Source organism: Solenopsis invicta, chromosome 5, assembly GCF_016802725.1.
Source record: "Solenopsis invicta isolate M01_SB chromosome 5, UNIL_Sinv_3.0, whole genome shotgun sequence".
Classification (NCBI taxonomy): Eukaryota; Metazoa; Arthropoda; class Insecta; order Hymenoptera; family Formicidae; genus Solenopsis; species Solenopsis invicta.
This window is the reverse complement of record NC_052668.1, coordinates 26,434,142-26,722,499: the sequence shown is the minus strand read 5'-3', so window position 1 is coordinate 26,722,499 and position 288,358 is coordinate 26,434,142. Positions and strand designations below refer to the sequence as shown.

The 288,358-nt window shown below is 33.8% G+C and overlaps 13 protein-coding genes and 1 long non-coding RNA gene across 17 annotated transcripts in view; 5 read left to right on the top strand and 9 right to left on the bottom strand.

Annotated features, from left to right (window-relative positions):
- LOC105203277 (3-hydroxy-3-methylglutaryl-coenzyme A reductase) overlaps nt 1–5,363 on the top strand; it is an 8,185-nt gene extending 2,822 nt beyond the window's left edge. The window contains exons 2-6 of the mRNA XM_039449267.1: nt 698–814; nt 2,565–2,652; nt 2,741–3,035; nt 3,466–3,681; nt 3,781–5,363. Coding sequence (XP_039305201.1) covers nt 698–814; nt 2,565–2,652; nt 2,741–3,035; nt 3,466–3,681; nt 3,781–5,040 — 1,976 coding nt within the window. The 3' untranslated portion in view covers nt 5,041–5,363. The remainder of the gene's footprint in view (nt 1–697; nt 815–2,564; nt 2,653–2,740; nt 3,036–3,465; nt 3,682–3,780) is intronic.
- Nucleotides 5,364–24,558: 19,195 nt separating this feature from the next.
- Nucleotides 24,559–29,527, top strand: LOC105203272 (pyruvate dehydrogenase E1 component subunit beta, mitochondrial). Of its 2 annotated transcripts, XM_011172049.3 has the most exons (5): nt 24,559–24,908; nt 25,147–25,209; nt 25,496–25,702; nt 26,630–27,260; nt 28,345–29,527. In XM_011172049.3, exons 1-5 carry the CDS (start codon nt 24,900–24,902, stop codon nt 28,494–28,496), a joined length of 1,062 nt encoding a protein of 353 aa, XP_011170351.2. In that variant the 5' UTR covers nt 24,559–24,899; the 3' UTR covers nt 28,497–29,527. The 2 variants fall into 2 exon arrangements, with proteins under 2 accessions (XP_011170351.2, XP_011170350.2); XM_011172048.3 differs by lacking the exon at nt 24,559–24,908 and having other exon boundaries at nt 24,937–25,209.
- Nucleotides 29,528–29,768: 241 nt separating this feature from the next.
- On the bottom strand, nt 29,769–32,519 carry LOC105203273 (acidic fibroblast growth factor intracellular-binding protein). 2 transcript variants are annotated; one of them, XR_005574913.1, is made up of 6 exons: nt 32,184–32,519; nt 30,988–31,189; nt 30,679–30,906; nt 30,326–30,553; nt 29,979–30,256; nt 29,769–29,885 (listed from the first exon to the last, which is right to left on the bottom strand). XR_005574913.1 is itself a non-coding variant. In XM_026139246.2 (6 exons), exons 1-6 carry the CDS (start codon nt 32,266–32,268, stop codon nt 29,807–29,809), a joined length of 1,077 nt encoding a protein of 358 aa, XP_025995031.1. In that variant the 3' UTR covers nt 29,769–29,806. The 2 variants fall into 2 exon arrangements, 1 of the variants encoding a protein (XP_025995031.1); XM_026139246.2 differs by having other exon boundaries at nt 29,979–30,233; nt 32,184–32,268.
- A 759-nt stretch (nt 32,520–33,278) lies between these two features.
- LOC120357907 lies at nt 33,279–79,957 on the top strand. The gene is made up of 3 exons (XR_005574912.1): nt 33,279–33,739; nt 34,143–34,244; nt 79,836–79,957. It is a non-coding gene; the product is annotated as an uncharacterized LOC120357907 (long non-coding RNA).
- LOC105203274 (growth/differentiation factor 8) lies at nt 40,394–57,917 on the bottom strand. The gene is made up of 4 exons (XM_011172051.3): nt 56,838–57,917; nt 48,149–48,406; nt 46,606–46,988; nt 40,394–42,798 (listed from the first exon to the last, which is right to left on the bottom strand). The coding sequence occupies exons 1-4, from the start codon at nt 57,226–57,228 to the stop codon at nt 42,640–42,642; spliced, it is 1,191 nt and encodes a 396-aa protein (XP_011170353.1). The 5' UTR covers nt 57,229–57,917; the 3' UTR covers nt 40,394–42,639.
- LOC105203276 (procathepsin L) lies at nt 70,481–83,019 on the bottom strand. 2 transcript variants are annotated; one of them, XM_011172053.3, is made up of 6 exons: nt 81,875–83,019; nt 79,846–80,278; nt 78,822–78,998; nt 76,671–77,030; nt 74,318–74,478; nt 70,481–70,932 (listed from the first exon to the last, which is right to left on the bottom strand). In XM_011172053.3, exons 2-6 carry the CDS (start codon nt 79,978–79,980, stop codon nt 70,737–70,739), a joined length of 1,029 nt encoding a protein of 342 aa, XP_011170355.1. In that variant the 5' UTR covers nt 79,981–80,278; nt 81,875–83,019; the 3' UTR covers nt 70,481–70,736. The 2 variants fall into 2 exon arrangements, with proteins under 2 accessions (XP_011170355.1, XP_039305740.1); XM_039449806.1 differs by lacking the exon at nt 81,875–83,019 and having other exon boundaries at nt 79,846–80,647.
- A 12,312-nt stretch (nt 83,020–95,331) lies between these two features.
- LOC105203278 (transcription factor EC) lies at nt 95,332–231,924 on the top strand. Its single transcript, XM_026139239.2, is given in 9 exon segments — nt 95,332–95,386; nt 95,389–95,571; nt 95,574–95,754; nt 112,514–112,721; nt 115,544–115,933; nt 156,368–156,557; nt 200,030–200,105; nt 212,114–212,390; nt 219,117–231,924. Coding segments are annotated over 9 exon segments (1,788 nt in total). The 5' UTR covers nt 95,332–95,346; the 3' UTR covers nt 219,360–231,924.
- Nucleotides 160,088–161,770, bottom strand: LOC113004818. The gene is made up of 2 exons (XM_039449805.1): nt 160,875–161,770; nt 160,088–160,737 (listed from the first exon to the last, which is right to left on the bottom strand). Exons 1-2 carry the CDS (start codon nt 161,575–161,577, stop codon nt 160,190–160,192), a joined length of 1,251 nt encoding a protein of 416 aa, XP_039305739.1. The 5' UTR covers nt 161,578–161,770; the 3' UTR covers nt 160,088–160,189.
- On the bottom strand, nt 164,409–166,162 carry LOC113004819. Its single transcript, XM_026139243.2, has 3 exons — nt 165,316–166,162; nt 164,691–165,199; nt 164,409–164,575 (listed from the first exon to the last, which is right to left on the bottom strand). The coding sequence occupies exons 1-3, from the start codon at nt 166,013–166,015 to the stop codon at nt 164,534–164,536; spliced, it is 1,251 nt and encodes a 416-aa protein (XP_025995028.2). The 5' UTR covers nt 166,016–166,162; the 3' UTR covers nt 164,409–164,533.
- On the bottom strand, nt 169,679–172,178 carry LOC113004820. The gene is made up of 3 exons (XM_026139244.2): nt 171,250–172,178; nt 170,604–171,124; nt 169,679–170,487 (listed from the first exon to the last, which is right to left on the bottom strand). The coding sequence occupies exons 1-3, from the start codon at nt 171,479–171,481 to the stop codon at nt 170,428–170,430; spliced, it is 813 nt and encodes a 270-aa protein (XP_025995029.2). The 5' UTR covers nt 171,482–172,178; the 3' UTR covers nt 169,679–170,427.
- On the bottom strand, nt 178,560–180,508 carry LOC120357906. Its single transcript, XM_039449804.1, has 3 exons — nt 179,551–180,508; nt 178,887–179,413; nt 178,560–178,772 (listed from the first exon to the last, which is right to left on the bottom strand). Exons 1-3 carry the CDS (start codon nt 180,263–180,265, stop codon nt 178,719–178,721), a joined length of 1,296 nt encoding a protein of 431 aa, XP_039305738.1. The 5' UTR covers nt 180,266–180,508; the 3' UTR covers nt 178,560–178,718.
- Nucleotides 180,762–183,007, bottom strand: LOC113004821. Its single transcript, XM_026139245.2, has 3 exons — nt 182,068–183,007; nt 181,415–181,938; nt 180,762–181,298 (listed from the first exon to the last, which is right to left on the bottom strand). Exons 1-3 carry the CDS (start codon nt 182,813–182,815, stop codon nt 181,242–181,244), a joined length of 1,329 nt encoding a protein of 442 aa, XP_025995030.2. The 5' UTR covers nt 182,816–183,007; the 3' UTR covers nt 180,762–181,241.
- Nucleotides 231,925–258,607: 26,683 nt separating the features above from the next.
- LOC113004817 lies at nt 258,608–260,222 on the bottom strand. Its single transcript, XM_026139238.2, has 4 exons — nt 260,081–260,222; nt 259,529–259,933; nt 258,869–259,395; nt 258,608–258,619 (listed from the first exon to the last, which is right to left on the bottom strand). The coding sequence occupies exons 1-4, from the start codon at nt 260,220–260,222 to the stop codon at nt 258,608–258,610; spliced, it is 1,086 nt and encodes a 361-aa protein (XP_025995023.2).
- An 18,344-nt stretch (nt 260,223–278,566) lies between these two features.
- Nucleotides 278,567–281,583, top strand: LOC113005906 (zinc finger BED domain-containing protein 4). Its single transcript, XM_039449874.1, has 4 exons — nt 278,567–279,498; nt 279,731–280,171; nt 280,294–280,824; nt 280,907–281,583. Exons 1-4 carry the CDS (start codon nt 279,144–279,146, stop codon nt 281,530–281,532), a joined length of 1,953 nt encoding a protein of 650 aa, XP_039305808.1. The 5' UTR covers nt 278,567–279,143; the 3' UTR covers nt 281,533–281,583.
- Nucleotides 281,584–288,358: the final 6,775 nt, after the last annotated feature.

Below are 288,358 nucleotides of genomic sequence, written 5' to 3'. Positions count from 1 at the left end.
GATCCGAACGAGGAGCGCACGCTGCGGCTTTACGTCCTCTCGGCTCGGAGTCGGACGTGTCGGCGAGTGCGCTTACAATTTCGCGTCTTTGTTTTGTGTGCGTGTGTCCGTCCGTTAATTTTAGCGACGTTTTGCGGATCGGCGGCTAGCTGATATTCAATTTTTGTATCGACGAAATCTCACCCGGCGAGCAGACTAGAAGAAGGAGGACCTCCCGCCACTTGAGACCTTCCGGACCGTGCGCAGGATCGCAGTAGCGCGCACGACAGGTGATCTCTCTTCATTTTGATTACGTTATTTCTTACCGTCGCGCCTGTATGCAACGGTAAAGCCGCTGAAATTGCAGGACACAAAAAGGGAAGATCCGGCGTAGGGGATGTCGACACTCCACGCCGATCATCGCGTAGGAGACCCCGAACGAGGAGCTGCGAGAGAAAGTTCCTGACGTGGTCCCGAGCGCGGGGGCACCGGACGTCGAAGAGTCCGTAGGGATAGCCGTTCGGCCTTGGGAAAACCACGGGAAGAGTCGCGAGCTGCCCGAAGAGACCGACCTACCTCGAATTGCGCGCCGCGGCGCGACAGCCTGATTAGAAAGTCGCGAGGACCGCGTTATAAGGCGGAACCAATAGCGCGGCGCGACGAACCCCCATGCGTGGGGCGAGAGATCCTGTGTGCCGCCTGCCGAATTTCCTCGCGCTATCGATCACTTCGCTGTGGATCGTCGCGAGTGCGCTGCCACGAGCCGAGACGACGGGAGTCGAGGACGTGCCACATCCCCGTGCGAGGACGATTTGCGAGCCAGGCCAGCGTCGTGGTAAGACGAACGAGATTTGTGTAAAGCCACCGATTTCGCCGGTCGGATGAGTCGCGCGCGCGGTAGCTGCCGTTAGAGTTATCGTTCGCCGTAAAATCCTCCGCCGGGAACACGCCAGTGATCGCGTGCTGTCCGCGTGCTCGGCCGCCGTGTGCCTCATCCGATTAAGTCGCGTCGGGATTCGTTCGGTTCCGTTTATTGAGAGCGTCGCCGACACACAGCCAAGTCGCGTTAATTGTGATACATTCTTGTACGAGTATGTCGTCTGTAGTAGCGTATGTATGCGTTTCTGTTGGGCGATGTCCGTTTTGTTCAGCGTACTTCCGAACGCTTGCTTCGTGCCGAATCGCCATAATTTTGCGTGAACTGAGAGTGCGTGTGTAGAGTGGCGAGAGTGCACGGTGTTTGTCTGCCGCTGCTCAGAATGGAATTGTGACTCTCTCCGTTCGGTGAGCTCGTACCGACGACCGCGCGATATTGTCCGCTCGCGTCCGAGTCGCGAGGCCCCGTCGCAGAATCTTGTGAGTAGCGTCATATCTCGGAAATATATTGTTCATTTTTCTATCGGACTGAAGCGTTTTCTCTAAGTTCCCTCGCTCTCCTCTGTCACCCCGTCCGTCGCGAACCACCCCCTCTGCCAATTCCGTGGCTGAGCTACCGGTTAAGGGAGCCCGTTATTGCTCGTGACGACGTAGAGTGTTTTCGCGTTTCTTTTCGGGCGTGAATCGAGAGATCGGTCACATCCCGATTTCAGAGCGGCACGCTCGCTCGTGCCTGGCGCCCAATCGTATCATCTAATTTCGCGCACTTGATGTGAGCGACTTCGCGAACCCCCTGGCTACCTAACTAGCGCCACGAGCAATTAACGCAGTTGCACCACGCTCGTGAGTGCGGTCGCAACTGCTACATAAATAATTTATTATAAATTAATTTATTATATTGAAATAGCATATAAAAATGATAAGCCGTGTTTTAGATGATTTATTTGACAGCTACGCTGAACTGTGTTGCTTTCCATAGTGATTTTACTATCCATTTTAATGATTTAATAATACCCAAGTTTTGATGCAAAAAATTATGATTCACACATATTTGAGTAACTATAAAAAATTGTTTTGCGCACAATGATTAATTGGTGGATTAAAACAACTGATTTATTATACAAGCACACAAGTAAGATAAACATCAGCATTTCGTGCAATAACACAGTTTGTTTCATTTTTGCACGATTTCGTGTGACAATAGAATCTTTTTTTTTTATGATTATTAAAAATGCTAAATATTTTGTACGGTACGCCGACGATGGAATTACGCGAAAAGAGATGCCTACTAATTATGTAAAACGGGATCATTCATAAAACCAGTTCCTCCCGAGCGACACGTTAAAGCCCACGTTACGATAGCGAAGAGTAAAAATCTCATATTTTGGTTTCTAAATTTGTATGCCATTTTTAACGTCACATAACGTTATGCTCGCCGGTACACACTGACAATTTAATTCATAGCGATACCGCGCTAGCTCGGAACTCTGTCATCTGCCGACTTTACATTAATATAGTAATATAGTATTAATCGGCGAAAGATAAAAAAAATACTGTATACTACGTTGTGTTACATTCCGTTCACTCGCGAACAAATGAATCATGACAATCTGTATTTTCTTCACACATAGATGTTTCACACCGAAATTATGTCCCGATTCTCGATTTAGTACGTTTAGCGATTCAACTTCGATCTTCACATGTTCCAGGTATCGTTAGCCTGTTTACTGTATTTTCTAGCTTGTTGTTTACCCTCAGCGTGATAACTTTTTGCCACATCGATATGGCGAACTTGAAGTAAGCATGCACCGTTACAATCGCTTCACAGATAGAAGAATAAAGCACCTCTCCTCGTAACTGTAACGCAACGTTATTACTTTTTCAGGGACGTCCTATTTTTCTTTTTTCTTCTTATCAATCTGTCAAAGGCCACAACATTAGCCCAATATGCTCTGAGTTCGCAAAATCAAGAAGAAGTAAAGACAAACATCGAACGTGGTATATCTCTGCTGGAACCGGCCATCACTGTAGACACCTTCATGAAGACTCTCCTAACCAGCATTGGATCCTCATCGGGCATCAAAAGGCTGGAGACTTTCTTCACCTTTGCCTGCCTCGGAGTAATCATCAACTACGTCTTCATGACGCTTTATCTGGTCTGCTTGTCGCTTATACTCAAGGTACAGCTTAATTTGACGCTTTCATTGGAACGCACTACGCACTTCCCGCATTTTTTACAACTCTCTACTAGATTGTCTCGACGCACTTATTCCATTTTAAACGCAGAAAACGTAACGCGGCGAAATTAAAAGGCATAGATTTGAAGTACGTCTATTATCGTGTTAGAAACATTCGATAAAATATATTAACCGGTATCATACAAATATTGCAAATGCCACATATATAAAATTAAACATACATTTTTTTTGAAAATATTTTGTCAATAGCTCTGAAATATTATTGACCGACTTAAAAATTCCAAAATCAGAAAATTTTCAAAAAATTCAAGAATTTAATTGTCCAATGTTATGTATGTAATGATAGTTATATTACCTTACGTCACATGTATTGCATTTACCGGTGTAATGGACACTATATATTATATTGTAGCTTTTTCGCGGAAACAACAATATGGTCCAATTGAACGTGGACAGATCCATAATGCAGCCGCTAAACGAGGAGGATCAAACACCGAATTTAATTATGGAGCATGATGATAATTATGGAACTGATATTACCTATAGTGAACAAAATGATTCTGATATATCGCTGAAATCTGAAACTCCTAGGAGCTTGGAAGACTGTCTTGCGAAATATCATTCAAAGGTAAAGATGTAAAAAGATAAAAAAGCAGTATAATGTTATATATATATATATATATCGTATACAGCACAATTATATTTTTTATTTTATTTTACGTATAAGCTTGGAGCTAAAGCCTTGACGAACGAGGAAGTAATACAGTTGGTAAATCACAAACACATAGCTGCACATCAATTGGAAAAAGTGGTCGATAATCCCGAACGTGCTGTCGATATTAGACGTCACATTGTGGGTGCTGCTAGCAAGTTCATGAAGGAGATGACCGATTTATCGTATAGGAACTATGATTACAACAAGGTACTTGGTGCCTGCTGTAAGAATGTGATCGGGTACATACCGGTACCCGTTGGCATCGTTGGACCGTTGCTAATCGATGGCCAGCTCTATTACGTGCCGATGGCAACGACGGAGGGATGTCTAATAGCGTCAACCAATCGCGGCAGCCGTGCGCTTCTAAAATACGGCGTAACCACTTGCGTAACGGCTGACGGGATGACCCGAGCACCCGTAGTGCAATTCCCGGACATTGTGCGCGCATGTGAGGCGGTATCATGGATAGAACAACCGCGGAACTTTCAAGAGTTGAAGAACAGCTTCGATCAGACTAGTCGCTTTGCTCGTTTGAAAAAAATTCATTCAAGAATAGCCGGTCGAGATCTGCATCTACGTTTTGTTGCCACGACTGGCGACGCCATGGGTATGAACATGCTATCACAGGGAACGGAAAGGTCTCTGCAGACGTTGCAGACATATTTTCCGGATATGAAGATAATCTCCCTTAGTGGAAACCTCTGCACCGACGAAAAACCTTTGGCCGTCAACTGGATCGAGGGACGAGGAGGTAAAAACGTGGTGTGCGAAGCGATCATACCCGCGGATGTTGTGGCGTGCGTATTAAAGACTTCGGTGCTTAAACTTGTTAAGCTTAACAATAAAAAGAATTTAATCTGCTCAGCCTTGGCAGGCAGTGTAGGCGGCTTCAATGCTCACGCCGCCGATATTGTAACCGCAATTTTTATCGCCACTGGACAGGATCCAGCACAAAACATCGTTAGCAGCAATTGTCTAACATTGATGGAATTGTGGGGTGTAGATGGTAAAGATCTGCGTATGACCTGCACGATGCCCAGCATCGAAGTCGGCACGATTGGCGGTGGCACTGTTCTACCGGCACAAGAAGCGTGCCTAGGGATGCTGGGAATCAAAGGTGGACATCCTACGGAACCTGGTCAAAATGCCAAAAGATTTGCCCAAATTGTTTGCGCCACTGTACTCGCTGCAGAGCTATCGTTGATGGCTGCGTTGACCTCCGGGGATTTGGTCAAGAGCCATTTGAGACATAGTAGGCATTGTGAAATTTAAATGTGAAACCCAACCGATGAAAATGTTTCACAAAACGATTATTTTTTTCTTTTATGTTAAATGTGCAAGTAATAAATTATTGTCCACCGAAATTGCAACGTAAAATGTACGACTAAGAAGATAATTTTTAAAACCTAATTATATTTTAAACGCAATGTGAAATAATTTACAAATCTACACGTTGCAATTACAGTAAATAGTAATTCTATAGTATATGCTTCTAAAACATTTTCAGCGTTTGGGTTTCACTTTTGAATTATTCCAAAATTTTGTTTATACTAATCGCTGTAATTTAAAAATATACCTAATTGCATTCTTAATTTCAAACATGAGTAATGCTTCAGAAGAATGTTGCGTTAAACTAAAATATTCCGTAAAGAAAAATCAATTTTTTTGACGCGAAAAATCGAAATCCCCTCTTAATATGAATAATGTTTTTCAAAATCAATTTCTAATTTAACTCAAATTAATTTACTCTTAACGTAACTTTTAACTAGTTGGTTCTTTGTTCATGTAACTTTTAACATAACTAAATTAATTTTATAAACCATTACCTTTAACTTAATTTAGTTAAAAGAATAAAATTAACTTATTTAACTCTGGATTTTTCATAATTGCGTATGTAAATATTAGACTTCATATGATGAAAAATGATTTTATTTGACTAGCAACACAATCATTGGTTGCTAATTTCTTTCAAATAAAATTAAATTGTAGAGTAACCACTCAGAAAATAGGTATATAGTCAAGAATTTATTGGAATTCATTATGGTTGATAAAAGGTCAACATGAAAAATTGATTACAAAAGCCAAAAGCTAATTTCATCAAATTTCATGATAATCATACATGATTTCGAATGAGTACACAGAAATTCAAAATAATATCTGCTGATTTACATATGATTTGTGGTGAATTTATTATAAGGATATTCAGCTTCTTCCACTTTGGTTCTGCATTAATAGAAATCAATTACGGTCGAATATCTGCTTTCAGAGCGGCAGTTGAGGGAGAATTCAATAAAATTAAAAATAATTTATTGAAAACTTTAAACACCAATTAAGAATCGACGAATACATTGCAATACATTTAAATTACGTTAATGGGAAAATAAAAATCGTTGATGTAACTTAATGTAATGTGATGGAATCTGTTGCATTTGAAGTAAGTAAGTAAAAATATTCTTACAGCCGTTTTAAGTTGGTATTTTTACTTCAAATAACATTTTTCAAACGTTAAATCCTCAAAATAAAACCGTAAAAATTAATGACAAAATTATAATAAATCGAAATTTAACCAATTTACTATGCCAAGCTTGTAGTAATGACGATGTACCAACTGATACACACTTATGTGCTATATGAAAAAATTCAGTACTAACAAATCTAATGGATGGATGTTCGTTAGTATTGGGTGATGAAGAAAGATATGGTGGACGAAAAATTTGCAATAAATGTTCTGCAGATAAAAGCACTCAGATGTATTAGCTTGTAATAAAGTTGAAAAGTGACGAGAATTGGCGAAACAGAAAAAAAAGAAACGTACCGCAAATTATAATATTTAGGACAAAATACATAATTTATTCAGAATTCTTTGTCATGCCCAAAATATGATAATGTTATACCTATTTTAAAAAATGGAAGCAATACGTCCTTACGTCCTATTACATTGAACAATCAAATTATATCTGTTGTTAGTACATGTGTTCTTGATAGCAATTTTCATATAATGTTGGCTGCATCTATCAATTATCCTTTATTACGAGATAAAGTATGTAATCAAATCTGTATTAACATCTCATTCATGATAATTTTTATATTCAGAAAATTATTAGCAACTTATAAACCAATTAACTCGTTATAATTGTCAAAAATTTTGAAATATTTTAATTTTTATTCTACTATAATTAAATAACAAAAATTTTTTTTAATGAAATACTCAAGCTTGATTATTTATATATACCTTATATCTATATAATTTATATATACCTTTCTTCTTTATGACCACTAATTTACTTTACTATATTTATGCTTTGCAATTATAGATGAATAACCTACGAGATACTGTACCAATGTTTGATTAGATACTATTATAGTATCAAATGCTATAAACAAAGATATGAGGATGTATGTCAGAAAGTGTCAGAAAAAAACTAATTGTAATCCAGATAGGAAGCGATGTTTTATCGAATGCTAAATTATCTAAAGATGTAATAAAATTACATGTACAATGCTATGTGAGGGAATTAAATGTTGCAAAATAAATTGTAATGGTACAGAAAAATCAAAACTATCTTTACCAGGTGCATACTTTGCTCACAATCTTTATTGAAATCTATTACTAAATTACATGGACTATAATACGTTACATTTTATTGGAAGTTCTTTATAATATTTGTGGAACTAAATGTGAATAGAAATAAATATCTATAATTGATGATGTTAAAACTTATATTAACTTATATTAACTCATACTTACACTTATGTATAATTTTGATATTTTTTCAAGAATTATTACATTATGTGATATTTATGATACTTTAATAAAATTAAAAGACATACCCAATAAATTTATAAGCCCTGATAATGAAAAATATAAATTACTAGGACTAGTTCATTATACATCTCAATGTTTATCTTTTTGTACTCGAATATTCTTCTCAATATTTATCTTGTTTGTATGCATCGGGAAGGAAGTTGAGGAAAATCAAGTTAAAACGAATCATGTTCCAAGATTGATATTCATAAACATTGGTTTAAATTAAATTTATGATCTATTAAAATTGTAATATCGCTCGTTTTCTGGCCTACTATTTTACATCATTTTGTTGTTGACATAAACGAGCTTGTCTGTTTGTAAACAGAAAATTTATTTTCATCATTATAGCAAAGTGATACAAGTCATATTAGACATGCATGGATGAAAAGGATAAACGTATGATGTTAATAAAATACAATAATTCTCTAAAATTGATATCTTTATCTTTGATTTATATGTCACCTTAATATTTTTATAAATTTACTAAAATTTGTTTCCAATTATTTATGAATTCCATTATAAAAAATAATAACATACCGAGGGGTAACCAATATCCAAATGTTGTCCCACAGATTGTATGATTTTATTTGTTTTCATATAATTTTATCTGATTGCAAATAATTTCATCTGATTACACAAAAAGTTGTTGTGGTTGCATATGTAATTATCAGATTAAAAATGATTTTATTTGATTAAAAACACTATTACTTGCTCATTTATTTCAAGTAATATTAAATTGAGGGCTAACCACTCAGAAAATAGGTAAGTATATTTAAGACTTTATTTGAATTCATTATGATTGATAAAAGATTTTTCTAATAAAAGAATCGTGAAAATTTTTGATAACCTTTTTTTTAATAACAGTATGAAAAGGTGATTACAAAAGCCAAAAGCCTGTACTAATTTCATCAAATTTTACGACGGTCATACATGATTTCATTATAAATTTCATGATGATTACACATGATTTCGAATGATTACACAGAAATCCAAAATAATTTCTTCTGATTTACATATGATTTCTGATGATTTTATTATAATTTCTCATAATTTCATCAGATTCTCATCACTCAGATGATTACATCTAATTGCAAAATGATTATATGAGGATTTCGTAAAGAGTTCATAATGATATCAGAGACAGTGGCCCACGATTAAATTGTTTACCCTCTTGATACACATACTATAACTAACTCTTTACTCTTGTACGCGTCGACGTCTGGGGCGGTTTTTTAATCAGAGAGAATGAGCACAAAGATTTCATGGTGTATATTTTGAAAGCATATAATTAGCACTAAATTATAGCGTCAGCACTTTATTCTTCATTTCTTTTTTCTTTACTAGGCATTTTAATTTTCTTGAAGGTTAGCAGAAAAATTATTTTTATCTAAACGGCTGGAACAATAAAATCGCAATTAGAGCAATAAATTAGCACACTAAATCCTGTGTATGTTTCATGTGATAGACGTTTCTAACAATCTAACATAATTCTTGAGAAAAAAGACACATTGAGCTTTTTGACAAAAAAGCAAAATTGCAAAAAGTCTAAGTGTCTTAAATTTCTTGCCGAAAGTTGAAGTGTCAGCTTTTTTCGAGACTGAAATTAAATGCGTCCGATATTGAGACCAATCGAGTTACGCCAATTGTCGGAATTTCATGCAAAAATGTCTTGACACTCGACGCGCGACCACGTAAAAGAGGTGAAATTTCAAGGAGAAACTTTCCGCGTATAAATTGGACTATTTTAGATGTGAATGCATTCGATTTCACATTCTTTCATTTCTTTGTTTCGTTTTATTCGTTTTTTTTTTTTAATTCCAAAATCGAGATATAAGCAATTAAATAATATTTAACTAACATTTTCTCAAATAGCACATAAAGTTATAAAACGTCTGCGATACAGTGTTGTCGCAGTTAAATCGCAGCATTTTTGTCTGGTACAACTACTGCCGCAACACCAATGAGACGCGCGTCACGACAAAGTTGTAACAACAAAAGAGAGACAACACTTGTTTTTAAAACAAGGCTTTTAAAATAATAATTTAGCTGCACATCTATTTCGCTGTAAAGAGGTTGCCATAATCACATCGCAACCATTTTGCTGCACATCTATTTTACTGTAAAGAGGTTGTTATGGTCAAGTTACAGCAGAGGCAGTAATTGCCATAATAACACCCAAATTAATAAAGGGGAATGGTTTTCACATGTAAATTAATATTCATTATAAATTAAATTTTAATTTTTAAATTACATAGAAACGTTGAAAAAAGACTTAAAAAAAATTTTTTTTGCTTTAACTGGACTTGAACTTCTGACATCCTGGAACCTTTGCTTCACTAAACTCATAGATCAAATTTAAAGATTAATGAATTATTGCAAATGATTACAATTTAAAACGTAGTACATCAAACGCAGATTACAAAACTACACGATCTTTAAATAATAATTTCAAAGTCGCATATATAAACGCATGAGTCCGTTTGACCATCGCCGACGTACGATGAATGTGTAAATAAAATTGATAGTCACGTTACTCTTTTCTTTGGTTAGGACATACAAATTATACCCCAGCTAACAAGCTCACGATATTTGACGTCGAAATAACGTCTTTGACAACATCTTGATATCAAAATGACGACAAATAATGTCAGCTTACTACCTAGGATAGTTAGGGGGATGTCCACGATATAGGGGGGTTTCTGCCCTGGAGATGTAATCCCTAAAATCGATAAATTTATGTAGAGTATGACGAAACATAACGCTCAATACCAAATTCCACTTTTTTATGAGCAGGAAAAGTTGTAAAAATCATATTTGAAGTTTTCCATGTTTGACCAATTTCGACTATTACTACTTACGATTTGTTAACGGTCAATTTGTTGAAAATTAAGGTATTTAGAAATAAAAATTGCTTTATACTTTTCAACAAATTAATGTTTATTAGCCTCTCATGAGTCTTCTTTACATATACTCTTACTGTTTAATTCCTTTACTTATTGTGTTTACTTACTTTTCGTTCCGTAAAGCACCGCCGACTCCTCAATTAAGTCTCGCGTTATAATTCTTCTTATTCTTGTGCGTCATTTTTAGTCACGTCTCGTGTTGTTTTTGTCTAGCAATCGCGATGTTCTTCCCGATCGCATGTTCTCTGTCGAGTCCGTGAGTACCTTTCGCGTTTGCTGTCTGAGGCGATTACACATATTAATTTAGAAATTTCGATCGTAAGAGTGGCACGCTCACGCCAGTGCCTGGCGCCCAACTTTCGTATTTAATTTCGTATGTTTAAATGAACTGATCTCGTATAAGGATTTCCACAGTACGTAACGAAGTTGCACCACATTCGTGAATGCGGTCGCAACGTATAGTCGTGAGCTAAAAGGTTGCAACACATTTTTTTTTATGGTAGATGATTTGATGCTTAATTGGTCGGATCCACAGGTAAGAACCAATGACGTTCGCCGTTTGATGAGCAAGTCTACATTTTAAAAACAATCAAAGAAAATGTGTTGCAACCTTTTAGCTCACGACTATACATACACCGTTAGGCACTTTCGCAGAAAGTCGAAGGCGCGTCGGCCGTGACGCGCATTCTCGCGCTACTTACTCGCATCGAAAGGTCTAGGAAAATATTTACAACGAAAATGTTTAGGCGCTGCTCTTTCTACCAAAGCGGTGGCAGGAAATTTCCTTAACTTTGCTAAATATTTTGCCTACCTCGTGGGAGTTGTCATTAATCAACAATTTCGAACAGAGTATGTGTGTTATGTATGAAGACTTATCGCGGGTTAAATCCGATTGTCAAATGAAAGAACTTTGTGGAATAATTAGATTCAATTCTGCCCTACATTTCTTCAATTTTAATTCGAGGAAGCGATCAAAACTTAATTTCTAGAATACATTCTCTAAAGAACGGATAATATAAAAAAACAAAGAAAATTAATAATAAAATAGTATTTTATCAGCATTGATTATTCTAATTATTAAAAATTTGTAGCAATAACTGCCATTAAGTTAACGCGATTCACACCTCTCAAGCAAAGACGTAATCAATCCATATTTTTTAAAACATTTTATATATTTAGGGTACTACAGTAATTAAGTTACAAACATATTTTATTCTACGCATTTACACAATTGTGGAAATTTTTTGAAAACTTCATATTGCAGTTGAAATACTAATCATAGTCATCCATCATTATATCTGAAATATGGTACACCGTTTGGTATCAGAATTTTTGGAACTAAGCTTGTAAAAAATTACAGAAGACCTGAAACCTTTAATTTTGCACGATTATAACTCAAATTTCAGAATTAAATTAAATTTTAATAATTATTCATCTACACTCGACAGCAAAATTAACGGATCACCTATTCTGACTCCAAAAAATAGGCGTAATTCAAAAGAGTGTAACTTTGTCAAAAGTAATCGTATAAAAAAGTTAAAAAAAGTATTTTAAACCTTGAAATCTTTAGTCTTGAGATTGATAAGTCATTAAACGATTCACAGATTATTTACGAAGTTACGCGAATTTAAATGGAGGTGCGTCAAATCTCAAAACTTTATACAAACTTTCCAAAGCTCCACGACGCAAAATAAAAATTGCACGCAAATGCAGTTTCGAAAGCAGCATTCGAAAGCGTGGAGCTTTACTTTTAATTTGCGTATTTGTTGAGCGTTGTACGTTTTCTTTACTGAGTTAAGTAGCACTAAAGCAAAAATGACCTTTTTGCTTTAATGTTGAATAATCGCTCATCAAGTAAGCAAATTAAAGATAAAGGTTTACGATTTCGCACGCTGCAAATTGCATTTGTGTGCGATTTTTAATTTATATCAAATAAACTCGCAAAATTCGTTATAAACTTTGTTGCATCTTTATTTTTGTCTCTATAGCTCCGTAAAAAGTCAGTATATGTTTTCAAAATCAATATTAAAAATATGTAGAAACATTAAGTTGTAAAATGCGTTTTGAATTGTTTAATTTATCATTTTTTTGATCTATCATGTTACACTCTCTTTTGAGAAACTGTAGGTGATCGTTTAATTGTACTGTTGAATGCCCACTTAATCTTTGCTGAAGTCGATATTTGAACTTTGTAAAAAACAAAAATTGTAGCACAATTTTCCATGGCTCATTTTAAAGGGAGACATTTTTCGATTATTTAAGTTGATTTTCGTGGAAGATTCTTTTACACTAACAATAAGTAATGAAGAAACAAATTCAAGAAAAATTCTTGAAAATCAAAAATTTGCAAAATAAAACATTTTTAAATATCAAAAATTTTTCATAATGCAATAAAACATTTTAAATATTGTGGATTATTCTTTAATTAATAATTATTTTTAAAAAGTTTTTCTAATTTTCTACTTCATGTTAATTTGAATGGCAAAAAATATGCAAATTCTTAAATTTGTTTAAATTTGGAAAATTTGAGATTTTTTAAAATCATTCTTAAATTTTTTACTTTACTTCTTAGTGTAAAACAAACTTTGAGAAAAATCATTTTAAATAATCGAAACGTTTTGCCCTTTAAAATGTGCCTTGAAAAAACGTTTTACAATTCTTTCCTTTTTTTTACGAAGTTCAAATATCGACTTCAGCAAATATTAAATAAGCGTTAAACAGCAAAATTAAAGGATCGCCTACAGTTACTCTCGAAAAAAGAGTATAACATGGTAAATATAGAAAATGATAAACCAAATGTTTCATAACGCATTTTACAGCTTAATGTTTCTACATATTTTTAATATCGACTTTGAAAACCTATATTGATCTTTTGCGGAACGGATAAAAATACGGATAAAAATAAAGATGCGGCAAAATTTGTTACGAATTTTGCGAGTTTATTTGACGTGAATTAAAAATCGCACATAAATGCAGTTTACAGCGTTCGAAAGCATGAATCGTCATCTTTAATTTGCGTACTTGTTGAGCATTGTACGATTTTTATTCACCGATTTATTCAACATTGAAGAAAGAAACCATTTTTGCTTTAGAGCTGAATAACTTAATGAAAAAAAGAATCGTACAATGGTCAACAAGTACGCAAATTAAAGATAAAAAGTCACGCTTTTAAATACTGTAAACTGCATTTATGTGCGATTTTTATTTCACGCTGTACAATTTGAAAAAATTTCTATAAGATTTTGACATTTGTCAGATTTTTTTTACGAACTTTGCAAAACTCCACGGAGTTACACCGCAAGAAAAGTTTGGTTTACATTTTGGCATACCTTATGGATTACCCAAGAAAAATTTACAGCAGGAACATTCTTACAGGATTATTTTAGTCTCACAAGGAAGCCTCGCAAAGTGCGAAATTCAGATTTTCAGAAAATTTGGCATAAATGTAAAAGAAGTAAATACATAAATTTAGAAATTTTCAGTTGCGGCTAGAAAATAATTCAAAAGTATGGAATCACCGTAGAAAATAAAAAATGTTTGCTTTTTTAAATATATCTCGTAAACTAAACAAAACATTAAAAAATGTTTTTTACCATGTTTACAGCAAAAATATTTCTATTTAACTACGCTATTAATTTTTCAAAACAAAATTTGTTTTTAAAAATTCACCTTTTATATACACTTTTTACAGATTATTTATTGCATTAAAATTGCAATTTTAATGAAACTTGGCATAAATGTAAAAAGAGTAAATAGATGAGTTCAATCATTTTTAGTTACGGCTGAAAAACGAGTCGAAGGAGTGAAATTACTCTTCAAAGATAAAGACTTCTGCTTTAACGTCTTTGTAAACTACAAGAAATGTTACAAAATGTTTTATATCGAAGTTTTACAGTATAAATATCTCTAACTACTCTATTTATTTCTATAAATAAATTTTTTTTTAATTAAACTTTTACATATAATAATATAATACAAAGATGTAACACAATAAAGTTAAGGTTAGTTTTATTTTACGTGTATCTTCATTTTACGTGTATTTTCATAATTGGTTTACGCTTTCAAAATGTTTTTTAGTCACAATTAAAAATTTCTAAATTTATGTAATTACCCCTTAATTCTACTTTTATGCCAAGTTTCAAATTGGAATTTTAATGCAATAAGTAATTTGTAACTTAAAAGTATAGTAAGCGCACTTTTAAAAACAAATCTTTTTTCGGAAAATAAATAAAGTAGTTTAATAAATATTTTTGATGTAAAACTTGGTATAAAACATTTTTAATATTTTGTTTGATTTACGAAATATGTATTGAAAAAAAGGCAAAAGTTTCTTTATTTTTGAAAGATGGTTTCACCCCTTCAATGCAGAGCAAAGAGACATACCTTTAAGTTTGCTGTGTTTCTTTCGAGTTTATTTGATTTACTTTTATTTTTGAAATAAATTTTTAAAATACGTCTCATACATATTACTCCAAAATTTATCTTCTACGGATGCTTGTGTTGGTAATGGATATGTGGGCGCAAATTTGAAGACTGTAATCACATAATTTTTGTTCTTTTTTTTTAATACGTAATACATTAAAGTATTTAATTAATGTGACTACTGTGCGATTTTATTATTAGATAACATACGTCTAAGAACAAAAATTGCAACAAATGAACTGTAAACGAGCTAAGGAACGTAACGACGTTGGACCACGAGAATCTGGTACTGTAACAACCGGCAATTAACTAACTGGCTTCTATGAAACAGAAGGCGATCCTGGAGAACAGTGGACATATCCGTGTACGACTAAAATTTATGTTAAAACTTCATTTTATTCTACACACAATATAATATTAAACGTATTGGACTTCTCCAAAACGACTACCTACGGCACATCGATACCTTCGAAGAATACAGCCTAATGATTTATCTTCTGATTTCTAATTACTCTAATACACCAATAAATGTCGTTAGAAGGAGTTTATGTTGAATGAGAAGCATTTCAAAACGAAAGTACGTTAGTACAGCGTACATTTACAAAAGAACATTTTCCGTGTTGCGGTCACATCTTTTCTTTGTTTGAAAATTTGATTTTTGTGTGCAATGCTAATTTAAAACTATTTATTTGTATCAACCAATGAAAATCCTCAACACGAGAAGTGCTCAGTGTCTTGGTGTGATTGGAAAAAGGCACAAGCACACCGAGCGGTCTTAAACAGATGCGGCAAAGGAGACACACACCGGCATAAAATCGACACAGAAACAAAATAAAGAGCAATATTTAAGTGAAAAAAAATGCTTTACGGGACAGCAGACTAATTGTAAAAAATTTTAAACAGTCACATTTTTCATTTTTTCACATCCAAAACACGTCTCTAAACTTTAAACGCGTTTTTCTCAAAACGTGATTTTTTAAAACGGCACGCAGCATAACTCCAACAATTTTCAGTCTTTCTACTCAAAATTTTAACCCATTCTTTAAAATAACATTTCGAAGAGAAACACATACAGAATTTTCAATAGGTTGATTAAAACATTATTTATTGACAAATAATTGCTCGTTTCTTTCGTCAAAAATTGATTTTTTTTTTAATTCTTCCTAATTAATTAAAAGTAAATATTTTTCAAATTCCGTACGTGTTTCTCTGGCTATACTCATGTAGATTAAAAAAAAAAAATTCTTTTTTGTTCTAAGTAAATATCTACGATAGTTCTACTGCGTGCCACAGATCACCTTACATTAACATACACGTCTCACGAAAATGACTCTAGCGTCGCCATTTTGTAATAATTTTTAATAAAAAAAATTTTTGTAACACTTAAAAATATATTTAATAACATCCTTGAATATTATTATTTTCTTGTTTTTCCTTCCATGTAAACAAAATTGCAAAAAAAACGCTTTATTTGAGCCGTCTACAGTTACCCCTTAATATGTTGTAGTACAGATAAAAATAAGGGACACGTATATTTTTATACGTGCCCAATCTTAATTTTAGGGGATAAAACATCCTTTGAAGAAAATCGTTATTTTTTTTCAAAGCATATATCATTAAAATTATAAAAAATAGAGACAAATGTTTTGAATAAAAGTTGAATGGCTGCAAGAGTACTTTATAACAGTGATAAAAAAAATTTTTTTTTTCCCACCATCTACCTACTTTTTTCAAAAATTTTATTTTTTGTAAAGCAAAATAAAGCTTATTTTATTACAAATTCAATGGTATATGGAAAAGTTATAATGTAACCTTTCCATTTTCCAAAAATAATTAAAAACCACCCTATAACGCACGGTACACTCACCCGTCCGTATACTACGGAAACGTCTCTCTTCGATTTTGATCCCATTTAAATCTGAGGTGGACACTTTGGTGCCTTTCCTTGTAAGTATCAATCATTACAAATATAATTATGTAAAACCATTTACAACGTTAAAAATATCATTTTGTTGCAAAAGATTTTCCAATAATTTTGCATGTATTGCATAATTGGTTCATTGATCCATGAATAAACCAATTTTGCATTCTATCGTGTTTTTTGAAACAGATAAAAGATATGTAGATCGATAGATAGATAGAGAGAGAAAAAGAGAGAGAGCATAAAATTGTCAAATACCTTTAATCGTCACGGGCTTTTGCAAGCAACATTCTAATTGACTTATTTTCTTTCTTACGTTCTTCTGTAGAACATTAATCAAAAATTATATTTTTTAACGAGCTAATAAATCATACATATAACAGTAGTCAGAAACTCCAGTAGGTCCAATTGGACCCGATTATTATACAAGAAACTCTTATCCAATATGATAAAGAACGGAAGAAAAGCATTAATTTGAATACATTTACAACGTTAGTCAATAATGCATATTTTACATGTGCTTAATGTATTCTCAAAGATTTAAAGCTAAAAATATTTAGAAGTCGTTAACCTTGATATTGCGAAAAAGATGACGGGAGATATACTTTAAACCATCTAAGGTGAATTTCCCAATTAATGGCCAATTAAGTAAAAGTAACAGATGAAATTGAAATAAATAAAATTTGGTTTTTAACTGAAGCCCTTATACAGTATACAATATACAATAATTATATAATGTATAGCATTACACAATAATTTGTTATGTAATTGGTAATGAAAAAGCTTACATTTTTGTCCTATTATTCTGTACACAGCCTCAATCACCCAACGCAATTTGATAATTATACGAGATTTGTTCTTCAAAATTCTGTATTAACAATATGCAATTTAATTATAGTATAATATATTTGGTGTAACACTTACCCTTCAAATTTTTTTATAATCTTAAGTTTACAATTTTTAATTTGACTTTTGTATTTAGTTTCAAATTAGTTTTATGTATCTTTAGTATTTCTAACACATTTATAAAATACAAAAAATCAACTTTTTTGACTAAAAAATATTTAAACCTCATAGTTTAAATTACGTAAACTCTATAATTTTCTACTACTGTTTACAGATGTATAATCGGAGATAAATGTATTTAAAAACAATTTAATATATATCAATCGGATGCACTTAAGACCAAAAAATAATGTAAAAATATCGGTTTTTACTTTTTTCAACACATTCCACCAAATTAAAAAATCTGAAAAAATATTGAATATAATATGTCACTTATCCACTAAATTTTTTTCAAAAATGGCCAATATTTTAGATCAAGAGACGATGCAATTTTAAAAATTCTAGATTTTTTGTAAAAACAGAATCTTTAACAAAGAACAACAAAAGAAATTACAGTTTATGTATATGGACACCCTTTATAATCATGAATTTTTTTGTAAAAGTTAATTTAAATTTAGCGAAGAAAAAAGAATATTAATGAAAAATCACATTTCTTGCAATATCTCGAAATTGTGGGAGTCTTTTGAAATAAAACTTGGCATGAAATTTTTTTTTATTTGGGTGGATATTTTGTTCTATATAACAATCAAACCTGTCGGAACTTTATTTTCATGCAGGACAACGCTCGACCTCATACGGCAAATATAACGCGACGGTTTTTTGAACGACACGCAACTAAACTAGTTAAATCATCTTGCCAATAGCCCGGACTTAAATCCAATCAAGCACATTTGGGATAAAATGGAACGTCGATTAAGGCGTCGCGAAGAACAGCCACAAAATTTTGAAGAATTGGGAGAAATTTTAACGAAAATGTGGCACAACATTCCGCAAGATCGTATTGCAAGATGTATAAATATGCGAGAACGCTTGCAAGCAGTAATTGATCAGAAAGGAGGAAATACACACTATTGAACACTCATGCGCGCGCGCGCATACACACACACAGCAGAGAGGGTTTGGAGTCATTAAATACCACAGAAGTGACGAACTGTGGGGTCCTTATCTCTGCTATGACACACACACACACACACACACACACATACACACGATGTGCAAAAATCCGACCCGCAACCTCCACGTGGTGCACATTGGGTAATACTAATGTCGGCGGTAGACGTCATTTTTCAGAAAAATGTACTGTAAAAAATGTGTTTTTTCGAAGTCTTGTAACTCGGTCAAAAAAAATCGTAAAAAAATTTTAAAAAAAGCATTTTGTAGAAAAAAATGTCATACTTTATGGCATTGGATTTGTCGAAAAAAAATTTTTTATTGAGCTACAAGCTGTTAAAAATACGTAATTTCAAGGAAAAAGCAGTGTATCTTTTTTGGGGCATAGTACTAAGAAATTGAAAAAATTTTTGAAAACTATTAATGACATGTTAAAGTTAAAACTTCGAGCTTTAAAATGGTTTTTTGATTTTTTGTCTACGATGATTTTTCACGGAGTACGGATGTCATTTGTAAAAACTGCAGGTTTATCTTCAAAGTTGCGTAACTCGGTCAAAAAAAATCGTAGAAAAATTTTAAAAAAAGCATTTTGTTGGCAAAATGTTGTAGTTTATGAAGCTTCTAACAAAACATAAATATTGTAGCAAAAATAAAATCGGTCACATTTCATTTATAACAAAAACAAATTAATAACATTTCACTTGTAACAAAAAAAAAATATATATGAAACAAAATCAACGTAATCTATGCGATAAATAAAAATTCAGATGACTAGGATGATTGCATCACATCTCTAGAAAAATAAAGTTTGATAAATATCATATAATAAATATATTAATGCAATATTATTTACTGAACGAACCTTATAGAACGCACATTTTAATAATAAACAATATAAAAATATAATTAATAAAATAATTGCTAAGGGGCCGTCCATATATTACGTAAGCAAATTTTTAGCCATTTTTGAGTCCCCCCCTCCCCAATGTAAGCAAATGTCAGATTTTCTAAGACCCCCCCCTCAAAATTACGTAAGATTTTCCTATATGCTCGATGTAAATTCTGAAAATATCTAATTTGCTGATATTACTAATAACAATTCATTTTGGCGTATTTTTTTTGTTTTCAACGCAACTATATGATTCTTTAAATAACTGAGAGTAGAGAGAATATAGTATCAGTGTGCAAAATACATACTCCTAAAATATTGTAAGAATTATAAGAATACAATATGTTATCGGCAAAATTAATAAAATCTTTTATTTCACTTAATTGTAATTATCAACACTCAATCGTCATTTTCAAATAGTCCTCTCAACCAATTACTCATATTATTTATCACAATATCCTCCTGATTAATGAAGTGCGAGTCGCTGTTACTATCTGCCTCTACTTCTGTTTCTTCCATCCACTCTGTATCTTCACACCCCAATGCGAGAAAGAGGCACCTCGAGACGCCTTCTCATGTTCAACATCCAGAGATACACGCCAGGGACAGACATAAAAAAATCTTACGTAAGAATGTGTATGACCCCCTCTCCCCCCATGTCAATATTTGTCAGAATTTGCCTGACCCCCCCCCTCCCCCAATTATGCTTACGTAATATATGGACGGCCCCTAAATATAATAAATATAATAAATAATGATCGTTAGTGTCATTCTGCGTTTTATATAAATTTGCACTATTATGTAATTCTAAATGCCGCGAATCAATTTCAAAATCTACACAATTAATATTATCTGCTTGAAAAGATGATCTTGTGACACAAATAGCCAAAACTGTGTTGTTTCCTAATTTATTTCTTTTTTTATTTTTTACATCAGCTACAATAGAAAATATCCGTTCGGCTTCAGCATTTGAATGTGGGAGAGAAAGAACTACTTGTACTAATTTTATTAAATTTGGAAAAAATTTATTGCCGTTATCGTCTTCGCACTCTAATATTTTAGCCCACATTTCATCAATATCTAAAAATGTTTAATTTTTTTTCATCTGTAAATCTACGTGGCAAAACTCGCCATTCAAAAGCTAATTGTGTTATATTAATATTAACTAGCTGTTCAGCTATGATCTTTGAAAGTGGCTCTAGCCTTGCAAGAAAAAGCAACTTTTGGATCTAAAAAGCTTAACTGTTCGAAAAATGTGTCCTTGTAAGGTAAACGTTTAATCATCTCGCAAACTGCCGTTTTGTAAAATTCTAAACAATTTCGTCAAATTTCTTGAGTGCGTTCCTGAGGTTCATTTAATAAAAATGCTTCACATTCCGGCCCTAAATAAATTTCATGCAAATCTTTTAATTGTTCGTCAGAATCTGGGTTTAAAAGGGAAATTTGTTCTATAGCTCCGAAAATCATAAAACTGTCTGCTATTTCCGTAATTAATTTTTGACTCTTGCTAAATAATTTATGAATTAAAATTGCACGTGACTGAAAAGGTGCATTAAAAAAATTAAAAAAATTTAATACATATTTTAGAAACAAAAGATATGCTTTATTATCATTATTATGTAAGTGACTTAAAATTATTTCGGTTGATTCTAATTTATCCTCTGAGACTGCTAATATAAAATAATGTTTTAAAGGTTCCCAATTATCCAAAAGTCTGACAACACATTGATGTAAAACAAGCCATCTAGTTTTTACCAATCTCAACATTTTGGTTCGTTCTACTTCGAAAAAATCTTGAAACTCGCGTAAAATTGTACTTTGTTTTGCACTGCTGGACACGTATGTTGTGATACTTCTAATTAAGCTTTCGCAAGATCGCGGTAATTTTTCACTAGCTTTACTAGCTATAAGCGCAGCGGAATGGCAAATACAATTTAATAATATTACATGCGGAACATCTACTTTTAAATGAGTTTAAAAAGAATTATTATATCTAATCATGACGGATGCGTTGTCACTTGCCATTCCAACAAGATTTTGTAAGGAAATTTGAAAATCTGAAAAATATTTCTTAAAAGTTTTATATAAATTTTCTGCGGAACAATTTGTAGCGTCAAAAGGTAGCAAAGCGAATAATTTAGTTACAACTTTTTTATTTAATGATGAAATATATTTTACGAGAATACACAAAAGTTTTGTGTCACTTATATCGGTACTCTCGTCTAGTAAAATTGAAAATTTAGATATTTTTAATTCTTCAACAATTTTCTCTATTTTTCGTCGCGCAATAACATTTTTTACAATTTGTGGATATTTAGTCCGTGCCAGTGCAATATCTTGTACAACTTCGGGATCTACACATACATCTTTCAACAACGGAATTAAATGATCTACTGTAGAGAAAGCAACATTATGCTCCGCGAAAAAAGCAGCTAATTTAATTTCAGCTTGTTTTACCTTGTCGGAATGTGAAACATTCTCTTCAATTAAACTATCAATTTCTACATTAGCACTATTTACATTATCTATATGAGAAACTGACTCGGCAAGTCTTAATAAATTATATCGACAACATTTAAGAGTAATATTGCACATTTTACATAAAGCTTTATTGTCATGCTCTGATGGAGCCAACCAACCTTTAAATGCATTTTCGTCTAACCAAGCTCTTCTAAATTTTCGCTTACAAACCTTTTTCCTTTTATCCGATTCCATTATACTTAATCATATTTTTACCTTACCTTCTTCTTGGGATTCCTATTACCTACTTATATTTTCTTCTTAGGATTTCCCATACCTCCTGCTCAGCATCAACCCGTCCCGATGAATCTAACCAACGGTTTTGGCGCGCAAACCTCATGTCCCCCACACCGTTATTTATAGATACAGTACTGCTCTCAGCTGTAAACTAACGCGCATGCGCGAGTGCGGGGCATCTCTGGCATCACGAATAGACATGGGCTGTGTTCGCGTAGCATGCTATTAGCGCTATCGTATCGTTTTATCCTTATTCTACGTCTACTGATCGATAAAGATAGAATGACGGAATAGCGCCGATAGCACGCTTCCCGAACGCAGCCATGGTGTGCCAGCGTTTCGAGCGTCTCTCTCCAATTCTCTCCCCTCTCACTTATTTTCTGTTCGTTCGGCAAAACAGGTTAACCAAACCTAACCTTGTTTAACTCCGTAAAGTTGTTATAACTGAACTGTACAATTAATCAGTTTGCCGCTTTTCCGTAAAAGTTAAAAGTTGATTAGCTACACACTTTTCGATCTGAGAACTCGGATTGATATGTAGCATCGCGGACACAGACCTTTAAATAAACTTTTTTTATCGTAATTAGAGTATCGTAATATTATTACAATTTATAAGAGCTAGTTTCACAATCTCCTGATTTAGTACCAACCATGATTGTTTGTTTCTGGTCAATTTTATTTAACAAATGCAATATTTAAGATAATAAAATAAAATGTATAAAGGATGGATAATAACAAAAGAAAAACAATATAATAAAGAATAATAATAAACAACTTTTATTAATATAAAAAAAACTTTTATATACAGTACAAGAATAGACTTCTGAAAATGTCAAAATCTGTATGTTATATACATTTTAATATAACAGTTTTATATTCAAACAAACGTTTGAGTATTCAAAATTGCATATTATTTCTATCATATTTAGATGAATGTGTGGTGTTAAAGAGAAAGTGTCACACACACTGAGAGCAAATTTGGAAGATTTTTTCTTATTCTAAGTAAATTTCAATATATGAAAATTATCAAGACCTAATAATTAATGTTAGAAAATGAAGAAATCAATTTTATAGAAATGAAAAATCACAACTGAAAATCATTATTTAACAATTTTTGTTAAATTTTATAAAAACGTGAAATAAATTATTGTTAATTTAAAAGACATACAATCACAATCGTTATTCTCTAAAAATAAAGCAATATTTTATATAAATATTGATATTATGATGAGATCAATCCAACAAAAAATGAAATAGAATTTCTTTGTACAAAATCTCAAAACGTGCAACATTTATTTTTAACATTTTTTCATATCTGCGCCTATTTTCAAGAAATACAGCAAAACCTTTTTTGGACATAATTTTCCTTTTTTTAAAAAGACTTAAGCAATAAATAAAAGAATTGATTTTTTTGTACAATAGTCTAGAATTATTAAAAGAACATATTTATTGTTATATTATATATTGCCAAAAAATGTCTTTTAGAATTATTAAAATAAATATTTTTTATTGAAAAAAGTATCTATCCCGTTAATATTACCATTTTTATAAATATTTTTTTATTGCGAAAAATGTTTTACAAAATGTTAAAAAAATATTGTTTTGCTCACTGAGTACGTAAAATAACCTTTATTCAGAAAACAATTATGTTCTGATTCATTCAATCAAATTTTATAATATTATTTTTAAATATAATTTTGTAATAACTAATTATAAAAAATTAAAAGTATTATTCCAGCTCTTTTTTCAGTATATTAAGTTCTCATCAGAATTCTCTTTTTTTTTGCAAACAACTCAAAATTGATAATACTGCATTAATTTTTCTTCACATTGTACAGCAAATGAACGAAATGTATGAAGTACACATTCAATCCTATTCGATATCTTAAAAAGGTTTAAATAATATACTTTAAAAAAGTACTATTTATTCTTTTCTTACGGATGTTTCTTCCGTATTTCGCGTTTGAAACTCGCGCCTATTCATAAATACTCGCTCTTTCGAGTAAAAAAATTACAAGAAATAATGAGATTCACGTACCGCGCAGGTACACGTTCGAAATTAAAGGAACTCGCAATCATTTTCAATTACAAGATACATTTGCGGGACGCAATTCGACGCAGGAGCACGCTTTACGTATCTGTCACGCGATCGCCTGATGATCCGATAATTCGCTTCATCAGGTCAATTCGTGCAGATTACCGCTTCGACTTCGAACGCCAGTCGACGCGCCGCCGACGCCGCTGCGCCGTTTCGGGCTGACGACGACTCCGACGTACGTTTCATAACAGTCTCGAACGGTGCGTGTCCTTGGCTCTGTTAACGCAGCCCGCGTTATAGTACAGGACGAGGATTTTTCTCGGACGTTTTCTAAGTTGTTCTCCGAGACCTAGAGGAGAGATCGCTTTCAGGAAAAGTCTCGTCGCGCGAGAAACCTTTCGAGAGGTTCGATTCGCTTTTTCCATCAACGACCTAACATGCTCACGGTAAAAGACTCAGCAAATACGAAAAACACGAGCTGTCGCAATCGAGTGACCCGTTCTACGTTTACGGCAGCCTCCTCCATCTCACCCGCTCCAACCCCGTTATAAATAAACATCGACGAGCGCGGAGAATCGGGATGGCTGCTGCAAGCGGAGTGCACATTGTTGCGACTCGCTCGGCGGGAAGAGTGCCAGGGTTTCAGCATCCGGACGGATCACGACGATGCTCCTTTGCTTTCAGACCGCCGTGAGGACCGTCGCCCGCCGCTCGTTCTCCACGTCGAGATGGGTAGCAGCGCAGCAGGTGATTTTCTCCACCTAATCTAAGTCTAACCTAAAAAAAAAGAGAGAGAGAAAGAGAGAGAGAGAGAGGTACGGTCACCCGTGGACACGTTGCAGGATACGACGTCAGCGCTCGTTTCCACGTTGATCGACCACGTTCTCTCTTGCCCTCTCTTCGCCCTTCTCGATTCGACACTTCTCACACTTGCTTATAATTGTTCGGAGAAATGAAGACTTGAAGGGCATGAAAGGTCACTCGTTTCTATCTCGGTGCTCTCTCATGTGTGAAATTTGTACGAACGCGCTAGATGACCGTGCGAGATGCCCTGAACTCAGCCCTGGATGAGGAGATGGAAAGGGATGAGAAGGTGTTCCTGCTCGGCGAAGAAGTGGCCCTCTACGACGGCGCGTACAAGGTTTCTCGAGGTCTCTGGAAGAAGTTTGGGGACAAGCGTGTCATCGACACGCCGATTACAGAGGCTGGTTTCACCGGCATCGCGGTCGGAGCGGCTATGGTATGTGTGGAACAACCTTCAAGCTCCCTAATAGCATTTCCTGCAGGACAGAATCTGTGTGCAGTTAATTGCAGCAAAATTGAATCAGATGGAAGACATAAAATTTATCAGAAGTAATGTCAGAAATCATAAAAAAAAGAATGCTACAATTTTTTGCAGCAGATACATACAAGTTTATTGTAAGAATCTACCTTCAGAGTCTTTCCGAAGATTTGAACAGAATGAGGAATGAGATCATAATCCTGCTGGCAGAATCTAAAGATTTACTGCAAGATTTATAGCATTCTTGCAAGATTATTATTAAAATCCTTGATAGCAAACTGCATGCAGTCTACGTGCAGATTGGCAGTAAATTTGATTATGTAGTGACAGCAGATTCATAGCCATCTGTGTCTGTATTAAGCTCAGGATCTGCATGCACAAGCAATCTGAGAGACTAAGAGTAGAAATAATACATGAACTGTAAATCCTGTTTGATTTTTGTGGCAAATCTGCTAACGTAGCATGGTCAGCAGGCTTCATCTTATTTTTGATGGCAGTTTGTCGGCAGCAAGATCGTAAAGACACTCGAGGCTGAGCAAAAAGTATTACAAATATAAAATACAAAATATTAGCAGTCATAGTATCTGAATTATAAAATACAAAATACTGGCAACCTTTCGATTTGAAATACAAAATACAATTTATATTTTATATTTCAAATCAAAATTGCCAATATTTTGTATTTTGAAATACTTTTTACCCAACCCTGCAAATATTGTGTAATTTGTTATCATTATGTCATCAAAAGTTGATAGCATGCTTTAAGTGAAATCTGTTTCTGTAGGCTTAGCTATCTGGGACTTATTATTCTGAGACTTATTTATTGGTACATTCTGAGACTTATTTATTGGTACATCTCTCTGCAAGGAATAATATTTTTTTTAGGCTGGCCTGCGACCAGTTTGCGAATTCATGACGTTCAATTTCTCGATGCAAGCGATTGATCACATCATCAACTCTGCTGCCAAAACGTATTACATGTCTGCAGGCAGAGTCAACATACCAATTGTGTTTCGCGGTCCCAACGGCGCTGCCGCGGGCGTAGGTGCGCAGCACTCACAGTGTTTTGGTGCCTGGTACAGTCACTGTCCTGGTCTGAAGGTAGTATCACCCTACAACAGCGAAGATGCCAAAGGTCTGCTGAAAGCAGCCATTCGAGACCCTGATCCAGTGGTGGTGCTTGAGAACGAAATATTGTACGGAGTGCAATATCCTATGTCTGATGAGGCCTTGTCCAAGAACTTTGTTGTGCCTATCGGCAAAGCTAAGATAGAGCGGGTGGGCAATCACGTGACATTGGTAGCACATTCCAAGGCTGTCGAGGAGGCTCTCGAAGCGGCCAACGAGCTTGCTGGAAAAGGAATCGAGGCTGAGGTGATTAATCTACGTTCTCTTAGGCCGTTGGACATAGATACTGTCATACAGTCTGTGGTGAAGACGAAACACTTGGCGACAGTCGAACAAGGTTGGCCACAATGTGGTATTGGTGCGGAAGTCAGTGCGAGAATCGCCGAGAGTAAGTTTTATTCAATATATATCTCTTGTATTTTATTTGTACTTATGTTAAATTGGAATCAGACAATTTAAATTAGAACTGATTAGAATTTAAGTTTCAAAGATATATATGTCACATCTTAAAGTATTGCCAAAAATTTTTCAATTTTATAGATTGTTCTATTCTCATGTTTAAGTATCTATGTCAAATTTGAGCATAAATCTCTGCAAATGTTCTAGGTTGTTCCGAATTATGCCACTAATATGTATCAAATGACTCCACGTTATCTGTGTGTTAGCCACTCCTGTTATATTGTACACAAAAACTATATATTTATATAATATATTTTACTATTTTATCATTTTAAACATATTTAATCGTGTAAAACTAAAACACTTATTATAATCAAAAATTATTTGATTTTATCATTTTACACAGATACATTATCATAGTAACAATTTAAGAATAAACTTAGTTGTGAACAGTTAAAAGTATTTTCGAAATAGAATTTTTGGAAACCACTTTTCATGAAAAATCACATTGTGTATATGCATTTACTGTTTTTGACAAGGCTATTTGATATACTTTAACGACTGCTTTTTGGTAATATTTAAACACTTTTAATCAGCTGTGTTTTATTACAGATATAAAACAAATTATGATGGCGTCATTTGGGTCAGTGGCATAATTCTATACATTTACCTTATATAAATCATTATCAAGCCATTTTTCGTTGTTTTCTTCTTTGCAACTAGTTTCAGGCTAAAATTCGAATGTTTGCGACTAAAATTTTTGATCGTTGATCAAGAAAAAAAAGAATAAACTTAAGAAACAAAGATCCTAAGAAATCTAAGATGCATTTAAGCATGTTTTGTCTCTACAAGATCAGCTAAAAGATATTCCTACAATATTCTACAATAACTTATAATTATAATAGCTGATATTGTAGAACCAAAACGTCCTTAAATGCATTGAATAAAAGGTTAAATTGCGAACAATCCCGAAATTATTTCAATTTTAGAAACGGGTTTTTTTCGATTTATGTTCATTAATTTTTTCTCGACAGTGTTCCTCTTATTTGCTTAACAACATTATTTGTTTTCAGGTGAAGCCTTTTATCATCTTGACGCACCTGTGATCCGCATTACGGGCGTTGACACGCCTATGCCATATGCGAAATCGCTGGAGGTCGCGGCCTTGCCACAAATCAAAGACATAGTGAACGCCGTTAACAAATTGCTAGGAGTCACGCAGTAGTGAACCGTACGCACATGCTTAGGCGAAATTATAATATTTCTACGGTTTTCCTAACGCACCTGTTTTCCTACCCCATGCACCACATCTCTACTCGGTACAGCGTACTCCTCGTCCAAATATCGATGAATAACAGTAGAATATAGAAGAATAAACGAGTGACAGTAAGTACAAAAAATTTCTGTTCAATAAAGATAATACGCTGTCGCCACCAAATAGAATATTTTGGAAACATTGCCTTATAAGTTTCATTTGTTCTTACAAGACAACGGAAAGACGTTTCTATAAATTTGATTTAATGTATAAATGATGTTTTAAATAAATGTGCTTCTTAAGGCTCGTTTTCTAATATAATGGTTAACTAAAATATTAGATTTTATATGTATAAGTTAAAAATTAATACATACTCCCATAAACTTATAGTTAAATAAATTAAATTACATGTTTAAATATACATAACCTTTAGTTTATTTAACTATAAAACTTATGATAGAGCTTGTATTAGTTCATTTTCAACTTATAGTTTTGGTATTATATATTATGAAAACGAGCTATAAACTAGCGCGAAAAATGTGCGATGTGTATTCTGTATATTTATATGTATAATATACATAATACTAATAATGTTATTAGATAACACGTTAATAAATGTAAATATATATTTTAGTAATTAACAATATTTTATTTAAAAGATATCCAATTGTTATAATTGCCAACAAATGCAAAGTGAAAAATTCTCTAAGTCATTTCATTAATATTCATATTGGATTTAAATGAAATGAAATCAACTTCCAGTTAAATGGTTACGTAATGAGCACATCGAGTTACTGCCGTATCTATACGAACTGCCTTTCGCATTGTAGAATTTCACATCGCGCACTCAAATGAAAATATCAATAACTTATAAGAAAATGTTGATAATGCAATATGCATTATTGCATATATGTATATCTAACTGAGCAATTACAGCAGCATACGAGGTGCTACTATTTATTACAGAAAATTAATAAATACCGTAGTATAAATTATCAAAATCCTATCGTTTACTTTTACCTTCTTTAACTATATGTATATATTATTACATATACATTTGGTATTTATTAAAGAATACCGTGCCGATGACCTTGATCTTGACATGTTATAGAAGTGAAGAACTTTTCCTTTCAAATTAATCGGCGGTCTCGTATAGTTTTTGAGATATACATATAACTCATTTTTGAGATTCATTAATTTTCATTAATATGTCAAGGTCAAGATCATGAACGCAGTGTCTGCTAATGTAAATAATTAACATTTATTTTTTACATTGATAATTATGTATGATACATACGTAATAGACAACATGTCACTACTGTCATGTAACGTTCAAATGCATCTCTCAATTCTCCTTCTCTGTGATAAAAATGGAATAATTAATATTTTTTAAAGCTCTTCATATTTAAACGAAATATTATTCATTTGCGTATCAATTAATGCAATTCCTACCTAAGTACGTCCATGTCAAGTGCACATTGTGTATATACAGCCAAGAAATTCCGTAAATCGGAGTGCGTCCAATTGACCTGTCGCCAAGGTTCGATACATCTCTCTACCAGTTCCAAAAAGAAAAATCTCAATTCCCGTGATCTGTGCAAGTTGCATCCAATTCCGAGTATCGCTCTCGAATACGAGCGAAAATTTATGTCTAATTCTTGATAGGATCGGTCAAGAAGCATCGGTTTGAGCTTAAAGCATACCAAACTGAAACATATTGATTTTTTCCTCTATTATTTTTGTGATTTTTATGACGAATAAACATCGTTATTCGTTATTTTATATAGAATGCAACATACTGTTTGTGATGTTTATCGTTTTCCAGAAGAACTCTACATTCCGATAATTCCTGTAAAAATTCCCTATCCAAGTCAGTATCAAAGTATTCAGATCCAACGCAACGGTACGTCCATGACGACATCATACTGTTAGCGCAGTGATACAGATCGGGAAAAGTTAGAAACTGTAATTTTCTCTTATTCATTTCGAATCGCAGGCATGCTATGAACACCACAGCAGCGTATCGCCTAATAATTAAAAACGACTAATTACCACATTATAAATGACATGCATAACTCTTATTATTATGCACTCGTGCACGAAGGCAAGTTTTATTACAATTTCTATAAGGAAAGATACGTTATGTACATACTTAGCGAGATCTTCAGAAAGTAAGAAGTGTTGTTTGATATTTGTTGCGAGAGAACCCGGTAGATCCTCAACAGTTTTGAACACCCTTTTCACATTATCGTATTGTCTCCTACAGCTCTTCAACGTGATCCCTGTTTTTTCTGCTACCTCGTCCATATCCTTCCTACTTTTGGATGTAATCTTTTTTCCCAGTAACTCACGTATAACAACATCGTCAAATTCGTAATACCTGAGACCAGTAATTGTATCGGACTCACAGGAAAATAATAAAATTTTAATTATGATTAAAAAGAATCATACATGTGCTTACATTTCTATAAGCATTTGACTAGTTTGCGGCTCTATCTGAAAGGCCAACTGCTCACTGGCAAGTTTCGTAGGAGTGTGAAGCAGTTTTTCAAGTAAAGCATAGGTGCGATAGTGGTCGAGGACATCGGACGCAACCAGCTCGAGCGGCGCGTTAGTCTGCTGACAGATTCCCCGCTGATTTAGAATGTTGACCGCGTCACTGGCTAGAAAGAGACATCCATTTCATTTAGGTTCATAGAATTGAAAAATTTCATACATGCATGTAAATCAAAGGAGTCAATTAAAGATGTGCGAATCAAGCATTTGTAAGATAGAATTGAATTAAATCATTAATCACATGTTCTGAATCGAATTGAATAAAATCTGATCAAGAGGCGCGGTCGCGTCTCGTACCAAGTGAAAGCGTTAGCAAAGAGATATTTTTTTCTTGGATTTGAATACAAATTGAATTTGAATCAATTTTTCCCCAATTTACATTACGTGCTAATTTAAACGTAATAAAATATGTTCAATTATGTTTCAAATCTTTTTTTTTCAAATAGAGAAAATTAATTACTGTAAGAATTTTAGAAAATAATAAAAAAATTCATTCTATATAGATCCATTTTACAATTTACTGGCACTTTCAAGCTGCACGTCTACACATGTAGGTGTATTTTATAAGTATTAAATACATATCATACATATTGCAATGTTACTATCAAAGATATTTTAGTGCACTTTGCTACAGATATATAATGGGGCAATTATCAGTTTTGTTCTAAATTCCATTAACTCGTGAGAAATCTGTGAAATGTGAAACACATTTTATACAATTCTATTAGTATATGTAGTCTGTAATATTTATTAACGAAAATATAATAAAGGATCGCATAAGACAGAGAGAGAGAGAGAGAGAGAAAAATAAATCATATTAAATAGAGAACATTGACCGAAATGTGAAAACACAATGTAAACAAAGTGCCTTCTAGATCTTAGTGCTGTATTATTTTTAAGTTCACAAAACTGCGCACCGAATAACTTTTTCGGTCTTAAAACACTGATAAAAACAAAGGAATCAAGATAAGAGACAGATTTAAAATCAAATCATCAATGATTTGAAATTCTCGAACTATTTGAATTCGAAAACAAACTCGAATCGAACTATTTGATTCAATTCAAATTCGAACTATTCGCACATCTCTAGTTATCACTCACAAGTATGTCCATCGACCCAAAGTTGATAGATTTCAGGATCGACCAGTGTATAATTGCTAATAAACACGTCAACTTCGGACAGCATATTGAGGTTACGTTCGTGTTGTCATATTACGCAATCGGTCCCAGACGCAAAATTGTCGCGAAAATCACACTGACATCGTTTCTCGCGCGTCACAAAAGCTAATACAGGATCATTCTTATATTTCCATCTTGAAAATAACAGTATTTCATCAAAATCCAACAAAAGATCCGTCAACTGAACATCTGTCACTTTTAGGTTAACTGAAGTTAGCGCAAGTCAGCACCAATCAGCGCATGCGCTTTTGCTGCCATGAAGGCAAAGTAGACTATTTGATTCACGTAGTACCGAACCTCATTTAAACCTGCGCCACTATAGCGTGATTCCAGATTTAAAATTTGCAATTAGATACACGTGTAAATTTCGTGGACAATATAAATGGACATATTCATCGAATTGGTATTTGTTATTTACAAATTTGAGAACGGAACGGTTTTTTTTTAATGGAATTAAAGGACCAGAGACATGTAGAAAGGGTTGACAACCGCGTATAAAAATAATTTTGTCGTTTCAGAAGTGTGAATATTAAATTATTTAGATAAATATTATAAATATACAGGAGTGCGCGACGTTTCGCGATTTTGTTAAAAAGCATGATTTAACTACGCAGTATTATAGTGATCAAAAATATTGCCGAAACGTTTATTATTTTTTATACTTGTTAAGATTGAAAAATTAAACTTTTGCGCTTCTATAACTGCGCCGAACTGTTATTTGTCCACATTTTTTTGTAATTTTTTTATTATTAAGTGTTCTTATATATTGTTTGTTTCTTAAATATATAACTATTTACTTAAATATACAAATCTTCAAATATACAAAACTTTGATTATAAAATATTTTAATTACAAGTTTGATATTTTCTGTAATCTTTGGTTCATTGGACTATCGTCACTTGAATTTTAACGAGTCTTTAGGAAACGTATTCTTTTATTATTTCAGGAACGGTCGTAATATGATCGCAGTAAAAGTATTTCTGCTGCTACTACTATCACCATTAATTATAATATATATAATAATGATAATAAATACAATAATAATTACAACAATAATAATAGTAATATTATCACATTGTTCTACATAAAAATAAGGTTTTTATTGAAATTTTTTCTTTGAAAAATTTAATTTTAGTTATAAATACAAATAAAAATAAATAATGCGATTTTATTGCATTCATAATACATTTAAATGTAATTTAATGAATCTCGACTTTGGCCGTCTGTATGCACGCATTGCACGCTAGGTAGGCACGCCCCTGCATGTGGCGTGAATCGCTACGAATCGCGCATAGTACGGCGCTAGCTTCACGTAGTACTTGCATTGAATTAGCGGCGCTCTACAACAGTTACTGTTCGCGGCGGAGAGAATAGACGCGATTACGTCTCCATATTAGATTCGCGCGTATGTATCGTCGCGAATCGGCGTCAAAAACTGGCGATGGAGCAAAAGTAATGCGGATCTCTTACGCCGGAAGGTAATCAGGTTGACGTTCATGATCAAGAGCGAATCGCAATGCGCAAATTGAAGGATCGAAATGTCGATTCTCCGCCGAATGCCTCATGAGCCAAAGCGCAGACTTTGTAGCGGCAATAGCTACAAATTTCGTGTTTTGCTAGTATTATTTTTACATTATACATCTTAAATTACGAACGTTATTAATAGATGTACTTCATGTTATTTATATGAGAAAGAGGCAAAAGATACGCCGTGAGTGAAATACATAATAAACTCATAAAAAAGTTAAGAAAGGGGCTAGAATATATCTTATTTTTTAATGTAGATTCCTGAAAATATTATATATTGTGTGCTACGAATATTTTATACTTACGATGCAATATTGTAAATAGATAATCATATAACATCTTTGTGATACGCAGGACATGGATTGAGATATCGAGGCGCGTAATCAGAAAGGTGGAAGGAGGAAGGAGAAGACAAGATGGCGTTTGGGTGTTCGCTGTTAACGACACGGGATTTTGGTGAGCGTGATAAAATAATATTTTTAATTTATCGTAATAATTATTAAATTTAGAGAACTCCTCATGCTAGAAGGACTATAATTAAACTACTTTTCTTCTGAAAGTTGAGCGTGATAATTAAATTTTTATTTAATTCTGATAATTAAAATTTACGTTAATTTGGGCTGTAGATTAAAATCTGCATCAATTTCTAAAGTTTCGAATTAATTCTGAACAAATACATTTCTGGGAATATTTGAGCGAGGAGTCAATTAAACTGAACAATTATCTTTATCGCCACAATAATTTTTAGCTTCGTAATTAATATTGTAATTAATTGGAAGTTTTCATAAATTTTTAATTTCACGATTTATTAAACGATTAAATGAGCTTCTAATCAGTATTATGCTTAAGCAGATTAATTACAAATTAAGCGAGAAATCAGTTTACTTTATAAAAAAGATATTAAAAAATTTAATTTAATAACAAAACTCTAATTTTCATATTTCTAGTTTTTTACATGTACATAAGATACTATTAAGAATGTATGTGTGTCATATCTCATTATCAAAAATTTAAAAATTTTATGCATTGTTTTATTATAACATTTAAATGACTGTGTTTAAAGCATACTTCTCTTATTGGTTTAAAAATTTAATTTTCTGTTTCCTTTGATTTTTATATAAAATCGCATTTTACAACATTTTGCAAATTTGATGAGGAAGTAGCGTTATGACTTGAATGCAATTTTTTATATAATATTTAAACTAAAAGAAAAATTAGTAAATTTTAATAAATATTTAGTCGAATAATATTGATGACATATTTACTAAATGTATTTATTTTAGTTCAAGAACAATTACATTAATTTAAGGGTCATTTTTTTCTTATGGAATAAATATTTATGTGAGAAAAGATTTCATTAGTATTGTTCGAATAAATATGTATTAAAATTTAGAAATTTTTTCTTTCAGTGTAATAAATATTTTTGCAAAAATTTGTTTAAATCCACTTATATACTCGTTTGAAGTTACTTATCTAAAATTACAACAAAATAGGATGCTTAGTCTTATAAATTGAAAAGTTAAAACTCATAATTTTATAAAAAAATATGGTATTCTTTTAAGTAAATAATATTTTTATTTTGAGTATGCCTCTATGGATTTCTCATAAAAAGCTTTTTAATACGTTTTTACATTATAGTATTATATAATGATCAATACTTTTCAAAAACACACTTGCAACATTACAAATATTTTCGCTGCAAAAACCATTATAAACCAAATTTTTTATTGTTCTTTTTTTCTGCATCTGGTTTCAAAGTCAAAATTCAGGCATTAGCGTTAAAATTTTTTTTTGTTTTTGATTGGAAAAAAATTAAAGCTTTTAATTTTTTAATTTTGATTACCTTTAGCGCTCATGTTGTATAGCATCTATAATACGAATGATCTTTAATACAAAACATCTTTAATACAAATGCTTTCCAAAGATGTGTTCAAAGTGTGCAAAGTATGTCTTTATAATTATATGTATATTTAAAAAAAAAAAAGAATGCTTTTCTTTTAAATTTTTATAAAAATTTGCAACATCTTGACACAAACACGATATCAAAATATCGTGAACCATATCGGCCAAATAGCATGTTAGGTTTTGACATCAAAATATCGTCAAAGATGTCATTTTGACACCAAAATGACGACAGACAATAAGGTCAGCTTACTACCTGGATTATCTTTCTTTAATTTGGGATATTACTTTTGCAACTTAACTCTCATTTCTCAAATGTCTTCCTCCGGCATTATTATTCACGAGCAAACCTGAATTAAAGTCGGCATCCGACTTTGAGATACAGCTGCCAAGCGAAAAGGTCACACGATGTTACGTGGCGATACAGCCCAGTCACATGTCAGTGTTTTATCGGCGGTGCATTATTTTCATTTTTCCGCCGTAATCTCATGCCTAATTAAAGTAATCGTCGGACTTTGGAGCGAAATAATACGAACGGCGTAGGCATGCGCGTGTGCACTCACGCACGCACGCACGCCATGCACGCACGCACACACATACGTGAATACATCCACCGGCCGCAATTCCGCGCGATTGATTGACGGGCGAAGTGTAGTAGCAGCAACAGCAGCAACAGCAGCAACAGCGGCGGCAGCGGCGATCGAAATTGCCACTGCACTCGCACTCGCATTCGCGCGGACGCAATTAATTCGCGGCGAGGCGATGTCACGTAACGTTAAACTCGTTACCGTGCGGGAAACGCGCGTTAACCGGCTACGACTGCCAACGCGAACGGATAAATATTGTAGTACCGTAACAAAACCTGGCAGATTCGTCTTGACCAAGCATCGACCGGTCCATACGAAATAGAATGATGAAACAATGATTCTTGCCCGTTACGTGTTAACGAGATGCGAAAAATGGATAACGATAGGAACACTACAATTTGAAGAGTACAATAAATGTTCCAGATACAAGTATATACACGTGCACGAAAAGAATAATTTTGATGAAACAGAGATCTGGAAATAATTATGTTGGAACCATTTAGAAAATTGAATAGGATATTTAATTTGGTTGCTAGAATGTCAAAACTGTTTGCAGCAACGTTATCATGCTTGGACGTCCTGCGTAATTATTTTGATAGCCCAACATAAAAATTTTGTTCTGATCTGTGGCTAGTTAAATTTTTAGATGTTGCAGTAAAACTGTTCTTTCCGCAGTGAAAAAAAAAGAGAATAAAATATTTTCGACTTTAAGACGTCAAGCGTCTCATTATTCTCGAGACTCGCATCTGTATACTAATTCCGAAGTTTTCGTCACTCTGTAATAAAGTTTTTATAACTCGTATATTTTCAAAGTAATAATTTATTGATGGAAACATTTTAAATAGTAGTTTATATCTGCGAGGGATATTATATTATTAAACAAAAATAAGATGTAAAATTTTGCAAAATAAGATGAGTTTTACTTGGAAAGAACGGTTTTGCAGAAGTATCTAAAAAAAAATTTACCTAATTATTACAAATTTGAAACAAATTTTTGTTGGACCATCAAAATAATTATGGGGAATGATCGAGCAATGCTGCGAAAAGTTTTGAGATTCGAACAATCAACTTGATCCGCACAATTATTTTCAGATCTGTATTCGGCTAAATTTTTAGATGCTTTCCGTGTACCTATCAATTCGACAGCAAGACTTTTCCTTTTGCACGACGTTCCTTTTCTCTTTACATGTACACGCCCGTTATTTTGTATTAAAATAAGAAAAATTTACTTACAATTGTGTCGTTGTGTATGTACGTATCAAGAGTGTAGTCTCACTCGATATGAGTTAAAACACGTACTAAATAAATACTCGACACTTCTTATCTGCACACGAAGTCTGTGAAACTGCAGACTTCGCACTTTCCTTGTTTCCTTAAATAAACACATATATAGAAGAGTGAAAACAAAGTATAACGAAAAAGAAGTTTCATTTGTACATTTATTATTTTACCAAATATTGCATTCTTATAGCCTAAAATTAAATTATCGATTGTATTAATTCTACCTAAAACCTTACCGCGCACTTATAAAAAGAAATGGCTGGGTCTAAGTTTATTAAAAAAAAAAAGAACACTGTAGAGATTCGATGTGTTATTAAAGACACACACGCCGCATTTCGTATTAAAAATATCGGCTCATCTCTCGCATCGTGCTGCGCGATATTGCAAACGCCATTTCCGCGTTTTTTATTTCTCGTAATTCCAGTAGATTATTCTTGCCTGTACAGTAATTACAAATGTATTACAAATTAATGAGACATTACATCCAATGTTTTCATTTAACAACGGTATTCATTTCGATTAACATTAATGCTGTATCCTAAAATATTTCTTTTAACTTTTCTATAATAGAATTACTTTGCGTTTTCTTCGATTGTAACGAGAGAAAATATATTATTTTATTGATTGATTATGCGACGTTTATCTTGTTGGAACTGTAAAGACTTTTTTTTTTAATAGAGAGAATGAGAATTCGACATGATGCAGGCCGGATAGAGATTCGTACAGATAAATTACGCTATTTCGTCGCTGTCGCTAAAGACATACACTTACTTCGCGTGGAGCCGCGGTAACTATTATTTCCCTGTTGCATTTAATGTCGCTAACGGACATACTCGGTTTCGATCCCGCGGTACGGTGCCACCTATTGTCTCTCGCTCTTGCCTGGTGCTTGTTTTCTTTTCCACTTCCTCTTTCCCGCCTCTTCACTCTCGCATAGTCCTCCTCCACTTCACTATCCTCCATTCGTCCCTCTTTTACCCTTTTCCTCTCTCTCTCTCTACGTTTCCTCCTTCTCCTCCTCTTCTTCCTCCAACGCAGCCATCGCTTGCCGTTTCTGTGTCTGTCTCCCGGACGGAGGAAGGAAGCGCTCCAGGAAATTCATTTGCAGAGACGTGGCACCGTACAGCAAAACACGAATGATATATTTACATGGCGCCGAGGGAGAAACCGACGAGATGGATTTACTCGAGAAAGGTTTATCGAGCGTTACGCAAGGGGGAGAAGGGAGAGAAACGTGAAATGTATTTTTTGAAAGAAACGCGCTAATCCACTCTCGAAGCCGTGCGGAAGTTCGTCCATAGTTTTTGCCCTCGTTCGTCCCATGAATTCTCCAGGTTTTCGGGCGTGGCTGAGAAATGTACGACGTGAATTTGAGCGCGACTTATTTCGACGCAGCGGCGGATTTTAATGCGTCTCCGGGCGCGATTTGATTCGAATATAATAACTCTAGACCTTTGCAGCGCCTAATGGAAAACTCACCACGATATTCAACGTTCAATAGACTTCAGTTGAGATATTGCGTATATATATTTATATGTTGTTTGTATATTATTTTTCTGAATGTATGTGGAAAATTTAAATTTAGAAAAATAATATACGAACAATATAAGATAGACTGTGTGAACCTAGTTGACCAACTTTTCAATTTTTAATTTTTACTCAGGTTTTTAGCCAAAATTGAGAAATTTATCAATAGAGCAAATTCTGTATCAATTACTAGACACATTAGATTATCTGTTAACATGTTAATAGGTGAAAACTGATCACTTATATAAGAAATTAATGCTGTTCAAATGCATTTCTCAAGTAGACCCAGTTTCAGGACTCATAAGTTAACTTATAGCGTAGTTAAGAAATAATATTTATTAAGATGTATAGTTAAATATATTTTTATTTATTTTATTTTAACTTATCGAAAATTTAAATTCATCAGTATTTAACCAATTTTTAATTGTAACATAAATTTTAGAAAATAATTTTACAGCTTCTTCTCGATAACTGTTAAAACTATATTTATAAATTAGTGATTTATATCTAAAACAAAAACAAGAATATTTTTAAATTTGTCACCCTATCAGAGTTAATTAGCGTGTGCATCTGTATCCCCAGGATAAGATTGGCCTACTTGTCTCACTAAACCATTTTTGCAAAAAATTTGTGGTATGTGCAATTAATAAAACTGATAAACAAAAATGAATTGTGGGAATCTTTTTATAGGAAATAAGATCCACACTTATTATTTAAACAGAGACAGACTTCAAATATTCAGGCAACTGCATAGTAATTTTAAAAACTTGATTATCGCAGATTCAAGAATGACTTAATTATTTGAATGAACATACTTAGTGAAAAATGTAGCTTAAAGAAATGATAAAATTTTGTAATATCTTTAACATAGCTACACTACTTTGAATTAAGGATATGTCATATTTGAAAACATTAAAAATATGAAAATTTCATAGATTTTTCTATTATTGTGTTTGAACATCTGTAAAATTTGAGTACAATACATTTATTTGTTTAAAAATTATTTTATTATTTATTTACTATTGATTCTTATGTAAAATTGCGTTTTACTTCTTAAATAAAAATTTTTACATATATTAATAAAATTGTGATAAATATTTGTGTAAAAATTTATTTAGATCTTGTTGCTCATTTAAAAGTTATTTATTTAAAACTGCAATAAAATATGGTCATTTTCGCTGCAAAAATCATTATAAATTTTTCTTCATTGTTTTCTTCTTTATAGATGATTTCAGGGGGCAAAATTCGGGCATTCGTGATAAAAATGTTTTGTCGCTGATCAGGAAGAAAAAAGAATAAACTTGAAGCTTTCAGTTTTGAAATTTTGATAACTTTTAGTTTGTATTGTATAGCTAAAATATCCTTAAAATTGACAAAGGCGGCTCGGAAGTTCATGACAATTGAAATATGAAAAGAATCCATCTCGTCGGTCTCGAATATTTTTAACGGCATTTGAATGCCGCTCTCTGAATCGGAATCAATGAATGACAGTGAATAGTCCGATTTCAATGCTACACTTATATCAATCTATATCAATCAGTGATGTATGCTCTGATTCTGATTAATGAGAATATCTTCCTCTTAATCAAAATCAGTGAAAGATAGTCACTGATGATTACAGTTACAAGTATAGCACTGCGAACCAATAAGATTTCACTGATTCGAGATTTAGAGAGCGCGAAAATCGATTGATCATCTCTCGCTCAGTGCGAGTCTCCCGTAAGATTTCCGCAAAAAAAAAAAGAAAATATTGGATCGCGTTTTATTGCTCCGGAAGTTTTCGACAAAGTCAAGCCACTCGCCGTTTATCTTGACCTGTCAACTGCAGTCGGTGCTTAGCGTGCCGTTTAATAATATACTATAAGTCATAATCGCTCGTGTTTACTTCTAGAATAATCGTTATTGCGTTATATTGCTTGCTTTAGTCATGCCTGCGAGCTAACCGTCAACGAGAAGGTGACAACATTTAATCCTATTTTAGCAATAAATAAAATTTACGAACATACTTATCGTGCTTCTTAAAATTAAATGCATGCCTGGATTTGATGTAACATTTTCGGATTGTGTATTAGATAGTGAGAAAATACTGTACGGCTTCTGTTGCGAGTTGTTTGTCATATACATATATTATAGTCGGCTCTATCTAAATTGTCGTCATATCTTCGAGAAATATTTATCACGTAATTTTATTACACCGTCCATTTTTCAGACACGCAGAAATTACGATGTGCAAAGTTCAATGGCAAATTTGCCTATAGACGTATCTCTTATGGATATTTGATGTCAAATGACTGAACGGATTAAAAGCAATTGACATGTTTGAATTAATCCATTCATGAAACGTTATCTTAGCGCGATATTACGTGCGGATTTCTCTTAGAAATGTGACAATAATTTGAAACTAGAAGTAGTAAAGTGTGCATGTGCGTTATGTGGCACTCGGGTGAGAGACCGAGAGTTTGAGAATATTTTTCCAAAATATACTCTCCAAAATCGCTTCTTTTTTCCATTTGAATACGTAGAAAAGACAAGAAATTAAGCGATACATTACAACTTTCATTATACATTTCTTGTTATAAAAATCATATCGCCTCGTTAAAAGATAATTAATCAGAATCTGTAAACTGAGGGTCAGAGTGTTTTCGGCGATGTGTCTCGCAGTAAAAACGCAAGGCCTTTTGTAAGTAGTCAGATGCAACGGGGGCGCACGCGTGGTAAAGTTCATTGTCGAAATTGCCAGAAAGGTCTCTCGCTGTCGGCTTCGTAGACGTACGATGGGCACACGGGGGTGTCGGTATTTACGCTAAAATACGTAACGAGCTCTCTCCACGCTTCGGCTCGCCTTAATTTACGCCTTAATTTCCCCTGGCGCCGCAAGCGTTAGCTCGAGTCGATTTCGTGGCTTGGGCAATCAACCTAAGGATGAAATTCCAGGTTTCGAAAACACACCATTGTTGCATCACGAAAGCTCGTATTTCGTCATGTTACATTATCGAACGAGCATATCAATTGCATTCGTTTTTGCCCGATGTAAAAAAAAAAAGTGCAAGTCGTTTTTACGATTTGAGTCATTCAAGATAAATGAAGCATTTTATCAAAATGGATGACATCACATGATATCACGCTTTTTTCAGCGCACGTGAAAATCACGCGTTACATCGCATGTAGTTAATGGAAAAATTATGAGTCACATAATATCAATGAAATACAGACTATGTACACAGCCAGCAAATATAAACGATATTATTATAATACAACAAGAGAGTGAGAGAGAGAGAGAGAGCTCGCGTGACGTGACAATAGCATGCCCTTATCTTTAATCACCTGCTATCTCGACGTCGTGATCGTCGTACATTTCCGCTCGACCATACGTCTTCGTGTTCGAATCAAAAGACGAACGGATTTTGCAAGAGTCCAACCGAGTTCGGTTTCACGACGATTAAGCGCGAGCGAAAGTCTCGGACGGGGTGGGTGGCGTGAGATGCTGGTCATCGTCTTCTCGTCGTCACCGACGGTAATGGTTCTACTCACCCTCTGCCTTCGGGGCAGCGGTGTCACATGCAACCGCAAGCTTCCACCACCATGTTCGGCAATGTTTTCTGTGTGATCGTGTTGTTCGAGTTGACGTAGAGCAGTTGGAGCGGGGCGAGCTGCGTCGGCGAGCAGCATGGCACTATCTTGTTCTTTTGATGTCCCTCTTTGGTCATCAACTTCTGTAAAGGAAAGTGGTTTTGTGCTTATTAATTCGCGAAGATCCCGATTTGGTGGGATGAGATTACGATTTTTGGTACTCGGTTTTATTTTTCAATTGCTCACTTGAACCGTAACAATCTTAAAGACAAACATTTGTAAAACTTAAAATTAACACACAATTTTAGAAGACACATGTGTAAATGTATTGAAAACTTTTAAGCTTTCATACTTTGAAACATTCTTGTATATATTGTACAATACAAGATATTCGGAAAGGTCAAACTCATACAATTTATTAATGAAGTCGAGTAGGTGAAAAAAGTTTATAACAAACTTACACACCGAAAATATTTTATTAAAAAGTTATATATGTTTAAAGATTTTTAATAATTGTAATAATTATAAATGTTCGATAAATATTTGAAGGCAGCTTTCAATGAGCAAAATAACATCCTTTCAATATTTTAAAAAATATTTATAAAAACGTTAAAATCAATGGAATACATCCCCTTTTTTACATTAAAAAAAATATTTATTTATGTTAAAAGTGTTTTTTTTACATTAAATAAAATAAAAATAAATGTGCTAGCTTTTAACATTGAAAAAATATTCATTTTAATATTGTGAAAACTATTTTCTTAACATTAAATAAAATAAAAATAAAATTGTTTTTGGAATAAAAAAAAGAATTTAGAAATTTTTTTTCTTACTTCCGTGAAGCTAGGCACTATGCTAGAATTATACCATATTCAAATTTTTTTTTAATTGTGGAAGTGCTAGCTTCACAAAAGTTTTCTTTTCAAGAATTTTTTTCTGGAAATTTCCAAGCGATCACCCATCCAAGTTAGAATCACCGTTACCAACATTGATTGACTTCTGTATACAGAAACTAATACATTAAGTAATGATTTGTGTAAATACATAAATATCACTGATAGATTAGCTCGATATATGTTGTCGAAAAGATAAAATATACATAATTAAAATTTAGTTGCTTTATTTTAAATTGTTATTCCAAATAATTAATGTAAAATAAATGTTAAATTAATATTATTTAAATAACTATTGGATAAATATTTCTTAAATCATTATTGTAAATGCGTAATTAATCTAAAGGGAATATTAAATAAACGATTTTTTTTAAATTGTTATTTTAAAAATATTATTAATATAAAGTGAATAATACATTAATGTAAAATAAGTATGTAATTAGTATGAAACAATTATTAATTTTACAATTAAGTTGTACATACAATGTATAACTAATGAAAAATAAACATTTAAAAAACATTTCCAAAAAATTGTCCGCTGATCGAGAAAATTTGACAAATATAAGTCCTGCATTTTTGCGGAAGGAAAAATTTTTCAAATTCATTAAAATTATTATAATAATTAATTTTTTCGTCTACTCGATTTAATACGTTGTTAAGTTTGACCCTCATTTTTCAGGATACTCTGTATAACATTTACAGGTTAAAATAATTATGATAAAATTAGAAAGTGCAAAGATAATTTAAACATGTTTTTAATAATAAATGAAATATTTAAAAAAAAAATATAATAAATATTTTCTTATTTTAAAACAGAAATTTGTATTTGAGTTTGACTATCAGAGTTGAAATAAATTGTGAAATAAATTTTAGTCATCTGTTCGTAAGTTGTGACGTTTGATGATTCTTTAATATGGAAAGGTTTCACGAGAAGTGGCGGAGAAATGGATAAGGAAAATATCCTTCTTTCTAGCTGTCCCCAAACTACTGAACCTAAGAAAATCATCTCCATTTCGCGTATGCAAACGATATTTCTCGCGTCACGCTTCGTATATGGCAGAAAGCATAGACCTAAGTTAATGGGGTTTTACGTTGCGTGATAATGGAGTCTTAACGCCCCATTATCGTTACGAGTTGCAAACTATATTACTCACATTATGTGGCGCGGTATAACAAGAGTGCCTCCTTTCCCGACTTTTATTAACAATTAATGCAGGTAATAAAGGACGCGATTATGCTGCACGATTATATTTTTTTACGTTAAGTAAAGCGTAAATTGCGTATGTATACGTGTGTAGCCGTAGGAGATGGAAAGGGATTACTTCGCCTGACGTGAACCAGTTTTTACCAAACTGTAACTAAAAGCTGCATTCACTTGCGAAATTGTCCAATTTACGAATCGAAAATTTTCGTATAAAGGAAACAGTAATTGAAAAATATTTGAAATAATTTTTTGTTTGCTGAAAAGTTATATATCGCAAAATAAGTTTATAAATAAAATTTTAATCATTACAAATAGAAATTATTAATAATTTTTTTTATTTAAATAGAGCGATGTGTTCTTAATAAGATAATTTCTGGTTCAGAGTCTAGATTAACAATCAAATAAAATAATTCTTAATGCAACAAGATGTTTTTAAATTGTTGACTTTTGAAATTGTAGCCGACAAATTAATAAGGAATATCAGCGATATTTACTATTGGCAATACTTTTTACGCGATATCACCTCCGGTAAATCCACGAAGAAACGCACGGAGTGACATGCGATTTTCGAAATAGCGAGAGAAAGACGCGGCGTCAGCGTTCTCCTCGTGTGTACTCGCGAAGAAAGAACGAATATAAATCACACTGGCGACACATTTCTTCAGCACGATAATCGGTTGTTACGCATCTGCGCTTCGTACGACCTGACACAAGCGAGATAAGATTACCGCGCTCTATTTTAGATATAGATAGAACTTTTTCCATAATTTTGCGTCCCTTTCGGAGACAGCAAGTATAATATATGAATTGTGTTGTAACAAAAAACACAAGTAGACAAAAATGAAATAGGCAATAACATAATGATAAGAATAAGCTAACTTCGATAATCCTAATATAACTATAAAGAGTGAAGGTTAATGATATGAGAGACGAGAATAAAATAACAATGTTTAAGTAGCGATAACGAAAGAAAATAAATGACATTGAAAAGTGTGCCAGATAAAAAAAAACCGCAATATGGAATAAATAGAAGAAAATATTTTATTCATGACAAGCAGATAATCATTCATTCGTCTGAAGAATTTGAAGATAAGCAAGTTTTAAAAATTGGCTAAAAATTCAAGCGCTTGTACTACAAATTATAATATTCTTAAATGTTAACAGCAGCTACTTTTAATCTGTTAATAATCACGTTATGTCGATATCAATGCGGTTAATATTGCTCGGAAGGAAAGAATCCTTTCTATTTTTAATTATCTCAAATTAAATTAATTGAGTCATCCGACTTAACTCTTGTAATGCGTTAATTGTCAATTTATAATACTTTACGTCTAGACATGATTTTTCATTTGTTACGACACACTGAGAATGATTCACGATCAATAATAGAATCAAAAACGTTCATGTTCCATTGTTTGATTATTTATAAATAAGATTATAGATATAGCACGTATGTACATTCAGCGGAGCTTTTCTGTTATTTCAATTTAATTGTTTTTATTTTTGAGAAATCTTTAACTTTGGCTATTTAAATCAAACTAGTTATTATTGATCGAGACACCGAACATACGGAAAGAATAATTTTGCTTACGTATTTAAAAGTTTAGCTAGATCTAAAAATAATTTTGTTGGACTATCGAAATAATTATAAAGGAAGTTTACGCATGATGAACATTGCTGTGAAAAATTTTGAAAAATTCTAACAATCAGCTTGTGCGTCTTACATAATTATTTTGATGGTGTAGCAAAATTATTTTCCGACCTGTATCCAGCTACAATAAATTTTCAGATTTCTCAGCAAAACCGTTCTTTCCGTGCACCAGTGAAGAATGTGATAGCCATACTATGCTCACCATAATAACGTTGTTGTATTCCGAGCCGCTGATGGTTAAGGCAGCAGCCGTGGAACAGGAACCTCGGCAGAAATACGCGTGGTATCCGCTGGGATGTAAGATCCAGTCGCTCCAACCGATATCCGTGAAGTTAATGTAAAGCTCATCCCGACAGCACTCCGTCATCTCGGGCAGACAATTCGAATGCCTCTTGGGCCTATTCCGCTGTGGCAATGGTTCCGTGTGGATTACCAGAAACGGTTTTAGGGTTTGCTCGGTGGACACCGGCGCTCTGTCGCGGTCAGTCGAGCAAGTCGTGCAAGCTAACTGGATGGCGTGATTTAATCGGTGTCGGCCTATCCATTTCTTTACTACAAATTTTATGTCTGTTTTCACCCAGCCCTCTGAAAGAGAAGATTAACGATTTTTTGATACGCAGTATCGCATGACGCTCCAAAAAAATGGCACACTGAGAGAAAAAAAGATGACTACAATTACCATAGTTTAACTACATTTTATGGTCATTTTTGCCAACTGTATATTTATAGTCGTTTTTACCATGCAAATTGAAGTTATTAGTTGTAATAACTACACGTAAATAATAAGCGAATGTTACAAAAATAGTTACATTCAGTATAATTGTGATTTTATTTTATACATAGAAATGATTATTTTATTTCTACATATATATTTATTTTGATATTTTGCTATATCAATACCTAAAATTATTATAATTTATAGTCCAATTTTAACATAGTTGGCAGAAACACAAGATTATTATTACTAACATTGTAGCAATGATAACTACAAAAATGCTTTTAACCATAGTTATTTTATCATGCAATTATCATCACAAATACCAGATTTTTTCTCAGTGTTAAAATTTTATGAAATTATATGCAGACAATCTGATTTATTCCAGACAATACATGAAGAATTAAAGAATTTTTCGTGTCTATGAAAATATAAATATAAACATCGCAGTTGTAAGGAATAACTATATCGTTCAGCTTGAGCATTGTTTTAACTCTTTAATTTTTATGTTTCCTACATTTTCTATTCTGAGGTGAAATCATGTAATTTTGTGAAAAAAAGCTAAAAAATTTCAAATTGTATTATTATAATTTATTTAAATATTAATCTAGTTTAATTTTACATGTCTCACGATTTTTAAAATGCGATATTTTTTTAATATTTAAAATTTTTGATAAACTCTTATTAAATTTTAGTTTAAACGTTCAGCAATCGATTTCCAGTCGCATCTTGTACCTCGTACAAATGGGTATTAGATGACGTTAGAAATCGTTCGGGATATTGCGATATGGGAAAATTATTCCTCATCATTCGTATCGAATTTTCGGTAAAGGACGAAATTGCGATGTGCAACGAGGGACAGATTCGCAAAGTGCATGCAATGCAACGGAGTAACGAAATTTGGCGATGGAAGATTTCTATGCGGCGCGGAATCGTATGTGACGAACGTATGGATGAGGATTGAAGGAGAGACGGGAGAGAGAAAGAGAGGAAAGAGGGGAGAGACCGCTTCCATCCTCCATTTACCCACCTCCGACGTCGGTCTCGAAGATTGCCATGACGGTGTTCTTTTCGAATCTGCCGCCTTGGTCCCAGTGATCGAGCTCAGATAGCACGAATGTCTGCTTGAGCCCATCGTCGTTCTCGACCTGTTCCTTGTAGAACCAAAGCTCTGCCGAGGTCACGTCTACGTACAGCATCTCGTTCGGCAGGTCAAACGTGAAACAGGCAGCCGGATTGAACCCCGTTATATGATTCGAACTTTGATGATATTTCGAATCGGCCACACCTGGAAATCGTCGTGACTCGATCATTTTCTTGAGACAGCACGACACGGTCGTTGAACGTATATCGTTTTATTTAAGAGTCGAAATAGAGATTCGATAATTGTAAATGACGAATTGACTTTTCTTGCTAAATTTTTTGATCCTTGAACTTCGAACTGAAAGATACTTCTTATATTTCAACACGGAATATGACTAAATATTAATATTATATTATATGTAGTTTATAATTAATATTAATTAAATTAAATACTACACAGTGAAACCGTCCTATTAAAGCAGGTCAAAATTTTATTTAGACTATGAAATCATTGGATATGATTAAATATGTTTTAGAACAAGATCTACTTACGTTTATTTTATTATGATTACTTTATAATTTATATATATATATATATATATATTTATTTATTTATTTATTTATATACGTTTGAATATAGAAATAAATGAGTCAATAAATTATTTAAAAACAAGTGGAAGTTATAGAATGACTCAGCCCCTCGATTTAAAATGTATATTCTAATCTTTTAGTTCACAGATATTCTTTTCTTTACGAAAATAAGAGCGCGTGTTAAAATTATTCTCTAAAACAGGGACAAAAGTATACTTATTACATTATATCTTATTCTTCATTTCGTCAATAATTTTAATATTCCCCATTTGACTTGAGTGCATGGCACAGCTATTCGGTTGCCTTGCTTCTATGACGAACGCGTATCTCTATGGGCTATCCCATTACAAACTAATTTAGCGTGCCAATGAACGACACCGAAGACTCAGTTATTCGAGACTTTTGAGAGCCCGCCTTTGGCCACGCGCGATCGGCCTGCAATTTACGGCGGTGCTCGAAGTAAGCCTCAAATGGAACCACAATTATCTGGAAAAGTGCGCTTTAAAAGGTTCTCGTAACCGCGTCAAAGTGCAGCAAAGGTTATTTCTGAGCGGCACGTACGATACGCGAGCATAAGGTTAAACAGAAACATTGATGATATTGAATCATCCTCACCCGATAAAAAGAAATGTGTTATTACAAGGAATTACTGTGAAAAGATATAATTCATGATTTTCTACATATTTGCTACTATATTTTCTCATTTATAATTATTACATCATTTAATTTTTTGCATTAAATAAAACATTTTTCAATATATTTGCTGAAAAAATATTTGGATTATACCAGCAAGATAACTGTATAGTAGAATGCGTTTTAATGTGATATTTTACGGTTAGAAGTTTAATAAACTTAATTATATATGTTTGGAGTTAGCCCGTCTCGATTGTCGATCTAATACTTTTAGTTACATAGTCGTTGGATGTTTTTCATTAAAAAGTTATGCTAATATAACTAGATTTAGTATCATTCTCTAGATACTTAGTACATTTAATGCGAAAGAAACGATACACCTCTGACAATTTTTACAAGAATTTTGATTCGTCCACTACTTAAATCTGCCAGATTTCCAATTTACGCAACCAAAATTTTTTCCCGTGTTGAAGTTTCCAATGAAGTTTTCCAATAAAAAAGTTTTTCTAGAAGTTACAAAATTAGCTTTTGAAATCTCCAAATTGTTTTGCAGAATTACCGATACCATTTTATAGAGCGTTCGCCGACAAATTTTAATCGAAGTCATTCGCATTCAATATATCGGTCCATAATAAACCGAAAAACCGTGTTCTGCCAATGCAATGCTTTGTCAATGTATATGCGCGTCGACGGTCGGAGAGCGATCCGCGATATAATCGCGCACTATCAATAAGCGCGTGGAAATTATTTCCGGGCGGATTCTTGGGCGATCAGCGTGTCCGATTGATCGCCACTTCCGCATGATTTATAGCCGGGATTATACAACACCAGGCGTCAGAGTGAATTCATATCGTTGCACAACGCGTGCCAAACGTCAGCGGCAGCGTATCCGTACGCGCGCTGTATTTTTCTCGGTCTACCACGCGTTTTTCTCATTTGTTCGTACGCGAGTATGTTGCATTTCCATTAAAAAAATAAAACCTTTTTCGAGAATAACATTCACTCCGTTTTGTAAATACGTGTGAACAAATACTGAAAAATAGCTTTGTTGCATTAATTAGAAATCTTGTGAATACAACCAATAAATACGTCTGTCCAAAAACAAACGAATCAGAAATTTTGTTCGAATTACCGGATTACAATAAAGCCTAACAAACGTTATAAAATCTCGAGAAATTCTGCTTAGCTTTACCAAAACGCACTCAATCGTATGTTTCATTGATAAAATAAAATCATTTTCTCAGTAAAGAAATTATCTTTGCAAGCAATTAATTTTAGCAAATTAATATATAGAGCAGAAGGTGGTAATACCGCCCCATTTATATTTTCTATAATAACTTTGTTAATAATCGATATTTGAAATTCGAGAAACATAACGGTTACATGCATTAATGTATTATTCAATAGATTCTAGACTCAAAGTTATATTTAATAATAGTTATTACATATGATGTTATTTCATAAAAATATAACATTATTGCATAATGGGTCGAAGAGAAACAAAAGTGATAATGTGCCCTCTTTCCCTCCACAAATATAGATCAAAGAATTGATTTGTTTAAAAACAAATACAATGTTTTATTATAAAATTATATATTTATTTAAACTAAAAGGAAATTGCCGAATATGTGCAAATATATGTACGTACATACATATGTAATACTAAAAATCTATAATACATGTAAACAATTTGCAATAGAACGATTTACAATGAATTTGTCAATCAACTACTTTTATTAGGCTCATGGGATTACGCAAAATTCCATGCTATTGTTTAACATTGCTGCATTGACTCCGTCACACAACTAGTCCCATTTAACCATTTTTATACATGTTAATTGTCGCTTAAGCAAAAAATATACTTCAAGACGTCAATATAACTGTGAGTAATTATTTATAAAATAAACATTCTGAAGAAATAATTGGAATTATGATACAATGAGCAGATTTCTAAATATTTAATGTATCACTGATTTATTTTATTTTTGACTAAAAAAAAACTGAAAATATTTTCCATTTCTAAAAATACATTATTCAGCCTGAAATAACTTATTGCAGCATGACCGTAATGTTTTTGCGGAAATACTATATTTTTTTATGCAATATTATCGTTTGTCATTTGGCAGCAATACTTATGAAAGTGTACCGACATTCTCCATACACCAATCAGCTCCGACCTCCCTTAATTACTAGATTTCGTCACCTAATGACGGAGGCATGAGTTATAAATGACTGTCGTACAAAAACTATAGTACCATCTTCTCCTCTACAAATAATCTTGTATATCGGAACATCACATTCGTTTTATGTAAAGCACAAGTTACATTAGTCGGAATGTAAACAGCTTTCTTATTCCGTTGAAACGCAACATCAACATTATGCAATATAAATTATTGATAACATAAATTACTGCGATAACATAATGATCCTTCATAAATATTCAATTAAGTGCAAAGTAGCAAGATTCTTTTTGTCATTAATTAGTATTGTCCACGATTGTATATACGTATTTCATGTAACTCTAATGGTAAATAACCAAAGTTCAACAGTTATTATGTGTAGTACCATATGACTCGCTGACTTCATGTTCTCTCTATTCATCCTTCCTCGCGTATTCTCAGAGTTCATAAGATTTTCATTTAGAAATCCGATTTCCGAGTTATATTAGCCCGAACAGTCGTTCCAAGATTTTCAGATATTTTCGGAACGAATTCCACGTATACCTTCAGGACATTCTCGAGCGTACAGTACTTCCCGATGTCGCGGCGCAGATTCGACAGCGAGATGAACATTTCCGGTTCACTGGCCTCAATCGCACCGCCGTAATCTACAGTTCTCGCCCCGAAATCGCGCTGCGAGTTAACTAGGCCGAATAAATGTCCCAATATTACGAAACCCCTTCGGCTTACAGCTTACACACGTGTATGCGTGCGCGTGTGATTTCGTGCCGGAATTAGATAAAAAGTGAATATTTTGGGTTACGTCGAATCAGCTTGTAACCTTCGCGCCCGAAAGAGATACGAAATATATGCAGCATCGTGTTGGACGTTAATTCGCACTACAAGTTACGATAACAGCATATCTATCGCAAAGTGTGGAGAAACGTGATCTCTTTTAAGTCCGGTTGTTGCAAACGCGAATTCACGGGACCAAAGTTCACAAAACGTGAGTTCCTGTACAGAAAATTCGCGAATTGAAAAATCGTAAAATCGCGTTTGATGCTTTTGCAAAGATTTCTTTGGGAAAATTTGACGAACGGAGAGAATTACAATTGACAACGCGATAAAGCGATGCCGCAGATATCGAATTGCTTTTTAAAATGAGTGCAGTAGAAACATTTAAAAGGGAGAAAAAAGCACTCAGCAGATTCGATAAAAATAACGCCAACTGCCGTTCTTCTAAATATTTCGTACAATTAATAATTTAAAGTTAAACGTTAATGCCCTAACGTTAGAGAATTTTTGATACAAAATTTATGGCACGTTATTTAATAATTATGCAAAGATTAAAAGTAAAGAGTAATTAATAGAAAAACAAGATTATACTCGTGAAAAAGGGAAAAAGGCATACTGAGAGAGAATTAGAGATTAGAAAAATCTAAAAGGCGTATCGCAATCGCGCGATCGATGCTTTCGTTAAATGCGGAGTCACAATCGCGTGCGCGAAAAACGTACGGCAAAAAGAAGCGTGGAAAAAAAATATTCGGGGCAATAATATTCAGCATACTCGTGCAGCCGATAAATGATACGATATTATCGTATTCCTACATTCCGTCAGAGTGGCAAGAAATTACGTGTTCGTAAATTATGCATAGCTCCGTTGCGAATAAAGTTGCATGACGCGGTAGAATGCCAAAATGGTAACAGCTGGCTTTAAGTGTAAAAAAAACTTTTATACGTAACGTATACTATCTTACGGTTTCTTCGTACATTTCTGTCTTATACGTAGGCGAACATTTTGGAAATAGTAACGGGAAATTTCTGATTTCCTGTGAACTCGGGCATACGGATGCTCTTATCAATATTCCTGATAAGGACTGATTAGTAAACAAGTTCCGGTATAGATAATTACTGAATCACTTATAAGAAACAGTAATATTCATTGTAAATAATTATTTAGTATATTACAAGTGGAGAATAATAAAAATAATACACGGAAAGGAAGTTTGGCTTAAGGGGGTATTCTAGTTTGATGAACCATTTTAAAGGTTATTTCTACGAATTTTTACTCTAGGGTATTGACATAAATACATGTTTATTACTTTTTTAACTCTGTAAAAATTTAATTTTTAGTCCTAATTATTAATATGAAAAAGAGATACTACTTATAAATACAGCATAATTTAAAAAAATCTGTTTATATCAGACGTGACGTTCTTCATGCTAATCTTAAATCAATGATTCGAGGTTTATTTCTACACAATTGTGATTATCATTGGAACTAGAATAAATTATTTATCGCAATGTTCAATAAAATGGCGATCAACTAAAAATGAAAAACAAAATTTTGCAAAAATTTTGAAAAATTTTGCAAGCTGTAAAAACACTTTTTGAAGATTAAAAAGATCCTGGTTTCAACTACAAAGAAAAAATATTTCAAAGTTTCACAAAAACTTTACACATAAAAAGAATAAATTATCTTATTCTGTTCTATCATAAAATAGATTTTCCTCTTTTTTTTTGATATATGTGTTTGGGGACAAAGGAAAATATCGGTTTTGATTACAAACAAATAAATAAAGCGTTATGCTGCATGAAATCGCACGATTTAGCCCATACGTTCTTCAAAACGTAAAAACAACGACAAACTGTTTGAATTTCATTCGTTTATAGGCTTATTCTCAATAGATTGAAGATTGAAAAACTGATTAAAAGAAAAATAAATTTTTTGATCCGTCAAACTATTGTAGAATATCCCATCTAAAAACTTAGTTATATGCAGTTTTAAAAACATTTTTATTAGATCATAAAAATGATTGTGTAGAACATTCAAATTAGTTGTTAGAATGACAAAACATTTTGCAGCCTTGCTCTTATTATGCTCTCACATAATTATTTTGGTGAGCCAACTATTTTCAATGTATGGAGAATATATAACAGAGAGATTCAATCAGATTTATTGTAATGTTTTTTATAAAATGTTAAAAAAAAATTCAATTTTGTTAAGCAAAGTGGAACTAACATATTAATCCAATATTTATATTTTTGTGCGAGGGAACAACGGTTCCTCTCATGTATTTATGATTGGATGATGTAAGGATTTAGTTTTTGTCGTTTCAGTAGTCGGATATATTAAAGCGGACAATTCCACGAATTGCTCTGAACACGCGTATCCGCTACGTATATCCCGACAAATTAAAAGCTTTAACAAAAATAAGTTCTTTATCTTGACGTACATATACCATTTCATAGTTATTTTAAATACCACGTAGGGTAAAGATTTGAATAAATGGTTTTTCCAATTATCTCTTTGATTTTCATTCCCGTTGCTTTTTCTTACACTTTTGTCGAAAGCCCTTGCAATGATGCAAGGTTCGAAATAATTTTATAAATAGAATGAATTTCCAAGAGAGAAAGGCGTCCTCGTGATTTTAAGAAATTCGCCAGGCACGTCGAAAATGATTCACACGGGCGATTAAAATGTCGGAACTGTGATTCTGCGTTGTAATTCGTGGTAAATTTCCGCCGCGCCGTCGGGATTCATACGTGCGCCGTTCGCGCGGCTTCCGTATTTGCATCGCCGCGGAAAATTTGAAATTCATAGTCCCAGCCGGTCGTCGGTGGTACCAGAAGTACTACGCGAGCGAGAGAGAGAGAGAGAGAGAAAGAGAGAGAGAGAAACGGCGTCATTGTTACCGGTTCTCGTTTATTTCGAGGGAGCTGTGCAATTACGCAATATTCATATCCTCGCTGGTGTTTTTCGTCTAGCGAAGAAGGGGAGTTGTCGGCAGGAACGGTCAGCCGACGGTAAAGAGAAAGAAACGAGCTTCTCGGAGCGGTGTTTTCGATGCGAGACGCTCAGTTTTGAGTATGAATATGCCTGGATGCGCGAGAACGTAAAATTAAATACCAAATGATGTTACGAAGTACGTACAAAACGTGCGCTAAAACTGAAAAGATACATGCGTGAGAGAAAGCTGAAATTGAATTCTCCGCAAGTTATTGCAATTTTCCATTTGACAATAGCGATTGTTTACGAGAAGCTGTTGCACCTGTGTACCTTTCTGGTTTTACCAAATTACACATTAAATCAACGGCTTGGACTCGCTGGATTACACGTTCCTGCAATTTATTATAAATTTTCATGCAAGTACTCGGATACGTTTCCAGCACAATAGTTCATTTGCGGATTTCCCTCCGTCTGCGCTTCATCGAAAAAAAAGCGTGCATGCTCGATATTCAGAGATTTTGTTTCGCATTCGAACATTCGGCGACTAGGAGAGTGCACTATGCGAGAAAGACGAGCGCACAATATTCGCGAATGACGCGTATTTTTTTTCTCAGCGTTACTCGCCCTTCGCCTTTCCTCCATCTATGCGTCTACGTTGTGGATTTGAATAACCGTTCATTAGCAGTCTACGCGTGCTCGAATATTTTCACAATGGTTTGCGTGTAATTATATAGACGAAAGATATTACTAAAATTTTTTTCCCCCACGAGTTCACAATTCATATTTCACGTGATTTTTAAAAATCCATCGATATATTGTATTACCAGGTCGGCGTTGCTGTAATTTTTATTTCTGGAAGTATTGTATTTTTTAACAAACGTCAGAAGGTTTTAATGCTTTTCTTCAAAAAATTATAAAAATGCCAAGTCCGTTAAGATAGCTCAAATCAAGGAGAAACAACGAGTTTATTATCGTAACAAGATCTCGATTTTGAAAATAATATTTCTTGCGCGATTTTCAAATAACATTTACTAATTCTCTAAACTGTGCGCCGTTACTTACTTTCGGTTTCAAACGCAGCTCTCAAATTAAATCAGAAACGTAATATCACACAATTAAATGGATAGTCAATTTAATAAAATATAGATGCTAGATAGCTTTTATAAGATCATTCCCCTCTCTCTGCAGAAAATATGATAAATATTGCCTCAGCCAGGGTGACCTGAAACCGAAAGTAACTGTGCAGAGTTCAAAGAATTGGAAAATGTATTTAAAAATCATACAGGAAACATTGTTTTCAGCACTAAGATCCTGTTATCGAGTCATTTCTCGATTTGAATCGTGTACAAATCGCGGCCTTATTCCAATTACTATTTCGTTAGGGTAGCTTTCACGCCGAGTCAAGTTACAATCGCTTTACCTGATTTTACTGCAAATTAATTTTTTTTGAATATTAAAAAAAAGTTTTCTTTACAACGTAATCGTCAATTTTATATCATTTGTTTTGATTCGTCGAATCTTACCTTCGGTTGGAAACACGACGACCTGATTGGTTTTCCCGTAAAAGTTCTCCGCCGGCCTTTCCAAGTCAGGTCGAAGCACATTGCCGTTGATCAGAGGTTTAGGCAAGGTCGACAGTGGCATCGAGACTTCAGGCGGCTTTGACAGCCGTAGCTTCTTCAGGATCTGATTCTTCACGTACTCCACCCTCAGCTCGGTCAACAGCGGATCGGGATCGATCACGTTGACTTTATTCTGCGCGCAGCCGGCGCAGTCGTCCTCTTTGTTGGTCGGAGATTCGGACGACGAATGTGGCAGGAATGTGTACCATACTCTCATCAGTGGGTTAATCGGCCAGTCGGCCGCGATACTCCCGACGAGGAAAACGATAAAGATCCCCATGTGTAGACGCATCTTTCCACCGTAATCCAGATGGCAAATGATCCGAATTGAGTCTTCTTCGATTCCCCTCTAGTCTTTGTTTTGCACACGTGGATTAATTCGCTGATGACGACTTACTCGATTACTCTTTATTAAGTATCGAAAACGGTTGAAACGTCATCACCGACATTACTTCGTCGATACTGAGAGCCTCGCCGTGTTTGGCACTGAATTTAACCGACAGTTCGTATTCTATGACTTTCATACGTCTTTGCCAATTACTTTGGACGCCCGTCCTGTTTTCACTCCGAAGACCTTGAGGCATGGATATCTACAGTACGAAGTCAGTTATCATTTATACCGACAATTTAGAAATGGATTTCTTTCTAGGAATCCGAACAAGATTGGCGCGCAATTTGCACAATATCAATTTTATTGACAAAGTTGCAACAGGTCAGGCCGGGTCGCTACAATCGCCGAGTCCGATATCTCGTGAGATTGCGAACCGCTTCGCCGATCGTGGCTCTTCGCTTCTTTCCCTTTTTTCTTTCCTCTCTTCTTTAGGCACTGTATTCCTTATACTTCTTCATTCTAAATATCAATCTGCGGAGTCGGCAATAATTTTTTTACGAATGCAGAAGAAGACCGACATCCGTTCGATTTCCCGCGGGCAGTTCTCCTCCTCGCAATGACCGACGTTCTCGGCGGCGCGTCCACGGAGACTGGAGGTGAATCGTTACGATGGTCCAGTGATGTAGTTGGCTCTGTATAGGCTGAACTTTGTTCCGCAGTCGCCGGAGCCAATACCGATTGGACGGGGACGAAGTGTGATATATGTTGATAACGCAAGCACGCGCCGCGAACATGCTGCCAATGGGATTCCGTGTGGTCCATTGGCGGTTCCTGAAGTTTCGAATCTGGTCTTAATAGGCTGGCGTTTATCTCGAACGTCTGGTGGAGAAGGTGTCTCGCTCGTTGATTGGCATCTCGGTGAACCGTGAAAGATTATTTCTCTCAATGGGATCAATGTATCTCTCTGGCATGCTGGTACAGCGCTATTACGAAGAGAGATAAGGCGCGTATTAATGATGAAACGTCTTAAACCTCTTTCGTAAAATATTTATTGCCCACAGATGCGACGAGGCACATGTTTTTTCAAAATTGACAAACGGCTTCTCTGTTTAAATTTCGATTCTTTTTTACCTGACTAATTTAGCTTCGGCGCGTGACTTTTGAATGAGCGTCTTTCTTCACTTTTAATCTCTATTCTCTTATTACGCGCCGTAATGTACAATACATGATGTAACATCGCGCTCAATTTCTAGCTTGTGACCATGTAGATTCCTTTTTGTGACATCTAACTGTAATAACGAAACGAAGAATATTTATATCTCTTGAATGCACTCATTTGAGAGAGAGAGAGAGAGAGAGAGAGAGAGCTTGCAATGCGAATGTTTACTGCAAAAAGTCTGACGTACGCTCGGTCGCAGATTAGTGTCAGCATTTCTTTGACCTGAAGGCTTGCAATTCACGGTTCATCGACGCGCTCACTTCGTGGAAGATGACCCATCTCTCTGACCCGGAAACGCAGAATATATATATATATATTTTTTTTTTTCAACATACTTGACGTATTTGAAGCAAATGCAACGAATGCTCTTTGAAGCGCCGAGATTATTTCATTTATCGAGCGCGACGTGTCACGGATCTTTTTCGAGGGCGCCAATCTTTGTAGGAAAACATCGTATAGTAAAATACGCCTGCACTTCGACACGTCGCGCCTTTGGTTTAATAAATCACGCGATAACGCGGTCCTCGTAAAAAAAACGAGAGAGAGTGTGAAAAAGCAATCGTAAAGAAATACTGCGTTAAGCGCCTTATCGTTTCCTACTGTTCCTCGATGTCATTAATAATTGTGGCGAAAGCCATCATCGCTGCGCACCGTGTTTCGGCATTTGAGTGCAGTTCTTTTTTTTTTTCATTTTTTTTTTGCCTCGCTCTCGTTCCGCTTCTCCATTGGACTTCATGGCTCGCAAATTATTACACGGTCCAGCGTATTGAATTATCCTGTAATTTGCGCCGGACACGGCGTGCGCGTAATCAGCAGTACGCGCACGCCGCGCGCTCATTTGTAGAATCGCCGCGCTTGTTTGCGTTATCTTATTATCGGCCGTTATCGAAATATGTAATTTTTCGAACTGACGCACGTGACGTCATTATTCAAATAACGTATAATAATATTTCATGCGCGTCGTCTTATTGGGGAAAAAGTTTTATCTATTCACCCGGTAATATATGGCAACGTGACAAATTGTGCCGATAAAATATTGACTGCGTTTTAAATGTAAATCCGCAGCTCTCTCTCCATATTTTCAGAATTACGCCCGTACATTTACGCGCTGGAGGGAGATTGCCAGGAAAATATGGACCAAATATACGTTAATATAAACAAACAGTTTTAATTTAAAGATTAATGCACATATAATTAAATATTTCTCCTTTATTAAAAAAAAAAAAGAATACATGTTTGCACGCATTTATTACGCCGTAGAGAAAATATTCGAATTTCCATGAATGCGATGAATATCTTTATACCTCTGCATTATTGCTTTCAAACGTATATTAACGTAGTTTCCCTATTATCTCGCGGAGAACGCATTTATACAAATACAACAAGTTCTTTCTTCGAGTTACCACGAATTTTATTACAGCGTACTCGCGAATTTAACAATGGGCGAGGTTGCGGGAGAGTCGGGCGAACTTTTTTCTGTTCTTTTTTTTTTGCTGGAAAACTTTTTCGGAGGATTTAATTTCCGGCGCGTATAACGAGGATGATTCGCGATGTTTAACGCGATGTTGTCAAAAAGTGAATTCGATGCGAGCAACCGTCAATTGCACAACGGAAAACTTTATTATTACGCGGACAACAGTAATTTAAAATCGCTACGTTAGTTATGGACTCGCACCTTCGCGTAATAAATAACGATGAAGCAATAATCAGCGGTGAGATAATTGGAGAGCTACTACTCGAAGCGCAAATGGACGAAAGTTGATTATTCCGCTTGCGGCAAAGTATCTGGAGCACGCGGGGGAAAAAAGAAGGATTTGAAAGCACATCTGTTTTATTTTATGAAGAGGCAAAGGGCAACCATACGCAAAAGTAATGAGAGTAATGTTGTACATATATTTTTTTTATTTATCAATTTCGAATGTTGTACGTTGTACCGTTAAGCTCGAAAATGGCAAACGTAAACAACACACGGTGATAAGATGAGTTTTTTTTTCGATAAGTTTCGATAAAAGTGTGATGAATATTCTTTCTTCGTAAATCAATTTTGTTTCCCTTTTTTCTAATCTGGTATTGATAAATGAGATTGATGTTGTTGCTCGGAAGGAGAATAATTGGGTTTACAGACAGTAAACAATCGAGAACGATTACAATTTCGAAGAGGAAACGAATTTTACGCAATATAAGAGAAGATCGGAGAGGTGATTGTAACATCCGTCATTTCGTATGTTATGGAGCGTACGTGATATCCTCGGTATTCACAGAAGCGATTCAATGGGTTGAGGTTGAATCGCTCCTCTCGTCCAAAGATCACTCCATTGTCACGTTTCCTTTGCGTGGAAATACTTTGACAAGGAGTCGCTTAACGACGATTGGCAGGGTCGCTTTGTGAGTTCCTAAGTTTAAATCTGACAGGTCAAGGAGGCTAATGACTCTTAACAGAAATAATATCTACACGTTCACGCGCGCGACATCCGTGAGTTTATCATCATAATGTGTCAAACTGAACGTATTCCGACGTGATAGAGAATACTGTGCATATTTACACTATGCATATTTACGCATATTTATTATATTTGATCTGCTTTCAAACAATTATTTTATATTCCGTTTCATCAATTCGTTTATTTGCCAATTTTTCCCTGTAAATATACATTGTCGTTTTAACATACTGAATTAAATTTTATTCAATATATTTCTGCGTATATTTGCGCGATAAAAATATGAAAATTAATATTACTCTTGCATCATGGAAATTAATAATATTTGTCAGATCCTTATATGTAACGTGTGACCATTATGCAAAATTATTTTTAGCCTAAGATCATGAACTTTAATTTGCAATAGACAATTTTGATTGTTTAATTCAGAAACGTATAAATCTGGAAACTTTTTAATTAGAATTGTTTACTTGAATTAAATTAATTAATCGTACAAGCAAGTAAAGAAGCGTCACCAACTACGGTCGAGGCTGGATCTTGGTGCTTAATATTATAATATTTTATATGTACATAAATCTTAAATACATTTTCAATATTTTTTTTACAAATTGCGCCGAAATCATTAGTAAATTAATTAAATTAACTCCATGATGTACATTGAAATGTTGTAGAGAATATCTTTTATATTATTTACACACAATCGGTTAGATTTATTCTCTCAAGCTGAAAAACAACAATATGAATCATTCGAAAATTTTACTTGCTTTCTCTCGAAACAGATTTTTCCCTTTTTTTATTGTAATAATTATTTTATTTAATTAAAACTTCAGGAAATAGTATTTATATTATAGAAAGGATATTTTGTAATAATTCTTTTATATTCTTTTTTTTGCTATAAATATCTGTATAAACGGGACGCAGTACTAACTTACCTCTTGAGCCCAGTCTCCCCTACAAATAAACACCTGAAAAGAGAAGAGGCCTGCTGATTAGAATCAGCGGAGATAGGGAAGAGCCCTACAGATTGACTCATTTTTACCGGATAAAGTCTTGATTTAAATCTAAATTGAAAGTATAATTTTACAAGAAAATTCGAGGCGATGTTCGTTAAAGATTTTTTAATAACAACAATATTCAATAATACCCAAAAATGGAATAGTCTACGTTGAAAAAAAAAATTGTTAACGCAATTAAATTTGTCAACTTGATTAAATTTCTTTAATTCTAACATTTATTTAAGTTACGTGAATATATAAATTTTTGAACCGAAGAAATTAAATTTAACTTAAAAATACATACGTACTTTAATAAAGTCAATAATCAATTTCGTCAAGTTAACAATTTTTTCTCAGTGTATGTTCAAAAATAGGATTCCTTCTACTAATGTATAGCGTCAAGAAAAAGTCAAACATTATAAAAATGAGTGGAAACGAGCGTTAAAGAATAAAAAGATTCAAGAAAGTTCGAGAACATCTTGCCATGCAAAATATCAAGAGGAAAGAGAAAAAAATTGGAAGATGACGACAAACCATCATGCTCGATAATAAACTGCAAACCGGATGAATCTAGCTCGATGTATTATGCAATACGTATAATGAGATATTGAAAGCCAAAATCAATTGGGCATTGAAAATCAGTATTTTGATACGATCGTTAGCTAAATAATGATAATACATACATGGTATTTCCTCTGAGCTCATAAAATTATTTATTTATTATTTATCATATTTACATTCTTTTTTTTTTTTTTTTTTTTTTTTTTTTTTTTGACAGCAACCAAGCGAATGATGTATTACAAATATATTGCATTTGCGACATCAAATTGGGGCATAATTTAATTCGCGGTTTAATTAATCGTGAGATCGTGTCTCATTCCCGCGTCATGTTTAAAAAAAAAAGCGAAGGTGCGCGATGCACGGTAAACGAAAACGAAACGTTATCGGTATTTTTACGAGCCGCAATTTATTCCATCTGAGCGATCTGCTCGAATTTGAGCGGTGATTGCGTTACGCGCCCGTCGCATTTTGCACATTTCGCGGCCGGAGTTCGATAAATATTCACCCCGCTCGTGCGATGAGCGTTCGCCGCCTCTCGCCGAGCGTTGACGGCTGCCGACGCGATTTATCGACGAGTGCTTGGATACTCGTTTCGAGGAGAGATGACGGACGGCTAAGAGATGCCACTGTAACGCCGTATTCTCGAGACGAGAATGCTCCTCGGAGGAGCAGGAAGAGGAGGAAGAGGAGGAGCGACACGATGCGTCGCATCGGTGTCTCCTTTAGTCGTGTTACGCGACAGGAAAATCCACCGGGCTTTTCGTTCTCTGGAAAACGCTTATCGCGCCGGATGTATGCACGAGAGAAACAGAATCTCTCTCTCCCTCTCTTATTCTCTCTCTCTCTCTCTCTCTCTCTCTCTCTCTCTCTGCTGCGTCTCTAGTACGGTTCCTGTCAGCCGACGACGTTCCGGACGATCGATCTTTGAATCTCGCTTACATGCTTGTCGGCTTAATCGATCTTCCATCGATAAGGGACTACGTTTGCGCTGTCTCGCATGCTCGTCGCCGTTTATCCACTTCGACATTAGGACGTACTATACACTCGCGAAGCGCCGCCACGATTGTTTACGGTGTCGACATCCGCTCGTACTTTACCGACATCCGACGTGAACCGATTCCACTATACACTATACGGAGCGTGATTTAGAGTCACCGTAAATTGGCGCATCTTCGCGATAGCCTTTATTATTATAACGCGGCAATTTCGGAGACTTGGGCTAATCGATAAATATAACGCCGCCGCTCGCGGGCGCATTTTGACGCTAACCATCTTTACCGCCCGGTAATGGCAATAACGCTTAACGGCAATACGACCGAAGTTTGTAGATGTTACATTGTTGTTTACGGATATCGTGATATATTACGGTGCGGCAATTCGTTATTCAGCCCGCTGCATTATTCCCGGTATGTATGTACGTGCGAGCGCGCGTGTACGCGCGGTGCACGTATTTCGGACGCTCTTAAGGGACTCGGTCCTGGAGGACGATAAATTCTGTTGCTCTCACATTTTCCGTGACTCCTCGTACGTGCGAGGATAAGGATAAAGCGGACGATGAAAGCTCGCGGCATACTGAGAATCCTCGCTCTTATTTATTTTTCTTTTCTCCCCGCTCGCCATTCGTCATGCTGCCGCGCCGTGCACCGGAACGAAATGAAAAACGCACCGGAAACGCCGAAAATAACCGCGAGTCACGTGGAAATTACGAAAGGACGAGCGACGGATCTTTGTTCTTCGTTCATACTCGCCACCGCGGATGCGCGAGATGTCGATCGAAGAGAGTACAACTTCTCGTAATTGGTCAATAAAATTGTCACAAAAGGGGGAGGAATAGAGAATTAGCTGGTAGGCTAATTTTTTAACTATTTTTGTCGATTTTTTAAAATAATTGTCCAGAAATGTAGATTATTTTCACATAAATAAAATCTGAATTCTCCTGTTTACATTTCCTATGCTGTATTCATAAATGCAGCGTAGGGAAGAGAAAAGAGTGGTGAAAACATTATTTTTTTTTTTTTTTTTTAATAAATATGTATCAATAAATATTAACACGACATAATTCTTATGAACACTAGTTTGTTTGCCATTGAGTTCTATCAATCGCCCTATAGGTAAAAATTCATCGAGTATGTAGAACAAACATAATTTACAATTTACTGAAGAGGAAGAAAGAATGTATATGAGATAAAAGAGGTTGACATATTTCCAATTAATATTATAAAAACATTTTTATTTATAAATAAATTACATTAATGATCCTAGGAAAATCTTACACGCTAATAAATGTTGCCGAGCAGAGAGGTTCTATGAATATCTTATAAAATATATTTTTTGCTAAAAGATGATTTTCTTAAATCTAATTTCTTTAGCAAAAAAAATTATTTTTGAAATAATTTCTTTGCACTAAGTGAGTATCATAACACTTTATATATCGGATTTGTGCGTATACATTACATCATATAATAAATTCAATTACATTATTTGAAAGCTGCATTCAAGATCTTTAAGTTAGACAAAAGTTAAAAAATTAATGCCGGACACACTTCTCAAAATTACGTATGGAATATACACCAGTGAAAATCTCTATCTGTAAAACTAAAATTTAGCTTTTATAAAAATGGAGTGAACACTAATGATCAGTAGTCATCCTACAATGTAATGCTAAACGAACTGTAACGAAGTAATTTTACCGATTACCCCTAGAATTCAATGTAGGCTGCGATATCATGGTACCTCTCCATCCCACATCAATCTTACGCGCGACCACTCTCTTTCCTCTATAACTCACTTCGTATTAATGACCGACAAAATTCCTTGTAAAAGTTTTCTAATTTATAGTTTTGAGGCCATTTTTATATTGCACTACTACTGTGCAATGTTTCCGATATACACTGTCAATTCACGTTACGTCAATTTACGTATGCTATAGATTTTCAGTGCTAGTAGTGAGTTTCAAAACGCAATCCTCTTATTATCACTTTAAAAAATTCTTCAGTTAGAATAAATAGTAACTTGGAAGTCAAAATTACCTGTAAGAGCTTCTTTTACCAATTCCGATTAATTTAATTGCCCAATCAAAAGATTGATTAGTCTAATACTGAATCTGCCAATGCGATTGGTTAGTTCTCGTTTAATAATGGCTGATTATTCCATTAAATTAACCGGATTTAGTTAAAGAGTTCTCTTAAAACAATACTTTATTCTCATTATTGTTTACCTTATCTTGGATAATTTAAAAAAGATTTCTTTATTTACATGATTACTTAAAATTAAAATTATACAAATAATGATACAAATAACGATAAACATTGCCTTTATATATTTCTTATTTAAAATTGACATGTTATGTATCTAAGTTGAAGCCTTTAAGTGAAGAAGCTGATGTTTAATTTAATAATCAATTCAATAATTATTATAAATATAATAATTGTACAAGTGGTTAATTAATATAATTATTTTATTAAATAATTGTAAAATTGTTTAATTAATATAAATATTTATTCAATTTGTAAAAGAATCGCTGTGAGAAAAAAAGAGAAAGCGCGCGCGTAGTGCACGCTGTCGTATCCTAATATATTTATATCACACATGACGTTAAATTTATTGCCGTCGTAACATAAATCGTTTAGAACGTCTGAACGCCAAAGTTGGAGGGGTATCACGAGAGTCGATGCGAAAACGAGCCTAAGCAAATCGATCGGACAACTCGCGGTGACAGTTTAAGAACGGGGATCGAGCGATTTTCCCATGGCGACCATCAACCTGTTCGCCTCCTGCGAGTTATTCCCGACCCGGTCTCTCCCAGAGGGACAATGGTAAGGCCGTGAGAATGAGAGATAAGGGCGATTAAAGCGGGAGACCCGAGCGAAGGAGAGGCGAAGTCCGTAAATCAGGATGTTACTCCCCTTGATCCGATTACGAGCGATTATATTCCGCGCGGAGTCTCCGCGAAACTCGTCGTCGCAGGATTCTTTTACGGTAACACGACCGGCTTCGCCAATTGCTTCGCAACTTTTTCTCTTTCCTCGTATTTATCTCCGTTGCCTCCTCTATCTGTTTCCCGTCCTTTCCTGCGACAGTATAGGGCGTTATTATTTCTCTTTTCGAGCAGAATATCCTCAATCCTTTAATGCACTCGGCGAAAATATGTGACGAGAATTTTCTTAGTGAACTTTTTCCCTTTCTTTTTTTTTTTAATTATTTTAATATCGTTTAGAGCGTTAAAACTATGAAATAAAAATCATCAATTACTCGATGATTTTGCTGTAGTATCTCTGTTAAAGCCCGATTCGACTCCGTTTAATCCTTTGCACATGAAGCTCTCATAAAGCTCTTCTTTTTATATGAGAGACCTCTTTATATCCTTATCGTCTTAAAACGTTAACGACTTAAAAGCTTGCGATACTCTTAGCAACTTTGGAAAAATATCGACTTTGAGCCATTTCGTTGTTTCGCAGCAGCTGCATTGTCCATTAAGCAGCGTTAAGTCCGCCGGTTAGTTCCGTACAGCTCTCGTAAAATTCCAGTCTTCACATACTTTTTTTTCTTACTATCCGTCTATAAAAACTGGTCATGTAACTCCATTCGTAGCACTAATCAATCATTTTCTAATTATTTTTCTCTGAAAATTAACGCTTCACTTTAATCTTTTCACTGTACGCTTCATTATTTTTAGATCAGCTTAAAAATATTTACTTATATATTTTATTTTTATACGTTTAGTATGTTTATTTAGAAACCCAAAAATTAAAAAAAAATAGGAAAAAATTAAATAAATATAGATAAAAGTAGATTAAAACTAGGAGCCGAGTACACTTTATTGAATTCATACATCCGGCATCCTTCCGTACCGTTATAACTAAAATGCATCTATCATTTTCTTTTGGATCATTATATTTCGTTTTAAATGCATTCTATTGTGAGCACATTAGGTATGGAAACAGTGAAGAAATTATCAGATTTTAAGATTAATGACATTTGGAGTAAGAAGCGAGCCTGCAATGCCAGTTTGCGCCGTGCTGCCGATAACAGCAGGTCAGGACGGTAAGATGGAACACGGCGGGATACGTGCGATGTCGCTCACCAGATGGGAAACAGAGATGTTGCCGAGTAACAATCGGAGGATGCGCTGTCGCTTGGACGGATTGCGCGCGTTGTCATCCGCGACGAACAATGAGTCGTGGCCAACCTCCGAATGGAGAGATGGAATTTGCGTGGTCTCGGAGCCGTATTTGATATCGGAAAATCAGAGGAGAGGGTCGCAAAGCCGCGACAATGCATTCCGGACGTATTGCTCCTCGGAATTCTTTCTGTCGTTGCAACGCCGTGTTTAGTGACATGCAATCGTACGAGTAAAGCTTTTATTCGCCGGGGCGCGCTATTATTTTGCATGTTTAATCGTAGAGACTTAGGAAACGGATGATGACAGGCCGTCAGATTTTTTGTACGTCTGGTTTTCATAGGTGCAAAGGTTGTCTCGTGAAATTAACATTTAAATTTTAATAAAACCCTCCATTATTATTGCTATACAGAGAGAACCATTTTGCTAAAGTAAAAAGAAATACTGCTGAAGTAAAAAAAAATATAAAGTAATAATTTGAATAAAGATTTGGAAATAACTTTGGTGGACCATCGAAATAATTATAAAAGACATTCTAGCAATTAATTTAAGCACTCTATATAATTATTTTGATACTTTAACATAATTATCTATATTTTCTTCCGTATTTTGTTCTGTAGTTAAATTTTTACACTTTAGCAAAACCGTGCGTTCTGTGTGGATATATGATACGTATAGTATATCATCGAAAAAGGACACAGAGAGATGCTAGAATACTTAAATATATAACATATATGAATATAAGGAAAAAACTGTTTTGCTGAAGTATCTGAAAATTTAGATACAAATTTGAAAATAATTTGTGGGCCTTCAAAATACAATAATTATGTAAGACGTTCAAGCATAATGAGCAAGTCAAACATTTTTTAACATTCTAACAACCAGTGATTGCATTGTTATCTACACAAATTATTCAGATAATCGTATAAAATTATCGATAATTTTAATTCCATTTAAATTACCGATAATTGCCGATATTAAAGATGTTCACATAAAATTATCTAGATAAAGAAATTATCTTATCTTTCTTTAGATTATTAGAACGTATAATATACATCTTTTTTAATCTTAGATAAAAGACGTGTTATCTCTTTTAAATTAGCTAAGTCAAATGTGAACCACGAATATGGAGGAGAGAACTTTAGTGACACAACTTTCAAATTATGATTTATCTGCATAACAGAATTTTTTGATGCGGTAACAATAAATTGCACAGATCAGAAGTAGCGCAATATAAAATAATTGGTCCGAAACTATAATTGGTTCGAAAACTTTTACAAGGAACTTCATTAGTTATCGTAATGAGAGTTGTATACATGTATTCCCACGATATTTTTTACTTTTTCATTGTTATTTGCGTACTGATCCAAATCAAAAGAGAAACATTTTTATCAGATGATGGAATTATTTAAAGAACTCTTCTTTTAAAGGTTCAAATATATTGTTCTTAATTTTAATTATTTCAGTTATGGGATCCTGAAGTCAGTCTTGTTTTATCGATAAAACGCAATAATTTTGCAACAACTTTTCGTAGCTATTACTCACCTGTAGATTTTGAAATTCTATTCCGAAATTAAAGTATATTCACACATGTCTGCAGTATGGACTTTATGTAGAGAGCGAAAAAGTTTTTTAATTTAGATTTTTTTGTCATTTGTTAGACTATGACGTCCAGAGCTGTTAAATCGTGTGCCAACATTTGCCTGATATAAAAGTTCTGTGGTCCGTAGTTATGAAATTGGAATCTCCAAACATAGATTATACGAAGAAACAACATCGAGCTTTTAGAAATAGACTTAGACACTTAATTCAATAAATACGAAAACGTTCTACGAAAATCGATCCGTATCGTTCGTATGTATGAATGCGATATTGATGTAGTAGCTTGTAATGACGTACTAATATTTCGTAAACCGTATCTAAATTTATCCTTTATCTAGATAAATTATAAATTAAATCATTTTTATCTCAGATACGTTTACCTAAAATTTATCTCACTTTTATCTAGGTAATTTAGAATTGACTAACAAAGAGCAACGTTGCTAGTAACCAATGTAAATGTTCCACACATTTATTTTGAATTTAACAAAATTATTTTTAGATTTAGACGTCCAATTAAATTTTCAGACACTTTAACAAGACTTTTCGTAAATGTATATTTCGACTGTAGAAACGAAGGTTTCTCTTTAAGACACAAATCCGTTCATTAGCCTTATTTATAATCAAGATTCCTAAGATTTATTGTTTCCTTCTTGTTATGCAAATATTAAATCTGACATTAATCCTTAAAAGAGGCGCGGCCGCTATCTCAACCTTGGATCCAAGCCCATTTTTATTTCTGGTGTCAGAATCATGCGTACACAAATCATTTGCAGGATGCGTCCCTGGATTTATGTCACTGTGCGGTTACGTAATGGTTTCGTCTGACATTGCGTCACACGGTTAGCGCCAATCGAGTTCTACCTATCTACGGATACACGAATTGGTTCGTCCTTCTGCTTATCTCGCTTTCTCTCTCTCTCTCTCTCTCTCTCTCTCTCTTTCTCTTCCTCCCTTTTCCTCCATCTCTTACGGAAATGCTATGGTGATATGTTCCGGTTAGCCGTATACTTCGTCTCCGGACAGAATTTTCGATCGAGCAAAGTCTCCGCGTTCCTATCATGCCGCGGTTGTTACGGTTCGATTAAATTTCCCGGGGATCCTGTGTGGTTACGGAAGTCTGGTATCTGGCATTCGAGCGTCCGTCCTGCGGTCAGTGGCTGTTATGTAATAAATGTTCGGCAATCCTTAGTAATTGCCCCAAGTTTAATCGTTTGAATACATACGATCTTTGATCACTATAATGGTGGAAGGATTGGTACAGCTGTAGGAAATAGACTCATTGAACTCGGTAGTTATCAACTTTTATCATTTCTTTTTATCGTCACTATAAGTACACAGTAAAATAAAAATAAATATCCTGATAAAGTAACAAATATGGGAAAACAATATTTATTTATTTCGCCATCGATAATCGCCGTAAATACTTATCGATTTATCGCACGGTTTGCTTCGTGTGTTTTTGGATATAAAAATTAACGGGCACATTTTTCTAGATAGTACAAGTTTTTCGATCAAATTTCGGAAGGAGGTAAATCTCAAACTCTCACATAAGCCGCGTAGTTCGCTACGCCACAACGATTCTTGTTTCTCGCCAATCGCATGTAGCCGTTTTCACCCCAATTACTGCCCCACCAGTTCTTCAGGATCCACTCGGTCGGCGTGTATCCGACGACGAGCATCGCGTGATTCACCATGTCCGAGCTGCAATGATGATCGTCGTAGACGCCTTTGCTACGGAGTGGAAAAATACGAGTGGATTGATATCTAATGCTTCCTTGTACAATTTGAAAAAAAAAATATGCTTATTAGAATCGTACGATCTGTTTTGCGAGCGAAGAAAAACATTTTGGCGTGCGTCAAGTTTGAGTGCGTCAAGACTGTAGAGAAAAAGAGAAATGAATCGCGCGAGAGAGACGTTTTCGATTAAAAGATGTGAATCACCGACATTGAACTTGCGAACTGTTATGCGAATTATTATATATACGAGAGCAGGCAATTATTAATGCAGATTTATGTTTGCATATTGATATCGCATGTTTTTACGAGCGGCATCCTGCATTTATTACAAATTTACGAAATAACAACTCGGGCGCATCGATCACTTCCCATTCGCGTGGCAAACGGTTTCCATGACTTTTTTTTTACGCGTTATTTATTTCCGTTCGCCGGAAATGAACAATGGGAGGAAATAGTCGCACCTTGGCATTGTGAACCCTTTAGAATGACAAGCGTTTGATTACGCTTCAGCGCTTCGAATGAATGAGAATCATCATATCGGTGGTATGCCAGGGGTTATCAAGCGATTGGACCAATTTCTTTACAGCTGTATCTTCGACGGGGGTCCGAGCAAAATTTCCAATCTTCTCGCTTTTCGTGTAAACATTGTATGTGCAAAGGTTCATCATTGCAGAGAACAATCACTTTGAACAATTTAATATGAATTTATACAAATACATATAGTACTTGTATCTCATTTCTTATTATTTAATTCAGGTATTAGTATTTAAATTTAGGATAATAACGGGTTAAAGAAATTAGAAGTTATATAATAATGTTAAAAGGTTTAAAAGGTTAAAACTTTAAATGAGTTAAAAAAAATTCTTAATTTCAACTATTTTTAAAACACGTAAATTTTAACTTTTTTCTTAAATTATAAAAGTACTAATGTAAAAAAATAATAAAAGAGAAAATACATTAAAAAAGCAATATTTCTTTGTTATTTCATATAAATTTAATTTCAAAGTGAAATATTAAAAATTTATTTAATGAATCATATTATAATTGTTTTGAATAATCTAACTTTAAAAATTACGATTTTATGATTTAATGTAAATAATGATTTTTGAAATTAATTTTTAATTTAATTTAATTTTAATGTAATTTTTAATTGAGTTTATTTAATCTTAACGTAACTTTTAATTGAGTTAATTTTTTTGTTCACATAACTCTTAATGCAATAAAATTAATTTTATAAGCCATTAACTTCAACTTAATTTATTTTAATTTATTTTAAGAAATTATTAACTTATCCAACCCAGTTTAAATTTTTATTCTTATATCATTATGAATATTCGAATATCTAAAAATTCGGATGCAAGTATTAATTAATTGTACAAAGAATCTGCAGGATGTTCTGAATAGTAATTTCTTTTTCTCAACGGTTAATAAATTGATTATCAGATTAGCAAATTTATTGAATAATAATTTAAGTATCAAACATAACATGGGAAAATTATTAATGAGTTGCGAGATGAGTTCTATCCAGATAAATGCGCTTTTGTGCGTTGATGACACAATTTAACAAAGAAAAAAAACACAACGAATTATTTTGTAGGAATAGGGCGCTGAGAATCTGCTTTTCAAATTGTTTCGACACGATTTTGAGAAATTTAAAGATAAAAAGTTGCAAAAAGAACCATTTTCACATTTTTATATTTTGTCATATTATAACTACGATACTTAGATAAAGTGTTAGAGAAGTTTTATTTGCAAAATTAAGCATTAATGTTAGGACTTTTAATTATTAAAAATAATCTTTTGTTTCGACTATGATTCATAAGATATTTATAATTAAATACGCCATTAATGGGCCAAATTAAATATGAGACTGTTAATTATCACAGCTCTTTCGCAAAAGATTATTGATGATTAGCAAATAGCTTTTAACTATAATTTCTTTAAATGTAATGGTTTTTTTGAGCCGCAGAGTATGAATTCGACGTCAACATTGACAAATTCAAAATAATTTTAATATAACGGATCATAATTTAAAAAATATCTGAATTTTTATACAAATTTATGTATGTTCTGGTAAAAATTTTTTTCAGATTTTTTTATTTAATTTTTTAGATTTTTTCAGAACTTTTGTATAATTTTATAACTTTCTCAGATTTTTTATACGAATTAGAATACTTTTCAGAAATATTTAAAAAATCTTCATTTTTTCACAGAATTGTTGATACATGTTAATTATGAAATATCCTAAGACTTCTTAGATTTTTTGTTCTATAATTTCTGAAGAAATGTTATAAAATCTAAAAGAATTAAAAGTATTTTTTTAGAAATTAGAAATGTGACGAGAAATTTCAGAATATTTCAGAATTTGTACGCATGAAAAATTCTAAGAATATAGATTTTCTGAGTATTTCTGAGTATTTGTGAAAAATATTTCAATTCGTATAAAAATTATGAGAATAATTTTCACTAAAGTATGTATAGAAGTCTTTCATGAGAACCGAATTATGAATCTAATACTAAAATTGATGAATTCAAAATAGTGAAATTGGTACAACAGATGAACGTTAAATCACGTTTGATTTTAATATTTTGACAAAAAGTCAAACATAATGATTTTATACATACATATCCATATTTTTATTTTTTTAAGGTTGAATGTGTTAACAACACACTTAATTTTGATTTCAATGAAATTTTTGCAGCTCGTCACATATCACAGTTATAATATAATAAAATATAAAAATAGTTCTCTTTCTTGCAATTTTAATTTCAATTTCTCAAAATTGTGACATAATGGAGCAATTTGGAAACAAGGTTCATATTCAGCGTCTACTGAACTAAAGATAATAGTCTCATAAAACTAATCTCATTCCAGTGTCAAAAAAAATTATTTTTTGTTGAACCGTGTAATCGGCTACATCAAAGATGCAATATAAATCGTAGTAGATAGATCCGGATTAAATAGACAACGACATTCACTCGCGTGGCTTCTCGAGAGGCACTTTTATCGCGGTAATAACTAAAATATTAACTAACATAAATTCATTACCGGATTACGAGCGATTAGTTATCTGTGTGGAAAAAAACTGTTTGTCACGGCGCCGTTTGTTGGTTATCGGTAGAATTTTTTTGAATTCACGCATCGCAATTCGCATTGTTGTTTATTTTTCTCCGAAAAGATTAGTCGATCTATAAACGCTGGAAATTATACTTCAATATCTCCCGCGGCTTTGTGCAATAAATAGCAGACGTATAAAATTATCGTGTGTTTTTTGAACGCGACGCGTTTTGTCGGCAACTCGCACGCACGTCACTTACTCGTTAGCGGTAATTTACACGGATGCGTTTTTTTTCTTTTAGTGTAAATAAAAATACTCACTGATAAAGCTGGAATGTTTTCGGGCCGGCATTTATGGAAGCTGCTATAGGACCGATTGTCGCCACTGCTATTTCTAAAGCTTTCTCATCTCGCGCCGGCAAAATTGCCCATGAAGTTATATTGACGACACTCTGGTCCCTCTGAAATTTGCACTCCCCTTGCTAGAATAATTTAAATTAGATGTACGAATTATTTAATTTATCAGTGGAATATATAAATATTCATACACTGAGGAAAAAATTATTTAATTCTAATAAATATTTATTCGAATAGTATTATTGAAATATTTATTAAATATAAATATACATTCATTTAGTACAAGAATCACTAATTTAATTTAAATATTATTTTTTTTTATAGAGTATATATTTATGTACTGCAAGTAAATATTTTATTAGTATTATTCGAATAAATATTTATTAAAATTTTGAAATTTTTCTCTCAATGTATACATATACACATATGATTTAACAATTTTTTTATGTGTGTGTATATATATATAATATAAAATATGTATATACAGCCATTGACAAAATTATTAGGCACCCTATTTATTTAACAATTTTTTCAATTTATAGAGAAATACATAACACAATCTTTATAAATGTTATCATTTATTTTTTAGATAACTACATAAACTAATGTTTGCTTGATCCACCATTGTTTTTTATAACTTATTTTTTAACTTACGCATTTTAGTTATAAAACATTTAAAAAAAGCAAAGGCGCCTAATAATTTTGTCAATGGCTGTAAACTGAAACACAATTGTTATCTTGACTAAATTGATCGTTGTTAATTTTTTAATTTGATTAAATTTCTTCAATTCAGGTATTTATGTATTTAAGTTAAATATTTAGATATTTGATTAAATAAGTATTTAAAGTTTAAAAAAATTTAATCAATTTGCAAAATTTAATCAAGTTAACAACTTTTTCTCTGTGTGTGCGTATACATATGTTTATATATAATATACACACATAAGTCAGTAATAAAAATATAATGTAATAGATTAAAGCAATAACAATTTTCAATAAAAATTGTTTTGTACATTACGCATTTATTTTCGCATTAAACAAATCGCTTTTAAAATATTTTAATCGTTTCGGAATTAAACTTTTGTTTTCAAACAGCATAGTTAAGATTAGTATTATCACGTAACAAAAGTTATTAGTGGATATTATCGAAGTTATTATTGGAATAGTTATTTACATTGATATTACTGATATAAACTGGTTATAAAAGTGTACGTAGCTGTATAAATAATTTCCAAACGAACGTTGCGTCACTGAGATTCTATTAAAAAAAAAAACATGACATGACAAAATAAGAAAAGAATAGATAACTTTGGAAGAAAAATAACGTAGTTTTTATCATTCAAACCATTAGCAACTGAATACATTTTGTTTTTACTCGAAGTCGAAATAGTAAACGTGCCCAAGCAACACGCATAAATTTATTTCAAGGAAATGTCAATAGAATAATATTACTTAATTAGAAGCAAATGAGTTTAACAGGAAACGATTGACAATCGAGATCCGAGAGAACTTCGTCTACTAATGTTTGTTGAATTGGAGCGTGTCAGTTATACGCGTCTGGTTGCATCATTTGAACTTTGTATTCGCGATAATAAATTGTGGTTTCAAATTAAGTCAGCCAGACAAAAGCATTCACTTTTTATTGCGAATGGAGGAATAGCTGTCGCGCACTTTCTTAAAATTCTATGAAACATTTGGCTCTCGCGCTCTGCTCGCCCGCATGACGTAAAGTATATTTACTATTAATAGAAGAGCTTGGCAGAGCCATCGTCACGGAGCCATTCATATTACGGAAGTTTATCGCGTTAACGTGACTGGCATAATTCGGATTCTCCTCGCCAAAATCTTCCACAAATTTTCTGACATTTCTGACTGGCGGGGAGACCCGCGAAATAATGGAAGAAACCTTGACGTTTACCTGTTTATTGCGATAATTAAATTCTCACTGTCAGCGCCTTCGCTCATGGTCGCTAATACTGCATCATTATGCATTATGGTCATAGTACGAATCCAGAAATTCACGTTTCTCAATTCGGTATTGTTTGAACTTATAGCACTGTATTCTCCAAACTTTTACGACTGATCAATCATCGTCGATAAAAAGAGATTTACATGATTGTCAAAAATAATTTTTTTTTTCTTTTTTATTGAATAAGAACGCAGGAATTCTCTTTCTACTTAAAAGTTTAAAGGACATCAAACAGCTTCCTTCATGATTCTCTGCGAAAACGATTCGAGAGTTGCGCTTTGTAAACGGTGCCTCGACGGAATATCGTTTATGTCGTACACTCGACAATTGGCAAAGTGCAATGCGTACCTCACCGTTGTAAGGATACATGGATGTAGCCATGAGACCCTTCGACTTTTCCAAATATTTTAGAGTGGTCCTGAGGGAGCCGCCGGTGCAGCCGAGGTTCCCGATCGCCGTGCTGCAATCCACGAGCTGTTGTGCGCTCACGGATAGCAGCATGCCAGTCTGCTTAAAAATCTGGCCCTCTATGCTTTCCGCGATTGAGTAAGCGTAACAACTCCCGCAGTTCTGTTGGTTCACCGGCGGAGTGACGAAACCGCATTCGCGCCAATCGAGGCTCGCTGGTATTTTGCGAGAATCTTTCAGAGCCGTCGATACTATCGGTTCGGTCGGCAGTCGGCGTCTCCGACTGGGCATCAGTCTCACCTGAGAGAAATTAGCAGACGAGACGTAGTCGAAACGATTTTAGTAAAGAAGAAGGCGATATTATGGCTCTTGTAGATATGGCTATTCGTAATGTCTACGTTATTATTCTCTAAATCTGAATCAGTAAGACTTTACTGATTTATTTGCAGCGCTGTACTTACGATTGCTGAACATCAATGATTATTCGCTGTCTTTTCAGTGATTCCGATTAAGAGGGGGGCAGGGAGAGAAAAACGGGCTCCTTCATTAATAGAAATCACTGATGGTAAATTATCATTGAGAAAGACAGTGAATGTATCATTGATTGATACAATACTGAAATCAGGCTATTCATTGCATTTCAGTAAACAATACTCTTTCTAGTGATTAGTTGTCCTAATGGAATGGAATTATTTGTATAGTGGTCCACCGTTGTGCAATGGCGTTAATATGCTAATACACAATAGCCAACATTTGTTATAAAGCATTTTTACTTCTGAGCATTTCGAAACTTTCCAAGGTATATTTTAGCATTTAATTACGCATAATTTCTCGTTCCGTTTAAACTTGAGCGTGTTATACGAATGTATGTACATTGTTCTTTGTTATTTAGCATTTTATTAGGCACACAGAAAGGCCAATTTTGCTGAAATACAGATCTAAAAATAATTATGTTAAACCATTAAAAAATTCATTGAACGTTTAAACTGGTGTTTCTGGAATGTCAAAATTATTTGCAACAATATCATCATGCTTGAACGCCTTATATAATTTTTTTTTATAGTCTAACATATGTAGGAGTATTTTCTGATTTGTTTCTAGTTAAATTTTTAAATAAATAAAATTGTTTTTTCCTCAGTTAAACAATAATGGGATTTTTCTAATTGTGCTGTTGCCTCAAAAGACCTAACGTGGTCTTTTTAAATTATTTGTATTGATGTAATTATTCGATAAATTTGTTGCTGTTTTATTGCTAATTTGTACTTTATTTTATTTGTATGATGGATTTTCAATACTGCAATCTATAATATCTATATGCGAAAAAGTTATGTCTATGTACATACATTTGCATATATTTTGCAATATTTGCCCTTTATTTTGAATAAATGTATATAATTTTGTAACTATGAAAATAATGTCTATTTTTAAACCAAATTTTTATTCTATTTAGAGGAAAGAGCCTCACTATTACTTTTGTCTTTCTTCGACCCATTGTGCAGATTTTGTAAACATTTTACATAATAAATATTTTATATCTTTGAGTCTAGAATCGATTAAACAACACATTGACGAATGTAAATCGTTAAATTTCCAATTTAAAATATTGATTATTAACAAGGTTATTGTACAAAATGTAAATAGGAACCATAATATCATACTCTCCTCTATCATTTGTTTTCTGTTGAATTATATTGTGCAACGCAAAATTTGCCTTGAGGTTTTATTTTTTATGTACTCTTGGCTGCTAAACACGAATCTGGACGTGAAATGTTTCTATGACATTAATTGGAATTTTGAAATATCTACTATTAAAATTGCTCAAAATCGAAGAATGTTAAAATTGAATTTTTTAGCATATTTAATAGCAAATTTCTCAAAATTCTAATTAATGCGATAAAGACATTCATGTTCAGCTTCATAGCAGTCAAAAGTACGTGAGAAGTTGTTAAATCTTAAGACAAAAAAGTTGATTGTTTATTACTTTAGTGTTATTACAATATTTGTGATAGAGAATTGCGATTTTAACGAAGTTATTTGAAGATTATAGGGAAGAAAAAAAAAGAGATACTATAAATGCCATTAATTACGAACCATTTCGCGCATATATTGGCGAGTGTTGAGATCGGCAATATGATTATCCCGCAGTGTATAACTGTGATGTCCTGCGGCGGCCAATAAATTATGCTTATAAATCTCCACGAGATTCTCTTCCCAAACCGCTCGCCTGGCGTTTTCCAAATTTTTTGTGTACGTCTTATTAAACTGCGTCTGTTTAAACATCGTGACGAAACATGATTTGCATGATATATTTTGCACTTGACCTCATTACAAACTTTATAACACCATTTATAAAACACATGTTCTTGTTATTATTGCGTATATGAAAATGATTTCAATTTTAAATTGGGGTCAATTGCTGAACTTTAGTATTGATTAATGTTAAGAATATTAATAAATCTATAAATTAATATAGTCATACTTATAGTCGCTGGTGACAAAAAGTAATAAATAATAAGTATTTAGTCAACAAATTGGCAAATTGTGTTTAATGATTAATTTTCTTCACAACGCTTCGACTTAGGTTTAGGTTCTTTTCAAATAAGTCGGTTAAAACATTAATATTAATGTAAAAAATTTATTAAGGGAACACAACCATCCGTGGTTTCTAAAGAATTCATCAATTCAGTAGTATTTCCATTGTCTGTAGTATGTATAAAGCAGTAAAACTTGATAAAAATATTTAAAATTTATAAGATAATTCAGCGCTAGTCAAAAATACATATATCTTGGTAGAACGAAATGCGACTAATTTATAAATAATTTTATTGCCATTATTAGCGTAATATTATTTAATATCAAAGAATACGTTTTATTTGATATAAGTACTATTAATTAAGATAATGAAAAGAAATTCTTATTACATCACGTAAACGTTCTTAAACATTTTTAGCTAAAGGTTAATTAATAATTATAAGTACTTATTACGAGCAGAAATAAAAAATTACGAGAGTAATTCTTGATCAAAGAATTCGCCGGGGTTAGTATGAAATAAAAAATATACATTTGAAAGTCAGTTTCTTGGAATATTTTTATTTCTGTTTTCAGAATACGTTACCTTGTAATTTTGCCAATAATCGTCGAGCTTTTCCGAGATGTTTGGCGGTAAAGTATCTCCATTGAATGGCTCAATCGCGCGTGTTCCAGGCAAGATTAATATCGAGAGCAGCGTCGCGCACAATCGCGAGCACATGGCGATCCACGGCGAATAATTTACAGTCCTTAATTAATTCGCGCGGCAGACCCGAGCGGTGACTATCTTGACATACCTTATGAGACTGCTTGAGGTCATAACGTGTAGTAACGATCAGTGTCAGCGCATTCTGTGAATTACATCAGCGGGCAATCGCTCACGTTATGCTGATATATGTTTATTTCGTCAAACATGCGTTCAATGTCACGCTTTCGGCTGGAGTAGCTTTCTTTTAAGTTCTCATGTTTGTATCATGCTTTGACACAGGTAGCTAAACAGTTCTTAGAATGGTTACTAACTGTAAAGGAAAACAGTTGCAATTATTACAATATGTGCTACATACGATGCAATTTGAACAGTTGAATGTTTCTTCGATTAATTCCAGAAAGAATTCTTTTTTATTTTATCTAAACAATGCTCTTCAAAACAAATAGCGGCTCGACTGATTAAGTGTGTTACACAACAATTGTCTTTTAATTGATTCGAAAAAGAAAATCGACGAATTTTCAATATCAACGGTACATACAAATATCTGTGACCTTCTGATCACAGAAAGTTCTTTTGAAAATTTAAGAAAATTTTCAAAAGAACTTTCTAACAACAGTTTGATTTGATTAGTTTCATGAGTCACTGTATGCGTTATTAAAATAAATTACATGAAGTGCCGTTAATACTAAAAATTACAAAATTTTGTTGAAATTTTAATATCGTTCTTCAAGTATTATAATTTAATCTGACAAAAATATTTCTCTTTCGAGACGCAAGTAAAAATCAAAATTAAAAAATAGAAGAAATATGTATATAACTCACATTATGTTTAAATTAAACAAACAATTTATTTATGATTAAAAATGCTAATAACGCCATTTCGTGAAATCAAGTGAATTTCTATTTACCGCAAACGTATTTTAGCTTCAATTAAATAAACCCAAATTAAAGAAACGATTTCATCATTTTAAATATAACTTTTCTCTAGATGTATTATACTATAGTATAATGTATAATGACTGACAAAATTCCTTATAAAAGTTTTTGAATTTATAGTTTCGATTATTTTTATTTTAAGAATCTATAGTGCTATCTATCTATAAAAGTATCTCAGATATATATCGGATACTTTAGAATTATATTTTATTGTAATAATGATAATACACTGTAAAAAATTAGTATCAAATTAATAATTTATTGTTTTGTATATAAGCAAGAATATAAAATCATCTTGGAAGAATTAATAATCTTAAACAGACACAATTTGCTTACATAAAAAGAAAATTTTTTTTATGTCTCTCACACAGTTATTTAATTTCGGTTATCATTGATTTATTATAATTATTGGAGACTCAGTGTAACATGAAACGAGTTTAGAATTGTGTTTTATGTTAATATTTAAATATTTCAAATTATTTTTTACAGATTTTTGTTCTTATATCAATTTTTATTAATTTTGTTAAATCTGCACTCAAAGAAAGGTTTCTTTGAGTATAAAAAAATATTTGTTTGACTCAAAGAAGTGCATTGCCTGAAGAAGTTTTTTTTATTTCAAGAAACTTTTTAGTTGTTCCTTTTATTAGAATTAGTGCAACGCAATTTTTTTTTTAATGAAGAAATGTATTTTTAATACCGGAGCAACTAAATTATTTTTTACGCTTTGTCTATATTTTTTTCAATTAAATAATTATTTGTTTAATCTAAACAAACAATTTATTTATGATTAAAAATGCTAATAACGCCATTTCGTGAAATCAAATGAATTTCTATTTACCGCAAACATATTTTCACTTTAATTAAATAAACCCAAATTAAAGAAACGATTTCATCATTTTAAACACAATTTTTCTCCGGCTGTATTATACTATAATTTCTCGAAATAAATATGTATTGATTTCGCATTCACCGTTTAATTCGCTCGTTTCACGGCCTTGGTTATTCACCTTCCTATCGTCGACTACTCACACGAGCCTGACTTCGTTACTTGATTTTCAAAATATTTTAACCCATCACCGTCGGAGTTTGCGTCGCCGAGTTTGCCAGTTCAAAGATTGCCCGCGCCGGTCGACGCGTTTCCGCGAGATGGCGACAGTCGTAAGTCAAACGCCGGCCGCCGCCGCGAAACCTCCGCGGCGGCGGTCCCGGCGGCCGGACGGTCCGCGTAGTACCGATACGCGCGCGCGTCACGCTCGTCTCGTCGCGCTGTCGCGGTGCGCTCGCGTTCGCTCTCGTTTTCCCGCGAAACCGTCGCGTCGCGTCGCGTCGCGTCGCGTCGCCGCCGCCGTCGTCGTTGTCGTTCGCGCGCCGAGGGTATAATCGCCGAGGAGGTAACGCCGCGCGAAGGGGCCATGGAACGCGCGTCGCAGCCGAGGAATCCGAACGTCACGGATCCGCGCACGCGTGCGCGCGCGGCCGCCGTCGCGAACGCCAACAACTCGCGCGAGAACTCTTGACAACTCGCGCAAAATGGGAGTCTCCTCGCGGTGCTCGTGATCCATCTCCCATACAACACTTTCCGCCTCCTCCCCGCGCATCTCCCCGTCGTCTCTCCTCTCCCGAAAAAGAGAGTAAGAGAGATACGTTTCTCCACGAGATTCGCTCGCTGTGTCACGTATCATTCGTCGCGACTCTTTCGCAACTCGCGCGTGGAGCGTCGAAGCGCTGTCCGTCTCTCTTCCGCCTCGCGTATCTCCGGCTGCTACGTCGCTACGTTATCTGCCGCGGCCGCGCGCCGACCAGCGCCGACCAACGCCGACGCGCGTCTCGCCCCGGCGCCGAAACTGCGGAACACGCGCGCCGATTCTCGCGCTCGACCCGGCGCGGCGCGACGGCGGCGTCGCCGCGGCGCGTTTCGCGCGGCGCGCCGGCGGCACATTCGAAGCGTCCCGCGACGATGGACGAGTCCGGGGTCGACATGGGTTTCGATCTAACGGCCGCGTTCGCCGTCTCCGATCCGATCGGCGCCCATCACGCCGCCGCCGCCGCCGGGGATTACGACGACGACGACTTCGAGCAGGCCCTCTCCCTCCTGTCCACCTCGACCAAGGAACTGATGTACTACGAGCTGAAGAGCCGCGCGCCCGACACCGGCAGGTACGTGAGCACCCACCCTCCCCCGTGGCCCTAGCCCGCCGCCGACGCTGTCTCGAAAACGCAGCGCTCCGTGCTTTCACCGGCTACGGGAGATAACGAGGCGTGTTCGCTTTGACATTGACATTGTTCCGATGACGATGCTGCGATGGTAACGGTGGGACTGTAACCCATGGATCTGTTAACGCTCTTGGTACCGTTAACGTCGATGCCTGCGCCGTGCGCGTGAATTCGGGAAATGACGCGACGGACGGAGGGCGCGTAAATTATTCCCGTTGCATCAGTGCGTAATTATATTGGGCGTAAATTTTATTCGCGACGCGCGACACAGTTATATACATGCGTGCCGTTGTACAAACAAAAGGAGGCGGATAACTCCGGTTCTACGGCTCTCGCGTGTATACGCTTTTATTTGGAATACGATATCGCGAGGCTGCGGTACGCGAACAATTATAAAGCAGCACGAGAGATACGGGTGACTTTATTATGAGTTGAAGAGAGGAGATTTTAACCTTTATCAGCGAGCTGCTTGATATATGTCTATATATGTGTTTCATTTGTCATAGGCAATGTTATGCGATGTAGGAAAGAAGAACCGTACAAGTTTGTGTAAAATTTGTAATTCGACTAATCTGAAACCTCTTAGTTTATAGAACCGTCGTGATAATTCGTAAATGATGAAAGGTTTTACGTCATTTTAAGGATGTGACACATCTCTTCTCTCCCCAAGTATTACCAAAAATTTTTAAATTTTTACAGATTTGGTTTAAATTCTGTAGAAAGTTTATTTAATTTTTTTTGCTCTTGATTTTTATATAAAATCGCGTTTCATAATTGAGTTGCCGTATGCGTACCGATCTGCTAAAGCATCAGCTTCACTATTTTACATTTTCACATTTTAATTTAAACAACATTTAGTTATACAAAAATAAAGAATGAATAAGAAATGAGTAATGTAGACAAAGATTTATCAAGTTTCTTCTTGTTTTCTACATACTTATCAGCATTTTAAAAATCAGATACATCTGAACATTTCATCAATTTGTATAGCTGATAATATCGTAATTACATAATTTTTATTTTTAATTATTATATTTTCATATTTTACAAAAGGTTTGTTGCAGAATATTTTGCATTCATTGTATACTGAAAGAAAAAAAATTCCCAACTTTTAATAAATATTTATTCAAATAGTTACTAATGAAATATTTATTCACGGTACATAAATATTTACTATGAAAAAATGATACATAAATTGGTCGTTCTTGAACTGAATAAATATATATTTACATTTAGTGAATATGCATTAGTACTATTCAAATAAATATTTATTAAGATTTAGTAATTTTCTTCTCAGTGTATACATATTTACAATTAATGTAAAATTCAAGTCAATATTTTAATAAACTCTATCAAGTTTCGTAACTCATACCATCACAAATTTTATCGCAATATAAATGACACTCGTGTAAGAGTAGTAAGTGACAATAGTAAAACTAATAAATGATATGAATATAAAAAAATATATTAATACAAGAATTAATTCAAGTGAGTTTTATTTCGGTGTCTTTACCGTTTCCTTATTGTTATTTGTTAATTATTGGATATTCGATCACTTTTTCGATAAATTATTAATAAAGTGAGTATTGATTAATGATTTCTTATATTTTTAATTACTTTTTCATAAATTCGATATTTTCGAAGATATGATTGAAAAGATCAAAAATACGCTTTAAGCGATCGGTTTTCTAAATCACATCTTTCGCAGTATGTTACAGAAAAACTTATAACAAAAAACTTATAATAAAAAGGCTTAACATGTAATAATAGATGCCTGAAATATCAAGTAACAATTTCGAACTTTGATTTGCATCCAAAACAAAACCAAATCTGATGCTTCAAAATAAAATCACTTTTGTTGCAAAAAAAATATTATAAATCAAATGTTTCGTTATTTTTTGCTTAGCTGATTTCAGGACCAATATTTGGGCATTTTCGACCAAATTTTTGTATCGTTGATTAAGACAAAAAAAAGAATTAATTTAAAAAACTTTTGCTTATTAAAATTCAAACTTTCAGCTCGTATTATATAGCCAACTTTAAATTTCACACATTTTTTAACGATCCGTTCTTCTGTGTTAACACAAGATAAATATATTAGAAAATAATATACAAATATTACGTGAAAATTAATGAAAAAATTGCATTTTAGAAAAATAAATGTTGAAATGCTTTATTATATTTTATGCACAACATACTGAACGCGCTGTAATTGAAATTATTATTAATAGAGTATCTACTATTATCTGATAAACGTGATATTTTGATCGTTGGTATTAAATGGCGATAAGCTGAAACTCGGAGCAAACACGTGCGCATGAAATCACGTGATTTTCTTAACAAGAAATTTAAGATTAAGATCACAAATGTTGACAATGCTAATTATATGCGACTCTTGTATTGCGCATTCTATGTGGAAAATATTTTGTTCAAAATTTAATTTACACCGAAAAAAATCGCAAATATTAGAAAAGGAGAGAGACAGAAATAAATAATTATATTACATTTATCATAAAAGGAAGAATTGTATTTGTCACGATAAAATTATACAGTGCTAAAATGAGACAATCGGTACTTAAAGTAATTAATTTGTGTACTTTTTCAGACATCAGAATGATAACTTTTTGAATCGATGAGTATGCATCATATTTATCGTTCGATGTAAACAACTTTTATAATAATCGCCACGGTTCGAGATAATTTTTGAAGGATAAAACTCGACGTTTTTGTTATGCTTAAAGCTAAATGCGATGTACTTAAAAATAATTAATCACGATTCTATGCATGCGTTTATTAATTAGAGCCGTGCACGTTATCTAATCGCATTACAAATAGAGAGTACATAAAAATGGTAGCGTAGCAGGAAACATTCCTTAAGAATCGATAGAATACTTTATATAACAACTCTTCCTATTAATTATCCTCCTTTTAATTATCTAAATTTTTAAACGATTGATTTTCTCGTTTGAACCATTTAATTCTGAAAAATGTCTACGACTTTTTTTCTCAAGTATTTCTTATCATTATTATTTGATGACAGGCGACACTCCTTTCTAGATGCTCACTATTGCTTGTCATCTTGAATTACGGTTCTTTGTGCGTGAAGACATTGAAATGGGATGTAAGAGGTCGAAAATAGAATCGTTGAGAGAATAAAAGCGGAGACGAGCGATGGACATTTGATGCGCGCGCGTGCGCATTAAATTTATCAATCCGTGTATATTCTGGATAGCGGGTAAAGTATCGGCGTGCAGTTTGCGTGTTTATATTGTAAAACTCAGCAATTCATTTGCCGTTTGCAGTCTCCTGATATTACTTTTAATTTACACAGAGCTTAATAGGAAGAAAATGGTTTATATAATTTTTGCAGGTGATGCACGTAAAACGCAAGAGTCGGGCGGATGCACTTTTCGAAAAAAAAAGAGAACTTTTTTTTGTTCCCCTTTCGGTATTCGATAGATGGTGATCCATCGCTTGAAGCGAGACCCACGTATGTGCCTACATACCGCGTGCATATGGAAAAAATAAAAGAGATTTCTGTTCCAATTTTGAGTGCAAAATCGAATCAAATCCAATCAAACCTTGCACGTGCCCGGTTTTCGACAAGAGTCGAAACGCGTCGGGGTAATAACTATCATACATAAAAATGCAACATCCGCGTTATTTATATCTTTCGGTGAAAAACAGAAATAAAGTTTAAAGGGAGAAAAGAAGAAAGAGAGATCGCGGGAAAACTATTTCCTCGAGTGATTTTCTGACTTTGCTGCGCCACACTTGGAACGACGTGGACTGCGTCTCTTGTGGCCGGGCTTTTAAATGGCATTTAAAGGGGCAAGCCGTTGGGTTAGTCACATCTATCAACGAGATGACACGTATAAAGGCATATAATTCGTCTCGGAGACAGAATCGCGAGCGATGGTGGTGGCAAGCGATCGCGATTGGCAATCGTAATCTCCAAGGAAAACACGCACTCGTCTGCGCTTTGATTAACAGCCTATGCGGCTTACATCGTGGCATTGAGCTTTCGGGCATCAGCGGCCCGCGAGTGCCGGACTTTACGGTGAATTCGCTATCGCAAATATTAACTTTCACAGTCTCCGAGAGTTTGCACGGGGTGCTCGAATTGCGTCTGAAAGTTCTCGCGCCTAATCATCTTCATCCTCCGGGCGTTGATTCCTATGGAGAAGGCAACGCGATCTCTCGTGCTAAAATTTCAATTGCACACAAGGTAGACGCTGTAGCGAGCGATCGTCTGAGAAATGTTGCCAGGGACCTTTTTTAACTTTTCTGTGGGATTAGAATATTATTTCTTAATATCATATGCTTATGATATTAAATAAAAATCGAATAAACCTTTGACCTTACGACGTTAACAATTGAAAGTTTGCTGTTTCCTGTTTCGTTCATGACGTTGATTTCTCGTGTCTACGATACAATTTACTTGACGCAGGCGGCGTGTATATTAATCATCTTTAGATAACGCATTATCAGGGTTTACTGCCGGAAAAAAATCGGCCAAACTTGAAGTTTTGAGGGAATTTACTTTTCATCCTTGAAAATTGTGGGTTTTCATGGGATTTTATCGGTATTCAGGGAAAAATTTTTGAAATGTTACTTTAAAATTTTTATTCCATCTCTCCCTTTCTGACAAAATTGTTTCTCTGATTCCTCTTTTTTTTTTTTAATAACGCAAGATCGATTAGCAACAAATACATACTCACGTACATTCTCGTGTGACTCAAATTTTTATAAGGAAATTAGCGACAATACATTGCTCTAAATTGACATTGTGTGAATAATCACCTTTTGAATTCTGTACTTCCGGTGAGCTAGACAAAGCTACTCGATAACGTCGACAGTGCCAGTGTCCTAACCACAGGATATTTCACCCGATCATTTGGCAATATTTGTTATATACTTTTTATATATCGCGATTTCTACCGCGTCGTTTGATTTGTGTACTACACATCGTTACACGCCATAGTTAGTTCATTTTGTTTCTTTCTATTTTCTTAAATTTAATATTCAAAATTTATGTAAAGAACATCAAAAAATATAATAAAATAAAATTTCAAAAATGCATTAAAAGATTCTCTAATCTTACCTGGAATAAAATTCCTGGGAAGTCCGGAAATTCTTAGGGAATCTTTTTATAAAATTTGAGTAAACACCATGGTTGTGAATCGGCTACGCGGACACACATTAATGCGAACGTAGGTATAATAAATGATTTTCAATTGACATATTGGGAGAGATTTCATTTTACATCAATCTTTTATCAATAATGAAGATAACAAAACGCGCATCTAATTGTCGCGATTTATCGTCATAACGATGAATCATCGTGGGAAAATATATCGTAAAGCATCGCAGGATCAATGGCAGAAGGAATGCTTTATCATTCGGAAAAGTACAATCGAAAAAAGGATCGAGTTGTAATATATATTGCGGATATTAGTTGAAGTAACGGAAACAGGAAAGAAGATACAGAAAGAAGGAGAGAAAGGAAATGGGGTGGTGATAAGTCATCGCAGATTATTATCTTTGAATTTTGCGCACGTCATCTCGCGAGATATCTAGATAGGCTTGACCTTCAGTTTTATTGCGTTCATGTCTGCATTGCGGAAGGTAGGGGTTCCGAGGGATCAACGATCTGCTTGATAGAGACAATCAGCGAAAGTAGAAGACGAAGTGCCATTTCGTAAGTACGTGTGAAGAGCGTTTGTTCACTCACGGAATTCCGATAGATAATATCTGTATTTTCGGTACATGGTATATTTTTTATTTGATGCAGTCAGTTGAAAAAAAAAAAAAATAAATAAATCAAAATTTTCAAACAACGTACGATTTTCCAAGTTTTAAGGGAACACTTTTAACGAGAAAAGGAGAACATATTTTATTATTTGTTGATTACTACTACTATTATTTATATAAGTGGGGACTGATCGATTTGCATATAGAAATTAATTCTAAATTATATTCTATCTATTTTATTTAAATAGAGCATTCAAAATCATGGTTTACAAGTTTAAATAATCTTTATATTAGGGTAATTCCGTTATAAATGCTGTTCCTATTTACAAATTAGTTGATCAAGTATTATTTACTACATAATTTGTTAAGGAACACAGACTATAATAAAATATAAAAAATACAAAATATTTACCTTCTTACATTTAAAAAAAATGCTTGATACATCCTTGCATTTTTGCCATAGGGTTAACATGTGTATATACATAACTAATTTGCAGATAATGATAGCGAATAAGATGTAAAATGAATGTGTTTACAAAATTTATTAAGGAATAGAAACGATAAAATATGAATACGAAACAATAGCAATGCAATATTAAAGAAGTTAATACGTACAGATAGCAGTAGAGTGCAAATATTATATGTACATACGTTGTGCTATGCGCAGGTAAAAATGCTGCCTCCTTATCAGAGAGCGTCTATATTACATGGCATTAATTCTATACGCTAAAAGTGCTGTATATCCCAAACAGATGAGGTTTACAAGACATCAAACTGAACAAATAATACAAGAGCTAAGCACTTCTATTTTGCTGTATTTCAGCCTTCACTTTATCCATCTACACTTATGTATCACTAAGTCCTTCACAGTTTTACAATAATCTTATCTTGTATAAATTACAATACCTTGCGCTTGATTGCGCTACTTACTACTTTTTTATTAACAAAAAAAAACGAAAATCACAACATAATGCCAATATGACATAAAAACATACAATAGAATAGTTACGTGTAAATTACCCTTACTCCTTTTATTTATTTTTTTTACTTCTGCAGCGTAAATCCTTGCGCGGCGTAAATATCGAAGTTATCCTAATTGTATGATAATATTGAAATCCTAGTGCGATTAATCATTAAGTCTCAATAGTATAGACCTTGAAAAGTGCTTCATAACTTAGCGCGGTTCGGAATATAAACTTTGTGAATCATAGCCATTCATTATTGATATATAAATGACGTGTGTCATTTATATATAATATCAATAATAAATGGCTATGATTCACAAAAGAACAGATTTTTATATCTCTTTTTTTGTATCAGCAATTTAATTGGGAACTTTAGTTCCTTTTATAATTTTTTAAATTTTATTATTACACATTTTCGAAAAGTCACAAATTAGAATTTTGCTTCAATGATTGTAATTGAATTCTAAGAGACGATTACACATGTTTGATTTATAATTAATATTCAATGTATTCCATGTATTATACAGACAAATCTCAAAACGTATACGTGTACATACATACGCACATAATCAATATTTGAGTGTTAAATGTGTGATATGAATATACGCCTAGAAATATAATCACACACAACACAGACTCCTGTCTGGGTCTACTTAAATTCCTGTTTACTTTCTTCACTTCTCGCGATCTCCATTTAGCGGACATCAAATTTTTTTGGCAAGCTGCAACTTTTAGCGGAATAGCTATATTTTTGTTATTTTTTACAATTGCCAGTATACTAATAATAATTTAAATATTAAATATAAAAAGTGACTAATTTTGCACGTTAAAAGTTTTACTTATTCTTATTTCAATTTTATTACTGTTCATTTTAATTATTTTATTTGGAACGTTATAAGTTTTTTTTTATTATATACATTAAAAGTATACCCTGAAAAAGTTACTTTGCTTTTACTACAACGACATTTCTCGTAGAGTTCCTTGAGTCGGAAGTACAAAACATTTTGCAAAAAAATTCAACTGTTTAAGTAGAATGCGGTTTTTGTTGGTAGAGAAATTGCGACGTCCGGAATCTTTTCTAGCGACAGTTTTAAAACTGAAAACTGGAATCCAACTCGCGATTTATTTTTTATACATAGCGATTCTAGTTTCAGCACATATTTTTCGAGACAAATTAACCGTCGTATCGGAACTAAATCAAAACTGTGACTTCCGGCATTTTTGAACGTAATCGACTGCGTATAATAAAGATTTGAGTTTTTCAATTGTAATATTGTCAGAATGTTACATCTAATTCTTCTTTTCTTTGAATTTATGATTATTGATTAGTTTGTAATTAATTTTTTATCTTCTTATTTTCCTTTCATGTCAATAAAGATTTAAACATTGTAATCTGAAATAATAAGAGATAATATTAGTAAAACTACATATATTACAGTAATAATTATAAATGGTAATAACATAATAACTTACTATTACAATTCTTAACAGTTACGAAATAATATTTTTTCTAATATATTTAATAATATTGTATTTAATAATATATAATTTTCTTGATTGGAATACTATCACTTTTGATTAGGAATTAATGCAGTGAAATTCTAAAGTTTTACAATGATGCAAATGACTAAAAATTGATTTCGAATTTTTTCATTTACCAAGAACACGTCCATTCGTAATCTCATTGCAAGCCTCTTGTTTTATAAGACGAAACAATTTACACGTATATTGTTTATTTTAAATTTGTTCATTTATTTTCGATGTTTGTTGCATGACAATATCCTTTCAACAATATCCTTTGTTAATCAAATTTAGAATTCTTTTCCTTTGAATTATTCGTGATACTGATACGTATCATTGACGCAGCTTTGTCAACCTCGCACGATTTGATTGTGTTAACTATGTTTGCGGACCAACTCCACGTCACAGGCGATTGAATGCGATGAGTATCACGCCTGTGAATGTCGTGCGTCATCAGTGGCGCTCGCTGATAATGATTTCGGTACGCTGGGTGTTTTGTTTTAGAGACGCATTCCATCTTTGTTGTATAATGTTCACTTTTTATTCCATTATGAGCCTTCTTGCGGTTGAATACAAATATTAATCTGTTGCATTGCATGTTCATTCCATCAACGATAGTAATGATGATGATAATGATCAATTAAAATGACGCAAATAATAATGCCTTGTAATAACAATAATAATAATAGTAGTAATAATAAAATAATAATAATAATAATTTCGGTAATAATAGCAAATAGTAAATTTGAATAAATATTTTATCAATCTTTTTAGCTTTCTTTCGTCGAACTATACTTTTCTCAACTCGATTTTGTCGATTGCAATGTTACCAGTTGATTGAGCACTATAAGCGTTACAATATTATTTAATATTAAATAATGTTCCTGAAATGTTATTTAATATTAATAAAAAGTGGTTATATGTCCACTGCTAATAATGTTATATGAATATTATGTGTATACTATATGAGATGTAAATAATATTATTTACTTAAATATTTTAAATTATTGGGAATGATGTAACTTTTAAATATAGTACTTATAATATTAATGAATATTTTGTGCATAATAATTTACATTAATTTTTGAACACAAATAATATTCAGAGAACATTTCCATAATATTCCACGGATATTGAAATAATATATCACGAATATTATATAAAGCGGATTATATAACATTAATACAATATCCTTATAATATTAAAATTATTATATTCTCGCAATATTATTTTAATATTATTTTAATTTTAATTTTTTAAATAATATTCATATAACATTCTAGGAATACAGTAACGCTTAGAGAGGGAATCAAATCGTAGTGCGACGGAGCTTCATTTTTTTTCGTCCGGGTTTTTGGTGCAAGTGCATAGTATATCCGGTAGGCGACGCGACGTTGCAGTACATCTCTTTCCGCGCAAGAGACATGACTGCGGAGCCGGGCCGACAAGAAGGAGCCCCGCGACACAATGTTGGCGATGGAGTTCCTCTTTCTCTCTATCTCTTTCTCTCGCGGCATATGGATGTAGAGGAGGCTGCCACGAATCCGGCGCGAACCGGCTCGATACTCGCATTAGCCAGTGCAATGACTGGAAATTCCGATAAGTGCGCCCGCCGCGTCGCTGCCTCTGTCGCGGCACTCGCGTAAACGCTACGCTGTACCGGATTCCTCAGTCACGACGACGACGACGACGACGACGACGACGACGAATCGCGCTTTTTTATCCGATGATGACGATGCCTCGTTTCTTCTTTTTTCTTTTTCGCTTTTCAAGTTGTTTGCTCGCGCGTCCGAACGCCCGCCGACAGCTGTTCTTCGTCGTACGTTACATAACGCTTCTTCGACAGATGAGCCGTGTCGCTGTATGTGATGCAAGACGTATCGCGCACCTGTGTATGCACACGGCATCGTCGAGAGTTTTGCAGAGTTAGTTCAGACGTGACTTGGTTGGATAGACATTTAAACATAATAAAATATGCATGACATAGAATACATTTAAAGGAAATGTAGTGAATGTAAATTTAAAAGAATCTTTTTAAATAAAGTAAATAGAAATCGAATAAAAATAGAACGGAGTGGGGGGGGGGTAGAATTACGTTATGGCGGTTTTCATCACTGAATTGTGATCCTGAATACATCCTTTATTTTCTTTCAATCAGTATTGTGAGTGAAATTTTCTTTCCTATTAGGATCAGTCAATTTTTCTTTATGTACAATAACACCACCTTATATACAATACTTTATTTTTTTTAATACGCAAAATTATATTTTATATAAATTTTTATAAATAATATATGAACGAATAGTAAAAAAAAAAATAAGTATTATTGCTATTCGGAGTTTACATTCTTTTTCCCGGGATGTATTTGTACAAGCGCACAATTTATAATCTAAATAGAGCATCATCGAAGTTATTCAAGTACGCGCGTAATAATAAACTTGAACTCGACGCGTGCGAGCGTGTAAACGGTTATTTGTTACCGCACCGAAGGAGGAAGATGACGCATTTTTCATCCGTTGTCCGTGGGAGAGAGGATAAGCAGCGGACGCTTCGGTGATTCCCCTGATTCACATTCGCGAATGTGCAAATATGAACATAGAAATTCTGTCGCTTTATTACGATTTTTCCGCTCGCGCGCGCGAGAGAATGCATATTCTAAATTCAATATGTTGTAACACACGGTACGCGATAATACGTGCTTCGCGATGCATTCAGCTGTTGCCTAACTGCATTGTACTACACCACGATTATTATCTTTCTCTCTATAATTTTTATATGGTACTTTAAATTGAAATGGAAAAAATCGAAACGGCAATAGAGTAAACAAATTTATATTCACTATTTTATTATTCTTATTTTTAAAATGCAGAATTCCATATTATGTTAAAGCTCGAATTTATATTTATTAAGATAACGATACCGTTTAATCTCACGAGCATATATATTTGTCAGAGTATTTGCGTGTGGTGTTATCTTTAGTTTTGATAGTTTTGATACAGTGACTTCTTCATGTGTAAAATTAATCTTCTTGCTTTTTCAATTTTTAAATTGTGGAGCTTGGAAATGTGTAACAAATAGCTGAAATAGTTTTGTTAAAAACCGCAGATTGTACAAAAAATTAGTGTTCCGCTAAATGGCGATCGTGAGGTGAAAAAAAAAAAATAAACGAGATAGGCTAACAAACGAGATAGGCTAACAATAAGTAGATTCAGGCGAAGTAGTGAGAACACTCCAAACATCTTGGCGCGTATTCGTACTACGCATTTAGCACTCAAAGCAGTATAGACGTGTATACGTTCGGAAAATTATCTGTTACATATTGACTAAATATTGATTATCAATTAGCTGTTTAATTTCACATAATTATTGATTAATTGAGAAATTTAATTAAAGTAAATCAATTAATGCATACATCTGCGTGTACCTAGAACCTGCAATTAATTGTACATAAACACGAGGTGTTTATTTATTTATATTGTATTTGGAATTTTAATTAACGAAGCTAATATTTGAACAATTAGATGTCTAATTTAATAATCCTCTATCTTCTACACGTGTAAATCCGTTTGGCATCTTTCTTTGAACACCAGGCAGGATCAACGATCGTTTAGGAAAATGCCACGTGTCTCACGAGCGTTGAATTTTCACGAGGCCATATATCGAGTGAAAATAAATAAGCGGGTGCGAGAGAGAGAGAGAAAGAGAGAGAGAGAGAAAACCGACAGACGTCAGCTGGCCGCGTTCCTCGCGGAGGAGGAGAGCGAGAGATGACAGGATCCGCGTTTAGAGCGTCTGCTGGTTACCTGGCGCTTCGTCATCGTCGCTGCCGTCGTCGCGGTCGTCGTCGTCGGCGTGGCCGTCGTCGTCGTCATCGTCGTCGTCGTCGTCGTCGTCGTCGTTATTAACGACGATGCTCCGGTTTTAGTAGTAGCGTCGCGACGCCCCAGGTCGGCCGATTCGCTCGCGCGTTCGCGCGCGTAAACGTGCGATGCAAGGCGGCGGCGCGTCCGAGACCGTGCAGCAGATCGTCGGTTCGAGGAGCTGGTGTCGCGATTGGATCGCATCAACGACGTCGTGGTTCGACGACCGTCGACAACGACGACGACGACGACGACGGCGACGGCGACGACGATGACGACGACGTCGCCGCGAGCGTCGTTGCACCTCGCCGGCGCGACGACGTCGTCTCTACCTTACGATTGTCCCGTCGCGGATGAACGCGCTCGCCCGTCGACGACGAGGAGCAACGGGTGCGCGTGCACATCGGCATCGACGAGGATCTGCGGATGATCCTCGAGATGGACCCGTCGATCGTCGACGGGACACCCGGGCCTGGCTTGCCCGCCAGCTATCCCACCGTGGCACGGCCGTTGCGCGCCACGCGACCGCAAGGCTGGTACTGCACCGATCGAGACTAACTCCTTAGTGTCTGATGTTCGTGCGCATTATACAGTTACTTTATTTGCTGTTACTCTTTAATTCATTGTGCGTTCGCGTTTGCGTTGCCTGGTGTTAAAAAAATTCGGACGCCTACTTCAGGATGTATTAATATCTTTTCGTCATGTCGGAGAAATTTTACGCGTCACGTACCACGCTATGGTTATACGATACCTATAGCCATTTGTTCCCGTTTGTGCTCTTGGTCTTTATTACATGTGTTTATTTCTCTTAACGTAGATTAATTTTTAATCTCGATTTAACTTGCTCTTTATTTTTTTAAGAATTAGAAGGAAACAAAGAGTCATGTTGATCTAAGCGATTCTTCTCGCTTTACTGATTCTGCTCAAGTTCAGGCTTCTACAAAAAAAAGGCAAGAACGTTTTGGGTTACGTAATTGTACAATCGTATTACTGAATATTATAATAAAAGGGGTATACCCGAATTTTTGGGGGATTTTTAGAATCCAAAGTCTTTGAAAAAGAAAAGAAACACAACCTTTTACTAGTGGCTCAGGTAGTTTGATAAAAACAGGATGTACGAAGAATTAAGAATAATCTACGTCGGTAGAGTGATGTAATCTGGAATGTTGATTGCAGATACGCCTGTACGGTGACTATTTCACTAATATTCTGTGAAAACTAAAGATAGCACAGCTATTGTTCGATAGCACAGTTGCATGAGCGTGAAGTGGACAATATTTTCGTGCATCGACCACGTAATCGAAAAATGTCGCGTATTTCTAACTATTCTGTGTTTTTATTCATGTTTTTGCAGTACGTTTTTTCTCGTTGTTAACCGTTATCTTGAAAAAATATATAATGAAGAAGTAAGGATTCCTCCGAGTTTGCAATTATTTCTCGCATTTTAATATCGCTCAGGGCTTCGAAGAGATTATTGATCGTCTTGTTAAAACGTAGACTCTGGATTCTGAAATTCCAGCTAAGCAATACGAGTTAAAAGTTAACGAAATTTAAAAACTGAAGGCTTCTTTAAGTTATTCTTTTTTTTTTCTAATCAACGACAAAAAATTTTGAACGCAAATACCCGAATTTTGGCCCTGAAAACAAGCCGCAAAGAAGAAAATAAAAAGTTTCATTTTGATGTTTTTCGCAGCAAAAATTATATTTGCTGTAGTTTTAAATAAATAACTTTCAAACGAGTAGATGGATCTAAATGAATTTTTGCACGAATATTCAATAGAGTTTTGTTAATATGTTTGTAAAAATTTTGATTTAATTGATAATGTAACATACTTTCTCATCAAATATACAAGTATGTACTGCAAAACGCGAATTTATTTAATTTATATAAGAATCAAGAGTAAACGAAAAATTACGTAACTTTTAAACAAATAAGTGAATTGTGCTCGAATTTTACATAGATAGACAAATGTAATATTCTATAAAATTTTTCTATTTTTAGTAACGTTGAGAGATATGTGAGACCCATACGTCTGTAAAAATACGCGTGTGATTTATAGACTTTGATTTATTTATCTTTGTCTTTATTTCAAGCAACGCTAGGAGTACATTGCGAATGAATCTCCGTTGCAAATTACTCGTGCAATCCGTTCTGTCTCGGTTTTATCGGTTACATTTACGTTGTCGTTATTGCTTGGTTTACAATCCGCATCGGTAGTCAACGTCGCGTATCGACTTCCACCGTCTCGAGACGAGGAACGCGTACATACACCGGCTCTTCCTGCTTTAAGCGCTCTGCACTTGATCGTCGTGCACGTCGTCTACGTCGGTCGTAAACACTACGTCCAAATTTAAACGTCCTTGCTGCAACTCGTCAGTGAATCGCGCGAATCGCGCTCGTCTCCGCTTGCCCGCGATTCGACTCCCGTCGACCGTCCCGTTGCGAGCAGCGAGCGTGGCGGCTGCGACCGACGGACGAAAACGGTGCGTTTCTGAAAGTTGCGAATTGCAACCGGGCCCGACTGCATTGCGCAATCTCGCAATGTTGACGTCTTCTGAAAACTCCCTTTATAATCTGTGCCCGTGAAAAACAGCGCTAGGATCGTCAAATCCAAAACCTTGAAAACATCAGCTGCGATAGACGGTTTGCGATATTTCAGCGCTGACATTTTTATTACTTGCTCTTAGAACGCGCCTTGCGATAAAATATAGCTATTCGTGTTTATCTTGGATCATTACGAATACTTAAGTAGTTTTATATAGATTAATGAATGTTTTCTTTACATGTTAAATTGACGAATATCTTTTTTGATCTTCAATATAAAATTGTATGCGAATAATTAAAGAACCAAGCGGGTATTTTTAAATTGAGATTTAAAAAAAAATCCAGATTTAAAAACTGTATTTTTGTCAAAATACTGAAAGAAGACAAAATTTATTTTTCTTGATATTAATTGTTAAAACGTTTGATGTACGTTTGATGTGTTATTTCGATATTTAACGTTTCTAGGTTCCTTTAATGATTAAAATGATTAAATAAACACAAAAGAGATGTGTTTGTTCAAATAACATAAGCTTTGAATTCATTTCCTGCTTCCTACTGACAATGATCTAGGTAACCACGACCACCGTCATTTAGTCATTGTACTAATTTTGATTATTTACATTTATCTTTGTACAGAAATCTTCCGGATGAATACTATAAAGCTAAATTCCAGGAGAATAATATTAAATGTCGAAAAATATATGGGGGAAAGTTGCTGAATGCATACCGATCTCTTAAAGCGTACCTATTCAATATTTTTACATTTTTACTTTATATAAGCAACATTTTGCGACAAAAATAAAAAGTAAGTAAAAAATAAGTAATACAGACAAAACTTCAGGAAGTTTTATTTTGTTTTGTGCATGCTATCAGCATTTTGGAAAATTAAATGTATCCGATGTAAATTTTTCATCAGCTTACGTAGCTGATAATAAAGTAATTATGCAATTTTATTTTAAATTGTTATATTTTCTTAAAAGAAAGCTCTGTGTAGAATATTTTACATTCACCGTTTATACGTATTTAAAATTATTATAAAACTTGAATCAATATTTTTACACACTGCATCAAGTTTCCTAATTCGTAAGATCATAAATTTTATTATAAAGAGATGATAAACGTAAAATTGATAAGTGATAATAGTAAAACGAGTATTTGAATAAGAATAAGTCAGTTATAAAAATAAATTCAAGTTAATTTTATATTGGTGTTCTTTTTTCATTATTGTTATTAATTATTGAATATCTGATCGTTTTTTTGATAAATTATTAATAAATGTTAGTCAACGTGGTTCCTTATATTTTTAATTACTTTAATTCATAAATTCGATACTTTCGAAGACAAATACAATTTAAGAGATCATGGATTACGTTTATGCGACTGGTTTTCTAAATCACACTTTTCGCAGCATGTTACAGAAGAGCTTATAACAAATTAATTTGTTATTACTGAAAGGTTTAACATATATTAATAGCATTTGGCAACTCTTCCTTATATCCGCGTATAAAACTTGTTTAGTAAACTTTTACACAAAGTTTTTAGTTTTTTCAGTCATTTTCGTCTTTACAACTAATATACTTTGAGAATTCACGATCAATTTCCGCATTATTTTGCTCTCGCGTTAACGGCAGAACATCGTCGATTAAGGCCTGGTAATAATCCCGAAGTAATTAATTATAGCATTACTAACAGTAATATTACTGCGGTACTCGAACAACGCGCCTCTCTGATAATAATCGATCCAAAAATTCTATTGAGGCTGAATGGTCCGATGTTAAATTTAGCACGTTACATTTAACCAAGCTTGTCATAACATAACATAAACATTGTCCGCTGAAATTATCTGAATTTAACCGTCCTCTCTTTCTCTCTCTCTCTCTGTACACACGCTGATGTAAACGCCCACCATTTCTCCATCGATTACCGGTATGCGTAAAATACATTGTGTAACGTAGTTTCATACAATCGCGCACACGCGTCATAAATATTCAAACAATTTCGTGCTACCGGTGGTGGCGGCGTGGCCGTGGAGGAAAAGTGCACGGGAGGTAAAATTACGAGCTCCGTGGCGGGTAGAAGTTGTAAATGAATATGGAAGCTACGAAAAACCCCAATAATAGCCACGCGTATAAATTAAATAATATTTTTTCTTTCGGATAAAGCCAGGAAGTGCCTACGGCCGATTCATCACGCGCGTGTAACTTGGCGCGCCAAAAAGTTATCAAATCTTTTTCGCTTTCGGTCGGAATCAAACTGCACGAATGTAGATATTATATACGCGAGAAAATGCAAATGTGTACCGAAATCCACATATCGGTTGGCGTTTGGTTTTCTTATACGCGCTGACACTTGGACAGGATCCAGATCGTAACGCGCCTCCGACGCTCCGGGAACAAGTCGTGATTCTGCTTTAGTCAGAACTCGCGTTTTTAAGTCGCTCATATATACATAACCGTTTATATATAACCGGCTACGACAATCGTAGCCAATGACTTCGCGAATTTCAAGTAGACCTATATAATTCTAATTCGGTTATTTTTAGCGCAGTTGTAGACTACAGAATAGTTATAGCGATTATCGCGTGCTATTTTTAGTATCTCTCTTTCGAAATGAATTGTATTGAAAGTGTGATAATAATACAAGAAGGAATTATTGACGGAAATAGTTTGATGAGGCACTGAGATCAATAAGACGTCAATATACATTTCGTAAAGAAAATAAACATTACACTGGCGAAAAAATATTTGATATTTGCTATTCTAATGAATGTTCAAACAAATATGGTTAGAAATTCCATTTTTATTGTTATTATTGCTGTCATGTTAGTAAATAATGTAATATATTATACCGATAAAAAATAGTTGCAATTATCATAATTTAAATATATTGACATCTAAAATGAAATTAAAAATTATGATTATTTTTATTTTAACATTCAATTGTTTTTATAAATATTAAATACTACTTTCTCAATGCTCACTGAAAGAAAAAAATAATTGCAATTAGCATAACTTAATTATAATTTATAATTACTTTCGGTGCCAATTATATATTTATAATTGTTTTAATGATTCAAATTACAGTTTTTCTATTTTATGAGAGAAAAAATATCATAAAACAAAAAACTTTTTCTTAACACAAAAAAATTATTTTACTCAGTACGTAAATAATAGCAATTTAATTTGCAGTCAAATTAAAAAATTTTTAATTGATATATTCATGTAAATAAAATGAAAGAATAATTTTTAAATGAGTAATTTTTTTCTTGCAGTTTACAAAAATATTTACTGTTGAACTGTTTTTATATTTAAAATAACCAGATTTTTTAATCTAAGAAAATTTAATTAAGTATAATAATAATATAAGCTTCTTTGTGAAATTATTATTTAAATGTAAAAAAGTGTAAAAATACAATTTTATACTTTTACTTAAGGTAATATGTTTATTTATTTAAATATATTATCTTAAGTATACAAAATTTTAAAAGTTTTTACTGATTAACAAATGCATTAAAATAAATGGTTTTAAGAAAATCTTTTTTTTTTATTAAAAATTTTTCTCAGTGTGATATACTCCAAAAAATTATTATAGGTATTTTTATTTCAAAAATAATAAAAAAAATGTTAAAAAAATAATTATATTTGCTATAATTAATTGAATTTACTTCATAGAAATATTAACTATAAAATAACTTGGATAATTGATTGCGGCTTAAAATTATTAATGAATTAAGCGAGAATTTTGCTTATAAATTGGCTAATCTTTTCTTTATATTTTGCTTTACAAAAAAAAATGATTGTTTATAGTATTGTTATTATATTAAAATATATGAAATTATTATAATTTATAGTACCATTTTTTCATAGTTGATAGAACTATAAACACAAGATTATAACATTATAGCAATAACAATAAAAATAAAGTTCCTAATTATAATTACTTTACCATGCGATTACAGTCACAAATACTAAATACTTTTCTCTCGGTGCAGCGTTTAAATTATAAATTCCCAAATGCAGGATCTAATGCCATTATTTCTCAATTTATATTTGGCTATTCGCGGCCATTTTTGCTCTACAAATGTTACTGATCTAATCACATTCCGACAGTATATAATCATTCTGGGGTCTTGGAGCTCGTGCTTTTAAGTCGTACATTTATCACGCGCGACGGTCGTCATTGCTGTGACTCTGCAAATTTCAGTTACAACCATCGCTGTGATTAATCTACTCTTGCCATAATAGTAGTTCATCGTATATTTTCAGCACCAATAGCACAGAAACGCAAACAAATAATTTTTGCAGGAAACCATTTTCATTAGGCGAAAAATCATTTTCCATACGATACATTTGCGCGGGGAGGGGAAGGAGAATCAACCGATCTTCGTACGGTGTGCGTAATTCACGATTAAATTACACAATTACACGAGTCTTGCCCAACGGCCATCTTTGCGCCGTAAATGTTACGTTGACCGTATCGCGAATAATTTCTCGGTAAATCGCCTTGTCGCACGGGCTAATTACATCGCGCGCGCGTGCCGGTCGCCATTCGCACGACCTTGTTCCTGATTTTCGTCCTCCTGATTTTCGTCCGGGGGCTTTCGATTACCTTCCCCGGTTCCGCTACGGTAAGCGAGAATGGTAACGGTAACGGTAACGTCGCGTCGCCTCCGCGTTGTGTAACGTATCGGCTGATCTTCATCTCTCTTTCTCCCTTTCTCTCCCTCTCGCCCCCCTTCTCTCTCTCTCTCTCTTTCTCTCTCTCTCTCTCTCTATCTCTTCTCGCTGGTTCCTGCATTTGCATAACCCGAATCCGTATCGCCCGATCGTCCGGCACGATTCACAGCCACTGCACGTGTATGTGCACGTACGCGCCGAAGATTACGGTCGAGATTCCGCACGGTCAACTTGCGTAATTTTCCGGCCAGCAAACTCCGCGTTTACTCTCCGTACGGTGGAGCTTGCGAAGACGTAATCTCGCACGAGAATTTCGAGCTTACGGGCCAAGTCTCCCGCTGTAAGCGATCGTTTGCGATCGATTTCGGTTACGCGGATCTCTGTGCGGTTCCGGAATATCGTAACGTAGCTCGGGGTGAAAGCACGATGCGTGCCTCCTACGCAAAATTGCGAAACTAATACGGAGTACGTTGCGATATTTGTCGATCCCGAAACGCTAATTGCGCTACCTTTGATTAATATCTCGACGTCATATCACACACACACGCACGCGCGCGCGCGCACACACGCACACGCACGCACGCACACGCACACACACACACACACACACACACACACACACACACACACGTGATATTAAAAGTTACACTGCGGTAGAAATAAAATTACAACTTGTAATATACTTTTTTTTTTTTCAATTTGTCTATCATTAAAATTTTGCACATAATCGCGGCTTTTCATTTGTTCGCCGTAAAATGGACATCGGGCGGAGACAATTCTTTTTTTTTTTTTCATCTGCCGTAATGAAAAATATTGCGTCACAATACTCCTTTGTTCGTTCTGGCAATTAAAATCCCCTTGCTCGAATTAATGTGACACGCAAGCGACGCAGTGTTCCACGCGATCGTTTTGTCTGCCGGGTTGAGATTAACGGTGGGAAATTTGTAATACTATAACTGAGGGAGGGGGGAGGAGGAGGAGGAAGAGTGGAGAAAGAGGGAGTAGTGGTCATTTAGCAAGGCGCAGCGACCTAAGTGCACTTTGTTAGAAAGCTTCGTTACTGCGGATTAATCGACTGCATTGTATAATTCCGGTCGGCACGAAAGGCTCCCTCGCTTCTCAACATTGTTAATTGTAGGATATACTTTTACCTTCTACCTTCAGCCCGTGTGATATTCTTTATACGTCTTCCTTCAACTTCTATATCATTTTACACTCTCTTACACGAGACATTTCCCGAACGGCTAGGAAGTATTTTCACCGCGTAAAATTAAGAATGAAAAACATTTCCAATGTAAAGCACGATATTGAGCTTTTACTTTTTTGAAAATCTGTAAACAATGTTTACCGTTGCCTATATAAAATTATCTAAATAATTGTTTTACACTGGATGAAAAATTGATTTTGTCTTATCTTGAATGTATATTACCTTCATTTTCATCTTAGATAAAAAAATGTATTACTCTTTTCAAGTTGTCTAAACTACTCATAATGTTAACAATAATAAGCATGAAGTTCTTCTTCATTCTTTAATTATTTTTCTTTTTGTAGTGATAACAACAGTAAGGGAACAGCGCGATATAAAAATTGTCCCAAAACTGTAAATGGTTTACTAAAAACGTTTACAAAGAAATCTTATTATAGTCAATATAATGTGAATTATATATTTCTATATTTTTCATTTTTTTATTTTCATTTGCGTATTGATCCGAATCGAAAGAGAAACACTTTTTATCAGCTTGAATTATTCAAAGAATTCTGGCTTTTAAGAAATATTTAAAAAAAAACAAAAACAAAAATATATTGTTTTTATATCTTAAATTCTGTGTTTTGCTCAACAGCCACATTATCTTAAAATTATCTAGATAAAATCATCTAGATGAATTTAAAATTAAATTGTCGTTATCTTATCCAAGATACGTTGGCACACGCGTGTAATTTATCTCATCTTTATCTAAATAATTTTAAGTTATTTGAACGCACTGCCTGCGAATTCGTTTTGATAGACCTGAAAGGCCACATTCTGCCATCGCGCACGGACGGTTTTTTTTTATTTCTCGTAGCGTTTAACGTTGTTCCTCCCTTCTTTCCCTATCGTATTTCAAAGTGTCTACGTTGTTATTTGCAGCACAAACGATATAATAGCTCATACGATAGAGAAAAAGGGGAGCGCACGTAACGTGAAAGATAAGATTGCGATGAAAGGCGGCTTACATAAATGACATATCGATACAAATTGCAAATTGGGACTTTGTCTGCTGACGGGATATTGGTCGTAATATTTCAAAGAGATACTCATATTTTAACATCGTATTTCCGTCTCGTTATCCTTTTTCTTTGTCTCATTCACTCTCTCTCTCTCTCTCACTATCTCTGTCTTTTATCTTTCTCTCTATCTACCTATCTATCTACCTATTTATCTATCTGCCTCTTTCTCTCCGTTCTTTCGCGTCGTTTCCGTAAACTGGATGAAGTTTTCCCGACAAGTTTCCACCGTCTCCCCGGCCGAGGTAAATCGTTTTCCGCTGCTTGCTTATTACGATTATCATTGTTATTATCAGTCGACACTCTCGAGCTTTTCATAAACCCCGCAAACTTTCGCAACGGGTATTAGCAACGTTGGGGAACGCGGGGGCGGGAGGAAGGAATTTATTTCTAGCCGGTTTGTTTCGCGGACGGACTCGCCGAATGTCTGTTATTAAATTCTACGTCGAGAGAGAACTTGAGGAGTCATGAATGCAAGGGTGGCATGGCATTTAATACGATGCTGAATGTATCGAGAAAGAATTTTTATCTTATCTTCGTGTTATACGTTTTACTTCTGTAAAGAGCGGCGTAAGCTGAAAATCGTAGCTTCAAATTTTTTTAAATTCATTCGCTTCTTTATAGACAATCAAGATTATAAATTTAATAAACTGATATCTTAATATGGAAAATTAGTTATACAAACATTAAAAAATTAATTCAATGTCGTAAAATAGTGTGTGAAGTTTTCAAAAAAAAAATGATTTGTTATTGCAAAAAATTCTATTCATAGAACTTCATGTATACGTTACACTGCGAAAAAGAAGTCGAAACACGAGTAAATGTTACTTGCGACATCTTCTTCGATATTTATTAATTATAAAAAAAAAATTTGATTTTGATATTAATATAATTTCCGTGAAATATATCTCTATTTTATTATTATTATTAATTGATCTATTTGCCAGGAATAAAATTTTATTTTTCCGTATTTAAATAAAGATTTATTTTAATAAAATAAATTTTGAAATATCCCTTTTCTCAGTGTACATTGACTTGTTGTGATTTGATCTTGTTGATTAAATTCACTTGCGCGCATTCCGTGCAGGGTTAATTTGCTCTCTCGCTAGAGAATATCTAATATCGGAGTAAATGACTGTTCGAATTTCACGATCGAGAGCCCACCCACACGACGATAATCTCCGCTTCGACGATGAAATTCCGCGCACGTACGGCCCCGTTCGACCGAAGCCGACGTCTTAGTCGAGAGTATACATTAATCCGACAAAGAAGCTGCTTTCCATATTATCGCGATTTATATCGGCCGCCTGCCGGTATGGAGCAAGTGGCTATATTTTCTCACTTAATTCATTCCGCGCGGGAATGAAGATAAAACTTTGGCGACGGCGAGCCACCGATTTTCTTCGAGACTAATGACATTAATACCGCTGGTCCTTTACCTTCCAAGGTCTGTAATATCTGCTCGGTGATTCTTCGGGAATCCCCAGTGCCGGGTTTCTTACGTGGCGTGCAAAACATAGCGCGCTTAACGCTTAAAAATCTGCAAAGTGTTAAAGTTATAAAAATATTATCGCGTAAAGAATTATGAACTACATCATTGCGATAAAAGAATTTATATTTTATTTTAGCTTATTATATTGACTATTTTTTGTTCTCTACAGAAGTTATACGTATATTTTCTAATATCTCTGCAATATTCTTGCTATAAGTCAAGAAATTTTTTATAACTTGTAATAAAATTGTAAGTAATTTGATATTAAAATTGACGTATCCTTAATTTGAGTAAACATTTAGAAATAATTGAAAAATAATTTTCTTAATCTTGTACCGAGATAAAAACTTTTTTTAAAAAAATAAATTTTCTAGACCTATATATTTGCAAGCATTTGTTTGTTTAGTTTAAGTGAAAATTTTAGCAAATAGACATATTATCTTAAGTATATAATTTTTTTACACTCTTTACATTTGAAATGATTTTACAAATGAGCTTATAATATTATTAAATTTAATTAAATTTTCTTTTTAAATTAAAAAATCCGATTAAGACTTTATATTGAATATAAAAATAATCTAACAGTAAATATTTTCTAAAATTGAAGTCAAGGAAAAATTACTTGAATAAAAATTACTTATTAACATAAATATTTCAATTAAGAAACTTTTAACTTGCCTGCAAGTAAATGAGTTATTGGGATCACCGAGTAAATAATTTTTCTCGTAACATATTTTTTTCTCTCAGCGTATATATAGAGAGCGGGCATTAAGTTTACTAAACCCACCACTGAGGATTCTGTCCCCAAGATTCCCCTGCAAGAATCCTTCTTTGCGTACCGCCCATAGAGAGACAGTGAGTAAGAAGGAGGATCGAAGAGAGTACGCGCGCATTTGCATGAAGCTGCCATAAGCGATCCTCCGCGTCGCTCTTTATATAAGCACTAAATTCAGTATTACGGCCGTTCCCCTCTTCGCTCCTCTAAGCGGGACATGTATAAAGGCCCGCCGGCAAAAAGTGCGATACGGGAAGAGAAACTCGCGCGGGTATTGCTCGTGCAGAGTCGTACGTGACCTTGGAGAATTAATGGTATCCGACGTACGGTCGAAAATTATTTTCGGCCGTCCAATATCCAATATCGCGAGGAGAAATATACGAGTGCGCCGTGGCCACCTCCGATCCGCCGACTGTTTATGAAAAGTCAAGCTGCTTGTCGCGAGACCTTTCGCGAACGCATTTAGCGAATCGATGCGATTGCACTGTCTCTGTGCGGTATGATTATTGTTATGCAATACGCCCGCTGCGTGAGCGCATTCTCGAGACGGTAGCCCTAACAATAAATGTCTCTGTGCGATAACGAGAATTATGCAATGAAATATCAAACGCTCGAATTCACAGTAAGCTCACAACTGCGGCAAATGGATTGCCCTATTACCGCTATTACATATTATTGGTTTCGAGGTAATTAATTAATGATTATTGTAGTGAGATTATACATGATTATTGACTTATGGAACGTAGTGAGAATTCTTATTAATTAAAAAAGAAAAAGTTCTATTTAATTGACGATAGCGGTTGGTGAAAATGTGATTTATTTTTACTCTGTTGAATTTTATCGTTCGTATAGTAATAAAATTTCAATGAACAAATTACAGTCTATCTCTCTGCAATTACGAACGTTCTCCGCGACATTTGAAAATAATTAAATTCCTACTAAGGATGCTTTTAATTAGGTCTCGACGAGAGCAATTTAGCTATATTGATTTTCAATGGCAAGTTTCGTTTAGGTGGGATATTAAATTTTCTAATTAATGGCGTAACGAGCAAGTGAAATTTGATGTGGTTGCGTTGAAACAATACGAACAGCCATAATGACAAGCACACACGATCGAGATTACGAGAGAGAGAGAGAGAGAGAGAGAGAATAGAAAAGAGAAAGGGAGATAGAGAGTACTCGACTTATCCACCAAATATCAATACAACGATTATCCGAAAGGAACGAAAGTATCCAATTCCATTTCAACTTCGACTTTACCCGCAGAAAATTTTTCATCAGAAACTTTTCCAATCTTCCATCAGAGTATTTTCGTTCCGTTTCTTAATCGGTCGCGAGTTTTCCGGCGAACTCAGCCAACATTGGTAATACCCGATTCTTACCTTCCACTGTGACCTTCTTCATCTTCTCTCGCGATTATTTCCTCAAGTTCATTAATCATATTGGCCCATTATCGAATATTCACACCGGAATGTAATAAGGAACGTAATTAGTGATATAAAAATAACACAATGGCGTAATCGAATTTTCTTTGACATTTTATTATGAGTCTAATGAAAATAAAAATGAGGCAGAGGTATTATACATCCTTTCCGTAACACATTTGCATCGCGTAATATAATGGTACTGCGAGATAAAAATCTTTAAAATTATAATTTTAATTAATTATAACAAAATTCCATAAACATGTTAATGAAAAGGGTCGGGGCTTTTAAAAACAAGAATGTTACGGGAGGAAAACGGAGCGCGGCTCTTAGGCGATAGAAAAATTCGCAAGACATTTTAATGGTCTCTGGGAAAGTCGGTGTTCTGATTAAATCGCCTTTCACAAGTCAGCCGGTACTACTATTATAAAAGTTGTAACAGCTTTATTACGGCAGCTCCCTGTAGCGCGCGACTGAAAACGGAAGAATTTTTAATTTCGTAATCGCACAAAGACAACGGCTTTTGAGTTTAAGACCTGGCCGAGTATTCAGTGTCTTCTTCCCCTTTGTAGACCGGCCTCCTGTTCCTCCATTGGCTATGAGATCGAATCCAAAGTTTGATCATTTAGCTATCTTAAGCATTTATTCCGAAAGTTCCGTTATCGATGCAGTATTTATTCTAATCCTTATCCAACGTAAGAGATCCGTTGGACTGCTGAAATATATTTCACATCTTTAAAATCTTTTTGTATGATGAATTTTAGCCAAGAAACGGTATTCAATTTTTTTAATTAGATTACAGCTCAGCGAAATATCTGCCGATATTTATTGAATTTACTACCCTTTTTCTAATATTATCATCTCTGGTAATAATTAAGAAAGGGAGTAGTTCTCTGTACTTACTGAGGGAAAAATTATTAAATTTTAATAAATATTTATTCGCAAAGTGCTAATGAAATAGTTACTAAATGTAAATATATATTTATTTAGTACAAGAACCATTAATTTAATTTGAGTATAATTGTTTTATACAGTAAAAATTTATGTATTGTATGTAAATATTTTATTAGTACTTATACTATTCGAATAAATATTAAAATTTAGGAATTTTTTTTCTCAGTGTATTTTTCGTTAGTTTCAAACGAAGACTCGCATTAGTATTAGCGTCGATTTAGCGTGAATAAGAAACATTGAGATATCTAAATAATAAGGATTATATCAGATTGTAAGATATAAATATTTAACTTCATCATGAGAAATCTGTTGGACAGCTAATATACATATATTTAACGAAAAATCTTTCCGCATAATAAATTTCTAGTTTTAACCAAGAAGCGATGTTGAACTTTTTAATTGGATTGCAATTTCGCAGAATATCGGCCAATATTTATTGAACATTTACTATTCTTTCTCTGGCAATATTTTAATAATGAAGAAAGGGAAAGTTCTTATTTTGCATCCTCTTTATCGGAAGTGCTACACGAAGTGTTGGCGTAGCGCGAATAAGAAACATTGAGATCTCCGAACGATTACGATTTTATATCAGATTGTTATTTATAAAATTAATAATCGATTTGAAAATTATTTATCTTTGTCGATCAATTTTATTTTTCTTATCATACTGGGTATATTTACCATATCTGCGATGTGACAAACGCGATGCATCGAGAAAGAAAGATGGGAACTAGTGTTCGATCCGGATTGCGCAATCTCTCTCTATTTTGGCTTTCCTATGACCCAATCTTGGCTTTGTTCCCGAATTGGGAATGTCCTTTAGCCGAGGCAGTAAAACGGACGCCTGGCATGCGTCTCTACGACATATTTGTTCTTATATGCTTAATAACGAGCGAGCGAGAGGTTTGATTCGCGCCGATATCAATCGAAATAAAAGCGACACGTGCGACTGCCATATTCCCGTGTGGTTCGTTCTACGTGCTCGCGAAACTCGGCCCGCGACTTCCGAGGCATTTGCGCGAGTTCGAAGAAAATTTTACTCCTGTTTTACTGGCTTCGCAATAAATGGTGCACTTTATATTATGTATATATAGCCGTTTTGCTATTCGCGAGTTTGAGAGATTCCGCACGTTTTTGCGCGAATATCATCGAATCGTAGCAACGCTGTGTGCCAAGATTCGGTAATACCATCACTCGGTTTACGTTCGAATCATGGCGCCATTAATTCTCGAACACCATTTGGTAGGGCGGTTGGAACATTAATAAAGGACGTTCCCGTCTAGTTGTCTGAACGAATCAAGAGATATCTTTCTGCTGATACGTGACAGACAGCAAGCCGTTCATATTAGAGGCATTTATTGAAATGGATACTATTAGATCTATTTTTTTTTGTCTCAATTCTTTTAAAAGAATTATTAAATTATACATAAGCACTGTTGCTGTTTATTATTAATGTAAGTTCTTCATTAATATTATTTTCTAATATTAATGTAAAAATTATAATTGTATAATTATTATGTTAATACTACAATTTGTTAATGGAGAACTTACGTCAATCAATAACGATGATTATTCTATTTCGTTTGCTTTATTTAGAACATGCGTGTTTTAAGCTCGTTACCTAATTAAAATCTGTTATAAATTCAGCGTAAAATACGCTGGAGATTTTTTTAGCCTCTTTTTCAGTTTTTCCATCAATTCGGCAGATTGACGTTTCGAACAATACGACGATATCACGAGCGACGTCCATTATTCGCCTGTCGCGTCTGTTCGTTAATGACTTATCTAGTTGGCCGCGCCGCGAATTGTGCCGATTGGCTTTACGGGGTTTTCTTCTTGTCGTCACGAAGATAGTTCGATTCAATACTGTTTGTGCGCTGCGAGATTAATTGGTCTCGCCTCGGACTTGGGACTCGATGCGCCCGTTCAGCTGACAACGCTGAATATTCCCGCGTTTATCGACACAAACGCGCAGCGTCGTAAGTGATTGAGCCTCATTCCGAACGACGCGAACAAAGCTTGCTCCGCTAGAAGATTTGAAACGATAATGGGATAATGCTCGTTTCATCAATAGTTTGTTTGCGTTTAGACATTACTAAAAGTTAAACAAAGAATTGTATCACTTTGTCAAATAGAAAAAAAATTTACAGCTATCTCCAGGAATAAGAATGTTTCTTGTGTATATTATTTGTAACGCAGCATCTTTTATTTTCGTAGAGATACATCTGAAAATGTTAATTATTTAATCTTACAATCAATTGAATTACGTTAATAATTTACTTTCTACAAAACAAAAACGTTCGTGTTTTGAAATTATCTTTATTTTAAAACTGTTAAATATTAAAATAAGATTATAGCATTAAATAGACATAATTTACGGTGAAAAAATTTTGTATAATTTTATATAATTTTATCAAGAAAAATAATATTTATCAATTATTTTTGTAAATTGAGTGAAAAAAATATCGAGAAAATGACAATATTTGTCAATAATAATATCTTTAAGAACTAGAATTTTTTAATATTAATATTAAAATAATCATACTGTGTTCTTTAGATAACTTATACTATTAAAATAAAAATATATTTTGTTGAAATTTAAGATTATTGAATTTTTTAAAAAAAGGATTAAATTATGTAAGCAAAATTTTCATTAAAATAATCATATTACGTTCTTCAAATAATTATGATAATATTAAAATAAAAATACATTTTATTGAAATTTAAGATTATCGAATTTTTTAAAAAAGATTAAATTCTGCAAGCAAAATTATCATTAAAATAATCGTATCATGTTCTTTAGGCAACTATTATAATATTAAAATAAAAATATATTTTGTTGAAATTTAAGATTATCAAATTTTTTAAAAAAGAATACAGGCGCGAGCCTCAAAATTATATAAGCAAAATTATCATTATTTCATATATATAATAATTTTTTGCTCATAAATGGAATAATGATTATTAAATGGACTATATCAGTTTTAATTTGATACTAATGTTTGATATCGTTTGTCCTGTGTATCGGCTTGTGAAAAAAGAAATTTCGAGCTTAACGGATGCTTTCGTGCGCGAGTTAGCGCGTATATAAACGGCGAAAGTACGCCAGAGAGCGAGAAGTCTTGGACAAAGTCTTACGTGAAGGAAATATTGGCTTTTTTCAGTCCGCCGACGTTCAAAACAGCGACGCCGACGTCGCGCACGCAATTGAAGCTGCAACTGATGCGGGAGCAGCTGCAGGAGCAAGAGAGGCGACAGGCGGAATTCCGACAGAGCTTGCAGCAACAGAGGCCAGCTGCCGCACCGCCCAGACCAGTGCCGCCTACGCCGTTGCCCACCATCGGCGTGGATGTTCCACCGCAAGTATTACAAGTACGCCGCCGCCTTCGTACATACATCGTTCGATCGATGCTAAATTGCTCGCGCGAATTGCTCGCACTCGATTCGCGCAATATGATAGAATTATCTTGCTTTGTGCAATATCACGTTATTATATTATATTATATCATATTCCTAGTTTTATTATATTATGGCATAGCATAGCATTATATGAATCACGTGATTCTCTCGTTTCGCACAAGCAATTTGTTATGTGATTTAAAGCGATGCGTTTTGTGTTCTGCATATGCATATTGAATACATATTTCGTGCATACACTTGAGAGAAAAAATATCTTAAAACAAAAAATTCTACTTAACACAAAAATTGTTCATTCGGTGCATCCTGATAGCTTATACTTACTTGCATGTCAGGTAAAAAGTTTCTTAATTGAAATATCTATAATTGCATTTTGCTTACGATCCCTGAAATGGTCACGTAGCTCGCGTGAGGCTCGCGCCTGTAACATCGCGTCCAAATTCATTATCGCCTACAATGTCATAAATTAAATAATCTACATTTCGATAAGCACAACCGCGAGCGTACTTCGATGTTTTGCCAACATTCTTAGCCTCTTCCTTTGATTTTCCTTGTATTTGATGTTTTGTATCCAAACTGGGGCGACCGTTAAAGCTAGAACTTGGCGCAAGTACCGAAGTATCCTAAGTCCAACGCGGGGTTTTCCTAGATAGAGTCTTGTTATCCAAGTAGCACAGCGGTAGGGTCAAGCATTCGGTTACCGTTGTTTGCGTTTCCGTCGCTTAAAGCTCCATATAGATATACATAGGGGCGGGCGGGCGCGGCTAAGATAACGATACCGTATAGTTCCGAGGTTCCAGTAGTTCGCCGTATCGCAGTAAGGCGAGCCGAATTCTGTAGCGTCGTTAATAGATCTATTCGGTGCACCGTGTCTATACTGTTAGACCGCCCAAAGTAATGGTTAGATGGCGAGCGGATACGAGAGGCGAGGGGCACGAGAGTCGTCGATGGTTTACCTTCGCAATTTGCTCCACGCAATATGGTTGCTGCGTTCGCGAACGGTCCAAATGCAGCTGCGATAATGTTCTCGTCATACAGTTCTCACATGAGATAAACGATCCCCAAGATCGCTGAATTAAGATAACAGATGTGCTTGTGTAGAGTAATTGGGAACAACTTCTAAATTGCGTCTTTTTCTCGCTAGAGATATAAAATGCTTAATTATTAAATTAAGGATTAATTTTATAATTAATTATTTTCAAAATTTTTTTAATGTATTTAGGAAAAGAAGATGCTTATTAGCATCATTATTATTAAATTGATTATCAATTTAATAGAGTGATATTGTTATTCGTATTCTACTTATGATTGCAGTGTTTCAAGAGCGGAAAATTTTGGTACACAATTTGATGAATTTGAAAATGTGAGATTATATGAGAAGTATTAGCACGAAGAGCTAGCTATGAAATAGGCCTTACTTTCGTTTTTAATTGATTGTGTTTTTATGTATTGATCTATATCTTTTTTTTATCTCTTAATTATTATCTCTTGATTTTTTGCATTTTCTACTGTGAACACATGTCAGCAGCATTTCAGTTTTAAAATTGACCTTGAGAGATCGTTTTTCGATACTAGAATATTCTGTATATTAGATCAATATGACTAAAACAGGGCATCGCGAATTAAATGTTAATGTAATCCCGGTTTGATTGTCCTCAGATTTTCGTGGCGCGCTACAAACACTTATAAAAATCGATATTATCTGGAAAAACAAAAGAAAATAACGTTGCTTCTGTTTTTTCTATTTATCTATCTAAAAGTTTCTTCATTACATTATCCATGATACAATATAATAATACATTTGCTGAATTAAAAAACTTTGTAGTTCTTAATAAATTAAGTTACAATAAGTATACGGGAAAGAAAAATTTTACTACAGTCTAAAAGAATCTACAAATTTAATTAGATAAATTAATTTCATGTTGGCCTATCAAAATAATTATATAAGACGCTCAAACATCGCAACGAAAAGTTTTCACATTCAAGCAACCAGGTTAAACGTTCAATATAGTATTTTTTTTTCTTGAGATTTAATGTAATTATTTTTAATTTATATCTGTATTTCAGTAAAAGCGTTCTTTTAATGTAATGGTGATGCTTACTTCGAAACAGTTAACTAATTTTTTGATTGTCGTTATCTCGCGACTCGCTTAGAAGTAGGAAAGTCGATAAAATAACTGATACGGTTTATTTAAAATAAAAAGAAAATATAAAATAGATTTCAAAAACTTATTTAAAATGTAAAATAAGAAATATACATTTTAAATAAAAATTTTAAATACAAAATATTTTTTGTTATGATTTTGTTTATTCGAATTGTTTATTCGAATTAAGTATTTTCACATATTTAATTGTAATTATACATGTATCACATACATGAAGCTCTTCAACAGAATCTTCAGTAAAATCTTAATAGAATCAGACAAGTGACGAGTAGGATCACCGTAACATTACCACCGCCCCCATTACCACTGTCCCCATTACCACTTTACAACACTGGTTTCTATTTTTTTAATTTCTACAAAGAAAACAAAACTCAATCGAAATTATTTAGGAGTAAAAATTTAAATTAAACTACTCATTTAGAATCAAATACTTCTTTTTTTCATTTAAAGTTGAAAATAAGAAATAGATCTTAAGAGATCATTTAAAATAATAAATACTAAACAACTGCATTATTTTATTTGAAATACGTATTTTAAATAATGTTAATTTAAACACAACCGACTCCTGCTTTGGAGTAAAGTGCTAACGCGACGTGCCGAATTTTTTTTCAGGTACGTACGTTGCTGGAGAATCCGACTCGCTATCACGTCGTCCAAAAGCAGAAGAACCAGGTGCGCCAATACCTGCACGAGTCGTTTCGCGGTGGCGAGGGCGGCGGTGGCAATGCGGTCGTCACAGGCAGCGCCGGTAGCGAGGGCGGCGGCAGGACGCCGGTCGACGCCGGGCCGCCAGCCGTCCCTATGGTAGTGCAAAGTGCACCACCCGGTCCGCAGCTGCATCACCCGAAGCCGCAGCATCCTCATCTCGCCTCGTATCCGCACGCCCCCGCGCTGCTGCCGCATCACCCGGGTAACCCCACGGTGGTCTCGGCGAGCCCGGACCCTACCACCACCGGTACCATGTCCCCGGGTCTGTCCAGCGTCGCCACCAGCAACTCTGAGGTACGTGCGGTGTGTAATGTGCGAGTTGATCGCGTAGATTGTACAGCGCAGTGCTTCTCAAGCCAGAGAATGCGAGAAGTCAAATAGAACTAACCGTGAGATACGATATTTCGTCCTTCCCCCGTCTCCACCTTTAAGCGAAAATATTCTGTTCCTTTCTCTTAGAAAAGTTATTAGTTATAGAAATGCATGATAAGAATTATTTAAACATAATTTAAATGGAAACTTTTTTGATAATTAATTTTTGAATTATTTAGGATTCTCAACAAGAAAAGAGCAGAGTTGGAAAAGTTATTTTTTTTAAGTAACTATAATTATCGCGTTTTTGTTATTTAAAAAGTAAATTTGCTTTTACCATTATTTTTTTAATGCCAAACAAAATTAAATTAAACGAAAAATTTATTGATAATATTTTTTTATTAAACCATTAATATTACATAATAAAACAATATTATTTCATATCTTAAATTTGCAAGGAAAAAATTTGAAGGAAAAGATTTTAAAATACTCAAAATTGCAAATCAAATTCTTTTATTTTTATTAAATTTATGAGTACAGAAAAATGTTTACTCTTTTGCATCTTTAATTTTGTATTTAAAAATATTAGTACTTATTGTTAGTTTATTTATAATTATATTTATAGTTAGCTTACAATTTGTAAAATTATAAGCTAATTATAAATAAAATTATAATTAAACCAAGTACTAATATTTTAAATTTTAATATGATAATATTTTATACATCGAAAAATTCTTAAACTGTATTGACAATACGATTGGCTTATAACATTTTAAAGCTTATGTTTTACGATGATATCAAAACAAACTATGAATATAAAAATGTCCTGGAGATTGAAGACTAAACACACCTGATACGGAAAAAACTATTTTGATGCAACATCTAAAAATTTATCTAGATCAGAAAATAATTTTATGTTAGACCATTGAAATAATTATTTAGGACGCCCAAGCACGATAATGTTGCTTCAAACAGTTTTAACATTTTAGCAACCGAGTTAAGCATCTCATACAATTTTTTAAATGGTTCAACATAATTACTTTCAGATCTGTATTTCAGCAAAATTGTTCTTTTTGTGCGTAAATATGTTTAAAATGTATACGGAAAGGACAATTTTGCAGAAATACGGATTTGAAAATAATTATGTTGGACCATTAAGAAATTTATATTGGACGTTTAAACTGATTGCTAGACTGTCAAAACTTTTTGCACCAGTATCGTCGTGCTTGAACCTGTCACATAATTATTTTGATAGACCATCGTAAAATCAATTTCTGATCTGTACCTAGCTAAACTTTTAGATACTACAGTAAAATTGTTCTTTCCGTGTAAGAAATAACGGTGGAAGCAACTATTGTACTCATTATTGAGAAAAAATGTAACTACGTCGTCGTTACGGCTTGCGAAAAAAAAAATAACGTCGTTACCAATTTGTTACTAAAAAAAGAACTGTAACGATGTTACAAGTAACGTGTTACCTTCCCAACTCTGGGAAATGAAAATAAGGTAGTATGAAGAAAATAAGGAAAACAGATTTTTTACATCGGACAGAATAAAAAAAGAATCTTGCTTCATTATTTAGAAATCTGATGGAATCAAGCAGTACGTCTGCTCAAAAACAGACAAATCAGAAATTTCATAGGAATTACAGTAAAGATGCATGACAGAGTGACGTCTAGATTATAGTAAAGTCTATCAAACGTTCCTATTATAAAATCTCGAATCCTATCATAATAACCTATCATAAATTCTGCTCAGTGTCATCAAAACGATCAATCACGTCCTGCTGATGTAATAAAATCATTTTTCTCAATGAAGTAATAATTCAAGTAGCATTTTCCGATTGCGGAATTCACGTTTCGATCGATGAAATCAGAATGACGCGGCCGTATGCGTCGGTCGATCGCATCGAAACGCCTCGCGACGTCGTCGCGAGGAAAGTTATTTTTCTAAGTCGTTCCTGTTGATTCCATCCAATCTACATACGACGACTTCGATTAATGCTAACTGCTCTTATGTAATCCGTCGGTTATTCCGCGTCGCCGGGTGGCGACTTCATTCTCCCGTTCGTTTAATAATTAATCATGGGTATTCTCGCATCCGACATCGTCGAATTCTTGCGTAATCTCGCAAAACGTGCGACACGTTCGCGCGATGCGAATAAATTTCTCGACGAGCCTTCCACTCCTTCGTTGTGTCCTCGATGCCGATTCTCCGTAATCGCGCCTCGTCGCCGAACAAATGGTGCATCGGTTTTCCTTTTCTTTCCTTCCTGCGCGCTCTTAAAAGAATCCGCAAACGCGAAGGATCGGTGCGTGCACTTAGCACGGTACCGGCAGCACGTTTCAGTGACGCTGCGACACCAATGTGGGATTCACAGCACGCACGCGGTGCTAATTGCCACCTAGGTCTGCAAATCGATCTGATTTGCGTCGCAAAGCAGATCCGCAAACGACCGACACGGGAGGAAACTTGGGAAGTAGGTCCCTGAAAGACTTCATCGGCTCGTATTCTCGCCGTGAATTTAACACACCGTGGCTTTCCGATTACGTGCTTCTATGGCGACAGCACACGGCGGTGCGCGCAATGTATTATTTTTCGGTCAGCACGAGCTATATTTAGCACCAAATGACGAGCGAGCATTTGCTAATTTCTTAACCATATTTAAAGAAAATGTTTGCAATTAACAAATTTCTTCTGGCGGATGTATCATTATAATTCATTCGTTATTAAACTGTAATAATTATAAAATGTAATTCTAGCTCTATATATGCATACGCGGTGTTAAAATATTAAATAGATCACTAAAGAGCGATAATATGTAGATGTTAATATAAGAACACGTAATTGTAGCCAAAAAAATTCTAATAATTATGTCTGACATTGCATAATTTTTCCAATGCTGTTATATTTTATATTTTTATCGTTGCACATTTCAATTAAGGAACGCTTACTTCCGACGTATTTTAAAAATACGAAATTATTAGATCTTTATTTTTTTACCAAGTTTGATAATAATGTAATATTAAGGATGTATGTGTCACATCACAAAGTATTACCAAAAATTTACAAGTTCTACGGATTGTTTTATCATTAGAGGAAAGTTGGCAAATGCGTATCACTTAAGCTATTTTTTATTATATTTAGTGCTGTTTTAGATGCAAATCAAAATTCGAAATGCAGCTTGATGTTTCAGTAACAGCAAATTAATTTGTTATAAACTTTTCTCCAACATGCTGCAAAAATTGTGATTCAGAAAACCAATCGCCTAAAGCGCCTTTCTTACTCTCTTTTCAATCGTACCGCTTCCGAGTAAGTTGATGAAAAATTTACATCAGATGTAAATTTTTATATCGTATGACCTGATTTTTTAAAAATGCTGATAGCGTGCACAAAATAAAATGAATTGTTAATTTCTGTCTTCATTACTTATTTCGTATTTTTTTATCACTAAATGTTACTTGTATGAAATAAGAATGTAAAATATTGAATAAGTACTCTTTGCGAGATCGTTTTACGCATTCAGCTACTTTTCCTTACTTTTGAGTCTGTGTAAAATTTAAGCACATATTTCCCTTTTTGAATTATTTTTCATTTTTAAGTTATTTAATTTTTTGTTTGCTCTTACATAAAATATTTCATATAAGATGTTTACATAAATTCTTATATGTTATAATGTTTATTTGCAAATTTGATGACAAAATAACATTACGATTTATTAATTAAATTTTTTACATATATTAATAAAATTAATAACTACTATTCGTGCAAAGGTTTACTTGAATCCACTGATTCGTTTAAAAATTATTTATCTAAAACTGTAACAAAATAGCTATTTTTTGCAAAAATAATTATAAATTATATTTCAGTACCAAAATTCGGGCATTTGTGATCAAAATTCTTTGTTTAGTAAATAAACTAAAGAAGACTTCAGTTTTTAAATTTTGATAACTTTAAGCTCATATTATCACCAAACATCCTTAATATTATTGTTTGAAAATCGCCTTTCTTACTCTCTTTCTTGTCAGCATCAAACGCACTCCGTCATGAAATTTACTGCTAAATTCAGCTCTTTGATTTTAAAATCTTTTGCCAGTACTGCAGTGTGTGTACAACGTAATATTCCGCGCAGAACTTGGAGTCAGCAAACTTTAATGCCGAAACGCAAGCCACGAGGGAGACCACGTTTGCCTCGCGTTTTTTCTTAATTTGCCATCGACGTGGAAATTTTTGTCGCGGGGTTAAATCCGCGGTTTTCGTTAAGCTAGCCACATATGTTCGAGCAAACTCGTCAAGTATACATGTGTGCATAAGCACGCTTGTCGAGTTTATCCGAACATCCAGCGTCTAGCTCAACAAAACTACACAGTTATTTTGACTTACGCAAGCGACTTGAGGAAATACGAGAAAATATTCGATTTGCTTGAAACCAAATTGGCTTGTTTAACCGGAGCGTGTGTATCAGCGTGACAAGCTCAATTCAAACCAATCCGGAGTTGGCATTACGAATAAAAGTAATTGTGTTGTAGCACAAAAAATTGCTCTTTAATTGCTCCTTCTACATCCATAATTGCGCATTTTAATTAACAATGCTGTTACACGGGAGCAGTCACGAATTTTTGCCTGGCAAATGATTTTATTTACATTTATTGTCTTTAAAATCTGTTCTTATGAAACAATTGTTTTTCCATAGCTTTTTTTTTTATTTCCATTGTTAGGCGTCTAAGTTTCGTTCATTTAAGGAGCAATTTTTTGGAGTTCCGATCGACTCGACAAGCATTTAATATTTTACCTGAACACGTAAAATGCGAACAATATAACTGTCGTTGTGCTCGTAGTACCCGGTACATAACGCGTACGAGGAACAAGCCGGTGGCTCGTTAACTCGTCAGCTTTACAATCCCCGGACTCTTAATAAGGCGAAATTGTTTTTGGTGATGATGTATGTACACATGCACGGCACCGAGCGCCTTTAAATTGATTCTTTGATCCGCCGTGCCCCGGCCGCGAAGGAATACTCGCGTATACCGGGTGTCGCAGCCGACGCACTCGGCAAATCGCTCTTGAACGTTCGATTCGTTAATCCGCGAGTTTTCTCACTCGCGCGATTTTCCCGTCCGACGTTGATTAAACTATCTCGCGCGAGCGAATTTCTCAGAAATCAAACGAGTTCGGGCTATTTGTGGAATTGCGAGGAAAAAACCTGCTCACGAAGTACAATGCGAACGAGTTGCAACTGTTTACGTACGCATGGATGTTCGCGCTAAAACCGCAACGCTTGAATAAAATACAATTTCTTCTTATACGATTATACAATCTCGAACAATAAAAACAGAAATTTATTAAGGCTCCGACACAAATAAATATAGTAGAAACAGAAATTTATTAGCAGTAATAACAGTGCTAATAGCAGCTAACTTCGGATAAAAGCGTGCATCAATTTATTGAAATTAGTATATATAAATATTAATTTTTAACACGATATATAACAATAAACGTTTTGACTCACACGAGATACGGATCTTCTTAAGTATAAAATAAATTAATAGCACGCGTTACACGTTCTCCTTCTTTTTCCCACAGTGATTCTTTTACAAATTTAATAAATATTTATAATAATTAATTAATTATCTAGTTGTTACATTCATATTAAGCAATTATTAAATTAATATATTTATAACCAATTGGAAACGCGGAAACCAGGCTTCAAATTAGATAACACTCCAATTTTTAAGCAAACAAGATTACGCTTGCACAAAGAAAAAAACGTTCCTTATATTTAATATTTCTATTTTTGGGCTTACATTTATTTTACAGAAACAATGTATTTTTAGTTAAAACTAAAATTATTTTTTTGAATACAATTTTTTATTTAATTTTGTTGCATTAAACCATGCATATTGTTCAACAGAAAAAACACAATTGTTTAAAAAAATATTTTTTGATGAAGCATTTTCTTTAATTAAATATTACTCCATGAAATAAATACTTTTCTTGCATATAAAAATTTTTAAGTATGTTTGATATTAAAATAAGAGTGTCGTTTTTTACAATTAATTTACTGTCTAGAACAACCATTGTAATTATATCTCGCTTTTTGATGCACAATAAGCTTTCACGTTTTTGAGATATCCAATATCTTCAGAACGCTGCCAGGTGGAACAAAATATTGTCGACGGGCGGCGAGTGTGCGATTATTTTCGACGTGCGAGGGTGTGTGTGTCTCAAAGTGTCACCCAACCTCATTTTAATGAGAGATCTTTGAAAGAGTCTATTATCAACTTTTTAATATATTCAAAGTATCAAATTTTATTTATCCTGCAGGGTATATATCACTGAGAAAAATTGAATGAATGTGGAATTTTCCGGAAATTTATTATCCTTGAAAATCATTCGATTTTCATGGAATTTTATTGGAACTCGGGGAAACTTTTGTAATTCTATTTTTAAATTTAACTTTTTTCTGATAAAATTATTTCTTGTATTATTTGTTTCTAATTTGTGGTCATACAAACTATCAACAAATAATTAACAATAAATTGCACATACATTCCATATACATTCATATACATTCTCGTGTGACAAGTGCTTATTTTTAAAAAATCAATGATAATAAAAACAGACAAATTGATGTTGTGTATTTAATCACATTTCGTATTCTGTAATTTTAGTGAGCTAGATAATTGCGGACAAATCGTCCCTAGCGGAAATAGTATATTTATTAAAAATTTATAAGATGTTTGTTTAAGCGTTAAATAGATGTTTAATTGGAGTTTTAAAAACATTTATTAGAGCGTTTACAAGCGTTTACAATGGAAAATTAAACATGGAATTATTTATGAGATGTTCACGACTATATTTGTTCGGCGTTAAAAAAATGTGTGATGTTTTCAGAATGTTGCAAATGTTCTGAGGATATTTATTAAATTCCTTTGAATACTTGTAACATTCCAGAAACATTACTTCCCGCAAACGATTAACTTTCAATGTAAGACTATTTTTTACAAAGATTTTGGATACCAGATTTTTGCATGAATTAATTTTAGTAGAGAACTAAAGGGAGGGGAAAGATAAATAGAGATGGTTTTTTTCTTCTCTTTTTCCTGCAAGTTGATTTTAGATTTTTAAGATTATGATTTTTCACTAAAAAAGTACTTTCCATCTTAAAATATAAGAAAAACTTAATTAAAATTTGAACAATTAATGTTTTAAACAAAACAGTTTTTATATCGTACGTATATGTTAATAATGGCTGTAGAAAGAACGAATAATAAAAACAAAATATCGTAATTGCAAGATAGATTCGTAACTTTTAAGAAAACAATGTAACAATGTAATCAAAATTTTAATTGTTTACTAATTACAATTTTGAGTAATATGAATTTAATTGTCCGCTCTTTTTCTCTCTGTTTCTCTTTTTATGAACAAAACAACTCTAAACCTCTCTATTAACAATTCAAGTCTACATTTGCCACTATTTGCCCCAAAAGCTATTTTCTCCTGTAAAACTTTACCAACTTGATATCCAAGTATACAGATTATATCAAAAGAGGAAAAAATGTACTGTACGATACAGAATAAGTTAAATGTCGTCCAAAGATTCAGCAATCAACAAAATGTACCTTAGAGTATTAAAACAAAATCCTGGTTTAACCTCGTTTCAACGAAGACAAAATTTCAAGCTTTTCCTTTAGCTACATTTGGCTTTACAGTTTCACCGCTTTTTTTAGAAAATAGTTGAATACTTAAAAACTATCTTTGTATTAATGGTAGGTGGTAGAATAGGTACGGAAAAGAGAAGAAATTTAAATTGTCACTATTTGTCCCCCTTTCCCTACTGTCAAAATAGGTTTTTTATTTACTTTTGTTCTCAACCTCGATTTTCGGGACTTGCATCAGGAAATCATTTTATTAGAATATCTGAAAAGTTTCACATTGCTGCGCCTTATATTCTATTGTGCGCTGATCTTCATTTACAAGAATGAAGAATTATGTCTCGTCCATCAGACAATTTATTTATTATTCAATGGAGGATTTATCAGGCGTTTGCAATATTCTTCCAAACAATATAACTGTCAATGAAACTCTTTATAAACAACATAACCATTGATAAAATTCTTCGTAAAGAAATAGTTACGAACATAATCTCTAACAATTTTTGTCAGGAATAATATACTACTTAGGTCACATTTTATTTTTTTAAGACTTTTTCAAATTTAATATTCAAAACTCAAGTGGTTTTTTTGTGATTATACACTAGGAAAAATGATTTGCTGTAACAACAAATAATTTGGTTAAAATATACCGAACAAAACTATTTAATTAATGTAAATAAATTTTTTTTTATTTGCCTCTATTTTGTGGAAGCAAATTTTTTGCTGTGTAAAACGAAATATTTGGGTTAAAAAGTGTTTCGACTGAACAGCCTTTGCCGCAGGCACTAAATTTTTTTTCCCATCGTATGATTACAGTTACTTAGCAAGGAACGTTGAAAGATGTAATAAAATAAATTTATTTCAAAGCTGCATTAAAGTGCTCTTAAATCTCTGAATTTTGAAAAAAATTTCTAGAAAAACCGAGAATTCTCAAGTTCTTTTACAGAACTTGAGTAAACACCCTGATCTAGCATCGCTTTTGGAGTCGGTTATATTTGTCCGATTTTATCACGATAAACATGTCATAAACCGCGTAACCTTCTTTCTCCCCGTCGGAGAAGAAACGAAAAGGAATCATAAATTACGGGCCGGGAGCACGGTATAAATTGTGAGGAACAAGTGCGGTTGCTTTTACTTTCGGCCGGTCGATTGCGCCAGAGACAGATAGCAGCGATTTCTTCTGCTTTGATATTCGGCTCGCATCCGCGAGCATGAAGAAATCGCGGTCTCCGTTGAACAATCGTAAAAACAGCCGTAAAGGAGACGACGTATTTAGGGTCCCTCTCAGCCGCGCACCTAAAATTTTAACGGTGCTTCCCTTTCGCACGATCGACGCTGCGATCATCTCCGACTCCACCCTCGACACTTCGCCGCGCATGAGAAACGATTTCGATGCGTGCGTCGCACGATACCGCGACACCGTTGAAGCGTAATTAATCTTCGTTACGCGGTTAATGCACCGAGTGACGCGCGGTTGTCAATTATAATTACCGTCAAGATTGATGTTTTCGTAAATAAATATTACAGTGGTTTAAACGCGTGCGTTCACGCGAATTTCTTAGGACGACGAATGCCGCCCTTGTGTGCCATTGTCAGAGAGCGAGTGAGCAGGTTTCTTGAAAAAAACGTTGAATAACGTTTTCTTCCTTCTCACCGAGCCTTATTTTGAATGCGCTTGTATCTTGGGATTACGGCGGACTTGGCGCCGGTGCAGTTCTATCGGCTTAATTTTCATTGGCCTGACATTCGCGGTGTATGCAGGCCTTAAGCTCTTAATACATCGCGGTTTGAATGGCTTGAGGTCTTAATATGACCCTGGAATTTGCACCTGTTGCAATGCAGAAGTCTCATTTGTACGTTTGCATTTAACAGTTTCGCGCGATATGTATTCAACAGGATTCGAGCATCAGAATGCTTGTAATTTTCAGAACGCTAAGAGCCGTTATCGTTACATTATTCGTTTTCTTTTGCGTTTCTTACATTCTTTTGTTCTTGTTTTTAGATAATTTGTTTTTAGATAAAGTAGTAAGGCTCTGTTTAAAACAAGAAATTAACTCAAGTATTGCTGTAATTTTCCACATATTGTAAATTTACTTTTGCAATCTGCTTAATTACAAATTAGGAAATTGATTTTACTCTTGTATATATTGCAAATTTACGAACGCGTGGAAATTTACAGCTGTTAAAGCTGATTTCAAACTTATATTTTTACTGTAATAAGTGTAATTTTGCACAAAATTTTTTTAGAATGTATTCGGTTCAATTAAAAAATAAGGTGGTATTTTTTTAAATACTTGCGCATTTTTTAATTGGTAAGTATACATTGTAAAAAAATTTTGTGTAAAACTTTAATTTGTAATTAAGCAGATTGCAGAAGTAATTTTGTAATATATATGGAAAATTGTAGGAATGATAATTTAACAATACTTTTTGCAATTGTATTACTGTACATTCAAATAAAAGAATATAATCAAAGGTCTTCGCTTCATACAAATACTTACTTAGAATTAAATAAATTCTGTAAATATTCCGCAAATAATATAATTTATATTATTTTACAAATATAATTTGTATAAGTATGTACAGCTCTCTATCACACATCCTGTAAACAATATCAGTATCTTTTGTGCGATGTGGTGATCGTGACGCAGAAAGATGTCTGCTCTAAAGATCCGGATTCAAATCCAACTGATCAGAATTCGATTCCTATTTGATCGTTGACGATCTTGAAAGACAATAGTAAATCATCGAGATTCTTGCCATGAGAATTTCTCTAAATTAGGTGTTTTGGAACTGGTGTTTAAATTGTAGGTTTCGTTAATCAGTGTAAATTATATAATATATAATTAAGTATATATGTTTATATAAAATGAATATTGTGTGTTTCGTCGCCAGTAAGCTTACATTTATGCTCCAACCACTATATAAATATAATCTTACTAATGATAACGTAAATTACTCATTTTACATTAATGCCATATATTAAATTATATATTTACATATGTATTGCATTGTGATTATATGTTGAATGTAAAGCGTTTTACAGAATATTCTTTGGAATAATGAATTGTTACCTATTTGGCAATTCATCACTTTTGGTACAACATGTTATTTACGAAGCGGTTTCTTTATTTCTAGCTAGTGAGATTTTTTCGTCCAATTCATCTTCATTAGAAGCTTTCATTCAAAGGGGTATTTTACCCTCTAAAAGTGAAATTGAGCACGTATAAAAAATACATGTTCCTTATTTTTATCTGTACTGCAACATATTGAAGGACTCGTCAGGGGGACACTTCCGTGACGCACGGACAGATACATGTATCATGCGTGTAGAGACGTTACATTTATTTCGTTTAATTATTTTTGGAAAATGGAAATGTCTTAACATAACTTTATCATATGCTATTAAATTTGTAATAAAATAAGCTTTATTTTGTTTATAAGAAAAAATAAAAATATTGAAAAAAGAACAGGTAAGCAATGGGGAAAAGTATAACACAAAATTTTTTTAAAATGTTTTGTATCATTGTTATAAAGTACTTCTCAAGGCATTACCTTTTAATCAGAACATTTTTTTCTATCTCCTATAGTTTCGACGATATATGCTTCGAAAGAAAAAAACCGAGCTTCTTCAAGGGGATGTTTTACCCCCTAAAAGTGAAAACGGGCATGTAAAAAAAATACGTGTTTATTTTAATCTGTACTACAACACATTAAAGGCTCGTCTAAATCTGAGGCAGACACTTCTGAAAGGTTCCTTGTTAATTATGATAAAGCACTAACAAAATAAAATAATAATTTTTTCTCTCTCTTTCTCTCTTTCGATAAACTTATTTATTTATTATTATTTCCAAAATTTCTTAAAAAGTGTACGTTCAGCTATATTCTTCTAGTGTTAACAATAGAATAACTACACAGAAAAAAATTAGTATTAAATCAACAATTCGTTATTTTGTACATAAGCAAGAATATAAAATTTTCTTAGAAGAATTTATTTTTTTGTAAATAGTCATAATTTGTACATGCAACTTGTATAAGCAAATTATATCCTGTTTAGATTATAAATTCTTCCAAGAAGATTTCACATTCTTACTTATACATAAAACAATAAATTGTTGATTTGTATGTACTAATTATTATTTCTGTGTACTGTGACCATACACAGTAACGAAACAGAATTGTTACGTACACGGTGATTGCAGTATATATATCACAGCGATACATGGAATATTTGATACATGGAATGATTGTTGTATTACATAACGTTACAAAAGTTTGAATAGCTACACAAAATATTTAAAATTTTTTCTCATATACGCAATTTTCCATATAAAACAACTTTACACAATAAAATCAAATCTGCAAATTTTTTGTAGAATTACACAATTTCTGTAAAATTACATAACTTTTTATGTTTGTAGGACTAATCATTGTGTAATTTTTACATCTATTATTTGTGCAAATTTACTGAACTTTTTTGCAGTGTATGTTATGACTTCAGAATAATGGTCTTAAAATGTGTAATGATGAATGGGAACTTTCCTGGCTAGGTTCCAGAAAGACGAATATCTAATTTTAAACGAATTGAGTTATGATGTGACGTGAGTTTATTTCCAATAAAATGGCAGTTTCGTGTATGACATTACGTTCGATTTGATCGGTTATAAGTGAGGAAGGTATAGCGAGGCCATTATCAATTTATATATAAAAATATAAATACGCGGGTTGCCGCGGGTCTTGGATCGATCGGCATAAATCTTTCGTTGCGATCGAAATATTCCGGTTTCCATAACGCCGATTGCACATCGCAACGATGAATCGTAAATTAGCGTCGACGCGGACGTTTAGGCTCCGTTACGTAATGGACATTTCCCGCTAGCGCTTCTGACGCACACGTGTTCTCACTCGCGCACGTTCCACCTAAATATTCCCTACCGCTCTATCCCTGCCTTCTGCAGTATTTCAGCCGATTGCGTCGCTCTAGTTCGACGAGAGATCGCGCCTACCAAATGTGAGATCTCCTTCTGCGACCAAACCGAGGAGTGTTTCGTATTTCTAACGCGGAATACGTAACATCGGGTTAAAGAGGCAACTTAAACACATGTCCGAATTTTAATAATACTCGCTTGATTAATCTATACTATCGATCCAGTAAAACAAAAACTCAAAGATGAGAAAGACTGGTTCGACTTTCGTTATTATTTCACGAAACTATGGAATGCAGATCCTTCATTATACTCGTATTTTTTAGATTACATTTTTTTATTTGAATGTAATGTAAAAAATACAGGTATAATGAAGAATCTGCATTCTATAAACACTCACATAGAATTAAATAAATTCTATAAATATTCTACAAATAATATGGCACATATTATTTTAATAACGTAAGAGATTCTTACTTAGAATTAAATAAATTCTATAAATGTTCTATAAATAATACTGCATCTGTCATTTTAATAACATAGGGGATAACAAAAATAAAGTATGCCATGTTGAACGCTTTACAAATTATTTTTATATATAACGTAGAGAGTAAACGCACGACGATGTCCGTTACATATTAACGCGGTGTAGAGAGAGAATTTTTCGCCGCTTTCGAGACAGCAAGTTTACACAGTCTAGATAGCTGCCGTTAAACTTTTGTCATTCTTTAAAGAGGAATTACACGACACGAAGCATACGACTGGCACTTATCGGCCCGCGTAATCTCCCTCTCGACGCCGATAATCAGTATTTGCATTTTACTCCTACGCTCTTATCAAACATCAATTTCCATATAATGCGAAGTAGGTATTTGAGACAAAAGCTTTCGTCGCTCTATTACTCGACTTTATTATCTTATTAACTTTATTTTACAAAATAATGATAAGTCAAAATATCGCAGTGCGATGGTGTATCAAAGAAACAGAGAATGACTAGAAATTGTTGCAATCCACGCGATATAATTTCGCGAGTGACAAATGATGTTTGGGTTTGACATAATTTCTCTTCTTTTATTTCGCACATGAGTTTCAAGAGAAAAAGAGAGAAGAAAAGTGAACACGAAAAAAAGCGACACTTATCAAATCTAATTTTTCGAAACTTGTCGCCGCCTAAAATTTGATGACTGAAAAACGAATGATTTATGCGATACTTTAAACGTAATTGCGTAAACATACGAAAAGAGCGTCGCAAGCCGTTCGTTACATAAGATTGTAAAAAGGTTATCAATATATAAATGTTAATGCACTAATTATCTCATTTTTTTTTCAAATTATTGCTGATCGAGAATAACTAATAATTTATTATTACTATTACTGATATGCAATAAGTTATATCACATTCGTTCTCACAATTATTACAATTATTACGCTATTACGTATTTTCAATAACAAGACGGAAATCTCTAGAATTTAATAGATTTAAATACGCCTCTCTGAATGATTCTCGTAATCCTTACAAATGTAAGATAGTTGTATCTCTCAAGCGCATATTTTAATGGAACTTCTATGACACTTGGGACACTTCAAGTTCGTTAGATTTCTATTGCCGTGTACTTAATGTATCACCCATGTCTTCTTCCGGTAGTTACATAACAAAGTCTCATATATTCAATCAAACCGATCGAAATATTATAATAATCTAAGGCCCACTTTAAATGGATTTGTAATTTATGTCGTACAGGGTAGAATTTTATTTATACAAAAAAAAAAGATTTTGTTGAAGTATCTAAAAATTTAGCTGGATGCAAATCTGAAAATAATTTGATTGGACTATCAAAATAATTATGACGAATGCTTAAACGTGATGAGTAATGATGCAAAAAGTTTTGACATTCCAGCAACCAGTTTGGGCATCCAATATAATTATTTTAATACCCTAACAGAATTATTTTTAAATCTTCATCTTGCGTCAGCAGAATCGTTCTTTCCATGTAACTTTACGATTGATAATATATTTTATGTGTCGTATAATATAAAAAAGTGTTTGAAGAATCAGAATTACATTTACATAAGTATCTACAAATAAGCAAATACATATAAAAATGCACGGTATATAAAACGATACGTAGAATTTAAAAAAAATTAATAGTACGTAAGATTATAAATAGAATTTTTTTTTTAATTGTTAAATTATAGTGACTGAAGTTTAAGCAACTCTGATTAAATCAGTCTTTTTAGAAAAAAGACTAGTTAATCTAAAATACTCGTGTCAGTGGCAAAAGGGAATCAATTAAATGTAATTCCTGGTGCACAACTAATATATTAATTAATATCTTAATTACAAATATCGTCAAAATAAGACAGAAAAGAAAAAAATAGGATCGATCAAGATTTACCTGAAAATCTTATCTTCTAAAAATGCAGAAATACAAAAAATTCAATGTAAACTCTGTGTATAAAAGCAGCTTCTACAGAGAATTCGTCTGATATTCACAGATTCATAAATAGAGCAAATTAAAAAAAAAAAAAGAGAGAGAGAGAAAACAGGAAACACCGTTTGTACGATCGAAATTCATTTCGGGGTGGTGCGGAATGAAATTTTTGTGGTAAACTCCGAAAGCGGGCGATTCAGTTGACAGTCCGCACCTAACAACAACCTGTTGCGACGGCCGTTGGCGACCGAGTGAGCGGCGAGCGCGTGGCGCGGCGGACCGAACGCGTCCGAGCGGCGGCGGGCGCGACCGAGCGGGTCCGCGCCGTTCGGGCTGACAGGCGCGCGCGCGGAGCTTCTTTCAGAACACGAGTCCGTCGCCGCGTCGCGAGGTGTGTTGTTTGTTGCTCCTGGTGGCCGCGGCCACCGTGCGCGCGGCCTATTGTCCCGAGGTGCGTTCCGCACGATTGTTGACCAGTCCGCCACTTAAAACCCGTTCTACGCTCGTTAGTGACTCAGCGAGCGGCATTCTCGCGGCCTTCGAACCGAGTGCGCGGTAGCGCGCAACTCGCCGCGCGAGTTTTGCGCCCCCACTGCCCGCGGGGAAACCCCGCGCGTAATCGATCGATCGATAGCGCCTGCGGCGAGCCGCGTAGGGCAACACCGGCCGCGCCGCGCCGCGTCGCCGGTCGCGCGTCTCGCGTTTCGCCAGTGAAGAAATTTTCAGCCCAGGATAATTGTCCGAGACGACCTCGTCGCTCTCAATACGGAGTGCATCAGCCGCAGTGATCTTTGTATAATCGTAAGATTTAATCCGCTTAACTCAAACCGCCGCGCCATTATCTCTCGCGTGCGAGAAGAGCGCGCTTTTCGAACGGGGAACGCGCGTTTACGAGCGACACTTGCAACGCGCGTGTCGTAAAGTCGCGCCAAGGACATCCCTGCACGTCGTTTCGGACTTTTACGATCGTGCACGAAAACGAAGAGGCAATAAACTGCCGATTTTTCCTCTGGATTTAATCGATCGGACTACTACCGAGGTGTTGAGTAATCGTAAGTGACGGTAATTGTCTCGGTGAGAGAAAAATCATATCGATCGCCGGACAAAAAGACGACGAACAAATTTCGCACTCTCTCGGACGAGTGGTAGCGTTTATAAAGAAAAGAAAAAAAGAAAGATACGAGTGAAAGCGCGCGAAGAATTTTACGGTGGATTTATTCGCTTCGATGCAATCGGAATTGCAACAAGGTACGCAGAAGCGTGGAGGCTCGATTCATCGATAAACGCAAAGTATGACAGCCTTGGACGTTATGTCCGCAGAAGTGTATAAATTCAATCGGATAGATTCAGAATCTCTTGTCGTTTTCTAGAACGCGAAGGATTTCTTCCTCGCGAGACCGAGAGATTTTCCTCGTATGACCTCGAGCCTCGTCCTTGCGAAATCACCGGAGTATAACCGGCACCGAGCAATTTTGAATATATCAGCGGCAAATTTTTCGCATCCTCGAAGCAGTCTAACAACGTTGCAACAGTTCTTCAATTTTAACAATTTTCAGGAATCGTGAAGAAAGATTAATAACTCCGATGAAAGAGAATCGAAATTAAGGACGATGCCAACGAGAATGAAGAATTTGTAATCTTGTGCTTCTGAAAACTGCACCAAACTCTCACTCGTTATATTTTTAATTATCGAGAGTCCTCACAACATATGTTAACACCTTCTAATTCGAACTCCGAGACAATTAAATATCGCAAGCGTCTGTTTCTGCTTCCGTTTGCTTTACATAAACCTATTAATCAAGCGGCTGCAAAGTAGACTGTCTAATTCAAATCACCAAGTATCGTCGAAATTCCAGGAAGTCAGATAATCCTCGAAAATTCCGATCGATTTCGAACAATCGGCGGTGCAGCTCCAGCGTCCAATAATAGTTTATCCTTCGATTGGTATCTCGTATTTTTCTATTTCCTCGTCATTACGAATAGACGTCATAGAGGAGATACGGTCGTGGCGACTTGTTACGGATCGAGAGGCGCGTTATCTGGTAGCCGCGACCTTGAGACGGAACGATCTCGATTGGTGAAACCGGCGATGGGAATAGGCACTCGGTGCATGCACAAGTGAGCGAGCTATCGATCGAGGAAAATGTACCTCTCCTTGTCGTTGTCGTCGGCGCGGTCGCGTCGCTCATCCTGACGACAAAAGTGTCATCGATCGACCCAATTGCGATTGTCTCTCCCGCGAGGCGGATCGGCGAGGCCGGGAGCGAAGCGACGAGGGAGAGACGAGTTCGTCGCGGCGTTCGACGCGGAGGACGGAGAGGAACGCGCGGATTAAAGAGATCGTGCGCGCCCTGGCCTTCTCGTTCTCCGACGAGACGATACGGTGCAGCGATACGGTTTTGTTATCTAACTGCCGGCGCTGATTGGACGAGCCCCTCTATACGAGAGCATCGTAGTGACTTGCTGACGATCGTCGCTGGAAGCAAGCAACGTTCTCCAGATTGAGATGACGACAGCCCGCGCCGAGCTAGTCGGTTGCAACCGGATAATCATTTGAGCCTCGCGAATTGAATACGTCAACATTTCTGGCGTCGTCGACGTCTGGTGGCTGACAGTGACGGCGAAAATCTTCGAAAGGGACTCTCGCAATCGATGGCCCACGCCGAGCACTGTTTAAAAATAAATGACAATGTGCGTCGTGTCGATCGTAGAAGAGAAACTAATTGATGGAAGAGACAACTGATTGATAGATTTCGAGACACTGGAAGTACTTTCGAGATCTGTGAAGATATCGTTATCTAATTGCTGATAGTGATCGACGGTATCTCTACAGCGGAATTACACCGCGCAGTAGCAGAATCGCTTAACGATCGTCCGGTATCGTCCTACTTCTGAGGTCTCCAAATCCCCAAGGATTATCGTGTATTCTTTCCCCGAAGTCGGAGTAATTGCGCGGAGTGCAGAAGCCCCTTTGCAGAGACCACCTTCCGAAGCTCGCGTCGGAAAATCTCTCTTCTCCATCGCGCGAGAGGCGCGGGGATCGCCGCATCGATCGGAGTTTAATTTAGTACCTAATTCGATAAACAGCGCGATGGGCTATTTCGATGTGATCGGCATTGCCCCGGTGTGCTCGCTCGATTAATCGAATCGGAGAGACCGGCCGGCGAGCACCAGCGTGCGCGCCAGCGGCATTCCTGAAGATATATCGATAGCACTCGGGAAGAAATCGACTGGAAGGGCGACAGCTTCACGAGCACGTGCCAGCTACCAGCGAATCGGCGCTGCACCATGCCGGTGTTTAACATTATCACCCGGAGGTGTAAGGTGAGTCACACGTAAATTAGAGACCGCGCACAGCGCACCACCCCGGTGCTAATTTTGGACGTCGTTAAATATATTGCCTCTTCCGCGCCGCAGCCTTCGCCACGACGATCGGCATCGATAAGCGCCATCATTTTTAGGTCGCGTTTAGCACGAACAAAAACGGATACGGCTAAATTAACACGAACCGCGGAAAAACGCTCTGGCTTCGGGCGATCTTTTTTCCCTCGCCGGCTCTCCTTAATTTTGTGCCAAGGCCGACAAAATTGCGAGAACCATCGTGGTGGAATACTTAACGTGACATTGAATCTATGAAAAAAAAAAGGGCGACCGATTGCGTTTTGTAACGCTACTAAACGCGGCATATGCATTACTAAGTTTAAGTGTCGTTTAAGAAGTGCATTTTCGGGCTTAACGGCCTGTAACTTTCGTTTTCGCGACGAGACGGCGCCTAGAGCGTCATTACCATGCAGCGAGCACCGAGTTAACAGGTTGTTTCAACGGTGCACGATAATCGCGTCGCCGTTTTTCCACGCTCGACGCGATTCCCGGTTCGAGCCGGGGAATTTTTCTTCCAACGTGTGTGATCTCGATTTCGTGTTTTCACGCCGTATTCCACGATAAGATACAACGCGTCACAGATAACCGCGTTTTCTTGACACCAAGGCTGCTGTCAGGAGCGTTACAGCTTCTTACACCGATGCTTTAATTACTCACTTAATTTAAGTCTCGCTGCGAGGTCTATATGTTTTCTGATTACTTCGCATACGTGCTCGAATATTTTATGCTAGCTGTTAAAAATAGAAAGGAGTGATATATGGTAAAGCATTTTGGACTAGTATTTATAGCCGAATCTTGTTTCAAGATTAAGTAAATAAAAGTAATGTCAGGATGATAATACGGTTTTGTAACTGATTGACAACGTCTTAAAACAATACTTAAAACGATCTTAAATATAAGAAGCAGCTATGAATATACTGTAGTTCGAATTTTTTTTAAAGGAAAGGATAATCTAAAAATCGCTAAAAATCTAAAATTATGTGAAGATGATAATAATCTATTTTAAAAATCAATTTTTTATTGCTAACAATCTTCACAGAGAAAAAAGAATCTTCTAATTTTGAGAATTTATTCTCGAAATGTTAAATATGGTAATGGGATTATACAGCGCGTGTTAAACGGACGTAACTTGCTTACGTAAAAAATTCTGTTTAGTTTCATCAAATTTTATTTTCATTATTTAATAATACTTTTCATGAAGAAAAATTTAGATAGAAAATAATATTTTCCGATCAAGAATAAGAATTTATTATATTTAATGTACTATTATCAAAACAATTATTGTGCTCTTGAGATGATGTATATTATAAGATTAAAATAAAAATATAAAAAATATTTTACTGAAATTTAAGATTATCAAATTTTTTTTAAAGAAAATCATACAAAATGTAAGCAAGAATATAATTTTTTTATTATATGTATAATAACATAAAACAATAATTGTTGCAGAAAATATATTAATTTTAATTTGATACTAATATTTGATATCGTTCTCATTGTCAGTACAATAATATCATTTTTAATACATGGTGCCATAACAGTTCTTCTTTATGATGTTTTAAAACTATAGATTTTTAACACAATTTGGAAATTATCTATTAGAACTCTTTTTATGAACTTTTTAAAGTAAATTACACGTTTTTTATGTAATGTAAATAATGCATGTTGTGGCCTCTAATTAATTTTAATGCTAATCGGGGTTGATTCTTTGCGTAACATAGCGTTCGCATTTCTTTAGATATGACGAAGTCCAGATCTCCGGCTTGTGCTCGACAAACAATTACCGGTAGTGTGTTTATATCACGAGCCGACTGACAGGTGTAACCGATTGGTAGATTAATCGCTTTATCAATGGCATGTTTCAACGCGCCAATTTGCGGCGCGTCACGTCTGTCTTTCTCTTTCTATCTATTCGAATTGTCACGTATATACTGATAATCTATCAGTTAAATGGTCATTCTTTTCGCAATGTATGTGCCGACACGTAAATATTATCGTTAAAATCGTTAATTAGGCGGAAATAACCTTTCGAGAGACAAGATTTGAGACATTGTAAAATGCAGAAAGGTTTGACGCGGCATTACGTATGTAAAATTAGTATTAAAAAAACGTTGGCAAAGCTTTTGCTTCTGGTGAATGAAAAGAATAAATTTTCAAATAACGTGCAATTATTACAGCAAACATTTTTTTCGAATGCTCATTCTCGAGATTTTAAAAGGAGAACATGCTTGATTTATTTACTTTTGAAATAAGACGAGATAAGAAAAGTGACGTCTTCGAGAATACGTTGAAAAAAGATAAGTTTCACATTACACACACACGCTATACGTATAATAACACAGACGGACAAAAAAATTGGCGTTTGATCCAGAGATTAGATTATGATGTTCTTATGTATTTTGACGCTCTCAAATTGAATCCGATATTCAAATTGCTCCATCATACGTCACATTTTTGATCGAAATTGATAGAAAATACCTCGATTGTCCCATATTTTTAGAGCCATCTATAGTCTGGTTTTTTATTTGCAAGCTGATACGTTAAAAATTGTCGTATTGCAATTTTTAATTTAAATTCATAAAAAATATCCAACTACATAGTCATAACTACTTATAAGCATGTAAATATACAAGGTGATCGAAAAGTACCGGGACCACTAAATAATTCGTTAATAGTACGTTGTGTAAAGAAATAACAGTTTGCGTATTGAAAACCAGGTTATAAATGACTTTGAAAGTATTGGAAAATCGAATATTTTCTGTCAATGAAAATAAAATGTGACGTAACGGAGCAATTTGGTCATTCGATTTAATACATAATACCATAGTCTGATTCCATTAAATCCTTTTTAAGTATCTGTATAATACTCAAGATACGCTATTTTTTCAAATCTGTCAATGAAAATTTTAAGCAATATAAAGAAAAATGTTTTGAAATAAGTTGTTTGATACGTGCTCTTTCTTTCTGTAAGTTTTCACTTTTCATATTTAGTTTTCTCCGGAGGGCATATTCTCTTCCTTACAGGTTTGATCTATTAGATATGAACGTTTTAAAAATAGGCGAGAGTGCAATTTTACTGCATATATGTAATGCAATATATTCCGGTGAGTATATTTCAGAGAACCGTTCTATACGTAGAGAGTCGTAACCGTAAAAATAATATTTCTCGTAATGGTATCTTTTCGATTCAAATATTTTTTCGCTGACAGCTTGAAATAAAAATTACATTTTTCTCTATTTTTTAAAACTTAAATAATACTCATTTTTTTATCAGTTGCAAATTTTTTAAATTTTTGCTAAACTAGAAAAGCAAAGGCTATGAGAAACTAAGAAACTAGAGACTCTACAAGATAGAGGCATTATCATTACGTGTATTTTTTTTCATTATATCATAGAAACGATTTCGAGTGAAGTTGTATCAGATGAAATACATGAGTCCTTTTTTGTAGTTAATAAAATACAATAAGACGAAAACATAAGAGAATATAATGATAAAATACTGTACATAATAGAAGAGTACAAATCACAGAAAAAAATATGTAAAACGATTTTGGTATATATATATATATATATATATATAGTTTTTTTTTACATTATCTTATTAAACATTGTAAAGCTTCGTTGTTTGTATCTTATCGTATTAATGTCACTTATCGCTTATATTAATTTGATGAGTTGCACGCGATACTGAATTCCATTTTTTCCAAAATATTCTCGAAGGCGTCACATTTTTTATCTATACGTTAAAAACAACAAATTTATATAGAAATGTCATTACGTTTCGTTTAAGAATTTGTAAATTCTTTGAAAGTGAGTTTAAAAAAAAAATATTTGAAAGAAATTTATTGTGAAGTGTAAACACTATTTAAAAACTGTTTAACCGCAAACACAATAAATATGCACTGAAAAATACTGACGGCTGAGTTCTTTATCTCTCTTTATGTTATTCCTTATCTTAAATTGTTTAGAAGGTAAAATACTTTAAAGACACGATGTCGGACATTTTTGTTTAAACTAGGAGATATAATATAACAGTATCTCGAGAATCATTGTGAGTGCGATATTAAGCTTTGAATAAGTCTCTGCGTACGTTCCTCATACATACGTTCAAGTACAAAAGACTTAGAAAAGATAAAAAAAAAATGCTCGCTCATCTGTTCCTGGAACAGGCAATTTATCGCCACTGTTTTGACATATTGATCACTGTATACACGTATCTACCGATTAGGAAACAATGCGGGAGTAACACAGTTATCTCGCGTACTTCCGCTCGAAAATAATCGCACGCACACTCACGGGTTAATAACCTACATCCGGCCGGTCTCGGTGGGAATTCGCGAATCGCCATCGTCGGATCACGGCGATTTTACGGAAAGGCAAAACGGCGAGCGCCGATGCGACGCGCATATCGGAAGTGCATCGCGCGTCGCGTCGCGTCGCGTCGCGTCGGAGCGAAAGAGAGAGAGAGAGAGAGAGAAAGGATGTTCCCTTTCGGGTGCACCGGATGCGAGCCGGCCGGCCGGCTGGCCGTGCCAACGTCGCTCGTTCACGTAATCCGCATCCGATGAGCATGGTAACGATACGGCTGCGGTCGGGATAATGGCATAATGCACGCGAAATCCTCGAAGCGACGGTCTCTCCGCATACTGACATAACATCGGAGACGTCGCGCGCGCGCGCGCGCGCACGACGCTCGGTCCACGACGAAGACGTGACGGCGGTTACGTGTCCTCAAATAAAGCGTTCGCGAAGCAGCCGCGTTGCGTAACGCCGCGCGGTAATCATGATAATTAGGTTGACGCGTCGAGATAAAAAGGTAGCGGTACGCATTCGTGTGAGTATGCATTCTCAAGGGATACGCGATAAGAAGTGTATCTCGCATTCCCAATGATAATTTTCCGTCTAGGTACATATAGATACACACGTTTCAAGGTTCCAGGCTGTACCGTTCCGTCGAGTGCAGATAAAAGAATGCCAATTAGGCCGGCGCGTTTCAATTAGGAATCGATAGCCTTTGCCGTTATCTGCAGCGGAAAATTAAATTTCGATGAGCAGATAACAAAGTATTGCGCTTCGTTTCGTTTTAATTGGATTTTTGTCTTAATATTTTGCTCGTGCATATTCGACTTGGTTATTGAGAAATTTGAAAATGGAAATTAAGGTGTTGCGCGAAGAAAAAGAAGAGGTATACGTATATTCGGGTAGACATTTGAAGTTTCTTTATTCGTGGAAGTGAAAGAGAATCGCGCAAGACACCTACGCGCGCGGAGATGATTTATAACGTCCGATAAGATTGTAACGTACGAATGTGAGTGCAGACGTTGCGATCCGACGCTCGCTTCTTGGCGGGGACGTTGCAGCCGGCGCGATATCAAATGTCAAATTATGCGTAATTTCGCTCATTGCAGCAGCGCGGCCCGCACACACGCGACACTCGCAGGAATGAGGCCTCGCCTTGAGGTATCACTTGGTACTTGGTGCCAGTCGGTTGGATGCGCGTTACGAGAGTATCTTTTCCCCGGGAATGAATCCTTTAGGGTGGGTGATAAAAAACGTGACCTGAAAAGAAACGAGGCCCCGCGATACTTCGCGCGAATTCAGTTGTGTTGCGCGCCAACCAGGTTACGCGACCACGTTTTACATAAACGCCAGGCATTTTTATTGCGTTCGGTTTTTTACGCACGCGGGGAAAAAAAGGAAGGTTTTCTCTCTTGAGTACGCCAAGACGATAAGTAGATGCTCCGATTATAGGCGCATTGGGCGAATATTGCAGAACCAGAAATGGCATTACGAATTGACGAAAATTTTACAATGATTGAGCTAAACGATACGCTATAACTTAAAAGATTTTATCGAAACAAAATTGCTAAATAATATTTGTCAAAAATTAGACAAATTGAAATTTGACGTATAAATGTTTTACAATCATTTCAAAAACTGTTTAATTCTTTATTTAAAATGTTACCGTGCTGAATGTGTAATATTTCATACTGTAATGTTTCTACATTATAATTTAGAAATAATTATGCATTTTTGCAAACATGTACATGAATTAATTATATTTCTAAATGTGTATAGAGATTAATATATTTCTAATGTTTTGTACATAATATAGCTGCAATATTTTTTTTTTCAATTATTAAACATTTTTGCTCTAAATTTAATTTTACAGATATATGTAAACTATTGAGACAAATCGATATATCGGCATAATTTTTCCGAAACTGTTTGCGCAAGCAGTTATGAATATTTTATAAAAGATCAGTACTTCTACATCTATTTTTGTAAACATACATTAAGAAAAATAATTCCTAACTTTTAATAAATATTTATTTGAATAGTGAAATATTTTCATAAAGATTTATTCTGTAAGAAAAAATAACACTTGAATTAGTTGTATTTATCTTTTTGCATTACTTATTTTTTATATTCACTTTATTATATTTTGATATAATCACTTATTGTTATTTGATATTCCTGTTAATAACAGGACACAATCTTAAATCTTGTTTATTTGTTTTAATTCTTATTAATAATTTATTACGTTTAGTTTGTTATGATGAAGGTTCTGTGTATGTAATCTCGAAACGTTTTAATTGATAATAATTTTATATCATTCTTAAGAATTTTATATTAATATTAAGTATCTGTATTGAGTATTTGTTTTGCTCGTTCCTTGTTCTTTATATTCTATGTTGAATTGTGAATTCTTGTACTAAATAAATATACATTCACATTCAGTAAATATTAATATTATTCGAATAAATATTTATTCAAATTTAGTAATTTTTCTCTCAGTGTTCCTACATAATTTTTAATTACAATTTTTTGCAAGATTTCGTCATATAATTTAATAAATGTTGTCCTATCTGGGTGAAAGCTTTGAACAGCTATCTACGAACGTGTCAATATTGTTGATATTTTGTACCTGTTATCAGGATATTCGTACAATCGTAACAATTCTATATTTACAGCGTTCGATATGTGCGTCACTAGTTTTACAATTTTTCTAATAAATTTCCACAACAAATAATTTATACACATTGTAACTTATCATTAGATTTTACAGAACCTTAGGAATTTTTAATAATTCGAAAACTTTATAACGCCAAGCACAGATAAAAGAAAGTGTTCGAATAACAATATAGATTACCAAGAAGCGTAAAGTAAGCGGCGTGGTGACGAAACACGATACGACGACGGTGTCGTAATATCGCGCGAGGAAATATACGGCGGAGATTAATCAAAGCGATGGATTCCTGAAAGTGTGAACGCGGTAATGTTCTCGCCGCGCGCGAAGAAGCGCAGATAACCGGTAATGTTTCCACATTTGTACCGGCAATCTTGCTGATACAAGTCTCCGCTTGCACGAGAGTCCGCGCGTAGCAACGTACGCGCTCGCGACGTGGCATCACGCGATTGATATTCGGAATTAACGCGAGCATTATGGCGAAGGAGAAGGCGCTATGACGATGACGGATTATGGAAATTATCGTGGAATCGATTCGTAGCGACGACGACGGGGTAATATTACGCCGGACATACTGAAATGTATCGCACTAACATATTGTGCTCGCCCCAAGATTGATGACTAGCAAATTTCGACGCATTTCTCACGTTGCACTTCTCATAACTTGAGAGCACACTATCAAAGAAATTTTAGAGTAATGTAAATTGTGCACTGTTTATTTATGATAATCTTTTTATTTCAATTTTTTAATAACAAAATGGTTTTATACACCTTTTAAACTTGACACTGACAAAAAAAAGTCGATTAGCAAGCATTTTTGTGATCTTTTTTCGATATTTATAAAAAAAAATTTGACTGTGATGACGATATATGTCTACATTTCTGTGAAACACGTCTCATTTTTCTTATTAAATGATTTATTTGTTAAGAATAAAATTTTATTTTGCCGTATTTAAAGAGTTATTTCAGTGAAATAAATTTATATTCCATAAGTAAATTTTTAAGTAGTTTTTTCTCACAGTCGGTGTACGAGTACTGCGAATGATATTAAAATAGTAAATTCTTTACTTTCCACGATTATTTTTTTTATTTAAATTTTTCAATAACTAAATTATTTTTATTCTAAAAAGATTAATATTCATGAGGTGATATTTTTCGCAATAATTTATTTACACTTTTCAGGGGAGAAAAAGGTTAATATTTAATAATACGTGATATTACTTAATCTTGTTCAATTTAGAATTGTGTTATGACTGAAAATTAATTCGGCGCGCGGTTCACTGAACTTGAGGAAAGTATATAAGATCACACAAACAATACAAGCACGAAGACCTAGCCGCGATCATAGAAGGCATTCTTGTTCAATTTGTATTAATATTTAGTATACATGCGCGACAGAAGATTAATCAATAACTTTGGCATTAGTATATAAAAAAAATTTTATTTGTTTGAGGTAAATAAATTTTTTTGAATTAATAAATTCAAAGAATTGTATAATTATTTTGTTGTAATAAAATATTATTTTGAAAGAAAATATTTCATCAATGAAGAGAATTTGGTGGAAATGTCATGTATTAATCTTCTTGTTATGTATATATGTGTACTAAATATAAATATTAATCTTTTCAGAGCGTGAAAATCATTTTGATATTGGACAATTTAAATAAAAAGATTATCGTGTAAAGCAAAGAATGTTTTGTTTAAAACATGATAACGTATTTATCAAAATGGAAAATTATTTTATTAAATTTAATTATTTAAACCTGATAGCTGTTAATAAAAAAACATTTTTTTTTTATTTATGACATGAATACCAGAAATAATTCATTCATTACATTAACTTAATTTAGCATTATTTATTTCTAAAGCTTTTTCGCTCTAAATACTGTATTGGAAATCAATGTAACGTACTTCAAATGCAAATAAATACATAGTGAGTGGTTTGAAGAATATATTTGTTATTTGAAAGTAAATTGATTTCCTTTACCGTAATGAATTTTATTACAAAAAATATTGTCATACTAGAATAATTATTCAATGCAAGAAAATTTTGTATTACTTTAAAAATAAAATTACCTTTCGTCAGAAATAAGTCCTTGGTTAAAAGATACATTGGTTCAACAAAGAAACATCTTATTGCAATAAATATATTTTTATTGCAAAAAAATGTATTTAATCACACAAGAATTGTTATTTTTAATCTAAAAAAATTTTTTACTGCCTCTAGTTAAGTTAAAATTGTTTCTTGTGAAAAATATTTTCTTTGTCTCGAGAGATATATGAATGCCTTTTTAAAATGACATTTTCTTAATTTTATTTATTTTTTATTTTTTTATGAAATACAACTTTTATTTAAAAAAAAAATTTTTAATTGTCAAAAATATTTACCAATAATAAAAAATAATTTCTTGTACCGATTAAATACCTGCTGGGGACTATTTGAGAAAATTATATTTACTTGAAAAAAATTTTTTTTTTTTTCAAACAAGTAATTATTTTTTTCTCGTACTATTCGAATTTGCTCGCGCGAGTTTATCCCGATTTTGCGCAATTTCGTCGAGAGACGTATTGCGGACCGCGGTCTTGCAAGATAAATCAGTGGGAGGTTGGTCCCCTGCGGTCGGTGGTTGGCGTATATCCATCTTGAAGCAGTGTAGATAACCGGTAATGCTCCTAATTTGCTGTGTTAACCTTGCTGATACGCCGCCCATTTCCAAGCCGCGGCGGCAGCGGCGACTACGTAACGACCGACGTCCACCTTATTTAACCGAGCGTCGATTTCGTTATGTAAAATTATGCGGGGATAAAGCGGGGAATGACTTTTATGTCCGCGCACGTATATGCGCCGGCATTTTCGCCTTCATCTTCTTCAAATCGCGTCGAACGGCGGAAACGAGCGCGGGCTTTTATGAGCGCGGCGTATAGGGGAGAGAAATATGCTTCGTGGGCATACTAACGCTGTCAGGGGAGGAAATATCGTAGAACTGTATTGCCCAAGGGTATATTGGGCTATCGCGGGCGACCCAACTGGCCCTTATTTTGTAATAAAGGTCAGCATTATACTCGTTTTCTGATACTACCATCACGATATTTCAAGATGCTTACAGAGGGTAGCAGCCCCGGCCGTCGCTGTAATTCCGCTCCTGCTACTAGTGGTTTTAAAAACTAAAGAAATATATTTTTAACGCGTGCACGATTCTCCGAGAAAAATTACGATGCACGTCGGCTGGTCTAAAATTTACATCTGTTTTATATCTGTATTTAATTTATCAGTCAATTTTGCATTATTTTGAAATATAAACTTTTGCATCTGCTTTTTTTTTATTTTTCGCGAAATCGTAAATAAGTCGCGTCGAAGTAGTTCGACTTTATAGCTTTCTCAAGAAATGAGCATTTAAAAATCTCCTTTGCAACGATTTATCTGCCTTCTTGAAAATTAACGTATCCGTTAAAAGAAAAAGAAATTGGATGCGAAAGCTGCAATTCGGCAAGCGCCAACGGGCACGTTCGGGGTGCACGTTGTTTACTCCGCGCATTCTCGAGATGCGCGAAATCGAGGCATCGCGTGCCGTTAAATACCGCAGTGGCGTATTTCCGAAATATCGCACGTTGGATGCGAATTTCAGACGAACGCCCCGCCACGGAGAGAAGAAATGCATTTCACGGAGACGTAATTATAGTGACCGCACGGCCTTGCCGCGGCGCAGCTGCCAATTCGTCGTGGGCGTCGAATATTGTATATTGCTCATTGCCAACGTGACTCGTCGCTTATTACTTAATGTTACACACCAACGAGCACCGATTACAATTTACCCAGTACAATTTTTGTCGCGAATTAAACATACGTTATTAGACCCTCAACGCCTCGCGGCTTGACACAGATTTATGTTCCCTGTACATTGGAAAAGAATTTTGTGTTATATTAATTAAAAATCTGATAGTTTCAAACTGTGTGTCCGTTCAAAAACAGACTTATCAGAAATCTTGTAGGGATTATCGTATTATGTTAAAGTGTATCAAAATTATAAAATCTTGAGTCCTATTATAATAACGAGAAATTCTGCTTGCACAGAAAAAAATTATTATTAAATCAACAATTCATTGTTTCGTATATAAGCAAGAATATAAAATCTTCTTGGAAGAATTTATAATCTTAAACAGACTATAAAGAAAATTCTTTTCTTTGTGTAAGCAAATTATGTTTGTTTAAGATTATAAATTCTATCAGGAAAATTTTATATTCTTGCTTATATATGAAACAATGAATTGTTAATTTGATACTAATTTTTTTTCTGCTTGATTTCACTAAAATACACTCAATCCTATATGTCTTATTGATATCTATAAATTTATTTTTTTAGTGTGAAAATACAACGTCCATTTAGAACAACGTATTTTTTTCTATTATTTATTTTTATCTTTATATTATTTTTGATAAAAACTTGCAAGTCACACAAGAATGTACGCAAATGTGTATAGATGTGTATCCATGTTTATTGCAATCAATTATCGACATTCTGTATTTTCGAAAAATTAGAAAAAATAATAAAAGTAATAATTTTGTCAGAAAGAAAGAGATAGAACATTTATAAAAGTGAATACAAAAAATTCCATTGTGTTTCAATAAAATTTCATAAAAATCCATTTTAAAGATAAAAGGGACATTTCCTGAAAAATTCCGGTTTTTTCAGGAATTTTATTCAAAATTCCAGATAAGATTAGAAAATTTTTAATGCAGCTTTAAAATAAATTTATTTTATTATATCTTTTAATATTCCTTAATTATACAAAAAAAGTCACTTGAATTTAGAACATTATTTACAAAGTACTGAAAAGAAATAATATTAACTAAACTGCAGATAATGATTTGTCTGGTAATAATCTGGCTCACTAAAAATACAAAAGTACGAAGTGTGCACTGAAAAAAAAGTCTTGATGCATTATTAAAAATCAAATAAATTCAATACCTTTGTTCAAAAATATACAAATAAGAAATTTTGTTGAAATTAAAGGGATTATAGTAAGATCAATCAAACGTTCTAAAATTATAAAATCTCGAGTCCTGTTATAATCAGAAATTCTGCTTGTTAGTAAGACGCACTCAATTATTATATATTTTGTTGATGTAATAAAATTATTTTTCTCAGCGTGGTTTAACAATGAATTCAGAATAATTTGGAACGATGTTTCATATGATAATTTAATTAATTTGAAATATTAGTCTGACACGTCTCCAGTTGGAAGTATTAAACTGCAAAATTTACTCATTTCCATAATATATCCCAGAAGAATCTTGTGAATGGGAAAATAGAATTTATTAAAATATTTTAAAACTAGCCAAACACACACACACACACACACATATAGTTATTAATTGATCAGTGAGGAAAATATTTTGATTATAGCAATAAATATAACGTGGAATGCATTTTGGTAAGGATCAAATAGAATTATTATGATTGGACTGGATATTTTATAACCGAAACATTTAATAAACTTAACTAGAAGAATTTGATTAGCAGTTTCCGTTCCATTTTCTGATTGGATCTATAAAACTTCTATAGTTACATTCACTAAGCCTTTCTTTTACTGAAAAATTATATTAATCCAATTAAATACTATATAATGAAGAATATTACGAAAAAATTTCTTTTTTGCTATACTCGAGGAAAGTAAGGTAAACATTATTTCTTATAGTTTTTAAGACGAGCAATCCGATAGCGCGAGTTAAAATTGCATTACTGGCGGGAACACAAAAAAAATTGATTTTATTCACGTGCCGTCACAATCATTCGCGAGACGAGTCGCTGCGCTATATTTTTCCAGTGATCGCATGCAAATTGTCGAAGTTACATCGCCGTTGCGAAAACCACACTCTTCTACGTGATCAGACAAATGTGTTGTAGACACAAGGAGTATATCTCATTCATTCGCGGGACGCAAATGCAGAGGCTTTGCGTGCGCGTTTCTCGGCGGGAGCGTGTATTTCCTGTGTTTATCTCGTGCGCGATTTGACGATAATATCGCGCTGTACGACCGGAAAAGTGTGCGTAATAGTTACACGCGCAACACACGCGTGCCGGAACACGCGGCGGGAGGGGAGGGGGAAGGGGGAAGGGGGAGGGTGTATGCGATAAATATTCAATTTTCCAAACGTATTGGGTTACGTGTACTTCCGCGTGCGCAAATCTCCGTCGTGTTCCCTCACTTTATCGCGACGAACAATGCCGTTATCATGAGAACATTCAGAACTCATTGCCAGGCGCTCAGGCGCGTACGATCGAGTACAGGAAACGTCGAGAAACTTTTATGTATCGGCCTCACGTCGCGATTCTTTCGATTTTCTTGATGCGAACAATACGTAGATAGTAAAACTTTTCGAAATAATTAAGATGTTTCGGTTATATAATAAGATCTAAAAGTGATTATTTATAGACATGAGCAATGTCCAATCTTTAATTAAAAACGCAATTAAAAGTACAGATTTATTTATTCATTTATTCATTCATTTTTTTCATTCATTCATACATTTTTATCTTTCGATCAAAGGTTGAAAATTATTTACGGCTATGAATAGCGACCTGAGAAACCTTCAATTTTTATATTTTAATAATTTCTCAGGTTTGTTTCTTTTTTCTCTAATCAATGACAAAAAATTTTAATCGTTTATGTCCGAATATTGAAAAAAAGAAAGCAAAGAAGAAAATAATTAAAAATTTGGTATATAATGATTTTCCTGTGTGTACATTCTTAACACCCTTTTGAATCATTAAATACTTGATCAAAATTGTTTAATCAAATATTTCCTCTATATCTAACTACTACATTTTTTCGAATTTTGATCTAATTTATTTTATTTTTTTTTCTATCTATTTTAGCCACGTGTTTTCCATAAAATCACGCGTAAATTCGTCACAAACTAAAAACTAGAAATTTTTCATTGCTTCAGGGAATCAACTCCGTATTTTTTTTTTATAAATCTCCGAACGTGCGAGAAGGTAGAATGTGTAAAATTTTTATTAAATTTTTGTACTTTAAAAATGGGTATTAAACCATCTTTCAGCTTTATATTAATTATATCATTTCATGTGTATCACATACAATTTACATTATCAATCATCGTCATTCTACATATTTATATTATTCTCGCGGATCTTGTTGCAGAGATATTTGTTCGATATTCTTTTCCGAATTTGACTCTCTGATAGAAAACGACGATTTACCGGACGGTCAACCGATCGTTAATCCGCGTGTCAAGAAGTAGGCGTGAAAGAGACTCTGCGTTTCACGATAATGACGCTACGTCACGTACATGACGTGTGTAAGCGATACTAATGAGCGCGTTACTATGTCGCGGCGCGGCGTAGCGGTCGGCGCGCGGCGTGAAAATTGTTTAATTACACGTACGTAGCCGCCGCGTTCGTTGTCAGCGCGTTGCCAAGAATGCGGTGAAAATCGTTACGTCTTTCGCGGCGCAAACAACTCCTGCTTCGCGAGCAACGAGATGCACGCCGGTGTAAAATTAATGCGTACGTAATGCGATTGCACGGCGTTGTTGCACGAATCGTGAAGGTCCGTCTCACTCGGAAGTGGCCACATTCGACGCAACGTGTTATGCATTTCGATATCGACGTACGTACCTCCTCTCTGAAGTTCCAAAATAACGCCGGAAGTTAGCGAGTCACAAGCGAGTTTTTTCCTACGGGCTTTAGATTGGCGAGGAAATGCACCATAAAATCTTGATCGCGTTAATGTGACTTCCACCTCGTATACGTAACTTCCCCCTGCAAATTGTCATTGTGAGCACGAAAGAAAAAAAAGGACGAGTTTTCCGTTTCGCTCACCGGACGTGTCATTAATGCAGCAGGCGTCGCGCTAATATGGTGCGAGATTAATTCTCTACATCACGCTTCGGTATTGTGCCGCGTTCATATTGATACGGAATTTTTCCGGCGAAGTCGTTAATGCGAGATTGTATTGAATGCGAGCGCCTTGACAAACCGTGAACTCGTTTTCCGAGGTGGGCCATGAAGAATGCTTCCCGTATACCGCACGAGCCGCGTGTACGAATTTGCATAGCATCGCCGTTACACGTATATGTGACATACACACGCGTGTAAAATAACTATTCTTATTTACATAGATGGGAAGATACACATTTAAAAAAAAAAAAAAAAAAAATAAGAGGCAAAGAAGAACGAGGCTTTTTCGTTTCTCCACTCGTTCGTCCGCCATAAATTGCACGCGTATAGTTCAATTGTTGTTTCTTCAATAATCTTATTTATTTAATAATTAATTATTGATTTAATTTAATATACAGGGTGATTATTAATGAATGTCCCCACTTTTTACCATAGGAGCACGCATTTGTATAATTTCTAATATAATACGTTAGAAATACGTTAGAAATACGTCGGTAAATCATGCTCCTATGGTAAAAACTGGAGACGTTCATTAATAATCATCTTGTATAAGTTTTTAAAAAAAAAATTGTATTTTTTGTTACATAAATGTATTAAGATTCTCTTACGCTCGTACAACATTATTCATGCTTATGTTAATTTGAAAATATCACAGGCGCATTTTTACACGTGTTGAACTCTTTTCCGCAAAGTCACGGAATCGCAGATACATAGATTACGAAACGGTTAACGGAGCAGGGACTGCATCTTGTCGCGATTTCTCGCTATGCATACGATCGGACATCTTATGCGACCGGAATTAATTAAAGCCGTTCTAACATTATCTCGCATGCTTGCGGTACTTAATTGTACGCAATTATAATCCTCTTTCGTTACGCAATCGCAGACGCAATTGCTTCCTGTCGCTGCAATTCGCTTCGCTCGTTGCTGGACGATTCGTTGATAATCTTAGTTCGAACGCTACTATTTAACCGACCAATATCGACGATTTTTCCTTCGCGGAAAGGATGACGGGGAATCGTATAATTGAGGGAAAGTACCGGGACGCGTCCAATAATTTATCGCGAGGGAATAATTTATTGCGAACCCGGACGATATTTCCTTATCAAACGTGTTTAGCAGTTTTTAACATAATATTCTGAACGATTTGCGATTAACTGATTTGAAAATAATAAATAAATGAGCATTGAAAGATCTTACCGAGGTTGCAGATGATATTGAACGTTTACGACCGAATGTGGCTTTTTAGCGGGTATACGACGCAAAAGAGTGTCTTAGATTTGACTGGACTTCATAACGTTCCTAATTAACGATCCTCCGCACGACATTCGTCGCGCGTGCATGATCGAGAATCGTGCCATTCGCACGCGTCCTACGGCCAAGGCTGTCTCGACCGTAACGCGGCTCTTTAAAGACGATTCGTTTACGCTGCATATACACACAGCGATACGTACGGCGTGCATAACGAGAGCGGCGAAACGGGTGTCCATTAACGACTGATGACATTTAACGAGGTGTAGCGCGTTCGTTCTTTTTTTTTTCCATGCTTAACGAGCGACGGGCGTCCCTGCCAATTGCTTTTATGGGAATTGCGTGCGCGCAATGCGGCATAATTCACGAAATCGACATAGAAACGCCGAAATAAAAGGCCGTTCGCTGTGGGTTTGTCCGACTCTTTATCGCCGCGCGGTTAATATCGGCTGGCCAATATACATTGTACGCAACGTCGAATTTCCCACTGCATTTTGTTGCGTCAAACGTGATTTGTGATTAGGATTATACGAGTTATAATTCTACGAAACGATCAAGCGGCACATTTTGTTTCTCTAAGTGCATTGAAAACATGTATAAAATCCAAACAGAACTTTAAATTGGTGATAAATTGAAAGATAATTATCAAATTGATATTAAAGCTTACTTAAGTATTATTTGTACATATATAGAGGAAAACGTTTCTACATTCCATATTTCTATTTGTTTGGCTTACATTTATTTATAATATTAATATACATATTTAAATAAAATATTATTTTGTTAAATATAAATTTTTTTGTTTTATTGCATTAATTGTTTGACAGAGAAAACACGATTGTTTGAAACAATATGTATAATTTGATGAAATAACAATTTTTTTAACGGATGATCGTGTTTCCATAATAAATGTTTTAACCGACTCTCTTAACGAGGATCTAAAGTCGAAACGTTGTAAATAAAGTTAATTACTAAATACAATTTGTTAGTTTGTCCACTATATTCTAATTATTTATCATTTTTTGTTTTGACATTTGATAGCCTTTTGTAATCTCCTTGTAAAATCCTCATTTATGCGCAGTTGCGGGACCGCTAATAAGTCGTAAGCAAGGTTCAACACATATAAGGATATAAAGTAGCGCGGTGCAAGTTTCGATTATTCCATCCCAACCCGCAACAATGTATACTAATGACTTATAATTCCCTAATACATCGAATTTTAGCAGTCAAAAGAAAATTTTTTAATTTTACAGCATGAATATATATATATAAATTATAAGTGAAATAATACAAGTTTTACTACTGAATTAAGGAGCTTGTTTAATGCAACAAAGTTATAATATAATTTGAATAAAGTAATACACAATTCTGAAATAATAAATCGTTTAAGTAGAGCAGAAATTTAATTATTTCAAAAATATATTTACTTTAACATTAGTTTAATTAAACTATTCTAATGCATAAATTTTTTTAGATTTAAGAAAATTTGTTAGAAACATTTCTATCTCTGTGCATCTGTAATACCGTGCTTCACTTTTGCTAAAGTCTCGGAAAATTATTTTAGGGACATGCATAATAAAATTATTTTTACTAAAAATAATCTCTTTTTGTTATTTAATTATTTCTATTATTTAATAAGGTAATAATTTCGAATTAACTTATGCGTGTATTTATATCGGATTTTATAGCGAAGATGCGTTACAGAGTCAAATGCACATTTATGCGTGCGTCATCTCTGCGCTCGTATTGCAGGAGCAATTTACTTTGATCGCGTATCGCATACGCTATACATTATAGTCCCTTCACCGATCACGCCTCCCTTTCGACGCGCATCAGTTTCATTGACCACAACGACGATCGATGCTGTCTCTGTCATCCATCTACTTGCTTCTCACCTTCTTCGCGCTCACATCATTCATTCTCACCGTCGTGCGTCGAAATTGCCTCTTTCGCGTTGTTATTCTCCCAAGAGTACTATTTTTTTTAGCGTTTCAAAATTGGCAGCGAAGCTTTTTTTAGGCTATCCCCATTTTTCTTAAGATTAATTCTGCTTTTTTTACAACGTTGCTTGATTTTCAGTATAAAACATCTTTAAAATTCTAAGAGCCAAGTTTCAAATTGAAGTTTTAATAATTGGAATTTTTCTTAGTAACAAGTGCTTACACACCTTTGATCTTACACATTTCTTTTCTTTGAAATTTTAAGAAAACTAGAAAAAAAACAACGGTCTTTATCCTTCTTTACGTTTTTTAACCAAGACGCTTCGAAAATTCAACCTGAGACACAAATGATTCAACTTGTGTAGAGATTACTTTTTCTTCAAAAGTTTTTATTTTTTCCTCGTTTTTTAATTTCTAATTTTCAGTTATATTGCAAAGATTTCACTGTTATAAAATATTAGAATTTTAATTTAGATTTAAGAAAGAATTTTTTTCATTTATTTTTATTTTTTTTTAACATTTTTTTTAATCAACTTGTAAGTTTTTGCAATGCAATATCATCAATAAAATGCACTATTGAAAACGTAAATGTAATATATCTTTATTTTATGCATATTAAAAAACGTCATTTTCAAGTTACTGATTGACTTTTTAGACAGCCGACACTTGAATTATTTTTTTTTTTTGTAATTTGGAATATCAACTTTAAGATATGAAAGTATTTTTTCTTAAGTTACATTTGTTTCAAAGTTTTGAATATTTACATGAAAATTGTATTTTTCTAAATCGGTCGACTATAATTAGTTGCAAAATTTATGTATAATTTTTTTTTAAATAAGCAACCATACAAGAATCTAGGAATGTCAAAGTATCTATAAAAGACTTGCAATTAATATCTTTTTTATATTTATAAACGCGATGAAAATTCACGACGAACGCGGTTTGTCTAATAAAAGTCTAGAAAGAAAAGTGCATTGAAAAAAAGACCTGTAATAACTATCAAATGTATAGTGAAATAGTATCAATTAAATATTTGATCAATGTAACTAAAAATAATTATATTTTTCTGAATATTTAGTAACTTATACCAGATTTGACAATGCTTATTAAATATTTAGAACAATAAAATTATTTTTTGTTATATTGACAAAATATTTAATTAATACTATTTCACTATACATTTGGTAGTGATAACCAGACTTCTTTTTTAGTGAATGAAATGCTCGCGTCTCTCTCTCTCTCTCTCTCTCTCTCTCTCTCTCTCTCTCATCTGACTTAAATTTTCAATCATTTTCGAACTAACGTGCCTCGACATCGAAACAATCGTTTTAATTTAAATCGTAGCGTCTGCCGTGGCGGATGCGCGACTTTCGTGATACCCTGTACACTCGTCGGTAAGGCCATTATACAATTAACGTGTTTCTCGCTTGCAGCCATGGCGCATGGCTTTTGTCGGTCCGCTCGCTTCGCGTCAAAGCGCGTCCGTCGGACCGAGAGGTAACTCGATTCATCTCCCGTTGGTTGGCGGCAACAGTCAGCGTCGGAACGTTGTTCCGCAGGCCGGTACAGAGCTCGCCTATTATTGTTTACGTAATGTTTACGTAACGTCACACACGTACACGCTGCATCAGCAGTCGCAATGCACTGACGCAGATCGGCGAAGCGAGTCCCGCTTCGAGGCTTGCATCTTGCGAAGCTGCGACGTCAATCCCTTATTAATTCCTTTATGATTTTGGCAGCGATATTCTCCAGAGCGGTACCGTACCTCGATCTGCTAGAATCGTGTGCGACTGGAAACTCTTGCAGTGTCCTAATATTTTATTGTAATTTTTTCTCGTTTATTGATTCATTCCTTTCTACAAATCTTTATCCACTGAAAACAAGGTCTGGTTGTAACTACCAAATGTATGGTGAAATAGTATCATAAATATTTGGCAATACAACCAAAAATAATTTTATTTTTTTAATTATTTAGTAAGCTTTGTCAAATCTGATATAAGTTACTAAATATTCAGAAAAGTGTAATTGTTTCTGGATACATTTACCAAATATTTAATCGATACTATTTCGTTATACGTTTGGTAGTTATTATCAGTCTTCTTTTTCAGTGCCGATGCAAGAATATGCCAATATTGCACTTCGAAAACTAGCACATCTGAATATACTTTCAATATATTCAGAGAATAATTAAAGGAGATAAAAGATCGTTTGCTCGTAATTTACTTGGCTACCTAGGAACAAAGCTGCGAATTATCAATGATCATCAGTAAATTGAATTTTAATCTCCTTGTGAATGAAGGCGGCGTATAATACATTCATTCAGCGCATCTCGTTCTTTCTCTCGCGATGCGCCTCGAGCGCATCGTTCTTATCGCGCGGATCACCACTTTTGCGCAATCTTTAATTTACAACGAGATACGTCTCGCTGATAATCGCGTGAAAAAATATACCTGCCGCCGTTTCCGCTGAATCCCGGCCGGGAGTCATCGTCATATCGAGGCACATCGTGTTTCGTTTTATCGACCGGCCGAACGATATTCGGCGCATAAATCCGTATCACTTTGCGCGCCGAACAATCGCTTATCGGCGTTTTCGTGGCAGAATGTTTACTGCGTGCGGAATGGAACGGACGTGGAAGGTAGCAGCGGTGGTGAATAAACGTCCGGCGCGAGGGAAGAAAGGGACAAGAGAGAAAGAGAGGGAGAGTTCGATTTCGCGACGCGGCGGGGCGGCGCGGACACGTTGACGCGTGAATCATTTTATCGAGAAGCCCGTGAATAACATTACGGTCGATATATCGCGCGGAGAGAGCTTTACGCGCCGAAGACAACGAGTCTTTAAGGCGTGAAAGGGTGATTTAGCGAACGACGTCGATCGCGCTCCCGAGAATTATTAACGACGCGCACACCTTTCGTCCTCCGGCTTCCGTCGCTCCCTTTTGAATTCCTCCACCCTCCCTCGGCGTCTCGCCTCCCTGCCCTGTCCTAAAGAACGATCATTTGCGTCGATCGTAAGATTTCCCCGTCCCGGGGAAAAATTGCATTAACCACCGAGTGAGGCCTGGTAATGTTGTCGCACGGGGGTGACGACGAGTTCGCTTTATCACCGAATGCTTTCTCGTAAAAGCGCGTCGTTTCGCATAGATTGCATAATGTAGTTTTCTTCATTCACCGATAGTCGACGAGATCCGTGGGATACGGAACGATAATAAATCATATTGGTCTCTCGAGGACTGCTCCATCGTTTTTCTATCAATAGAGAATTCCGTTTTTTAATGTAATTCTTGATATTTCTTTTTCTCCCTCTTTCTTTCTCTCTCTTTCTCGTATCAGTTTTATACGACGGTATCTTACACTGATTGTGAGGGAAAAATTACTAAATTTTTTAAATACCTATTTTAATAATACTAATAAAATATTTATTAAATGTAAATATATATTCATTTAGTATAAGAACCATTAATTTAATTTAAGGATTTTTTTCTTACAGAGTAATTATTTATGTACACTGAAAAAAAGAATGGTAATAACTACCGAATGTATAGTGAAATAGTATTAATTAAATATTTGGTTAATGTAACCAAAAATAATTATACTTTTCTGAATATTTAGTAACTTATACCAGATTTGATAACACTTATTAAATATTTAGAAAAATAAAATTATTTTTGGTTATATTTAATTGATATTATACATTTGGTTGTAATTAAACTTTTTTCAGTATACCATAAGTAAATAGTTCGTTAGAATAAATTACTATTTGTATAAATATTCATTACAATTTAGGAATTTTTGCTTTCAGTGTAGTGATTTGCAATACATGATGTTTGCTGTTCGATATATATTTTTTATTAATATTTATTTATAAAAATTTAATAATCCTTTTTTATCTGCAGAGGTAAATGTTATCCAAATGACAGTTTCGTTTTTTGTGATTGCAGGCGGAGGACCTCCTGGACGACATCCTGTCGTTCGAGGCTGGTTCCTTGGGCGACGGACTAAAGGACGGTCAAGCCGGAAGTCTCACAAATATACCGGAGCTTCAAATTAAACCGGAACCTCTCTTGCTCACCGAGGCGGAGATTCATGCTCTCGCTAAAGATCGGCAGAAAAAGGATAACCACAATATGAGTGAGTACCAATAACCGTTTTCTCTTTTATTAGATTGCGAATAATTCGTATGCGTTGCACTTTTTTTAAATATTAATTTTTTAATTATTATTAAGTTGATGCGCGATTTAATGAAGTATAAGTTTTTTTAACACATTTATAATAGATTTTCATGGTTGCGTTCTGGTATTTATTAAAAATTGATTTATCGGTTCTAATTAATTACATACGTGATAATAATTTTTTTTAAAATTAAATAACATTATACGGAAAATTTTGAAATTAATGAAAAATTCAAGAAATTAAGAGTTTTGGTATTAATTTCTCACATTTTCTCCTATGTATTACGTGAATAAGCGTTGCCTGCTTTATTTTTCGTTAAAGCGCAAGCTTATTCATGCTCATTGCGTCATTCTATTTAGAATTTTGCGCTTGAAATTTATCTTGCACCTCAGGTACGTACTTTCCGCAATAAGGTTGACATTTTAATCTTCTTCATACAGCTTTGAATTGTCGTTTGATCGGACAGGTTACAAGCAGGCGCCTATTCGCGCGTGTAGAAATAATTGATAAGCGCCATCGTGCAATTTACACCTCAATGGTAACAATCGGCAGTACTATGACGTTGTTATTGTTACCGGCATTTACTACACTTATGTCAATACACGCGGTACCTGCTACATAAGTGGACTATTTAAATGACAATGAAAAAGTTTCTGTGTCCCGCGTCGTCCCATTGGCCGTCTATTATTATCACAAATGAAGTCAATTAAACTAGTGCCCAACTGTTATTTGTTACCGCAAACAACCGTGACAAGCCAAACATAACTTTGCGCATTTCTGACATGAGTTCAATGGAAATATTTTGCGTTGTTACGCCAGTATCATTTTTATAAATTTACCGTTTTTGTACGAGAGACAACTTTTAATATTTTTTATTAATTTTTTATACAATCGGAATGTTTATTGTGCACAAAGTTTATCTGTGTACAACTGCCAAGGTTCTAGATATTTTAATCGTAATATCTTTCTTTTACTTTTCTTATTGCATCATGCAGTCTTTGTTTGCAAAGTTTAATAATAAAAGAGATAAGATAAAGCACTGCTCAACATGCACACGTAGTTTGCAACTTAATATTTTTTTCAATGATTTGCAATAGGTATGATGACAACATTCCAAGCACGCATACTTGTATAATATTTCATAATAACGTATACTTTACGTATAATTTAATTTAACGAAAAAGTAATTAAAAAGTTTGTACATGTCTTGGTTCCAAATTCAATAAGTTTTAAGGAGATATGATTGATACGGATCTTAGCAAAAAAATGACTTATTTTATTGAGGAACAATTGATGACAATTGTTGAAATTTTAACATATATTCCAATTTCATGATATCATTATTAGTTTTTACTGCGTAAAATTAAATTAATGATTTGCTTTTAATAATTATTAAGATTTTACACGTATTTATCCATATTCTTAATTTGCTATTAAAAATGTAGGACGCGACTGTACAATTAGACAGCTCATCCGCAACGTTTTAATGCTTACCTACACCTGGAACGTTACAGCTTAATTTTCCATTAATATTTTTATAACAATTTTCTAAATCATTTTTTTTTTTTTATTAGCGTTGTCCAATTTTCCATTATGTTTCTTTAATTCGTCAAAAGTCTTCTTTAATTCATAAGCATATTTTTATCAGTTTTTTACAAATCTATATCTACATACGAAAAAAACTACATGGTGATTAGACTTGAATCTTTGCAAAACTTACAGAAAAGTTTACACTAACTATTCGTATAATTTTTATCTCGATACATAAAAAAGTAAAATAAAGTGATTAGTTGTTCGAACCATCATTCATAAGATGTCACGCACAAAGCTCTACTTAAACTTTTATTTTGTTAGAAAAGTAGACGGTCAATCAGTTTGAAATAATTTTAATATAAAGTAGCTGTACTCTATATGGCTTATTTAAGCTTTGTAAGTTATTTTAAGTTTTTGTTGAGTCCAAAATTAAAAACTGATGGCTAGTGTAAGAAACATTAATAAATATTAAATTTAAAGTATGGAACGACATATTTTCATTGTAAAAATAATACTTTTTTATCTTAATTACATATTTATCTTACACTAATCTCATTTGAAATGTTTTTAAGGAATATTTATTTTTATCATTAATTTAATATTAATTAGGTATTTATTTTATATTAATTATTTTTTTAATAATTTGTAAAAATGTTTATTTAACATTTATTTTACGTTAATTAAATGGAGTAATGATTAAAAATTTCTTTTTATATTTTATTTAATTATTATATCATATTACCATTTTTTAGTTGAATTCTTATTGTATTCTCGAATAACAGAAAATTATTACATGTTGTAACGCATTTGTGGAATTCAGTAAAAAAAAAACTATTCTTGATATACGTGTATATAAATAATAGTTTTTAATTATACATGCGTTTCAACTGTACGATAACATATTGTTGCGTTCGCGAGATTAGAATTCACTCGCGGCACTCGCACTCTCGTAAAGAACAAACTCTCTCGTTGCTTATTAAAGGAACTTCATTATTACGGAGATACAACGGAATGCGATAAATTAGATTAAACCAAATCAAAACACAAGTCCCTTAAACAACGAACAACGCATTGCGAATCTTTCTTACGAGAGAACGCTTGTCTGCACGGTTCCGTATGGATCGGTAGTGTCTCAAACTTTATAGCGTATTAATCATCGTATGATATATATTATAACATTGAGTAAATTTTTATTCTAAATGTAAGAAAATGTACTTTAAAATTTATATATGTTACTCTTGTCTAGGCAAATAAATCAATTTTATTTAATTCGATGGAAGAGAAAGGAAATTGTAGACTTCATCTTAACATTGCGTTACTTTTATACTGCACAAAGTTGCAATTAGATTAAATGCATTAAAAATATTTTTACTCTTGTTATTAGAAATTTTTTCTAGGAGGGTTACATCTGTTACATCGTGATCGCGATTGACATAATCGACTGCGCTGTGTAACACCTACGAGATTGAAAGCGGGACACGTATATCCATGTGTAATCCTTTCCGCAGATTGATACCTTCGTAAAATTTTAATTGCTAATGAAATCAACGTATATCAGTAAATTATATTATATCGTGAACGAGGCACTACGCAAACCTAATTCAGTGGCAATTAGTTGCATTGCATCTCAATTTTTGAAACGATATGAACTGTTTAAATGATAATGGAACATTTGTATTACATGTTTTACATAGTATTAGTTTCTTAACTTAGTTTTACAAGCTAGACATAAGAACACGGGACACAGTATGACAATATTATTATACAATATAAAAGTATGGAAATTTTTAGAAACAGAAAAAATGTTTACAATTGGTACTATAATGCAAAAAAAGCATGACGTTGGATTTCAACACATTTCCGAACGCTTCAAATTTTTAGTATTTTTTTGTTTATTTTAGTTAATATTGACAACGTTGAAGGAAAAACATTAGATAAGTGAAGATCACCCCGACGAACTGAAAAACACGTTTACTTTATTTAATTGTTTCGATAACTATTATCTACGTTGCAATTTGAAAGAAGCATCTTTTCTACGGAAAATATAATGAAGCAAATTATATACTCACATAACAGAACGAAGTATTGTTTATTTCGAAAAAATCACAGGCCGTAAATGCTACTCGATTCTGCTGTAATTGAGTTGAAAAATCATTGACCTCGTTTCTGAAACAATCTCGGTTTAAGTGTTTGTGCAAAAAATTTTCCATGACAACGTAATTCAAATTGTGACTGCTGCTACTATTAGAATTTTGCTCGCTGTTCAGGTCTTCCAGTGCAGATCGCATTTCTAGACTCGATTGATTACTCGCCTCGTGCATATCTAAATTCACAAGTTTGCAATTCAATATAATTTTGTGTATGAGTCTCCCGGTCTTATTGGATTCTTGACACGCGAGTGTGCAAATCCAACAAATCAGGCAGAATTGCATGGCATATGCAATGTGAAAGAAATTTCGTATCATTGGTTCCACGAAGGCTCTGCCCGTGGAAACGTCATGAAGGAATAGTGAAGTAGCCACAGCCATGATGAAGCAGTTCACCGAGCAGAGGAGAAGATGAAGACCATGAATATCGTTTACCATATTAGCGAGGTCACAAATATCTGTACAACAGAATTTACAATTTGACTTATAATATCATCGTAATTTTTTCATAGATCGTCTTAAATTATATTTCGAGCCATAGAAATCTACATCGTCGAATTATATAGAATAACAGATAATATTCGCAAAAACTCACCGGCATGCAATTCTCTGATGCGTCTAATCTTGAACGTTACACATTGCACATCGGAAAATTCATCCAACTGGCCAATCAATTTATTTACTGTTTGAAATCTACAATATAACACATAGACGACAACATCGAAAACGAAGCTGTTGATCAACGACTGCGCTAATATGTAGTAAAACAGCATTTCTCTTGCAAAAATTTCGTGTACTTGATATGATAAGATAAAGTAATCGTACAGAACTCGAATAATTGGCATCAAAGGACAGAAAGTGAACGTCATGAGAAGTGCTAACGCTTCGATAATTTTTATAGACCGGTCATTCATGGATATTTCTTTCCTGATGTTCTGATCAAGTTTTTTCAATCTATCCATCAGTTCCGGCCACTTGTTGTACTGCCTGATTCCGTGATAAATATAATAAAAGGCTGATATGTAACACAGCGTTCTGTTTAGAAAATCTAAGTATCTTCTTGTGTCGATCTGCCAATAGTCAGAATGTTTAGTGAAGAAAAATTTTGTGTCGCGTATCGTGACATAGGAACACACAGCCATAGGAATTATACGTATGATTATCATTATAGCTTTGGGACACTTTCGCGGATGTGCAATACCGACGCCCAGGAGCCAGGCGGTACACGATATTGGACGTAAGATATGCTCTATCGACTGCGAGTTGTCTCTCACTTGCACATGTACCTTCTCTTCCATTTTTGCCTCTTATTATCTTACTAGTTGACTGCTGTTATTTTGCAAACGAGAGTATAGCTGCTGATTACATATTACAGATTCTTGCGATACACAATATTTTATAGGAAAAATAGTAAATCTTGTCTGGAAGCAAAACACTTTGAGAAATGCGCACGTCGTGAATTTTCCATAATGCTTCGTACACAACAATGAACGTTCTACTTGTGCAATGTTGATTGCGTGCCTTTTATAAGTTTTGCACTACATTAAGAAATTAAATGCATTTAATTTATTAAAGTAAAATTTATTGTAATGCTTAATTGATTTTAATCGCATTTTAATACTTAATTAATAAAGTAGTTAGTCAAGCTTAGAACGTGCAAATATAAACAATAAAAGGTAGTGGTCAAATTAAAAATATTACAAAAGTAAAATTTTTTTTTCGTAAGTAGATAAATGTATTATATAAAAGTATTAGAATTTTATATTGCTATAACTTAAATATTTATATTATTTTATACCTTTTACCTATTAATATATTGTACATAGAAAAAGTGATTAATAATTTTAAATATGTCTTAGTTTCAAATTCAATAAGTTTTAAGGAGATGTGATTGATACAAGTCTCAGCTAAGGCCCGGTTTTTCATTATTTAGTTAACTATTTTTCATTATTAGTTAACTTATGGCTAAACTTAAGTTTTAGCCAATAAGCTTTACCTATGGTATCATCATGGATAAAATCCATTGGGTAAAACATCAGGTAAATTTTAATTATAAGTTAATTATAACTAGATAATGAAAAAATTGACACAAGAGTGTTTTATTGGGGAACAATTGATAACAAATGTTGAAATTTTAGCATATATTTTGATTTTGTGATATTATTATTATTATTAGTTTTTACTGCGTAAAATTAAATTAATGACTTGTTTTTAATAATTGTTAGGATTTTATATATAATTCTATATTCTTAATATAACATTAAAATATATAGTATTAAAAATGTAGGACGCGACTGTACAATTAGATAACTCGCAACGTTTCAATGCTTACCTATACCTAGGACCAACTGCTTAGTTTTTAATTAATATCTTTATAACAATTTTTAAATCATTTTTTAAATAGTGTTGTCAAATTTTCTATCATACTTCTTTAATTCGTCAAAAATCCTCTTTAATTCATAAACATACTTTTATCAGTTTTTTTTATATATCTATATTTATATACGAAAAAGCTACATGATAGTTAGACTTGAATCTTTGCAAAAACATTTCAAAAAGGTTTAAACTAACTATTTGTATAATTTTTACCTTGAAACATCATAAAAGTAACACGCGATTAGTCGTTCGAACCATCTGTCATAAGATGTCATTCACAAAACTCTAACTTAAACTTTTATTTTGTTATTTTAGTAGATGGTCAGTTTGAAATAATTTTAATATAAAGTAGCTGTACCTTATATGGCCTATTTAAGTTTTGTAAGTTTTTCTAATTTTTTGTTGAGTCCAAAATTAAAAACTGATGGCCAATGTAGGAAACATTAATAAATATTAAATTTAAGATATGGAATAACATAGTTTTATTGTAAAAATAACATTTTTTTATATTAATTACATATTTATTTTACACTAATCTTATTTGAAATGTTTTTAAGGAATATTTATTTTTATCATTAATTCAGCATTAATTAGGTATTTATTTTATAATAATTAATTTTTTTTAATAATTTGAAAAAGCGTTTATTGAACATTTATTTAACATTAATTATTTAGAATAATGATTTAAAATTAAACAATAAAATTTATTGTCATATTTCATTTAATTATTATATCATTAACGTTTTCCAGTTGTATTCTTATTTAACGAATAACAGAAAAGTATAAAATGCTACAACGCATTTGTGGAAATCAATAAGAAAACTATACTTTATATATGCGGTGTATATAAATAGTATTTTTAATTATATATGTGTTTCATCTATACGATAACATATTGTTGCGCTCGCGGGACTAGAATTTACTCGCGGCAATCGCGTACTCGTAAAGAAGGAACTCTCGTTGCTTACTGAAGGAACTTTATTATTACAAAGATGCAACGCGTAAACCAGGTTAAATCAAAATATAAATTCCATAAACAATGAACAATCGCGTTGCGAGTCTTTCTTACGAGAGAACTTGTCCAAACGGTTCCGTATAGATCGGTAGTGTCTCAAATTGCGTAACGATTAATCATCGTACGATACATATATTACAATTTTAAGCAAATTTTTATTCTAAATGTAAGAAAATATACATTAAAATTTGCATATGTTACTCTTGTCAATACAAAAAATTAATCTTATTTAATTCGATAAAGGAGAAAAGAAATTGTAGACTTTATCTTAAACATGCTTTATTCTTATACTGCATATACTTGCAACTACATTAAGTATATCAAGAATATTTTTACTTTTGTTATTAGACAGTTAAATTCGTTACATCGTGTTCGCGATTGATATAATCAACTGCGCTGTGTAACATCTACGAGATTGAAAGTGCGAGCTACGTATATCCATATGTACAATCCTTTTCGCGGATTGATGCTTTTGTAAAATTTTAATTGCTAATTAAACCAGTGTATATTAGTAAGTTATATTGTATCGGGAATAAGCCATACGCAAATCTACTTCAGTGGCAACTAGTTGCGTGTCACCTCGATTTTTGAAACATTACATACTGTTTAATAGTAGAACATTTGTATTACATGTTTTATATAACATTAGTCTCTTAATTTAGTTTTACAAGCTAGACATAAAAACACGAGACACAGTAAGACAATTTTATTATAAAATATAAAAGTAAAGACAGTTTTAGAAAAAGAAGAAATGCTTAAAATTGTTACTGTAATGCAAAAAACATGACGTTAAATTTCAATACATTTCCAAACGCTTCAAATACATTTTCAGTATTTTTTTTAAATTTACAGTTATTGGCTAATTAAACAAAGATCATTAGATAAAAGAAGATCACCCCGATGAACTGAAAAAAAAGTTTACTTTATTTAATTTTTTTGATAACTATTCTTTACATTGCAATTCGAAAAAAGCTACTTTTCTACGAATATTGTAATGAAGTAAATCTAAATTATACTCACACAAGCGAACGAAGCATTATTTATTTTGAAGAAATCGTAGGCCGTAAATGCTATATGATTCTGCTGCAGTTGAGTCGAAAAATCATTGAGTTCTCTTATGACACATTCTCGGTCCAGATTTCTGCTCAAAGAATTTTCTATGACGTGCGGATTGTAACTGCTGTTACAATTAGAATTTTGCTCGCCGTTCGAATCTTCCAGTAAACATTGCACTTCTAAACTCGATAGATTACTCGCCTCGTGATCAAGATTTACAGACTTCCAAATCAATATAATTTTGTGTATAATTGTTCCGGTCTTATTGGATTCTCGACACGCGAAAGTGCAAATCCAACAAATCAGGTAGAATTGCATAGCATATGCAGTGTAAAAAAAAGGATATATCGACTTCCATATGTTCATTAAAAGAGTGAATAGTGTAGTCACAGCCATCATGAAGCAACTCGCCGAGCATAAGAGGAGATGAAGACCGTGAATATCGTTTACCATGCTGGCAAGATCACAAACATCTGCACAACAGAATTTACAATTTGACTATAATATCATCGTAATTTTTTCATAGATCATATTAAATTATATTTCGAGCTGTATAAATCTACATTATATAATATTTGTAAGATCTCACCGGCATGCAATTCTCTGATGCGTCTAATCTTGAACACGATGTGTTGCACATCAGATAACTTATCCAACTGGCTAGTCAATTTATTTAATATTTGAAATCTGCGATATAACACATAGACGACAATGTCGAAGACGAAGCTGTTGATCAAAGACTGCGCTAATATGTAAAAAAACAGTAAATCATTTATTTTAATAATGTTTACGAAACCTGTTAAGTATAAATACAGAGCATGAATAATCGGCCACAAAGGCCAGAAAGTGAACGTCGTGAAAATTGCTAGCGCTTCAATAATTTTTATGAACTGATCATTCATGGATATTTCTTTTCTGATCTCCTGATCGAGTCTTTTCAATCTATCCATCAGTTCCGGCCACTTGCTGTACTGTCTGATTCCGTAATAAATATAATAATAAATCGATATGTAACACACCGTCCAGTTTAGAATATCCATGTAGATGAATACGTCATTATGAACAGAATGATATATCCAAAAATAGAAAAGTTTTGCGTCGTACATTAAGATAGAGGAACACACAGCCACTTGAATTATGCGTATGATTATCGTTATAGTTTTGGGACACTTTCGCGGATGTGCTACACCGACACCCAGGAGCCACGAGATGTACGTTATTGGACGTAAGATGTGCTCTATCGACGACGAGTTGTCTTTCACTTGCACATGTACTTGCTCCTCCTCCATTTCCGCTTTTTATTATCTTGCTGATCGACTCCTATTATTTTCGAGACTATGGCTGCTGATTACATGATCCTTGTGATACAGAATAGTTTATAGAAAAAATAGTAAATCTTGTGTGGAAGCAAAACAAGCGCGCTCTAAGATGCTCGCACGTCGTGAATTTTTCCTAATATGTCGTGCACAACGGAGAACGTTCTACTTATATAATGTTGTATTGCGTGCTATTTATAAGTTTAGCACGATCCTAACAAATTAAATGCATTTAATTTATTAAAGTAAAATTTATCTCAATGCTTAATCAATTTTAATCGCAGTTTAATTAATTATAAAAAGAATATATTGCTCTTTGAAATAACTGCTGTATTTACTTAAAAATAAATATCTTAAATTTAATCCAACCTAAATGTATTTTTTTCCAAAAAATGTATGAAATCTTTAAATTGCGCCAATTATAAAGAGATTATATTGCTGTTTGAAATAATTACTGTACTACTTTTAACGAATAAAATGCAAGTGATAGTATATTTATTTTTTAAGTAAAACCCAAACAGCGGTATCTTTAATTCCTTTTTAAATAAAATTCAAGTGATACTGTCTGTGTATTTTTATTGAAACATTTTTCTGTTCTAATCTAAGTGGATGTACTTAATTTAAAAAAGTTTCAATGAAATATGTAACATTTAATCTCAAAAAATTAAAGAGAAAACAGAAATGAGAATGTTTTATTAAAATAAAAAATTTTTAAATTACAAAAAATTGGCGCTGTTAGATGTCTAAATATAATCGAAATAAAATGTTGTAAAACAGCAGCGTAATACACTAACAGAAAATAAATTTAGTGAGAAAAAAATCAATACAAATTATAATTTTTTTGCAAGTAGTTAATATTTAAATATTACTCTATGAACAGTGTTAAAATTAATTTATTTGAATGTAATGTTTTTTAAATATAAAAATTGTCTTATATACATATTTACGAAATCAAAAATATCCTTGGCTGAAAAAAATTCGAATTTTGTTGAATAAATAGGACGCAATAGGAGAGACTAATATAAAAATAATACAAAGTTAACTGTACATATTCTATGTGTCCTACTAAAGATTTTTTCTGATCTCTTACTGATTCCAAAATTAAGATTTGATCAATTCAAAACAGAAAACATTTTTAAACATTAATTTAAAATATAGAAAAGTTTCAAATATTTACGCGAGTACATTCAGTGAATAGTTTTAGGAAATGTTTCATTTAGATCGTACCGAGTATCTATGTATTCAACATAGATTAATTATTTTATCTACTTTTTCACAAAAAGTGCTAGAAGAATGGATAAAGTGATACAATATTACATATGAGTTTATTAACATGTGACATTCTTAATTACTTATTAACATATAAAGTTACATGGAGGGGGTAATTACTAGTTAAAATGTTGTCCCATAGATTACATGGTTTCATATAATTTTATATGATTTTAACTGATTACAAATGATTTCATATAATTATGCAATAGTTTTTATGATTACTAATGTAATTATCAGATTTTTTGTAATTAAAAATGATTTTATTTGATTAAGAACATTATTATCGATTGCAAAATTCTTTTAAATAAAATTAAGTTGAGGCGTAACTGCTCAAAGAATAGGCATACACTTGACTGCTGACTTATTTACTATAAAATGTGTTTATATTAAAAAATTTAATAATTTACTAACTCTTTACTTATATATTATTACTTTATTCAATTTATTTAAATAAATATTTCTTTAAATTTTTCCAACTTTTTGTTGAGTCCAAAATTAAAAACTGATGGCCAGTGTAGAAAACATTTCTAAATATTAATTTAAAATATAGAACAATTTAGCTTTATTGTAAAAATAATACTTTTTATAATAGTTACATATTTATTTTACATTAGTTACTTATTATGAATTATACAGGAATATTATTTTTACTATTAATTCAGCTCATTAATTTAGTGTATATTTTATATTAATTTTTTTTTTTTCATAATTTGAAAGAATGTTTATTAAATTTATAATTACATTAATAATTTGGAATAATAATTTAAATTTAAAGAATACAAATTTTTTTCATATTTTGTTTAATTATTGTATCATATTAACATTTTCTAATTGTATTCTTAGTTAAACGAAAAACAAAAAAGTTATGAGATGCTATGTGTGAAAATCAGTAAAAGAACTATAATTTTATATAGATTTATACAAATAATATGCTTTAATTATATATGTTTTATCATTACACAGAAAAAAATTATTATTAAATCAACAATTCATTGTTTTATATATAAGCAAGAATATAAAGTCGGTATTTACGCCGCGGGGGGATGTACGCCGCAGCAGTCAGAAAAAATAGAAGAAATAAAAGATAGTTTGCTCAGAACTATTTTGTTATGTGCCTTTATGTTATATTAGTATTGTATTGTAATTACAGTTCTTTATTGTTAATATTAACGAAAATATCGTAAATTAAATTAATTTTTTCACATAGAAGTAGCGCGATCGTGTATTACCGTCTACGTAAAATAATTACTGTAGAAAATATAAAAGGCACAATGATTATTTCATGATATGCAAATGTAGAACGATAGTAAAGGATAAAATACAAGCAAGATTCAAGTGCATAGCTCTTGTATTCTTTATTTAGTTTGATATCTTGTATATTCCATTTGTTTAGGATATATGGCCTTTTCAGCGAACGGGATTTGCCGTAATACAGACACTGCGTGATTGGAAAGCAGTACTTACTCTATGTTGAGCACTATGTTGAGAACACAATGCGCACTTTGTTGATGTCTGTGCATATTAATTTCTTTAATATTGCATTATTATTACTTTGAATACATATTTACTGTTCTTATTCCCTAATAAACTTTATAAACACATTTTGTAAGTCATTATGTTATTTTATATCATATCTGAAAATATTATTTGTAAATTTCGATGCGCCGTGTATCTTACACATGAGTAGTCGTAAATCCCGCCACTTTTTTTATATGACAAAAATGCAAAGGTTTTTTTAAGTTTTTTTTTCAAGTATAAGAAAAGAAATATTTCATACTTAAAATTTTTTTTATAATAGTAAACAGTATGAAGTTTTTATTAGCCTAATTTATTTTCCTTAAACATAGTAAATAATACTTAATAAATTAAATTTTCGATAGCTGCGGCGTATATAGCGACTTTACCCTAAGCAAGAATATAAAATCTTGAAAGAATTTATAATCTTAAACAGACATAATTTTGCTTACATAAAGAAAATTCTTTTCTTTGTGTAAGCAAATTATGTCTGTTTAAGATTATAAATTCTACCAGGAAAATTTTATATTCTTGCTCATATATGAAACAATGAATTGTTAATTTGATTCTAATTTTTTTTCTCTGTACGATAACCTATTGTTACCTTCACAGAACTAGAATTCACTTGCGGTACTCGCGCACTCGTTAAAAAGAAACTCTCCCTCGATGCTTACAAGAGAAACTTTATTAATACGGAGATACAACGAAAAGCGTAAATCAGATCAAACCAAATCAAAGCACAAGTTTCATAAACAACGAATACGATACGTATTTGAACGCGGTATGAATCTTTCTTACGAGAATGTTTATCCGCATGGTCCTGTATTGATAGTGTCCCGAACTGCGTAACAATTGATCATCGTACGTTATAACATCCAGCAAATTTTTATTTTAAATGTAAGAATATATACATTAAAATTTATATATGTTACTCATGTCCCAAGACAAATAAATCAATCTTATTTAATTCGATGGTGGAAAAAAGGAATTGTAGTCTTCGTCTTAATGTTGCGTTATTTTTACACTGCTTAAAGTTACAACTAGATTAAATGTATCAAGAATATTTTTATTCATGCTACTAGAAATTCTTTCTGTTACGTCTGTTACATTGTGATCGCGATTGATATAATTGACTGCGCTGTGTAACATCTATGAGATTGATAGCACGAGACACGTGTTTCCATTTGTACAATCCTTTCCGCGGATTGATGCTTCTGTAAAGTTTTAATTGCTAATTAAATCAATGTATATTAGTGAGTTATATTATATCGAAAACGAGCCGCTATACGAACCTAATTCAGCGACAATTAGTTGCGCGTCATGTATCACCACCTCGCTTTTACAATAATGCTGTCTGTATGATAATGGAACATTTGTCTTACATTTTTTACATAGTATTAGTCTCTTAATTTATTTTTACAAGCAAGATATAAGAACACGGGTTACAATGAAATAATAATATTATACAATATAACAGTATAAAAATTTTTAGAAAAAAGTGTTTACAATTGATACTGTAAAGAAAAAAAAAATGTGACGTTGGATTTTAACACATTTTCAAACGCTTCAAATACATTTTTAGAATTCTTTTTTAATTTTTAATAGATGGTGTTGAATTGAAAGAAGAATATTAGATAAGTGACGATCACCCCGACGAACTAAAAAAAAGTTTATTTTAGTTAATTATTTTGATAATTATTATTTACATTGTAAATTGAAAAGAGCTACTCTCCTATAAATATTGTAATAAGGTAACTATATATTGTATACTCACATAACCGAAAGAAGCATTGTTTATTTTGAAGAAATCGTAGGCAGTAAATACTACTCGATTTTGCTGCAGTTGAGTGGAAAAATCATTGACCTCTTTTCTGACACACTTTCGGTCCAGATTTTTGCGCAAAAAATTTTCCATGACATTGTGAGTGCTGCTACAATTAGAATTCTTCTTGCTGTTCCAATCTTCTAGTGCAGATCGCAAATCTGGACTCGATTGATTACCTGCCTCCTGATTATCAAGATTCATAGGTTGGCAATTCAATATAACTTTGTGCATGATTCTGCCAGTCCTACTGGATTCTTGGCACGCGAGTGTACAAATCCAACAAATCAGCCAGAATTGCATGGAATATACAATGCATAAGAAATGTTGTATCACATCTACCAAGTAAAAACTCCACGCGTATTTGAAAAAATGGAGTAGTGAAACTATAGCCATGGTGAAGCAAGTTGCCGAACAGAAAAGGAGATGAAGACCGTGAATATCGTTTACCATGCTAGCGAGGTCACAAATATCTGCACAACAAAATTTACAATTTGACTTATAATATCATCGCAATTTTTTCATAAACAGTATTAAATTATATTTCGAACTATATAAATCTACATTATCAGATTATATAATATTCGAAAGAACTCACCCGCATGCAATTCTCTGATGCGTCTAATCTTGAACGCGATCCATTGCACATTGGATAACTTTTCCAACTGACCGATCAATTTATTTATTATTTGAAATCTGCAATATAACACATAGACGACAACGACAAAGACGAAGCTGTTGATCAACGACTGCGCTAATATGTAGTAATACAGCGTTCCTATAATAAAACGTTCATGTACTTTATGTGATATGGTAATGTAGTAATACATCCTAATAATCGGCCACAAAGGACAGAAAATTAACGTCGTGAAAACTGTGCTTCAATAATTTTTATAGATTGGTCATTCATGGATATTTCTTTCCTAATCTTCTGATCGAGTTTTTCTAATCTATCCATTAGTTCTGGCCACTTGTTGTACTGCCTGATTCCGTGATAAATATAATAAAAGGTTGATATGTAATATATCATTCTGTTTAGACAATAATATATGTACTCCATCATGTCCATATGAATATGAGCGAAGTAATATTGAGTGTCGCGTATCATGATATAAGAACACACAGCTATGTGAATTATACGTATAACAATCGTTATAGCTGCGGGACATTTTCGTGGACGTGCAATACCGACGCCCAAGAGCCAGGCGGTGTACGATATTGGACGTAAGATACGTTCTATCGACGGCGAGTTGTTTTTCACTTGTACATGGATCCCTTCCTCCGTTTTCGCTTCTATCGACGGCGAGTTGTCTTTCACTTGCACATGGACGTTCTCCATTTTCGATTTTTATTATCTTGCTAATCGACTCTTATTATTTTGCAAACGAGAGTATGGCTGCTGATTACATATTATAGATCCTTACGATACAGAATATTTTATAGAAAAAATATTAAATCTTGTCTATAAACTGCGAGAATCTCGCACGTTGTGAATTTTCCTTGATGCTTCGTGCAAAACGAAGAACGTTCTACTAGTGCAACATTAGATTGCGTGCCATTTATAAATGTAGAATGATATTAGCAAATTGCATGCAAGTTTAATGTATTAAAGATGCAAATGTAATTTATTAAAGTAAAATGCATTTTAGCACTTAATTATCTTAGTTAATTAATTAACTAATTAATCAAGTTTAGGACGTACAAATGTAAACAACAAAAGATAGTAATCAATGGTACCAACAAATTAAAATATACAAAAGCAAAGTTATTTTTTTGTATATGGATAGTTGTATTGTATTACTATACTAGGTAATAAAATTATCGCAACATTCATTTATACCAAAATTTTGCACAACTTTAGATAATCATAACTTTGTTAAAATTATCTCACTTGAAAGTTTATTTTTATTTTAAAGCCTAAGGTCTTTACTTTAAGATGAATTTAGCCAATTTTGAATTCTTCCTTTTCACCTTCCGCCGTTTTTTTAAAAGTAAAGACGTGTTTTGTTTTTAAACATTTGCATGGTTTAACGCACTTCACGAAGTAGAATGAATTTTTTTCGTAAATGTCACGACAATCATCGTAAAATATATATATATATATATATATATATACATATATATATTTGAATTTTTCTCTACATATTAAAAAAAACCAAGTTTGTATGATTTTTTTTCGAGGAGTTAATGAAAATGTTTGGAAACAAAACACGTCTTTACTTTTAAAAAAATGGCGGAAAGAGGAAAGAAGAAATTCAAAATTGGCCAAATGCATCTTAAAGTAGAAACTTTAAGCTTTAAAATAAAAAAAGATCTTTTAAGTACAATAATTTTTAACGAAGTTATGATTATTTGAAGCTGTACAAAATTTTGGTATAATGAGTGTTGCAATTTTGTTGCCTAGTGTATTTCAAACACAAATACTTGTTCACTAATTCATAATAACAAATACTTTACATATAACTTAATTTAACGAAAAAGTGATTAAAAAGTTCGTAGATGCCTTGGTTTTAAATTCACTAAATTTTAAGAAGATATGATTAATACAATTCTCGGCAAAAAATGACTTATTTTATTGAGGAACACCTAATGACAATTGTTGATATTTTAACATACATTTTGATTTTATCATATTATTATTAGCTTTACTGCGTAAAATTAAATTAATAAATTGTTTTCACTAATCATTAAAATTTTACATATATTTATCCATTGCATATATTTAATTAGTTATTAAAAATTTAGGGTGCGACTATACAATTAGACAGCTTACCCTCAATATTTCAATGCTTACATACACCTGGAACGTTACAACTGCTTAGTTTTTAATTAATATCTTTATAATATTTTTTGAATTATTTTTTTTAATAGCATTGTCCAATTTTCCATCATATTTTTTTAGTTTGTCAAAAGCCCTCTTTAATTCATAAGCAAACTTTCATCAATTTTTTTATTTATGTATATTTATATACGAAAACATGGTGATTAGACTTGAATCTTCGCAAAGACTTATAGGAAGGTTTACGCTAACCGCCTTCACGAAATTTTAATTGCTAATTAAATTAATATATCAGTAAATTATATTGTATCGTGAATGAGCCACTACGCAAATTTAATTCAGTGGCCATTAGTTGCATCGCATCTCGATTTTCGAAACAATATGTACTATTTAAATGATAATAGAACATTTGTATTACATGTTTTACATAGTTTTACATTAATTTCTTAATTTAGTTTTACAAGCTAGACGTAAGAACACGAGACACACAGTAAGACAGTATTAATATACAATATAACAGTACAGAAATTTTTAGAAATAGAAGAAATGTTTACAATTCGTACTATAATGCAAAAAAGCATGATGTTGAATTTCAACGCATTTCCAAACGCTTTAAATACATGTTTAGTTTTTTTTTTAATTTTTAATTAATTAGACAAGACAAACGCACGCTACGCGCCCACTACGAAACTTCTGATGTTACATAATTTTACACACATTTAATATGACACTATTAACTTCTCAATACATAAAGTCAAAATATATCTCCGTGATAACAGCCGCAGCAAGAGAACCAATCGGCAACGCGGAAAAGCAACAACAATAATTTTGATACATTTGATATATTCTTTACATACCTTTTTTGGGGACAGGATCATCGGTATTAGTTTGAAAGAAGATCATTAGATAAGTGAAAATTACCCCGACGAACTGAAAAACGAGTTTACTTCATTGAATTGTTTCGATAACTATTATTTACATTGCAATTTGAAAGAAACTTCTCTTTTACGGAAATTGTAATGATGAAGCAAGTAAATTATATACTCACATAACAAAACGAAGTATTGTTTATTTCGAAGAAATCGCAGGCCGTAAATGCTACTCGATTCTGCTGCAGTTGAATCAAAAAATCATTGACCTCTTTTGTGACACACTTTGGGTTCAGATTTCTGTGTAAGAAATTTTCTATATCGACGTAAATCTGATCGTGGCTGCTGCTATAATTAGAATTTTGCTCGCTGTTCAAGTCATCCAGTGAAGACCACATTTCTAGACTCGATTGATTACTCCCCTCGTGTTTATCAAGTTTCACATGTTTGCATTTCAATATAAATTTGTATATGAGTCTCGCGGTCTTATTGGATTCTTCACACGCGAGAGTGCAACTCCAACAAATCAGGGAGAATTGTATGGCATACCCAATGTGAAAGAAATTTTGTATCACTGGTCCCACGAATTCACTGAACGTGAAAAAGTCATAAAGGATTAGTGAAGTAGCCACAGCCATGGTGAAGCAATTCACCGAACAGAAGAGAAGATGAAGACCATGAATATCGTTTACCATACTGGTGAGATCACAAATATCTGCAAGAAAATTTACAATTCAACTACAATATCATTGCAATTTCTTCATAATTTGTATTAAATTATATTTTGAGCCATAGAAATCTACATTATCGGATTATATATAATAACAAATAATATTTGCAAAAACTCACCGATATGCAATTCTCTGATGCGTCTAATCTTGAACACTATTTGTTGCACATCGGATAACTCATCCAACTGGCCGATCAATTTATTTACTGTTTGAAATCTGCAATAAAACACATAGACGACAACGTCGAAGACGAAGCTGTTGATCAACGACTGTGCTAATATGTAGTAAAACAGCACATCTCTTATAAACGTTTTGTTTACTCGAAATGAAGAATCAAAATAATCGTACAGAACTCGAATAATTGGCATCAAAGGACAAAAAGTGAACGTCATGAAAAGTGCTAGCGCTCCGATAATTTTTATAGATCGGTCATTCATGGATATTTCTTTCCTGATGTTCTGATCAAGTTCTTTCAATCTATCCATCAGTTCCGGCCACTTGTTGTACTGCCTGATTCCGTGATAAATATAATAAAATGCTGATATGTTACTCATCATCCTGTTTAGAAAACTTAAGCATACTTCTGTTTCGAACTGCCCATTGAAACTAGAAAAAGGATAGTGTTCAAGATTAGCGACGAAAAATTCTCTGTCGATTATCGTGACATAGGAGCACACAGCCATAGGAATCATACGTATGATTATCGTTGTAGCTTTGGAACACTTTCGAGGATGTGCAATACCGACACCTAGGAGCCAAGAGGTGTACGTTATTGGACGTAAAATGCTCTCTATTGACGGCGAGTTGTCTTTCACTTGTACATGTATCTTCTCTTGCATTTTCGCCTTTTATTATCTTACTAATCGACTCCTGTTATTTTACAAATAATAGTATGGCTGCTGATTACATATTATATATCCCTGCGATACACAATATTTTATAGAAAAAATAGTAGATCCTGTCGAGAAGCAAAACACTCTGAGAAACGCGCACGTCGTTTATTTTCCCTAGTGCTTCGTGCACAACGAAGAACGTTCTACTTGTGCACCGTTATATTGAGTGCCATTTATAAGTTTATCACGATATTAGTGAATTAAATGCATTTAATTTATTAAAGTAAAATGTATTGTAATGCTTAATTGATTTTAATCGCATTTTAGTATTTAATTAATAAAGTAGTTAACCAAGTATAGGACTTGGAGATATAAAGAATAGACGATAGTGATCAAATTTAAAAAATTACAAAAGTAAAATTATGTTTTTGTAAGTAGATAGATGTATTGTATTACGATATTATTAAAATATTAGAATTTTATATTGCTATAACTCAAATATTTACATTATTTTACTCTTTATACCTATTAATATGTTGTACATGCACGAAGAAGTGGTTAAGAATTTCACATATGTCTTGGTTTTAAATTCATTAAATTTTAAGGATATACGATTGATACCAAAAAATGACTTATTCTGTAGGAACAATTTATGGTAATTGTTGAAATTTTACCATATATTTCGATTTCATGATATTATTAATTTTTACTGCGTAAACTTAAATTAATGTATTGTTTTTAATAATCATTAGAATTTTACATTTATTTGTCTATATACTTCACTATTTATTAAAAACGTAAGACGCGAGCATAGAATTAGACAGTTTATCCTCAATGTTTGAACACTTACATACACCTGGAACGTTATAACAGTTTAGTTTTTAATTAATATATTTATGATAATTTTTTAAATTATTTTTTTAATAGTGTTGTCCAATTTTCCGTCATATGTCTTTAATTCGTCACAAGTTCTTTTTAATTTATAATCACACTTTCATCAGTTTTTTTTATTTTTCTATAACGACATACGAAAAAACTATTACATGGTGATTAGACTTGAATCTTTGGAAAGACTTATAGAAAGGTTCACACTAGCTATTCGTATAATTGTTATTTCGATACATCTTAAAAGGTAACATAACGTGATTAGTTGTTTGAGCTATAGTCATAAAATGTCACGCACACAGCTCTAACTTAAATTTTTATTTTGTTAGAAACTACACGGTCAATCAGTTTGAAATAATTTAAATATAAAGTAGCTGTACCCTATATATCCTATTTACGCTTTACAAGTTTTTCTAATTTTTTGTTGATTCCAAAATTAAAACCTGTAGGTCAGTGTCGGAAACATTATTAAATATAAAATTTACTGTATAGAACGATATATCTTGATTGTAGTAGTAACATTTTTTTATATCATTTACATATTTATTGTACATTAATTACTTATTTAAAATGTTTTAAAGAAATATTTATTTTTATCATTAATTCAACATTAATTAAACATTTTTTTATATTAATTTTTTTTTAATAATTTGAAAAATGTTTATTGAACATTTATTTTACATGAATTATTTGAATAATGATTTAAAATTAAACAAAAAAAATTTTTTTTATATTTTATTTAATTATTACATCATATTAACATTTTTTAGATGTATTCTTATTTAAACAAATAACAGAAAAGTTATGAGATGCAATAACGAATTTGTAGGAATCGGTAAAAAAAATTATATTTCATACCATGTGTGTATAAATAATATTTTGTAATTGTATATATTTCATCTGTTCGATGACTTATTGTTGCGCGTGCGAGACTAGAATTTACTCGCGGCACTCCCGCACTTGTAAAGAACACTTTCTCTCTCTCTCTCTCTCTCTCTCTCTCTCTCTCTCTCTCTCTCTCTCTCTCGTTGTTTACTAGAGGACTTTATTAGTACGGAGATACAACAAAACGCGTAAATCAAATTAAACCAGATCAAAGCATAAGTCATAAACAATGAACAATCGCGTTGCGAATCTTTCTTACGAGAGAACTGAGCTTGTTCACACGATTCCGTATGGATCGATAGTGTCTCAAACTGCGTAGCGATTAATCATCGCACGATACATATTATAACATCAAGTAAATTTTTATTCTAAATGTAAGAAAATGTACATTAAAATTTGTATATGTTACTCTTGTCTAGGCAAATAAATCAATCTTATTTAATTCGATGGAAGAGAAAGGAAATTGTAGACTTTATTTTAACATTGCGTTATTTTTATACTGCATAAAATTGCAACTAGATTAAGTGCATTAAGATATTTTTGTCTTTTTTTATTAGAAACTCTTTCTGAGAGGGTTACATCTGTTACATCGTGATCGCGATGTATATAATCAACTGCGCTGTGTAACATCTACGAGATTGAAAGCGCGAGACACGTATATTCATACGTACAATTTTTTGGCGGATTGATGCCTTCACAAAATTTTAATTGCTAATAAAATCAATGTATATCGGTAAATTACATTATATTGTGAATGAGCCATTACGCAAATCTAATTCAGTGGCAATAAGTTGCGTTGCATCTCATTTTTTGAATCAATAAATACTGTTTAAAAAATAATGGAACATTTGTATTACACGGTTTACATAGTATTAATTTATTAGTTTAATTTTATAAGTTAGACATAAGAACACGAGAAACACAGTAAGACAATATTAATATACATTATAACAGTACACAAATTTTTAGAAAAAGAATAAATGTTTACAAGTGGTACATATAATGCAAAAAAGCATGACGTTGGATTTCAATACATTTCCGAACGCTTCAAATACATTTTTAGTATTTTTTTTTTATTTAGATTATTATTTAGTATTTTGAAAGAAGATCGTTAGATAAGTGAAGATCACCCCGACGAACTGAAAAACAAGTTTAATTATTGCATTGTTTTGATAACTATTATTTATATTACAATTTAAAAGAAGCTTCACTTCTGCGAAAATTGTAATGAAGCAAGAAAATTATATACTCACAAAACAGAACGAAGTATTGTTTAGTTCTAAGAAATGGCACGCCGTAAATGTTAATCGATTCTGCTGCAATTGTGTCGAAAAATCATTGACCACTTTTGTGACACATTCTCGGTCGAGATTTCTGTGCAAAAAATTTTCCTCGACATACGGATTATGACTGCTGCTACAATTAGAATATTGCTCGCTGTCCAAATCGTCCAGTAGCATTTCTAGACTTGATTGATTACTCGCCTCGTTTTTATCAAGATTCACAGATTTGTATTTCAATATAAATTTGTGTATGAGTCTCCCGGTCTTATTGGATTCTTGACACGCGAGTGTGCAAGTCCAACAAATCAAGCAGAATTGCATAGCATATACAATGTAAAAGAAATTATATGGCAGCATTTCCGCCAAGTGTTTATAATTGGAAATGGCATGAAAAAGAAATGCTGAAGAAGCCACAGCATTGATGAAGCAGTTCACCGAGTAGAAGAGGAGATAAACACTATGAATATCGTTTACCATTCTGGCGAGATCACAAATATCTGCACAACAGAATTTACAATTTGACTTATAATATCATCGCGATTTTTTCACAGATCGTATTAAAGTATATTTTGAGCCATAGAAATCTACACTGCTGGATTATATATAATAACAGATAATATTCGCAAGAACTCACCAAAATGCCATTCTCTGATGCGTTTAATTTTGAACTCTATTTGTTGCACATCGTATAACTCATCCAACTGGACAATCAATTTATTTACTGTTTGAAATCTGCAATATAACACATAGACAACAACGTCGAAGACAAAGCTGTTGATCAACGACTGTGCTAATATGTAATAAAACAGCACAATTATTATAAACATTTTGTGATATGAAGAATGACTTAGATATGAAGAATTAAAATAATCGTACAGAAATTGAATAATTGGTATCAAAGGACAAGTGAACGTTATGAGAACTGCTAACGCTTCGACAATTTTTATAGACCGGTCATTCATGGATATTTCTTCCCTGATCTTCTGATCGAGTTCTTTCAATCTGTCCATTAGTTCCGGCCACTTATTGTACTGCCTCATTCCGTGATAAATATAATAAAAGGCTGATATGCATATTGTCATTATGTTTAGACAATATAAGTACATTTGTATGGTGAATATCCGTAGAGAGGAAGAAAAAGAAGTGAAGAAAAATGTTGTGTTGAGTATCGTGAAATTGGAACACATAGCAAGGTGAATTATACGTATGATTATCGTTGTAGATTTTGAAAACTTTCGCGGATGTGCAATCCCGACGCCCAAGAGCCAGGCGCAGTACGATATTGGACGTAAGATGCGCTCTATCGATGGCGAGTTGTCTTTCACTTGCACATGTACCTTCTCTTCCATTTTCGCCTCTTACTAATCGACGCTTGTTATTTCACAAATGAGAGTATGACTGCTGATTACATACTATAGATCTTTGCGGTACAGAAATTTTATAAAAAGAATAGTAAATCTTGCCTAGGAGCGTAACACTCTTAGAAGCTCGCACGTCGCGTCGTATGCTTCATGCACAACGAAGAACGTTTTACTTAGGCAACATTAAATTACGTGGTATTTATAAGTTCAGCACGACATTAACAAATTAAATGCATTTAATTTATTAAAGTAAAATGTATTTTAATATCTTATCGATTTTAATCGCATTTTATTTTTAATTAAAAAAGTAGTTAATTAAATTTAGAACGTGCACATATTAACAATAAAAGATAGTGATCAAATTAAAAAAATTTCAATATTAAAATTATTTTTTCGTAAGTGGATAGATGTATTGTACTATGATCTTACTAAAATGTTTGAATTTTATATTGTTTTAATTTAAATAAATACATTATCTTATATCTTATTTCTATTAATGCATAATGGACTGCATTGTGTAACATCTACGAGATTGAAAGCACGAGACACGTATTTCCATACGTACAATTCTTTCCGTGGATTGATGCTTTTGTAAAGTTTTAATTGTTCAGTAAATCAGTATATATCAATTATTTTGTATCGAGAACGAGTCGCTACGCGAACCTAATTCGTCGACAATTAGTTGCGCGTCATATATCGCCACGTCGCTTTTACAATAATGTTGTCTAAACGATACCGAAACATTTATCTTACTTTTTTTACATAGTATTAGTCTCTTAATTTATTTTTACAAGCAAGACATAAGAACACGGGTCACAGTGAAATAATATTACTATACAACGATATAAAAATATTTAGAAAGAAAAATGTTTACAATTGGTACTGTAAAGAAAAAAAATGTGATGTTGGATTTTAACATATTTCCAAACGTTTCAAATACATTTCTAGTATTTTTTCTTAATTTTTAAAAGGTGTTGAATTGAACGAAGAGTATTAGATAAGTGACGATCACCCCGACGAACTAAAAGAAAGTTTACTTTATTTAATTGTTTTGATAACTATTATGTACAGTACAAATCGAAAAGAGCTACTCTTCGACGATTATTGTAATGAAGTAAATATAAATTATATACTCACATAACCGAAAGAAGCATTGTTCATTTCGAAGAAATCGCAGGCCGTGAATACTACTCGATTCTGCTGCAGTTGAATCGAAAAATCATTGACTTCTTTTCTGACACACTTTTGGTCCAGATTTTTGTGCAAAAAATTTCTCACGACGTACAGATTATGACTGCTACAATTATAGTTCTTCACGTTGTTCCAATCTTCTCGTGCAGATCGCATTTCTAAACTCGATTGATTAATCGCGTCGCGATTATCAAGACTTAGAGGTTGGCAATTCATTATAACTTTATGCATGATTCTGCCGGTCCTATTGGATTCTTGACTCGCAAGTGTGCAAATCCAACAAATCAGGCAGAATTGCATGGAATATACAATGAATAAGAAATGTTGTATCAGATCTACCCAGCTAAAATGCTTCACGTATTTAAAAACAAAGAATAGTGAAACTATAGCCATGGTGAAACAATTCGCCGAGCAGAAGAGGAGATGAAGACCGTGAATATCGTTGACCATGCTGGCGAGATCACAAACATCTGCACAACAGAATTTACAATTGGACTATGATATCATCGCAACTTTTTCATAGATCGTATTAAATTGTATTTCGAGCTATGTAAATCTACATTATTGGGTTATATTATGTAATATTCACAAGAACTCACCGGCATGCAATTTTCTGATGCGTCTAATCTTGAACGCGATCCATTGCACATTGGATAACTTTTCCAACTGACCGATCAATTTATTTATTATTTGAAATCTGCAATATAACACATAGACGACAACGACGAAGACGAAGCTGTTGATCAACGACTGTGCTAATATGTAATAATACAGCATTCTTATTATATAAGTTTCGTGTACTATATGTGATACGTTAAGGTAATAATTCAGAATTTTAATAATCGGCCACAAAGGACAGAAAATAAACGTCGTGAAAATTGCTAGTGCTTCAACAATTTTTAAAAATCGGTAATTCATGGATGTTTCTTTCCTGATGTTCTGATCGAGTTCTTTCAATCTATCCATCAGCTCCGGCCACTTGTTGTACAGCCTGATTCCATGATAAATATAATAAAAGGTTGATATGTAATATATCATCCTGTCTATAAAATAATATATGTACACCCTTATGTCAACCTGAATATTAGCGAAGTAATATTTAGTGTCGCGTATCATGACATAGGAACACACAGCCATGTGAATCATACGTATTATTATCGTTATAGCTTTAGGACACTTTCGTGGACGTGCAATACCGACGCCTAAAAGCCAGGCGGTGTATGATATTGGACGTAAGATGTTCTCTATCGAGGGCGAGTTGTCTTTCGCTTGTGCATGAATCTCTTCATTCATTTTCGCCTCTACCAACGGCGAGTTTTCTTTCACTTGCACATGGAACTTCTTCATTTTCGCCTTTTATTATCTTGCTAATCAATTCTTATTAGTTTGCAAACGAGAGTGTGGCTGCTGATTTCATATTATAGATCCTTGCAATACAGAATGTTTTATAGAAAAAATATTAAACCTTGTCTATAAACACTCTGAGAATCTCGTACGTTGTGAATTTTCTCTGATGCTTCGTGCACAAAGAAGAACGTTCTACTAATGCAACATTAGATTGCGTGCCATTCATAAGTGTGGAACGATATTAGCAAATTACATGCAAAGTTAATGTATTAAAGGAGGAAATTTAATTTATTAAAGTAAAATGCGTTTTAACACTTAATTATTCTAGTTAATTAATTAATTAATCAAGCATAGAACGTACAAGTGTAAACAACAAAAGATAGTGATCAATTATACGAGCAAATTAAAATATACAAAAGTAAAATTATTTTTTCGTATGTGGACATATGTATTGTATATATTTCAAGCACTAATATTTGTACACTATTTCATAATAACGTATACTTTACGTATAACTTAATTTAACGAAAACGTAATTAAAAAGTTTGTACATGCCTTGGTTTTAAATTCAATAAGTATTAAGGCGATATGATTGATACAAATCTCAGCAAAAGTGACTTATTTTATTGAGGAACAACTGATGTGACAATTGTTGAAATTCTAACATGTATTTCGATTACATCATATTATTATTAGTGTTTATTGCGTAAAATTAAAATAATGAATTGTTTTTAATAATTGTTAAGATTTTACGTATATTTATCAATATTCTTAATTTGCTATTAAAAATGTAGGACGCGACTATACAATTAGACATCTCACCGCAATGTTTCAATGCTTACCTACACCTGAAGCGTTACAACAGCTTAGTTTTTAATTAATATATTTATAACAATTTTTTAAATTTATTTTTAGTAGCATTGTCCAATTTTCCATTGTATGTTTTCAGTTTGTCACAAGTCCTCTTTAAATCATAAGCATACTTTCAATAGTATTTTTACTCAGTCTCTGAATCTGAATCAGTGGATAGTCGCTGATTATCCAGTGGCATACTTGGCACTGATAAATCAGTGATTTTTTTAACGTAAAAATCAATGAAAAGGTACTGCTAATCATTAAAAAGTTTTTATTGATTAGTGTATTAATAGACACTCTTAAATACTAATAATTACACTATAGTTATTAATAAATACACGATAAATTTATTGATTTTTCAGTTTAGATAATCACTAATTACCAGTGGCATACTTGACATTGATGATCAGTGATTATCCACTGATTCAGATTTAGAAAGTATGTATATTAACATACGAAAAAACTACATGGTGATTAAACTTGAATTTTTGTAAAGACTTACAGGAAGGTTACACCAACTATTCGTATAATTTTTATCTCGATACATCATAAAAAGTAACATAACGTGATTAGTCGTTCGAGCTATCCGTTGTAAAAAAATATACATTAAAGTTTATATACAGTTACTCTTGCCAAGACAAATAAATTAATCTTTGTTAATTCAGGAGGAAAGGAATTGTAGACTTCATCTTAACATTACGTTACTTTTATACTACATAAAGTGACTAAATTAAGTGTATCAAGAATATTTTTACTCTTGTTATTAGAAATTCTTTCTGAGATTGTTACATCGTAATCGCGATTGATATAATCGACTGCGCTGTGCAACATCTACGAGATTGACAGCGCGAGACACGTATTCAGATGTACAATCTTTTTGGCGGATTGATGCTTTCGTAAAATTTTAATTGCTAACTAAATCAGTGTATATGAGTTATGTTGTATCGAGAACGAGTCGCTTTGCGAATCTACTTCAACCTCAATTAGTTGCTTGTATCGCCACTTCATCGTTTTGAAATAATATATACTACCCAAACAATAATGGAATACTTGTAATGTATTTTTTATTTGTAATTAGCTTCTTAATTATTTTTACCAGTATGAATAAGAACACGGGACACAGTAAAACAATATTATTGTACAATGTAAAGATAGAAATTTTTAGAAAAGAATAAATGTTTACAATTGGTACTATAATGCAAAAAAGAGAAGCATGACGTTGGATTTTGTAATCCAACTATGTTCCTTTGCGCTCTCAAACTAATTTCAAAATATGCTTTTTTAGTATTGTTAAAATCTTCAGAATGTTGGTAGAATTGAACAAAGATTAATAGATAAGTGACGATCACTCCGACGAACTGAAAAACAAGTTTATTTCATTTAATTTTTCTGATGACTCGTATTATTTACATTGCAATTCGGAAAAAGCTTCTCTTCTACGGAAATTGAAAATGAAGTAAATAAATTAAATACTCACACAACCAAACGAAGCATTGTTTATTTCGAAGAAATCGCAAGCCGTAAATGCTACTCGATTCTGTTGCAGTTGAATCGAAAAATCATTGATCTCTTTTGTGATACACTCTCGATCCAGATTTCTGCGCAAAAAATTTTCCACAACATACGGATTGTGACTGCTGCTACAATTAGAATTTTGCTCACTGTTCAAGTCTTCCAATGCAGATCGCATTTCTAGACTCGATTGATTACTCGCCTCGTACATATCTAAATTCACAAGTTTGCAATTCAATATAATTTTATGTATGAGTTTTCCGGTCTTATTAGATTCTTGACACGCGATTGTGCAAATCCAACAAATCAGGCAGATTTGCATGGCATATACAATGTGAAGAAGAGTTGTATCATTGGTCGACAGCTAGCAGTGTTTACGTCATTGTAAAAAGTGAATAGTCGCACAGCCATGGTGAAGCAATTCGCCGAGCAGAAGAGGAGATGAAGACCATGAATATCGTTTACCATATTAGCGAGATCACAAATATCTGCACAACAGAATTTACAATTTGACTATAGATATCATCGCAATTTTTTCATAGATCGTATTAAATTATATTTCGAGCATATAAATCTACATTATCGAATTATATATGTAATATTCGCAAAAACTCACCGGCATGGAATTCTTTGATGCGTCTAATCTTGAACGCGATCCATTGCACATCGGATAACTCATTCAACTGGCCAATCAATTTATTTACTGTTTGAAATCTGCAATATAACACATAGACGACAACGTTGATGACGAAGCAGTTGATCAACGACTGCGCTAATATGTAGTAAAACAGCATTTCTTATAAAAATTTCGTGTACTTATATGATAAGATAAGTAATAATACAGAACTTGAATAATTGGCATCAAAGGACAGAAAATGAACGTCATGAAAAGTGCTAGCGCTTCGACAATTTTTATTGACTGGTCATTCATGGATATTTCTTTTCTGATTTTCTGATCGAGTTCTTTCAATCTATCCATCAGTTCCGGCCACTTGTTGTACTGCCTGATTCCGTGATAAATATAATAATAAGTTGATGTGTAACATGTTATCAACATGAAAAGATGTATGTACGTTTCCAATTTTATCTGAATATCGTCAGAATAATGCAATATGATGAGAGAGGAAAGTTTTGTGTTGCGTATCATGGTATAGGAACACACAGCCATGTGAATCATACGTATTATTATCGTTATAGCTTTAGGACACTTTCGCGGACGTGCAATACCGACGCCTAAGAGCCAGGCGGTGTATGATATTGGACGTAATATGCTCTCTATCGAGGGCGAGTTGTCTCTTCAGCTTGCATCATGTACCATCTCTCTCTCCATTTTCGCCTTTTATTATCTTGCTAATCAATTCTTATTAGTTTGCAAGAGTATGGCTGCTGATTTCATATTATCTTTGCAATACAAAATGTTTTATAGAAAAAATATTAAATCTTATCTATAAACACTCTGAAAACCTCGCACGTTGTAAATTTTCTCTGATGCTTCGTGCACAACGAAGAACGTTCTACTAGTGCAACATTAGATTGCGTGCCATTTATAAGTGTGGAACGATATTAGCAAATTACATGCAAGGTTAATGTATTAAGTAGCAAATTTAATTTATTAAAGTAAAATGCGTTTTAATACTTAATTATTCTAGTTAATTAATTAATTAATTAAGTATAGAACGTACAAGTGTAAACAACAAAAGATAGTGATCAATTATACGAGCAAATTAAAATGTACAAAAGTAAAATTATTTTTTCGTATGTGGATATATGTATTGTATATATTTCAAGCACGAATATTTGTACACTATTTCATAATAACGTATACTTTACGTATAACTTAATTTCACGAAAAAGTAATTAAAGAATTCATACATGCCTTGGTTTCAAATTTAATAAGTATTGAGGAAATAATACAGATTGATATGATTGATACAGATCTCATCAAAAAGTGACTTATTTTATTGAGGAACAACTGATGTGACAATTGTTGAAATTTTAACATGTTTTTTGATTTTATTATATTATTATTAGTTTTTACTGCGTAAAATTAAAATAATGAATTGTTTTTAATAATTGTTAAGATTTTACGTATATTTATGAATATTCTTAATTTGCTATTAAAAATGTAAAACGCGACTATATAATTAAACATTTCACCGCAATGTTCCAATGCTTATCTACACCTGAAGCGTTACAACAGTTTAGTTTTTAATTAATATATTTATAACAATTTTTTTAATCTATTTATAGTAGCATTGTCCAATTTTCCATTGTATGTTTTCAGTTTGTCACAAGTCCTCTTTAAATCATAAGCATACTTTCAATAGTATTTTTACTCAGTCTCTAAATCTGAATCAGTGGATAGTCGCTGATTATCCAGTGGCATACTTGGCACTGATAAATCAGTGATTTTTTTAACGTAAAAATCAATGAAAAGGTACTGCTAATCATTAAAAAGTTTTTATTGATTAGTGTATTAATAGACACTCTTAAATACTAATAATTACGCAATAGTCATTAATATTAATATTAATATTAATAAATACAGGATAAATTCATTTATTTTTTAGTTCAGATAATCACTGATTACCAGTGGCATACTTGATACTGGTGATCAGTGATTATCCATTGATTCAGATTAAGAGAGCATCTATATCAATATACGAAAAAACTACATGGTGATTAGACTTACAGGAAGGTTACACTAACTATTCGTATAATTTTTATCTCAATACATCATAAAAAGTAACATATCTTGATTAATTGTTCGAGCCATCCGTCGTAAAAAAATATATATACATTAAAGTTTATATACAGTTACTCTTGCTAAGACAAATAAATCAATCTTTGTTAATTCAGGAAGAAAGGAATTGTAGACTTCATCTTGACATTGCGTTACTTTTATACTGCATAAAGTGGCAACTAAATTAAGTGTATCAAGAATATTTTTACTCTTGTTATTAGAAATTCTTTCTGAGATTGTTACATCTGTTACATTGTGATCACGATTGATATAATCCACTGCGCTGTGTAACATCTTCGAGATTGACAGCGCGAGACACGTATATTCAGATGTACAATCTTTTTGGCGGATTGATGCTTTCGTAAAATTTTAATTGTTAATTAAATTAGTGTATATGAGTTATGTTGTATCGGGAACGAGTCGCTACGCGAATCTAATTCAATCTCAATTAGTTGCTTGTCACGTATCGCCACTTCATTTTTTGAAATACTATATGATACCCAAACAATAATGGAATACTTGTAATATATTTTTGATTTGTAATTAGCCTCTTAATATATTTTTACCAGTATGATAGAAGAACGCAGGACACAGTAAAACAATATTATTGTACAATGTAAAGATAGAAATTTTTAGAAAAGAATAAATGTTTACAATTGGTTCTATAATGCTAAAAGAAGCAGAAGCATGAAATCTCAATTATTGTAATCCAACGTAATGTTTTTTGCGTTCTTAGAACATAATTTCGAAAGATGCTTTTCTAGTAGGTTGTTAAAATCTTGAGAATATTGAAGAACTATTATTAGATAACTGACGATCACTCCGACGAACTGAAAAACAAATTTATTTTATTTAACTTTTCTGATGACTCATATTATTTACATTGCAATTCGAAAAAAACTTCTCTTCTACAAGATTGAAAATGAAGTAAATGAATTAAATACTCACACAACCAAACGAAGCATTGTTTATTTCGAAGAAATTGCAGGCCGTAAATGCTATTCGATTCTGCTGCAGTTGAATCGAAAAATCATTGATCTCTTTTGTGATACACTCTCGGTCCAGATTTCTGCGCAAAAAATTTTCCACAACAAACGGATTGTGACTGCTGCTACAATTAGAAGTTTGATCGCTGTTTAAGTCTTCCAGTGCAGATCGCATTTCTAGACTCGATTGATTACTCGCCTCGTGCATATCTAAATTCACAAGTTTGCAATTCAATATAATTTTGTGTATGAGTCTCCCGGTTTTATTGGATTCTTGACACGCGATTGTGCAAATCCAACAAATCAGGCAGATTTGCATGGCATATACAATTTCGAAGACTGAGTTTATCATCAGTGGCGTGTAGCCAATGTTTATGTTATTGTAAAAAGTGAATAGTGCGGGCACAGCCGTGGTGAAACAATTTGCTGAGCAGAAGAGGAGATGAAGACCGTGAATATCGTTTACCATATTAGCAAGATCACAAATATCTGCACAACAGAATTTACAACTCGACTATAGTATCATCGCAATTTTTTCATGGATCGTATTAAATTATATTTCGAATCATATAAATCTACATTATCGGATTATATATTATTGGCAAAAACTCACCGGCATGCAATTCTTTGATGCGTCTAATTTTGAACGCGATCCATTGCACATCGGATAACTCATTCAACTGGCCAATCAATTTATTTACTGTTTGAAATCTGCAATATAATACATAGACGACAACGTTGAAGACAAAGCTGTTGATCAACGACAGCGCTAATATGTAGTAAAACTCCATGATTTTTGTAAAAAGTTCCAAAAACATCAACTTTTTATAGATAAGATAATAATACAGAACTTGAATAATCGGCCACAAAAGACAGAAAATGAACGTCATGAAAATTGCTAGCGCTTCGACAATTTTTATTGACTGGTCATTCATGGATATTTCTTTCCTGATCTTCTGATCGAGTTCTTTCAATCTATCCATCAGTTCCGACCACTTGTTGTACTGCCTGATTCCGTGATAAATATAATAATAAGTTGATGTGTAACATATTATCTTCTTTAAAAGATGTATGTACATTTCTAATTTGAACTGAATATTGTCAGAATAATACGATATGAAAAAATAGAAATCTTTTGTGTCGCATATCATGATATAGGAACACACAGCCATGTGAATTATACGTATCATTATCGTTGTAGCTTTTGGACACTTTCGCGGATGTGCAATCCCGACGCCCAAGAGCCAGGCGCAGTACGATATTGGACGTAAGATGCGCTCTATCGACGGCGAGTTGTCCTTCACTTGCACATGTACTTTCTGCTCCATTTTTGCCTCTTATTATCTTGCTAATAGATTCTTATTATTTTCCAAACGAGAGTATAGATGCTGATTACATATTATAAATCTTTGTGATACAGAATATTTTATAGAAAAAAATGTAAATCTTGTCTAGAAGCGAAACACTCTGAGAAGCAAACACGTCGTAAATTTTCCCTGATGCTTCGTGCACGTCGAAGAACGTTCTACTTGCACAATATTAAATTGCGTTTTATTTATATGTTTAGCGTGCTTAGTTCGCCAATTAATTGCATTTAATTTATTAAATTAAAGGGCATTTTCATAATTAACTAACTTAATTAGGTAATCAGTCTTGAAACATTCAAGTGCTAACTACAAGAGATAGTGATCAATGATACGAGCATATTAAAATATAACAAAAGTAAAATTATTTTTTCATAAGTGGATTTATATATTGTATTACAATATTATTAAAATTTTTAGAAGGTTTATATTTCTATAATTTAAATATTTATATTATTTTACGTTGTATACGTATTAGCATATTGTACATTAATTAAATAAATCTTTTTACATTTTCCTCCTAAAGGGATCACTATCTTTTTGTTGTGCTTTTTGTTGTGCAGTAATATACACGTAATACATTAACAGAAATTAAATTTAATGAAAACAAAATGAATATAAATGGTAATTTTTTTAACAGTTAATATTTAAATATCTCACATATGAAGAATGTTAAAATTAATTTATTTGTATGTGACATTTTTCAAATATAAAAATTAGTCTTATACGTATTTACGAAATCAAAAGTATCCCTAGTTGAATTAAATTCGAATTTTGTTAACACGTTAAGCGCCACGCCGGTTTTACGTGCCGTTCCGTTCAGGCCATAATTAGCCGTCAAGCGGGTTTTACCGATCCGTACGGACCGGCGCCGGCGAGGCCTGAACGGAAGGTCTAGCGCCGGTTCCTAGGGACCAGCGTGGCGCTTAACGTGTTAAATAAAAAGAACGCAATAGGAGTGACTAATACAGATATAATACTATGATAACTGTACATACTCTATATGGCCTTCTAAGCTTTAAGATTTTTTCTGATTTTTTTATTGTTTCCAAAGTTAAAAACTGATAGATTCAAAATAGAAAACATTTTCAAATATTAATTTAAACAGTTTGAAATATTTACGTGAAGATTTTTAGGAAAAGTTTTATTTAACTCAGACCGAGTACATATGTATTCAACTAATTATGTTTTCTTCTTTTTCAAATGTGTTAGAAAAGTAGATAAAGTGATCCAATATTACATATAAGTTTATTAACATATGACATTCTTAATGACTTATTAACGTATAAGATTACACGGAAGAGGTAATTATTAACTAAAATGTTGTACCACAAATTACATAATTTTATTTGATTTTATATGATTATATCTGATTACAAATAATTTCATCTAATTACACAATAATTTTTCATGATTGAATGTGTAATTATTAGATTTTTTGTGATTAAAAATGATTTTGTTTGACTAGAAATATCATTATTGATTGCAAGTTTCTTTAAAATAAAATTAAATTGAGGGGTAACTGCTCAAAAAATAGGAATACACTTGACCGTTTCCTTACTATAAAATTTCTATAGTAAAAAAATTAATAATTTACTAACTCTTTACTTATATTATTATTATTACTTTATGCAATTTATTTAAATAAATTTTTCTTTAAATTATTGAAATAATTTAAAAATAGCCTAATATATTTTATAATTTTTAATTATAAATTATTAAATTTTTTCTGTAAAATTAAAATATTACTAACATTATCACATTATTAAGCCTTTATTGCAATTCATTATGGTTGATGAAAGATTTTTTTTTAAAACAGAAAGGTCATGAACATTTGAAGTGGTCTATTTTTAGAAACTGCATAGAGTAGTAACTGATAACTGATTTTAATCGAAAATTTATTACAATAGTCAAAAGCTTGCACTGCTTTCATCAAATTTCGTGATAATCATATGTGATTTCATCTAAAATTTGGTGATGATTATATATAGTTTTCGATGATTACACCGAAATCCAAAATGATTTTTACTGATTGCATATGATTTCTGGTGATTTTATTATGATTTCTAGTGATTTCTTCTGACTTCATGATTATATCCGATTGCTAAATGATTACATGAGGATTTTGTAAAGATTTTATGATTACGGAAACACTGTCCTACGATTACATTAAGTCATTACCCCCTCAGATTACATAAAGAACTATTTTTGTTAGCAATCTATTAAGTGAACAATTGACTTATCTTTATTTTCCCCCATATAATCATGGCTTATGTATAGTTTAGTAAATGGACTAAAATTTATTATCTGAAATAATAAAAGTACTGAAAAAAACATTACAATCAATGTGTGCGTGTGTACTTGTTATTGATCTAACAATAATTAAGTTATATTAGTTTTTCCTTACAAAGAGTTTTTCTTTTTTGGTTATAAGCAGGACGCTCTGACGAAAATATAAATAAAATATTGCGTTGTAAAGTATAAATATTGAGATACAATAATATGAACTGCGGAGATAATAGCCATCATGTGAGAGTTACAAAAAACAACTTTTCTACAAAATTAGATCATAAGAAATACAATTACGAAAATTCTACTGCTGACCTCACTGTTAAAAACAGAATATCAAACTGAGCAGTCAACTGTTGCAAACAAGTCACGTTGACAGCCTATACGACACACTAGCGTTCTTTGTTCAATTCACCATGCAACTGCTTAGAAACAGCAAGTAGGACACATTGGTACTAGCCCATGTATAGAGTACACTTATCCTAATATTAATGACACTTTTTAAATAATGTTCTATATAATTTGAAATAAATTAAAACAGATTTTTCGGTCGTATCTCCTTAAGGTATACTCCGCCCTGCAAAGGCATTACAATCGATTCCGCGGAAAAATGTTGAACGTCGAAAATCAATAGGATCGCTACGTTACGAGGGATTCTCATTAAGGTGACGAAATGGATTATCCCCTACGCGGCGCGCGTAACAAGCGACTAAACAATTTTCGAGCGGCGATATACTCGAACAGTGCCACGCTTTTACCGGGGCCACGCCGCCGCCCGCCGGGGCCCCTGTTTTACGATGCAATACACGTTACGTGCCGAATCGCGATTGTGTTCGCGCGAGTCGCGGCGATCCTGTAAATTTGACCGAGTAATCAGTGAGCTTCAATTATCTCGCCTCGCTCTCCAGTGCGTGATGCAATAAAACCTGGCTGCGTACGCGAATTTTTCGAAATGCGCACACTTTATTGCATTCCGATTTGTTACCTTACAGGAAAACGTACGCTACTGTTCTTCCCGGTTTTCACAAGTTTTTAGTGTATAGATTAAAATAGGAAACATTTTTTTTACAAGATGATTAAAAGAAAGGAAAAGAAAACACTTCCATGGAAAAAATCGGTTTTTGTATTTTTAAACACGTATTGTTAAAATAGAAAACACGCAAAAATGTTTTAAAAACAAAAGTTTTTACATGAAAAGAATAGTTTTATTGAAATATCTAAAAATGGAGCTAGACACAAATGCTGAAAGTAACCCGGTTGGATCAAATAAAATAATTATGAGGAATATTCAATGGGAATGGAATCAAGAATTTTCGATGCTGCAAGAAGTTTTGACATTCTAACAACCACTGTTTGAAATGTTCCTTTATAAAAATAATGCGTTGCTGTTCGAAATTTCTTTTTTTTTTAAGTGACTTGTTACCATTATCGATTTTAAAAAGTAACGCGTTACTAAGAAAATAATAATTTGTTATATTTTTCATTATTCTCTCACGAAATTTTTATTATCCTTTTTTTTTGTAGAGTAGCATCCAATTGCCTACGTCGCTATTTGAGCAGAGCAAATACGAATCTATAGCCGTTTTGGTTAGTCGTAACATTGTGCAGCCCCGTAGCCAAATGCTACGAACTTTCGTTTCAATCTTTGTATTGGATTGGAACAAAAGTTCGTAGCGTTTTTAAATTAAATTCAAAGACAAATATGCGGATATTTGTAGATTTACAATTATACATGTGCCGCTACGAACTTTTTTCCAACTCAATATTATACATTTATAAAGTAACGATACAATTCGTTATTCTAAAAATGTAATGACCTTGCCGTTACAGACAGAAAAAGATTATGATCATTAACGAAAAAGTAACAGTAACGGCGTTACAACGGACATGTTACTTCCCAACCCTGTTAGCAACCAACTTGAGCATCCTACATAATTGTTTTTATAGTTTAACAAGATTATTTTTAAATTTGTTTCCAGGTAATTTTTAGATACTTCAGAAAAACCGTATTCTTCTCGTGTACGTTAAGGTAATCCGAGTTTGCCTTTATTTGTAAATTTTAGGAATAAAAGATTCTCAACCGAACGCAGTTAAAAAGATTCTTGTTCAGAAATAAATTTATATTACTGCGTGATACATAAAGAAATGAAACGATATCAATATAATTTTAATTAAAGTGCACTTGAATAATTAGCAATGTAATTTAATCGAAAAGTTGCATCATCGCAGATATTTTTTAATCCACTCTGCGTAGTTTTTTCCAAGATGTAATCTGCTGTTCTTCTTTTTTCCACAACTTTACCTCGCCGTTGTCTCTCGCGATTAAGATGTAACTAAAATTGCAAAAAATGATACGGCGCTCGCGAACGAAACAAGCGAAAATCGGGGACGGCGCCGAGAATCGTATCGGTAGAGGAGCGTTCCAATTTTCCGAAAACAATTGCGGACGTAATGAAAGTCCAGTTGGCCGGGGCACGGCCAACGAGACGGAGGAATCGGGATCAAATTTGTAAGAGAGAATGGAGAAATAACGACCGCAGAGCACGCGGGGACATCGGGAATAAAATAGGAATTCTGTAAAAAAATAGTCGCGCCGTTGCGCCGCTAATTCGCCCCCTCTCCCCGCCCCTTTGTCTCGCCACTTATCGACTACTATTGTGCGCCCCCGCGAGAGGTGCATTGTCGATTGCACGATGCTCTACGTGCGCCATACGCGGGGGAGACATAGGAGAGGAGACAAAGGAGATGCTTACCGATGAGAGTCGACTTTTTCTGCGCGATCGATATGCATGCGACACGAGTCGATTTGCAAATGTGTCCCCTCTTTTGCTAATTTGTTTTTAATCCTACTCTCTCTCTCTCTCTCTCTTTCTATCTCGTTAATTACATCTTTCCCTAATCTCAACGGACGCGATCAAGTGGTTTCGTTTCCGCTTCAAAGCACGTATTATATTATGGGACTTTTTTCGGAACGGTCTCTCCTATTGGAATCATTCAATTAATTCCTAGATTTCTATTGTGTTCCCTAGGAGAAACGGAATAATTCCAATCGGAATCTATTCCGAACAGCTCCACGATACGTGCCCAGATCATACATTCGCAGTGACTCGACTATTCAAATCTCTTTTGCCAATCGAACAAAAATAACGAAAATTTTTTCAAGAAAAAATTGATCCCGCACTCCAGTAAACGGATTGAAATACTTTTTATACTAAATTCAAGGTATTCCCTTAAAATTATGAGCTAAAATGCGCAGTTCTTCAGCGAAGTTATGCAGAAAATTCCAATTTTTATAATCGTAGGACGAAAAGTGAATCGTTATTTATCTGCACACTCCGCGTTCTAGTACTCGCTAGAGGGCAAGTTTGAATTTTCTTTCGAGAAAGAAAGCCCATTCTGACGAGAGGCTTTTCTCTAATCTTTGCCCGTATCTCGCAGATAATTCCCTTTCCCGCTCTTCCCCCACGGAATCCGGAGTTAGCTGATTGATGAAACTCGTCGTTGTCGATTAGGAAGGCGTGCCTCTCGATTCCAAGTGAAAAGCATAGGTTCGCGCATCTTCCCGGACAGAATCGGGTAGGTTCGATCTTCGTCGTTTGTCCCGACCTCATCCTCATCGATTTTTCGAGCTGTCTCACGCTCCTCCGAATTAACCATCGTAATCTAATCAGATGGATCAGAGAAAATTCCCTTCCGTTTCCTTCCTCTCCTTCTCCCTCTCGTTGATGTCCGCTCCTCTCTCTCTCTCTCTCTCTCTCTCTCTCTCTTCCCCCGCTCTTCTCGCTACTCTCTCCTTCGTCTTCTCTTTCTCACCCGAAGCGAATCGAATTCGAGAAAGGAAGTTACAACTTCCTCAAAGTTTTCAAGGCTGCTCTTTCATCCCTTTGCGCGCGCGCGCAACGAATCTCCCATCTCGTATCCCGTTCTTTATAGCCCCGTTCTATCGCGGTGTTTACAAATATTTGTCTCTGTATGAATCAGCAATTTGCAGAATTTAGTTTGGCGTAGTGACGTAGACCTGTGATGCGCTTTGAAGTGCTCCAGAACTGGATGTAGACCTTATTTCGAACCGATTTTTCTCCCTAACTATATTTAACTTCCACAAAGTTGGCGTATTTTCTTGTATCTTGGCAATTTGATTTCGCGCAAGTCTCTTAATTCACTGTTCCTTTTTGTTTCAAACGTCAAAATTCAGAAACTTTCAAAATTAAAGTTCTGTGACTAGAATTTCACACGCGTTTTTCATACCTTCCGCACCCAAAGAGTTATATCTCTCATCCTAATCGCAGAAACAGAAAAAAAAGAATAAAAAGAAAAACGAAAGCTTTAAAAATTTAATTTATTTATTTGTATCATATTGTTGGCAATTGGGAAATTAATTTATATTGTCATGATTCTCGGTTCGCTGTCAAGAAGCAAACTATTTTGTTTTCCATTAATTCTACTTCCGATCTACGACTTTTATCGCGTCGATTAATTTCAATGGAGATACAATCTATTTATCCCGGTTGAGGAATAGAAAGAGCGGAAGGGGACTAATCGACCGTCGCGCATCTTTCATTTTTATCGATTAATTTCGACGTAATGTTTCGTTTCTGTCACGTGGGAAGTGATGTCTCTCTCTCTCTCTGTCCGTTACTCAAATGACAAATTTACTTTTCCGGTAGCGGCTTATCCCCCTCGCGATCGCGATATCGGAGCTGCTCCGCCGATAGCGAGCCAAACGGCTTGACCTCTCGCACCTCCGTTCGAGAGATACCTAGCCGGAATAATCGATCGGAAACGGGGTCACGTGCCAGCGATAGGGCGATCCGGTTCGTAGTCTTTTCCGCAAGGGAGATACGCTATATCCTCCGGAAAGCGCGATATGCTTTCCCGAATAACTTCGATACGGAACGACGATATCCCGAATATACCGAGGGACGGTGTGCGACTCGACCCTCGACAATTCGCACGCGCGTTCAAGACGACAATGATGTAATTTATTACGATCGAGCGATCGAAGAGTACCGAGCGTTTGCTTCCAATCGCGTGTCAAGTGCTTGTAAACTCGAAGGGAATATTGTAATAGTCTGCAGATAGAGGACCCGGCGTGTAAGAAAATGTAGGTGAAATCCATAGCATTAAACTCTCTCTGCTTTCTTAAGAATGTAACTAAAAAAAAAAAAGAGTCGAAGTATTTATCGAGAGGATATTTCAGTTGGAAGAACCGTTTTAATCAAAGACTATTTTTTTTACGCGAAATTAAAAATACCTGGAATATTGACTCTTTTTCTTGGCGGTACTTGAAAAAGAATGACACGATATACTCCCGATACAATAACGAAGGAATATTGAATCAAATAATAACGTGTGATCTTTTATCAATTGAGCTCAGAAACATGTGTCGAAACTTTCATTCGCGTAAGGTTTTGATTTGACGAGTATAGTTTTATCCCTTTCCAAAAACGAAAAATGCACAATATCCTTAGTAGACTACAAGGCATATATGGAGCATTACACGTGACAGGGATTCACCTAAAAATAAAGTGTTTGGGATTTTTAAAATGATAATGAAAACATGTTAGTAGATATATTGTATAAGGTTGAAGATAAAAAATATAAGTATTATAACTAAACTAAAAAATTAATTTTTTTAATACTATTACATTTTTCTCGCTAAAATTAACATTTCTATCTGAAAGTATAGAAAAATCCTAAAAAAAAATCATGTCTCTAAAAATGTTTTAATTTTAGCTACAAATGTTGGAAAAAAATAAATTTTCTTTCTTTAATTTAAACGGTAGCCTTCAATATCATTTAAATTAAAGAAAAAAATGATTTTTTTCCATTTGTAGCTAAAATTAAAACATTTTTAGAGACACAATTTTTTTAGGATTTTTTCCCATACTTTCAGATAAAAACATTAATTTTAGTGAGAAAAATTTAATAATATTAAAAAAATTAACTTTTTAGTTTTAAGTAAAGAAATGAACAATTGTATCCTTTTTTAAAATCTGAAAAAATTCTCAAAAATACTTCAATATATGTAGAACATTGTACCATAAAGCAAATTTTGCGATTGCAATGGGATCCTCTCGAAAACGAATATTTTTTCCAAATACAAAATTATAATTTCAGCCAAAAGCTAAATAATATCACTTTTTATTGGTCTATTATTTAATGCAACTTTAATGTAAATAATATATTTTTCACAAATAACTATAAAATAAAAAATAGTTGTGAATTTCCTTTAGATTTATTTATTTCCCAATAAATTAAAACGCAAAGACTTCACAACTATTTTTTATTTTATAGTTATTTGTTAAAAATATATTATTTACGTAGTATTAAATAACTGACCAATAAAAATTTATATTATCTAGCTTTTGGCTGAAACTATAATTTTGTATTAGACAAAATATTAGTTTTCGAGAGGATCTCATTGCAATCCCAAAATTTGCTTTATATCCTTGAGGTATCAGGAAACAGTCGAATAGTGAACGCTGTGTAATGTCTCAGTTAGACGTTCAAGTCTTCATCCATGTCTTTCAAAGCATTGACGTCAATCACTGATGGCTGCGTGACAAATTGTCGAGGTTCGTGTCATCAGACTTTTCGAACCAACGTCTAGCGATTCGATCACTTGCGGAATCTTTTCCAAAAGCAACGTCCATGTTTCGCGTTGCCTCGAGTGCACTGTGACCAAGTTTGAATTCGTACGATATTATCCGCATTTCCTTATTCTCCATGTCGAAGAAACGGCGATGTTCAACAATGTAAACACCGTGATAAAAGTAAGGATTTACGTATTCGATTTCTTGTGCGAGGCATATGCTTCTCAAATATCACCCTATGCAACGACAGCTGAATGAAAAATAAGCTGAACTACTCCACTGGGAAGTTTGAATTACGAAGAACGGCTTTTCCATCTGCAACAACCGATAAAGTATCTGCAGTTAAATCTTCATATATTTGTTTTACTGCGAAAACTCACAAACTGTTCGAATTATGTAAAACTGTTATAAATTTTATTTTTAAGAGTATAAAAATAGTAAAGAAAGAAAAAGAAAATTAACTTGTCAACCCGTCAAATTGGAATATCAAAATGTTATTATTTCACGAGCTCAGTAAAGAGGATTTCCACAGCATTAACGTATAAATCGTTTGATTTTCAATCGAACGTGACAATTATCGATTGCCGCAACGTGCTTGTCGATTAGCTCTCCTCGATTTAGGATTTCTCGTCCAATAGGTATCCAGGCCAGTTCTTTTAATACACGCTGGCGAGCGAATGCCCTCCGATCAAAAACGATTGAATCGTTCTAGACGAGTTGTCCTCGCGCGCGGGCACGGCGCGACCGCGACGCACGCCGCCGACCCGGTCGCGCCATTTAGCAAGCGAATTAACAAACGGCGCGATCTATCCATCTAACTCATCTGTCGCGAGCGAGCCATGATTGATGTGCACAATTTCCGTTTTCAGTTGAACGACGGCGGCGTTTCAACATCAACGACAGGATCAAGGAGCTCGGCACCCTCCTTCCCAAGACCAATGACCCGTGAGTACGAATCTCTCTTTTCTTTTGCCGCGCGCGCGCTCGCGTTTCCCTCCTCCTTCTTCCTTGCTCTCTCCTCGTCACACGCTCGCACGTTCTCTCGCTCTTCCTCTCGCCTATCGCTACCTCGTTTTTCGTAGTCCTCTTATTCTTCGCCTTTGCCTTTTGCACATTCCCCACGGACCATTATTTCCTGTTCGTGACCCTTTACGACGAGTTAGTCCAGGTCAGGTGCTCGAGACGAGAGGCTTTCACCGGAAGTCCATTCTTCGCCCCCTTCCACCCCCTCTTTCCTTCGCCCTCGTTTCTTCCTCTCTCTCTCGCTGGCCCTCCACGGCTGCTCGTTCTTTCTTCCTTTACTTCAGCTTTGTTTCCCGTTCTCTCTGCCGCGCAAAGCGCCACGCTTTCTCGTTTAGGATGTCCTTCAGCTCATTGAATGAAGGCAAATGGGCGAGGGAAGAGCGACGCCGCGAGCCGGAGATACGAAGGAACGAGATTAAAAGTGTCCAGTTTCGTTTATTACGAATTACCGCGTGTTCGGACGATGTCAGACACACACGCGCCTGTCCTATGTAAGTATCTTAGAAAATTAATCTTTCGGAAGCATTCCATTTCCTTTTTACGCGACTCGTCCAAAATTTTCTCTGCTTTGATTCTCAAACTTACGAAGCATAATTTGAAAAAATTATATGTTATTAATGTTGAACGAAATAAATCGTAATGGTATTTTAATATTTAATAGCACACATCGCACAATCGGTGATTTCAATCTTTCTACGCTGGTCTTGTCACGACGGGAGATAAGTTTTAACGGTTATTCAATGTGCTTAATTTATCTACCATTACGTCGGTACTCTAACATCATAAACAGTCTTATCTATATTGTTTGACGTTTATGTCTAGTCATTTATACAGCTGTAAAATCTTCAGCTCGCTAAATCCCATCAATACACTTTGCTCTTTCTAAATCATAATACCACAACCGACATTCGGCAAACAGCGTTTATTCAAGCTAATCTAAAATTTCACCGATAACGTTTGCAAGTTCAAAGAATCGCGAGAGCTTCTTCGACACCGAGTTAATGACTTTCAAGGAATAAACTAATGTATCGCGGTGCAAATTATTTCGAGCGAGAGTACTTCCTCTGTCGTCATGTAACACGCCCGTGGTAGAGGAGACGTTTGTTTTCCCTGCCGTTATTTTTCCAGGATTTCACGTCGACGATCGGTTCATGTCTGACCTGTTTCGGACACGATCCCCGACGTGGATCTTCCCTGATACTTCTTCGACACACGATGGACGTACTAACGAGCGATCCTTTTGCATAGAATAGCCGAACGGGTCCGTCGTTCATTTATCAATCCGACGATCGATCCATTTGTCTGTGTCAACATCCGACGAACTTAAAAACTCTCTGTCGGGTTCGGCGCCCTCTTCTCTCTCTCTCTCTCTCTCTCTCTCTCTCTCTCTCTCTCTCTCTCTCTCTGTTTCTTCGGCGCTCTTTGAATATCGATCCTCGAAAAACCATGGAGAAATCCGAGCTTAGGCTCGTATAATACTCAATTGCAAGTAACATCCCAACTTCGTTGATGATACAAAATTTTTGCAATGATAAGTGTACTTACTTCGATTTTGCAGCGATAGTAATTAAGATAAAAAAATTATATGATTTGTTAAAATTATATTGACTAATTCTACCTGGGGGGGGGGGGGATTTTTCATTATATTTTATTATAAAGTTTACTACAAATTTTATCACGTGCAGCGACAAGCTTGGAATAGCTTAGCAACCTGTCAAATATCGAGTAACAATAGAAATTTTTGAAAAATACAGAAGCTATTTTATAAACTGCTTAATAAAAATTATCATGCAGCATTAAGTAATGTTCTAAGATAACATTTTTATATTTCAAGATAAAATTTTCTTGTTTAATAAAATATGATTGTATTTGAAATTTGTTTTCACATGATTATATATTTAATGTTACATATACTGTCTTTTATCAAACTCTAATATGATTCGAATCTGGAGCCTCTGGATGAGTCTCCTATCTTACGTGCTACGCTACTTTTTTATATTAATAAATTATATTAGGATAACTCCGGTATATATGCCGAGCGAGGATTTTGTACATCAACACGTGGTACTATTGTTTTCTTCGGAATCCAAAGGCCAAGATAGGATTAGGAGAATTTTATACGCTGCAGAATAAAAAAAGATAGAGTCAAGATAATTTACACGTAAGCACTCTGTTATGTGCTTTTATATCATATTAGTGTTTTGATTTTTTATCGTTAATATTAGCAAATCTGTAGTGAATTGAATGAATTTGTCAGCGTAGGAAATAGCGCAATCATATATTGCAACTTATATAAAGTGACTATCGCAGTACAACTCTAGTTCTAGTTATACTGTGGTGATTATTGTAGAGAATGTAAACGGCTTAGCAGTTATTTCGTGATACATCAGTATAGAAAGATAACAAAAGCTGGAATACAACAAAATAAGAGCGCTTAGCTTTCGTATTCTTTGTTCAATTTGATGTCGCGTACAACTCATCTGTTTGATATAAGGTACGGTTTTAGCACACAGGATTAATGCCGCTCTATGTACAGACGCTCTGTGATTGGGAGATAGCGTACGCGCCTGCGCAGAACACACAGACTGACCATAATCTGCACTCCACTGCTATCTCCACGTATTAATCTCTTCACTATTGCATTCATTATTTCGTACATACATACATTGTTGTTATTTTTATAATAAACTTTGTAAACATTTTATAATTTATTACATCATTTTACGTCTTATTCAAAAGCATTATTTGTAAATTATCTACGTGTCGTATATCTCACATATGACTAGCCATATATCCCGTTATAACAAAAATGATTTTTGAAAGTTTTTATTTAAATGTACGAAAATAAATATTTCATTTTTTTATTTTTTTTTTTTTTTTTACGAAAAGAAAACGTGAAGTTTTTACCGGTCAAGTTTATTTTCGTTAAACATAATAAATAATACTTGATAAATTAACATTAATTAAATTATCCGATATATGCTGGAAGCTATATATTATGTATTTAAGGCAATAAATTATGCCGATCAATTTATTACATGGTAAAATTATCATGAAGTCAAATTGAAGATATCATGCTGCATTATAAATTTTATATAAGATATTGTATATGTTCGCCACTATTTGGCATTTGTTTAAAACAGTAATGAATCATAAACTGTTCAACATATTTTAAAATCATTGAAATTTAACTGTGCAGTTTAATAAAAATAATCAAACATATTTTATATTTTAGTTAAAATATAAAATAATTTTCATGTAATTTTCTCTGATTTATTAATGTCTACTACATATTTTATACTTTAGTTAAAATATGAAATATATGTTTCAGACATTTATAGCCGGAGACAATCAAATAAAATTCTTTGAAATTGACTTACGTTCGTTCTACAACTACCATAATGTTTTTACAGTAAATTTTATGAGAAGATTTTTGGTCCGCGTTTATTTAAGTCGTTTGCATTGTCATCTATAATTTTGGTTAACGATAAAATTGAGAAGAAAACAAAAGTTCATAGAAATAACATTAGCTCTTGCCACAAAGAATCCTTTACACAAATCTTTTACTTCCAGTGTAATTCTTGACTTTCGTCACCGTTTAGTGTCGCGCAACGCTTTGCACGAAGGGAGACGCACAGTTTGTTATTCGTAATATTATTGATTTACCGCCATCGTAATTTACGTTATCTGCGCCCGATGAAGGAGAAGCGTGCAGGCCGGCGTGCGTTCTTTATCTACCGTCATATTCCCGTCATATTTTTCGACACGTCACTGATAGACGCGATAACGAGAGAGCACGCTCGGGATTAATGTGTTCCACGTCTCGAATTTCTCTCTCGATATTTGGAGCTGACGAGATGAAAGTTGAATTAATGCGGCTTTACCTCGATCGTGTTTGTCAGCGATAATTTATACTCGTTTCAATACCTCTCTGGAATTGCATTTAACGCGCATTTTAAATTTTCTGATTGACATTCCGGTCTCGCGCGCGCGCGATCGCACATGTTCAGACCGCACATTGTCCACGCAACTGTGCATTGCGTGCGACAATAGTGCACGCACATACATACGTCCTCGATTCGCGAGCACCTCTTATCTAATGACGCTCATTACATCGATAAGACAATGGCGTGCAGTCGCTGCGAATGTGTGATAACGCTTACGGCCTATCGCGAGTGATAAAGAAACGAAATTGTCAATCGTTTGTTAAGTATGCATTATTGCACAATTTCCTCCATCGCGGCGGGTTTACTCGGAAAATTTTGGTACGGGTCAGACGCAATTCAAAAGAAATAAGGATAAATGCAATTCAATGAAATGTTTATGATTTGTTTTATCGCCGAAGCATTTTTTATAGACGTACAAGTTAAAAGTGTTATAGTGTTAGAAATCCGTCTCTTAATTACAAATTGTCGATAACTAATTTTTGTCCCGATTCACAAAATGTTACATGTTACATTTTACTACGAGAATCTCTTAATAATTCTTTAAAATATGAAATTTAATACCTTAGGTATATTTAAGGATGTACGGATCATATCTTAAAATATTAAAAAAATATATTAAAATTTCATAAAAAATTCTGGTATATTTGAGTATTTGTGTAAAATTTGAGCACAATTCATTTGTTGGTTTAAAAGTTATTTAACATTTTGTTTACTACTCTTAATTTTGACATAAATAAATTTGCAAATTTAATTGAGAAGCAGCATTACCACAATTAAAAATTAATATTATCAGGTAAGGCTCTATTTTGAAAATTTCAAATAACAAAATCAAATGGGCTATGACAGGCAGGCCGGTTGTTCATGTCTTTTAGACGGAAATGTTTATAGTTTGTTTAATTTCAAAAACTGTAAACATTTCCGTCTGAAAGTTATTAAAAGCCTGGCTCTCGTAGCTTATTTGATTGTGTTATTTGAAATTATCAATTAAATCAAAATTTTTATATATACTAATAAAACTCTAACAAATATTCGTGCAAAAATTCACTTAGATTCTCTTACTTATTTGAAAGTTATTCGTTTAAAATTGCAGCAAAATGTAACAATATTTGCTGCAACAAGCCATTGTAAATCAAATTTTTCGTTGTTTTCGTTTTTGCAACTAGTTTCAGGGCAAAAATTCGGGCATTTGCGACGAAAAGTTTTCATTGTTGATTTTTTGGAAAAAAAGACTACATTTTTATTTAGATAACTTTTAGCTAATATAGCTTAAACATTCTTTAACAATGTACGCAAGAAAGATGGAGAGAGAGAGAGAGAGAGAGAGATAGCTGCATTTTGCACGATCATGCGGCAACTTGGTTTTATTTTCTCAATGTCGCGGCTGGCAAAATCCACTCGCGCTGAATCTTATCCGCGTGGGAGGGAGAGTAATGACGCGTCAGTAATAACGCACGTTAGAACTTCTCGGGTGGGTGTCTTGCGACGTCTTCTCTCCGTAACGTCTTCTCTTTCTCCCGGGTAGGGTTTTAGTTTCGGCTTTGGCCGGGGACGATATCAAGCGGAAGGCGAGTAAACTCGGCGCGATAGCGCGCCCGTGATAACGAAGTAGAGCCCCGGTTCTAAAGACACCGGCAAACACGGCACAGATTTCTCTCTCTTCGTCCCTTCCTGCGGTACCGATGTCTCCGTCCGTCGCGTTCAAGTTTCGGAATCGTCCTCGTTTCCTACAAAACGCCCCGAATCTCTCCTCCACCTCTGCTCCCCTTCGTGTGCTCCTTACGTTGTTCCTCATTAACGCGAGCGATGGTGAAACCCACGTCGATGCACTTGGCTGTTTATTGTTCGCCGTGCAAACTCGTTTCCGACGCGCGCGTGCAAGTACGAAAACCGCGCACATGACTCGGGAACGCGCCAACGGGAGGCCAGAAACGCGCCGCGATGTCACTCCATCTCCGACGAGAGGCGCGGAATGTTTAACTATACGGTCGCGTGCTCCTGTTAACAATAATGAAACAGTAATTGAATCTGCGAGCTTGCATGACGCAACGTTGAAATAGTTCTTTAGTAAAGACTAAATAACGGCCCGTTTTTTTTATGCATTCAACGTTTATCTAATATGAAGGTGCGTTTGATGTTGGCACGAAAAGAAGATTAAATAACTGCGCTATATGTGCACGGAGAAAATTTTTCGTTGTATCTTTTCGTACAGGACAAGAGAAATTTCTGGTCTCGAGGAAATACTAATTTTTTGGAATTTTAATTTTATTAATTCAAAGAAATAATAATTTTTTGTTTCAATGAAATGTTATTTTGATTTAAAAAAGATTGTTGTCGATACACGTAATTATTTCTTTGAACTTAATAAATTATAATTTAGGAAAATGTATTTACTTGAGACAAGAGTTATTATCATTTAGTAGCCAGCCATTTTTTTTTTAGTGGCGCTAATGTTCTAATACACAATAGCTGTTAATTATTATAAAGCAGTTTTACTTTTGAGCACTTTGAAACTTTTTCAGAATACACTTTAGCACTGAACGACACATACTATATTTCCTCATTGTTTTCAATCACGAGCGTATTATCATATGAATGGATGTATACTCGAGTGTTATTTATCTTTTCATTCGTCTGAACATTTCGAGTTATACAAAGTTAAACAACAACATAGGATTTCGTTAACATGGCTTTTTAAACAAAAATTTTCATATCGAAATATTTCTTCGATAAATTGAATGTCACGCTTGAGGCTTGTTGAGAAACATTAGAGATATCATTTTATGCTTGTTGTTTAATATTAAACAAGAATAAAATGATACCTTTAACGTTTCTAAACACAGGACAATTCCAAATAAAGGAAAATTAAAAATACATAATTTTGCAACAGAATATTCTGTGTTTTTAAAATAAATCAATTTTTTACATTTATTTTTGAGCTAGCCGTATTATCGCTACTTTTCCTCTTCCACTGATTATACAGTGCGTCACACTTATAAATCACGTTCTAAGTAATAAATATTTCATTACTCTGAGTCTAGAATCTGTGAAACCTCACTTCGACGAATAAAATCGTTCAAGTTTCAATATAAAGTGTTGATTATTTACAAAATTATTCAATAAAATAAAAATGGATGCCGTATCACTGCTTTTTCCTCTAATAAATCAAAGAAAATCACATTCAATATTTCAAAGCATTATGTCGTCCCACGATTTTGGAAGTATCAAATTCCAAGAGAGAATTCCCTCTGCGTGAGTATACACCGAGAATACAGAGAAAGTATACTATATCTCGCGTTAAAATTCGTCGATCGAAAGGTGATTGTACTGCGGGCCCAATTACATTCGGTAGCGAAAGTTCGCAAAACGTGCACTGGTTTTGTTGAAACTGCAACTGAATATTAATTCGCATTAACTTGGAAACATGGTAACAGAACTCGGTAGAGCTGAACCACCACCAAATCCGTACGTGAACAATTCAGCAGCTGCTGAAAAATAAGCGCGCGCTTTCTACTAGGCGACGTGGAAAATTAATAAAACGCCGAAATCGGTGGTAGTAGGCGTGTTTATACGGAAATGCAGTTTGCAAAGCCCGGGGTTGCAACTACGCGAACCCGCATTACCGCAAATTCGCGCTCGTCGCGAAGTTGTTGCAGGATAGGGACGCCTCGCCGCGAGACGCCTCACGTGGAGAAAAGTGATGCTTTATGCAATATACCAGCGGCTGTTTGGTTTCAGAGTTTGCTCGGCGAGCGCAAAATCTCGCGAGTCATGCAGCGACGCGCCCATTCGCGATCCGCGATCACGCGTGAATTTAATTACAGTTTTGCCGAGGCAATGTAAATTATCAGCGGCATCACGGGAGCGTTCGCGCCGTCACAAGAACGCGCGGGCCATTTTACCGTGGAGCATAAAATAGTAGATAATTATTAATTATTTGCAGTTACGACGCTTTGTAATTTACTATTACATATTCCGCAGCTTTATTCTGAATTGTTTTACCCGTGTGCTTCACGGGTATAAACAATTCGAGACCAAATAATTTCCACATTAAACCTTCATTTAACATTATGTATTTTATTTTCTCCCGTATAGGATAATTGTTCCAATTACTACCACTTTAAGCACACAGTGGCAATTAATAAGCTTTGCAGTTGTTTTAATATATAATAAACTTTCTTTTTCATTATTATTCTCAAATAAAAACTTCAATGTGCACAACATAAAAGCAACAAGCTCGAAAACTGATTATTTAAATAAATATAAAATAAAAAAGTAATAAGATAATAAAAAAATAAAATAAAACTGCCAGTTCTAAAAATCAATAGTTTATGTTACGTATACTGTAGATTTTCTGTTCTAGCAGTAAATTTTGGGACACACAACCCTGTTATCGCTTCAAAAAAGTGATAACTTGGAAATTGAAAAAATACTGCAAAGACAATATATTTTATTGCCATTATTGTTCATATTATCTTTCATAATTTGAAAAAGATGACGCTTCTTTTATCTAAAATAAAGATGAAGATAATATACATTATAATAATTTAGATAAAGATAAGAAGCTTCTTCTTTATCTAAATAATTATCTGGACAATTATCTAGATAATTTTACATAGATAACGACAAATCCTGGCAGTAATTGTATGTATTATTATCATCATCGCCTGTCTTCATCTCTGTTAAATTAATTTAAAGATATATCTTTTTGCAAAGGCCAGATTTTTACGCGCAGACTGCTATCTTATTCTACCTCCTATATCAGGAGGATTTTGATAACACTCTTTGATCACTCGAATTCAAGGGTGCGATAGTCGCACGCGATGCGTGTTCGATCCTTCCAGTATCCTCGGCAGGATAAGGCGGAGGATTATGGTTTTCTCGAGGGGGTATTCAACGAGGAGTCCGCGAAGGATGGATGTGTCGCCTGGGCATGACGAATGCCACCTTATAATAGGCTTTCCATTCGACGTCGCTTTCCTCCTCGCGAACGGCGGCAACTCGCGACTTTTCAGGCGATAAATCGACGAAACGATTCTGTCGTAAATCAACGGTCGCGCGGCGCGGCATGAGGGAAAAAAAAAGCGTGAATAACGACGAAAATCCGTGAGTGTTGTACCCGAGTTTCGCGTGGGAATACTTAAAGGTGTAAAAGTCGCTTTTTTTTTTAATTTAATGTTCTTAATATTTGCACTCTTTAAAATACATTCTTCAAGCGTCTTGTCGATATTTGCTGAAGTTACAGGCAAAAAACGAGCACAAGTCAAAGTTGAAACGCTTAATCTATACGGCGTTTATTATCGGATGATTTTTGAATAAGAAGGAAGTTCATGAATACATACGTTGTGTTATCGTGATATGCTCTGTTCGTAATTATATAATACTGTTTATATTTATTTGTCTTGATTTGCACGTAGTTGTGAGGTATAATAAGATTCGAATTGTAAAGTTTGATTTTATTAAGTTAGATAATCATTGAGCGTTAAATAACATTTATTGCTGTCTTGCAGTCTTGAAAATGTTTCGAAAATGAAGTAATAAAAATCAAAATTGGATTGCAATCAAAGATATTCGACGAAGAAGACAAAGTTTGTTTACAAACAGTGACTACAGAAGGCCAGAATAACAAGAATTCTTGAAAAACTTGAAAAACAAGAATTATTCGAGGAAGCAGAAGGTTTATTATACGTCTTGGAATTGCTGATTAACTGTAAGGGATCAAAATCGAATACACAAAAAAGTGTTACTTAAACATTTTTTTTCCCCCAAACCACATTTTTTGAAGCTGTAGAACAGTGTAAGATAAATTTCTTGAAAACTATTGGGAGTATACGCGAATACATCGCATGTTCTTCTTTCGTTTCGATGTAGAATCATTATTATTACTCATTATTTTTATTTATATAAAAAATATTTGCAAAATTTTCACGACGAATAAAAAGAAAGACTGCGTTATTTTGTCAAGGAGAATTTTAATTTATTTCTAGCATGAGCCACACTTCTCTTGAATATGAAAAGTTCGGCTCTTTAGTGTAGATATTCAGAAGAGCTAGTCCATCTGCCTTTACCTTTTGCAATCCATGTATAATACGTGAGAAAAGAGCATTTTTTGAATTTGAAAAATATTGAAATATTATTAAACTCTTAAATATATTTAACTCTAGTAATATTTAATTCTATATTTCACTCTATTATATATTTAACTCTAGAAATACATTAAACTCTAGTAATACAAGAGTACATACAAAGTTCGATATTAATTGGTTTTTACGTTATCCTAAAAAAATTCTCGAAAACATTTTTTTTCGAAGCTTCCAAAGGAGGGAATATCCGTTTAAGTCGTGAGAACGAACTTCCGGCAAGTCTCTAAAGTCCATTAGGGAAAATTTCATATTGGTCTCGCATCACGTTAACGCATTTCGATAATATTTCGAATATTTGTCACGGCGAGAGATTGACGAAGCAAATTGATATCCTTGTCAAAGAAGTGTGATTAATGACACATCATATCGGAGTGATATATCTATATGAAAGATAGGACAATCTACATTTTTCCATGCGCCGCAGTTTAATTACAAATACTGATTTGTATTATCGCGCAAATTACGTAGCTCGCGGATAATATCACTATCTAATCAGGGCTATAAGTATCTTATCTTTATTTGAACGAGCTATTGATCTTCCACGAACAGCATTGTTTTGTTTTCGAGAAAAAAAAAAATGCCACCCGTGTTTATACAATCGAGCACACTTTCTTGTTGCGATCTCGATACGTTTTTCAGATACGACTCGCGCCCTCGTACGTTCCGTAACAACGCATGTGAAAAATTAATAATGCGCAAGGCGAGCACGAGAGCGCGTGTGCCACAATTTCGAAGCCATTCTTGACGCCGTCCGGCAAAAATTGCCGCATGTTTCTAAAGAAACGTGCACTTTCTCTGGCAATCCTGAATTTTTCTTACTCTTACGTTTTCATTCGCGAGCCGCTTGCCAGGCATTCCTCACGCTGGCGTTGCGAGATCGTCCGCGCTGGATCATCGCGAATGTCTCCTGGCGAGCGAGGAGACACCTCCGAGATGGTATCTCCACCTTCTCGTTTCTGCATACGCAGAATGCTTCTCATGAATTTTTCGCGGCCGTCACCGTGAGAAATTCTCCCGGGCTAACGACAAATCGCCGTATCTGCGCGAGGGCGCGAGACACCGGGTGAGAAAAGGGGCAGGAAAAGGAGGAAGACAGGGTGCAAAGAGTATGTACGAGAGCGCGACGCGTGTTATGGAGATTCCTCGGGATTTCCGTTGCCCGCGTCCCGTCCCGTCGAGATATCGGCCCCCGTCCGTCTGATATTCCGCGCGAACTCCCGTGCGGAATTCCATCTCGAGGACGGCCCTCGAAACGGATCGAAAACAGTGGCTTAGGCGGGGTGACTCGGAGATAAAAAGAGAGAGAGAGAGAGGCAATATCAGTCGTATTACGGTCGGGTGAGAAACTTTGGGAATCTCTCCCGCCTTGTGTCTCGAACACCTTTCCCGACGAAATAATCGTCCGCGTCTGGGGTTTCGAGCAGCCTGGCGGTGGGCCCCCTCCCGGCACTCTCCCTTTCGCTACAGGGTTGTCGTCACCTTTTTATATTTCTCTGAGAAGTGCCGAGGAAATTGAAAACGTGAGCGCAGCGCTCACGGTTCTCTCTTACCGCTATTTTCTTTATGCAACCTGCCGAGAAGTCACAATCGCGTTATCAGCTCTTCAGCGCCACTGACGATAGATGTAAAGGAGATTGCAAGAGCGTCGAGAATACCAGAAATATTTTATTGATTGAAGCATCTTCGGCGAAAAGTTATTTGTTTATTTACCAATACATTATTGGCATTTGTTATTGACGTTAATTAAAAATACATGGCGTTCATAGTTCTGCATTAGATTTGCGTGAATGTTACGGCAATGAAAACACCGAAATAACGTTCCTCGGTCCCCTTTCTTTTGCAGATATTACGAGATCGTCAGGGACGTCAGGCCGAACAAGGGTACGATTCTCAAGTCTTCGGTGGAGTACATAAAACTGTTAAAGAACGAACTCACGAGGATGAAGCAGAACGAGCTCAGGCACAAGCAACTGGAGCACCAGAATCGCAGGTTGCTCCTGCGCGTGCAGGAGCTCGAGCTGCAGGCGAAGGCGCACGGTCTTCCGGTTGCCGACTTCAGCTGGGCGTCCACTTCCGCCCTGCTCAACACCTTCCCGAGGAGTAAGCTCGAGCAACGAAAGGTAAGTATAAAGTCCTTCTTCCCTATCCGGTCCGCATCTTGTTACATCCGCTGCCTCGTACATGTACATAACATCGTCGTATCATGTTATCCATCTCATGCAAGTTTTATATCCAACTTCCGTACCCGTAAAAATGATTCACGCTTGCATTTGAGATTTCGAGATTCGCTCCCGTCCATCTCCGATTCTGCAACGAATCATATTCAGCGTTTTGCTAAATGACAAATTTTGTGTGACAAGTATCATGTTCTCTTTTATGTAAGATGTTTTTTTTTTAACTTCTCTTTGAACGTTAATTTTCTTATTATGTACACCGAGAGAAAAATTTTTTAAATGAAGAAAATACATTTTCCTAAAACCATATATTTCGCAAGCAATTGTTTGTCGCTGTTTGAGTAATATTTACTTTTAAGCAGACTGTTACTTTAAGTATATAATTTTGTATTTTTACATTTTTCTTACATTTAAGTAATGATTTTACAAATAAACTATAAGTTGAGTTTAATAAGATTAACTTATTATTAACTTATTACAATGAATGGAAGAACTCTCGAAAATTGATCGAATTAATAAAGGGCTAATGAGAGTCAAGACATTGATGTTGGTGCGTATATTTCTGAGTTTATTCAATATAAATTCAAGGACGTTTCGACCCCGTTTCATCTTCAGCAATGAAAGACGAAATCAAAAAGCTTCCATTTCACATGGCGTGGTCCCAGTTCTTAACGAGCCACAATCGTGAGTTAGTAATATTATTAAACTTAATTAAATTGTTTTTTTTTTTTATTAAAAAAGTCTTATCATCTTGAATATAAAAATATTCTGACACTAAATATTTTTGGAACTACAAAAATATTATCTGAATAAAAATTATTTTTTAATTTTATTCACATTTAATACTTTAATTTAAAAAATGTTTAACTTGACTGCAAGTAAATGAGCTATTGTGACTCATCGAGTAAATAATTTTTTTTTTGTGTTAAGTAATTTTTTTTGGTAAGATATTTTTTCGTGAGCCTTGTATTTTTTCTCATTGTACATACTGTATAATAATAAGCAATTAACAAGCAATTAAGTTATGACTCGTGAGAAACTTTTTACTTTTGAAACACGATGGTACATACTCGTACGAATAATATTGTTAATTTCGATCAGCCTTATTAAGTGTCGTTTCGTAACGGCGAGTCGTTTAATCTTAATGCGACAGTTGGTTTTCGATCGACACAGCGAGCGACTGACGACGTCGTTGTAACGATCGATCCGATCCTTGATCCGAATTAAACCTTCCGCTCGTTCGCCGGACTAGTTTGATAATGCGTGCATCTGTTGCGAGGGAGAAAGAGAGACGGAAACGAATAGCTGTTTGCTTACTCACTCGTGATCTCTTCTTTCTCTCTCTCTCTTTTCTCTCTTCGTGTACTCATTTATCAATTCTCTCGTACACACGAGAGCGCGTAACACACAAGGAAAAAAGGCCGTGTGTCTTTTGACAGCGCGGCGGTAACGGTTGTCATTACGCAACCGTAGATCGATCCAAAGCCGGCCGTGTTTGCATAATGAGAAATATTTTCTCATTTACGTTACATACGATTGACGTATCGTTTCTCGCCGCTTCTCGAGCAACTTTCGATGACGACCTCTCAAGCACCGTACGATCTTTCGATGACGAAGCGGTTGCGGGCAGCATGCACACCTTTCGAAATTCTCGTTCACACTCGGACGTGACAATTTGCAGCCTCTCACGCGAGCATTATGCAAATTTTCAATTTTACACACACACACACACAATTTTACAGTTTTAGTATGGTAATTGCAATAATTCCGGCAGAAAGAGAGAGAGAGAGAGGCAGACGAGCTTTTTTATAATAATTGCATTTATTATAATTCAACGCAATTGTTTTACTTTAACTATTGTAGTTATTGCGAATATTATAATTCCCGTTTGAAAAGAGGCGGCCAGATATATTATTTCTCGCTTCGTTATTCATTATTATCCTGCGGAATGTTAATTTTTTGGTACGTACGAGTACACAGAAACTGACTTCTCCCATCTGGCAATTCTACATCGGCAGCGGATTATTGTTCCGAATAATGAATCGCGGCTTATCGCGGTCTGGCCGTCGTGCAAATCGTTCCCTGTTCGTTTTGCCCCTCGTTACGATTTCGCTCCCCAATTCCGACCGGAGGGGCAGCAAATCTTCTTCTAGAGATAGCCGCCGGCGATGGTCGCGGTCGCCGCCTCCGTCGTCGTCGTCGTCGTCGTCTCTCTTTAGGGACGCCCCATGACGGAGATATCTCGTGAGATGAGCGGCAAAAGTTACCGTTGAATTAGTGGGCCAGATAAGGTCGCGCACGTACGTACGTACATACGAGGTTTGACGTGCGCGGCTTCGTGATGCGATTAAGAACTCTTGAAGTTCCGATAACGACGGTGGTGCCGCGCTTCGACGACGACAGATTTGGGCCTCGTAAAGAGGCCAAGTCGCCGAGGGGATATAAACGGAGAAACAGAAGAGGCTTTCAACATTTTCTTTTATTACACTCGTACCGACACCGACGTACCGTAACTGACGTTCGCCGCCCGTTCCGCAAAACTTTTAATCATAAACTTGAAGTGTTGAAGAGAGACTACACGTAAGATTATATCGTACATGCATATATGTATATGATATTATATGTTATATAGCGTTTATTAATATATTATGTATCGCTGAACAATTACCAATGACTATTTCAGAAAAGTATAAAAATAATAAGACTTTAAAATAATGAATTGCAAATTGATTGTATTTCTTGTGACCTAATTTTCATAAAGATTCTATTAAATATCATTTTTTGTATAAAAATGTAAATGTATTAAAATTTTGTTGATATGTTCATTGAGCAGTTTAATTTTTTATTTGTTTATTGACTGGCGCAGTGATCCTACGTGACAGAATGCAATTTTGATGAGACTCAACAGAATTTCTGATTGTACTGATTGAATTCGGTATTTTGCAACTTTAATAGATTATAAGGATTGAATTAGTATATTTTCTGGTTAATTTATTCACTAGACGTTTTTTCACTAAAAAATTATACCGATCTAAATACAAACTTAGTATCATTATTCTGCTATATTCAATAGAAAGGAATTAATCACGTTCATCTGATAATATCTAAAAGAAGATTTTGATTCGTCCATTTTCCGACAGACGTACTGATTGAGGAAGAATCTATCAGATTCCCAATTTATGTAACCAACTTTTTTTCAACGATTGTACACAAACGTTATGAAAAATAATTCTTTTTTGCAACATGTTTCCAGCACGATTAATATTATATAAAGTCTTTGATAGGTGTTTCGAATATATAAGACATACGAATATTTAAAAAAAAACCTTACTTAATAACCCTTTTAAATTTGTGTAATACGCCTCTCGAGTTCCCACGATGAACATTAAAATACCGTTCGTTTCATATACGATGGCACATAGAAGAGACGATTGCCGTGTGCATTGACATTATAATTTACGTCCGCTCGTCGCGCTTTCGGAAATATTCGGAGTCGCGCTGCGACGCGCGAGATAACGAAAGAGAGACGCGAGATGACGTACCGCGAGAGGGATGAGTTGAATTATTGTTCGAGATAAAGTTCCGTCGGAGCGTAAGTAGTCTGACAAGCAGCTTCCTCGCGGTTAGAGAAATTTAAACATTGATAACGTCCCGCACCGCTATTCGCGCGACGAGTCCCGACCGAGGCGAGAGGGAAGTGTCTCGCGTATTGCACGAAGAATTTTACTGGGACACTTAATCGCCGGTTTGCTTAACGTTAATTTCGTCCCTCGATTTATCTTGCGCGAAATGTAAACGATGTCGTACAAATGCGCCCCAGATAAAGATGAATTATTTTCAGGGAAAAGGCGCAAGGGGCGCCTGATATTTTTTTTTTTTAATCAAAAATCTATAGAAATACAATTTTTGTAACGGAAGGAGAGATTGTCTCTGAATCGGTGGTAATATTGCTGGTCAGACGATAAGCTTCCTGAATCTATCTATATGGACGGAATTTTCTCTCGGAATCCTCAAAATTATGGTGGTGGTCATAGTAACGCAAATTTTAAAAAATTTTACTATAATTTTAGTGAAATTAAATTATCCCTTACAACACAATGTGAAAAGCAACAACTCCATGGATGTCTTGAATTCGACCATGTTTTTCACCTGTTTAACATGGTTGAAAAATTTTTAAAAATTCACGAACATGTACTCTCAAATTTCTAGAACAAATATCTGCATTTCGTTTTGGGAAAAAAAAATATAATGTATTCTAAATTAATTGCCTTTGAAATTTCGAGAAATGACGCACTGAGAGGAAAAATTTCTAAATTTTAATAAATATGAATAATACATGTTCATTTGAATAGCACTAGTGAGATATTTATTTATGAAACATAAATATTTATTCTACAGGAAAAAATGACACCTAAATTAAATTAGCGATTTGTAATATAAATATATATTCATTAGTAAATATTGTATTTTGTTAAAACTAATTGAATGAATATTTATCAAAATTTAGTAATTTTTCCCTCAGTGTAGATATCACAAATAGAAATCGATCGGACACGAAGCATCCACGGTTGTAGAGCAAAGGTTACAGTAAATTCAGTAACAATACTTTTTAGTCAAATTCTTCATAAACCCCCCATGTTGTTCCGCGCCTACCGTGCTTACGAAAGTTCATTTATTTTAAGAGAAAACTCTCTCCGTGGTCGATTTATTAAGGATCCGCTTGTAGCACCTCTACTTATATTCAGGCTTCTTACTCAATTTGTTATTTTATGTTGAAACGAGGCGTTACAGTTCGCCAAAAGTGGCTCTTATTTCGCGGTGCGCGCTAGAAAAGGCGCTACACGCGCGAAGGATTTGCGCAACGCGTTCGTTCCCGAGATTGCATAATTGCAAAACGTAATTGCACACGTTAAATCCGCACGCGCCTGAATGTCGTGCAAAATATTTACCTTTGCCACCGGCATCGTGCGTACGTCCGCGGAGCGCAGTACGTCCTTATCGCCCCGTCCGCCTCTTATCGTACGCGCTACCTCACGCGAGACGTATACCTTTTATCTCGCATCTCGACGCGTATATTTTCGCGTGAAGAACACGGCCGCGCGCCACACTCCAGGACAAAGGATAATCGCCGAATGAGCTGTAACGTCAGAAACCGCGTTGCGCAACGGCCGCGGCATTTTTTTCATGCAAATTTAAAACGCGTCGTCCAAGTGCACGGGCGGTTATGTAAAAAACAAAAAGGTGCGGGCGATTGCTTCGAATACCGCTGCCGCCGCCGCCGCCGCGTCAAATATGAAATCGCACGATCGCGGTCGTGTATCGAAACGCTAAACCGGAGAGAGAGAAAGAGAGATCTTTATTATTTAAACGAATAAGAAATACATCCGCGCGGTTTTCTCTTGCCGCAAAAAAAGAACTGTGCCCGCCATTAGCCTCTGATGAATCACCAATTTATACGAATCTTCAGAAAACATACTTTACAGTTAAGTGATGTAGTAGTGCTCGCGCGATTTGTCTTGCGGTTCCTTTTACTTGCGGTGTACATGTAGTACAGGCGAACGTCTTCGTTGCGCGTAATTCATACGAATTCGGCGCAACGGGAAGACTGTAGCAAGTAATCCGACGAATTAGTTGCATCGGTAATATAACGGCAGGCAAATTGGATCACAGTCGTTTGCGCCTGAAATGCGATTGGAAATTAATTCCGGTTCTGGTAAGCCGACCCACGTCTGTGACTTCGCAAAGTTGCCGGAGTTAACTGCGCGCCTGGTTGAGAAACAGCTTCAATCAGCTTACTTCGATTAATGCGTACAGGTAACACGTAGACGTTTAAAGCTCGTTTACACCGAATATTTTATTTTTTTTAATCGTCTGGAAGCGAAAGAAGGTGGTCCGTTTCACCTCTTCCAACCCTTTTTATTGTTTTATTGAAGACTGTAGGGTAAGGTCGCCGATATCGCACATAGATAAAAATTAGTATTAAATCAACAATTCATTGTTTCATGTATAATCAAGAATATAAATCTTCTTGGAAGAATTTATAATCTTTATGTGAAAAGTGGTGCGATCTTCGGCAATCTTACCCTATCTTGTCGTGTGTCATCAATTTTTTTACTTGTTATCTTATGGTATTTTTAAAACCGACTCGTTTAATTAAAACACCCCGCGCTTCCTCCGTGCTCATTTTTTTCATCTAACGGCTTTCGAAACTGGCATCCCCTAGTCAGTTCCTTATTGCCCATTTCGCCACGAATCTCATCATATCCTATCATACGAGCAATGTAAATAGCAATAAGCGTTCAATATTCCTCGCATACACGTAAACTCGATGCACCGCACCGCACTATCATTAACCACCAATGGGCCTGATCAAATATAAGCGCATATCCCAATCCCGGCTTCCAATCGCGGCGACTTCAACGCCACGTCCGCTCCTACTTTCACGGAAGTACTCCGACACTCCAAACATCCCTATTTTCATAATGGATTTCCAGCGTATCCGTTCCTGCTCCCACGGCGGCGGATCTCGCATGCGGAAATACTCGTCGGGTCCCTCTCAACTCTCCCGCTTCTCGTCTCACGCCTCGCATCCCGTCCGAGTCCCAGGTCCGAGTACCGGCGCGCTCGTGGACGGCTCGTTTTACAGGACGTCGGATGTTTTTTCTGCCGTAGATGCCGGATCTGACGGTGACGGAAGAGGCGACGAGTCTCAGCATGTCGCATCTCGAGGACCTCATGGAGGACGACACCGTCGGCCCCGTGCACGGCGGCGACCCGATGCTGTCGTCGCCGCACCTGCCACCATTGAGCCCACCTGCGACCGGCTGTCACCACGGCTTAGCCGACGAGGACACCCTCGGCAGCCTGGCGGTGACCACGTCGAACTCCTCGTCCGATATGGACATCGTCGCGTAGTCGAGAACCACCGTCGTCCATCAGCCTCGCGCGTGATCGGAGTCGACTCCCGAAACCTTGGTCGCGCTGGACATTTTCCGGTCGTCGCTCGATCGAGGCAGGATCGATTTAGATTTGTGCGATAGCAGGGGGAGGGGAGGGAAAGAGGGAAAATGGGTACAAGACGTGCTGCCGTGATGTGCGAAGTGCGACTTAAAGGCAGCACAGGCTGCTGCCGCCGCGCGACGCCGTAGATCCTCATCATGAAAGGACGGAGAGAGAATTCGCTCGGCACCAATTGGATTTTATTGGAGTCACCGCGCTCTGATGTGGATTTATCTAAAACTAGTCATCGACTTGCGGTCGACGAGGATCGGCAAGAGAAATGAAGAAGGATACGCGTGGACGTTGCTTGCCGCGGAGGGGAGAGAATTCAAGGAGATCGTTCCGAATTTTTGCGATCGACTCGTTGGGCAAACGGACAATGCTTAAAAGGGCAGTTGTTATATCGCTAGATGTTTACGACAGATTTGTAAGAGGGAAGTAACGGCGAAATTCTTTTCAATTCCGACCTGGTCCAATGCAAATTAAGATAATTGTTTAGACGAACTAGAAGACTGGAAACCACGGTTAAAATGTTCCCATGTGTGTGGATATATTAATCGCAACTCGGTCGGCACACTTTCAATTCACGAAAATATATATACTCATCGGACCTCGCAGACCTGCCAGTTATCACGCCAGTGGTCCCCGCAATCATCAAAATATGCCTAGCGATTATTTTCGCGACAATGCGTCCCTTGGTCATCTAACGTGCCATTAATGATGCCGGTTTGGATAGCTCTTCATTAACCATGGGTAACGGGAGCGCTTTCAACGACCATTTCAAGCTGGGAAACCATCGAGAAGGAGGCCGTAGGAGAAAATTGCTGTGACAGGAACGTGTCAAGTTCGCGTTTCGCGTCCTTGGAGATCGAGCACGAGGATCGAACGTTTCTTGGATCGACGATGAGAGGCGATCGTGCGTTTTTCGGTCGGTCGGTCAGTCGGGCCGATCGGCTCCCGGGGTCTCTCTCCAAGTGGCCAAGTGAAAGTCGTCATTGTCGGACGACGACGACGACGACGACGGAGGAGGAGTTCAGGGTCGTTCCAATTGCGAGGAACGGAGGGCTCGCTGTCACGATTCTACGAACGGCTGGCCGTTACACGGATGGAATGCGTGACGTCTTGAACGCGTGCGTTGTATATTATGTCAGTGCCACGAAGGACGCGCTCCTGTCGCGCTCGAGACGAAGAGCCTAAACGTTCGCGCGAGCCCGAGTCGATGCGCCCCGCGCGCGACGACTTTGGGATCATTGACGAAGGACGAGAACGTCGTCTTCTCGTATTAAAGTGCTAGCTCACTATGATATGTAGTTCACTATGATATTACTTAATCGCCGAGAAACTATTTTCATAAGTTGCGAGCGCGTTCGCGAGACGTGCCGAGAAAGATGGTCCGATATGGAATATTTTTAATAAAAGATTTTTCGAGATTTTCTCCCCGAATATCGCCGATACCGTATTAGACTCGGTGGAATATACAAAACGCGCACGGTGTTATACGTTATAGCTTTGGCTCACAAAGTTATGAAATATCAAATCTGCTAAGGAGACAGCTTGAGAATGAATTTCGGGAGTGTAAGCCCCGCTACGCGCAAAAAGTATTCCAACTGCGAAGAGGTGGGAATATTGCGCTGCGCGGTGTTCTATGGTTCGATTTAATCTCTGATTTATTGAAAAGTAGCAATAATATTCAAGTGCCTTCGTAAAAAGAGTCGAGAGAGATATTTTTGGAAGTATACCCTTCGATTTCAGTATTAGAGCGCGTATACGCATATCCAAGCAATATCGAGATTTCTTATTCATATAGCTATATGCGATATAAGATTTATCATACACGAATAGCTCCTAGAATCTTCGCGGCAAACTTTTGAAAATTCTGTCTTCAAAATTGTCGAATTTCCATTCGCAGAATCACACCCACTGAGAAAGTTATTTTTTTTTAATTGCAATCAAAATACTTGGCACACGTACATTATGATTGGCAATGCGAAATATTTTATTTGCGCCAATCAAATTTATTGTGGACAGAGCAAAGTTCACAAATTTATTTAAATCAACGTAACCGCAATCAAATTATTTGCGTAACGTTTTACGTTAATATCAATTTAAAATTCGTCATTAACGAAACAATTATTATGTTTATTTTCACTTGTTTATTTTCTTGGACCCTTCATTTAGTATTACTGGAAATGATAATTAAAAAAGAATTGGTAATTATTATCAAATTTGAAATATTATTATCGCAAATATATTTTTGTAGCGAGAACTAAATAAAAGGAACCACGTTTTTAGCTTACGTCTACCAAATTTTGATTACGACACAGCAAAATAATTCTTTCAGTGCTCTCTCTTGCCATTATATCATAAACGACATTTTCCAGTAGTCAAAGATACGATGATAGATACAAGCAACATTGGGATCACGCTGGAATGATAAACTACCGAAAAGTTCGTGATAAAATCTCTTCGCGTCATCCTAAAATAAACGGGCATTCGTACATTGTGAAAGCGTATTGAGCCGACGATCTGGGCGTTCGCAAACGTGAAAGTAAGGGAAAAAGAGAGAGAGAGAGAGTAAAGGCTCGCGCGATTTTTGCCATTAATCGTTCGTCGTTCGCGACAAAGGAGGACGTCGATATCGGGACGACGTCGATTCCGGCAGAGACGCGCAACGGATGAGCGAGTACTATGTCCAAGTTCGTTATAAAGTTTGCTTGATAATTATTGTCTCCGATGGCGTGCACGCCGAGCCGTGTCTCTCGTATACGCTGCTTGCAGGCAGCGGGACTGCGGCTTGAGCACACGGCGGCTTTTGTGCGACGGGCCTTGATTTCACCGCCTGCCTCGTCTCGCTTTGCGTTCGCCGGTGTGCTGTAACCCACATCGCCCGGATTCCCACGTCGCCTCGAGCCAAGATCGATGATTGCTCGATCGCTGGACTACCGTCGATAAATCGCCGGCGGTTCGTTACGAAAGACGGTTTAATTAAGGTATCACCTATTTTCCAGGTGAGCGAGAGAAAATTCGAGTAGCCTTAAAATCGAGCATTGATAAGGATAAGAGACGCTGTATCGCACATTTAAGTCGAGCTGTTGGACAGGACCTTAGCGAGTACGACGATCAAATTAATTTTCACGACGAATTTAAGAAACAGGAATTCTCTTTTTATCAATTACATAACACACTCTTCTAGTGTGTTTGAGTTTAAAATTAAATGAAATGTTATTTTAGTAAATTATGCCCTAAGGGGAAGAAAGACTACGGGAATGTTCTCTCGTAATCGTGGAGATGGGACTGTTTCTTCAATTTCTTGCGAATGACTGTACATTGTAGATAATTTTCCAATTAGAAATATATAAATATTTTATATTCTCCAGACGGAGAATAATAGTCTACTTGTAGAATGTTTAAACTATCACTATATTCAACACACAAGTAAATCGCAGGCGATAACGATTACTCGTCATCTGAAGAGGTCGGTAGGAGAAAAAAAAGACACTCTTCAAAGAGTTTGCGTTTTAATTTTCTTCTTCCATTTATTTTATACGTGAGTATAACATATCGATAAATACATTTAAACGTTAATCATAATGTATGACTTTCGCTACGACTGTAGACCATACGTGACATTAATTCACGTAGCTCCGAGGAACTCTTTTTTTCTTGATTAGGAACGCATTTTTCCAGGCCGGTCGCCTCATTTATCTACTCAGATTACGTGGAAAGTGATAGCTTAGACATTCCAAACGTGGACTATGTATGAAAGACCAACACATTACCTTCAAGTGTGTTCTTATCGCGTTAATTCTTACTCACGGACAAAGAACTACATATATTATATATATTCTCGGTGACTCGTAAACTATAAGAAATGCTCGTAATTACATTTGAAGATTTTTAACAAAGAAAACGGCGTCTTTAAAGAGCTTTTCCTTTTTTTTCCTACACGCAAAAATAAAAAATGTATAAATTGTTTTGGTGAAAACTATTCGACAGATCGATTTCGAATTTTGTACATTTATTCCAAGTATCTTTAACAATGTATAATATAAAAATTGTTAAAAAATGTTAATTTATCTAAAAGATATAAAATGAAGAATTTAATATTACATATTTTCGTCAAAAAATTAGTTTTTTGTCAAGCAAAAAGTATGTTTGTAAAAATTTGAGAATTTGAAAAATGGGTTCATTTTTTAGATAGACATTGACTTTATAATAAATGCCAAAGCAGAAGTCTAATAGTTTTGGAGCTATCGTGCACATAGACTTTGAAAATACAGTTTCAAAAAAAAAATACGTTTAAAAATACGTTTAGTATTATTTCATACATAATTATTTCTTTTACACATTGTTGAAGATACATAGAATACTTAAATGTACAAAATTTGAAAGCGATCCGTCGCACAGTTTTTACAAAAAAAAAAAATCCTAAAATTAATCTCACGAGTAAAAAGAAAGGGAAGGGCTCTTTAAGTAAAACGGTGCCAGTTCAGTCGAGACCTCGCTTGTTAGGAGACACTTTATTGTAATAATCGAAGGTACATATATTGCAATGTAATGCGAAATCGTAACCGCCCACGACCTTCTCCAGATTAAGTTTAGGGTCGAATCTTCGATACAAATGACATTTAGGATGTATATTGACACGTCGCGAAACCAGAACAATCAATGCCGTTCCCAGGACTTTGGGATAAAGGGGAGAGAAGAGCAAAGTTCTCATATCTGTATATAGACCTTCCCATCGAGCTTCCGAGTCGCTCGGAGAGTTGAATAAACGCGACTTTGGTCGTTCTGGCTTCGAGACGCTCACGTTGTGTGTAAGGTACCTGTAGAAAACGTATTTTTGTACCCAATATGGTATCCACGCTCGCGCGGGTCGCAAGTTCTTGGTGGTAAAAATCTGTAAGTTATCTCTCGAGGGTGCTTCCTCGCGTCGCGGATCGCGTCAGCGCACTCTGCTACTCTCCCGCAAGATCTAACGCAAACAATGTTATACAAGCCACGCCGGAGAGGCGCGCCGTGTCGTACGCGATGTGCGTCCGTTTCTCGCGGTGCCCGCAAGCCGTGACAGAACAAACGAGCGAAACGCGTTGCCGCGCACACTGCCGCAGCAACCGTAGCTGCTGGTGCCAGCGGAGACTGCGACGCCCCGAGGCTGATACGTCCATTAACAAATCATTCCGTTCGCGGCGTATGAATTTATTATACACACGCGCGCGCGCGCGCATGATGTGACAAATAATTTTATATCAGCGTTGTCAACATGCGCTCTTGTTGATTAATTGATGATTAATTCCAGCTGCGAGAGAGCTCGGCGTACTTCAAAGGGATGTAACGTACGAAGAATGAGATTGAAAGTTCGAAATGGAGAGCAAGGAATAAATTACTAGGCCTTCTGTCCTCGGGCATCTGAAGATTAATTAAAAAATTGCACCTCGGATTTTTTCAAGCGTATAGACGCGAGTGTGTCCGATAACTTCGAGATTGATTTTTCATGTACCGAAAACCCGACTAGGAGTTTTTGTTTTCTTCTTTCGATAATTCCCGTGTTTGACATTTTTTAATGAATAGATTTTTCCTTTATTTATCTTCGAGATCGAGGGGGTAACCACTTAATGTGATCGTGGGACAGTGTCTGCGAAATCATTGTGAAATCTTTACGAAATTCTCACATATTCATTTTGCAATTAAATGTAATCGTAAAATCAGATGAAATTATAATAAAATTACCATATGTAAATCAGAAGAAATCATTTTGGATTTCTGTGTAATTCGAAATCATGTGTAATCATCATGAAACTTATAATGAAATCATGTGTAACTATCATGAAGTTTGATGAAATCAGTACAAGTTTTTGGCTTTTGTAATTAATTTTTCATGTTGTCTTTAAAAAAAAAAGTTATCAAAAATTTTTATTGACTTTTTATCAGAAAAATCTTTTATCAATCATAATGAATCCCAATGAAGTCTTGAATATATCTATTTTCTGAGTGGTTAGCCCTCGATTTAATTTTATTTAAAACAAATTAGCAAATAATACTGTTTCTAGTCAAATAAAATCATTTTTAATCACAAGAAATTTGACAATTACATATGCAATCACGAAAAATTATTGTGTAATCAAATGAAATTATTCGCAATCAGATGAAATCATATCCCTACCGGCACAAGATATCGTATGAATATTCTAGAATATTCTAGATATCGTACGAATATTCGTACAATATCGTAATGTCGTACGTATATTTACACGATATCACAATATTAGATAACACGTGCTATTAAAAATGAAATCAAATGAAATCATGTAATCTATGAGACATCTTAGTGGTTACCCCTTTGTTCGAGACCCAATCTTTCTTCGTTTTTCAATCGTTCGCGATTAAAAACACCGCGACGATCCGATTTTCGTTCGAAGAATCCTCGCGAGTGCGGCTGAACGTTTGGTTCCTCCTAGGGCACCTCTGTACCTCGATCCTTCGAAATTGAACGTAAGGTCGGCGCGGGAGAAATTTCGAATGATTATCAAAGTTCGTCGAATGTTCTTTCGCGAAACCGGGCCAACTCGCAATTCCGAGACGAGCGACGCGGAATACGTAACGATTCGACGATGACGACGACGACGGGCCAACTCGCAATTCCGTGCACTCGCCGTCGTCGGACGGCGAAAATAACGGAGAGGCGCCAACCCTCCGCCGGCCGGGGGGAGGGTGCTGTGTAACCACCGGGGAAAAATAAATAATCCGGGTACACGGTGCGCGCCGAAGGTAAATACAGATTCGGCGGCTCGCGAAAAACTTTCTTATCGGGGACGTGTCCCCGTAAAGGGAGTTTGTCAGGACTTTTTCGCGGGGGCGTGATTGCTCGCGCTCCGTGCCCCGAGGATTCGTGCGAAATATTCGTCGCGCTCGTGCAAACATGGGGCCCACGACGCCAATCCAGATTTGTCCTTTTTATCCCACGATACCAATTAACGAGAAATCAGAAGAAAGGACGCGAATAACGCCGTGTAAGCTTACGAGCTACGAGATTAAACATTTGAGTTTGGTAATTGGCAAATGATCTCGCCGAGGCGTAAAACAGCTAATGTTGACACCATTTTTCCATTATCGGTCGAGATGGCGGCGCGATTTTTTTTCTCAAGTCCAAAGCGCCAAGGGCTACCCGGCCGTCTCGCACAACGAAAGTTAAGTATGCAATAATGATTAGCAGGCGTAACTGGTTTGCCGACGAGCTTCGAAATAGGTCATGCCCCGGAGGTACGCCATTTAGAGAGAGTGCCGCCTACCTTTAAACCCTGAACGAAACTAATTTCTGCCGGAACGAAATTTCAGGGCAATGTGCAGTAGCGCGTTGCGGAAGACGTATTGGAAATTTACTCGAACGTAGCTATTCATGTGTTTCCGGTTACAACATTTCCCAGACGCACATATTGATACCACGGAAATAATTTCTGAAATTCAAGGAAGCGGATTTAAATATCGCATACATCTTTACACCGACAAGAAATTTTTTTTTTTTATTCTCTCCAACTGTTTTTTTTTTCTTTTTTTCACTTCGCTAAAGATCGTTAGATTTCCTGTGTTGGCATTTCAGAGTTAAATTTATTTACTCTTTAGAATTCTCAACATTTTTCCACAGAATTTTCAATTCAATTTTTAATTTTACAAGTAAATTATACGGAAATAATTTCTAAAATTCAAGGAAGCAGATTTAAATGTCGCATTCATCTTTACATCTACGAGAAATTTGCTTTTATTCTTTCCTACAACTGTTTTTTTTGTGTACGTTGCTAAAGACCGTTAAATTCCCCGTGTTGGCATTTTAAAATTAAATTTATTTAGTCTGTAAAATTCTCCACATTTCTCCATACAATCTTCAACTCGATTTTTCATTTTTTATTAATTACTGTCAACACATTTACAATTACTATTGATATTAATTATTACACTAAACAAGAAATTGTTATGTTTAAATAAATATATTTAACATTAGTTTTTTGATTAAAAGAAATATTTGCTAAGTTAAAAAATAAATTATTTTATATTAGCAAATATTTATTTAAATCGAGGAAATCAAGGAAATTTGAACATAACAACAAAATACTTTTTTCAGTATATTAATATTAATATGATTAATAACACTGATCAAACACTGGTCAACTTTCTTTGCTTTGAGATTTAACAAGTCATTTCTTATTCAAAATTGATAATTTAATATGGCCGGCAAAATTTGTAAAATTTGCAAAATTAAATTATTTATGTTGGAAAAAATGTATAAATGGCCATTTAAAATTTCCTAAATTTGAGTTTGAATTTCAGATTTTCAACTTTAAAAATATAAAGGAGTTTTATCTTGTGGAACCTCTGTTTTTTAAAGCTAAATGTGCCCATAGACGGAATTTATTAATTAAATTAGATCAAGTTTCAATGATTAGATTAGATACAACCCTAAAACTACTCTTGTTTGATTTACTTTTTATCTTAGATCTTTTGTTTCAAATTTTGCAGAAGTGTGTAGCCCAGTCCAGAATTATTAATCGTCGAAAAATGTCAAAATTGCAAATTTTTGCAGTAAATTTTTCAAAATCCTGCATAGATTCGTGTTAAGCAGTCTAAAGTACATTCTAAATGACTTGTGAAAGCTCAAAACAAATTTCATTTGTAACCAATAAAAAAAACTATTAAACTGGAGAATTAACTATATAAATTATTATATGCTATGAAAAATTGGTAGCGTTAATAGTATTTATTTAACGTTTTTCAAAGTGTGTGCCTTGCCTAAAATTTCGAGCAGCGATATTGAGAAATTCCAAAGCCGGTTTCGCATGTACATTAATTCGACGTAGACGTATTGAGATCACACGTTTCCATTCCCCCTTTCCGCCTATTCGGAAACTCAATCTTCTACACACGCGCGATTCGTCGCGTTTGAGGTGCCGATCAAAATTTTCACGAGTTCGTCGGTGCTGACAAGCTCGCAAATCGTGCGTCGTGAATCGGTATCGTTCGCATGCATAACAACGCAACGAGAGTAAAAGCGGGAGAGGGGAAAGGATACGAGCAGGTGCGACGGTCATAAATAAAAAGACAGCGCCGCGATCACGCGTACGTGTTTGCTCGCGCGTGTATGTGGGTGCTTGTGTGCGTGCGTGTGTTACGTGCCGAAGAGAGCAAGATTGAAAATTCCAGGAACGGAATACGAGATGACGCGAGCTCTCTCGCTTCTGCAGCCTCTCGCGACGCGTCGCGTCGGCATTGTACTACTTTTTAAAGCATGATTATTGAATTTTGCGACTGAGCCAGGAGAATCCATCGACCGACGCGCGCAGTTTCTTCTCGTCACCCGCGTCACTTGACACACGACCCTTTTCTCCTTTCTTTACTCTCAGTTTCTGAAAGTCGGGTCTGCAGCAACTGTAACATTTCTTCGTAGAAAGCTCGATATCGGTATTTATTTTGTCGCCCCGTTCGGCGTCCGGGCAAATGGGTTTCCCCGGCCGAGTTTCACCCAGTCGTTAATAAAACATCGGTGCAGAGAGATCAGGCCGAGGACGAGCACGCGCTCGCAATGAGCCGCGCGTGTCGCGTGTTTTAACAACGCATTCGCGCTGTACGTAACATCCCGATAAGCCGGTTCCGCCGGCTTTTCCCCGTCGCGACGCGTCGCGTCGCTGTGTGTGCCGCGCACGTTTGTCGTTCAGGGCTCGCTCGCTCGTTGACGACTGATGGCTAACGGTGTCATAAGCGTGTCACGCGAACGGCGAATCTAAATGCCGCCGTGTCGCATCGACAACGTGAAGCCGCGTGCACGTATCGAGGGAGACGATCGTTATCGAAGAGAGCCCTGATTAGCTCGGATCGAGGTCGACAGTTACGTCGAATTGTCATCTCCACGCTCCGCCACACGCTCTCGCGGCCTCGCGGAAATAGAGATTGCGGGAAACCTGATGAAAATTTTTTTCTCAGAATTTTTCAGAATTTCTGTATAATTTTATGACTTTCTCAAATTTTTTTATACGAATTGAAACTTTTTCAGAAACACTCAAAAAGTTTACATCTTTTCTCAAAATTTTTCATACATGCCAATTATGAAATATCTCGAGATTTGTAAGATGTTTTGTTCCATAATTTCTGATGAAATGTTATGAAATGTAAAAGAGTTTAAAGTATTTTTTTAGAAATTATGGATGAGGAATTTCTAGAATATTTCAGAATTCACATGTATGAAAAATTTTGAAAGAAGATATCGATTTGCTGAGTTTTCTGAAAAATGTTCCAATTCGTATAAAAATTATGAGAAAAATTTTTACCAAGGAATTAGAGAAAAGTCTTATAGTAGCGGACACGATGAGATTTTTTTGCTGTATCTTTAAAGTGGTTCAGAATAACTGATTTTCATTAAATACAATGTTACTCTAAAATATTTTTTATTAGACTAGAGAATTTACAGTAAAAAATATCTGCAAAAGTGTGAGTTATTTAAAAAAATAGAAATATCCAATTTTCATGAAATTTAAAAATCGTCTTCCAGCATTAAAGTTATCTTTTTTTATCAAATTTTTTAAACTTAAACATAAAGTCTGCTGATAGATTAAATTAAAGTAAATATTTACACTCTTAAACTACGTATCAGTGTCATTGTTTTTACAAGTGAAATAGAATGCGTTCAGTCCTCGAATGTTACGAAAATACAGTTTCATGCTCACGTACTCTTCACTACTAAACGGAAATGAGGGATCCTCCAACTATGTACATATGTTGCATGGGGAGATACAATGTTAACAGGCATTGCAGTAAATTGCTCCTAGCTAGTGTTAAAAGCAATTGTCCGGTACTGTAAGATGGCCGATACTACAAGACTCTTCTCTATGCTCAGAGAGCATCCGGCATGTGTTTCTCGTCGAATTCTCTCCAGACGCAGTCCTTCTCCCACGACGCAAAATTGTGCGCACACGCCTTGCAAGCAGTGTGGATAAATCTCCGGATGTCGAGCCGTCTCGCGAACGAAAAAGCGAATATCCCGGGCCAATCTCGTATCTCCAAGCGCGTGTAAGTCAATACTCCCGGAATGCGAAAAGGCGTTTTCCGCCGTGCGAGATCGCTTCGACACGCGAGGGGAGAGATCCCTGATCTCTCTCGACTTTCTGCAGACCCCTCTCTATGATAACGTGTGAAGTGCGGTAAGGTAATACAACGGATATAAGCAAATAAGTGCGACGTAGGAAGGAGCGTGCGAAGAATATATATTTTCGGAGATATTTTATTGCGAGAAGGAACCCTGCGCGCTGCAATATCGCCAGGTCTTGTTTGTGCATCTTATCCCCCGATTCTTCATCTTTCTATTTAAGATCTTTCTTAATCCAATAGTTGTTTGTGTTTTTATTTGTTATTTTTTTTCGACAAATGTATGTATGTGTAAAATGTGCATCCCTGTAAGCGCTACAATATTCCTAGAATATTATACGAATATCATTAAAAATAATATTAAAATAATATCCCAAGAATATTATTCCGAGAATATTATTTCAAAAATATAATATTTTTTAATGTTATAGGAATATTATATAAATGTTATATACGTCCGTTATATATAATATTTGTGGTTATATTACTTTAACATCCGTGGAATATTATGAAAATATTCTACTAATATTATTTTTGTTCAAAAATTAACGTGAATTATTATGCTCAAAATATTCATGATCTTATTACATTTAAACGTTATAATATTCCCGATAATTTAAAACATTGAAGTAAATAATATTATTTACTTCTCATAATATTCATATAACATTATCAGGGGTGGACATGTAATCACTTTTTATTAATATTGAATAATATTTCAGGAATAATATTTAATATTAAATAATATTATAGCGCTTATAGGGATATGGCAGCATATACGAAGGAAATACGAAAGAGAGAAAGAGAGAGAGAGAGAGAGCGCCCGATGAGGAGAGAGAACGATGTTATCACTTTTCATAGTTTAATTATTGACAATGCAAAACAGACAGATGCGTATAAAGCGAATAATGTTAATTATATTAATAATAATAGTAGTAATGAAAATTATCGTTATTGTTGCGTCGTTAATGTTACCGTTGTGACGATTATATTTTATCATTTGTCATTGTTGCACCGACGTGTTACCGACGACGATGTCTCGTCTCGATGCCCCGATGACTATTCATTGTTATCAGTTACTATTGTGCAATTATTAGAACGTACAATTGCGATCGTGTAATCATACGATCGTTAAATGAGCGATGTGCGACGAGCCGGACGAATTTTGGAATTGTGTTACGTCTCGATGGTGATTCGTCATAATGGCGAAGCGAACGAATTGCGTTACATTATGCGTATGTTTTACCTGCTCGTTGTTACTCGCGATATACGCGGCTGCAATTCGCGTAGAAGCGAATGTAACGCAGTGTGCCTGACAAAACGAAGATAAAGGATGACGTTACTGAATCATAAAGTCTCTTTATTCTTCGTCAACATGATCACCTTTCTCCCTCTTCTACTTTTTCGCGCCGTCGCTGAATTAGACACGCGCGCATTGTGCGAAACAACGAAATGTAGAAATGATTTATTGTTCTACGTGTGATATTGATTGGAATATTTTACGCTCCTCGTAGAAGAATTTTTACGGACGGTTAGATTGATGATCGTAAACGATCCTTATGTAGATTTGATTCAGCAAACTTCGACACGCTCTGACACATTTACATTTCATTTCCAGATAAGTTTCGTGTCTACGACGAATTAAGCGTTTACAAATTTGAAAATGGGGATTAGTCCGCAAACGTGTTATCATTAAAAACCTTCCGCAAAGCTTCAAAATTTAATTAACTACATCGTCGGGAGGAGGGGGCAGATCTACGATCTGCGTTCATCTCAATTTTTCAATTTTTTCCCGCGGCTTAGCTGCATTGTCGGCGATGAAAGAAAATTGAGCAATGTAAAATTCATCATTCCGAAGTGAAGTTAATCGCGAGCTCGTAACCCTTTCGTTTCAAAGACGCGCGAAACTTAAGACGAGGCGAAAGCAGAGGCGAAGCGATGCGGGAATTAGAAAAATGATAGGGAAGTCGAGAAGAGAGACAAAAATGAGGCGCGATGAGAGGCAAAGGGATCTTTCTCTCTCTCTCTCTCATTCTCCGATGTTGCTCAGCCTCCTGGCTGCATGAAGCCCGCAGCTTTATCCCTTTCCATCCGCTATAATCCCTTCTTTCGACGATAACGAGCGATCACGAGAAGGAAATGCAATTTGCCGTGACGACGGACGGAAATGGGCTTCTCGAGTGGTTTCGGTGTTGGCCAGGTCGGTCCAAAGAGCGAGGAGAGGTCAAGGCTGATACAGGTTCGCCTATACGGCTAATCGCATGGCTCCGGGCTAGAAAGGAGATAATACCTCTGTCTATCCGCCTATCGGTCTTCCGAATTGACCGCGTGATTTCATCGAAAAAATATGAGGCTTGTATAGGTCGCAACGAGTTGTCTCATCGTAGTTCTTTATTTCCTCGTCGTTTCGCGGCTGAAACTCGTCACGTCGGAATTTCTTTTTTATTAGTCCAACTTGCAACTTAAATCGCGCGCTTATGAAATTTTGTTGTGCTGTGGTAACATTTGCGTAACGAATTGCGAGGCATTCGTGAAAAAAATAAATTAAACCGCGGTCGTACGAACCTGAGGAATCGCCGAGAGAAATTACTTTACGCAGGTATGTATATATTAATTTTTAATGGGTACAATAATTTCCGTATTTGTATCAAAACTGTCCCTGTCTAATGTACCTACTACCCTTTGTGTTTCACGCGAGAACGCGGACGTCCAAAATCGTTTAACAGCCCGTCTCTTTGAGATACGAAAATCTCGTTTTCGTCGTGGATTCAATCGAATTTAACGACACACGCGCGACTCGAAGCCCTTAATGTGATTTTGTCGTCGCGACGTGAACTTGATGGAGGGTCGCGCAAATTGGAATAATTAGCTTGATACGACATCGCTTACCTGCAAGTTTAATAGCACTCTTTCGCGAAGTGCGTGTCTTACGGCTCGCTGCAATTTTAATGGCACGGGGCGTATATACGCGGGGATGATGCACGGCAGACATGGATATCTGTGTTGTCGAGTTACCACGGTTAATAATGTATGTGGACGAGTCATCGATCCAAAGCTCGCATTTCTACGTAAGCGAAGCCGGTGCTTACACAATTTGTGGGTCAGTAAGAAAACCACATGCGACATGATAAAAGTCGCTATTCTGGATATTCCCAACTTCCTAATTTTGCGTTAACCGCGATTAGAAATTCTTTCCAGTGATCCTAGCCAAGTTGATCTTACACGAAAAAAAAGTATTAGTAATATGAGACAAGTATTGGCGATCAGTTTAAATTTTTATGCCATTGCTAAAAATTGGCTATAAAAGGTAAAATACCTTATTGGATGAAATTAAAAGCGTACTTTAACATGAGAAACTGAGAAAATTGAGTTATTCCTCAATATTGTATGCAGCAAATAAAGTCGAGCATTGAATTCGCAATTCTACGCAGCACCGCTCCGAGAGATGGATGCGATGAATTATTCCTGTATTTCTCGTAAGTAAAGAATCACATAGAATAAAATAAAAGGCGGAGCATTATGAGATTTTTCACTCTTGTGAAATTCCATTTTATGAAAGGATTCCTCGAAGTCGAGTATCCGAAATTGGGCTTCAAGATCAAAGCGAATAAAATGTATTTTGAAAATACAATTTTGTTTATTTCTATTTAAAAATTGATTTAGGAACTCGATACTTCCCTGAGGAAAAAATTCAAAGCCCTAACATCAAAGCACGTGTATGTCTCAGCTAAGATTCTTAGTTTTCTTATAAATGTTATTAGTTTTTTATTACGAAAAGAAAATAGTATAATGGATTCAACAGCGAATATTTTTCCTTTAGCAGCTACATTTTAACAGCTAATAAAATGTAATACCTCTTGATTTATACTTCTATAGTTGTATGGGTAAAGTATTATATTTAGTGTATGTGGTTGTCATAAAATGTAATTCACGATTGTTATATATGATAATTTTTAACTTAGAAAGAACAAATTAGTTTGAAATGTTTGTGTGAAAAAGTTTATTCCTAGATAAAATAGGTCTCTTATTCTCTCTCAACAATTGAGAATCAATTATGAAAAACAGTTTTAATAAAAAACTGTTAATGACCTGGTTTTATTTTATAAATAAATAAATGAGCTTCAGTAGCAACAACATCTTTTCATTTTAAGAACACATTTTATCTGCCCCGACTATTATTTTAACTTCATTGACTTCTTATTCTGCGTGTATTTCCTTATCAGATTAAGATTAAAGTTTATCAGAATCTGATCAGGCATGTAAAACAGAACAACGATCAGATCTTCATTTAGATATCCCCATCAGGTTTATATTAGATTGATTTATTAAATCTTTCTTGTACAATGGAAAAAAAATTTGGTTGTGATACTTTTGAAATTCTGATAATTTTAACTAATGTGCCTGTTAGCAAATGAGTAAATTAGAATTTTTGTAAGAGTTGCCAGATGTTACAATTAATTCTTTTTTGTTAAATATATCAGAATTTCTTGATATAGTACATTGAAAAAGAGTCTAGTAATAATAATCAAACCTAGATAATAGTTATTAAGCTTTGGTGAAATAGTTTCATTGAAATATTCACTTAATGTATCAAAATATTTAATATATTTAATAATCATTTAGTTAATAATGATTGGTTACTATTATTATATTTCGTTAATATTAACATAATTACTAAATATTATTAAATATTTGATTATATTAATCAAACATTTAATTGAAATAATTTCATCAAAGCTAAATTATTATAACTATACTCTTTTCTCAGTATAATATAACAATATTAAATTTATATACAATCTATAGAGATTAATCAATGATCACATAATTGCTGAGAGAGACACATTATATTTCAATACCTTTGACAAATATAACTTCTAGGAATTATCAAGTTCCTGAATTAATCTTCGTATAGAATTAAAAATTGTCAAAACACATCACTCATTTTGAAGTCTGACTTTAGGGCTTTGTAGTCAAGAGAGAGAGAGAGGGAGAGAGAGAGAGAAATTATTTAATAAAATGTTTATGAAAAATCATGCAATGCTGTGTCTTTTATCCTATTGTACATGGTTTTTTAATTACGTGAAGTAGAATTCTTCTGCATTTATATGTCGACGCAATACTGCTATAACTAGAAGTGTTACAGATTCATCTGGAAAATCACCAAATCTTTACAGATTCGTCTATTAAACGTTTTAAATGCTAACCGTGTTAACCAGAAATGTTATATTAACATAATACATGTAATAAGATAAACAGTATACTTTCAAAATCAGAATCAGTATCAAATTGAGAGACTTTGAATAATATAAAAAATCTAATATAATAATTAAAAAATATAAGGATAAAAGACTATAATCATTAGTAGATACTTGTATACTGTAAATCTAATAAAAAAAATTGTACCTTTGAATTGTATTGGGATAATGGAAAAACGTTCTAGTATTTCCTCATTATTTTAATCATAAAGATGTCTCCCATATTCAAATCTGATGAAGATTTAGGTGTTCCTTATTTGGGATTATCTTGCATCGACCTAGATTCTTATAAGATATCAGATAAATCTTTTAAAATTTTTAATCGATACAGTTTTTGTACAACGTCATTTCTTCACGGAAAGAACGGTTTTGTTAAAGTATCTAAATATTTAGTTGGATGCAGATTTGAAAATAATGCACTAGGCCATCAAAATAATTATGTTGTACTCTCAAATTGCAATTGTTAGAAAAAAATTTTCTGCAACATTCCATCGTGCTTAAATGTCCGTCACAATTATTTTAACGGTCCAATAAAATTATTTTCAAATCTGCATCCAGTTAAATATTTGTTAGATACTTCAACAAAATCGTTCTTTCTTAAACTATTTGTCGAATTCTATCTTTCGGTCGCTTTCTGTTTTTGCGCATTGCGAAGAAAGAAAGTTTACGAATCGGTCAATTTCGTAAAAAAAGAGAGAGACGGAGAGAAGACTAATGCGAACGCTTTAATCGACTGATAGCCGAGTAACAAGCACGCGTCGCGTCTGGCCGCTTTACATGGCCGATAATTGCGAGCGATTCTTCTGCGGCGCCTAGCCCCGTTCATTCACGACGCTGTCCCCGAACCTGTCTCGGACAATCCTCCTCCACCCTTTGCTGATACCCAACCACCCAGCTCCCCCTTCCTCGCCGCGGCACCGGCGTATAATGGATCGCTTCAATTTACTCGACGGCGTCCCCTCGGTGCCACAACCCCTCTGCGCGCTGCGCCGTGGAAAATCGAAAAATTCCGGGGGCTGCTCCGCTCCGAGGACGGGGATGTCGTACGCGGCTCCGTCGGGGAAACGACGAGATTTCATTATAATGGAAGAGAGCCTCCCGGCAAAGTGCGAAGTCTCGCGGCGGGTCTATCCTTCAGGGAACGAAAGGAATTGGCGGGAATTATGTCGGCAAGTGTCTACGGTTAAAAAGGGAGAATAGAAGTCGAGAGGCCGCCGCCGCGCGCGAGTTACGCAGGAACTCCGAGGTTTGTTCAACCCCCGATGCACGCCGAGGGGAATTGTATAAATACGAAGATAAAATCGCCACGTCGCGCGGAAGGTAAAATCGCATTCGTTGAAATAAGTTTCATCCCTTTCGTAACAATATCGTTTTTATTATACAAAGCTGTCCTTATTGTAATTGAAAATACACATTTTTTTTTACTTTACTTTAATAATTCAACGGAATCCATCGTGCAACTTTAGACCGATGTACTCGGGGTTTGAAAGACGCACGCGAGAAGACTCGTGCGTCTCCTAAATGCGAGCTCATGTGATTTCATGGAAGGAATCGAATAAATATGAATATCATGTCGCACACGCGGTAGTGATTCAAGTTCGCGTGTCTGCGAGAAGCGTTCTTCGATTGTACGCGGTGAAGTATCTCGAATTGCGTGTTGGTCGACTGAGTTGACGCGTACGAAAAAAGAGACGGGGACTGGTATGGGAGCTCTTAATTATGCAGCGCCGCGTGTAAGTGTCCGCTGATTAATGCGCATTTATATCCCACGCGGGGGAGAAATCGCAAACGGAGATAAACACGCGTTTTATTAATAGTTCTCGAGAAAGACGGATTAACGTGCGCAACGCGAGAAGAAAAATGCGTTGAATGCGTTGGGTTGGTTTTTTCTCTCTCTGAGAGTCATCGATCGTGAATTCCTCGCAAATCGTCGTTGCAGGTACGCAGGCTCTTCGCCGCGTATAGAATCTCCACTTTTTTGTTTAGCATTTATAATACAGTGAATGTGGTTATTGTTGGAGGTGATAACTCGCGGTTACCGCATGAATTTTTGTGCTGCATTTTTTTTTTACGTCGTGTGCGTGGCCGCCTCTCTTTCTCTTTCTCTCTCTCTCTCTTTTTTCTCGGCAAGATAAATTTTTTCGCGTATAACTTAACTTTATCTTTATTGCGGTAAGTTATCGTCAGATGAGACTCGCCACAATTGAGGAGAACGACCAAGGTGGTGTTCGTGTTCTACCCATTTTTGCATTTTCACGCGCATCGACATAAATCCTCGTACTCAAGTTTGCGAATTTGCCCCAGCGCACGGCGCATGTTATCGTTTTTTTTTTCTATCTTCAGTCATTTATTTTCACGTTTACGCTACATTGAGATAGATTGCGGCAAAAGATACAGGCAATTTTTAAATTATAGATAAATAATTCATTATTTTTTATTCAGTAGAGAAGAAAGTGGTATTGTGTATCGATCGTGGTATTATGAGCACCTGTATTATTTTCGTTGTTATTGGTAACAAATTGCTAGTAATTACTTATAGAATTATTTTTTTAGCTTGCCGTTATGTAGTAGAGCTAATATGCTAATAGATAATAGCTGACAATTGCTATAAGACTTTTTTACTTTTGAGCATTTCAAAATTTTAATTATATACTTTCTCAGTTTTTAAACTTGAACGTATTATGATACAAATATAGGTACACGAGTACTTCTTTTGTTATTCAACTTTTTATTCGGCTATACGAGTACATATTGAATTATGCAAAATTATTCAATAGCATAGCACTTTAATTGTTAATGTAATATAGAAACATGCTGATACTATAACTATTGAGATTTTCATATCGAAATAATTCTTCATTAAATTAATTGTCATTCTACATGGCTGCGTTGAGAAACATTAGAGATTTTAAGAAAAGAATAATACAATATATTAAACGATATATAAAAAGGCCAATATATAAACACGAGAAAACAATTAAAATAATAATGTGTCTTTAATTTTTAATAATAAGTGTACGATGTTTCGACTTCGCAGATTTTTCTTGTGTACTCATTGCTAAAGATTAAAGAAACTTTATTATTTTAACACCAAATTGTTTGCTCGTTTCATTCGACATTTTTATATTATATATCATTTTTATTATATTATATTATGTTTTTTTAATTTATACTAGCTCTGTTATCTTATTAAATTTATCATTTTAATCTTATTGTTTGACATTAAATAAAGTTAAAATGACATCTCTTTGTTTTTAAACGTAGAAAAATTTTAAACCATGAAAAATTAAAAGTATAATTTTGTAATAAAATATATTTTTTGAATCAAAATATACTTTTTTGAATTAAATTTTAAATTTATTTTTGTGGTGGCCTATATTACCACTTTTGATCCTCTTCGACCCATTATGCAGTGTCGTCACATTTTTATAAATCACATCCTAGGTAATATTATATGAATATTAATAACTTTTGAATCTAAAATCTGTTAAACAACGTTGTAATAAATATAATCGTTAAGTTTTAATATAAAATTTAAATATTAACATAGATATTGAATAAAATGTAAAAGAGTGCCCATAATACCACTTTCTCATCTATTTATTGGTGAAATATTCCAATATTGTTCATGAAAATAATCTCTATTATTTTTCTATATCTTCTTTAATCTTTCAGACAAATTATAGATTCCGATTTGACAGATAACCTGATCTTTTCTTACAATAAATTCATCAAGCAATTTTCTTATTTCTTTGACATTTCTAAATTTCTTATCATTCAAAGCAAGCCACTTTGAATGATATATTGTCAATTGCAGATACATTGCATTTAGATTGGAAAGTTTTTTACCTGGTATACCCGTTAAACGTAGGCGCCTTTAAATTATAATTTATTTTGTTCGATTCAATACTTATTGTTTAACAAAAAATTTATACAAGTCGAAGGAAAAAATAACTCGATTAATTTTTCGCAAGAAAAGACTTTCGATTGAGTCGAAATCTGTAACTTTTGAGGTAAGGTACATTAATTATTTGAAAGAATGATTTCAAATTAAGCAATAAAATTTTTTTCATATTTTGTTTAATTATTGTATCATATTAACATTTTCTAGTTATATTCTTATATAAACAACTAACAAAATAATTATCAGATGCTATAATGCATTTACAGAAATCAGTAAAAAAACTAATTTCATATCCGTTGATATTTAAATAATATGCTTTAATTATATGTATATGTTTCAAGTTTCTGATAACATATTGTTGCGCTTGCGAGATTAGAATTCACTCACAGTACTCGCACACTCATAATGAAGAAAATATCTGTCGTTGCTTACAGAAATCACTTTATTAATACAGAGATACAACAGAACGCATAAACTAGATCAAAGCACAAGTCCTATAAGCAACAAACAACCGCGAATCATTAATTCATCATTGAATCACCGTGAGAATCATTCTTACGAACGCTTTTTCCATATCGATGGTGTCCCAAACTGCGATTAAGCATTGTACGTTATAAGTTATATCGAGCAAATTTTTATTCTACATGTTGGAATATATACAATAAAATTTATATAAATACCTCTAATCTTAAGACGTTAAATTAATCTTATTTAATTCGATATGGGAGAAAAGGAATTATATACTTCCTGGTAATATTGCGTTATTTTTATTGGAATTTTAACTAAGGCCGCCTCAATAAGAATATTCCATGTCTATTTCATACTCTCAAATATGAGTGTGTAGTATGAACATAGCCGTGTAATATTCTTATTGAGGCGGCCAAAGTTCCCAAATATCCCAATAGTGCATAAAGCTGCAACTACATTAAGTGCGTCAAGAATATATTTACTCTGGTTATTAGACATTATTTCTGCGATGATGACGTCTGTTGCGATCAAGATAGCTATTGGAATAAGCGACAGAACTGTGTAACATCTACGAGATTGAAAGCACGAGACGCGTATGTCTGTACAGTACTTTCCACGGATTGATGTTTTCTTAAAGTTCTAATTGCTAATTAAATCAATGTAAATCAGTAAGATATATTGTATCGGAAACGAGACGCTACGCGAACCTAATTAGTTGCGCATCATGTAATAATGCTATCTATATGATAATTGGATATCAACACATTTTCAAATGCTTCAAATACACTATAATTTAAAAGTCATTTGTAGAAAAATAAGTACATAAGTGACGACCACCCCGACAAACTGAAAAACAAGTTTACTTTATTTAATTGTTCTGATAACTCGTGTTATTTATAATTTGAATGGAGCTTCTCATTTACAGAAACTGTAATGAAATAATTAAATTATATACTCACCCAACCGTACGAAGAATTGTTTACTTCGAAGAAATTGCACGCTGTAAATGCAACACGATTATGCTGCAGTTGAATCGAAAAATTATTGATCTCCTTTGTGACACACTCTAGGTCCAGATTTCTGCGCAAAAAATTTTCCACGACATACGGATTGTGACTGCTGCTACAATAAGAATGTTGTTTGCTATTCGGATCTTTCAATGCAGATTGCATTTCTAAAATCGATTGATTACTCGCCTCGTGATTATCGCAGGATTACAATTCAATGTAATTTTGTGTATGATTCTTCCGGTCCTATTGGATTCTTCACACGCGAGTGTGCAAATCCAACAAATCAGATAGAATTGCATTGAATTTGCAAAAACTAAGTAATTTTGTATCTTATATAACCACTCAGCATAGCGAATGTTAAACAAAAGAACAAATAATGAAATTACAGCTTTGCTGAAGCAATTCCCGGCGCAGATGAGGAGATGAAGACCGTGAATGTCGTTTACTATGCTGGCGAGGTCACAAATATCTACGCAACAGAATTTACAATTTGACTATAATATCATCGCAATTTTTTTGTAGGTATTATTAAATTATATTTTGAGCCATACAGATTTACATTATTGTGTTATATAACATTCGCAAAGACTCACCGGCATGCAATTCTCTGATGCGTCTAATCTTGAACGCGATCCATTGCACATCGGATAACTGATCCAACTGTTCAATCAATTTATTTAATGTTAGAAATCTGCGATATAACACATAGACGACAATGTCGAAGACGAAGCTGTTGATCAAAGATTGAGCTAATATAAAGCAAAACAGTAAATTATTCACTGAATTCACTGAAATTATGTTTACTGAACCTAATAAGTACAGAATGTGAAAAATTAACCACAAAGAACTGAAAATAAACGTTATGAAAATTGCTAGCGCTTCGACAATTTTTATAGATCTGTCATTCATGGATATTTCTTTCCTGATCTTCTGATCGAGTTCTTTCAATCTATCCATAAGTTCGGGCCACTTGTTGTACTGCCTGATTCCATGATAAATATTATAAAAAATTGATGTGTATTCCAGCAGAAACATTAGACCACTCATGTAAAAAACAATTTTGAACTCATTCCTTAAATTGCTACGTTTGTCGACAAAACTGAAAATTGCTAGGTCGTATACCCAAATATAGAAATACACAGACATGTAAATTACACGTATAATTATTGTTATAGCTTTGGGACACTTTCGCGGATGTGCTACACCGACACCCAGGAGCCAGGAGGTGTACGTTATTGGACGTAAAATACGTTCTATTGACAGCGAGTTGTCTTTCACTTGCACATAGACTTTCTCCATTTTTCCTTTTTATTATATTGCTAAGTGACTCTTATTATTTTGCAAACAAGACTATGACTGCTGATTACATGTTAATGATCCTTGTGATACAGAATATTTTATTGAAAAAATAGTAATTCTTGTCTGGAAGCAAAACACTCTAAGAAGCGCGCACGTCGTAAATTTTCCCTGATGCTTCTTGCACAACGAAGCGCGTTCTACTTGTGCAACGTTATATTGCGTGTCATTTATAAGTTTAACACAACATTAGCAAATTAAATGAATTTAATTTATTAAAGTAAAATGTACTTTAATACTTAATCAATTTTAATTGCATTTTAATACTTAATTAATAAAATAGTTTATCAAGCTTAGAACGTGCAAATATCAACTATAAAAGATAGTGATCAAGTTTAAAAAATTACAAAAATAAAATTATTTTATTATAAGAAGATGGATGTGTTGTACTACAAAATTATTAAAATAATGGAATTTTTATATTTTTAAATTAAATATTTATATTATTTTACAACGTATATCTGTTAATTTAATGTACAATAATTAAATAAATATTCTCTTTTTGAAGAAGTTACCAACTTTTTGTGCTTTTTCTTGAGTATCAAAACAAACGTAATACATTAACAGAAAATAAATTCAATAATAAAAAAAAAGAATACAAATTATAATCTATTTACAGTTAATATTTAAATATTACTGTATGAAAAGTGTTAAAATTAATTTATCCAAAGAAAGCACGTTTTTTACGACATTCTGGGACAGTTGGTAACATGATCGTAAATAAGCAATCTTTGGGATATTGCCATCCGTGGACGGCAAAATCGGCAAAATCAAGATTCTCGTACGGTTCCGCATGCGCACTTTTGTCAAGTGACTCCGCACATTTTGTGACGCATGCACTGAGTGTAGGATCGAAATGCATGAACCAAGGTAGTACACTGATCTCTCTCATAAGACAGACAGTGACAAGAAAATGCCACACGCTAGTTCTCCCTGGAATGCCGCGAAAAACGTACTTCCTTAAAATACTATAAAATATCGAATACAACTTGGGGCCGAGCGTGTTTTCGACTTCGGACGCTGTTTTCAGCACTCGACTACGCTACGCGTCATACTGAAAACATCGTCCTCAGTCGAAAACGGCAAAGCTCGGTCCCATGTTGCATATTGTACTATTCTTCAAATATAACGTTTTTAAATTAAAAAATTTGTTACATATTTACGAAATCAAAAGTATCCTTGAATAAAAAAATTCGAATTTTGTTAAATAGAAAGGACATAATAGAAGACTCTATATAATAGAAATATACTAAGGTAACAGTACATACTGTATATGGCCTATCTAAGCTTCGCGATTTTTTTCTAATTTCTTTACAGATTGCAAAATTAAAAACTTATAGCCAAATTCAAAATAGGGATCGTTTTTAACATTAATTTAAAATGTGGAACAATTTCTAATTTACGTTAAGATTTTACGGTGAAGATTTTTAAAAAATGGTTCATTTAGGTCGTACGGAGAACATGTGTATTCAATATAGAATTATACTTTCTTCTTTTTCACAAAAAAAGTGTTAGAAAAATGGATAATAAAGTGATCCAATGTTACACTTACATAAGTTTATTAATATATAACATTTTTAATGACATATTAACATATAAGATTACACAGAGGAGGTAATTCCTTAAATAGTTGTTTTACTGGATACGTGACTTTATTTAATTTAATATAACTTCATCTGATTACAAATGTTTCCATTTAATTACACAATAATTTTACACGTTTGCGTATATAATTATCAGATATCTTGTAAATAAAAATTCTTTTATTTGACCAGAAACACCATTATTTTTTGCAAATTTCTATTGGCTACTTCCAGTAAACAGGCTTACTTGAAACAAAGTGCACGTGTCGTTACGAAGCGAAAAGTTCTCGATTAGACAGGAAATTATTCCCATTAAAAGTACTCTATCCAAAGCTTCAACAAGTCTTCATTAGTTCTAATGGAGAAGTGTCAATTCCGTCGACACTATAATAAAGATGCCATTACGGATTTGGCATATCATTGATGATTTGAATAGTGCGTTATGTACTGATGTGGGCTGGATAATTTCTTTTACATAAAATGCTGAAGATGACTCCAAAAAGAGTTGAAATGTTTGTTTGTATAATTCATAATAAATAAATAATTTGTATAATACTAATACTTGCGCACTTTTACTTGCACTGGCTTTCAGTAGCTTAATTTCCAATTACTAATTGTTTTTACAATATTGTTATACAATATAAACATAGATATATAGATATTTTTAGAAAAAGAAGAAACATTTACAGTTGGTACTATAATACAATAAAAACATGACTTGGAATTTCAACACATTTTCAAACGCTTTAAATACATTTTTATTATTTTTTGTAAATTAGATATCTGTATTGTTAGAGTTAATCGCAGAATACGCTTGATCATTAAGAATACTCAATTAAACTTGTTACTTTTGTATATTTAGTGTTTGCGACAAAATATAACAAGACTAACTCACATGAGCCAAGACGGACATTGATTTTACAAACAAAGTTGGTGTCAGTACGCGAAATCTTACAATGTAATGTGTAACGTTCACAAATAAACTTTATCCGAACAGGTATAATTGTTGGAAGATAATGAGATAAGTGACTGTCAGCCCGACAAACTGAAAAATAATAAATTTACTTTATTTAATTGTTTTAATAACTTGTATCTATTATTTACATTGCAATTCAAAAGGAGCTTCTCTTCTATAGAAGTTGTAATGAAGTAAGTAAATTATATACTCACACAACTGAACGAAGTATTGTTTATTTCAAAGAAATTGTAGGCCGTAAATACTAATTGATTCTGCTGCAGATGAGTCGAAAAATCATTGACTTCTTTCGTGACACATTCTCGGTCCAGACTTCTGGGCAAAAAATTTTCCACGACATATGAATTGTAACTGCTGCTACAATAAGAATTCTGCTCGCTGTTCCAATTTTCTAGTGCAGATAGCATTTCTAGACTCGATTGATTACTCGCCTCATAATTATCAAGATTCATAGGCTGGCAATTCAATATAACTTTGTGCATGATTCTGCCGGTCTTGCTGGATTCTTGACATGTGAGTGTGCAAATCCAACAAATCAGGCAGAATTGCATGAAATATACAATGCATAAAAAATGAAGTATCGTTAAGCAGTGGTTACCCTTCATTAAATTAAAAAGATAGAATATTGAGGTTATAGTCTTGATGAAGCAATGGCCGGAGCAGAAGAGAAGATGAAGACCGTGAATGTCGTTTACCATGCTGGCGAGATCACAAATATCTGCACAGAATTTACAATTCGACTATAATATCATTGTAATTTTTTCAAAGATCATATTAAAGTATATTTTGAGCTATATAAATATATATTATCAAATTGTATAAAAGTAGTATTCTCGAAAACTTACCAGCATGTATTTTTCTGATGCGTTTAACCTTGAACGCGATCCATTGCACATCAGATAACTTCTCCAACTGGCCGATCAATTTATTTATTGTTTGAAATCTGCAATATAATACGGAGACGATAACGACGAAGACGAAGCTGTTGATCAACGACTGTGCTAATAATATGTAGTTCAACAGCGATTCTTGTGTTTCTACTGAATATAGTAAATAATACAGAGCTTGAATAATCGGCATCAAAGGACAGAAAATAAACGTTGTAAAAATTGCTAGCACTTCAATAATTTTTATGGACCAATTCTTCGTGGATATTTCTTTCTTAATCTTCTGATCGAGTTCTTTGAATCTATCCATCAGTTCCGGCCACTTGTTATATTGGTTGATTCCGTGATAAGTACAATAATATACTGATACACAACACGTCATCCTATTTAGATAGTATAGATGATGGTATGGAAATGGACCCATGGAATCTTTAGGAAAAAATAGAAAAGGAAAGAAATATTCTGTGTTGTATGTCATGACATAGGAACACACAGCCATGTAAATTATACGTATGATTATCGTTATAGTTTTGGGACACTTTCGCGGATGTGCAACGCCGACACCCAGGAGCCAAGAGATGTACGTTATTGGACGTAAAATGCGCTCTATTGTCTGCGAATTGTCTTTCACTTGTCCACGGACTTTTTCCTTCATTTTCGCTTTTTAGTATTCTGCTGATCGACACTTATTATATTTCAAACAAAAGTATGGCTGATTACATATTAAAGATCATTGTGATACAGAATACTTTATAGAAAAAATTAATAACTCTTGTCTAAAAGTGAAACACTCAGAAGCTCGCACGTCGCGAATTTTTCCTAATGCTTTGTGCAGAACGAAGAACGTTCTACTTGTGCAACATTAAATTACGTGCCATTTATAAGTTTAGCACGATGTTAGCAAATTAAATGCATTTAATTTATTAAAGTAAAATGCATTTTAATACTTTATTGATTTTAATCGCATTTTAATACTTAATTAATAAAGTAGTTAATCAAGTATAGGACGTGCAGATGTAATCAATGGAAGATAGTGGTAAAATTTAAAAAATTACAAAAGTTAATTATTTTTTCATAAGCTGACAGTTGTATTGTATTGTTATATTATTAAAATATTAAAATTTTTATATTGTTACAATTTAAGTTTTTATATTATTTTACACCGTATATCTATTAATATAATGTACATTAATTAAATAAATATTCTCTTTCTGAAGAAATTACTAATTTTTCATGGTTTTTCTTGAGTATCAATACGTATGTAATTAATAGAAAATAGAACATTCCATGAGAATAGAAAGAATACAAATTGTAATTCTTTTACAATTAGTTAATATTTATATATTACTCTTTGTAGAGTGTTAAAATTCATTTATTTGAATATAACGTTTTTTAAATATAAATATATTTGTCTTATACGTATTTACGAAATCAAAAGTATCCCTGGCTGAAAAAATTCGAATTTTGTTAAATAAAAAGGACATAATAAGAGAGACTAATTCAGATATACTAAGGTAACACTACATAGTACTGTATACAGCCTATTAGTCAAATATTTACCTATTAGTCAAATATTTTTCAGTGTTGATTTTTAGGAAAAGTCTCATTCAGATCGTACTGGGTACATGTGTACTTAACGTGGACTAACTATGTTTTCTTCTTCTTCACAAAAACGCAATGTGGATAATAAAGTCATGTAATGTTACACTTATATAAGTTCAATAACATATGACATTCTTAATGACATATTAACATATAATGTTATCTAAAATGTTGTCTTACTGATTTCCTGATTTCATTTGATTTTATATGATTTCATCTGATTACAAATGATTTTATCTAATTACACAATAATTTTTCATGATTGCATATGTAATTATCAGACTTCACATTTTCTGTCATCACATTTCTTGATTGTGTTAAACGAATAACAGAAAAGTTATCAAATTCTATAACGCATTTGTGGAAATCAATAAAAAAACTAATTTCATACACATTATATAAATAATATGCTTTAATTGCATGTATTTCATCTCTTCGATAACATATTGTTGTCTTCACTATTGCCGGGAACTAGAATTTACCCACGGTACTCGCGCAATCGTGAAGAAGAAATTCTCTCTCATTGCTTACAAAAGAAATTTTATTACGGAAATACAACAAAACACGTAAACCAGATCAAATCAGATCGAAGCACAAGTACCATAAACAACGAACAATCGCGGTGCGAATCTTTCTTACGAGAGAACGCTTGTCCGCGTCGGTCCCGTGTCGGTGGTGTCCGAAACTGCGTAACGATTAACCATCGTATGTTATAACATCGAGCAAATTTTTATTCTGAATGTAAGGATATATAGAGGAGAAGATGGCATAATATGGCACTCATTTCTATTTTATTGAATAACTTTGTTTATAATTAATATTTTCAATTAAAATTTGAACGATTACATTTGTCAGATTGTTATTTGACAGATGGATTATAGACTCAATGTAATGAAATATTTATTATTTAGGACGTGATTTATAAAAATCTAATGCACTGCATAATCGGTGGAAGAAAAAAAATGATTGTAATACAGCTATTCATAATAATAATTTGAAGAAAATGGTTTAGTTTAAAAGAAACACAATATCTTGTTACAAAATATTGTAATATTTTTAAAATTTTCCATTATTTAGAATTTTTTTGATTTAAAATATTTTTGCGTTCAGAAACTTTAAAAAGACCATTACAAATTTCAATAGAAATATCAATTTATCATTGTTTAACATTAAACAACAAGCATAAAATGATGTCTCTAATGTTTTTATACATTGCCCTCTAGAATAACAATCAATTTATCGACCAAATATTTCAATATAAAAATTTTGCTTAAAAAATCATATTAACACAATTCCATGTTATTGATTTAATTTTTTATATCTCGAAGTGTGTACAACCAAATAAAAAGTTAAATAATAGCAAAATAATCGAGTGTATGTACCTTTGTGTGATAATACACTCAAGTTTAAGAATAATGAGAAAGTATGTGTAATTAAAGGTTAAAAGTGTACCTTGACAAACTTTAAGAGTGCTCAAAAGCAAAAATAACTTATAATAATTGTCTGTTATTATATATTACCATATTTTTATAACTAAAAAATTGCGAGCTACTAAACGAATAACTCCATAAACAATTGTTAGAATACGTCACTTTATAACGGAGATAATAAAGATGATCATATTGTCGACAGTTGCCATAATACCCTCTTCTCCTCTACATTAAAATTTATACATGTTACTCTTATTCCAAATCAAATAAATCATTCTTTAATTTGATAGAAGAGAAAAGGAATTTTAGACTTCATCTTAATATTGCGTTACTTTTATACTGCATAAAGTTGGAACTACATTAATTGCGTCAAAAATATTTTTACTCTTGTTATTAGAAATTATTTCTGTGAGGATATTACATGTGTTGCATCAGAATAGCGATTAGGATAATCAACAGCGCTGTGTAACATTTAGAAGACTGAAGGCACTAGACGCGTACATCTATACGTATATACAGTACTTTCTGCAGATTGATGTCTTCGTAAAGTTTTAATTTTTAATTAAATCAATGTAAATCAGTAAGTTATATTGTATCGGGAATGAGCCACTATTTGAACCTAATAAGGCCACAATTACTTACGCGTCATTTATGGCAACGTTGGTTTTAGCTGTTTAATTGGATAATTGGTGCTGGATATAATTGTAGAATTAAAATTAGATAAGTGACGATCACCCAGACAACCTGAAAAGCAAGTTTACTTTATTTAATTGTTCTGATAACTTGTATTTATTATTAACATTGCAAATGGAAAGGAGGTCTTCTTCTGCGGAAATTGTAATAAAGTAAGTAAATTATATACTTACAAAACCGAACGAAACATTGTTTATTTCAAAAAAATTGTAGGCCGTAAATGCTATTCGATTTTGCTGCAGTTGAATCGAAAAATCATTGACTTCTTTTGTGACACACTCTAGGTCCAGATTTCTGCGCAAAAAATTTTCCTCGACATACGGATTGTGACTGCTGCTACAATTAGAATTCTGCTCGTTGTTCAGATCTTCCAGTGCAGATAGCATTTCTAGACTTGATTGATTACTCGTCTCGTAATTATCAAAATTCACAGGTTGACAATTCAATATAGCTTTGTGCATGATACTGCCAGTCCTATTAGATTCTTCACACGCGAGTGTGCAAATCCAACACATTAGGCAGAATTGCATGCAATATACTATGTAAATAAAATGACGTATCAGCAATAACCGGTGGATATCCTTCATGACATGGGAAAGATAGTATAGTGAAGCTGTAGACATGGTAAAGCAATTCACGAAGCAAAAGAGAAGATGAACACCATGACTATCGTTTACCATGCTGGCGAGATCACAAATATCTGTAAAATAGAATTTACAGTTTGAATATAATATTATTGCAAAGTTTTTATAGATAGTATATTAAATAATATTTGGAGCCATATAAATTTACATTATTGAGATATATAATATTTGCAAAGACTCACCGGCATGCAATCTTCTGATGCGTCTAATTTTGAACGCGATCCATTGCACATCGGATAACTTATCCAATTTGCCAATCAATTTATTTACTGTTTGAAATCTGCAATATAACACATAGACGACAACGTCGAAGACGAAGCTGTTAATCAACAACTGCGCTAACATGAAGTAAAACAGAATGTCTATTTTACAAATTCCAAATGGTATAACTGGGTATAAGATAAGGTCATCATACAGAACTCTAACAATCGGCACCAAAGGAAAAAAAATGAACGTTATGAAAACTGCTAGTGCTTCGACAATTTTTATAGACCGGTCATTCATGGATATTTCTTCTCTGATCTTCAGATCAAGTTCTTTCAATCTATCCATCAGTTCTGGCCACTTGGTGTATTGCCTGATTCCATAATAAATATAATAAAAGGTTGATATATAACACACCATCCTATTTAGATTTTGTAAATATTGGTACCCCTGGTAATAATTCTTACTATCGGTACTGTTGATACAATTGATAAAAGTGGGGATAAATAGTGGGGATTTATAAGGGAAATTTTTACGAAGAAAAAATGGAAGAGGGAAGATAACATTTTCGTCTGTTATCATGACGTAGGAACACACAGCTATGTGAATAATACGTATGATTATTGTCATAGCTTTGGGACACTTTCGCGGATGTGCTACACCAACACCCAGGAGCCAGGAGATGTACGTTATTGGACGTAAAATGCGCTCTACTGACGAGTTGTCTTTCACTTGCACATGGATCTTCTCCTCCATTTTCGCTTCTTATTATCTTGCTAGTCGGCTCTTATTATTTTGCAAACAAAAGTATGGTTGCTGATTACATATTACAGATCCTTGCAATACACAATATTTTATAGGAAAAATAGTAAATCTTGTCTGGAAGCAAAACACTCTGAGAAGCGCTTACGAATTTGTCCCAATGCTTCGTGCACAATAAAGAACGTTCTACTTGTGCAATATTAACTTGCGTGCCATTTATAAGTTTAGCACGATATTAGAGAATTCATTTAATTTATTAAAGTAAAATGTATTTTAATACTTTATCGATTTTAATCGCATTTTAATACTTTTAATTAATAAAGTATTTAATCAGGCTTAAAACGTGCAGATATAAACAGTAAAAGATAGTGATAAGATTTAAAGAGTTACAAAAGTAACATTATTTTTTCATAAGCTAATAGATCTATTGTATTACGATATTATTAAAATATTGGAATTTTTATATTGCTACAATTTAAGTATTTACACAGTACACTAATACAGAGAAATTGTTTGGTAGAATAATGATCAATTGAATTTTATAATTAGTGGTAACAAAAATTTAGTTACATTTAACAAAACTTTTTATAATTTGTTGTATGAAAATAATTATTTGGTTAAGGCTATAAATTGTTTAGTTAAAACAACTATTATATTTAGTTATTATAACTATAAAATTCATTTGATCATTATTCAACCAAACGTTAATTGATTTCCAAACATTTCTCTCAGTGTATTATTATATAGTACATAAATTAACTCTTAAACTCGTAAGTGGGTCTGAGAGACCCCATATGAAGTTTTGAACGCTTGCTATGTGAAGACGGAATAAGATAGGAGGTTCGGACCAAGACGTAAAAAAAATTTAAAATCTTCTCTTTCGATTGATATGGTCGATAAACTTTTTTGTTCAACTAGAATTTAAACGGCACAGCAGCAAAGTTTTGTTAGGGACCCTCAATGCGACCCATATAGTGTGTAAGTGTAACTTTTTTTGTGAGTATTTTACATAAAAAAGCTGGACAAAATACGTTCGAACAGGTCGGTTTGCGGATGTTACTCGCATATACTCTGTCTAAGGTTGGAATACTTTAAAATGCTGTAGAAAAGGGAGTTTTTCCGAAATATATCATGAAACACATCAATTTTCAATTTTAGACATGATTTAATCAAAAATACCTCATATTTGCCTTGTTACATAAGTACATTTTTTAATAGAAATGGCAATAATATAATTTTTTTTGAAAGTATGAATCATTAGCTTTAAAACGCCGTATTGTAAAGTGCTTCAAAGTGTTTTGGGCATCTAAAAATCCACTTTTTAAAAAAAATCATATGTTGGAAAGATATGATTTTTTTTTTAAAGTGGATTTTTAGATGCCCAAAAATATCTCATATTCTTTATGTTACATAATTATTCTTTTTAAAAGGAATGACTTTGCCAAATTTTATTTTGGAAGTGTGACTTTTTAGCTTTAAAACGCCGTATTTGAAAGTCCTTAAACGTTTTTTGTTGCGAAGATATGATTTTTTCAACAAAAAGTGGATTTTTGACCAATTTCTCATTTTACCTAAAATGTTTTCCTACTGATTATATGACGTTATTTGATTTTATATGATTTCATCGGATTACAAATGATTTTATCTTATTACATAATAATTTTTTATGATTGCATGTGTAGGGGAAAGTGGGGCAAAAAAGGGTAGGAAGTTAAGACGGGGTATTGCCTGTATCGCGCAATTCAAATACAGAAATTACAATTGAGCATACGTGTTAGATGCGACTTCTTGGTTGTTAAAAATTATCTACGAGTCAGCGAAATAGATAGCTGCGTTATTGAGATGTGTCATAATTTATAGTGCTCGGAGTTAGTTGCTCATTTCGAGCCGATTCTTGAAGCGACGCCCACTGTCCCCCCACTCCGCTCGCCGCTCGACTGTCGAGTCGGCGATCACGCGGCAGGCGCTCTGCATCAGGAGCGTCTCTGAGTAAAAATACGCTAGTAGCGTACCATTCGAAAAATTTGTTGTAAAAACTTATCTTAATTCTAATTATCGTATATTATTATCATTTATATTTTTACAAAAAATATATATGTAAATAATAGAAATTTTTATTTATAAAAATTATGTAAAAAGGAAAATTTTTTATGACAAATTACTCAAATAGTACGCTACCAGCGTATTTTTCACTCAGAGACGCTCCTGATGCAGAGCGCCAGCCGCGTGATCGTCGGCTCGAACGTCAAGCGGCAAACGGTAGTGGGGGAATAGTGGGCCACTCTTCAGGAATCGGCTCGAAATGAGCAACTAACTCCGAGCACTGAGCTACTAGCATAATTTATATTTTTCTGCAATTTTCTTATGACTACAAAAAGATATAACAGCGAGAAAACAGGCGACAAAAGAAAAAAAAGAGCACGAAAAGTATAAAATAAAATTATGTAAAAGCCAAAGAAACATATGAGAAAAAAATTAAGCTAAAAACGCATAAGTATTCTATCTTGCTCGTGGGAATACCCATCTTACTCCACCAGTCGGGCAAGATGGGGAGAAAAGCCTCCCCATCCTTTTTGGTTTTTATTAAATAAAATTTATAATACATTAAAAGTTTATTTTAATAGTAAATATATTAAAAGACAAGTGACCAAGTATTATAAAAGAGTATTACAAAAATAAAGATGACTTGTTAATTATGAAAACCTAGCTTTTACTCATTCTCAAAACTTAATTACTCTGTCTTACCCTACCTCCCCTAATTATCGGATTTCTTCTAAATAAAAATAATTTTATTTGTCTAAAAAGACCATTATTAATTGTAAATTTCTACTAGCTACTTACAGTAAACAAGCTTATTTAAAACGAGGAGTACGTCTTGTTGCGAAGTGGAAAGTTCTTGATTACAATTTGGCAGGAATTTATTCCCGTTCAAAACATGCTATTTAAGGCCAAATCTTGATCATTTCTAATGGAGAAATGTCAATTTCGTCAACACTATAAGAAAGATGCCACTACGATTTTGGTAAATCATTAATGATTTGTGCGTTATGTACTGATGTCGGCTGGATAATTTCTTTACGTAAAACGCTGAGAATGAATCCAAAAAGAGTTGAAACGTTTATGTAATTATAATGAATAAATAATTGGTATAATATTAATCCTTGTGATTGCGCATTTTTACCCGAGCTCTCATTAGCCTAATTTCTAATTACTAATTGTTTTTACAATAATTTTATACAATATAAACGTATAGAAATTTATAGAAGAAGTAGAAACATTTTCAATTGGTATTATAATTAAAAAAAAAACATGAATTTGAATTTCAACACATTTTCAAACATTTTAAATACATTTTCATTATTTTTTACACTGGACTTTGGTATAATTGTTGAAAGATAAGTAGATAAGTGACCGTCACTCCAACAAACTGAAACAAAAGTATACTTTATTTAATTGTTTTGATAATTATTATTTACATTGCAATTCAAAAGAAGCTTCTCTTCTACGGAAAGTGTAATGAAGTAAATAAATTATATGTATACTCACACAACCAAAAGAAACATTGTTTACTTCGAAGAAATCGTAGGCCGTAAATACTAATCGATTCTGTTGCAATTGAGTAGAAAAATCATTGATCTCCCTTGTAACACACTCTAGGTCCAGATTTCTGCGCAAAAATGTTTCCTCGACATACGAATTGGAACTGCTGCTATAATAAGAAGTCAGCTCGCTGTTCCAATCTTCTATTGCAGATCGCATATCTAGACTCGATTGATTACTCGCCTCGTGGTTATCAAGATTTTCAGGTTGACAGTTCAATATAACTTTGTGCATGATTCTGCCGGTCTGATTGGATTCTTCACATGCAAGTGTGCAAATCCAACAAATCAGCCAGAATTGCATGAAGTATACAATGCATAAGAATTGATGTATCAGCCTTAACCAGTGGTCATGGTACGTGGACATTATTTTCCTGTACATTATGTCCTTGTCACGGTACGTTACATTAAAAAGATAGAATAATGATGTTATAGCCATGGTAAAACAACTCCCGGAGCAAAAGAGAAGATGAAAACCGTGAATATCGTTTACCATGCTGGCGAGATCACAAATATCTGCAAAACAGAATTTACAATTGGACTATAATATCATCGCAATTTCTTCACAGATTGTATTAAATTATATGTTGAGTTAAATAAATTTACATTATCGGATTATATAACAGATAATATTCGCAAAAACTCACCGGTATGCAATTCTCTGATTCGTCTAATCTTCAACGCAATCCATTGCACATCGGATAACTTATCCAACTGACCGATCAATTTATTTATTGTTTGAAATCTGCAATATAATACATAGACAATAATCACGAAGATGAAGTTGTTGATCACTAACTGCGCTAATAATATGTGGTAGAACAGCGATTCTTCTATTTCTAGTGAATATAATAAGTAAGACAAAGCTTGAATAATTGGCATCAAAGGACAGAACGTGAATGTCGTGAAAATTGCTACAGCTTCAATAACTTTTATGGACCGATCATCCATGGATATTTCTTCCCTGATCTTCTGATCAAGTTCATTTAATTTATCCATCAGTTTCGGCCACTTGTTGTACTGCTTGATTCCATGATAAATATAATAATAGGCTGATACACAACACATCATCCTATTTAGATAGTGTAGATATTTGTACGGGTATACATAATCAAAACCTTTAGGAAAAAATGGAAAAGTGGAGACACATTCTGTGTCTCTTATCATGACACAGTAACACACAACCATGTGAATTATACGTATGGTTATTGTTATAGCTTTGGGACACTTTTGCGGATGTGCAATACCGACGCCCAGAAGCCAGGAGGTGTACGTTATTGGACGCAAAATGCGCTCTATTGACGGCGAGTTGTCTTTCACTTGCACATGGATCTTCTCCTCCATTTTCGCCTTTTATTATATTGCTAATCGACTTTTATTATTTTTTGCAAACAAGAATATGGCAGCTGATTACATATTAAAGATTGTTGTGATACAAAATGTTTTATACACAAAATGGTAAACCTTCTCTATCTAATCTAGAACCGAAACACTCTGAGAAGCTCGCACGTGAATTTTTCCTGATACGTGTACGACGAAGAACGTTCTGCTTGTGCAACATTAAATTGCTTTCCATTTATAAGTTTAGCACAATATTTGCAAATTAAATGCATTTAATTTATTAAAGAAAATGTGTTTTAATTTTTAGTCGATTTTAATCTCCTTTTAATACTTAATTAATAAAGTAGTTAGTCAAGCATAGGACGTGCAGATATAAACGAAAGAAAATAGTAATCAAATTTAAAAAATTATAAAAGTAAAATTATTTTTTTGTAACTATATAGATATATTGAATTACGATATTATTAAAATATTAGAATTTTATGTTGCTATAATTTCAATATTTATTTTACACAAATTATTTTACACTTTATATCTATTAATATATTGTACATCTATTAAATAAATTTTCTTCTTTTGAGGAAATCATGATCTTTTTGTGTCTTTCTTGAATATCAATATACGTTATACATTAACAGAAAATAAATGTAATAATAAAAAAAAAAATACAAATTGTAATCTATGTACAGTTAATATTTAAATATTACGGTATAAAGAGTGTTAAAATTAATTTATGCAAAGAAAACACGTTTTTCACGACATTCTGAGACAGTTGGTAACATGGCCGCAAATGGCAATCTTTAGGGTGGGGAATATTGCCATCCGTGGACGGCAAAATGGGCAAAATCAAGATTCTTGTACGGTTCCGCATGTGCACTTTTGTCAGGTGACTCCACACATTTCGTGACGCATGCGCTAAGCGTAGGGTCGAAATTCATGAGCGAAAGTAGTACACTGATCTCTCATAACCTTTAACCAGGATAGGCAATGACAGGAAAATGCCACACGCTAGTTCTTCCTCAAATGCCGCAAAAAACGTACTTCCTTTGCATAAAATATTATATGCAACATGGGGCCGAGCGCGTTCTCGACTTCGGACGCTGTTTTCAGCACTCGGCTACGCTACTCGTCGTACTGAAAACATTGTCTTCAGTCGAGAACGGCAAAGCTCGGTCCCATGTTGCATAATGTACTATTCTTCAAATATAAAGTTTAAAAAAAAAAAATTTGTCTTATACATATTTACGAAATCAAAAATATCCTTGAACAAAAAAAATCGAATTTTGTTAAATAAAAAGGATACAATAGGAGACTATATAATACAAATATACTAAGGTAACAGTACATACTCTATCTGGCCTATCTAAGCTTAGCGATTTCTTCTAATTCCTTTACTCATTCCAAAATTAAATGCTTATGTCTAAATTCAAAACAGGGAACATTTTTGAACATTATTTAAAATGTGAAACAATTTCTAATATTTACGTGAAGATTTTACGGTGAAGATTTTTAGGAAACGGTTTATTCAGGGGAACACGTGTGTTCAATATGGAATTATACTTTCTTCTTTTTTACAAAACGTGTTAGAAAAGTGAATAATAAAGTGATCCAATGTTACACTTATGTAAGTTTATTAACATATAACATACTTAATGACATATTAACATATAAGATTACACAGAGGAGGTAATTCCTTAAATAGTCATTCTACTGTTTACATGACTTTATTTGATTTTATATGATTTTATCTGATTACAAATAATTGTATTTAATTACACAATAATTTTTCATGATTGCACATGTAATTACCAGATTTTTTGTGAATAGAAATAAATTTATTTGACTAGAAACATTATTATTGATTGCAAATTTCTACTGACTACTTCTAGTAAACAGGCTTACTTGAAACGAGATGCATATCTCGTTGCGAAGCAGAAAGTTCTCGATTAGAAGACTTATTCTCGTTAAAAATACGCTATGCAAAGCTTCATCAAATCTTCATTAGTTTGAGAAAGAAGTATCACTGTGATAAAGATGCCACTACGGATTGGCAAACGTTGGTGACTTGAATAATGCGTTATGTTCTGAGGCTGGCTGAATAATTTCTTTTACGTAAAACGCTGAGGATGACTCGACAGAGAGTAGAAACGTTCGATTGTAGAATTTAAAATGAATAAATAATTTGTATAATATTAATACTTATGAATGCGCACCTTCACCCACTCTGGCTCTCATTAGCCTAATTTCCAATTACTAATTGTTTTTACAATATTATTATACAGTATAAAGGTGCAGACATTTTTAGGAAAATAAGAAATACTTACAATTGGTGCTATAATGCAAAGAAAACACGACTTTGGATTTCAACACATTTTCAAACGCTTCAATTACATTTTTCTTATTTATTTTTAAATTATTCTTAGTATAATTGTTGAAAAATAATTAGATAAGTGACTGTCACCCCGACGAACTGAAAAACAAGTTTACTTTATTTAATTGTTTTGATAACTATTATTTACATTGCATTTCAAAAGTATCTTCTCTTTTACAGATATTGCAATAAAGTAAATAAATTACTTACACAACCGAATGAAGTATTGTTTATTTCAAAGAAATTGTAGGCCGTAAATAATACTCGATTCTGCTGCAGTTGAGTCGAAAAATCATTGACCTCTTTTGTGATACACTCTCGGTCCAGATTTCTGCGCAAAAAATTTTCCACGACATATGAATGGGAACTGCTGCTATAATAAGAATTCAGCTCGCTGGTCCAATCATCTAGTGCAGATCGCATATCTAGACTCGATTGATAACTCGCCTCGTTCTTATCAAAATTCTCAGGTTGATAATTCAACATAACTTTGTGCATAATTCTGCCGGTCCTATAGGATTCTTGACTCGCGAGTGTGCAAATCCAACAAATCAGGCAGAATTGCATGGTATATACAATGCACAAGAAATAAAGTATCGGTATTAACCAGTGGCCAATTTTCGGTTCATTAAAAAGATAGAATATTGAGGCTATAGCCATGGTGAAGCAATTCCCCGAACAAAAAAGGAGATTAAGACCGTAAATGTCGTTTACCATGCTGGCGACATCACAAATACCTGCACAACAGAATTTACAATTCGATTATAGTATCATCGCAATTTCTTCATACATCCTATTGAATTATATTTCGAGTTATATAAATTTATATTATCGGATTGTATAACAGATAATATTCGTAAAAACACTCACCAGTATGTAATTCTCGAATGCGTCTAATCTTGAACGCGATCCATTGCACATCGGATAACTTATCCAACTGACCAATCAATTTATTTATTGTTTGAAATCTGCAATATAATACATAGACAATAACCACGAAAACGAAGCTGTTAATCATCAACTGCCCTAATAATATGTAGTAAAACAGCGATTCTTTTGTTTCTACTGAATAATATAAGTAATACACAGCTTGAAGAATCGGCATTACAGGACAGAAAATGAACGTCGTGAAAATGGCTAGCGCTTCAATAATTTTTATGGACCGGTCATTCGTAGATATTTCTTCCCTGATCTTTTGATCGAGTTCTATAAATCTGTTCATCAGTTCAGGCCACTTCTTGTACTGCTTGATTCCGTGATAAATGTAATAATAGGCTGATACACAACACATCATCTTATTTAGATAGTGTAGATATTTGTATGGGAATTCATTCACGAAACTTTTAGGAAAAAATGGAAAAGGGAAGATAAACTCTGTGTCGCTTATCATGACATAGGAACACACAGCCATGTAAATTATACGTATGATTTTCGTCATAGCTTTGGGAGAATTTCGTGGATGTGCTGCACCGACACCCAGGAGCCAGGAGGTGTACACTATTGGACGTAAAATGCTCTCTATTGACGAGTTGTCTTTCACTTGTACATGGTCCTTCTCCTCCATTCTCCACTTCTGTTATCTTTCTAATCGACTCTTATTATTTTGTAAACAAGAGTATGGCTGCTGATTATATACTATAAATCCTATCGGTACAGAATATTTTACACTTTTATAGGAAGGATAGTAAATCTTGTCTAGAAACAAAGCACTATGAGAAGCACTCACGTCGTGAATTTTTCCTGATGCTTCGTGCACAGCGAAGAACGTTCTACTTGTGCAATAATAAATTGCGTGCCATTTATAAGTTTAGCACGGTATTAGTAAATGAAATAGATTTAATTTATTAAAGTAAAAAGCATTTTAATATTTTATCAATTTTAAAATTTAAGTAATTAATAAAGTAATTAATCTAAATTAGATCGTGCAAATGCTAGCAATAAAAGATAGTTATCAAATTAAAAAAATTACGTAAGTATAATTATTTTTTCGTAAGTGGATAGATATACTGTATTACGATATTATTAAAATATTAGAATTTTGTATGGAATTTTGGATGGATCATTTCAACATTTACATTATTTTACACCTTATATCTTTAATATATTGTACATTTGTTAAATAAATTTTGTTCTCTTAAAGAAATGGTCATCTTTTTGTGCTTTATCTTGAGTATCAATACATACGTAATACATTAACAGAAAATAAATTCAATGAGAAAAAAAGAACAGATACAAATTGTAATTTTTTTTACAAATAATATATAACATTAATATTTTATATTTAATATTTAAACTTTATTTTATAAAAAATGTTAAAATTAATTTATTCGAATGTTTGTCTTATATATATTTACGAAATTAAAAGTATCCCTGGCTAAAAAAAATTCGAATTTTGGTAAAAAAAAAAGGACACATAATGATTTCTGCTGATTGCATATGATTTCTGGTGATTTCTAGTGATTTCATCTAATTTCATAATTACATCTGATTGCAAAATAATTGCATGAGGATTTTGTAAATATTTTATAATGATTTAAGAGACACTGTTTCACGATTACATTATGTGGTTAACCCCCTCGGAACTCCATCGGTATGTTTCGATAAGTACTGAATTTTATAAAAAAACAATGAATTATATATTCTACTTAAAAATAATTGAATTATTTATTTATATACCTACTAAATAACGATAATATCAAGTAAAAAATGACGAATATCTAGCTCTGGAGTCTTCGTACAACGTGTACAATACTCTTTTTGCTACTATTCGTCCCGGCTGCGGAAAATGAAAGCTACTTGCATATTTAAATTGTACACGCGGACTCAGCCATTTATACACGATTGTTTACATGTGACCGTTTATATGTCGTAATGCACAGCTCCAGGAAACTCTTGAACTTAATATGAGAAGCAATTAAGCCGCGCAACGTCGACGCGCGTGCATGGCAAGGAATCATGTTCTTAACGGTCCAGAGCAATGTTTAAGCGTGTGTTGCGATTTAATTTCCAGCATAACAAAGAATTCAGACGGAACGCGATTAACATTTGTACGCGTCTCGCGTAATATCCCGTCAAGAGAGCGAAATAGCTCGAATTTTATTTCATGCTGAATGCTGAATGACGTAATATTTATACAAGTGTCTGTCGAGAAAACTATTGGTATTAAGCGTGTTTAGCGCGTTTTAAGAATTCCAATAACAGCGAAATCCTTGAGTGAGAAGAAAAAATAAGCAAACATTTTTTTTCTCTTCATTCTTCAGCGAAGAGTTGAGTGAAACACGATGAGAACGAAACGCGACACACTACAGTAATTTAATTTATTAGAAGTAACTCTGATTGAAAAATTTGTTGTCAATATCGCATCGTTACGGAATGTTGTTATTTTGCTGTTTCTCACGGAAATTCCAATTGAAAAAATTCCCATGGATGATCGACGAAGAATTTTCCATGAGAATAAAACGACTCGAGGGGGCAAAATGTCAGATAGCTGACGTTCCGCTTCAGAAATCTTCACTGGCGTGACGGTGTGACGAAAGCGTTGTGTGCGGTAAGTCGACAGAGTCAGAGAGAGGTATTTGTTTAATTAATTCATTAATTAATTACAACGCGGGGACAACGCGGACCAGCACCTGGGCCATTCGTTTTGCCGGTGAGTCGCTGCGGCATAAATTTTAGGGATTAAGGCCACATCAGGTAAGCATTAAAGCTTTCGCGTCCTGCCAAATGAAAATGGGGGATATACCGGGTGACGAGGCGCAATCGCGCGATGACAAAGTATATAAGCATGCGAGAGCCGGGCAATATTAATTTCCTAATTGAGGTTTCTTGATTAATCCCGCTCGGGTGCATGCGTATGCTGTTCTTAATTGATAACACGGCGCTACCTATGCATGACGTCATCAATTATACACACAAACCGCAAACGAAGTCCGTGATAAGGCGACGTATTCCAGGAAGGATTATAATGGATAGAGAGAACGATTCTCCTTAGTCACCTTTATTTCGCAGAAAGTTATTGAATATATTTAATTCATGTATGTATTAATTTTTTTTCACAGAATTCCCTGTTCACACATTCTTTATTATATATTTTTATATTTTATATATATATATTTTTTTTTATTTCTTATTTTTATTTTCGTATTTTAAAGTAAAATGATATAGCTCTTAATTTAACGCTTGATATAAACTAAGTCGCTGCTTTCTTCCGAATCTCTCTTCCCTCCACAGTTTAGGGGTCAATTAATTTGGATTAGCCTGTGAAATCACCTGGGTGCTCGCTTTAAGCCCCTTGACTTCGTGGAGGTCGCAGGTTAATGGAAAATTCGGATACCGATGGTATTTCGAGATAAATAAGAGAAATTAACTTGTACGGACAGGATAAGCCAAGGCGGTTTTCGCGCCGCCAACTTTCGCGATCCTTGCGAGTGGAAACTATCGCAGCTGCGCACGGAAAATCCCGGTTGTCCCGTTTTTCTACCATTCCAGCGGAAGCGGCGCGATTTGTTTTTCTGTTCCATTACGTAGTAAATTACTCGAGGAATACCGCTGTGTCCACTTTTATTATCTGCTCAAAATTGCTCGAACAATACGTCAACGAGACGTGTGCATCTAAAGGACTTTGTGTAATATTCAGTCATTTTTTATATCACGTATTTTGTATTTTTTATTTTATATTTTAATGTTACAGTGTTTTATTTAAAAAGTTCTGCTTGATACAGATCAGAAAATAATTTTATGTTGGATCATTGGAATATTTATGAAGGAAGCTCAAGTACGATGATACTGTTGCGAAAAATTTTGACTTTCTAGCAAAAATCTTAAGCGTCCAACATAATTATTTTCAGGTTTATATTTCAGCAAATTGTTCTTTCAGTGTGGTATTAAAACTATAAAATGTGAGAGCTATATAGATTGATGTTGGTTTTTTTCATATATTATATTATGCATACTTTTTAGAAAATATCACTTATAGTAAATAATTGTCACTTTTGCCAACTTTTCGAGTTTATCTTGAGAACTTTTATGCAATTTTCATACTTTCGCAGCACTTGTTACAGTTCAACGAAATGCTTTTTCGTTATCGTTCTTTTCATCGTTTTCGTGTCGAAGGAATGTCTTTTAAGTAGCCTTCACTGTTTCACAAAAAAGCACCTGTTTCTCGAATCGAGGTATCTCCTCTCGATTTTTATTTTCTTTCTCTCTATTTCTTTCTATACATACATACATCCATATATATATATATTTCTTCCACCCCTGCCTTCCTCTCGCCCCTCTATTTCTGTCTTTCTCTGTATCTTTCGATTTCGCATCTTCAATCTCCTTTTTTAAGCCGTTCACGTAAAAGATCTTTTTTGCACAGAGGAAAGAAGCTAAGAAGCCAGAATGATTAACGAGGAAGGTAGTCGAAGAGATCAACTTGCACTCGGTTTTCCGTGAGTTAATTTTGCGTGGTGTACCTTCTCTTATTACAAGAGGTAAAAGAATGTAACTGACTCATATATTTTTGCATTCGGTATTAGTACAGTTTCCTTCAAAGGATAATCTCGAATTCTAATCGGCAATTTTGACTCGCGTGACGATTCTTAACTGCGTTATCGCGGTTTAAATAGAAACCACCAATTACATCATGACGAAAACAGGAAGAGAGATCCTGTAGGTAATGACTCGTTAACCGAATTATCCCGGTTTATTCGAATTAATGTTGTCTGAAGTGGAATAAGCGTTCTGTAAGAAAGTTTTGCATTTTTCCCGTTAATTCAAACGCGAAACATCGCGCGATAATGAGGCATAAAGTCGATTCCGGCGTTGTGTTCCTCGGGTAAAAGAAGAGTCGAGAGCGCCGGCGAGGGGAAAACCGGGGAGAGAGGGGGGTACGTTATTTAATTTAAAGCAGTCCAGAATATCGATAAATGGAAAATGATGCTCGCGGATTGGAGCGAGGAAACTCATCGTTAGCCGAACGCCCGGTGAAACTTTTCGAGGACATTCGTCATCTTAACGAGGGTTTTATTGCGGATCCTGGAAATATGTTTGGAATCCGCTTCGAGTTTGCCTTGTAAATTTCATTCGTATATTCGGCTCGCACCACCTTGCTGATAGAAGGAATTACGCACGAGGTTCCGCATCGAGGTCCATTGCACAGTAGTGCGCTGTTTTGCCAGCTTCCGAATTGGCAAGGTATCAACGTTTTTCAACGAGAGCAAAGATCCTCTCGCATTTGATGACCTCACAAAAATAATAATACTTTACTTTGTGTTGCGTATTTAATATAATTATAGACACATTATAATGTTAAATATTTAAAGATTAAATGTAAACCAATTTCCTCGAGTTTAAATAATATTTTATTATTTTCAATTTTTATATAAGTGTTTATTGAAATTTATTATTTTTATGTAAAAAATATTTTATATTAAAAAAATTTTTATATTAAAAAAATTACATTTAATCAATCTACCTTTGTAGCGAAGACCATAAGAATGATTTAAAAATGTCTCAAAGCTGCGTATAACATTTTCGCCAAGGGTTTGTGATCCTTGAACGTCCCTATCTAATTTCCACTTTTCGTCCCCTAATAAAGAATAAATATTTAAATGACGCTTTTAATGTCTATTAAAGTACTAAAATATATTTAAGGAACAAATAATGAAAAAATAAAACATTTTTTAACATAAAGCGCCCTTGGCGCGTTCTAGGGCTTTAGTCCCAAAATCCATAGCGCAAATGCGCTACTGTTAAAATTGGATATAATTCGATATTATAAATTTAATAAAAAAAGAGAATGTACATATTACTCATTTGCAACAACGACATAAACAAAAGAACAAAGTTTAAAAATTAAAATTGAATTATTAAAATTTTGTAATATTAATTTTAAATAATTTTATTGCTGTCAATTGTCATGTTTTCTAACTATTTGATTCATTAAATATAGAAGATTAAAAGTATTGTTAGTTTTTAGCATTAAATTTTTATCAAGATTCTTATTTTTTTGTAAGCAACAATTTATTTGAAAATCAAATTTTTGTATAATATGTCGTTTCATTGTAGCAAATAAATAATATAATATATTAATATTTACAAGTACGCTCTTTTATTATATTTATTTCATCAGATCTTACATGCGGGCGGAACAAAATACATCGCTACAATGTTTGAAATGTAAAATATTTTTAATCTTTTGATTTAAAATACAAAATACTTTTTAACTCGATCGTTTAATTACGATAATATATACTGTTAAACTTCAACAAAGCTGCAACAAAGCGCTACAAAATTGCACGGAAATTTTGAGCTGGCTTTTAACCGGCTGAGCGGAAGAAAGTTAAAATGTACTTATTAGTTGTAATTGAATTTCATAGGAAAAAATGAGATTTTAATCAAAATTTTTATATTAACTATTGAAAGCCGAACTACTAGCAAAGAACCGGAAGCAATTAACTGATTTGTTTCAGTTCTAAACTGGCATCGCTGCGTCATATGGGAAAAATTTGAGATATATATTTGTAAAAAATTTTTGTTAAGAATTTTTTTTTTGATATTTTGAATACAAAATCAATTTTGAATAACCTTTCCGAAATACAAAATACTTTCACGTGCTCCTTTGAAGTACAAAATACCAATTGTGTTTCAAATACAAGTATTCCAAATATACCCAGCTTTGCTCACGTACGCGCCATTCTCTATTCAGCTTGTACAAAATATATTAATTATTCTATTAGCGAAATAATCGCGTTTGGTCGCGTGTCAAACGGACAAATTACGCGCAATTGAATTCCTCGAAGTTGTCGGATTGACGACGCGTGCAGCCGTTACGGATCGATGTGATGGCTTAACGAGGATTTTATTGCACTGTAAATTTCCTGCGTTCCAACGAGACGCCAGCATTCGCCCCACGGTCGTATCACGATGCCCACGTGTGTAACTCGTCGCGCTTCCTCTGCGCGAGAAATCCGAAGAAAATTCATGTTCCTGGCGAGCGTCGATCGTCGTGACCAATGACGCGTTCCTCGTATCCGCGAATACCGTATCGGATATTTCCTGACGAGAGCAAACCGACCCGATCGACCGACCGACCGGTCGACCGGACTGTTCTTCCTTTTTGGCATGCAGTCCCGACGCGTGTTTAACATACTTCTTCCTTCTCCGCGGACGTAGGAATTCCGTGACATAGAAGTATTTTAATTTCCGGTCGACCCATTCGATACTTGCGTTAATTACTCTCAGCTTGTGGAACGAGACGACAAACGCGCGGTTTCCCCTGCGCAAGTCGCACTCTGCAAAGCATGAAGTCGCTAAAGTGGTCAGATTTGCAATCCCTGATAACACTCGCGTTCTTGAAACCGCACAGGAAAACATCAGATTTAGGCCGCTGTAATTTTGACGAAAACAAAGGCGACAATCAATATTCTAATAATTTTTATTGCTGCGATATATCAATTTCGCGTTTTGCCGCAAAGAATTCTATCTCTTTATAACAGAGATTTGAATTACCGAGACTATCGAAAAGTTATCGAAAATGCGTGATGTTCCACCCAGAGAAAATACTGTTATCTTCCCTCACCCCGTGCTCTCTTCGCGAGAGACACACGATTTACGCACGTCGCAGAATCTACGGCGTTCCATCAGCCATAATTAGACCCGATTTCCGTCGGTCGGCGTCACGGTTTTCTTCTTGCCGATGGGGACGACAGCCAACTCGCGAGCGAATTTGTAACGCGGCCAAGGGCTGAAAAATATGTGCGAGGATTGGGGTTGACAAGGGTGCGGCCCACGGACGACCCAGGGGGGTGGAAGACGGGGCTCCTCGTCGGATAGAGCGGAACGAGACGGAGGAATGGGCTCGCGAAGTTAGTGCCGGCATTAAAACCACGGAATGGACTTAACGACTCGTGGCGTGTCGGAGGCTGCGGCCACTCTCTCCGACCCCGTTTTAACCCCGTCGCTGTCAAGGAAAGGAGGGGGCGCACCGTTCTACCCTTTCCTTTTTATTTTCTCCGTATTTTAGCGTACCGCCTTCGCCGTCTCTGTTTTTCTCTGTCTCATTCTCCGTTCGTGGAGGCCTCTCGCGCGCGTCGTCGAAGGAAAAAGGGTCGTGGCAAGCGACATGGAAGGGAGATCCTTCCTTCCTTCCTTCCTCTCGGAATTACCCTCTTTCAAATAATCCTTCACGAAAATTAACTCCGTTGAGCCCGGTGGCTCGGGCCTTGACTCCTTGAAATATCGCGTTTGACTCTGTTGTCCCCCCGCGCGACAACGAGGAATGACGTCGGTTACGGTGATTGTAAACTGATGTCTATTATCGTTAATCACGTTGTTTCAGGCTCAATAAAAAATTAAACGAGGAAAGTTTCAATTTTTTTATTTTAGGTGTTCAGAATAAGTGTTGCCATTTATTCCATCGCCTATATGACTTTTCTTTGCAAACTGATAATGATTAGTGTATAAATAAAAATGTTATTAATCCTAAGATGACAAACACTATTGGTTTTATCATTATATTATGAGAATGACATAGTGAGTATGACATACTCGACCCAATTTGGATTGTTCATGACTCATAACTTTTGTAAAAATAAAAATAATATAACAATTTTTTAAATTAAAACGCTAGACATTAAGGGAATATATGAAAGATAAAATAAAGTTCTTTTTAAGAATTAAGGAAATTACACTGTTGGAAAATTTGTGTACTGTTTTATGATTTGTACGCCGCACAGTGTGCAACTTACTTAAATACAGCTAGGTAAAAATGCTTCTACTTATAAGGAAACCTCGCAAAGTGAGAAATTCAGATTTTAATGAAACTATATATAAATATAGAGAAGGTAGATAAATTAATTTAGAAGCTTTTAGTTGCGGCTAATAAACGGTTTAAAGAGATAAAACCATCCCTCAAAGGTAAAGAGCATTCTGTTTTTTTTTAAATATCTTGTAAAGTATACAAAATATTACTAGATGCTAAATATAAAAGTTTCACAGCATAAATATCTCTAACTACTCTATTCATTTTTTTTAAATTTTTTGAAATTAAATTTTATATATAACAGTACAATACAAAAATTTACGAGATATATTGAAATAAAAACAAAAGTTTCTTCACCTTGAGAGGTGGTTTCACTTTGAATCATTTTTTAATCACAACTAAAAATTTCTAAATTCGTATATTTACCCCCTTTACATTTATGTTATTAAAACTTGACAAGTTTTAATAAAGATGGAAATTTAATGTAACAAATAAACTATAAATAAAAAGTGTAAAAGGTAAATTGATTGGGAAAAAAAATTTGTTTGGATAATAAATAGCGTAATTAAATAGAGATATTTTTACTGTAAAACTTTGTTGTAAAACATAAAACATTTTTTGATGTCTCATTTACTTTATGACATATAGTGATAAAAGACAAAAGTCTCTTTGAAGGGTGATTTTATTACTCTTTCAAATTGTTTTTAGCCACAACTGAAAATTTCTAAATTCATGTATTTACCTACTCTACATTTACGCTAAGTTTCATTAAAATCTGAAGATATTCCTTTGCGAGATTTTCTTGTTAGCAAAAAAATTTGAAAAAAAAATTGCGAAACATAGGTAGACCACAAAGGGTATAGTTACATTAATAGGAAAGACCGGGGCTATTTGGGACACACCGGGTTATTCGAAACAATGGAAATATCTTTGTATGGGTACATGTTAAAGATTTACTTTAAATACTATAAATGTGTCCTAATGTAACAACGCTGCTAACAAAGTTTCATTGGTGACGGCGTCATATTTAAGTCGTGTTTCACTACCACACAGTCGTGGCAGTGAAAAATATGTTTTGTGACAGTCGAAGTCATTTCTGACAATCAGCATTTCTCCGATTAAGTAAGAAAAATACAATTCATTATAAAAACTTTGAATATATTGTGAATTAACTGAATGTATTTGAAACAATTTGTGTCTACTTTTTCTTTGGTACATAGAACGTGAATATGAAAGAGAAAACCGTCCGAACGTTAAATCGTCGTTCGGACGGTTTTCTCTTTCATATTCACGTTCTATGTACCAAAATACACAATACCAAATACCCAACAAGTGTAATTGTACGAAATACAAATCGTTTCTGAATTGTTCCGGAAACTCTGAAGCAATAAAATTCTCTAATTTTCTTCTAATGTGTTTATATTTTTTTATTGTCTGCAATTTTTCTGAATAACACTATATTATATATCTCTTTTTTAATAAAATAAAGTCTTCAAAACAGTTTTTTATTATACATTCTTTGATTTTAAAACACAAATATCCGAATAAACCTGGACTTTTTTTGAATTTCCTCGGGCTCAGTTCAAAACACTTTGCACTGTTCGACACTTTCATATGTAGTTCAAAACACGTACACTTCCGTGTTTTATCAAAACGACATTATAAAGGGTAAGGTTCAATTTTTCAAACCGTTCAACATATTTTTTTTTTATATGGATACAGATCTCGGGAAACGCAAAAGAAAAAAATGAGTTTCAAAAAGCCTCGGTCTTACCTATATTATATCTATAGAATATTAGTTTCTCTTTTTTATTCAACTCATTGTCAGTTCAAATTCTTTTCGGGATACATTTGATTTTTTTAAAGTATGACAAATTTTATATTTAAAAAATGTCATATTTAAATTGATAAATTTTAACACTTTTTATATAAATGATATTTAAATATTAACTGTAACAAAAATTACAATTTATATTCTTTTTTTATTATGTATTTTATTATGTATTTTACTTATGTATATATTACTACCCAATAAAAAACAAAACAAAAGATAGTGATTCATTGAAAAAAAAATTTTTTTAAATTTATGTAATTAATGCATAATACATTAATAGGTATATGGTGTAAAATAATGTATAATAAATATATAAATTATAACAATATAAAAATTCTAATATTGTAAATAATATTTTAATATCATGATATAATACATCTATTCACTTACAAAAAATTAATTTCACTTTTGTAATTTGTTAAATTTGATAAGTATTTTTTGTTGTTTATATTTGCATGTTCTATAAGCTTAATTCATTACTTTAATAATTAATTAAGTATTAAAAGACGATATAAATCGGTAAAGTATTAAAATACATTTTACTTTAAAAAATTAAATGCATTTAATTTGCCAATATCGTGCTAAACTTATAAATGGCACTTAATTTAATGTTGTATACGTAGACGTTCTTTGTTGCGTATGAAGTATCAAGCAAAATTCACGACGTGCGCGCGTTTCAGAGTGTTTTGCTTCCAGATAACGTCAAATAATTCTTTCTGTAAAGTGTTTTGTATCGCTAGAATTTATAATATGTAATCAACAGCCATACTCTCGTTTGCAAAATAATAAGAGTTGATTAGCAAGATAATAAAAGGTAAAATGGAAGAGAAAGTTCATGTGCAAGTGAAAGACAACTCGCCGTCGATAGAGCGTATCTTACGTCCAATAACGTACATCTCCTGGCTCCTGGGTGTCGGTATAGCACACCCGCAAAAGTGTCCCAAAGCTATAACGATAATTATGCATATAATTCACATGGGTGTGTGTTTGTATTACATATTATGGGACACATCTTACATTATTTCTGACGATCATGATGCTGTATATATGAACACATATATTGTAAACCAGGTGATGTGTTGCATATCAACCTTTTATTATATTTATTATGGAATCAGGCAATGCAACAAGTGGCCGGAACTGATGAGTAGATTGAAAAAACTCGATGAGAAGATCAGGGAAGAAATATCCATGAATGACCGATCTATAAAAATTGTCGAAGCGCTAGCAGTTTTCATGACGTTTACTTTCTGTCCTTTGATGCCTATTATTCGTGTTATGTGTTACTTACTGTACCACTTTGAAGATTCAGTATATTTTATACAAGACACGGTGTTTTACTACATATTAGCGCAGTCGTTGATCAATAGCTTCGTCTTCGACGTTGTCGTCTATGTGTTATATCGCAGATTTCAAACATTAAATAAATTGATTGGCCAGTTGGATAAACTATCCGATATTCAATGTATCGCGTTTAAAATTAGACGCATCAGAGAATTGCATGCCGGTGAGTCTTTGCGAATATTATATAATCCGATAATGTGGGTTTATATGACCCAAAATATAATTTAATATTATCTGTAAAAAAAAATGGCGATGGTTGTCTAGTTAATTTGTAAATTTTATTGTTCAGATATTTGTGATCTCGCCAGCATGGTAAACGATATTCACAGTCTTCATCTCCTCTTCTGCTTCGGGAATTGCTTTACCATGATCATAGCTTCAGTGTACGATCTTTACCATTTTATGATCCATGTCCACTGGATCGCTGGGATATATATTTTTTCATGCTTTGCATATTCCATGCAATTCTGTCTGATTTTTTGGATTTGCACACTCGCGTGTGAAGAATCCAATAGGACTGGGAGAATTATACACAAAATTATATTGAATTGCAAACCTGTGAATCTTGATAAGTACGAGACGAGTAATCAATCTAATCTAGAAGTGCAATCTTTACAGGAAGAGTCGAACAGCGAACAAAATTCTTGTAGCAACAGTCACAATCCATATGTCGTGGAAAATTTTTTGCGCAGAAATCTGGAGGAAGAATGTATTACAAAAGAGGTCAATAATTTTTCGATTCAACTGCAGCAGAATCGAGTAGCATTTACGGCTTACGATTTCTTTGAAATAAATAATTCTTCGTCCGTTTGGGTGAGTATATAGTTTAATTACTTTATTATAATTTTTGTGGAAGAGGAGCTCCTTTCAAATTGCAATGTAATTAGTACGAATTAGCATAACAATTAAGTAAAATAAACTTGTTTTGCAGTTTGTTGGGGTAATCGTCACTTATCTATTCATCGTCCTACCATTATGTCAAGAAATAAGTTTTTATCCGGATTAAGATTGAAAATAACGATATAATAAGTTACTTGTAACGCCGTTACCGTTACAGTTACTCTTTTATGATAACGAATTGGTAACGGCGTTACTTTTTATTTTTTGTAACTGCAACGGTAACGTAGTTACCGTTTACATTTTTCTAGTTACGGTAACAAACCTTATAGTTACTTTTATCGTTACTTTTTAATTTATAATATAATTTTTAATTTTTATTTTTCAATCAATATTCATAGTTCGTTGTTATATTATACTTAAGATTGTTTTGAAAAATAGTTGTAAAATAAACCATAGAATTGTATTAACATAAAAGCAAACTTTACAGATGTCAACTTTTGTTAAAAGTAAATGGTAAATTAATATCGATAAAAATGTAATACTAAAGTAAAACATTTTTATGGTTTAACTTTTACATTACATTACAAAGTAAAACCTTCAGACAAAAGTCAAACCTTTGTGATAGAATTAACCTTTGTGACGTAATTATTTAACTTCCTATTAAAAATATTGATAAAAAGTGTAAGTAGTTATTTTTACATTTAGAATAAAAATTTATTTGAAATTATAATGTACGATTAACACGTTAAATTAACGTATGATTAATCAGATACCACCGATATGGAACAAGCGTTACGAAGAAAGATTCTCACCACGGTTGTTCGTTGTTTATGGGTTCTTTGATCTATTTTGATGTAGTTTACGCGTTCCATTGTATTTCTTTATTAATAAAAAATGTTTTGCTTTTTTTTTGTAAGCAACAAGAGAGAGTTCCTTCTTTACGAGTGCGCGAATGCTGTGAGTGAATTCTAGTCCCGTTGGCGCAAACAAAACGATATTTTATCATACAGACAAAACACGTATAATTAAAGAATGTTATTTATATAAATGTGTATAAAGTCATAGTTTTTTTTACTGAATTCCGCAAATGTGTTATTGCATCTGATAATTTTTGTGATATTCGTTTAAATAAGTATATAACTTAAAAATGTTAATATAGTATAATAATTAAATAAAATATAAAAAGTAATTGTATTTTATAATTTTAAATCATTATTTTAAATAATTGATGTAAAACAAATGTTCAATAAACATTTTTTTCAAATTATTTTAAAGGAATAATTAATATAAAATAAATTCTAAATTAATGATAAACATAAATATTCCTCTAAAACATTTCAAATAAGTAATTAATGTAAAATAACTATGTAAATAATGTAAGAAAATGTTATTTTTACATTAAAAATATGTTGTTCCATACTTTAAATTAATATTTAGAAATGTTTCATACTCGGTCCATCAGTTTCTAATTTTAGACTCATCAAAACATTAAAAAAACTTATAAAACTTAAATAGGCCATATTGAGAATATTACTTAATATTAAATTATTTGAAATTAATTAACAATGGAGGTTCTAACAAAATAAAAGTTTAATTCAAAATGTTATACACACAATCCGCACATACGTTAAATCGTGCACAACACATGCATATACACATATATACATGCGGACACACACATATGTGCATTCACACAAAAAATAGAATACAATCGAACGGCACCTACGGTTATTCGCAAAACAAGGGAAAATCTTTAGACATTGGAAAGGCTTCGGACACTCATTTTCTGTTGATACAGAACATCCTCTTAAATACGTCATTCGGACATCGCGGCGCCGATGTCGCAATTGTTTAAATATCGAAATCGTAAACGGTTATTATTAAAAAAACATTGGCATTTCTAACTCTGAGCTTGTGGCAACCGTCGGTCTCAACCGCAAGGCATTTATTTGCCGCGCTTGGAATCCGAAGATCCGTATTGTCCAATAGAGATAAAGAACTTGGAAATCGAGACCAATCGGGACACAAGGAAGCCGAAAATTATAAATGAGGCGAAAAACCTTCTCGCTTTCAGTCCGTTAAAAACCACAGTAGTGTCTGAGTTTTATGGCATTTAAAATTCGTGCATTAAAAAAAAGAGAATAGAATAGAGAGTAGATTAGGCCTACGGGGAAAACCACTATAAAAAAAGTGCGTCATGCTAATTTATCTCATAAAAGGTGTGGAAATGATAGCAGTTTATTATTTTGTTAATAATTAATATTTTTTTAAAAAGTTTAAAAGTTTTCTTGCCAAAAAACAAAGAATCACAATCCGATTTTAACGAAACTTTACATATATTTAGGAAACATAATTAGGTGATTTTAGAAAATATCAGCTGCTGCCAATATACGGCTTTAAGGGGTGAAATCAGTCCTCATGTGTAAAGCGATTTTTAGCTTTTTTTTTATATCTCAAAAACCATTCAAAATATGAAAAAATGTTTTATATAATAGTTTCACGATAAAATTGTCTCTATTTATTTACATTAATAATACTTTTTTAGAATATTTTTTTAAACAATTATTTAAAAAAATTTTTTATAATAATTATTTTTTAAAAATGTTATTAACGAAAATAAATAGAGGTGATTTTATTGTAAATCTTTTGTATAAAACATTTTTTGATATCTTAAATAGTTTTCGAGATATAATGGAAGAAACTGAAAACCGCTATACACATAAGGAATGATTTCACCCCTTAAAACCGAATGTGGGCTGCAACTGATAGTTTCTAAAATCATCTAGTTATGTTACCTAAATGTGTGTAAAGTTTCATTAAAATTGTGGTGTGAAGTTCGAGAGGTTCCTTTGTGAGCTAAAAAGCCGCGCTGGATGTTGTGTGCGAAAATCAAAACACATTGGTAAATGAATTCGGTGTATGTACATGCGGACGGACTTCAGTGTACATGCAACAGTTTAACTATCTGTAAAACTATAACATAGTATTCGCCTGATTACAATTTATAATATTTACATACATCAGAATGAACAAAACAAAAGATAATTTGTATTATTTTTTATACTCTATTACATATGTATGAGCTTGTGATTATTTATATTTAAGAAAAGTAAATATTTAAATTATAGCACTATAAAAATTCTAATATTTAAATAATATTTTAATATCATAATTCAATACATCTATGCACTTAGAAAAAAATAATTTTAATTTTATAATTACTTTAATTTGATCATTATCTTTTGTTTTTTATATTTTATGGCTTGATTAACTACTTTATTAATTATATAAGTATTAAAATACGTTTAAAATTGATTAAAGTATTAAAATACATTTTACTTTAATAAATTAAATGCATTTAATTTGCTACTATCGTGCTAAGCTTATAAATAGTACGCAATTTAATTGTTGCACAAGTAGAACGTTCTTTGTTGTGCACAAAGCATCAGGGAAAATTCACAACGTGCGAGTTTTTCAGCGTGTTTTGCTTATAAACAATAAACTATTTTTTTATAAAATATTCTGTATCGCAAGGAATTTTAATATTCAATCAGCAGCCATACTCTCGTTTGTAAAATAATAAGAGTCGACGTGCAAGATAATAAAAGACCAAAATGGAGCAGGAGGTCCATGAGCAAGTGAAAAACAACTCGTCGTCAATAGAGCGCATCTTACGTCCAATAACGTACATTTCCTGGCTCTTGGGTGTCGGTATAGCACATCCGCAAAAGTGTCCTAAAGCCATAACGTTAATTATACGTATAATTCACATGACTGTGTGTTCTTATATCATGATAAGCGACATACAATATTTCTACAGTGATGTTTCTTCCTTTAAGAAGACCATATTTCCTCTAAACAGGATAATGTGTTACATATCAACCTTTTATTATATTTATTACGGAATCAGGCAATACAACAAGTGGTCGGAACTGATGGATAGATTGAAAGAACTTGATCAGAACATCAGGAAAGAAATATGCATGAATAACTGGTCTATAAAAATTGTTGAAGCGCTTGCAATTTTCATGACGTTCACTTTTTGTCCTTTGATTCCGATTATTCGAGTTTTGTATTATTTGTACTACGATGAATATCCAGTAAATGTATCTATTATAATGGACGCGGTGTTTTACTACATATTAGCGCAGTCGTTGATTAACAGCTTCGTCTTCGACGTTGTCGTCTATGTGTTATATTGCAGATTTCAAACATTAAATAAATTGATCGGCCAGTTAGACAAGTTATTCGATGTGAAACGGATCGCACTCAAGATTAGATGCATCAGAGAATTGCATGTTGGTGAGTTTTTGCGAATATTATATCACCGGATTGTAGATTTATATAGCTCAAAATATAATTTAATATTATTTATAAGAATATTGCAATGATATTGTTGTGAAATTGTAAACTCTGTTGTACAGATGTTTGTGATCTTGCCAGCATGGTAAACGATATTCACGGTCTTCATTTCCTTTTCTGCTCCGGGAATTGTCTCATCATGGCTATAGACTTACTATTCCATCTTTTCTATGGTTTAGATCTCCGCTGGTTTAATCTGATAGATTATTTCTTGTGCATTTTATATTCCATGCAATTCTGTCTGATTTGTTGGATTTGCACACTAGCATGTGAAGAGTCCAATAGGACTGGGAGAATCATATACAAAGTTATGTTGAATTGCAAATCTGTGAATCTTGATAAGCACGAGACAAGTAATCAATCGAGTCTAGAAGTGCGATTTTTATTGGAAAATTCAAACAGCGAGCAAAATTCTAATTGGAACAGCAGTCACAATCCGTATGTCGTGGAAAATTTTTTGCGCAGAAGTCTGGACCAAGAATGTGTCATAAAAGAAGTCAATGATTTTTCGATTCAACTGCAGCAGAATCAAGTAGTATTTTCGGCTTGCGGTTTCTTCGAAATAAATAATGCTGCGTACGGTTGGGTGAGTATATAATTTAATTGCTTTATTACAATTTCCGTAGAAAAGAAGCTCTTTTCAAATTGCAATGTAAATAAAATAAGTTATAAGAACGAATAAATAAAGTAAATCTTTTTTTTTCAGTTTGTCAGGGTGCTCGTCACTTTCCTAATTATCATCATACAATTATATCCATATTTACCAAGCAGGGAATTTGTACAGACAATTCAGAAGATGAGCAAATTAGATATTTGCAGGGCACTAAATATCTTCAAATTGGCGTTACAGAATCACAAACACTTTTTTTAGAATTGAAATACGCGTAAACAAAGATGCGCTCAGGTCAATTTTATAAGAAAATCAAACAAAAATTTAATAAATCATTAAAAATTCACTTGTATAGCCATCACCTGAGATTAACTTTACCTTAATACATAAGTTGTGCAGTTCGTATGTATTTTTTCAAATTATTGAAAAAAATAATATAAAATAAATACTAAATTAATGCTAAATTAATAATAAAAATAAATATTTCTTCAAAATATTTCAAATGAATAATTAATGTGAAATAAATATGTAAATAGTATAAGAAAGTGTTATTTTTACATTAAAAATATGTTGTTCCATACTTTAAATTAATATTTAGAAATGTTTCCTATTCGGTCCATCAGTTTTTAATTTTTCACTCATCAAAACATTTGAAAAATTACAAAACTTAAATAGGTCATAGAGAGGATATTACTTTATATTAAATTATTTCAAACTGATTGACCGTGTAGTTTTTAACAATATAAGAAGTTTACAATTCCTTTTCTGATTCATTGAAATAAATAAGATTGATTTTAATTGATTTTGAGACTATAATAATTTATATAAATTTTGTTGTATTATTCTTAAATTTAAAATAAAATATTGCTCGATGTTATAATGTACGATGATTAATCGCTACGCAGCTCCGGATATGGAATCGTGCGGGCCTGTTTTCGTATGGAAGATTCTCGCCGGATTGTTCGTTGTTTATGTAATTTGTGCTTTGATCTAGTTTGATCGGTTTACGCGTTCCATTGTATCTCTGTATTAATAAAGCTTTTTTTGTAAGCAACGGAAGAGAGTTCCTTCATTACGAGTGCGCGAGTGCCGAGAATGAATTCTAATCTTGTGAGCGCAACAATATGTATATTATTAAAAAGATGAAACATAATTAAAATTAGGGATGTGCCGGATATCCGGCAACTATCCGGTATCCGGCCTATCCGGCCGTTTTGTACTATCCGGCCGGATAGCCGGATATCATTAGTATCCGGCCGGATATCGGATCCAAATTTGATATTTAAAATTGGCGTCATTATTAATGCTGGATTCGAGACGCAGAGTCCTCTAGGAACAAAGCTAATCATTTTTTATCAGACTCTCTTTTGTACAATCTTTTTAAACGTTTATTTTCAATAACGGTGAAGTAGAGAACCTCTAAAGAGAGAGAATCACCAACTGGGGTCACGTGACCGATTCTGTGATTGGCTGACATAACTGTAAAGATTTTGCATTGCGACGTCAATTCATTGGCCGGCACAAATCACGCGGAACCATCGATGGTTCCTCGCGACGAAGCACATCAACGCATTGATTCTAGAGATTTTCTAGGTGAAAGGCATTAGTGTTTTTCTAACCTAACTTACGAGAAGATACAATAGCAAAGTGATTAGTGAAAATTATCGATAAATTTATCTTCCACATGGTGTAGATGACCTGAAGAATATATCGTTCATTTTATTGTTGCATTTAATTATAAAATATAATGGCACAAGGAAAATCCAACGTATGGAAATTTTTTAAAATATGTAGTGATGATGAAAAAAAAGCAGAATGTTCACTTTGCAAAGCGTCGCAAAAAAAAATTATGAGAGGAAAAACGCCTAAATTATTTTCTACAAAACCTTTATGGAATCACTTAAAAAGTAAACATCCATTGGCAATAGAAAACATGGATGGAAATACAGATCCTGAAACTGATCCACCAACTTTAAACTTAAACTCTTCATCATCAATTTCACACTCAAAATCTCATCAGCCTACTTTACAATCTTTAATTAAGAAAAAAGAAATGTGGTCTTTGGATGATCCAAAAGCCATGAATATAACCAAAAAGATCTGTGAGTATTTTTTATTTTTATATATATTTAAGAGAAACGTTATATATTTTATAATATTATTATAAATAAATATTAAATAATTAAATATTTATTCTAATGCTAAAATTTGTAAATAACATCAACGTCAAATTATGTCTAATATTGTTTCTAATAAATAAACGTTCGATTTATAATAATAAATTAGTTTTATAAAGTTTAAAATTGTCAATTATTTATTTTTGTTATCTTTTAGGCGAAATGATGGCTCTTGATGCTGAACCATTCGCACTAGTTGAGCGAAAAGGCTTTCAAAGATTAATAAAATATTTGGCACCGCAGTATCCATTACCTTGTAGAACATATTTTTCTGAAAAAATTATGCCACGTTTGTATGAAAATTTGAAAACATGTATTAAAGAAAAATTAATTACTGCGATAAATATATCGTTCTCCACCGATATTTGGACTAGTCCAGCAAACAACGAGTCATTTATAAGCCTGACAGCTCATTTCATACGAAGTGATGATATGCATAGAGAAATACTTGTACTCAGCGCGAAACACTTTCCTGATAGTCATACTGGTTTCAATATCGGTCAGATATTAAATGATGTGATGGAAGAATGGCATATAAGTTCTAGTCAAATTCATCTCATTTTAAGGGATAATGCTTGTAACATGATTATAGGAACTGGTATGTACTTTTAAACAATTTTACAAATACATAGTATTCGTTTTGCAAAAATGTAACTATGATTAATTGATTAATTGATTAATTGATTTAAAATTATTGATATTGACAATTTTAACTTACAGATATGTTAGGAGAGAGTGTAGGATGTTTTATTCACACTTTACAACTCGTGATTCATGATTGTATTTTTAAAAATCGAAATTTTGTTGAAATTTTGGGGAAATGTCGAAAAATTGTTGGACATTTTAGCCATTCTTCACTCGCCTGCTCGAAACTCAAAAACATACAAGAAAATTTGAAATTGCCAATTCATAAGTTAATCCAAGATGTTACTACAAGATGGAACTCAACATTTTATATGTTGTCAAGACTTCATGAACAACGACAAGCGGTAACTGCATATGCTGCGGAGAAAGATATACCAAGCCTTACGGCTATGCAATGGAATATGGTAGAAAACGTTATACGTGTTCTCCAACCGTTTGAAGAAATGACTAAAATGGCCAGTTTAAATTGTGAAACAATTGGATACGTTATTCCAGCAATTGTTACTCTACACTCGTATCTTTCAAAACGACAAAAGGATACTGGAGTAATGATGTTGAAAGAAGATCTCAAAAAAGCGATGGAAGAACGATTTCTTAATCCTATAGGTATTGTTATAATGTTTACTACTTTAATAAATTTTTATTATTATTTTTTCTTCAAAATAAATAATTTTCTATTGTTATGTAGGACTCAATGTCAAAGATCAAAAATGTTTTGTACTCGCTACCGTATTAGATCCAAGGTTCAAAACAAAATTTTGTCCAGACGAAAATAAGGCCAAACAGTGGATTATTGAAGAATTACTAGAAGTGAATAAAAGAGTCACTAATGATACTGAAAACAATACGCAGAGTCATAACGTCAGCTCTCTTCAAGAACGAAATGTCATAAGCGAAACACACGAGGACATTTGGAAGTGTTTCGACGACATAGTAAATAATTCAAAATCTGATACTGATAATAGCAATCTTGATGATTCAGAAAGCATATCGTTTGAAAGACAACCAAGTGAGAGAAGTAAAAAGAAAACTGCTGTCTACAATGCTGAGTTAGCGAAATACCTCGTGTTACCATTGTCACCTAGAAATGAGGATCCTTTAATATGGTGGAAAATACATGCTTTGGAATATCCAAATCTCAAAATTTTGGTTATAAAATACTTGAGTGCTCCTCCTTCTTCTGTCAATTCAGAAAGACTTTTTAGTGCAGGAAAGTTAGTTTATTCTGATAATAGAAACAGATTGTCACCGCAGAATGCTGAAATGTTATTGTTCATCATGAAAAATTTATTAATATTAAACTACAATTTTTGAATGTTGAAACTATGATGTAAATAAAATATAAAATCATAAATAAATCTGATACTTTTCTTGGTTTTTATTATAATTATTTATATTTAATTTATTCTTATTAAAGAAAATAAAAAATGAAATAATAACATAACAAGTAATAATATAAAAAATTTATGTTATATAACTTTGACGATTATAAATAATAAATAATTAAATAATTATCACTTATATGAAGTATATTCTTCAGGAATTAGTACCGGATATCCGGCAAATATCCGGTATTCGGCCGGATAATTAGACTGCCGGATATCCGGCCGGATATTCGGTATCCGATTTTACATAATTGTCGGATATCCGGTATCCGATATCCGGCAATTTCACTATCCGGCACATCACTAATTAAAATATATTATTAATATAAACGTAATAAAATTATATTTTTCTTCTTATTTCCACAAATGTGTTATAACATCTGATAACTTTTCTGTTTAAATAAGAATAGAATTAGAAAATGATAATATGGTACTATAATTAAATAAAATATGAACATAATGTTTATTATTTTATTTTAATTTATTTTTCAAAATAAATGTAAAATAAATGTTTAATAAATACTTTTCATAAAGCAATATTTGAACATTAACTGTACAAAGATTACAATTTGAATTCATCTTTTCTTATTGAATTTATTTTTTGTTAATATATTACGTATGTATTCATACTCAAGAATGAGCACAAAAAGATAATGGTTTCTTAAGAAGGAAAAAATTTATTTAATTGATGTATAATACATATGATATGTTAATATAGGTATAAAGTGTAATACAATTTGAATATTTAAATTATAACAATATAAAATTCTAACATTTTGATCATATCGTAATACAATACATCTATGCACTTACGAAAAAATAATTTCACTTTTGTAATGAAATTTGATCAATATCTTTTGTTGTTTATATTTGCACGTTCTATAAGCTTAATTAATTACTTTAATAATTAATTAAGTATTAAAATACGATTGAAATCGTTAAAGTATTAAAATACATTTTACTTTAATATATTAAATGCATTTAATTTGCTAATATCATTAAGATTATAAATGGCATGCAATATAACGTTGCACAAGTAGAACATTCTTCGTAGTGCACGAAGCATCAGGGCAAATTCACGACGCGCGCGCTTCTCAGAGTGTTTTATTTTTAGACAAGATTTCCTACTCTTTTTATACAATATTCTGTATCAAAAGGATTTTTAATATATAGTCAGCAGCCATATTCTCGATTGCAAAATAATAAGAGTCGACTTGCAAGATAATAAAAGACAAAAATGGAACAGGAGGTCCATGAGCAAGTGAAAGACAACTCGCCGTCAATAGAGCGCATCTTACGTCCAATAACGTACATCTCCTGGCTCCTGGGTGTCGGTATAGCACATCCGCAAAAGTGTCCCAAAGCAATAACGATAATTATACATATAATTCACATGGGTGCGTGTTTGTATTACATATTGTGGGACACATCTTACTTTATTTCTGACGCTTATATTGGTGTATATGTGTACAAATATATTGTAAACCAGGTGATGTGTTGCATATCAACCTTTTATTATATTTATTATGGAATCAGGCAATGCAACAAGTGGCCGGAACTGATGAGTAGATTGAAAAAACTCGATGAGAAGATCAGGGAAGAAATATCCATGAATGACCGATCTATAAAAATTGTCGAAGCGCTAGCAGTTTTCATGACGTTTACTTTCTGTCCTTTGATACCTATTATTCGTGTTATGTGTTACTTACTGTACCACTTTGAAGATACAGTATATTTTATACAAGACACGGTGTTTTACTACATATTAGCGCAGTCGTTGATCAATAGCTTCGTCTTAGACGTTGTCGTCTATGTGTTATATCGCAGATTTCAAACATTAAATAAATTGATTGGCCAGTTGGATAAATTATCCGATATTCAATGTATCGCGTTTAAGATTAGACGCATCAGAGAATTGCATGCCGGTGAGTCTTTGCGAATATTATATAATCCGATAATGTGGATTTATATGACCCAAAATATAATTTAATACTATCTGTAAAAAAAAATGGCGATGGTTGTTTAGTTGATTTGTAAATTTTATTGTTCAGATATTTGTGATCTCGCCAGCATGGTAAACGATATTCACAGTCTTCATCTCCTCTTCTGCTTCGGGAATTGCTTTACCATGATCATAGCTTCAGTGTACGATATTTACCATTTTATGATCCATGTCCACTGGATCGCTGGGATATATAGTTTTTCATGCTTTGCATATTCCATGCAATTCTGTCTGATTTGTTGGATTTGCACACTCGCGTGTGAAGAATCCAATAGGACTGGGAGAATTATACACAAAATTATATTGAATTGCAAACCTGTGAATCTTGATAAGTACGAGACGAGTAATCAATCTAATCTAGAAGTGCAATCTTTACAGGAAGAGTCGAACAGCGAACAAAATTCTTGTAGCAACAGTCACAATCCATATGTCGTGGAAAATTTTTTGCGCAGAAATCTGGACCAAGAATGTATTACAAAAGAGGTCAATAATTTTTCGATTCAACTGCAGCAGAATCGAGTAGCATTTACGGCTTGCGATTTCTTTGAAATAAATAATTCTTCGTCCGTTTGGGTGAGTATATAGTTTAATTACTTTATTATAATTTTTGTGGAAGAGAAGCTCCTTTCAAATTGCAATGTAATTAGTACGAATTAGCAGAACAATTAAGTAAAATAAACTTGTTTTGCAGTTTGTTGGGGTAATCGTCACTTATCTATTCATCGTCCTACCATTATGTCAAGAAATAAGTCTTTATCCGGATTAAGATTGAAAATAACGATAATAAGTTACTTGTAACGCCGTTACCGTTACAGTTACTCTTTTTTGATAACGAATTGGTAACGGCGTTACTTTTTATTTTTTGTAACTGCAACGATAACGTAGTTACCGTTTACATTTTTCTAGTTACGGTAACAAACCTTATAGTTACTTTTATCGTTACTTTTTAATTTATAATATAATGTTTAATCTTTATTTCTCAATCAATATTCATAGTTCGTTGTTATATTATACTTAAGATTGTTTTGAAAAATAGTTGTAAAATAAACCATAGAATTGTATTAACATAAAAGCGAACTTTACAGATGTCAACTTTTGTTAAAAGTAAATGGTAAATTAATACCGATAAAAATGTAATACTAAAGTAAAACATTTTTATGGTTTAACTTTTACATTACATTACAAAGTAAAACCTTCAGACAAAAGTCAAACCTTTGTGATAGAATTAACCTTTGTGATGTAATTATTTAACTTCCTATTAAAAATATTGATAAAAAGTGTAAGTAGTTATTTTTACATTTAGAATAAAAATTTATTTGAAATTATAACGTACGATTAACACGTTAAATTAACGTATGATTAATCGGATACCACCGATATGGAACAAGCGTTCCGAAGAAAGATTCTCACCACGTTGTTTATGGGTTCTTTGATCTATTTTGATGTAGTTTACGCGTTCCATTGTATCTCTTTATTAATAAAAATTTTTTTGCTTTTTTTGTAAGCAACAAGAGAGAGTTCCTTCTTTACGAGTGCGCAAATGCTGTGAGTGAATTTTAGTCCCGCTGGCGCAAACAAAACGATATTTTATCATACAGACAAAACACGTATAATTAAAGAATGTTATTTATATAAATGTGTATAAAGTCATAGTTTTTTTTACTGAATTCCGCAAATGTGTTATAGCATCTGATAATTTTTGTGATATTCGTTTAAATAAGTATATAACTTAAAAATGTTAATATAATATAATAATTAAATAAAATATAAAAAGTAATTGTATTTTGTAATTTTAAATCATTATTTTAAATAATTGATGTAAAACAAATGTTCAATAAACATTTTTTTCAAATTATTTAAAAGGAATAATTAATATAAAATAAATTCTAAATTAATGATAAACATAAATATTCCTTTAAAACATTTCAAATAAGTAATTAATGTAAAATAACTATGTAAATAGTGTAAGAAAATGTTATTTTTACATTAAAAATATGTTGTTCCATACTTTAAATTAATATTTAGAAATGTTTCATACTCGGTCCATCAGTTTCTAATTTTAGACTCATGAAAACATTAAAAAAACTTATAAAACTTAAATAGGCCATATTGAGAATATTACTTAATATTATATTATTTGAAATTAATTAACAATGGAGGTTCTAACAAAATAAAAGTTTAATTCAAAATGTTATACACACAATCCGTACATACGTTAAATCGTGCACAACACATGCATATACACATATATACATGCGGACACACACATATGTGCATTCACACAAAAAATAGAATACAATCGAACGGCACCTACGGTTATTCGCAAAACAAGGGAAAATCTTTAGACATTGGAAAGGCTTCGGACACTCATTTTCTGTTGATACAGAACATCCTCTTAAATACGTCATTCGGACATCGCGGCGCCGATGTCGCAATTGTTTAAATACCGAAATCGTAAACGGTTATTATTAAAAAAACATTGGCATTTCTAACTCTGAGCTTGTGGCAACCGTCGGTCTCAACCGCAAGGCATTTATTTGCCGCGCTTGGAATCCGAAGATCCATATTGTTCAATAGAAACAAAGATCTTGGAAATCGAGACCAATCGGGACACAAGCTCAGGAAGCCGAAAACTATAAATGAGGCGAAAAACCTTCTCGCTTTCAGTCCGTTGAAAACCACAGTAGTGTCTGAGCATTTAAAATTCGTGCATTAAAAAAAAGAGAATAGAATAGAGAGTAGATTAGGCCTACGGGGAAAACCACTATAAAAAAAGTGCGTCATGCTAATTTATCTCATAAAAGGTGTGAAAATGATAGCAGTTTATTATTTTGTTAATAATTAATATTTTTTTAAAAAGTTTAAAAGTTTTCTTGCCAAAAAACAAAGAATCACAATCCGATTTTAACGAAACTTTACATATATTTAGGAAACATAATTAGGTGATTTTAGAAAATATCAGCTGCTGCCAATATACGGCTTTAAGGGGTGAAATCAGTCCTCATGTGTAAAGCGATTTTTAGCTTTTTTTTATATCTCAAAAACCATTCAAAATATGAAAAAATGTTTTATATAATAGTTTCACGATAAAATTATCTCTATTTATTTACATTAATAATACTTTTTTAGAATAATTTTTTAAACAATTATTTAAAAAAATTTTTTATAATAATTATTTTTTTAAAATGTTATTAACGAAAATAAATAGAGGTAATTTTATTGTAAATCTTTTGTATAAAACATTTTTTGATATCTTAAATAGTTTCCGAGATATAATGGAAGAAACTGAAAACCGCTATACACATAAGGAATGATTTCATCCCTTAAAACCGAATGTGGGCTGCAACTGATAGTTTCTAAAATCATCTAGTTATGTTACCTAAATGTGTGTAAAGTTTCATTAAAATTGTGGTGTGAAGTTCGAGAGGTTCCTTTGTGAGCTAAAAAGCCGCGCTGGATGTTGTGTGCGAAAATCAAAACACATTGGTAAATGAATTCGGTGTATGTACATGCGGACGGACTTCAGTGTACATGCAACAGTTTAACTATCTGTAAAACCATAACATAATATTCGCCTGATTACAATTTATAATATTTACATACATCGGAATGAACAAAACAAAAGATAATTTGTATTATTTTTTATACTCTATTACATATGTATGAGCTTGTGATTATTTATATTTAAGAAAAGTAAATATTTAAATTATAGCACTATAAAAATTCTAATATTTAAATAATATTTTAATATCATAATTCAATACATCTATGCACTTAGAAAAAAATAATTTTAATTTTATAATTACTTTAATTTGATCATTATCTTTTGTTTTTTATATTTTATGGCTTGATTAACTACTTTATTAATTATATAAGTATTAAAATACGTTTAAAATTGATTAAAGTAATAAAATACATTTTACTTTAATAAATTAAATGCATTTAATTTGCTACTATCGTGCTAAGCTTATAAATAGTACGCAATTTAATTGTTACACAAGTAGAACGTTCTTTGTTGTGCACAAAGCATCAGGGAAAATTCACAACGTGCGAGTTTTTCAGCGTGTTTTGCTTATAAACAATAAACTATTTTTTTATAAAATATTCTGTATCGCAAGGAATTTTAATATTCAATCAGCAGCCATACTCTCGTTTGTAAAATAATAAGAGTCGACGTGCAAGATAATAAAAGACCAAAATGGAGCAGGAGGTCCATGAGCAAGTGAAAAACAACTCGCCGTCAATAGAGCGCATCTTACGTCCAATAACGTACATTTCCTGGCTCTTGGGCGTCGGTATAGCACATCCGCAAAAGTGTCCTAAAGCCATAACGTTAATTATACGTATAATTCACATGACTGTGTGTTCTTATATCATGATAAGCGACATACAATATTTCTACAGTGATGTTTCTTCCTTTAAGAAGACCATATTTCCTCTAAACAGGATAATGTGTTACATATCAACCTTTTATTATATTTATTACGGAATCAGGCAATACAACAAGTGGTCGGAACTGATGGATAGATTGAAAGAACTTGATCAGAACATCAGGAAAGAAATATGCATGAATAACTGGTCTATAAAAATTGTTGAAGCGCTTGCAATTTTCATGACGTTCACTTTTTGTCCTTTGATTCCGATTATTCGAGTTTTGTATTATTTGTACTACGATGAATATCCAGTAAATGTATCTATTATAATGGACGCGGTGTTTTACTACATATTAGCGCAGTCGTTGATTAACAGCTTC

What these genes read in the sequence shown, in the direction of transcription:
- LOC105203272 (XM_011172048.3), top strand. Translation starts at nt 25,129, where the DNA reads ATGCTCCTTTGCTTTCAGACCGCCGTGAGGACCGTCGCCCGCCGCTCG. An exon ending in GATGGGTAGCAGCGCAGCAG is followed by an intron (nt 25,210 to 25,495) that starts GTGATTTTCTCC and finishes CGAACGCGCTAG; the next exon opens with ATGACCGTGCGAGATGCCCT. An exon ending in CAGTGCGAGAATCGCCGAGA is followed by an intron (nt 27,261 to 28,344) that starts GTAAGTTTTATT and finishes ATTTGTTTTCAG; the next exon opens with GTGAAGCCTTTTATCATCTT.
- LOC105203273 (XM_026139246.2), bottom strand. Translation starts at nt 32,268, where the DNA reads ATGCTGTCCGAAGTTGACGTGTTTATTAGCAATTATACACTGGTCGAT. An exon ending in TTGGGTCGATGGACATACTT is followed by an intron (nt 31,190 to 32,183) that starts GTGAGTGATAAC and finishes GTCTCTTTCTAG; the next exon opens with CCAGTGACGCGGTCAACATT. An exon ending in AACGATAAACATCACAAACA is followed by an intron (nt 30,234 to 30,325) that starts GTATGTTGCATT and finishes AATATGTTTCAG; the next exon opens with TTTGGTATGCTTTAAGCTCA.
- LOC105203274 (XM_011172051.3), bottom strand. Translation starts at nt 57,228, where the DNA reads ATGCGTCTACACATGGGGATCTTTATCGTTTTCCTCGTCGGGAGTATC. An exon ending in CGTCGTGTTTCCAACCGAAG is followed by an intron (nt 48,407 to 56,837) that starts GTAAGATTCGAC and finishes GACGATTTCCAG; the next exon opens with GTGTGGCCGATTCGAAATAT. An exon ending in CTTCGAGACCGACGTCGGAG is followed by an intron (nt 46,989 to 48,148) that starts GTGGGTAAATGG and finishes CTTCTCTTTCAG; the next exon opens with AGGGCTGGGTGAAAACAGAC.
- LOC105203276 (XM_011172053.3), bottom strand. Translation starts at nt 79,980, where the DNA reads ATGTGCTCGCGATTGTGCGCGACGCTGCTCTCGATATTAATCTTGCCT. An exon ending in GCCAATATATGCGCGAAATG is followed by an intron (nt 77,031 to 78,821) that starts GTTCGTAATTAA and finishes AATTTCTCTCAG; the next exon opens with GTGAGACTGATGCCCAGTCG. An exon ending in TGTATCCTTACAACGGTGAG is followed by an intron (nt 74,479 to 76,670) that starts GTACGCATTGCA and finishes AAATTATTCTAG; the next exon opens with CAAGGGGAGTGCAAATTTCA.
- LOC113004818 (XM_039449805.1), bottom strand. Translation starts at nt 161,577, where the DNA reads ATGGAAGAGAAGGTACATGTGCAAGTGAGAGACAACTCGCAGTCGATA. An exon ending in CATCAGAGAATTGCATGCCG is followed by an intron (nt 160,738 to 160,874) that starts GTGAGTTTTTGC and finishes TCTGTTGTACAG; the next exon opens with ATATTTGTGACCTCGCTAAT.
- LOC113004819 (XM_026139243.2), bottom strand. Translation starts at nt 166,015, where the DNA reads ATGGAGGAGGAGCAAGTACATGTGCAAGTGAAAGACAACTCGTCGTCG. An exon ending in CATCAGAGAATTGCATGCCG is followed by an intron (nt 165,200 to 165,315) that starts GTGAGATCTTAC and finishes TCTGTTGTGCAG; the next exon opens with ATGTTTGTGATCTTGCCAGC. An exon ending in ATAATGCTTCGTTCGCTTGT is followed by an intron (nt 164,576 to 164,690) that starts GTGAGTATAATT and finishes CTTTTTTTTCAG; the next exon opens with TTCATCGGGGTGATCTTCTT.
- LOC113004820 (XM_026139244.2), bottom strand. Translation starts at nt 171,481, where the DNA reads ATGTATTACTACATTACCATATCACATAAAGTACATGAACGTTTTATT. An exon ending in CATCAGAGAATTGCATGCGG is followed by an intron (nt 171,125 to 171,249) that starts GTGAGTTCTTTC and finishes TTTGTTGTGCAG; the next exon opens with ATATTTGTGACCTCGCTAGC. An exon ending in ACAATGCTTCTTTCGGTTAT is followed by an intron (nt 170,488 to 170,603) that starts GTGAGTATACAA and finishes ACTTTTTTTTAG; the next exon opens with TTCGTCGGGGTGATCGTCAC.
- LOC120357906 (XM_039449804.1), bottom strand. Translation starts at nt 180,265, where the DNA reads ATGGAAGAGAAGGTACATGTGCAAGTGAAAGACAACTCGCCATCGATA. An exon ending in CATCAGAGAATGGCATTTTG is followed by an intron (nt 179,414 to 179,550) that starts GTGAGTTCTTGC and finishes TCTGTTGTGCAG; the next exon opens with ATATTTGTGATCTCGCCAGA. An exon ending in ACAATACTTCGTTCTGTTTT is followed by an intron (nt 178,773 to 178,886) that starts GTGAGTATATAA and finishes CTTGTTTTTCAG; the next exon opens with TTCGTCGGGGTGATCTTCAC.
- LOC113004821 (XM_026139245.2), bottom strand. Translation starts at nt 182,815, where the DNA reads ATGAAGAAGTTCCATGTGCAAGTGAAAGAAAACTCGCCGTTGGTAGAG. An exon ending in CATCAGAAAATTGCATGCCG is followed by an intron (nt 181,939 to 182,067) that starts GTGAGTTCTTGT and finishes TCTGTTGTGCAG; the next exon opens with ATGTTTGTGATCTCGCCAGC. An exon ending in ACAATGCTTCTTTCGGTTAT is followed by an intron (nt 181,299 to 181,414) that starts GTGAGTATATAA and finishes ACTTTCTTTTAG; the next exon opens with TTCGTCGGGGTGATCGTCAC.
- LOC113004817 (XM_026139238.2), bottom strand. Translation starts at nt 260,222, where the DNA reads ATGGAGGAGAAGGACCATGTACAAGTGAAAGACAACTCGTCAATAGAG. An exon ending in AGCTATGACGAAAATCATAC is followed by an intron (nt 259,934 to 260,080) that starts GTATAATTTACA and finishes GTTGTGTATCAG; the next exon opens with CCTATTATTACATTTATCAC. An exon ending in CATTCGAGAATTACATACTG is followed by an intron (nt 259,396 to 259,528) that starts GTGAGTGTTTTT and finishes TCTGTTGTGCAG; the next exon opens with GTATTTGTGATGTCGCCAGC.
- LOC113005906 (XM_039449874.1), top strand. Translation starts at nt 279,144, where the DNA reads ATGGCACAAGGAAAATCCAACGTATGGAAATTTTTTAAAATATGTAGT. An exon ending in GAATATAACCAAAAAGATCT is followed by an intron (nt 279,499 to 279,730) that starts GTGAGTATTTTT and finishes GTTATCTTTTAG; the next exon opens with GCGAAATGATGGCTCTTGAT. An exon ending in ACGATTTCTTAATCCTATAG is followed by an intron (nt 280,825 to 280,906) that starts GTATTGTTATAA and finishes ATTGTTATGTAG; the next exon opens with GACTCAATGTCAAAGATCAA.